This window comes from Schistocerca americana, chromosome 2 (assembly GCF_021461395.2).
Source record: "Schistocerca americana isolate TAMUIC-IGC-003095 chromosome 2, iqSchAmer2.1, whole genome shotgun sequence".
Taxonomy (NCBI): Eukaryota; Metazoa; Arthropoda; class Insecta; order Orthoptera; family Acrididae; genus Schistocerca; species Schistocerca americana.
In genome coordinates, this window is record NC_060120.1 from 30756451 (window position 1) to 31044808 (window position 288358).

Genomic DNA, 288358 nt, shown 5'->3' on the forward strand with positions numbered 1-288358 from the left:
CATTTTATTCATCCAGTATTTGAGGACGAGAGAACTTATCGACTTGCAACAAACTTTACACTTATTTTCAAACTATTACGGAACTTCTTCTCGCTGAGAACCCCCACGTAATGAAGAGAAGAAAAAAGTTTATCACTTACATTTTCACTATTCATGAAATAAAGTTGTTGCATCAGCCATAACTTTTAATTTATTGCTTCTTTAGTACTAACTGTGTTCGCGAGACATGGGGCAGACAAGGTTCATAGCACTGAATATACATGCATTATTATATCATTGTAAGGCACATAGACCAGGAGATATGACGTCATCAACACCGAGATGCGTGAAAAACTCCCGCATAGTGCATAAAGTTTGACTCCATGGAGTTGCCAATCAATATGTTTGAATTTATTACCTCTTTGATACTAACTCTATTCGCAACACATTTAACACACAGTATCCACATATGCCGCTGAATGTACCTACAAAATTAAATCATTGTGTAGCATGGAGAGAGAGGGAGGCGGAGATGTCCACAGAAAGAGAAGAGGAGAAGACGGACAGGCAGAGGAGAGCAGAGGAAATGAAAATGTCAATGAAAGAGGAGGAGATAGACAGCGAGAAGGGAAGGAGGAGGTGGATAGAGAGAAGGTGGAGAAGGACTGAGAAGTAGGCAAGGGAATGGAGGAGACTGAGTAATAGAACTGAAATGAGTAGATACCAGGGCAAGGCCGGGTGCACAGCTAGTAATAATAACAAAAATTCTCACACTGTAGGACATTCAAGATATTTTTTACACCTCAAATTCCGTAGGATCAAATTGAGGATCAAATCTCCATGGTGATGGAACGTGTCAGTCATGAAATTACAACGCAAAAATAACGAAAGATAAAATAAAATGTTTATGAATCCTAAAAAGACGAACAGCTATAATCCTACATAAACGTAATGAACAATGTAACACAGTATCTAGCTCAGTTTTTCAAGGAGCTCCTCGACAGAATAGGTGACCCACGAGAAAACTCTTCGTTGAGATTTGAAAGTGGGTGACTTACTGATAAGATTTTTGAATTCTTCTGATAGCTTATTGAAAATGGATGCAGCAAATTAGTGCACGCATTTCTGCACTAGATTCAAGACTGAGTGTAAGCTGCTAATTTTGAATAACAATCTGATATTGTTAACAAGAAACGACATTAAAGAATACATACACCGAGAGTCCGAGGTCAGAATACCCAGACTAATGAACAGGGGTCTACAAGAGGTTCGAGAACTCACATGACTTATTGCCCAGACGTCCCTTTCTGAGCCAAAAATACCCTCTGAGAATGAGAACAGTTACCCCAAAATATACTACCATACGTCATAAGCGAATGAAAATAAGCAAAGCAGACTACTTTTGGTGTCGAACTATCACTTACTTCAGAAACTGTCCTAATATGAAAAGTGGCAACATTAAGTCGTTGAACAAGATCCAGAACATGGGCTTTCCGTAACAGTTTACTATCTACATAAATACCTTGAAATATGAACCGTTCAGTCTCAGTAATCGTATGTCCATCTGTGTAATCAGAACGCCAGGTTTTGTTGAATTCTGTCTTAGAAACTATAAAAACTGAGTCTTACTGTGATTTAGCGTTAGTTTATTTTCTACAAGCAGTGAGCTTATATTCTGAACTGCACTATTTGAAATGGCGTAATGTTGCACACAAAATCCTTCACTACCAAGCTATTGTCATCAACAAACAGAAATATTTTAGAATCACCTGTAATATTAGAAAGGCATACCGTTTATATAAGTAAGGAACACGAGTGGCCCCAGCACTGATCCCTGGGGCACGTCCCATTTAACAGTGCCCCACTCAGATCCCACATCATAGTCATTCTCAGTGCTACGGAGAATGACCTTTTCTTATCTTTTCTTAAGTAAGAGGTGAACGAATTGTAAACTACTCCCAATATTCGACAATGGTCCAACTTATAGAGCAATATTTTGTGATAGAGGCAATCAAATGCCTTAGTTAAATGAACGAAGGTGCTTAGGGTTCGAAACCTTAAATTTAACCCAATCAGTACTTCACAGATAAAACACAATATACTATTTTCAGTTGTTAAACCACTTCTAAAACCAAACTGTATATTTGACAGCAAATTATGTGAAATGAAATGATCAATTTTCCTTACATACACAGCCTTTTCAGTAACATTAGCAAACACCTGTGGCTTAGAAACAGGTATTAAACTGTCTGCATTATCCCTTCCTCCCTTTTTATAAAGCGGATTTACTACTGAGTACTTTAATTGTTCAGGAAAATGGCCATTCCTAAAGGAAAATATACAAATACGGCTAAGGACAATGCTACCATGTGCAGCACAGTACGTCAGTATTCTGCTGGATACTCCAATCGTATCCATTAGAGACTTTAATGTTCAGTGATTTAACTATGGACTCAGTCTCCCCCTTGTCAGTATCAGGGAAGAATATTTCAGATGTCAGCCTCGGAAATCCATTTTCAAATTGAGTAGAAACTAATTCCATGTAGAAACTTAAGTTTTTATTTAACTCACTAGCGATGTTCAGCACTTTATTCTTAAATCCTGTACACATATCAGACTTCTCGGTAACAGAATTATTTTTACTATGAACTGACTTTACATCCTCGATCTTGTTGTGCTGACCAGACTCATCCTTCAAGACTGACCAAATGGTTTTAATTTTATTCTGTAAATTAGCTATTGTATTTAATACCACATACTCTTCTTAATAACGTATTTAAGAACCTTACAATTTTGTCTATAATGGGCTACTGTAGCTAGCTTGTGACAACTAACGTTTTTATATAATTACCACTTTGTTCTACATGATATCCTTATCCTATTAGTCGGCCACTGAAGCTGCCTTTTACTGCTAATATCCCGTTTTGAATGTTCTAAGGGAACTAAAATGAGAAATGTGTCAAGGAGAGCATTATATTTGTCATCTATGACATAAGCGCTATAAGCATCTTGACACTCTTGTTCCTCAGCTTTAAAAAGCACTCTGTTGCCGTTGGTTTAGCTTTCATACATAATTTGTAATTATATATAACATCTGTTTAAGTACAAAAACCTTTTAGCGTTAAAATTTGTGCATCATGGTCTGAAAGGCCATTCACCCTTTTACTAACAAAATGCCCAACTAGTAATGAACAATAAATAAAAAAATATTGTCTATGGATGTGCCACTGTTCCCCTGCACCCTGGCTGGAAAAAAATACAATCTGCATCAGATAATATGAATTTCCGGGATCTGTTTCTTGCACAATCACACACAAAATTAATATTGAAGTCACCACATACAACTAATCTTTGGTACTTCCTATAAAGTGAACCAAGAACCCTCTCCAGTTTGAGCAGAAATGCTCTGTAGTCAGAGTTAGGGAACCTACAAACAACTGTAATTAAAGTGATGTTTAAAGATTTCCCGGCGTACTGATTGTTCCATAAAAACACGGGAGAACTGCCGGATATCAGTAACTTCCTGCCACTCCGGCAGTTCTCCCGTGTTTTTATGGAACAACTGTAATTAAAAATTTAGTTTCACGAATAAATTCAACTGCCCCTGCACAACATTCGAACAGCTGGCTTTTCAGTGCAGCGCGTTGAAACATCTATGGACTCAAATGAGAAAGTGTTTTTCATGTACATGGGCACTCCCCCACTCCGGAAAGAACTCACTGAAAAATAGCCAGCTTACCTGTAACATGGTAAAGGAAGCCTCTGCATTTCACATTATTTAAGTGGTGCTGTGATATACCAACAATGCCAAAGTCAACATCTGTAAGTATTTCATAAACTTTTTCTCTAATACCTCTTATATTTTGATGAAATATGCTAATTCCTTCACTACTTGGATGCCTGACCTTCTTTGAAGGTCGTTCCTTTCTAGAGTACCTCCTGGAGGCTGGACAGAATATTAAACTGCATAGTATGTCTGGTACCTCAGCTTCATTTTTACGTCTCCAGTGTAGAAAGTTCATTTTACTACCGTATAATTTAAAATGATGTCCCCTGAAATCTCTAGCAAGAAAACGACGTATTTTTTACTATTTTGGCGTTCAATTGTCTTCTTCCCTATGTAGGCGAAAACAGTGCCAGAGAGATCAGTTCTCTTTCATCGGCTCACTAAATGAAATGTTTTTCTTTCCAACTCCGAGTATGTAATTAGCCGCCATTACAACAGGCATAATTATCTGAATGACACTGTGGAAAAAGATTTAAAGTCAAACTTATTTAGTAATGTATATGAACACATATCTGGGAGTCAGATAATTAACGTTCTCACGTAAAAGCAAAGGCAAAGCACTATGGGACTTAACTGCTATGGTCATCAGTCCCCTAGAACTTAGAACTAATTAAACCTAACCAACCTAAGGACATTACACACATCCATGCCCGAGGCAGGATTCGAACCTGCGACCGTAGCGGTCGCGCGGGTCCAGACTGTAGCGCCTAGAACCGCTCGATCCCCTCGGCGGGCGGTAAAGGAAATATCTTCTTCCTTATTTCTCAGTGTGAACGAATCAACTCATAATTTTGTTCCTAGCTTCATCTGTTATGTGGCAACGGAAACAAATAATAACCGTTCTCACATTTCAGTTTTTCCGAATTGAAATAGTCTACACGCTAAGGAAATACTGCTATCACATTTTTATTATCATTTATTTATTTTTTATCTGAGACACACCTACCAGTTTCTAGACGTCTGGTAAGGCCACTCACACGATATATTCAGTTTTCGAAGTTTATCATCTTACAAAACAGTGAAGTTAAATTCCTCACTACGAGGTATGCATGCACTGAAAGTCTAGATAAATGAATAAAGTGTAAGAAACTTCAGGACTGGCAGATACAGATCAGAAAACTGGTGCGAACTGTGCCAAAAAAAAAAAAAAAAAAAAAAAAAAAATGGTTCAAATGGCTCTGAGCACTATGGGACTCATCTGCTGAGGTCATTAGTCCCCTAGAACTTAGAACTAGTTAAACCTAACTAACCTAAGCACATCACACACATCCATGCCCGAGGCAGGATTCGAACCTGCGACCGTAGCGGTCTCGCGGCTCCAGACTGCAGCGCCAGAACCGTGGGGCCACTTCGGCCGGCAACTGTGCCAAAAGGCGATGAAGGATCCACAGTAATAATGTACTTCGAAGTTACTGGTGTGAGCAATATAGTATGCAGCCTTTAGCATCTAGAAACCACAAACATTGCGATTTCACAGCACAGAACTTATGATGGAGAGCCTGGAATAGAATTTAGAACAGAAGAATCAAGTGAATTAACACTTGAAAGATGAATCTGAAATTGTTGTGGGCGTTGTTAGGGTCAGCAGTCCTAAGAGAGGCTAGAAGCGGCTCTCTTACTTCTTGGAAGTATTTCTGTTCGTTTGGTTGTGTGTCACTTACTGCCCAGGCTTCGCACACATTCTAAGCAATGCTCCACACACAATTTCTTACAAATCTGATTTAGTTCTGGTGGTTTATATTTCTCAATGTTGGAAGTCTTTAATACAAAAAGCTCTTTTGCCGTAGGCTTTCACTTCTATTACATCTTTCTTCCCTCTTACTTCTTTATCTACTCTATTTCCGTTAAAAAAAATTCATCCGTAAGTTCAAGAGTCTTATAAATCATTTAGCTTTCCATCGTGTCCACATGCTGCGTACTCCATTATCTATGTTTCCTTTTTTTGTGCGTATTATGGTCGCCAGCTAAAACTAGTTTTATTTAATGAAGCACCCGACGCAGTTCTTGTTCACTTTCGGAGACCAGTGCTATGTCTTTATCAACTCATTTAATTGTTTTTCCGTTCATTACAAACTACTTTCCTCACAGCCCCTCTGAGATGTCACCTTTCGTTGTCTAAAGGTTAACATGTCTTGTATATCTTCACATTCACTGAGGCTTCTGTTATTTGTGTTTGGATAAGACCACCGTAGTTTCGGGAACAAATATAATTTTTAAATAATGTTGGACACTGCTTGTAACTTGTCTGCAGTACTAGTTCACACATAAAACATCGCTCTTCCTTTATTAGATCACTATGTGACAAACTCAGTATTGCCTCAGTTTTCATTTTGCTAATTTTCTCTAAGAAACAACAGCAAAATATTAAGTGCTTTTGTAGTGTAATATCGAAAAAAATTCGTTCCCATGTATTCATGAAAACATCTTTGAAATTATGACATAGTCTTACAAAGAAGCATACGTAATGTACAAAAGTATAGGTACAGTATCCAAATTAAGACAGTTTCCGTACACTGGGTGTAACTGCCGCCGCCTGTCTACAACGCAAAATTTAAGCGTCTCTATGCCAACGCCTCTTCATAGCTCTATAGACGACTGGTCTTTAGCCGTAAAAAGCGCTGCCAGGTGTCAGGAATTTCCTTAAGCTGCCTCGACTGTTAGACTGAGTAGAAAAGAATAAATGCATTAAAACTTCATGCATGATGCGGCAGCTTTGCACGCGTCTCATTGTTTACGACGTCATATCTCCTGAGGTATGATAACTAGGAGGTTCTCCCCAAGAGCGATTCTTGCCTGGCGGTAAGTTGTGTACCAAGTTTGGCAGGAAACGGCCCAGTTGTTTAGAAGGAGATGTGGAACGCACACGCATACATACATCCAATTTTGTAGTATGTACGGATATCAATGTTTATTACATGTGTAGAAGTGGTTATCTTTTTGAAGATCTCTTAACGACTACACTTATTAAGAGATATGTCTGGATTATTAGGTATTATGACGCAACTCTGACATTTATCATTCAATAACGGGAAGGCCATTGAGCTCTCGCAACCAGCGACATAGCGGAAATGAGCCAGACAGGAAACTTGGCGTCCATTTGTTGCGGTCGTTCCGTCATTACGAGCGATGTGTTTATTTGAAGCAAACTGCTCTAAACAAGCATCAACAAAATTCAGTTTCTCACACGCCAACTATATAAATTAACACGTAAATTAACTTCTTTTATTAGAGTTATCTTTACACAGCCATTATATTTTTCACTGGTCATCGACATATGTTTTTATGAGAAATGTCTACATACGCTTGTTTCAGTACACAAATTACATGTAGTTGCAGCATTTAGCAACCCTGCTTTACACTTGCCTTTACCACAATGCCTACACATAGAAGACATTTTATTCTTTTCCACAACATAAAAAGCAGCTTCTAATAAGACGGAACTGTTAATATTCGAAGCTCGTCAAAAAATAAGTTACACATGCGATCCCTCGCTAAGACCATTGAGCAATAAGAGTGTAGCATTGATAGAAGAGAATACGTGTACTGGTTTTCCTGCAGAGTCAGTTCTGCTGCGGTGGGTCAGTTCTCCTGCGGTACGGATAACAGTTGGATCACATTGTCGGAATGAAATGACGCGGCAATTGGAAAGGTACTAACAAATGTAAGTACGAGGGACAGTAAGATTCTTGTGGGCAAAACGTCTAAATCGCACACAGATTAGCGGTGAAAGTCTGGCGATATATAGGCCAAATGCAGTGTCGCTTCCTGCCGTAGTGAAATGGTGCTAACTATCTGACCAAGGCCGCACAGTCGTGGGTAAGCTGATAGGGAAGGAAGGCCATGGATGTCGACATCGATTTCCAGTCATTTTAGGAACTGATTCACAGCAGTAGCAGACGTTCCGACGACTGAAAGTGTCCACGTATTGTAGTTCTCTAATGGATGCGTGACCAACGAGCTGATTCCTACCGTTGAGAAACTGATCGATTGGTAAAAGTTTCCGACCGTTGTTTCCGGAAATGTGGTGATTGTGTTGAAAAAAAGTGTCTTGCAGTTCCGTCACTTTGAAATATAGCGCACCGTTCAACAAAAGTTACTTGCTTTTTCAAGTCACCTCGTATATCTCGATTTCTTAGAATCTGTGCTCATTTACTCGCTGTAGTACTAAAACTGTTTCTCGAGTGCCCCCACTTCTTCCTAAGCTAAACTGATGTACTGGCGGACGTAAAGCTGTGAGGAGGCAGCCTGTCGCGTGCTTGGGTAGCTCAGACGGTAGAGCACCTGCCCGCGGAAGGCAAACGTCCCGAGTTCGAATCTCAGTCCGGCATACAGTTTTAAACTGCCATGAAGTTTCATACGAGCCCACACTCCGCTGCAGAGTCAAAATTTCATTCTGTGATCTTCTCCTACTTTCAATTTTCCCTTCCACTTGCTTATTATGCAATTAGTTATTCCGAATATTCTAGCAATGTCAGAAAATGTGCACCTCTCAGGTACCCTAAAAATGTAAATACAGATTTATTAGATGGAAAAGGGGAGGATTGCTTGTAAATTAGAAAATCTCATAATGTTTTACAACGTGAACAGAATACTGAAATATCTTATCCTGCGACTGAGCAGTTGGAAAGTGAAAGAGACTCACCCACTTCAATCTGCATATAAATTGCCGACTGTTGTTGCAAAATCTGGTTCAGGGTTTATCAAGCATAGATGATCTTTTAAATGTGTACGGAAAATCAAACGACGTACAAGGAAGCTGGAAAAAATCGAAAAGTTATGTACTTTTTTCCCACTTAAACCAATATACACTGACGTATCGCTACTTTTATGGACTCACAAATGGCAAGTCATAAGTAAATTATCACATAAAGAGTTCACGCAGCTGCCTCGTCCAGACAAAGTGTTTTGATCCCAAAATGCACGAAACATATCGTTAATGAACCAAGAGAAAGAGGGCAGTAACTTTGGAGGCACCGTGCCTCCTCTAGGCTTCTCTAGTAGGAATATTGCTCAAATGCCGTCGGGAATATGCGGCTTCATTTTCTCTGTACATACCCCCCACCCTTCCTATTGTCAGCATGAACTATGAAGTTTCCCACACGGCCGCTTGTTCTGAAATTTGCGCATGGCAGCATGCCCTGGCTACAGTAATTTACGAAGATCGTCCATAAAAATAATCGACTCTAATTTCTGCTTAAGCTGTTGGGTAAACAAAAAAAGATGGAACAGGAACAATCGACTGCAAATAATCTGTACTTTCTGCAGACGAGGTTTCCATGTGCATCACAAACTCATCCTGCATAATGTATCTTTAAAAAGTCCCAAAGTGACATAAAAGGACAGGCGCTCGCTAAGTTTCATGGGAATGGAACTAGAATTTTCATCAAATGTTAGAGGTAGAAAACATCAAATCAAACCAAGGAAGCAGTGAATACAGCTAACTCGACGTGTCTGTGGAGTCCTGCAGCTCATGTCTCTCTTCCTTTCCTTCTGACTGTTAACTCTGCTACAAGTGGCAGTTATTGTAGATGACGGATAACGCAGTTTTTACCATGTAACTAACTGATGTGTGAACATCAATTAAAATGTGCAAAAGATATCAGATTTTTGTCCTCAATCTATTTCACGGCTAGTTCCGCTGACACTAAATATACATTAATGAGAAATTTAATAATATAAAGCACTCTGCCACGGTGAATAGGGCAGATCTGCGTACCTCACGATTAGAACGCCGTCACATCTCGTGTTCGTGTCAGGCTTGTCGTTGTGACAGTCCAGAGCAGGAGGGCAAAAGGCGTGATGCGAGGCTTGGAACTTAAATAGTGCCAACTATTTATTCACAACCTATACAAAAGAATTATACGTTTGCACCTGTTACTTTCCTTCAGAGTAGTCACCGGCGTTGTGTACAACCCGCTGCCAGTGATGTGGAAGGCGTAGTATACCGTTAGCAGAGCCTGTTCTGTTGATGGTGCGAAGGGAGCGGTCTACTGCCTGCCCAATCTCTAGAACAGTTCTGAAGCGAATGCCACGAAGTGGCCCCTTCATGTTCGGAATCAAATCAAAGTCAGAACGACTGAAGTCTGTGGAGTATGGTGGATGGTACAGTACTTCCCAGTTCCATCGACCGAACAGAGCAGCCCCAACTTGCGCTGTATGCGCTCGCGCATTGTCGTGCAAAATGATGGGTGGTTTGCGCAGAAAGTGTCGCCGCTTCTTTTGCAAAGGTGGTCGCAGGTGATGCTCCAAAAAAGAACACCAATACTGTGCATTGACGGTCTGCCGTGGAGAAATGTAATGCGTTAGGATAACACCATCACAGTCGTACACGAAAGTCACCACAACTTTCACCATGCTGGGGTTCTGACGCACTTTCAACTTTCGCGGCGACGCATAATGACACCAATCGTTGGATCGGCGTTTTAGTTTTGGACCGTACGATGTGGCCCATGCCTCATCCAATGTTACGATACGGCGCAAGAAAGCCTCTCCTTCGCGATCATAGCGTTCTGAGATCGTCTGAGCAGCGTCGTAACGCATCCATTTCTGCATTTCCGTCAAGTCATGCAGAACCCATCGTGATGCAATTTATCGCATGCCCAGGCGTCCCTTCAGCATGCGAAGCACACTCGTACGCGCTAATCCGATTTCGTGGGCGAGCTCACGAATCGTATGGCGTCGATCACTGTCCACTAACGCGGCAACAGCATACACGTCTTCTTCAGAGACGCTAGGACGACCTGCCCGATGCATGTCTGCCACAGTCTGCCGACCTTCGTTGAAGGCTTTTACCCAACGCGCCACTGTTCTGTACGGCAATGCCGATTCCCCGCACGCCTCTTGAAGACCCTGATGACACTGTCTTGGTGTACGATCTCTGACACATTCAATCTTGATCCAACTCCGATGTTCCTGTTTCGAAAACGTAGTGACACCGTTACGTTGACCGATCGCTCACAAGTGACTGTGTTTCCTTCGATTGTGCGCACGCCGGTGATGGGTCGGGCGAGTCCATTTGCTCGGATGTAAGGTAGGTATGTCAACAAGGTGTGCTATCAGCGACAGTAGTAGATTCCATTGCATAGTGTCTCCACAGCAGTGTTGCCACTATTTAAGTTCCAAAGCAGATGCCAGACTGAGATTCATTGGAAGAATCCTAAGGAAATGCAGTCCGAAAACAAAGGAAGTAGGTTACAGTACACTTGTTCGCCAACTGCTTGAATACTGCTCACCGGTGTGGGATCCGTGCCAGGTAGGGTTGATAGAAGAGTAGAGAAGATTCAACGGAGAGCAGCGCGATTCGTTACAGGATCATTTAGTAATCGCGAAAGCGTTACAGAGATAATAGATGAACTTCAGAGGAAGACTGTGCAAGAGAGGTGCTCAGTAGCTCGGCACAAGCTTTTGTTGAAGTTTCGAGAACATACCTTTGTAACCTCCCCGCAAATTTTTTTTAAATAAAATGTTAATTTGAAATGGAGCCAAATGTAACCTCCCCACAAAAATTAAGGAATGAAAATTGACCTAAATAATGAACCATGAACGACATGTAACCTCCTAACAGAAATAATAATATCTGGTAAATTTTATAAGGACAGCAGCGCTGACCTTCGGCCCTGTATTCTGAATAACAAAAACAAAATTCTTACCTCAATAAAAACTGCAACTATATCTGCTCTTATTTATCGACACAGCCTCGTGCAATGCTGGCGTATATATATATATATATATATTATTCTTCGAAGGAATGCATAGGAAATATTCTTTAAATTGAAATGAATGCTTTTTCTTCAAAAGAGTGGAAAAATTCTTTAAATTGAAATGAATACTTTTCTTTAAAAGAGTTACTTTATAAAAAATTATTATTGGGGCATTTTTTCTGAACAAATTAAATTACAATTGACATACATTATTAAATATGCGCAATGCTGCTTCTTTACCTTCTACAACCATACTCATCGTCCAGAATCCTGACCAGAGTCGCGACCAGAGCACACAGCCGACGCATGCCGACTCCCGCAGACTACTACCGTCCACTCGCTACTGTATCTGACTGACTACTACTGCAGACTCGCGCAGACAAGCGCATACTGACTACTACTGTCGACTCGCGCAGACTAGCGCAGACTCGCGACAAGCAACAACTAACGATAAACTACTCTCTGGTCAGAGATTCTGTCATGCCTCGCCCATCGCCGGCGAAGCATACACCTTACACCTTCACCGAGGAGTCAAGCAGTATATTGCTCCCTCCTACGTATATCTCGCGAAGAGACCATGAGGATAAAATCAGAGAGATCAGAGCCCACACAGAGGCATACCGACAATCTTTCTTTCCACGAACAATAAGAGACTGGAATAGAAGGGAGAACCGATAGAGGTACTCAAGGTACCCTCCGCCACACACCGTCAGGTGGCTTGCATAGTATGGATGTAGATGTAAATGTAGACGTACGTATAAGAGCATTTGATCGCAATCTAATGAGAGCCGGACGCACGGTAACTTCTCGTAGTTCCGCTAGACATTGGACATTACGCATCCCACTGTAATCAGGGTGTATCATAACTGTATGTGAGGAAAACTGTTTTCGCTGGAGTCATCTGTTGTGGGCAAGAAAGTGTTGGTGGCCGCCGACGGCCATCTCAGACTGTAACGATAAGCAGATAGTGTAGTAATTCACTCGCCAATTCATTGCTGCACGACGTTTACCGTTTATCACCCACACCATCCAGTTTTACCTCCTAGGTATGGATTCCAAAGGCTCTGAGCACCATGGGACTCAACTTCTGAGGTCATTAGTCGCCTAGAACTTAGAACTAGTTAAACCTAACTAACCTAAGGACATCACACATATCCATGCCCGAGGCAGGATTCGAACCTGCAACCATAGCGGTCTCGCGGTTACAGACAGCAGCGCCTAGAACCGCACGGCCACTTCGGCTGGCAGTTACGGATTACCGGACTTCGAACACAGAGGCAGGCGTAGGTGAGTAACGGCGAGGTCATTACATGGAGCAGAAGCTCTCATTAGCGAAGGATAGAACAGAAAATCAGCCGCGTCTCTTTCTTGGGAACAGAGAATGACTTATCTATATTACGGAATACTTAAATATGAGATTTGGATGGGGATTTGAACCGCCGTCCTCCCCATAGCGTCATCCTGCACGATGCATGGCCCGCAGGTGATTAAAATTTTAAAATTTTAGCAAGGATATTCGCCATGCCACCGCTCCAAGAAATGCGTATAAACGCCTTGAGGACGCTCAGCGGATACGAGGATGCTCCCTCCATGACCAACTGACCTAACTCCTCTTAGGCACATCTGGAGCGCCGTCGTGCAGCATCTGCGCTCCTTGGAGCCAGCCGCTCTATCTGCTTGAGCTGCAGGCGGAGTTTGAATCGAGATGATAAAGGATAGTTCCCCAACGCCTTCATTGTTTCATGGAGGCCGATTACGAAATGTCGCCGCTATCATTATAGTGACTCTATTGATTAGGTGTCCCTAACTAAGTTGATGACTGTAAAGAGGCTGTCTTCCACAATGATTAGTTGTCGATGTAGTCGTCAGAAACATTTTATTACAACTGTGTTAATGTGTATGCTCACTGCTACCACACACCTGCCACTTCCGCTAATGATCGAGTTTCCGGAACGCGGTGTATGAATGGTGACCACAGAGCGGCTCTGCGAGGCCGCGTTAGTGGTAAACTTTGCGGACATCCACCACCGTGGACAAAACAATATTTCGGTCGTTGTGCGGCGTTACTGTTGTGAAACAGTCGTTATGTTCTGCCGAGCTGTAACGTTAAACGAGACACATTGTATCCTGACATTTGAGGTTTTCTATTGCTCGAATTGTGGTGGGCACACAGCAAATATCCCTATAAGCAATATCAACATCTCATTCAATGCTTTACGGTTGGTAGCTCCTTTCGGAACAGCTCATTGTAAACGCTATAACACCGCCTTTCAAAAAAAAAAAAATGGTTCAAATGGCTCTGAGCACTATGGGACTTAACGTCTTAGGTCATCAGTCCCCTAGAACTTAGAACTACTTAAACCTAACTAACCTAAGGACATCACACACATCCATGCCCGAGGCAGGATTCGAACCTGCGACCGTAGCTCTCCCGCGGTTCCGGACTCTAGCGCCTAGAACCGCACGGCCACCGCGGCCGGCCAACACCGCCTTTGATTAAAACTACTGTCTGTAATTCCGTCAAAGTTGCAATGAGGAATACCCTGTATTTTTTCTTCGGACACGACATCCATAATCAAACCACGCTTTCATCGTAAGTATTAAAATATTTGCAATAGACACAGTATGCAGTCATGATTAACAAATACAAAATCATCTACAACATATTATCAGTGCTTCTAGCCACACAGCACCAGGATTATCCAATCGTCTCGTCCTGTAGATTGAAATCGTCACCTACTACACTAGCGAAGGAATATCCAATAATGCAATGTATTTGTCTGACCACTAGACCAGGTATCTAGTACCTAACTACCAGAAATTTCAGACAACATGTGGAAAGATTCCGCACCACAGCATATTATCAGTGCTTCTTGCCACACAGCACCAGGATTATCCAGTCGTTTCGTCCTATAGATTGAAATTGTCACCTACTACGCTAGCGAAGGAATGTACAATAATACAATGTAATTGTCTGACCACTAGACCGGGTATTCAGTACCTAAGTACCTGAAATTTCAGAAAACACATGGAAAGATTCCTCTCCATGTCGAGAGTATTAATTCGGACAACCCATAGGAATTTACTGGCTTATAGCGAATCTGTCCTGTCATGAAACTTAGCACGTGTGAAGTCCCAAGAAATCAATCAGCCGGAGTTCACGTGAAATTCAGACAGTTCCGTAATAACATCTTACATGAAGGTTAATTGTTCCATATGTGGCTCAGTGGTAAACTATCAGAGGTCTAGGGTGTCATCCCGGTCAGTCATAGGATTTTTGTGTCACGTATCACTTCCTTCAACTTTGTCAATGTTCGGTAATGTGAAAAGTGCCGACCTGCACAATAGTTCCGAAGCCACATTAAACTGTAGGTCCCGCCTGGAACAGGCTGGGTAAATCAGTTCAAATATCTGGGGAAGGCAACGATATACTACCTCCAGCAACAATGTTTAGTTAGGCACTGTGGTCTTCAAACCAACCGTCCGGTAATGACAGCTTTATCTTCCTGCGTATTGAGTGCAGTTAGTTAGGCTTTCTTGTTCAACGGCCTCACGCTTCGATAGGACTGCAGTGCAGATTTATTATAAGGAACGATCAAAACGTTTCCGTTTAAGGACGTTACTGGAGCGTGTAAGCAACCCAGAGCGACCCCGATTCGGGTATATAACCACCTACATGTAGGTAGGGGATTAATGTGGTATTCGTGTCTTTCCGAAGTGCGTGCGGTTAATGCATAAACGTCAACTATGACCACGTTATTACCACAGTCTAATAGATACAGTCAAGACACTTTCTGGTGCGCTCCAGGCGTTGAGGAAGCAGAGAGATCGTAAGGACGATGTCAGTTTTTAATTATTTTTCTTTTAATTAATGAAATAATTGTTATATTTTTGCGTTCCATACTGTAGATGCTACTAAGATATATGAAATATCGTTAAATATTGTGGAAACAGACGAATCACACTGATTCAGTGATGTAAGCTACAACTTATTCATGAAGAAATACTTTTGAATATGTGTATATTTGCAGATTATTCCTCTTAGAAAATGGTTCAAATGGCTCTGAGCACTATGGGACTTAACATCTAAGGTCATCAGTCCGCTAGAAAGGACATCACACACATCCATGTCCGAGGCAGGATTCGAAGCTGCGACCGTAGCGGTCGCGCGGTTCCAGACTGTAGTCTGGCCGGCTTCCGCTTAAAGCAAGGGAATATAAACACATACTGCATGCACGAGAAGCATAAATTTCAGTTGGTGTCTGTTATTATCATAGACAATTTTGCTCCATACTTAAAAATTTTTATGGAATCTAATAATTCGCCCATTCTTACGCTTCATTCGACTTCCTAATACATGAATATTTTTTACTTGCAATTGCTTTTGCTTCAAAAGCGAATGTTTTGAAAATTTTTGCCGTTCGTGGCTCATATTTAGGAACAACCGTGGAAATGATTTCTTCTGTGAAGTAAAACAGTTTTATTGCTTTTGAACATTTATTATCACGTATGTGTGGTTTTCCTTTAAGCCATATGTGTGGTGCCTTATTTGTTCGTTAAATAATTTATGTATTGCATTCCATACTGATTTTCTACGTTCCGCAATCACTAATTTGGCTGAAACTGTAGCGAAAAAAAACTCGGCTCGGCTTTGTTGGGTAGATACACGACGTCTTTCTGTAAAACGTCAGGGCACCTGCTTTACTGACAATTTTCTATTAATAAAGAAAAACGACATTATTCAGTAAATATCTGTTAAATATACTGTCCTTTTATGTACCGTTTCGTACCTCCCAGGGTTCTTAGGAAAATAAAGAATGACAAAGATGGTGTCATTTTTAGTTACTTCCGACTTTTATGGCACTACATACACTCAATATTGTAAAAACTATGTTATAAGAGAATATAAACGTTAGTATTCGCACTCATCCGATATCGTTTTCAGAAGTGTTGCTTTCTGGTCGCACGGGGCGTTGCTATCGCTATGGGTACCACAAACGAGATGGAGTGTCGCCACTGTAATGTTAGACTGTTTTATTGCCAAATGCGTCCAAAGAGGAGCAACGTGCAGTTATTCGTTTCTCGGCCGACAAAGAATAAACATTGTTAATCCACTGACCTACAAATACGGTGAAACGTCCGAGAAAATTGTAACAAGAGATGCTGCTGCATCATGATAACCAAAGATTTCATACTGCAGGTGTCATAACGCAGAAGTTGCGCAAACTCAAGTGCAAGGCACTCGAAGTACCCGCCCTATGGTCCTGATCTCTCCCTGTGCGATTATCACCCCTTGGGTTCCTTAAAAGAAAGGTCTTGAAGGGTCGGCGATTCCTGTCTCATGAGTGTATGTAGCAGTCAGTTACGGACTCCTTCACGCAACAGGAATCGGTGTTTTACTAAACGGGTATTTACGACCTGCTGGGTCGGTGAGTTGATTGCCTCAGTGCTCCGGCGATTTTGCCCGACAGGTATGCTGATTCTGGACTGTACGCCCTTCAGAACGGAAAATTCTGATCGCCCCTAATGCATATTGAGCAAGATAAAGGCTATTGTTGACTGCTGCTTTTCCAAATGAGACGACCTTTTACGAATGTAGTGCAGTAAATCGGCGTGATGAGTTAGATTTAGGCTTCACAGTCCTGCAAGGTCTACCATAGGCAGCCCAACCTAAACTTCAGGTGCGCGCTACTAACGGGAAATCTGTTACTCCAATCGGTTTCTTTCTTTTTTTTTTTTTTTTTTTTTTTAATGAAGATCCTGTCACATCCCCTGTATGCCTTGACACGCTGGAGGCGTTTGCTGACAGCTGCTCAAGTATCACGCCAATGTTAATTTCTAGCAGAGCGGTGTATCATCTTAGTCGGCTGGGGATGTTTATAGCCATACTGATACAATTTTTCCTGAATGATCAATCAGTGGATTTCTTTCTCGGTTGGAATACGACGGTTGCCCAGAAAGTAATGCACCCCTTTTTTTTCTCTCAGACGAAAACAATGCTACGAATGCGAAACGTTACGTATGTATTATCTGAGGTCTCCTGAGTGAGCGCGCCAAGTTTCCGTCACTTTCGGCAGATGGCGTAGCTGCAGGACAGTTTCAAAATTGGCGTCTGTATGTGATGTACGTTACATGCAACGTGTTTTCATTGAATTTCTCACTGCAGAGAAAAAAAAATGTGGGGACTATTCACAGACCCTTGTGCAGAGTCTTTGGAGCGTCTGCTGTCGACAGAAGTACAGTTAGTCGCTGGGCACGGAGTGTGAGGTCATCAGGAGGCGTTTCGGCGGAGCTCCACGATTTGCGGCGGTCGGGGAGACCGTCCACGGCTGTCACACCTGACGTGTTGCAACGTGTCGATGTCGTCATTCGGGAGGACAGACGCATTACGACTCGGGAGTTTGCGCTGCATCTGTCAATCAACAGAGGAAGTTCACACAGTGAAGCACTGGCTCCGCCACCAGAATGAGGTTTGGTACCGACAGGGAATACACGCCCTTGTTGCGCGCTGGATGGAGGCCATAGAACGGGATGGAGATTATGTGGAAAAATAGGGTGCGTAGATGAAACACCCTTCTTTCTTGTGTGTGATTCTCATTATGTTCAATAAAGAATTGTTGAAGAAAAAATGCTGTGCATTACTTTCTAGGCAATCCTCGTAACATCATTAGTTTTTTTCTACGATCGAGAATTATATCAACAGAACTTGGATGTTAGGCATTCAAATTCTAAATCAAATTACGAGGGTCACTCCAAAAGAAATACAGTTTTCATTCTGCATGTGTGAAAGTTTTACAATGTGTAGATACATCCTTCCCGCTTGTTTTCAAACTTAGTTCAACCTGTTCTCGTGAGTGGCGCCGTCACAGCGTGTCTTCAAGATGGCTGTTACACTTGACGTTCGTCAGAAGCAACGTGCTGTCATAGAACTCCTGAGCTGTGAAAACGAGACAGTGGGAAACATCCACAAGAGGTTGAAAAAGGTGTATGGAGATGCTGCTGTCGATCGCAGTACAGTTAGTCGGTGGGCGAGCAGGTTATCAATTTTAAAGCAGTCTGATCGCGTTATCTTTGAATATTGTGAGTAGTTAATGAAAAGGAAAAGTTTGACTTCTGTTAGTCAGGGCAGATTCTGTAGCTCAGTAAAAGAGAATAATAAAGAGACAGTACGTCAATTTCACTCAGCAGTTTCAGAATTAAATTAAGAAGTTTCATCTTCCCACTTATTGCAATTTAAATAAAAAATATTAATAAGATGTTTCAACATTTGCAGGTATTTTGCAGAAGCACTGTGTTTCATGCAGGGTTCTCTTTGAAATGTATTTGTTGAGCGCTGTGGTACTGCTTTCAAAGCATACTGTTTAACGTGGAATGTCAGTGTGGTGTCACCGCCAGACACCACACTTGCTACGTGGTAGCCTTTAAATCGGCCGCGGTCCGTTAGTATACGTCGGACCCGCGTGTCGCCACTGTCAGTGATTGCAGACCGAGCGCCGCCACACGGCAGGTCTAGAGAGACTTCCTAGCACTCGTCCCAGTTGTACAGCCGACTTTGCTACAGATGGTTCACTGACAACTTACGCTCTCATTTGCCGAGACAATAGTTAACATAGCCTTCAGCTACGTCATTTGCTACGACCTAGCAAGGCGCCATTATCATTTGCTATTTATCTTGTGATGCATGTACCGTCAGACTGATGTTCACCAGTTATGGATTAAAGTTAAGTATTCCAGCAGCTACGTACTTTTCTTGATAGTATAATTACTTTACCTGTTCCAGACCTCACGCCAGCCTGCGTGAGCTTAAACGCGTGCCTTTCGGCTACCTCCTAGTGGCTTGGCTGTCTTGCCAAGTCACAACAGTCAGGACTGACCCCGTGTTATTTTAACGCCGCCCTCGAGGGCAGAAGAACCCGAAGTTCAGTGACCCACGTCGCGCCAGTCGCAGCTACCAGCACAGTGAAATAGCCTAAATGCTTGTTTGTCCATGACCAATCAGATAAGGCGTCTATTACATTCTATCGAAAAATAGATGTCACACTTTTTTGTGTAGATCGAAATGAGGTGTAGACATCTGCACTCTACAGTCTTAATTACTATTTATATTGCTGCCATGTTAGTCCAGCAACAGGTACTTATATATATATAAGGCAATGTCCTGACTGACTTACTGACTCACTCTCTCACTCACTCATCATCGCCCAGTCCAAACAGCTAAGGAAGAAATTTGAAATTTGACGAAGTTGAGGCCAAGAAGAGATTTTTCGAAATTTCAACCCTAAGGGGATGAAATAGGGGATGGACGATTTTTTTTAAAAAACATTTCGCTATTAAAGCAATTTTCAAGCTAGACCTACGAAAATTGGTATTTGGTTTTTCGGTCAGAAATAATGAAATGCTTGTTTCAGTATTCTCGGAAATTTAACCCTATGGGGGTGAAATAGTGGGTGAAAGCTTTTCTTTGAAAATGTACCGTTATTAAAGAATTACTAAAGTATCTTTAAAGCTACATCTATGAACATTGGTATTTGACTTCTCAGTTACAAATAAAGATATATGTGTTTCAGTGTTTTTGGAAACTGAATCCCTAAGGAGGTGAAATAGCGGATGAGATTTTTTATGAAAATATTTTGTTATGAAAGCATTTTTAAAGCTAAATCTATGAAAATATAAATTTGTCTTCTCAGAAATAAAACGATACGTGTTTCACCGTTTTTGGAAATTCAACCCCTATGTGGGTGAAATGGGGTATGAAAGTTTTTATGGAAATATTTTTCTGTGCAGGAATTTTTTAATCTAATCTATGAAAATTTGTGTATAGCTTCTCTGTTAGAAAAAAAACTATGCATGTCATTGCTTTTGGAAATTCAACCCCTAAGAGGGTGATATAGGGTCGAAACGTTTTATGAATATATTTCCTTGTGAAAGCATTGTTAAAGCTAAATCTCCGATAATTGGTGTTTGGCTCGTTGGTTAGAGATGAAAAAATACTTTTTTCAATGTTTTTGAAAATTCAACACCTAAGGGGATCAAATAGAGTCAGACTGATTCACTGACTCATCACTGTCCAAGCCAAACCGCTAAAGATAGAAAGTTGAATTTTCGAGAGGGTGTGGATCTTATGCTGTTGTTATCGATTAAGAATGGATTGTCCCAAATTCTTCCTTTCAAACATGTCTACTCTCAAGAGGAATGGAGTAGACTGGAAAGAGAGACGATTGATACAGAATCTATATTTACACCAGAAAGTAAGGATAAGGATTGGAAGTGAAATGTCAGAAGGAAGCAGCATTGGACGAGGCGTTATACAAAGCTGTTGCCTTTCCCCACTGTTGTTTGACGCACACCTTGAAGAGATTATTGCGAAAGGCTTAGATGGGATAGGAGGAATATGTATTGTTGGAAAGAGACTAGAATGTATAAGATTTGCTGGTGACATGGTATTAGTGGCAGAAAGTGAGCGGACAATGCATAACATGGTGAAAGATCTGAATGAAGTTTATGTGGAATGTGGGATGTAAATAAACACAACAAAAACAAAGAGTATGGTCATAAGTACAGGACGCAGACTGTCCAATATTAAAATAGGACAATCTACCATTAGCCAAGTAAGTGCATTTAAATATCTCGGAAGCACATTACCTGAAGACTTGAGATGTCACCAGGAGATGAAAACTCGAATTTCCATTGCGAAGGAGGCGCTCAACAGAAAGAGGAGACTGTTATGAGGCAAATTAGAAAAACGTGTAAGAAAAAGGCTTGGCACATGTTTTGTCTGGAGTGTGGCACTATATGGGGTAGAAACATGGACGCTGAGACGAGAGGATGAAAAAAGGGTAGAGGCATTTGAGATGTGGATGTGGAGGAGAATCGAGAGAATAAGCTGGATGGAAAGATTGAGTATTGGGAAGGGTTGGTGAGAGCAGGTGTCTGCTGAAGGTTATAAGAGAAAGGAAAAAGAACTGGTTGGGACATTCATTGAGAAGGGAGTGCTTGCTAGCAGATGCTTTAGAAGGGCTGGTTTGTGGGAAAAGACTGAGAGGAAGAAGGAGATACAAGATGATAGACGACAAGAAGAGAAGAGGAAATTACGCAGACCTGAAAAGGATGGCAGAAGACCGGACAGCCTGGAGAACTACCATGTGAAAACCTGCCTTTAGGCAGAACACTGATGATGATGATGTCCGAAATTCCACTCTTAAGGGGGTGAAATAGGGGACGAAAGGCATTTTTAAAGTATGTCTCTGTCAAGGGAATTTTCAAGCTAGAACTACAGAAATGGGTATTTGGCTTCTGTCAGAAAATAAAAAATAACTGTTTGAACATATTTGGAAATTCAACCACTAAGGGAGTAAAATAGTGGGTAAGAGTTTATTTTAAAATGAATAATTGTACTACAGAACTACTAAAGGATTTTTAAGGCTACATACATGACAATTGGTATTGAACTTCTCGGTTAGAAATAAAAAAAATACGTGTTTCAGTGTTCCTAGAATTTTAACCACTAAGGAAGTGCAACAAACGATGGAAATTTTTAAGAATATATTTTATTACATTAAAAAAGTTTTGAAGCTAAATTTATGAAAACTGGTGTTTCACTTTTCTGTTAGACATAAAGAAATATTTGTCCGGGGATGAAACTTTCTGTGCAAGTATCTACACAAGAACGCAAAGGCATGAGTAACAAAAACATTTGATGATAGCTACCAAAATCGCTTTGTGGTTCGAAGTACATTCGGAAAAGACCACGGTTATGTGGCCTAATTTAGCGCGAAGAGATTAGATTGTGTTGCAGATTGTGAACACAAAAATCCGATTAAACAGAAGCAAAAAAATCTACGCAGGTGCCACAGGCTACGCCAGTTGTAAGTACGCTGTTTAGGTTTTTTTATTGGTAACGCCATCTCTGTATGAAAATCACTGGCTGTGCTGTGTGCAGTCTGTGGCTAGTTTGCATTGTTGTCTGCCATTGTAGAGGGGCAGCTGGATGTTAACAGCGCGTAGCGTTGCGCAGTTGGAGGTGAGCCGCCAGCAGTGGTGGATGTGGGGAGAGAGATGGCGGAGTTTTGAAATTTGTCATGAACTGCTATATTTATACATGATGATATCAAGGTAAATACATTGTTTGTTCTCTATTAATATCTTTCATTTGCTAACTATCCCTATCAGTAGTTAGTGCCTTCAGTAGTTTGAATCTTTCATTTAGCTGGCAGTAGTGGCGCTCGCTGTATTGCAGTAGCTTGAGCAGCGAAGATTTTTGTGAGGTAAGTGATTTGTGAAAGGTATAGTTTAATGTTAGTCAGGGCCATTCTTTTGTAGGGAATATTGAAAGTCAGATTGCGTTGCGCTAACAAAATATTGTGTGTCAGGTTAAGCACAGTCATGTAGAATTGTTCAAAGGGGTCGTTTCATATGTCGACCCTTAGCCTAGGATACCTCACTGGAATCTTCTGATTTTTTTTCTTGTAGTTTGTGTAATTAGTGTAGCTATTGTTTATTGCTAGCGCGTAATTATAGAGAGAATTTCCTTTGTAGTTGTAGTTTTTCATTGTTGTTCAGTAAAACAGTTGTGGCATGCATGTAGATTTGCACCAAGTATTTCGCAGCTGCGGTGGCAATTAAGTAGACATTATTTCCATTGCTATGTTATTTTATTTTGCTCTTCAAATTGCGCTTTTCTGTGTTATCGTGTGAAATACTGTGACAATAATGGCGTGTGAAAAACGTAATACTAGGCTCCAAAGTAAACTGAGAAATGACAGTGAAGACGAGAGCAGTGTGTTAGCGCCACAGAGTAATGAATTAACTAATGTTCAAAGCAGTAATTTGGTAATTGCGCATAGGGAAATGGAGCGGGCGGCAAACAATGGTGTAGACAGTGAAACAGGTAGTGAACAGGGAAGCGTTATCGATCGATTGGTCGGCAACAGCTCGCCTCAGGAATCGGGAATGACAGAACACAATATTGCAGATACTGCAGACTCAGGTTTTTTTGTTCCCACCGTTTTCTCAAATGAGTCAAGACACATTTTCCACTTATCAAAATGTGAATGTTGCCGGTGCAACTTCACTGCCGAAAAGCACTGAGGAACATGTTTCAGACACCAGTGCATTGTTATTACAATTAATGCAACAAATGGGACAAAAGCTTGAAAAGTTAGACACAATGGAACAACATCAGAGACAAACACAGCAACTGTTAGACACAATGGAACAAAATCAGAGACAAACACAGCAAAAGCTTCAAAAGTTAGACACAGTGGAACAAAATCTTAAAAAGTTAGACTCATTGGAACAAACACTTGAACAAACACGTGAAGATTTAACTACTGAGTTACATAACATTGAATCGAAATGTCAAAAAGTCTGTAATGACGTAAAAACACAAATTTGTGAGCATTTTCAACCTATTTTTTCGCGGCATGAAAATGCATTACAGAATCACGAAGCAGCCATAAAAGAACTGCAAATTATTGTTCATGAAAATCATGAGACCTTGCAAGCTAAATTTGACTCAGTTGCATCTACCGATTCGGTTACGCAACTTGCAAAAATTCAGGAAAACTTTAAGGACACAGTAGATACTCTGAAACTTGGTTCAGAAAAACACACTGAAGAAATAAGTACACTATCGGAGAAAGTAGCCGAACTTTCGGATCAGGTCACTAACTTATCTACAAAGGTAGATGATGATCTGAATGACACAAGACCCGTAGCCTTCACTGACACAGAAGAGTATGAACAAATAAGAAAATTCAAACAAAATCAGAATCAAATTAATACACAACACCAAAGAGAAATCTGGGAAGTACAAGATCAGCTGACAAAGGTAATACAAGAATTACGTATTTCAGAGGATACTCGCGCCCCAATACGGGAAGAGGGATACAGAAATACGGAACAGCCACAAAATAATAACACAGGGCATTTCGGAAGTTATGAAAGAAATTGGCAATGTGCACCGAATTTTGAGATGGAACGGCCGACACGACCTAACAATGACCGATATGCGACTCGCCGACATGATGATTTTGACTATAAGCTGTTCATTACTACACGTAAATTCAAAACATTTAAGAATTCTGGCAACGACATTCATCCACAAGCATGGCTCCATCAATTCTCTCATTGTTTTCCTCCCAACTGGTCGTTGGAACACAGATTAGAATTTATGTGTGGCTACTTAGAGAATGAACCAGCTGTAAGAATGCGATTGGTAATTCACGATTGCCACAGCGAAGGAGAATTTTACCATGCCTTCCTCTCAGCATATTGGTCTCAAGCCACACAAGACTGAGTAAAACATAGCATCATAATGATGAAACGATTCGAACAATCTGAATTTTCCAGTCTTGTGAAATATTTTGAAGCCATGTTCCACAAGAATCAGTACCTGACAAACCCATACAGCCCCTCAGAACACATCCGCACTTGCTTAATCAAATTACCTGAACATTTACGGCATATTATTTTAGCAGGACGTTGCAAAGACGACATTGAAGCTTTTCAGGGACTGTTACAAGAACTAGAAATTGACACTGATAATCGCGGAACGCGAAAACAAGGACACAACAATTACAGGTCACATCCGTCACAATTCCGTGACGACAGAAACAATAACCAGACACGACTGGTCTATTCTTACAACGCAAATCGTGACCAAAATAGACACCACCCGTACGACAACCGTTGGCAGAGTAGTAATAGTTACAGGGAAAGATCACCTTTCTGCGGTAATGACTATCACAGAGACAATCAGAGAAACAGACAATATGGGAACCAAAACAATTATTATCAAGGGAGACAGAATTACTTTAGACGCAACGGTCCAGTGCGCAGTTATGACTCAGGGAGAAATTCTCAACCACGTGACCGACAAGAAAGAAACTGTGGAAACTACCGACAAAACGACAGACGTGAATTTCATCAGAACCGGCGGGATTCTAGCAGAGCTGGGCCCTCTCGGCAAGGCGAATTTGTAGAAGTTAGGTCTCCTAATCCCAATAACAACGCGCGCCAACAAAGAGACAGACAATGACTCGCGCCGCAGGCACCCACGTGCGCCGGCTGGCTCAGAGAAAAATAACATTGACGCTAACCTTGTGAAAAATTACCGACGTATACTGCATGATAATTGCGTTCAAGCTGAAATTCTGAGTACTTTGAAGAGTAAAAGATTGTACCACATTTCACATGTAAAACCGTTTATTGAAAGATAATCTGCCTTTTAACTTTGTCTTTCCCACAAAATTTTTCGCTTCACATTACTAATATGATTTGTCAGACTTAGAATCTGTTTGCGGTGTTTCTGTTTCATATCTGCACAGTTTTTCTGTATTATTCTGCAAAGTAAAATATGTTTTAGTAGTAACTTTTGTGGTATAGCTACAATGAGACAGCCTCTTTCGTAGCACAACAATACGTTACAGCACAGTACGTTCTTCACCACAACAATAAGCGTAATAACTAAGATATCTATACATAAAGCATTTCACTTTTGTTTATCATGAGGTAAGTGCATTGACTTCTGCAGAACTTAGCTTTCGGAGGACGATAAGTACGACACTTCCACAGAATTATCTTACAGCAAGACGCACATTTAGCGCTACAGGACACGCATTTGAGTGATTAATTTTGTACTTAAAACATTTATTTTTAAAGATATTTGAAGTACAATGATACAAAGGTTTTCAGTGATACATTTCATTTCATTGCTGTAATCTGTAACACCTGAGGGTATAATTACATTAATCCTCAGGGGGGTACACACTTACTTTGTGTACCATGTGTTTGGCAAGCACAAGGAACCCTAGCTAATATGGTATTTGCTTATACAACTTTACACATCGGTACCATATTTCGCTAACACACAAATTACACAGCTATCTGATCATTTAACTGAGAGATAAACATTTTTTTTACTACATCAGTGACACATGTTTACGCAATACACAGTTGGGTAACTTCACACTTATGAAACTGTATTTTGTCTGTACTCTGTAAACTGTTCATATTCTTTCGGAATCATTGTGATACTATGAGAGCTTTGAATGATGTATTTGGTAAGGGAGCATGATTTTAAAGTACGTTTGAGGAAGATGACACTATTGAAATGAGCAGAGAATTTTTTTAGGTTTTGAAATTATTGCAGAAAGCTACGACGTTTTTGAGATTTGACTGAGGTGTTATGATGTTATTATTACGACGACGATGTGTACTATGCTGTTGAGATATGTTTATGATCAATAAGATGATGCTACCGTATATGAGGAATAAGAAGTATGTTGGAAACCAAGAATCGTACTTTATGAGTTATGAAATGTGCGTAAATTCGTGACTGTATCACAATGCTGACGAATATTTTATTTGGACACTTATATTTATAGGATTTTCTTTCTACAGATTTGCAACGCTAATTCTTGACCTGTGAAATATTTTTATGTGAGACTGTCACTGTAGCGGAAACTGCTGTCGTAAATATTTCCGTAAGAAAGTTAAGTGACCACCTGCACGTATTGCGTCGCGGGCACCCACCTGGGCGACAGCCGCCCGAAAAAAAAGTCATTAGCCTTTCAGGGGCACAGGTAGAAAAAAAAAAAGGGGAGGCCATTATAATGGCAAGTGTCTTTCTACGAGAGTTGAGAGCTACTGACTTATGAAATGTCACATGACTATTGAATGATATTTTTATGCTTTGCTTTTCGTAGTTGCTTATTTCACTTGATATCTGGTTTCCAGCTGTGTTGCAGCACTGCTTTTATAAAATAAAATGCATTTGCTAATGTGAACACTTTCTGTCAACAGATCTATTAAATAATAATTTTGTAATCCACATTCTTTAAAAAAAAGGAGCACTTGGAAAGGAAAGAACAATAAGAAGGGACTAGTAACAGTAACTGGACACATAATATTCTTTTCAAGTACATGGTAATATTTCTTTTACAATAAGTTGTTGTGGTGCACCACTTTAATTACTTAGACATTAAGATGTGATTATACATTTCCCTTATCTGCATTGTTATCTTTAGTGTACTATTTTTTCTGCTTGAGCTATGTCATGTTTAGATATAAGCTGCTGTTTGCCAGGCATAGTGCTACTGAATTTTAAATTGTGTTGCTCTGTTAAGCTAGTTTTACTACTGACTTATTTTTCTTGCTACTGTACATTGGCTCATATTAGTTGTAATGTTGCATTGCTTGGTAATTTATATTTACTGTAGCTTGCTTTGCAATTTTCCATTTTTTTTTTGCATTGCTGCTTGTGTTAATTTGTTATGTGCTGCTGCATTGCCTCGTCCCTTAGTTTAGTATCTGAGCTCAGTAGATTTAAGTTAGCTTAAGAGGGGGTAGACTATAGAAGAGAATGAGTTGCGATGAATTTGAAGAAATCCACTGAGAGGCTTTACGAGAAAAGTACAGAAAGCAGGTATAGATAGGACTTTTTGGGAATAATGACGAATGAAGGGAGTTCTCCAAGAAGTAAAGAGAGTTTTGTTTGCAAAATACTGCAGTACAACAAACCCTGTCCTTTCCTTTTGTATTATTCCGCTATATGTTTATGTACCCTTGTGTATTTGTCTTTTTCCTGTCTTTATGTGTTTAGCTAATAAGATTTATGTTGTAGAATTTTTCAAATTCTATGTTATTTTCTTTGCAAAGATGTTTAGACATTATTTATTCTGTTTTGTTTTAATGCTCATGTGTGAAGTTGATATTTCAAAAGTTATTCTGATCTTTTATGTATTTACTTATGTCATAATTCCTGTAACACTGATGTATCTATTTATTTCTATTCTTTTGTAAAGCCTGTTTTACTACAAATGTTATCTGTATTGTTATGTTCTTTAATGATGTATTTTGTACCTTTGTAATTGTATTCTCTTGTTATAAAATTGTAATTGACACCAGTTCATCAAATTAAGTACCTTGTAAGTTACATTTCACTGCACACGTTTCTGTTGGTCATAGTATATGGACAATATGTGAGAAGTAGGGACTGATAGTGTTTGCACGTGTGTTAATGATTCAGCAAGGGACTGGATAACAGCATTGCTGGTTCTAAGGACAATTAGAAAAAAAACTTTCTGAGTGCACGAGTGGTGGTTTATTGCCTTGCTATCTTCTCTGCAAGACTCTTCGATGGTGATTGTGCACCTGCACAGTCGCAATAGATGGCTGCTGGCCGTCTATACAAGGACTATAATGGGTCTGCATCTTTGATGGCCCACCAATACCATACTCTCTACCAGGACTACAGTGGGTCTGCTCTGTGATGACCTACCTACCAATATTCTTCAAAACTTCGAATGACTCTGTTGTGGGTTTGCTCTGTTGTGACCAATTACCTGTCTGCATGTCGAGAGTCAGCGCTGTCTTTCCGTTGGAAGGACAACACTACTTCTTCAAGACTGCATGGAAATCCACCACTTCTGTGTGCTATTTCTTTTACTAATGAGACTTTGCGAAAAAAAACTGTAATTACTATTATGATGAATGATCAGGACTGTCTTTATGGACTGTGACAAAATTTTAGCTTTTGACCAACATTGTATCAATAAGTGTGTGCATTTGATTTCTTTGTTAATGTAATTATGAAAAATTTTTTCAAATCTGTATTGGCCACTGCCCAAACCAATTTGTAAAATTTTTTGTGGGGAGCATGGGGGCTATGTAAGTACGCTGTTTAGGTTTTTTTATTGGTAACGCCATCTCTGTATGAAAATCACTGGCTGTGCTGTGTGCAGTCTGTGGCTAGTTTGCGTTGTTGTCTGCCATTGTAGAGGGGCAGCTGGATGTTAACAGCGCGTAGCGTTGCGCAGTTGGAGGTGAGCCTCCAGCAGTGGTGGATGTGGGGAGAGAGATGGCGGAGTTTTGAAATTTGTCATGAACTGCTATATTTATACATGATGATATCAAGGTAAATACATTGTTTGTTCTCTATTAATATCTTTCATTTGCTAACTATCCCTATCAGTAGTTAGTGCCTTCAGTAGTTTGAATCTTTCATTTAGCTGGCAGTAGTGGCGCTCGCTGTATTGCAGTAGCTTGAGCAGCGAAGATTTTTGTGAGGTAAGTGATTTGTGAAAGGTATAGTTTAATGTTAGTCAGGGCCATTCTTTTGTAGGGAATATTGAAAGTCAGATTGCGTTGCGCTAACAAAATATTGTGTGTCAGGTTAAGCACAGTCATGTAGAATTGTTCAAAGGGGTCGTTTCAGAGTGAAGGAGCGTGCACTAAGATAATTTTGTTTGTAATTGCACTAAACCAACGGTAAGCAACACTCTCGCCAAATTCAGCAAAGAAAGAAAAGTCGAGATAACAGCTTCAGTATCTTTGGATGCAATACGCATTACACCCATTTTAACAAACTTCGGCAGTCATGGACTGTACGGCTGGACCCGGCGGAGGTTCGAGTCCTCCCTCAGGCATGGCTGTGTGTGTTTGTCCTTAGGATAATTTAGGTTAAGTAGTGTGTAAGCTTAGGGACTGATGACCTTAGCAGTTAAGTCCCATAAGATTTCACACACATTTGAACATTTAAACAAACTTCGACAAGTCAGACCAGAGCTACCTGCAGATAACTATTAGCTCCTTTATCTGACACAACACTGACCTGGTCGCATAGCTTGTAGTGTTGGATCCACCAGAAGTGGGTGCCGAGTATGAGTCACACTGGTGTTTAATTAACTTGAACACTGAACTCGCATTCGGGAGGATGACTGTTCAAACCAGTGTCCGGCAATCCTGATTTAGGTTTCCCGTGATTTCCCTAAATCGTTTCAGGCAAATGCCGGGACAGTTCCGTTGAAAGGGCACGACCGACTTCCTCCCCCATCCTTCCCTAACCCGATGGGACTGATGACGTCGCTGTAGGGGCTTGTACCACAAGGAAGCAAGGAAGAGGACGTTGTTATGAGGGGCCGGTATCCTCTTTCTACAACGCAAGTGCACACGTTGATTAATACTGTTCTTTATTTACATGAACTGGAAACATTTGGCCGGCCGGTGTGGCCGAGCGGTTCTAGGCGCTTCACTCTGGAACCGCGCGACCGCTACGGACGCAGGTTCGAATCCTGCCTCGGGCATGGATGTGTGTGATGTCCTTAGGTTAGTTAGGTTTAAATAGTTCTAAGTTCTAGGAGACTGATGACCTTAGAAGTTAAGTCCCATAGTGCTCAGAGCCATTTGAACCATTTGGGAACATTTACTTAATTTGAATAGAGTGCATGTTTTGCGATACAAGTTCATCAGTAATAGTCTTCTTGCAGACTGATGTGATGTCAATACCGGTGATCTTCCTGGTACAAACTTTAGCTTCTCACTGCTGTTGTTGTGGTCTTCAGTCCTGAGACTGGTTTGATGCAGCTCTCCATGCTACTCTATCCTGTTCAAACTTCTTCATCTCCCAGTACCTACTGCAACCTACATCCTTCTGAATCTGTTTAGTGTATTCATCTCTTGGTCTCCCTCTACGATTTTTACCCTCCACGATGCCCTCCAGTACTAAAATGGTGATCCCTTGATGCCTCAGAATATGCCCCACCAACCGATCCCTTCTCCTAGTCAAGTTATGCCACAAATTTCTCTTCTTTCCAATTCTATTCAATACCTCCTCATTAGTTATGTGATCTACCCATCTAATCTTCACCGTTCTTCTGTAGCACCACATTTCGAAAGCTTCTATTCTCTTCTTGTCTAAACTATTTATTGTCCACGTTTCACTTCCATACACGGCTACACTCCTTACAAATACTTTCAGAAACGACTTCATGACACTTAAATCTATACTTGATGTTAACAAATTTCTCTTCTTCAGAAACGCTTTCCTTGCCATTGCCAGTCTACATTTTATATCCTCTCTACTTCGACCATCATCAGTTATTTTGCTCCCCAAATAGCAAAACTCCTTTACTACTTTAAGTGTCTCCTTTCCTAATCTAAGTCCCTCAGCATCACCCGAGGTAACTCGACTACATTCCATTATCCTCGTTTTGCTTTTGTTGATGTTCATCTTATATCCTCCTTTCAAGACACTGTCCATTCCATTCAACTGCTCTTCCAAGTCCTTTGCTGTCTCTGACAGAATTACAATGTCATCGGCGAACCTCAAAGTTTTTATTTTTCTCCGTGGATTTTAATTCCTACTCCGAATTTTTCTTTTGTTTCCTTTACTGCTTGCTCAATATACAGATTGAATAACATCGGGGATAGGCTACAACCCCGTCTCACTCCCTTCGTAGCCACTGCTTCCCTTTCACGTCCCTCGACTCTTATAACTACCATCTGGTTTCTGTATAAATTGTAAATAGCCTTTCGCTCCCTGTATTTTACCCCTGCCACCCACTGCTAGTAAAGTATAATTCTGGTTGAAATAAACTAGTCCTGATATAGTCACTAATCTGGTCGCTATGTACTGTCGTAGCCTACGACGAACTAAACGCGCTCTGCGAGTAAACTGACAGACGCCAAGCTGGATGATGGAGTGGGACACTACGGTCAGTGGCGGTGGCCTAAATAGAGGCTGTCGAGAGGGCGTTGGCAGCATGTTGCTTGTGGGTGTCTGTCTGGCCTCTCGTGATAGGGGCGCTTGATCCAGCGCCTACTAATCGATCTTTGAGTTTCATCTTTACCGAGCAGTGTGCTGGAGACAGTTTATGACAGCACACTGGCTGATTGGTCCCCTCCCGCAAAGCAACCAACGAACCAACTGTACTTAACTTGAATGCAGCAAGTCCAGTTACATTCCAGAAATACGCCAGCCAGAGCCAAGTCGATATAAACAATAACAATACAGAGCAACTACGAATAAGGTGGCTAATCCATGCTACAAAGTCTGCTAACAAACAGGTCAAAGTCGGCACTGCGTCTTTCTTAACCTGTTTTGTTTGTGGTGCTACTCGCACTTACAGCAGGAAGTGTGGCTTCAAGCTGGCCGCAGATTCGCAAGGCCATCACATGGTTCGCTGCCAAATTCAGGATGCGCTTTCCCTGATAGGGTATAGATAATACACCACACGTAGCGTGCTAGCTTACGAGAGCGGAGGTGAGTCAGACGAGGATGGAATTCGCGCTGAGGAGTGCTGTCCATTGGTCCGGTTCACAGGTCAGTCTATTATTTTTGGGCTGTTTTTCACATGGGCTTAGGTCGATGTTGTGTAGGTCCTCAATCGCCACCTCAGAAAGTGTGATATACACACATATAAAATATGATAACACTCAGATACAGTACATACGATTCGTAGACACAAAAAACATTATCTAATGTACACTCTGTTAAGGTACTTATCTACACGTAGGTACTTCAGAAAGGACACTGAAGCGCCAAAGAAACTGGTACAGGCATGCGTATTCAGATACAGAGATACGTAAACAGGTAGAATATGGCGCTGCGGTCAACAATGCCTGTATAAGACAACAAGTGTCTAGCGCAGTTGTTAGATCGGTTACTGCTGCCACAATGACAGGGTATCAAGATTTAAGTCAGTTTGAACGTGGTGTTATAGTCGGTGCACGAGCGATGGGACACATCATCTCCGTGGTAGCAATCAAGTGGGGATTTTCCCGTACGACCATTTCACGAGTGTGCCGTGAATATCAGGAATCCGGTAAAACGTCAGATCTTCGAATCGCTGCGGCCGGAAAAAGATCGTGCAAGAACAGGACCAACGACGACTGAAGATAATCGTTCAACGTGACAGAAGTCAACCCTTCTGCAAACTGCTGCAGATTTCAGTGCTGGGCCATCAACAAATGCCAGCGTGTGAACAAGTCAACGAAACATTCTCGATATGGGCTTTCGGAACCGAAGCCCCACTCGTGCACCCATGATGACTGCACGACAGAAAGCTTTACGCCTCACCTGGGCCCGTCAACACCGATATTGGACTGTTGATAACTGGAAACATGTTGCCTGGTCGGGCGAGTATCGTTTCAAATTGCATCGAGTGGATGGACGTGAACAGGTATGAAGACAACCTCATGAATCCATTTACCCTGCATGTCAGCAATGGGACTGTTCATGCTGGTGGAGGCTCTGTAATGGTCTGGGGCGTATTGGAGTGATATGGGACTTCTGATACGTCTAGATACTACTTTTACAGGTGACACGTATGTACGCATCCTGTCTGATCACCTGCATCCATTTATGTCCATTGCGCGTTCCGACGGACTTGGCAATTCCACCAAGTTAATGCGACACCCCACGCGTCCAGAATCGCTACAGAGTGGCTCCAGGAACACTCTTCTAAGTTTAAACACTTCCGCCGGCCACCAAACTCCACAGACATGAATATTATTGATCGTATCTGGGATACATTGCAACGTGCTGTTCAGAAATATCTCCACCCCCTTGTATTCTTACGGATTTATGTGCAGCCCTGCACGATGCGTGGTGTCAGTTCCCTCCAGCAATGCTTCAGACATTAATCGAGTCCATGCCACGTCGTGTTGCGGCACATCTGCGTGCTCGCAGTAGCACAATGTTAGGCAGGTGTACCAGTTTCTATGGCTGTTCACTATATCTTACGCATGTTGCCCAACTCTAAGGAGACTGCACAACAAGACTGGCCTGTTGTCAGAAGAGAGCGCTTGTTACGGGCTTCCTACAAAGACAGTTCTGCTACGGTACCGATAATAGGTGCATCACAGCAAGAGAGTCAAACGACTCGGCAACTAGAAGCGTACTCCAAAGTTGACGTACACGGAACAGTACCATTCTTACCCGTGAAACGTCTAAATCACACACAGATCCATGATGAAATTCTGACAGTGTATGGAATAAATCCAGTGCCACGTCAAGCCACAGAAAAATGATTAGAATAATTTCACTAAGGCCGCAGAGATGTGGGTGTAGCTGACTAGGAACGAAGGCTATCTACTTCGGCCACAGAGGACAATGTCCAGATAATGTTTCAGCAAGCTGACCGACATCTGAAGGTACATGCAGCTTCAGCACGATACCACAGTTCATCAAGAGTAGTGACTGGCATATTGTGACGAGCCAGTTGCTCGTCCATCATTGACCAGACGTTTTCAGTTGGTGAGAGATCTGGAGAGTGCTGGCGAGGGCAGCAGTCGAACATTTTCTGTATCCAGAAAGGCCCGTACAGGACCTGCAAGATGTGGTCGTGCATTATCTTGCTGAAATGTAGGGTTTCGCTGGGATCGAATGAAGGGTAGAGCCACGGGTCGTAACACATCTGAAATGTAACGTCCACTGTTCAAAGTGCCGTCAATGAGAACCGAAACGGGTAACCAATGGCACCCCTTACCATCACGCCGGGTGATACAACAGTATGGCGATGACGAATACACTCTTCCAATGTGCGTTCACCGCGATGTCGCCAAACACGGATGCGACGATCATGATGCTGTAAACAGAACCTGGGTTCATCCGAAAAAATGACGTTTTGCCATTCGTGCACCCAGCTTCGTTGTTGAGTACACCATCGCAGGCGCTCCTGTCTGTGATACAGCGTCAAAGGTAACCGCAGCCATGGTCTCCGAGCTGATAGTCCATGCTGCTGCAAACGTCGTCGAACTGTTCGTGCAGAATGTTGTTGTCTTGCAAACGTCCCCATCTGTTGACTCAGGGATCGAGACGTGGTTGCACGATCCGTTACAGCCATGCGGATAAGATTGCCTGTCATCTCGACTGCTAGTGATACGAGGTCATTGGGATGCAGCACGGCGTTCCGTATTACCCTCCTGAACCCACCGATTCCATATTCTGCCAACAGTCATCGGATCTCGAGCAACGCGAGCAGCAATGTTGCGATACGATAAACTGCAAACGCGATAGGCTACAATCCGACCTTCATCAAAGTCGGAAACGTGATGGTACGTATTTCTCCTCCTTACACGAGGCATCACAACAACGTTTCACCAGGCAACGCCGGTAAACTGCTGTTTATGTATGAGAAATGGGTTGGAAACTTTCCTCATGTCAACACGTTGCAGGTGTCGCCACCGGCGCCAACCTTGTGTGAATGCTCTGAAAAGCTAATCATTTGCATATCATAGCATCTTCTTCCTGTCGGTTAAATTTCGCGTCTGTAGGACGTCATCTTCATGGTTTAGCAATTTTAATGGCCAGTAGTGTATTTGGCCAGCTGATCAGATTTTGCAATTTCGAGATGTGGGAGTGACCTGATGTTGGACTGCAAGGGAACATTAGGGCAGACATACTCGTTGCCAAAGTTTCAGTGGACCGTGTCTGACCACCACATCCCACACCATTGGATGCAATGAGCCGACTTGGGAACTACTGGCCATTGAGTAGGCCGCCGTTAACATCTACATCTACATCTACATCTATACTCCGCGAGCCACCTTACGGTGTGTGGCGGAGGGTACTTATTGTACCACTATCTGATCCCCCCTTCCCTGTTCCATTCACGAATTGTGCGTGGGAAGAACGACTGCTTGTAAGTCTCCGTATTTGCTCTAATTTCTCGGATCTTTTCGTTGTGATCATTACGCGAGATATATGTGGGCGGTAGTAATATGTTGCCCATCTCTTCCCGGAATGTGCTCTCTCGTAATTTCGATAATAAACCTCTCCGTATTGCGTAACGCCTTTCTTGAAGTGTCCGCCACTGGAGCTTGTTCAGCATCTCCGTAACGCTCTCGCGCTGACTAAATGTCCCCATGACGAATCGCGCTGCTTTTCGCTGGATCATGTCTATCTCTTCTATTAATCCAACCTGGTAAGGGTCCCATACTGATGAGCAATACTCAAGAATCGGACGAACAAGCGTTTTGTAAGCTACTTCTTTCGTCGATGAGTCACATTTTCTTAGAATTCTTCCTATGAATCTCAACCTGGCGCCTGCTTTTCCCACTATTTGTTTTATGTGATCATTCCACTTCAGATCGCTCCGGATAGTAACTCCTAAGTATTTTACGGTCGTTACCGCTTCCAATGATTTACCACCTATGGCATAATCGTACTGGAATGGATTTCTGCCCCTATGTATGCGCATTATATTACATTTATCTACGTTTAGGGAAAGCTGCCAGCTGTCGCACCATGCATTAATCCTCTGCAGGTCCTCCTGGAGTACGTACGAGTCTTCTGATGTTGCTACTTTCTTGTAGACAACCGTGTCATCTGCAAATAGCCTCACGGAGCTACCGATGTTGTCAACTAAGTCATTTATGTATATTGTAAACAATAAAGGTCCTATCCGCTTCCCTGCGGTACTCCCGAAATTACCTCTACATCTGCAGATTTTGAACCGTTAAGAATGACATGTTGTGTTCTTTCTTCTAGGAAATCCTGAATCCAATCACAAACCTGGTCCGATATTCCGTAAGCTCGTATTTTTTTCACTAAACTACAAAACACACGGCTGCGTCTGGAGTGAGGCCGTTACCAGGAAGGATGGACCGCTGAAGTGTAGTCATCACTGCATAGTCATTGCAGATGTTCTAAGTGGCCGCCAACAGTTACTAAACAATTTTCCATACCGCCTGACTGGTGATAGAACTGCGATTGTCCAGTACGTAACGCTGCACACGATGCTTCGTTGCATCGTTTTCACCGACGAATCACGGTTGCGCACTATTATGGATGGTAGTCGTCACAGATCAGTGTGCGCTTGTATGCATCTGTCTAACAGATTAAAGTTGTCGTTCGCACCGGAACTCGAAGAGAGACACTTTCGAAAGGCTGTGAGCACGAGTTTTTAAAGGAGGAGTGTGTCTGCCGTGTAGATCGCGAAAGGCACATATCAGGGAGCGAGACTTGATGGAAGTGCATGCAAGCAATCCAGTCACTCTTTTCGCAGTAAATATCCTTAGAATGAGTTAAGGCATAGTTACGATTCTTGTGCTCTTGCACAGAATTATGAGTTTTGAACATGAGTTATATGAGCGTTACGGCAGGACGATGATTTAGGGTTGTCTTTGAAAAACTCAACGCTGTAGTGAAGTAGGACCTGTAGCGCTAAAATATCAATTTCTGGTGAAGGGGTCGCAGCGGTAACGCCAGAATTAGTCTGGAACTCAGCCGCCAACACATGAACAATTTCCTGTATTCCGGAAAAATCGGAGACCGACGGTAATTGTTAATGAGGTGCGTAAGCAAAGATCTGGAGAACAATGAACAAAAACAGGCTCAGCCGACAGTGCTGCAGTATTGTGCAGTCACGCCGAACAAGGTTCAGGTGAGTAAGCACAATAGACGTGAAGGAAGTTAATGAAATATACGGTGAATTTGAAGGCTGTTATGCGCAAAGCGTTTATTTCAAGAGTACAGGTGCTACAAACAAGGACGACCCGGCCTGAAGGCTTCATTACTGCCAGTGGTTTGAAGGAACTATTCGCCGGGGTAAACAGCTTTCGGGGAAACTTGGCTGATCTGAGGAGGCGCAGTTCAAGCCGAATGGTATCACAAATGCTTTTATCGGGTTGTAGTACGCCCACACATTCACGTGGACTGTTAAGTGAATCTAGCGAGGGATTAAGTGTAGTATGTTCTTTCACCGTGCGCTCTGTTTGAAAAATTGCTCTTTCATAGCTCCCGTAACTGATTACGTGTGCCTCGCTATGCTCACAACATCAATTTTCCGTGTCATCCGACAGCTCTTTGGAGATCAGTGTTGTTAACCGAGAGAAAGATAGTGGCATTGTCGGGGTATATCTGTAGGACGCTCGACCTGGACGGTGGACCGGTGGAACAGATACAGTAAACTAACCACCATAGAGATATTAAAGTACGCAATTTTGGCGACAAGGCAGCCGCACAGATCGTGCAGTTAGAAAGAAACGAAGCGCCGTCTGCAGCATACTAAGCCCGCATACCCACCTTCGTCGCGACTGCACAAATATCTCTTCGCCGTCCCCCCCCCCCCTCCCCCCTCCGGCAGCAGAGCTGATCTCAAAAGTTTGTGTAACTAGTTAAACTAGTTAAGGACCATTCCCTGCCGTGTGCATCGGCCATAAAACATCTCTGAATCACGTTGTGAATATAGTCGTGTGAACTAGCAGTTGGTAATTCATCGCGTTTTTCCAGAGATATTTCATACACATTCAACTACGACGGATCCAAAGACAGTTTTTTTAATTACTCTGGAGTAAGATATCAATTGCGTTCCATTCTATTTTTTACTAATTTGCTTCCCTGAGTAATTTGATTTAGTTACTTTAGCAGTCTGTATGCATTCATTGAATCCTATTAAATGTGTTTGTAAAAGGTTTATCAGCTTCCTTCAATAACCATTGAATGTTCACAAATATTATTGCCTATGTGCTAGTTGCTTATGGAAATTAGTAAACACTGGGAATGTCCCGTATATTTCTGTTTTATTGACACAGTTAAGTTCTTGAATTAATGAGAGATGGCACCGGGGGATCAATGAAAGGAGAGTTGATCCTAGCGTGTATTGTTTCTGTATGATAACAGTCAGGCAGTACTACAGTTCTTCGTGTACCTATCACCAAAGATATGCTTTCGCATGAAATTGTCCTTTGTCATTAATGTCCGATAAATTATAAATATGTCTCTGGGCCTTACATTGTGTAAGCTTCTCAATTCTCACGACACGATATTAATTATCGGTTCGAATCCTTTCAGTGTCTGTTCAGCACAAGTTGAGTCTGTTCACGGGCACTATTTTTCACTTCTCGTTTATTAGCGGAATCACCTTGACAACGAGCGGCAAAGATACTAGTGTGATAAGGTCCAAACTATTTTCGGTCCCAATACTCTTCAATAATTCGCATACAGCATTCAACATAAAAGTTTCCGTATTGTCAACAAATCTTTTCACAATCGAAAATGTACGATCGTAGCGTTTCGTTTAACAAGCGTTCAGTTGAATATCGATGTTCGTACACCCAATCACCTGTAATTGACTCCGGCTCTGAATTTACCCCAAAATAATCTATATTCCACCACTCCAATGTCTAATCCAGTTCTAAGAATTCAATTTAATTAGGCTTCTAGTACCAAAATTCCGACTACCACGGAAGAACTGCGAACACACTCGCCACCGTTGAAAACAAAAACTCAAGAGACCTAAAAATGCTGCGCATTGGTTTATATATTACATTCAAAACAAAACGCAGCTCTGTTATGTCTTCCTTGGATTCCCTTTGTACTACTTTGCGTTACTCTATTTCGAATATCTACTCTATGTAGAAATTTGTAAGTATTACTTCGAAATACTACTACCGTTTTTTGGCTCTTAGGTCATTTCGTATTACAGAATTTAATCTGATACTCGTTTCTGTATAACCACTGTCTAAAGAGCGGTTACAGTACGTACTGGGCAATCGTAGTTCGACCAGCAGTCAGTCGGCATGGAGACTGTTCAGTAACCGTTGGGGGCCGCTTGTACCGCCTGAAATGACTATGCAGTGATGCTTGACTGATAACTACACTTCTTTTTCTTCTGAAGCTACGGACCAAATAGTTATAACCTTTGATGACTATCATAGCCCCTGTTATTAAAGAAAAAAGTATTTCGTACAAATGTGGATACTGGTTCTGACTTCTGGCATCTGGCTTCGCAGCACGTTCTGTCAAGTGTTCCAGTTTCTTTACAAGGGCACGGCGCACCCGAGTTGTCGCTGGGCGGCTGATTAGCGAGCAGCATTTCGCACAGTCTCGGAAAACAGACCGCAACCTGTTCACGACTGGGTATGTTTGAGGTGAAGGCGGTGATGCCAGGCGGACCAAAACCATGCGTCAGCACAGGCGGTGGAATTTCCCGGCTGTATGTGTTCTCCTTCACCTTCGTAAAGAGGCGCACGCAGTTACAGCATCTAATAGCGAAGCTGGGGAGACAATGCCACTTGCAGTTCTTTCCGGTCTATCATTATTTAACACTAAGGAGAATATGAGAGTTCCTTTGTTTCAAAGCAACTGAAATCACATCTAGAGAGAAAAAGCCGGGCGACACAGAGTTTTAACGATCCATCATTAATGGGCAGCTTACGTGTTAAATGATTATTCGAGTACGCATAACTCTCAAACTCCGGGCTTCTTTATGCCAGAACCTCACTCCTATTTTTCTAAACTACGTAGAAGATTATCTCCACGCCTTACGAGACTAACACTATCGGAGACTTTGGCGAAGATTGGCTTAACCAGGTACTAGCCGTTGTTTTCAGAATAAATACGTTACTCGGGAGCAGAGTGTAATGTAATGCCATGAATCAGAATGCACTGGACAGGGCAGCTTGATTACGCGTAAAAGTAATCAGTACACAGCGTAAACTACGAGGGAAGTTCGCAAAATAAGTTACACACTATAATGGAAGCCAAAATAACTTCTATTGAATGTCGCACTATACATGAAAGCGGCACAGATGCATTACATTGGTTCTCAACAAGGCACCAAGTCTCTGCAGACAACTTTCAGAACATTCTACCAATCCAGTTTTTCGACGCCAGCAATCCGCTCCTTGGTCACGGAGTAGTTCGAGAATCCTACGTGAACGTCCTCTTCGTGGGTGGCAATTTTAATGGCCAGTAGTGTAGATAATATTATCAAAATATGCCACAAAGAATCCCCTTGACTAAATATGGCAACAAAAAGTAAAAGAACCATTTCGATAAAAAAAGGCGGTTTAAATGGTCTACGGAGCATGTAACTAACTACCTCATGTTTTTACGGCATGACGCTACAGGATATGCAGGATTCCTATCTTCAAGGATTTAGGTAATTTCCTAAAAGGCGAGAACGAGAAACAGCTACAATATTTCATTAATCCCAGCACCAGACACTCACACATAAAGGAATGTAAGACAGCTTTCCTAAGTATCCATGGTGTTGCAAGCCAAAGGGTAAGAAGGATAAGAAATCTACTTGCTTGTGGAAAATCCCCTGCCGATCAGAGGAGAAAAAATGCATCAGCAAATGAAACCAGCGGTGCATAAATAAATATTGAAGACGTATATTCCTCTTTCCAAGAAATTACTCACTATGGCGGAAGAGAGCAGCATTATGTTGTAAGAGATCCGAGCAGATGTAATTTCGATGTATTGCTCACACACTGCCTGCGATATGCAAGGTATAAGAGAATGTCAGACCAGAGAGCAGTGTTGACTGCAGTAGGAACTGTGTAGCTGTAGCAGTAAGTTGTTGCTAGCGAGTAGTCTAGTCTGGTGTATCGTGTTGGCTGGGGCGGTCGTGCTGCAGCGATGCCGGAGCCTGAGCACTATTGTATAAGGTAAAAAGCAACCTCGCGCATATGTAGTATTGTTATCTCAAGTCCCATGTACATAACATATAATGAAGTGAAATTAAGTGCATGCACTGAATGCTAAATATATTAACAAATGACATAAAGTGCACACGCACCGTATAAATCTTTAGTATTTTTAGGACAACTGATCTTATTAACAAATGAAATAAAGTGCACACGCGCTGTAAAAATCTTTAGCATTTTACAAGAACTGATTACCCTAAAAATGAAATAAAGTGCACACGCACTGTAGAAGTCTTTAGCATATTTACAACATATCATGGAGTGAAATAAAGTGAACACACACTTTAGAAGTCTTTAGCATATTTAGGACGACTGATCATATTAACAAATGAAATGAAGTGCACACGCACTGTAAAAGTCTTTAGCATATTTCAAGAACTAGGAAAGGAATGGGAAGGATTGCATCATGGTTGTAGCACAGTAGGTTGCACGTAGTTGCACCAAAAGTCCATATCTTTCTAAGGAAGCACAACACCAAGTGAGACAATCTGAAGTTCTCTTCCCTGAAGTATTTATGAGTGTAGCCAAGACTCTGAAATGTTGTATTAATATTCAATGTTACCATTTTGGTAGTACATTAGGTACACCAAACAGTAGGACCATAATGACATCTCCATCGTTCAAGGTGGTGGACAGCATGATGTGTCAACACCACATTCTTGTAGAATCCATACTCTTTCACCAACGTTGAATTAGTGCAAAAACCAAATGTAGAGCTCCATGATCATGAGGATGGGCAGGACAAACGTATATTGCTGTAATTTCTGGTAATTAGGTCAGAAGGGGAAGGACATTAAGTCTTATGCTAGTCATCATAGAGAATTACACTAGCCTCTCAACCGATTTGAGTAATTGTTGGCACTCATTGCCTAGTTACTAAACATTTCTGTACTATGTATGGAGTATTACAGAACATTATTCATAAGTCGTCTGATTACAGTAAATATTGGCACTCACTGGCCAGTTACAAACCATTTTTATGCATCATTCAGAAGTTATCATTCAAAGTAAGAGTTAATTAATGGCATACCATTTATACGTAAGTCATCATATTACAGTAAACAGTGGCATTCATTGGCCAGTTACTAAACATGTAGCAAGTATTGAATATTACAGAACACTTTTCATAACTCATCTGATTGCGGTAATTATTGGCACTCATTGGCCAGTTACAAAGTATTCATATAGTTTTACAAAACATTATTCAGTATTATTCAGAAGTCATCATTCAAAACAGGAGCTAATGAGTGTAGCATTTAGCTACTGGTATTCATATATGATATCATGTAAGTGACATAAGACAAATTTAAAATATAAGACATTGGAACTATTATTCAAAGTCTGTATTACAATAATACACAGACATAATGGAATCAATACATCAGAGAAATTTGCGTTACATTTAGGACTAGAAATATATCTTAAACTGGTACCATTATTTGGTTGTATACCGGTAAAAGCTGGGACTGGTAATAGATTTTTTTGTGCTAGCAATGCATTGCGTTGACATCGATAATTAATTGCTGGGGCATGAAAATACTTGCTTCTGACTTATTGCTGGAAATAAGGATTAATAACGTCATTCGTCATGAGTCAGCTGTAGCCAGGTTATGAAACAAGTAGAGTATATGTGATCACATTCATGAATGATACACACAAATGGGTAAAAAAAAATGCAAGTACTAGAACAGGTTTAATGACTAACTGCTTATAGCACATTAATTTCATGAATAGCTTCTCCTGGAAAAAATACAAAATGGATTATTGAGCTGAAAGAAGAAACGCATATTACGCTGAAAAGTAGTGAACTTCGAATTAACAGGTAATGAAATGTGTAATCAATATGTATGTACTCAAGCTGTAATTTCCAAAACATTCAGTCATTATACCATGCAACATAAGACATACTGTCAAAACGAACTGCAACAAATACATAAATAACTACGTAGTATCTCTTAACTAATAGTAAATATATAAACTTCATCATTATTCTCATATGCAAAGAAAAACTTCATTATTCATATTACCATAACTTCATCACTATCATCACCTGCAAAGAAAAACTTCATCATTATCATCATCTGCAAAGAAAAACTTCATTATTCGTATTACCATATTCTTCATATAACTATTCATCATCATTTATTATCATCTGCAAAAAAAGACACTTCATTATTCATTATTCATATTACCATTTACTTCATACAACTATTCATGGTATAGAGTTTCTTATTTCTCGCATATTTCATTACTAAAACTAAGATGTGTAGTTCTGTCTGACAGCCTGCATCAATCACCTCGTATTCAGAAAGAAAAATAATTAGTTAAGACTGCTATCATACGATGTGTATAGTATATTCTGGTTAATGCTTGTTAATTCTGATCCATTTACTCTTCATGACAAGGTACTGCATTTTCTTTCGTTCATTCCGAAGGTGAAATTCCCATTTCATAGTAATCCACTGTGGTTTGTTTAATTTGTTTCTTTTACACGTTATTGCTTTCTGAAAATGATGAATAAGAATTAATATCTTGCATTTAAATCATATACTCATTAAATAAAAACTTGCTTCTAGTGATATAATTAACCATACTGCATAGCATGACAGAAAACGTATTATGTCAAAAACATAGACAGTTTTCAAGTGCAAAAAATGTACACAGAGTATCACAATGTAGTAGCAAAAAAAATGTAAAATAGTCACCATGTTGAGATATCATAAGGCAAAATGTCAAAGTCAACTGGTGTTTGTTATATCTTAAAGATTACATAGTGCATACAGACAAAAATTCTACTTTCGATAGGAAAACAATCATACATACACAAAAAATGGAAAATGTGCACGGTCTGATATATAACGACAAGAAAAGCGACCTGCTAACCTTACCTTGCCAGGCACTTGCCAGGAAAAAATATGATAATCATCAGTAAGTAGTCACATAGATAGAATTGCATAAGTGGTCATAAAATATGTAAGTTTATCTGGAAAAATGTGCACGGTCTGATGTGTAACGACAAGAAAAGCGACCTGCTAACCTTACCTTGCTGGGCACTTGCCAGGAAAAAATATGATAATCATCAGTAAGTGTTCATATAAATGTCTGCAAATGGCATTACAGTGCGATAAATCGTAAAGTATGTTCATTCAACAAAGGGTTTAATATTGGAGACATGAGGATTGCCTTTGCTTTTTCTGGTTCTCAAAGTTTCGACATGTACTACATTGGGATGAGGAATGCTGCGAATTCTATATGGACCTGCGTATAGAAGCTCAAATTTACTGCATCTACTCTTTCCTCTGTTGGGTAAATAGTGTGTGCGTACTAATATCTTCTGTCCTATGTGAAAGTCACGGCGTGTACAAACCTGTTTTTGCTGTCTTCTCCGGCGCTCTGCAGTACGTTTGATGTTGTTCAGCGCAATGTCAATTATTTCATGGTGGCGTAGTCGACGAGATGTAGGAAAAGATACTAGTTCTTTAATTTTGTTAGGTGGCTCAACATTTTTCAATATAACAGTCGGAGATAGCATAGTAGATTTATTTGGTATGGAGTTAATCACATCCTGGAATGAGAGTATGTGTGTGTCCCAATCAATATGTTTTTTATGGCAGTATATTCTACATAGTTTACCAATTTCTTTGATCCGTCGTTCACAAGGATTCGAAGAAGCGTGGTACCTGCATATATAGATCGGAGAAATGTTTCTTGCTCGTAACATACGTGTCCATATAGCAGATCGAAACTGTGGTCCATTGTCGGAAATTACTTTCAATACATGCCCTACATGAAATAAAAAATGTTTTACACATGCATTCGAAACTGATTTAGCAGTAGCTTTGCGTAACGGAGTGAAGGTAACAAATTTCGAAGTGAGTTCAACAGCGACAAAGATGCAGCAAAAACCTCTATTACATCTGGGAATCGGACCAAAAATATCTACAGCGGCCATGTGTCTCAATTTAACGGGTACAATGGGATGTAACGGAGGAATATGTGAAGTCGTGTCTGACTTAGCTTTCTGGCAGATTTTACATGACGCTAAAACTCGTCGAACACGTTTCTACATGTTGGCAAAATAACAGTTCTGTCTCAGTATAAGAAAACATTTTCTGGCTCCATAATGTGCGTAACTTAAATGAGTATACCACATTAATTTGTTAACAAACTCGTCACGAATACATAGTAACCAATTGTTGCTGTCAGGGTGAGAGCGGCGAAACAGAATATTATTGCGTACAGTATAATGGTTTCTAATGGTAACATTATTCCTATCTTGCCAAAGGTGTTTAATTTCTTTCCACACGTTGTCTTTGCTCTGCTCTTGTGCTATGTCCCGTAATGACGATGAAATGAAGTTTTCAAATGCGACTTGTTGAATATACATGACGCTAGAATTTGCTTGGCAGAAGTTGGTTGCGATGTCTTGCTGATTGTTGCTGAGAGAACGGGATAGTGCGTCTGCTACAACATTTTGTGTACCGGGAATGTGAACAATTGTAAAATTAAATTCCTGTAAATAAAGTTTCCATCTGCTTAATCTGTCGTGTGGAAATTTTACGGAAAGTAAAAACTGTATAGCTCTATGATCTGTGTAAACGGTAGTGTGTCTTCCATAAAGAAAATGCCTAAATCTCGTAAATGCCCATACAACACATAATGTTTCAAGTTCTGCAACATAATAATTGCGTTCAGCAGGTGACAGAATGCGACTCGCAAAGGCGATGTTTTTAATTACTGTAGTACCGTCTTCTTCAATCTCCTGAAAAATATGTACGCGTAAAGCGGTGTTGGAACTGTCGATGGCAATGGAAAAAATTCTAGTAAGATCTGGGTGTGATAAAAGTGCTGCATTCAACAAAGCTTGTTTCAGATTGACAAATTCAGACTGTGCTTGGCTATCCCATGACCAAATAGTGTTTTTACCCGCCAACTGGCACAATCTAGGGTGTCTAAAGCAGAGTAATGAATAAATTTACGGAAAAAGTTAATTAATCCCAGAAAGCTGCGTAATTGTTTCTTCGTCGTAAGAACAGTAATGTCACGTAAAGCCTGAAGTTTTTCCGGGTCAGGCGCGATGCCTTCTGCTGAAATTACATGTCCAAGAAATTTTATGGAAGTTTTGCGAAAGTGCGATTTGCTAAGATTAACTGTGAGTCCTTGTGCACGAAAAGTTTGCAACAGTTGTTCAAGAATCAGATTGTGTTCAGACCAGTTAGCTTATGCGATAACGATGTTGTCTACATACGTTGTGATTCTGTCTTTCATGCAAAAGTGTGTATCGGATGTCGTCAGAACTAATAACATTTTCGTGAACAAGATTCTGTATGTCAAAAGTATGGCTTACGTTGCTGGAAGATGCAACCTGTACTATATCTAGTCAAATTCTTTCTGATGTGCTGTTATTTGCGGGAGGATGCTGTGGCATTTCAACTATTTGTACTGTTCTGTTATTTCGTCCTGACGTATTACGTTCGGGATGATATCTACTGTCTGGTTCATTCATGATAATCGGTTGTTGCGGTTGATTATGCTGCTGGTAAGACCGACTGTTATTAAACGTACGCTGAAAATTGTGCTCATTACTTTTACGTCTGTCATGATAATCATTGCTATACGGCGCGTTGCGATAGGAATTGAAATGATGCGTCATCTATACGTAGTGATTTCCTTGTTGCTGTGCGTTACTATTTGGTGGGGCCGACGCTATACGTGTAGGCGGCGAAACATTAAAGCTTGGTTGACCTTCCAGACTACATTGTTGGTTAGGTATGCTAACCGACTGGTTTTGTTGATGTTGTGGGAAAAAGCCTCTATTGTTACCAAAATGTGTCTGCGATTGCTGAAAATTTTGTACATACAGATGATAAAAATTTTGTCTTTCATTAAAATTACGCTTGTAGTTCTGGAGTATCAAATGAAAATTGTCACTTTCGGTAAAACTTGTCGTATCAGGTTTTGTTTACTCATCCTTAATCCTAGATAAATCGATAGTTGAAGAGCTGTTTTGATAGATATAAAGGATAATAAAAGAGAAGGCAGCAGTGCAGAAAACTAAAAGAGGAAATAGCACTACTACGGCTCGGGGCCCTGTGCACGCTACGGCACATATTCATCGAAGTGTAATGAATCCCCTGAGGTCACTTACATGCTACAAATAAATTTTAGTTTCTGCATTACAGGCCAAGCTGATGAAAATTCAAAAACAAATTGTTGTATCCAGTCCAATGCTGGTTTCTGCATTACAGGAAAAGCCGGTGGAAATGCGAAAGAAAATTGTTGTATCCAGTCCAAAGCGTGACTCTGTGTTCTGTCATTATTAAGCACTTTAAATTTCCTAACAGATAGAAAGTGTTTGTAATAAAAATTATCGTCTCTGTATGTCTGAGCAGGTTCAGGATTGCATGAGAATCTGTTTGTCTGTGTCTGTTCGGAATCTAAGTCAAGCACTCTCTGTAAATTACCTAAGTTACACTGACTGTGTGAGTGCGACAAATGTTCGGAAAGTGGCGTATGTTGTGACGTGTTAGAGACTGCAACATTTTTCATCTCTGTCACTTTAAAACGTTCGTCAATTTGGCTGTTCTGTTGTTCAAATTTCGTATCTACTTTCGCATCCAGCGTGTGTGAAAGTTCTGCTCACATTAATTTAAACTCGTCACGTAACTGTGTTGCGTTTTCAGAACATTGTTCAGTGACTGCAATACTTTCATCTCTAAGTAATTTCGTTGTGGCTACATGTGTATTACTTAATTCTTGTGCAACAGATCTAATTTCTTCACTACTGTTCCTAGCACAAGTCTTAATTTCCTCACATAATTGTTCTTTAGTGTCATGACATTGCACGGTAACGGCTGTAATCTGTTCACTAAGTTGTTTGTTCGATTCATTAAGTTGTTTATAATTGTTGTCTGGTGTTTCACTGAGTTGTTTGAAATAATTGTCTAGTATTTCAGTCTGCTGTTTGAAATTTTCATTAAGTAGTTGTATCAATAATGCCGTAACTCGATCCATGCCACAATTAGCTGCTGTATTCTCTGTGCTGTGTGATGGCATTGTCACGTTTTGTGTACTGGTAACCATTTGTTCATTGTCTGATTCACAAAAAGGTTTGCCAATCGGATGTGCACTGTTGATCACTAATCGGAATCAAATAAACTTGACGTGTTTTGTGAATATTGTTCACCTTCGTTAGAATCATTTATCCGTTCACTGTGTAAATTTTGCAAATCAGGTGTGTTAAACTGGGCAGCGTTCATTGTAACGGATCGTGCCGCGTCATCAATTGTTACATTTACTGTGGACATAATTGAATTTGTTTGCTCATCATTAGAATTAAAATCATTACTAGTGGTCGGTATGCACTGATTATCAGTAATTAGAGAATTATCGCTATTACAGTGAGTGTCGCAAGTATTATCGGTCAAATTATTCGAGTCGGCTATTTCACTGATTGCACATCGCGATGTACTGTTAACAGTTTTTCGCGGCATTTTTCACAAATCAAAATTAAGTACAAAATGAAACAAAGACGAAGCAAAAATGGAACAAACAACTACAACAAAGAGCAATAAATTGCCGATGATCTGTGAAAGAAAGAGTGACAAATTAGTAAACGCGTTGCGCCAGATGCAAACTACATTTAAGTAAATAAGAGCAGATATATAACTGACTACTTCTCAGAAATTCACAAAAATACGATGCTGGCCGGTTGTCGACAAGTGTACCCTCCCCACAAAATAAAACAAATAATATGAATAATATTCTAATTTAGTATAACCTCAAAACAGAAAAATTCCTAAACTTCTCAACAGTAAAAATTATAATTATGTCGTTCAGACTCAGTGTAACGTCCCAACAAAATAATTTCCTTAACCTGGTAATAATACAATGTAACTAACCTCTCAATTAAATTGTCACTCACTTACAACTTTTCAGTAATTGACTGTGAATTTAACCTGGTAAATTTTGGACGTCAGCAGTGCTGCGTCATGTCCCTGAAAGATCATTCTGAATAAAAAAAGAGAAAAATTCTTACCTCAATGAAGTCGCCGGATAACGCATATATATCTGCTCTTACAATAAATTTTTCTGGCACAGCCCTCTGCAATGCTGGCCGATAGATTTGTCATTTATGAAAGGAAACAACTGATTTTTCTTTTGCAATAATCGGGATGATTATGGTTTGGAGAAATTAGTAAATTCTTTAAATTGAAATGAATGGTTGTTAAAAGTTACTTTTTATGAGAAAGATTATTATTAGGAGATTTTTAAAACATTTACATGGGACTTGAGATAACATTACTACATATGCGCGAGGCTGCTTTTTACCTTATACAATAATACTCAGGCTCCGGCATCGCTGCACCACGACTGCCCACCCAACACGATACACCAGACCAGACCAGAGCAGACTCCAGACTAGCAACAACTTACTGCTACAGCTACACAGATCCTACTGCAGTCAACACTGCTCTCTGGTCTGAGATTCTCTTATACCTTGCATATCGCAGGCAGCGCGTGAGCAGTACATCGAAATTACATCTGCTCGGACCTCTTACAATGTAAATGACCAAGCAACGATTACCATAACTACCACTGAAATCAGGCATGTCCCAGAAAATCTTCGTGAGATCGCTGTCAAAACCGGCCAACAAATCTCTTAAGAGGACACACGGTACACGGTCCCCAAACACGCACATCTTGGATAGCTCGTGACGAGTTACGGCAACTTCTCAGAATCACTGGCTGCACTTTCTGGCCACATTGAGTTAAGAGTTGATTTCCATATTCAGACGCTCCCTCTATCGAATGGATGCAGAAAGAACCTTTTTCCTACATTCTTAACGGAAGAAATACCATGCCGAAGTTATGAGCGACAAGAGCAACACTTATTCAAGGCTAGTGCTGTTTCTGTGACCACGGTTGCCAATCTGTCCTCTGATATTATCTTGGTATTCCCGTGATTTTGCGTTGTAGAGGACCGTCATAGATTATATGAATGTAGATGATGTTAGTTGAAACGTGGAGCTTGGCGGTAAAAGGGTAAAATGGTTCAAATGGCTCTGAGGACTATGGGACTTAACATCTGAGGTCATCAGTCCCCTAGAACTTAGAACTACTTAAACCTAACTAACCTAAGGACATTACACACATTCATGCCCGAGGCAGGATTCGAACCTGCGACCGTAGCGGTCGCGCGGTTCCAGACTGTAGTGCCTAGAACCGCTCGGTCACACCGCCCGGCGGCGGTAAAAGTTTAATGAGGAAACAAAAGTGTTAAGAATAACGAGTGTCAGCGATAAATCATAAAAAATATTGCGAATTAATAGTTTAGAGTACAAAAGCCCCAGTGGCAAGTCGGTTTCAGAGAAAACATTGATGAAAACTGCAAGTAAGTAATATTCTGATAATGAAAGTTATGTATCATCATCTCAGCCGTTCCATATCATTTCGATTAAAAAGAGCGTTTAAATGGTTTATGGAGTATGTAACTAACTAATTAACACGTGTTTCTACGACTTGACACTGCAGGATGCACAGGAACCATTTCCTTAGGTAATTTCCTAGAAGGCTTTCGATACTTCATTAATTCCAGCACCACACAATCAGAGGAATAAAAGAAAACTTTCTTAAGTATCCTTGGTGTTGCAATCCGAAAGGTAAGAAGGATTAGCAGACTACTTGCTTGTGGAAAACCCCTGCCGATCACAGGGGTAAAGATGCATCAGCAAATCAAACTAGAAGTGCAGAAATAAGTATTATTGAACACACATGTTCCTCTTCCCAAAAAATTACTTACTATGGCAGAGAGAACAGCATTATTTAAACGAGCACCTAAATGTCAAAATCATGCACGACTAATTCAATATACACCGTACCCTCAAGCATGTAATATTAAGCACGAATTTTGGAGAAAATATTCAAAGAATTGGGTCATTCTCAAATTGACAACTGTTGGACTGGAGAAAAGCTTAAAAATAAATTACGAAGCAAGACACTGAATAAAAAGGCCTAGATGGCGACCGCTGCAGAAACGAAAGTGGTCGAAATATTACGGTACTATATCTTGTCTTTGGGAATAGTGAACAGCAGTGTAACCCCAAAAAATAATAAACAACCTTTCACTATATCAGATGTGAGTGCGGTGTAAACGTGATTGCAAAACCACACTTTTTGTTCATTTATTGATTTATAGACGCTAGTAACTCTTTCAACTGCTTCATCAAACAAAAACTGTGTTCCATTCGGTGTCCTCAAGCAACTGAAGTCCTATAGGCCTGAAGATTGCGTATCTAGCCTTTAGCACACCGTAGCAAGCCTAACAATAAATAAGAAACATAGGGTTAACAATATTTCACAAACCTTGCCACATAAATGACTGTGCGTTTAGTACTTTCAAGTTGGTGTTCAGAATCTGTTATGTAAACGTCAAATAACAATTTTCTGTGCAAAAAGAATTAAAACAACACAAAATTCCTTTTGTAAACAGTAATTTAGTTGAGGAACAACACTTGTCCAACAACAGAAAGTGTTAAATTCATTATATATTATACACTGAAGAGCCAAAGAAACTGGTACACCTGCCTAATATCGTGTAGGGCACCCGCGAGCACGCAGAAGTGCCGCAACACGACGTGGCATGGACTCGACTAATGTCTGAAGTAGTGCTGGAGGGAACTGACAACATGAATCCTGCAGGGCTGTCCATAAATCAGTACGAGTACGAGGACGTGGAGATCTCTTCTGAACAGCACGTTGCAAGGCATCTCATATATGCTCAATAATGTTCATGTCTGGGGAGTCTGAAGGCCAGCGGAAGTGTTTAAACACAGAAGAGTGTTCCTGGAGCCACTCTGTAGATATTCTGGACGTGTGGGGTGTCACTTGTCCTGTCCAAGTCCGTCGGAATGCACATTGGACATTAATGGATGCAGATGATCAAACAGAATGCTTACGTACTTGTCACTTGTTGGAGGTGTATCTAGACGTATCAGGGATCGCATATCACTCCAACTGTACAAGCCTTCACCAGCTTGAACAGTCCTCTGCTCACACGCACGGTCCATGGATTCATGAGGTTTTCTCCACAACCGTACACCTCCATCGGCTCGATGCAATTTGAAACGAGACTCGTCCGACCAGGCCACATGTTTCCAGTCATCGCCGGCCGAAGTGGCCGTGCGGTTCTAGGCGCTGCAATCTGGAACCGCGAGACCGCTACGGTCGCAGGTTCGAATCCTGCCTCGGGCATGAATGTGTGTGATGTCCTTAGGTTGGTTAGGTTTAACTAGTTCTAAGTTCTAGGGGACTAATGACCTCAGAAGTTGAGTCCCATTGTACTCAGAGCCATTTGAACTATTTTCCAGTCATGAACAGTCTGTAACGGAACTGAAATGATGGTGGGCTGACAGTAATTTGGAGCCCGCGCGTCGGAAACGGGCGCGCTGGTGTGAGACTGCCAGAGAGTGCACCCTGATGCCATCTATTGGCGAAACTGGGAATTAGCGCTGTCTCAGACAATGCACAGAGCTCTCGGAGTCAAATGTATTCTTTTTCTTGGTAATAATAAGTTATTACTGTATGATTTAATGTTATAAAGAGCTAGTAGTAAGTTATTATGACTGGTATGAACTCCAGGGTAATAAATATAAATATTCTTAAATACTAAATGATTTCGGTGAAAAGGTGGTAGGGGAACGCCCCCACTCTTGGTGATACGAGCGTAGCTAGAGGTAGCTGGAGACACAGGGACTGAACAATGGAATGGCCTGGGGAGTGTTGACGTGAGCGGACGTGCATAACTGTGCTCACGCAAAAGTGACTGTGCAACAGCGAAAAGGAGAATATCGTCGCCGTTTGTGGAGTAGAACGCGACGAATGGTTGTCGAAGCCGTCTCTATGCCACTGGGGCTGATTGTAAGAGTTCCTGCGCCCAGATTTTATGGCGGACGTGCAGTAGCTTATACGAGTGCTACAGCTCATAGTTCCAGCCGCCATTGAGGGCATGAGGCGTGAAGAGCTGCGTTAGCCACATGCATCTCACCACCAGCACCGACACGTCTACCCAAGGCAAGACTGCTTGAAATTGTTAAGTCGAACTTTGCATACATGTAAAAGGAGAATACCAGTTTTCTTTTGTGCAAGTGCAGAAGACTGAATATAGTAATGAGTAAAATTACGACGCATGTTGTTCATTGTAAAGTGTAGTAACCTGAAACATAGTGTAGTGAAATCAGACTGAGGCCACCATCGCCTCTTTCATTTACAATTCTTTTGGGTGTAGAATACTTTAGCGTATAAGAATTTTGAAAAGAGCAATGGTCATACCAGAATGAGTCGCCTATTTATAGTTACTTAAATTTTTCTGAGTAACCTTTCAAGTAAAGTCACTTAACTAATTCTATAGCAATTGTCCAAAGAGTAATATCCAAAATCATTAAATAAGTTGAAGGATAGAATTTTGTTAACCTAAGTTGCATAAGTTGTCTTGGTGGTAATTACCAAGTCAGCTCACAGAAATTGAGAGAGTATTTGCTTTGTAGAATCACCTAGAATGATCAGAAATAGTAATATTCAGAATCAAGTTTAAAATTCAACTCAAGCCGTTTCACTTTGAAACGAGCCAAAAACTTGATTTATTCTTTTGCTCCTTCAGAGCTGGCGACCGTAGTTATAAGTATTTTCAGGAGGATTCGACGGTAAGTCTGCTGCTCTCGTCGTGCTGATAGGATTATCCACTGCTGCTAGCAGTGGTGATTGGATACATAAGCTCACTACCAAGTTAAGTGGGTCAGGTAGGCAGTGTTACCGTGTGAACTGTAGGGCACTGTAGGCCGTGGATCGAACCCGTTCAATCATCACAGCTCTTTGGGAGATAGTCCGGTTAGGAGTGTACTAATCCAATAGGTAAATACTGGCGAGTAACGGTCAAAAATGTATACGCAAGTGAATTTAGCAAGGTCCATGTAGCACCTAATTAATGTGGTGCAATGGCGAGGGTAGGAGTGGAGTAAAAGTGAGCTGAGCTTGTGGCAGCTGTGCTGTCTTCAAAGATTAATAACGTGAATTCACTACTACCTCTTGCCATTAGGGCTGAGCTATTTACGGTTAAAATACGTAGCAGTAAGCGCAAAGGTGTGACAGCTACAAGTCCGTATTGGCTTAATACATACGGAAGTAGGAAGCGGGTCATTCTGTCAGTGGAGGGGGTTAAAACAACCGAGTCAGTTGAGAACATACCCCGTTTACTGATGGAAAGATTCGGCGGTTCGGTCGCATGTGGCGACCGTGACAGGACTTACCAATTTTGTAGAATAATGGCTCTAATAAAAGTGTTTTATATAAACTTGTAGTTTCAAGAAAATTTTAAATTTAAAATTCTGTTGTAGACAAATATACCACAATTGGTAAGTTCAAGACGACAACCTGCAAAGCAGCAAAAGAAAGTCCAATAGTAGGAGTTAAACAAGTAATACTTGGTTTAATAAACATTTCTATTAGGCACGAAATACAGCAGCATAAGATGGAGTCGAATAGTAACAAGCAAGACGAAAACATTACAAGGTCAGACCCAGAGTTAGGGACCATAGATAATGTTGTAGGGTTGGAAAATCTTATAGATGAATCCACACCCACAAGACAGGAGGAACGGGAAGTGAAACCAAAGGTAGTGAAAAGTGAACCCAATGTATTTGTGGATGCAAGTCACAAGGGAGAGGACATGGAATTAACAAGTTTGTTAAATAGTATGATGGCGCAAATTCGAGAAGGGAATGCTAGTTTGAAAGCAGAAATGGCTAGTCATATATCCCAACTGGATGAAAACCTATCTGGTAAAACAAAAGCCAATTTAGATATTTTGAATACGCAAAGCCAACGTATCACAGAGGTAAACAAATCAGTAAATAGCATTAGGGCTGAAATAACAAATGTTCAGAGAAAAGTCACAGAAATAGAGAAAAGATTTGATACCGAAATTCAGAGAATAGAGAAATCAGTGGAACCTTTGGTTAGTGAAAAATTAGAACCGATAATTGAAAGTAAATTACAGGTGATAGTACCAGTTGTAAAGAAAGAGATTGTTAAAGAAACGGCAGCTGATATTGAAACACTGCGCAATACCATGTTGAGTTTTGATGCATGTGTGCAGGAACAGGAAAATACACTGCGTAATGAGATAAAATTGTTAAGTCAGCAAGTTCAGAATCAGACGTTTCTTAACTGTAGTGGTATCCCATTGGTAATGCAAAAATCGGAAATACTGAGTAGGGAGGAAAAATACGATCCTCAAAAGAAACAAGGTGGATGGCATCCAATGGATTTTATAAAAAATTGTGAACGTGTCTTACCAACAGACATGTCGGATAAAGAAAAAATTAATTTAGTAATAGACGCTTTAGCAGGTCATGCTAAACGTTGGGGATTGAATTTGGATATCGATAATTTGAAGTTTACAGACTTCAAAGAAAAGTTCCTTGAGGAATTCTGGGGCACACAACAGAGGGATAGGTTGTGGAGAGAATTCGTTGTCGCCAGAATGCCAGAACATGGGCGTGGGCTCATGAAAGAATACTGTGAAGGATGGTTCAAGCGTTTGGAGTATCTTAAAGATCGTAGATCAGAATCGGAGATAGTGTGGGAGTTGTGGAAAAAGCTACCTGACGATTCAAAGCGTTATGTAGGAGGCACTCATCGAACATTCGATGAATTTTTAGAAAAAATCGAGAATGAAGATAGGTGGCGTGAAACTAGAGAGTTTCGAGGTTTCAGAAATCAGAATGGAATAGTAAAAGGTGGTAGGAATGAACCGCAAATTAACATGATGAGAGGAAGAGGTCGAGGAGGTAACTCTCAGCGAGGGAGAGGACACTATCAGGGAAACGGGATGCATTATCAAAATCAGGAAAACTAAATACCGCGCAGGTCAAGGGCCTAACGCGCGCGGAAAGAAAGAAATGGCCCAAATATAGGGAAGATCGGAGTAGTCAGTACTATAGTAGGATAGTGCGTCATTCACCTGAAGAGCAGTTACATAAACGAAACTTTGCGAAGTATAATGCAGGGATACAAACAGAGGAGAGAGAGCAGAGAGGAATTATTAAGGGAAATGAAGTAGGAAAAGAATATCGGTCGGATGTGAAGGCTCACGTGAATGAAATAAGTACAATTCGAGGTCAGAGTGACGAATTGATGAAGGAAGAGTCAGAGAAGGCGTTGTTTGTCGGTAGGGATGGCAACTGTGCAGAGAGGCAGGGGCAAGGTAGGAGTGATGTGACTTATGGTAAAAGGTTCGTACGAATAGTCGACGAATCGCATCGAGAAGTAATTAAAGAGGAAAGGGTGGATAAGAAAAAGGGGCATAGTGCAGAGACGCATGCCGATTCAGAAATTACCTCGTATGCAGAATATGTACATCAGCTCAAAAGCCAGCCAGCACAATTAGAAAGATCTTCCACTCAAGTGATTAATTTGGACCCGAATATGACAGTGTTAGAGAGCCATACCGATTATGATGTGTACCTAGTGACAGCAAGAGTACATGACTGTGATGAAGATTCTTTTAAAGAAATTAGAGAAAGTGTATCTAACCAAGAGAAAGAGTGTTGTGATCCCTGTAGTACTGAAGCAAATGAGTTGAGTGAGACTGGAATTCCATTAGTAGGGGAAAATAATGAAAGTAAGAGTGGCGAATGTACTATCCAACAAAGGGAAAGTAGAGAAATGGATTATAATTTGCAAGAATTATTTGAATCAGAAGAAGGTCATATTTCTAAGGAGGAGGAATTATCGTCAGAATCATCAGAAAGCATCCAGGGAGAAAAAGAAGTAGAGGAAGTTTCCGATCCCGCAACCGAGAGTTCAGGCATGACAGATTCGAATGAGAACGAGATGGCATTAAAGAGCCTAGACGAAGGACTATTGGAAAAAGTGGTGAAAGAATTTAGGATGAAAAGGATAAAGAAACCTCCAGATGGAATGGTCAGTATAAAAACCGGAAAAATAATATGGCAAGACTTGGCGGTGGAAAAGGATTTATTATGGGAAGATAAAGAAAGTATGAAAGAGGACAATAGGATGCAAACAATCCTATCCATTAATATATGTGGATACGATTTATATGTATTGTTGGATACGGGTGCTCAAATAAGTGCTATTTCGCACGCATTTTTTGAGATGATCAAAGAGCAACGAGGAGTAGTCATGATGCCAGTAACAGGTGTTAAAGTGATAGGGGCGACAGGGAAATGTAGTAAACCTGTTAAACATCAAGTGATGATGGAATTTAAGATAAAAAACAAGCAATTTTCGAATGCATTTTTAGTAGTTCCAGAGCTCAGGGCCGAGATCATTTTAGGCATTGACTGGTTAATAAAACAGAAAGTAATTATAGATTGTGACAAAGGGATAATAGTTTGTAAAGTTGATAGTGTGGTATTAGAAATACCATTTGAATCATCTAGAGTAATGGAAGAGAACCAGCTGAGATGGGTAGAATTTAGAGATGATCATGATTCAGGAATAGGTCAAAAATTCGATTGGTTTCTCGTAAGGCAGATAGTTGAAGATGGAAATAAGGAGACACTCCTTCGAAATGTAGTGGATAAAACGGAAGGACTATCTGATGCCCAAAGGGAGGATCTATGGCAAATTCTGAAAGAAAATCAGGAGGTATTTTCAGACAAACCGGGACGAGTGATAAATTATGAGTACTGCATGGAGGTAGAGGAGCATGAACCTTTCTTTAAACCACCATATAGTGTACCCTTGTCTAAGAAAGAAGCAGTTCAAAAAGAAATAGATAAAATGGTTTCATGTGGGGTCCTTGAACGGAGTTCTAGCCCATATAATAACCCACTGGTGATAGTAGGTAAGAAGGATGGAAGTGTACGAATAGTGATAGATGCTCGTACTCTGAATAAAGTAGTGAAGAGGGAGTTGGATCGTCCAGAGAACATAGATAATTTATTGCAGAAGTTTAATGGTGTAAAGTACATGACTAGTTTAGACCTAACTGCAGGGTACTGGCAAATCCCATTAAGTGAGGAGTCTAGGAAGTACACGGCATTTTTATTCAATGGCAAATGCTACCATTACACAGTGGTACCATTTGGCCTAAATACTTCCGTTTCAGTGTTCATTCGGGCTTTAGACAAAATTTTAGGGAGTGAACTTAGTTCGCTAATCACGGTTTATGTAGATGATCTGTTAATTGCTACAAGGACATGGGAAGAGCACATGGAGTTATGTGACAGGGTGTTCAAAGCTTTAATTAAAGGAGGAATGACCCTGAACCTGAAAATATGCGAGTTTGTGAAGAAAGAAATAAAGTTTTTAGGTCACATAGTAACACCAGAGGGAATTGGAAAGGATCTCAATAAAGTCAAAGCAATAAGAAATTGTCCGGCTCCCAAGAATAAAAAACAACTAAAGTCGTTTATAGGACTTTGTTCCTTTTATCGTAAGTATGTGGATGATCAGGTGTTCAATAGCCCACATCTGAACAACCTACTTAAGAAGAACAGTGTGTATATATGGACTGAGGAATGTGAAACAGCATTCAACCGGCTAAAAGACAATTTGGCTAAAAACATAAAGTTATGGCACCCTGACCTGTGTGAACCATTCCACATGGCAACAGATAGTTCAGATTATGGATTGGGAGTATCCATATTTCAGGAGGTAATGATAGATGGGGAAAAAACTCATAGACAAATAGCATTTGCGAGTAGAACCATGTCTAAGTACGAAAGAAACTATACGGTTTCAGAGAAGGAGGCTTTAGCTATAGTATGGGGTTTTAGGAAATTTCAACTTTTCTTATGGGGGCATAAGACTGTGGTCCATACAGACCACAAAGCTTTAATATTTTTGAAGGACTGCAGATTGTTACATAACAGGTTGGCCAGATGGGCGCTGTTTTTACAACAATTTGATATAGAGATCAAGTATGTTAAAGGGAAAGAACATGCAGTACCAGATGCTTTGTCGAGATTACCGGAAGGATGTGAGACACTAGAAAGTGTAAAGAATAGGGAAGATGTTTTTGAGGTGAATTACTTCAAAAAAGCGGAAGGAAGAGAAAAAATTAGGGAAATATGTCGGAATATGCGAAGATATCAAAGTGATGATGATGCACTCAAGTCGGTAAAGGTCAAGTTTGACAATCCGGACGCAACTAACATAAGGGCTTCATATAAAATACATAAAGGTGTACTGTATCTTCAAAGATTAAATAATCCAGGGAAGTGGAGAGTATGTTGGCCGGAACAACACACTGAAGTGCTGATAGATTATGTTCACTTGGCATATGGCCATTGTGGTGCACGGAAGTGTACCGATAAGTTAGATGAATGCATTACCTTTAACAACATGGCACGAAGGGTAGCACAGAGGATAAGATCTTGTGATCTATGCCAAAAGGCGAAAGTAACAAATGCAACTAATCAAGGGCCCATGCAATCAATAAAACCTGATGAAGTATTAGAAATAGTAGCAGTAGATATCTTTGGACCATTACCGAAAACCATGGGGGGTTTTGTGTACATATTCGTGGCAGTTGAACTTTTCTCAAAGTATATAAAGCTATATCCCTTGAGAAAAGCTACTGCCAGAGCTGTGTATGATAAAATGGTGTGTGATTATTTTGTGAAAGTAGGGAAGCCAAAGAGAATACTATCAGATAATGGTGTTCAGTTTTGCTCAAAAATGTGGAAGGATGGGATAACTGAGAAACAGGTAGAAGTGGTACATATCTCAGCTTATCACCCATCAAGCAATCCGGCAGAAAGATATATGCGTGAGATAGGTCGGTTATTTAGGACGTACTGCCATAGTAACCACAAGAAGTGGGGCATGTATGTGAGTGAATTCGAAGAAATCATGAATTCATTAACAAACGAGAGCACTGGATTTACTCCAGAAGAAATCCTGAAAAAGACGAGAAGTAAAAGTCTAGTAGAAGACCTACTAGAATTTCCAGATAGAGTTGAATTAGATTATGATAGTAAAAAGAACTTAGTAAAAGACAAGATGAGAAAACAAGCAGATGCGAGAATTCGTCGTCATGACGAAAAAGTAAGGAATCCTAAATTCAAAATAGGTGATCTCGTTCTTGTAAAAACACATGAAAAGTCAAGTGAAATTAATAACGAGATCAGCAAATTTAAATGTATATATAATGGACCATTTAAAATAGTGTCCATACCCAATGTGAACGCTTATTATTTAGAGTACCCATTAACAGGCAAACGCCTGGGAGTAAGAAACATAGTGGATCTCAAAAGGTATGAGCCACGAATTCTACCAGATTGAAAATAAATATATAAATAAATATTAAAGTAAACCAATATGTAAATAGTTTTGTTTCTTTTGTTCTATGTGAAAGGTAAATGTTCACTAAAATATGTTGCAGTATTCTAATGAAACTTCTAGTTTAAGTAGAGACTAAACAGACTGGGAAAGACTGAGCTTCTAAGAAAGCCTTAATAGATGTGTAAATAAGTGTTGTGGAAGAGGTAGAAAAGTGAGGAGGTAAAGTGAAAAGGACGGGCTATAAAGTAATAGGCGCATAACGTGTGTTTTACTTGCCTGAGATAAAAGAAGTGTATTTAAAATTTTTGTAAAAAGATGTTTAAAGTGTACTGTGTTTAGATGTAAGAAAATTGTAAAGAATATATGTAAATCATTTATGTAATGTTTAGCAGGAAAGATAGAAAGAATTGGTGTTTAATTTTAAATAAGTAATATAAGTACCGAGGTGTATCAGTAAGAAAGGGAAAACCCTTGGTAAAAAGCTTAACGAAAATTTCAGATTCATTATAGGAGAGACTTCTTATTGAATTATCACTGTTAGATACTTCAATAAGAAGTGGGGCATGTGTAACGGAACTGAAATGATGGTGGGCTGACAGTAATTTGGAGCCCGCGCGTCGGAAACGGGCGCGCTGGTGTGAGACTGCCAGAGAGTGCACCCTGATGCCATCTATTGGCGAAACTGGGAATTAGCGCTGTCTCAGACAATGCACAGAGCTCTCGGAGTCAAATGTATTCTTTTTCTTGGTAATAATAAGTTATTACTGTATGATTTAATGTTATAAAGAGCTAGTAGTAAGTTATTATGACTGGTATGAACTCCAGGGTAATAAATATAAATATTCTTAAATACTAAATGATTTCGGTGAAAAGGTGGTAGGGGAACGCCCCCACTCTTGGTGATACGAGCGTAGCTAGAGGTAGCTGGAGACACAGGGACTGAACAATGGAATGGCCTGGGGAGTGTTGACGTGAGCGGACGTGCATAACTGTGCTCACGCAAAAGTGACTGTGCAACAGCGAAAAGGAGAATATCGTCGCCGTTTGTGGAGTAGAACGCGACGAATGGTTGTCGAAGCCGTCTCTATGCCACTGGGGCTGATTGTAAGAGTTCCTGCGCCCAGATTTTATGGCGGACGTGCAGTAGCTTATACGAGTGCTACAGCTCATAGTTCCAGCCGCCATTGAGGGCATGAGGCGTGAAGAGCTGCGTTAGCCACATGCATCTCACCACCAGCACCGACACGTCTACCCAAGGCAAGACTGCTTGAAATTGTTAAGTCGAACTTTGCATACATGTAAAAGGAGAATACCAGTTTTCTTTTGTGCAAGTGCAGAAGACTGAATATAGTAATGAGTAAAATTACGACGCATGTTGTTCATTGTAAAGTGTAGTAACCTGAAACATAGTGTAGTGAAATCAGACTGAGGCCACCATCGCCTCTTTCATTTACAATTCTTTTGGGTGTAGAATACTTTAGCGTATAAGAATTTTGAAAAGAGCAATGGTCATACCAGAATGAGTCGCCTATTTATAGTTACTTAAATTTTTCTGAGTAACCTTTCAAGTAAAGTCACTTAACTAATTCTATAGCAATTGTCCAAAGAGTAATATCCAAAATCATTAAATAAGTTGAAGGATAGAATTTTGTTAACCTAAGTTGCATAAGTTGTCTTGGTGGTAATTACCAAGTCAGCTCACAGAAATTGAGAGAGTATTTGCTTTGTAGAATCACCTAGAATGATCAGAAATAGTAATATTCAGAATCAAGTTTAAAATTCAACTCAAGCCGTTTCACTTTGAAACGAGCCAAAAACTTGATTTATTCTTTTGCTCCTTCAGAGCTGGCGACCGTAGTTATAAGTATTTTCAGGAGGATTCGACGGTAAGTCTGCTGCTCTCGTCGTGCTGATAGGATTATCCACTGCTGCTAGCAGTGGTGATTGGATACATAAGCTCACTACCAAGTTAAGTGGGTCAGGTAGGCAGTGTTACCGTGTGAACTGTAGGGCACTGTAGGCCGTGGATCGAACCCGTTCAATCATCACAGCTCTTTGGGAGATAGTCCGGTTAGGAGTGTACTAATCCAATAGGTAAATACTGGCGAGTAACGGTCAAAAATGTATACGCAAGTGAATTTAGCAAGGTCCATGTAGCACCTAATTAATGTGGTGCAATGGCGAGGGTAGGAGTGGAGTAAAAGTGAGCTGAGCTTGTGGCAGCTGTGCTGTCTTCAAAGATTAATAACGTGAATTCACTACTACCTCTTGCCATTAGGGCTGAGCTATTTACGGTTAAAATACGTAGCAGTAAGCGCAAAGGTGTGACAGCTACAAGTCCGTATTGGCTTAATACATACGGAAGTAGGAAGCGGGTCATTCTGTCAGTGGAGGGGGTTAAAACAACCGAGTCAGTTGAGAACATACCCCGTTTACTGATGGAAAGATTCGGCGGTTCGGTCGCAAGTCCAATGTCGGTGTTGTCGGGCCCAGGTGAGCCATAAAGCTTTTTGTCGTGCACTCGTCAAGGGTACACGAGTGGACCTTCGGCTCCGAAAGCCGATATCGATGATGTTTCGTCGAATAGTTCGCATGCTGACACTTGTTGATAGCCCAGCACTGAAATCTGCAGCAATTTGCGCAAGGGTTGCAGTTATGTCACGTTGAGCGACTCTCTTCAGTCGTCGTTGGTTCCGTCCTTGCAGGATCTGTTTCGGACAGCATCAGTATCGGGATTTGATGTTTTACCGGTTCCCTGATATTCACGGTACACTCGTGAAATGTTCGACCGGGAAACTCCTCACTTTATCGCTCTCTCGAAGATGCTGTGTCCCATCGTTCACGCGCCGACTGTAACACTATGTTCAAACTTACTTAAATCTTGACAACCTGCCATTGTAGCAGCAGTAACCGATCCAACAACTGCGCCAGACACTTGTTGTACGAGGGCTATCTACAAAGTACATTACGTTTTGGAATTAAAAATAAATAAAGTATTGGAAATTTTTGTATTATATACAGATGAAAGCCACACTTAAATACTACTTTTCTACATATTTGCCATTTAAATTGAGGCACTTATCGTAGCGGTGGACGAGCTTGGAAATTCCTTCGTCGTAAAATTCGGCCGCCTGCGCCTTCAACCGCGTGGTTACCTCTTCTTGACGCTGTGCGTCGTCATCGAAACGCTGCGTAACCAACCACTTCTTCATTGCTGGGAATAAGTGGAAGTCGCTCGGCGCCAGGTCGGGACTGTACGGCGGATGAGGAAACAACTCCCACTAAAAAGATTCGAGAACTTCACAAGTGGCATTTGCCGTGTGGGCCCGGGCATTGTCGTGAATCAGCAAGATCTTTGAGCCCAACTTTCCCCTGCGCTTGTTTTGTATTGCTCTTCTGAGGTTGTGCCGAGTTTGGCAATACCTTTGAGAGTTTATTGTACTGCCTCTTTCCAGGAAATCCACAAAAATCACACCTTTTCTGTCCCAAACGAGGTAACCACGTTAATTTAAATGGCAACTATGTAGAAAAGTAGTATTTAAGTGTGGCTTTCATCTGTATATAATAAAAAAAATTTCCAATACTTTATTTACTTTTAATTCCAAAACGTAATGCACTTTGTGGATAGCCCTCGTATTACATAGGCGTTGCCGACCGCAGCACTGTATGTTGCCTGTTTACATATCCCTATATTCGAATACCAGTTTCTTTGACGTTTCAGTGTATAACCGTAACATAATTGAAAACACTATCTGAATATAACCACAAGCTGTATCATACAAAGTGAAATTGAGCTGACACAGAAAAATTAATAATTTTACGCGCAAGCTAAGTTGACACTCGGAGTGGCGACTGAGGGGACCGACCTCAAAGGCATTTCCTCATTTACAGTCGTCACACCCACCAGCCATCTGGCAAAGTGTGAACTAAGTTAGCACTTATAGTACGCATATTCTTCCATTTTTCAAAAACAACAATTACGGATTGGTGCAGTTTCTGCAGTCAGCATGCACATTTCAAACACTTAGGTGAAATTAGCGGGAAAACTGGTAACGAAAAAATGAGTAATAAAATCCATACAGAAAACCTGCGTAAAACTTACACTCTCATCTGGTATACTTATAACAAAAAGACCCTCTCCAGCAAAATTAAGCTACGCCACTGCCAAACAGTCGTTCTCCCAGAAACACGGTATGCATCAGTGACCGTTAACGACAGTGTCACCGATAAAACATAAAAAGAGAAATATTGTGGAAAATTTTCACACCCAACGATATTTGGATTTGTAAAAGTTTAGATGGATTATATATTCCCTGGCGGGAAGATTTAGTTTGACTTCACGAAAATAACACAAAGCTGGAATAGACGACTCGCGAAAAAAAAAAAAAAAAAAATCTTCTGCATCAAAACGGAAACCGAAGAACCAATGCTTAGGCAACATCCTTCAGGATCTCAAAAAAAATCAATGTTGACTAGCTAGTAATTATACAGACAGAAGATCGATTTTCATAAGCTTACGTCCAAGAAGTTAAAAACTAAAATAACGTATAAAAAGTAGAACGAAGAGAGGCCCACTATGGTTCCACGTGCTCATTAAAGGGACGAAGTCAAAGATTGTGCAATGTGTGCCGAACTTAAGGACGAAAGCAGCTTCCGCATGATGCGTCTGTGCTAAGTAAAATAGCTCGATGATTTAGCAAACTGGTTTGATGTGCCCCGCCAGGAATTCCTCTCCTTTGCCAACCTCTTCATATTAGAGTAGCACAACGTACATTCTCAACTATTTGCTGGATGTATTCCAATCTCTGTCTTCGTCTACAGTTTTTACCGTCTACAGCTGTCTGTGCTACCGTGGAAGTTATTCCCTGATGTCTTAAGAGATGTCCTTCCATCCTGTCCCTTCTTCTTGTCAGTTTCCGTATATTCCTCTCCTCGCTTATTCTCTGGAGAACCCTCTTATTCCTTACTTTATCAGTCTATCTAATTTTCAACATCCTTCTGTAACACTACTTCTCAAAGGCTTCGATTCTCTTCCAGTTTTCCAATAGTCCGTACAATGCTGTGCTCCAAACGTAGATTCCAGGAATTTCTTACCCAAATTAAGGTCTGTGTTTGATACTGGCAGACTTCTCTTGGCCAGGAATGCTCTGTCTACCAGCGCTAGTCTGCTCTTTATATCCTCCTTGCTCCTTCCGTCATGGGTTATTTTCCTGCCTAGGTGGCAGAATTCTTTAAATTCGTCTTCTTCGTGATCACCAATCATGAGGTTAAGTTTCTCGCTGTTCTCATTTCTGCTACTTCTCGTCTGTCTTCCAATTACTCTCAGTCCATATTCTGTTCTCACGAAACTGTGCGTTCCATTTGGCAGATCCTGTAATTCTTCTGACGATAGCAATGCCGTCAGTGAATCTTACAACTGATATCCTTTCACCTTGAATTTCATATCCAGTGTTGAACTTTTATTTTGCTTTCGTCATTGCTTCTTCCATGTATAGATCGAACAGTAGGGGCCAGAGACAACATCCCTATCTTACTTCGTTTTTAATCTGAGCACTTCATTCTTGGTCTTCCACTGTTGCTGTTCCCTCTTGGCTCTTGTACATGTTGTACATGACCTGCCTTCCCCTTTATCTTACCCCTATTTTTATAAGAATTTCGAATATCTTGCATCATTTGACATTGTGGACGCTTTTTCCAGGTCCACAAATCCTGTGACAGTCAGGTTGGTATGCCACCGCTGTCTGGGGCGTCTGCAGACATGATTCGCTGGTCATCGGAGCCCATTTCGATGTGGGACGCATCACTGGAGACAATTCTAGTTCAGTCAATGACATTCCAGGCCGAAGGCGTGTCTGGAGACGCGGCGGTCAGTGGTGGCGCTCCAGCCTCTCGCCCGAAATCCAGGAGTGATGATCTTGGATGCCATTTTATTTCTTAGCAGGAACCCTTTGGTTGTCCTGCGTGGCTCCCTTACAGCACAGCGGTGTGTCAACGATATTCTACGCCCCGTTTTCTTGCCTTCCGTGATGAGTCGTACTGGGCTTACATGTCAGCATGATAATGACCCTACCTTGGCCAACAGGGTCGCCAGATATCTCCCCAATTGAGAATGTTTGGAGCATTATGGGAAGGGCCTTCCAACCATCTCACGATTTTGGCGACTGAACACTCCAGTTGGATAGAATCTGGCACAATATCCCCCGGGAGGACATCCAACAACTCTGTCATTGGGCTAGATGTGGCCCGACGTGTAATTGATGTGCTTAATCCCTACTCCCAATTTTTCTTTTGTTTTCTTTATTGCTTGCTCAATATACAGATTGTTATTCAATCTGTATATTGAGCTAGCAGTAAAGGAAACAAAAGAAAAATTCGGTGTAGGAATTAAAACCCACGGAGAAGAAATAAAAACTTTGAGGTTCGCCGATGACATTGTAATTCTGTCAGAGACAGCAAAGGACTTGGAAGAGCAGTTGAACGGAATGGACAGTGTCTTGAAAGCAGGATATAAGATAAACATCAACAAAAGCAAAACGAGGATAATAGAATGTAGTCGAATTAAATCGGGTGATGCTGAGGGAATTAGATTAGGAAATGACACACTTAAAGTAGCAAAGGAGTTTTGCTATTTGGGGAGCAAAATAACTGATGATGGTCGAAGTAGAGAGGATATTAAACGTACACTGGCAATGGCAAGGAAAGCGTTTCTGAAGAAATTTGTTAACATCGAGTGTAGATTTAAGTGTCAGGAAGTCCTTTCTGAAAGTATTTGTATGGAGTGTAGCCATGTATGGTAGTGAAACACGGACTATAAATAGTTTGGACAAGAACAGAATAGAAGCTTTCGAAATGTGGTGCTACAGAAGAATGCTGAAGATTAGATGGGTGGATCACCTAACTAATGAGGAGGTAATGAACAGAATTGGGGAGTAGAGGAGTTTGTGGAACAAGTAGATGAGAAGAAGAGATCGGTTGGTAGGATATGTTCTGAGGCATCAAGGGATCACCAATTTAGTGTTGGAGGGCAGTGTGGAGGGTAAAAATCGTAGAGGGAGACCAAGAGATGAATGCAGTAAGGAGATTCAGAAGGATGTAGGTTGCAGTGGGTACGGGAAGATGAAGAAGCTTACACAGGGTAGAGTAGCATGGGGAGCTGCATCAAACCAGTCTCAGGACTGAAGACCACAAAAAGAACAACAACAATATGTGATGCTCGTTTTCTTGAATAAATCATCCAGTATTTTTGACATTGTAATGAATAAATCATCCAGTATTTTTGAAATTGTAATTTTTTGTTTGTCTGTACATGTACATCAGATTTACCGATATCCGTCCCATTCGGATTATTTCTTTCTCGGTGAGCCGTATTATTTTTTCCTTTTATGTCTTAAGAGTGTATTTTTTTCCTAGATACACTTATGTGCTGGGCTCAATGACAGACAATTCTGGCGAACGAAATTACATACATTCTGGAATTAATTTCTTGTCTCGGGATCTTTGTTTTCATATAGTACATGTGCTGTTGCTCTATGACACATCTGGTTAAGGAACTGTCCGTGTCGGCGTAGACTTTGCCAAGTCGACGTGAGCGTCGCAGTCCAGAGGCGCCCCGCAGACTGTGGCGAAAGCGTGCGTGAGCCTCCCTGCTTCCCCCCTCCCCCCCAACCCCATCCCCCTACCCCCCCCCCCCCACCACCACCCATCTCAACCGCCACTGGAGGGTTGATTGCGCCTGCCAGACCGTATCTCTCCACCTGATCTGCTTCACCAGATCCGTGTAACACGCACCCCCAGATTCCTCGACTCATCCAATCTCAGATAACCCCCTTCCCGATGGAAGTTATCCCTTTTATTTTCTGTCTCTGATCGAATACCTTTATGTCTTTGGAGCTGACACCATTTTCTTTTTCCACTTGTACTTCCTGCTCCATAACATCTGTAGTGGCACACTATATTGATGTCGTCATTCTTTGGTATCCTACATCCATAATGAATCGTTATCCGCCCTTGCAGATGTGACAGGATCTTTTCTGTCCAAAGACTTCACCTCGGGTAACAGTGACTAATATCTGCAGTAAGTCCTGACGGATGAGGTATTTATAATGCCGCGCCGCTTTTAAGCGCTCCTGGGTGACTGCTTGGCTCTCAGAGAGCTTCCACTACTATCATCTTGGTCCATCGTGCCATTCTGCCATTCACAGACAATTCATTTATCTTAATTAATCCAGCCATATATTCTTCTATTTCATTACATGTTCTTTTAGTTAGGAAACAGATACTAACTCTTATTGTTATGCTGGTATTATCTGGAAACTGGTTAATGTTTGTAGCATTAGCTGATTCGAACAGATCAAGAAAGCAGACTAGAGAAAGAAGGATGGAAAGACAGGCGCCGATGTGAAGGCTGTTCTCCACTGTTTTATCTTTCTCGCAGCACTATTATTGTTCACACATTGTGAAATATGGTTAACTAACCGGATTTTCCTAAAATGGCTCTGGGAATTATGGGACTTAACATCTGAGGTCACCAGTCCCCTAGAACTCAGAACTACTTAAACCTAAATAACCTAAGGACATCACACACATCCATGCCCGAGGCAGGATTCGAACCTGCGACCGAAGTAGTCGCGCGGTTACAGACTGAAGTGCCTAGAACCGCTCGGCCACACCGGCCGGCGGATTTTCCTAATAACCCAGACTGGTTGTTTATTAATTCTCATGTACCATCTGTGAAGCGAATGTTAATTAGCCAATTAATCACTTAGTTACATGTTCCATAGATCATTTGAACGATTCTTTTATCGAAATGATGTGGAACGAGTCACTTTATAGGATACGCATATGCAATTACTGTTGACATTACTTATCACAGTATGATTTTATTCCTGCTTGTGTAACTACACTTAAAAACAAGATTTTTTCTTTTTTGCCTTTTATTGACTACCATGTTTTAAGTAGAAATTCGTCAGTGGAACAGAAGGAGTTGTCCAGGAGAAATGGTTTTAAATTAGATTTAAAGCCTGCTCCGCTACACGTCAGACATTTTATGTCATTGGGCACATGATCAAAAATTTTCATTACTGCATACTGGGCTCCTCTCTGAGCCACTGACAGCTTTAACAATGGGTAATAAAGGTCATTTTTTCCTCTAGTGCTGTAGGTATGTACATCTGCGTTCTTAGAAATTGTGATGAATTATTTATGACGAATTTCATTAGCGAAAGTACGTATTGTCACGGCACAGAGAAAATGTCTTGTTCCTTGAAGAGGTACTTACATGACGTCCGTGGGTGAACACCACGTGTTATTCTTACTGTTCGTTTTTGTGCCACCAGTATTTTCCTTCTAAATAATGAGTTACCCCAGGAAATTATTCCCTACGGCATTATTGAGTGGAAATATGCAAAATATGTCAGGTGGTTAATACCTATGTTTCCAAGATTAGCGATTATACGAGGAGCAAAAGTAGCTTAACTTTTGTTTGATAAGCTAAGTAGTACGCTTATTCCAGGTCAAGATCTCCACAATATGAAAATATAAAAATTTGGAGCATTCAGTCGTACTTACTGACTTCTGCGCATGTGCTACATTAGTTATTGGTATACCTCTACCCTTATGTACAGAACTGAATGTAGTGTGCTCTTACAAAACAGTCATGTTCGATATCCAAATTATTTGCCACCGGAATGTTTTCCGTATTAAGTGTTTATAAATTCTGTTACCGGTCACTTCGTCAGTATTTTTTTAAAAACTGTTGACAACATTAACATGGGTCAGCACTTATTATTATTACTTTATTCCGTTGTTGTGAAGACATACTGATGCCACCACTACAAAGCAAAAGCGAGAAATTTCCCACTAACTGCACACAGTGAGACCAGCGCTTTCCTCTTTCATGCGAACGCGTTCGTTAAACATTACCTGACTTTCTAAAATACAACGTGCTTCGCTGAATGGAGGACTGTATAGTTTTAGTTTGAGTGAGTCACATTCCACTTGTCAAGGTACAGAATAACACGATATTTGGTCCTTACAGTATGGAGCTTATTTTAGCATCATTTTCTGCTGTTGCTCGTGAATTGGTACAAATCACGCAATGGAATCGCGATGTTTCACTAGTAAGTAGTCACTCGTTCCCCTTCACGAACGTTTTCTAATCTACTAAATTATGCTCGATTGCTTTTAAGAGCAATCGAACAAAAAATATGACCCATACATTGTTAGGCATGAGCGCCTGCAAATGTCTATCAGATGTTCTTGTATTTTGCATACGTGATAATAAAAGTAAAAGAAAACCATTTGCAACAACACTAGAGAAAAGCACTGTGGTTAGCGGTTACACTCCAGTTTTCATTGCCATTGTCGAATTTATGGACTGAATTCGTGTGGTTGGCATCCGAAGAGGTCCGATATATGAGGTGCATTCAAGTTCTAAGGCCTCCGATTTTTTTTCTAATCAACTACTCACCCGAAATCGATGAAACTGGCGTTACTTCTCGACGTAATCGCCCTACAGACGTACACATTTTTCACAACGCTGACACCATGATTCCATGGCAGCGGCGAAGGCTTCTTTAGGAGTCTGTTTTAACCACTGGAAAATCGCTGAGGCAATAGCAGCACGGCTGGTGAATGTGCGGCCACGGAGAGTGTCTTTCATTGTTGGAAAAAGCCAAAAGTCACCAGGAGCCAGGTCAGGTGAGTAGGGAGCATGAGGAATCACTTCAAAGTTGTTATCACGAAGAAACTGTTGCGTAACGTTAGCTCGATGTGCGGGTGCGTTGTCTTGGTGAAACAGCACACTCGCAGCCTTTCCCGGACGTTTTTGTTGCAGTGCAGGAAGGAATTTGTTCTTCAAAACATTTTCGTAGGATGCACCTGTTACCGTAGTGCCCTTTGGAACGCAATGGGTAAGGATTACACCCTCGCTCTCGCAGAACACGGACACCATCATTTTTTCAGCACTGGCGGTTACCCGAAATTTTGTTGTTGGCACCCACCTGGATGACACTTTTCGCATTTTCAGGTCGTCATGCAGGATTGTGTGCACAGAACCCACAGAAATGCCAACTCTGGAGGTGATCTGTTCAACAGTCATTTGGCGATCCCCCAAAACAATCCTCTCCACTTTCTCGATCATGTCGTCAGACCGGCTTGTGCGAGCCTGAGGTTGTTTCGGTTTGTTGTCACACGATGTTCTGCCTTCATTAAACTGTCGCACCCACAAACGCACTTTTGACACATCCATAACGCCATCACCAAATGTCTCCTTCAACTGTCGATGAATTTCAATTGGTTTCACTCCACGCAAATTCAGAAAACGAATGATTCCACGCTTTTCAAGTAAGGAAAACGTCGCCATTTTAAGTATTTAAAACAGTTCTCATTCTCGCTGCTGGCGGTAAAATTCCATCTACCGTACGGTGCTGCCATCTCTGGGACGTATTGACAATGAACGCGGCCTCATTTTAAAACAATGCGCATGTTTCTATCTCTTTCCAGTCCGGAGAAAAAAAATCGGAGGCCTTAGAACTTGAATGCACCTCGTAAGTCCGGGTTCTGGAAGCTGCCATCTGGAGGAGAGGTCTGAGGAATGATCAGAGGGTGGTGCCAGGAGTTTTGAGGACAGCCCTTACAGACGGAATAACCAGTGATGATCAACGGCGTGGGAGTTGTAGGCAATGAAGTAAAGTACGGAATAACGTTATTTCCCATACAGTAATGTCGTATCCCATCACGCCTCTATATCTACATGCAATATCGTTATTGGCCGGGTATTTATGTACGTGATCAAGTAGGTTAGGAAATTCTTGTATACTTCACGTGAAACTGACATTTCTTAACACATTGACAGAACAATGACATTGATGCCCAATTGCTACTTGGCCGTGTTGATAAGTAAAGAAGAACTAAAATTTTATGTCAAAATACAGTATTTATTTCAAAAAGTTTCAACCATCATACTTCCTTTTTTAGGGAATATAGGATTTTATAAATCAAGCTTCAGTGGCACTTTTATTTGTTTGCAAAAGATAAGCTTTCATGACACCCTGAGTTACATAAAACTTTCTGTGCCCGATATTTACACTAATTGCTTTTACACTTACTACAGCAATGACATCTCCGAGAATCCTGTGATCCTTTAGCCGAAGCTGCTTCCCTTACACTTAATCTTTTCCTTTAAAACAGACTCCAATGTTTCCTACAACTCCAAAACTTTTTTAGTACAGTGGCTGATTTCTGATCTGATATATTTATGCCTTAACTAGTTTAGCGTCCGCTGCTTCGCTCGCATTTGCGTACCAATTATGTCCAAAAATAATTTTATAAACGAATATTAGGGCAACTAATAATTAATGTATTAATCAGCGATTTCTTTTTGTATGCAATTCTGACAAAATCAGTTTCTCGTGGCGACCATTAAATACTTTCTTTGATTTACGTCACAAACTCCAATACTTTATAAACTTTTCAAGCTAATTAAGGCTTCTAAAGCACGGTTTTTTCCAAATGACCAAAAGGCGATTCTGGTAGCAGGAGACCAAGGGTTTTGTTAATCATACCTTTTGCGTTCTTGTGATGATATTTGTATATAAACCTTCATCCCTTCACAAATATTTTTTTATATCGAACCGAGAAGTGATATATATATATGTACTTCTTCACGGATGGATCACTTAGGACCACTCGTAATCAATCCCTTTCGCCAAGTATTCCTTCATACGCAACGAATGGGCTAGTTTTCGTTGCGCAGACCACGTGTGTCGGTTAGTTTTTCTCTCTTCTTCGTCAAATCCCAGTGTGTCTGTGATTTTCCTGATTTCATTTTTGTCATGTGGATTTGGAGACCCTAATTCTCTCAGGTCTTTTTCTGTCTGTCTGTACCAGTTCGGTCTTGTAGTTTTGTTTTTTAAAAATGTATCTATTTTGCGCGTTAACCATTCTTTAGAAATTCCCCATGAATTGGATTCTTCTCATGCGCATTGTGTATGTTATTTTGGAGATATTTTTATATGTTTCTGCATTAATTTTTTGGTAATTCACACCATCTTTAGTTCTTGGTCCTAGGATTTTCCTCATTATTTTACGTTCTTACACTTCTAATTCCCATTTTAGTGTTCTGTGTTAAAGATTTAGTGTCTCAGATGCGTAGAGAGCTTCGGGTTTAATTACTGATGTATAATGTCGTTCTTTCCAGTTTCACGAGAGACTCTTTTTGTTGTAAACGTTTTTTGTTAACTGAAACGACGTCTTCATTTTCTGATCTCACAGATTTCTTTTCACTACAATTTTCTGCAATCCATTCGCCTAAATATTTATATTCTTTTACTCGAGAGATGTAGTTGTCACCAATTTTGAGATCAGAAGGTACATCTTTGATGTCAGTCATAAATTTTCTTTTTTCAAATTAAATTTCTAATCCTATTTTTGCTACCTGCTCTTGTAATAATTCTAGCTGTTTGTGTGCATCGGTAATGTCTTGAGCGATCAGTGCCATGTCGTCAGCAAATACTAAACAGTCTAATTTTATACACTTACGTTTTGGTCCCAGTCTGTGTGCTGGTGCACCTGCTTTTCTCCATTCTCGAACAACTTTTTCAAGAGCATATATATATATATATATATTCTTAAATATTTTCATCCGCTATTTCACCCCCTCTGGAGTTGAATATCAAGAAATAATGAAACATGTAATTTTACTTATGAGTCCGCCTCGAACCATTTTACTCTGATTGGGTACACGCCCACGGTCAGGGCCTCAGCGGCCTACTTAAGCCAGGCGTGGATGTCACTGCCAGCAACGACAGCACGACAGACCACACAGACGGCCTTGATTTCGCACGGACAGCTCTTACTCTCTGCCAGCGATCTCGCGTGGGGTCAGCTGAATCGCCTTCCGAAAGCTCTCGCAGAATTCCCTTTCTGTGTACTACTATCTTTTTCTGAAATTACAAAAATTACTCAAGAAAAGTACCAGACATTCAGACACCCCACTCAAAGTATCCACGTCAGCATTCAAGCCTCATCAAGGCGAAGGGTGGAAAGACCCCATCTTAATGTCCACCTATAGGTGCCAGGATACTTTTGATTACGTAGTGTATATGACTTGCATTCTTTATTGCTAACACCGGCACAAAGTTAGTGACTCCGCCTTAGGTATTTTAAGAAACAAATCCGCTATTCGCCGTTCCTAGCTTCACAGTGTGGCATATTACACAAAGCACGCTGCTGAACAGCACTGTCCTCGTCATAAGTACAGATCAAGCGGTTCAGTTTCATCTGCAGAAGAAGACGAAAAACCTTACTTTCTCTTTTGAACATTTAACGAAATCTATCGTCCGAGGTGCAGTTTTTTTACATTCTTTTCTCTTTCACTAATTGTATTTCTTCTCTCTCGGGAGTCATTGTTACAATCATTCTTCGGGCAATTTTTCTTCCACTGTTATTAGATTTCTTAGTCTTTGCTTTAGGGTATGGATGAACTTCCTGAGGTGTATGATTCTCTCCTTCTGTCCTCTCTTAGGAGTTTCTGTCTGCTCAGCTTGTGGATTTCGGTGGAGTTGCTACCTCCCTGCTCCGTGAAGCTCCTAATTCCCGGAACTGTGGTGCTACTACTTTCTCGTGTAGTGGACTACCACCTCTCCTTTGCAGTTGATTGCTGGTTCCCTTTTCTTCTAATGATGTGGAGCTTGAACTTGAAACACACTCACTGATGTCTCGATCAGTAACGTAGGAGCAGAGAAAATTACCTTCTTGTAAAACTCCACGATCTTGTCTAAACCGGAGCTGAATATGTTAGTTGGAGAAAATACTTGTGGGAAATCTAAACTCATAACATTAGCCGCACAATACAGATCTGAAGTAGATCCAGGATGGTTCGCCATCCGTGTAACTGCACCTTGATTATAGGACGTCTTCAAAGGTTCTATGACGGAAATAGCAAGTGGTTGTAGTCTCTCTGACCTATGAGAAGGAAAAAGTGGTCATATATTATCGGGTTCAGACACCCGTTCAACAGCTTTCACGAACAGGTCTCTCTCATGGTTGTCAAGAATCAATAAAACGTGTTCTTGTCTCGTACAATTGACAAAACCGATGAAATGCTTGACATACGAGTGCCTGCTGAAAAGTTAAGCGTCCGACATTTTGATGTGAAAACGTACACTTCTTAAATAAACCAAACATTATTATACTACTGTCCATTAAAATTGCTACACCAAGAAGAAATGCAGATGATAAACGGGTATTCATTGGACAAAAATATTTTACTAGAGCTGACACGTGATTACATTTTCACTCATTTCACTCAATCCTAAGAAATCAGTACCCAGAACAACCACCTCTGGCCGTAATAGAGGCCTTGATATGCCTAGACATTAAGTCAAACAGAGGTTCCATGGCGTGTACAGGTACAACTCTTCATGCTGCTTCAACACGATACCACAGTTCATCAAGAGTAGTGACTGGCGTATTGTGACGAGCCATTTGCTCGGCCACCCTTGACCAGACGTTTTCAATTGGTGAGAGATCTGGAGAATGTGCTGGCCAGGGCAGCCAAATATTTTCTGTATCCAGAATGGCCTCTATAGGGCCTGCAACATGCGGTCGTGCATTATCCTGCTAAAATGTAGGGTTTCGCAGGGATCGAATGAAGGGTAGAGCGACGGTTCCTAACTCATCTGAAATGTAACGTCCATTGTTCAAAGTGCCGTCAATGCGAACAAGAGGTGACCGAGACGTGTAACCAATGGCAGCCCATACCATCACGCCGGGTGATACGCCAGCAAGTCGATGACGAATACACGCTTCCAATGTGCGTTCACCGCGATGTCGGCAAACACGGATGCGACCATCATGATGCTGTAAACAGAACACGGATTCATCCGAAAAAATGACGTTTTGCCATTCGTGCACCCAGGTTCGTCGTTGAGTACACCATCGCAGGCGCTCCTGTCTGTGATGCAGCGTCAAGGGTAACCGCAGCCATGGTCTTCTAGCTGATAGTCCATGCTGCTGCAAACGTCGTCGAACTGTTCGTGCAGATGGTTGTTGTCTTGCAAACTTCCCCATCTGTTGCCTCAGGGATCGAGACGTGGCTGCACGATCCTTTACAGCCATGACCCACTGACTCCATATTCTGCCGACAGTCATTGGATCTCGACCAACGCGAGCAGCAATGTCGCGATACGATAAACCGCATTAGCGATAATGTCTAAATATTTATATCTCAACATGTTCATCCGGGTGACAAACACATTTCTCCCAACGAGAGACTAGTTTCTTTATACCGTCACTGTGTTCCTTTGTTGGCGGAGCCACACCCTCACCTCTTGCTTGCACCGCTTCACCGCTATCAAAGTGAAGTCCTCCAAGGTGTTCTTTAGGCTTAGGAAACAGATGAAAATCGGATGGGGTCTTAATCGGGACTGAATAACGTACGATCGACGACAGAGAACGAAAGCCGTCGGATTGCAGTTGTCTCGGCTCTCGTGTGTGGTGTGGCATTGTCATGCTGAAGAGAGGGTGCTCCATTTGTGAAAGAACTCTTCGAATTCGTGGAACCCGATGACAACACGCTGCTTCCCACGCATCGACATAGTTACGTCACACACCGACGTGTTACACGAAACAATTCGGAGCCCGCTATCGGAAGTGGGTTTTAACTTGCCTCAGCGAAGTGGGAAGTCAACCGAGTACAATGCATGAAGCGTGGTACCGTAACCGACATTGAAAACAGAGAATTCCGAGGCGTTACTTTTCAACACGGGCTCAAATTATAGAAACATTTCTCTATTCGGCCATCATTTCTCTATTCGGCCATCCTGACGGAATTGCCACATCCACTGTTCCAGGAGGATCATCAAACACCATTCGTTCCCTGAAGAAACGCTTGGAGAAATCATCTGTTGACAGTGCTTTCAAATTGCGTTTACATCTACAATAACTGTAATAAGCGTTCTTCTTTCTGCTAGTGTGCAGCTTCCAACTTGTTTTGCACCCTGCAGAGCAACAATTCGTGCAGAAATTTGAACCGTTGAGAGGCCAGGTTCATCTGAATTCCAAATCCAATATGAAGGAAATGGAGCTCAGCGCTCTGTGCATATTTTATAGGTTTTTAAAAAGGGCAACAACATTATTTTTATAGAAACCCATTAAACCGCGACACACTTTTTCACGAAAAGTTCACAACGTTTTCACATAAAGCAACACATCCACTCCATACCATCTCTTATTCGAAATTTTTCTCATTAGCAACAGGAAAATCGTTAGCAAGTTTCCGAAGTTTTTCTTAGACAAACCGTAATTCTGTTTCGAAAATTGGCTTCTGTACTCAGACAGTTCTCTTCTCCACCGTTAAAAATATGCTTTACATCATAATTACTTCAATAAATGAAATTATCTATTCAAGATTTTTTTTTAATTTACTAATCTGCATAGAAAGTGTTGGCAGAGTAACATCTTACGGTTATAGTTTCAATAGCTTTTTTCTTGGATTCTGCATCGCCAGGAAATCTCTTCCTGTAATGTTTACAGCGAGGCATCCTTATCATAAACCAGAAAATAAGTCAAAACAGCAAGTTGTACGTTGGAACATATTGCACGGTAGAAAACGTTCTTCTGTTTCAGGTTACAAGATGGCGTACGATCAAAGACGTAGAGCTTAGCTATCCGCATGTTATCCAACTAGTTTCCTAAATACGTAGTATTTAACTCAGTATAAAATTCTGGCCGCAAGGGATTAGCCGTGCGGTCTAAGGCGCTGCAGTCATGGACTGTGCGGCTGATCCCGGCGGAGGTTCGAGTCCTCCCTCGGGCATGAGTGTGGTGTTTGTCCTTAGGATAATTTAGGTTAAGTAGTGTTAAGCTTAGGGACTGATGACCTTAGAAATTACGTCCCATAAGATTTCACACACATTTGAACATTTTTTTCATAAAATTCTATAAGAGAAGAGTTAACAATATCTTCAAATAGGTTTAATATATTACACAGCACTTAAAGATCTAGAACTAGAAATGATTACAAAAGCTGCACACAACACAGTCTCATACCGTACAACAACGGTGGAAAACGCAGAAAACTGCTTATGGCGGCCTCTAGTGCGTATTTCTTCGTGTGATTCCGAAATCGGTCGCTAGAAACGACAAGGAAACATGGCTGCGCTCCTATGCACACTATCCTCATGGTACAACACTCTAGCCTACAAAATTTGGCGCCCTTTTCCTCTAAACATGTACTAACTTAGTTAAGGGCAGACTTCAGAAAGTAAGCTAAGCTACACACATCGATCCACGCTGAGACCATTGCGCAAAAAGAGTGGCACATTGTCAGAAAAGAGTTTGTTCTTAGTTTCCCGCAGAAACATTTCTGCTGTGGGTAACAGGTGCACTAGAGTGTGGGCATAAAATGGCCCGGCAGATGGAAGCTCATACCGAAGTTGCGTTACGCGGGGAACGTCTAAACTGCACACAGATTCGCCCTGAGATACTAGCGGTAGATGGACTAAATGGAATGTCGTGTCCTGCCGTAGTGAACTGGTGCACAGACGTAGGTGACGCCGATCGGGAACGAAGGCCATCGACGTCGGCATCGACCACAGACGACAATGTCCAGCCAATCGAGGAAATGAGTGGCAACAATCGCAAAAAAAGTGTGTGAAATCTTATGGGACTTAACTGCTGTGGTCATCGGTCCCTAAGCTTACACACTACTTAACCTAAATTATCCTAAGGACATACACACACACCGATGCCCGAGGAAGAACTCGAACCTCCGCCGGGACCAGCCGCACAGTCCATGACTGCAGCGCCTGAGACCGTTCGGCTAATCCCGCGCGGCTAGCAATCGCAGATTTACCTGTTTACCTACGATGAGGACGTTCCTACAAATGTTCTCGAATGGCTCTGTGACCAAGGAGAGGAAATAAAGTATTGATAGGATTAGTTTACTCATGCTGAGCTCGAAGGGACAATCTGTAGTGATTAATTAGGAGAAGGAAAACTTCTTACAAGGGAACCTCCCCATCGCACCCCTATCAGATTTAGTTATAAGTTGGCATAGTGGATAGGCCTTGAAAAACTGAACACAGATCAATCGAGAAAACAGGAAGACGCCGTGTGGAACTATGAAAAAAATAAGCAAAATATACACACTGAGTAGTCCGTGCGCAAAATAGGCAACATAAAGGATAATGTGTGCGCAGGAGCGCCGTGGTCCCGTGGTTAGCGTGAGCAGCTGCGGAGCGAGAGGTCCTTGGTACAAGTCTTCCCTCGAGTGAGAAGTTTACTTTCTTTATTTTCGCAAAGCTATGATCTGTCCGCTCGCTCATTGACGTCTCTTTTCACTGTAATAAGTTTAGTGTCTGTGTTTTGGGACCGCACCGCAAAACCGTGCGCTTAGTAGACGAAAGGGCGTGCCTCTCCAATGGGAACCGAAAACATTTGATCGCAAGGTCATAGGTCAACCGATTCCTCCACAGGAAAACACATCTGATATATTCTATACGACACTGGTGACGGCATGTGCGTCACATGACAGGAATATGTTGTCGACCCACCTAAATTGTACACTTCGCGAATGAGTAAAAAGATTCTTCTACCTTGCCCAATTTGGGTTTTCTTGTGGATGTGATAATCACTCCCAAAAAAAGTGATGCAAACACAAGAGTTTGTCACATAAAATGCAGCAAATGAATGCAACAGTTTCACAGTCGAACAGATTTCCCTGTGCTCTGTCAAAACATATGTTTTTACCTCGCATCGGACGGACGGACGGACAGATAATAATTGTCTGAAAAATAAAAAATTAAACTTTTCACTCGTGGGGAGACTCGATCCAAGCACCTCTCGTTCGGGAGCTGCACACGCTAACCACGGAACCACAGTGCTCCTGAACTCATACCCTCCTTGATGTTGCCTATGTTGCGCATGGACTACTCAGTTTGTATATTTTGCTTATTTTTTTCATAGTTCCACACAACTTCTTCCTGTTTTCTCGATTGATCTGTGTTCAGTTTTTCAAGGCCTATCCACTGTGCCCACTTATAACTAAATCTGAGGGGGGTGCGATGGGGAGGTTCCCTTGTTAGCCGAGAGCGGTATAATAACTTTCTTGTATGAGGGCAAACCAGAAAGTCTTTGCCCTATTCTTTATTAGCCAAATTCTTATCTGGAGATCAGAATACAAGATGATGGTCTAAGTAGGGAGGATATAAAAAAGAAAAGCGTTTCGGAAGGAGAGAAATTTGTTAGCATCGAGTATGGATTTAATTGTCAGGAAGTCTTTTCTGAAAGTGTTTGTATGGAGTGTAGACATCCTGACCCTACGACTTACCTTAGAAAATAGATTTAGGAAAGGCAAACCTACGTTTCTAGCATTTGTAGACTTAGAGAAAACTTTTGACAATGTTGACTGGAATACTCTATTTCAAATTCTGAAGGTGGCTGGTGTAAAACACAGGGAGCGAAAGGCCACTTATAATTTATACAGAAACCAGATGGCAGTTATAAGAGTCGTGGGACATGAAAGGGAAGCAGTGGTTGGGAAGGGAGTGAGACAGGGTTGTAGCCTATCCCCGATGTTATTCAATCTGTATATTGAGCAAGCAGTTACGGAAACAAAAGAAAATTTCGGAGTAGGTATTAAAATCCACGGAGAAGAAATAAAAACTTTGAGGTTCGCCGATAACATTGTAATTCTGTCAGAGACAGCAAAGGACTTGGAAGAGCAGCTAAACGGAATGGAGAGTGTCTTGAAAGGAGGATATAAGATGAACATCGACAAAAGCAAAACAAGGATAATGGAATGTAGTCGAATTAAGTCGGGTGATGCTGAGGGAATTAGATTAGGAAATGAGACACTTAAAGCAGCAAAGGAGTTTTGCTATTTTGGGAGCAAAAGAACTGATGATGGTCGAAGTAGAGACGATGTAAAATGTAGACTGGCAATGGCAAGGAAAGCGTTTCTGAAGAAGAGAAATTTGTTAACATCGATTATAGATTTAAGTGTCAGGAAGTTGTTTCTGAAAGTATTTGTATGGAGTGTAGCCATGTATGGAAGCGAAACGTTGACGATAAATAGTTTGGACAAGAAGAGAATAGAAGCTTTCGAAATGTGGTGCTACAGAAGAATGCTGAAGATTAGATGGGTAGATCACATAACGAATGAGGAGGTATTGAATAGAAATGGGGAGAAGAGGAGTTTGTGGCACAACTTGACTAGAAGAAGGGATAGGTTGGTAGGGCATATTCTGAGGCATCAAGGGATCACCAATTTAGTATTTGAGGGCAGCGTGGAGGATAAAAATCGTAGAGGGAGACCAAGAGATGAATACAGTAAGCAGATTCAGAAGGATGTAGGTTGCAGTAGGTACTGGGAGATGAAGAAGCTTGGACATGTTAGAGTAGCATGGAGAGCTGCTTCAAACCAGTTTCTGAACAGAAGACCACAACAAAAACAACGTGGCGCAATTTGCCGTCGGCCTCTGCTAGGTGTAATTCCCAAATCGTCAGGCAATGCGAACTTCCGAATCATGTTGTTCAACCCCGGTACGTAAAGAGGACCTCTGTATTCCTTTACTGCGTCGATACTCTCGAAGAGCAACAGCACTATTGCTGTTGTTTTGATAAACCAGCCTCAGGAGTTAATCTACGCTAACCTTGTCCAGACCCATGTCGGCTGTTTGCAACTGTAATACACAATGATGCTTGTTTTGGAATCCTACGTCGCCTAGGTTGCCAGAGGTCTTTCATTCACAGAAAGCTGGATGTCACATTCCGCTAGGTCAGCGTGATTGTAAAGCCAGATGGAGTTCATCTCCAAACGCAAGACAGTTGAAGGAACAGGGAAAGAGAGAGAGTGTGTGTCAGTCAGCATTAGGGTGCACTGCGATAGTATTCTTCATTACAACATGGCCTGGAGGCAACATTTGGATGACTTCACACGGAAAAAAGTAATCGGGAAAGTGGATGAAGGACGAAGTGTGACAAATGTACCCAAACAGTTTGGCATTGCTCACAGTAATTGTTTAACGTGCATACACTACTGCCGGAGGAGAGGAGGTGATCGATCATGGTCAATGATGAACTAAAGCAGTAGACGATCGCTAAATGGTGCAAGAATGGACCCAAAGGGTGCAATTGCAACCGCTTTTCACTGGACTGCAGGGCAAGCAATGTCACTCTCCTCAGTGGTATGACGACTGCGTAGGTGTAGTCCCTTGGCCTGAAGACCAGCATGTCGTGTTCCAGCGACACTCGCACATCGGCGGCAGCGCTTGCGGTGGTGCCAGGCGCATATGGACCACCGAGGAATGGGGTCGCGAGCTCATCTCCCGTGAGAGCAGATACAGTCTGAGTAGTGATTCTGGGCATACCCTCACATGGCGAGACGTGAAAACACAATCAACACAGGAACATTGTCGGGCATCATCGTTTTGGTGGTCTAGGTGTTATGCTGTGAGGGCCATAATTTTGCATGGCCGTATTGACATTCAAATGTTTGATCACGCACAGTCACCAAAAGAGATTACTGTCGCACTATACTCCTCCTGAACGTGGTCCTTCCCAGGTGTGTACTCGGCTGTGATTTCATTCTGAAACGTCCCCTTAGAACAATTGTACATGACTTTGCTTAAACTGACTCACAATATTTTTAGCGCAACGCAATCTGACTTTCAAAAATCCCAACAAAAGAATGGCCCTGACTAACATTAACCTACACGTTTCACAAATCACTTACCTCACAAAAATCTTGGTTCCTCGAACTATTTCAATACAGCGAGCGCCACTACTGCCACGTAAATAAAAGATTCAAACTACGGAAGGCACTAACTACTGATAGGCATAGTTAGCAAATGAAAGATTTTAATAGAGAACAAACAATGTATTTACCTTAATAGTCATCAAAAGTCATAATATATATATATATATATATATATATATATATATATATATCAGTTCATGACATCCAGTCTTACAAATTTCAAAACTCCGCCATTTCTCTCCCCACATCCACCACTGCTGGCGGCTCACCTCCAACTGCGCAACGCTACGCGCTGTTCACATCCAGCTGCCCAACACTACAATGGCAGACAACAATGCAAACTAGCCACAGACTGTTTACAGCACAGCCAGTAATTTTCATACAGAGCGCTACGTAACGTTGCCAATACGAAAACATAAACAGCCTACTTACAATTCTTGTGGATCGCAGAGTGCCACCACGTCGAACAGCGCAGGTGCAGGTGCTCTTGAGACTAGCAGACATTGGGCGAAAGTACTGGTCTGACTGTGCTCCCGACTAAATTCCCATCGAGTATGTGGGAGGCGGTAGGGAAACGTACTGCAGCACCAGTGACCATACACCCACCAGTGGTCGGCGGCGCTGGTGGAGTAATGGAAGGCCCTACCATCAGAACTCTCACCAACCTTGTGGTCAGCATGGGATCACGTTAAAGAGCACGCGCTGCTGTCCGTGGTGATCACACACCCCATTCAACGCGACGGAATACCGTTCGATTCCCGGCTGGGTCGGAGATTTCCTCCACTCAGGCACTGGGTATTGTGTTGTCCTCATCATCAGCAAATAGGTCAGCACAGCACCTGCATGGCATTGCAATTTTGAGTATCAGTACTAATATTTTACACTCTTGGGCAAAACTTACAGACAAAAGTAACTTTTGCACTTATCACTACCAACTAACATAGCTCAATGAAACTTGGGACCATATGTAGAAAGAACTGCTACAACACAGTACAGACGGCAACTCTAATAAATACGAAATAAGACGAAGAGAAATGCCACTTTCATTCGAAGATAGTAATTACACTCAAGTCATCGCGATTTATGATGGTTCCTCTGAACATTACAAAAGACGGGACGTGATTTTTAATGGAGTGTGTGAAATGAAATGTTTTATGGCTAGGACCTCCTGTCACGTAGACCGGTCGGCTGGTGCAAGTCTCTGAGTTGACGCTCTTCGGCGGCTTGCTCGTGGAGCTCTGGTACTTTCTTAACACAGCCACGACAGTTTAAAACTGTCATACTGAAGGTTGCTGTGTCTACGTTCTGTGTTTTCCCGAGACCCTCTAACCTAAACAACTGCCCAGTCCACGCCACACAGCCCCTACTGCCCGTGTAGCCGCCTCCTGCGTATAGTGGACTCCTGACCTATTCAGTGCATCGTACTCTGGCGCATCGTACTGCATCTGCATCAGCAATTTTTTGGCACCACAGTGACACAAAGATTATAAATCGGTTACTCCAAGGACAGCTTCGTGCCAGACGCCGTATAGAGTGCATTAAACTGACCCTAAACCCACGCCATTTGCGACTTCAGTGGCGAAAAGCGGGAAACGTTGGAGGGCACGGTGGAGGTCTATGATGTTTTCTGATGAAAGCTCGTTCTGCCTCGGTGCCAGAGATAGCCTTTTGTTGGTCTGAAGGAGCTCAATTGAGGATTTCAACCTACCTGCCTGCTTGCTAAACACACTGGACCTACACGTAAATTTATGGTCTGGGGTGTGATTTCGGGTGATAGCAGGAGTACTCTCGTGTTTAACCCACGCTCTCTGACTGCAAATTTGTCCGACAGTCCGGTGATTCGACTTGTTGTGCTGACATTCGCGAACAGTATTCCAAGGGGTGGGTGTTTTCCAACAGGATAACGCTCGCCCACATACCTCAGCTGTAACCCAACATACTCTACAGACTGTCGACATGTTGCCTAGGCCTGCTCGATCAAAATTGGTTCAAATGGCTCTGGGCACTATGGGACTTAACTTCTGAGGTCATCAGTCCCCTAGAACTTGGAACTACTTAAACCTAACTAACCTAAGGACATCACACACATCCATGTCCGAGGCAGGATTCGAACCTGCGACCTTAGTGGTCGCGCGGCTCCAGACTATAGCGCCTAGAACCGCCTGACCACCCCGGCCGGCCCTGCTCGATCACCATATCTATCTCCACACTCGGGACAAAATTGTATGACAACTCCAGCGTCATCCATAAACAACATTAACTATTCCTGTATTGACCAACCAAATGTAACAAGCATGGAACCCCACAAACTGACTTCCGCACACGTACGACACAATGCATGCACGCCTGCGTGCTTGCATTCAACAGCCGGCCGTGGTGGCCGAGTGGTTCGAGGCGCTACAGTCTGGAACCGCGCGACCGTTACGGTTGCAGGTTCGAATCCTGCCTCGGACATGGATGTGTGTGATGCCCTTAGGTTAGTTAGGTTTAAGTAGTTTTAAGTTCTAGGGGACTGATGACCACAGATGTTAAGTCCCATAGTGCTCAGAGCCATTTGAACCATTTGTTAATCACGTACATTTGTTACCTAGATAATTGTATTCCCGAAATTTCATTGGCGTTGCGACTGCTTCCGTCAGTGTATTTTACAGCGCGTTTTATGGTGCTGTAGTGGAGATATCCAATAGGATACGCAAAAGCTCCTTTTATGACTAGCACTGGACGCTTCGATCTTGAGTGGTATTTACCACGAGCCGCCAAACCGCTTAGGAAATCGGGACGTGTGACCTGGAACACCGCAGCGAGTTAACGGAAATCACGAAGATCGGGGAAACGTACGAGGTCAGCAATGCAAATCGTAACGGAGTTCTCAATACTACACCCGATCGCGGAACACGCAGGTGCGAAGGACGTCAGCGCGATCTCAGAAGCAGAGGATGAGCAGCAGGTACGGCAGGCCGTGTCCTTGTTGTTGCGGCGCCCGAGGGCAGAGCTGGTGGGCAGTGGAGGGGGCAGCTGGGAGCCTCGCCAGCCGCCTCGGAGCGGCCTCAGCGGTCGTCCAGTCGCGTCCAGGGCAGTGGTCTGAGTGGAGCGCCTGCGCCGCGGCCTTCACCTACAACCAGCGCACACGCCGGTCCTCGTCCCAAGACTGTCGACCGTCGGCACAGCCAAGCAGGTACGCTCGTGATTTCATTAACGTATATGCTCGGTGGAAGAGGAGATTAGTGTTTAACATCTCGTCGACAACGAAGTCATAAGGAAGGCCCTTTCAAAGGAACCATCCCGGCATTTGCCTGTAGTGATCGAGGGAAATCACAGAAAATCCAAATCAGGATGACCGGACTAGGGATTGAACTGTCGTCCTCCCGAATGCGAGTCCAGTGTGCTAACCACTGCTCCACTATGTGCTCCGTGTAAACTATAGGGAAGTGTCGGGTTTAAGCTTATCCATTTTGGATATTGTACATGGTAGGTAGGACAGCATTGGAATGGATTTGCAATTGCCAATATATATAGGATTTTCCATTCGGAATGGCCAGTAATCAGGTGTATGAAGCAAAAAAGCCTAGTAAACCTGGGCTCAAAAATGCATACCTTATGAGTGCTTGTTCAGTAGAAGGGAAGTGTTTCACAGTAGGAAGATCAACAAGAGCTAATAGCTCTTAAAGTATGCATTTTAGAGTCCAGATTACTAGACTTTTTATTCTTCTTTTATCTCAAGATTTTAAACATGGCTGAAACAGCAACTGTTGAAATTCTTCACGGTAAATGATTACAGCCAAAACAGTTGCAGGATAAAGATTTATTGAAATTCTTGACCACAGTTTCGGTATTATTAAAATTCTTGACCACAGTTTCGGTATATCTAAATATACCTTCATCAGAAGTAAAATACACTAAAATTACATCCTTCAATGGAGATTAATAAAAGAAATGGAGATGATGTTTTAACTACTGACGACGCCTTTGGCACAATTGTTTTATTAATCTCCATTGCAGAATGTAATTTTAGTGTATTTTACTTCTGATGAAGGTATATTTAGATATACCGCAGCTGTTTTGGCTGTAATCATTTACCGTGAATCTTCTTTTATCTACAGTACGACCTCTCAGAAGATGGAAAACAATGCAATGGAAGAGATTTGTTTCACATTATCGGACATGAAATGCTCAAAGCTCTTAAGATATGCCCCATACAGCCCGTGTATAATGGACATTTCTTTACTTCTCTGGTCCATGCCACTACCTCCTAAAACGTGGAAAGCAAATAGCTTGGATTAGAAGATATTTCTTTCACAGTATCCAAGATGGAGTGATCGTAGCTCTTAAGGTGTGCACTTTGGAACCCACATTTACTTGACATTCTTTTCTTATTTGCTCCGTTCTACTACCTCGCAGAATGTGGAAAGCAAAGAGATTGCAGTAGAACCGATTTGTTTCACATTATCGAAGACGAAAAAGTGCTCAAAGCTCCTAAAGTATGCGCTATACAGCCCTTGTTTGCTGGACATTTTTGTTCTTTGGTCCATACTCGGACCTCTCAAAATATGGGAAGCAAGGAGCTTGCAGAAAAAGAGATTTGTTTCACTGGATCGAAGTTCAAAACGTACTCACACGTTTTAACGTATGCTGTTTACAGCACAAGTCTGCTAGGCTTTTATGCTTTAAATGATCTTTCCTGTCACACCATGAATACTGATCATTCCTCCTGCGACATCCAGTACACTGTTGGAAATTAAAACTGCAACGCCATGATGTGCAGCAACAACAAAATTTTATCTACAATAGGAGGAATACATGCGCTTGGCCTTCAAAAGGAAAGTTATGAGTAATGTAGTACTCTGCAACTATACACCAATCGAATACAATTACATAAAACTGCAATCTGTCATTTGTGAAATATTTCTTTACTTCCATGGACTAGGTTTCCAGCTTTTTCAGGTTCATCTACAAATGAGGCATGCAAGACTTTTCATATTCGTGTTTAAGCACGGTGTTGGACACTTAATGTGTTTGAGGTACGTCGAAACCTATACCCTCCGAACCACTGTGACTTGCATAGCAGAGGGTACGTCCAATAGTAACAGTTATTAGGGCTTTCTCCCGTTGCATTCGTGAGCGGGGAGAATGATTGTTTAAATGCCACTGCGCTTGCTGTAATTAATCGGATTTTATCCTCACTGTAGAGTCACGTGGGGTGTTGAAATATATTCCTAGGGTCATCATTTAAAGCCGCACTTTGAGACTTTGCCCGTGGGTTTCCTGGGAATATTTCATTAGATATTCCACGTATGTCTTCAAGAGATCGCCGGTTTAGTTCTCATATTCACCTACAGGTCAAACAAACGTGTGACCGTTCGTGCAGCCCTTCCGTGCATATCTTCGATATCCACTTTTAGTCCTATACGGCATGGTTATCACACAATTGAGCAGCGTTCTAGGATGTGTTTCATGAGTGAGTTGTAAGCTATCTCCTTTGTAGACTGATTGCATTTCCCAGTTATTCACCAATAAACACAAGTCTACCACCTGCTTTACCCACGACCGAACCTATGCGATCATTCCTTCTCGTGTCCCTAGAAAGTGTTACACTCAAGTATTTTTAAGGGATCGTTTTGTGAGGTGTGCAGCTTTACATTTCTGAACACTTAAAGCAAGTTACCAAACTCTGCACCACTTTGAAATCTTATAAGCATGTGATTGAACACTTGTGAAGCTTCTTTCAAACTGTACTTGATTGTAGATAACTGTGTCATCTGTGAAAAGTCTGTGTTTACTATTAATATTGTCCGCAAGGTCAATAATATATAAAATGAACAGAAATGGACCCCACACGTTTCCATCGGACACACCCGAACTTCTACATCTGGCGATGGCTTCTCATCTCACATAACTTGCTACGTCCTCCCTACCAATCGCTTCATGGGTCAGCATGGGCGATACTGGTGTTATCATTCAAATGCAGCTTCCATTTTCATTCCCTATCGGTCAAAGGAATCAAGCAATATTCTCCATAAACAGTGTCACCAGAAACACGCCACCGTACAAGGTGTGGTCTACAACATCAGTTGCTGTTCATCATTAGCTGTAAAACACATGCTGTAAGCTTTCATCTGTCCAGTGTTACGAGTGCTATGAAACGAGGGTCTAATAACTCGAAAACGAGTAATTCAGGCCACACTAGACTTTGAATGAGCAATACTAGTGAAGCAAGTGTTTGTAAATTGAGCACGTTTCATAAGAAGCAGCCAGTGTTGTATAGAGGTTAGTGGCGCTTTATGATACACAACCGGGTGTGATGCGTCCACTGGCTACAGTCCATGACTGGTGTACGAAAACAGAACATTACTCTTTACAGGAAATTAGAGATGTGCGATTGATGTACACTGAGGCGACAAAAGTCGTGGGATAACGATGTGCACATATACGTATAGCAGTAGTATCACGAACATAAGGTATAAAGGGGCAGTGAACTAGCGGAGCTGTCGTTTGTAATCAAGTGATTCATTAGAAAAGATTTCTGACGAGATAATGGCCACACGATGGAAATTAGCAGACTTTGAACGCGGAACGGTAATTGGAGCTAGAAGCATGGGACATTACGTTTCGGAAATCGTTATCAAATACAATATTCCGAGAGCCACAGTGTCAAGACCGTGCCGAGAATATCGAATTTCAGGCATTACTTCTCACCACAGACGATGCAGCTTTCTACGGCCTTCACTTAACAATCGAGAGCAGCGGGTTTAGAGTCATTGCTAACACAGAAGCAACACTGTGTGAAATAACAGCAGAATTCAATGTTGAACGCATGACGAACGTATCCGTTAGGACATTGCGGCGAAATGTGGCGTTAATGGGCTATGGCAGCAGACGATCGGTGCGACTGCCTTTGCTAACAGGACGACATCGTGTGCAGTGCCTCTCCTGGGCTCCCGACCATATCGGTTCGGCCCTAAACGACTGGAAAACCGTGGCCTGATCAGATGATCCCGATTTCAGTTGGTAAGAGCCGATGGTAGCGTTCGAGTGGGGCGCAGAGCCCACGAAGCGATGTACCCAAGTCGTCAACAAAGCACTGTGCAAGCTTTGGTGGGTGGCTCCATAATGGTGTGGGCTGCGTTTACGTGGAATGTACTGCGTCCTCTGATCCAACTGAACCGGTCATTGGCTGGAAATGATTATGCTCGGCTACTTGGATACCATTTGCAGCCATTCATGGACTTCATGTTCCCAAACAATGGTGGAACTTTTATGGATGACAATGCGCCATGACACTGGGCCACAATTGTTCGCGATTGTTTTGAAGAACGTTCTGGACAGTGCGAGAGAATGGTTTGGCCACCCAGAACGCCCGACGTGAGTCCCATCGAACATTTATGATACATAACCGAGAGGTCAGTTCGTGCACAAAATCCTGCACCGGCAACACTTCCGCAATTGCGGACGGCTATAGAGGTAGCATGGCTCAATATTTCAGCATGGGCTTCCAACGATTTGTTGAGTCCATGCCACGTCGTGCTGCTGCACTGTTGTTGTTGTGGTCTTCAGTCCTGAGACTGATTTGATGCAGCTCTCCATGCTACTCTGTCCTGTGCAAGCTGCTACATCTCCCAGTACCTACTGCAGCCTACATCCTTCTCAATCTGCTTAGTGTATTCATTTCTTGGTCTCCCTCTACGATTTTTACCCTCCACGCTGCCCTCCAATGCTAAATTTGTGATCCCTTGATGCCTCAGAACATGTCCTATCAAGTGGTCCCTTCTTCTTGTCAAGTTGTGCCACAAACTCCTCCCCAATTCTATTCAATACCTCCTCATTAGTTATGTGATTTACCCATCTAATCTTCAGCATTCTTCTGTAGCACCACATTTCGAAAGCTTCTATTCTCTTCTTGTCCAAACTATTTATCGTCCATCTTTCACTTCCATACATGGCTACACTCCATACAAATACTTTCAGAAACGTCTTCGTGACACTTAAATCTATACTCTATGTTAAGCTGCAATTTTCCGGGTTAAAAGAGGTCCGACACGATATTAGGACGAAAAATGGCTCTGAGCACTATGGGACGTAATTACTGTGGTCATCAGTCCCCTAGAACTTAGAACTACTTAAACCTAACTAACCTAAGGACATCACACACATCCATGCCCGAGGCAGGATTCGAACCGGCGACCGTAGCGGTCACGCGGTTCCAGACTGTAGCGCCTATAACCGCACGGCCACTCCGGCCGGCATATTAGGACGTATGCCTTCTCTTTTTTCACCTCATTGCACGACGAAGCAAGATGTTTTGCCCGGAAAACGGAGAAAATCTACAGAGAACAATTTCACATCAGGTTTCATCCTAATTGGAAGAAATTTATAATAATCAGTCTGAGGCTAAATTGAATCGTTCAACATAGATTGAGCTATCCAGCATTTTCGTCAAAGATTTATTCGCCTACTATAATTTGAGGTAAGTTTGGATCAAATGTGAGAAAACTGATCAAGATGCAACCATTCCCGCAATGCACACTTTGAAGAATAAAATGTAGAGCAGGAATTACACTCCTCTAAGAAATACGTGCAGTCAATGGGCCCAAATGATTCTGAACCCAGAGTTCATCCATTGGTTTCTACACATATACGTATCTACAGCTATGCTCCGCAAGCCACCATACTGTGTAGCGGAGGGTACTTTGCGTACTAAGGCCAATTCCCCTTTTCCTGTTCCAGTCACTCATGATTCGCGGGAAGAACGACTCTTGGTAACGGTCCGAGTGAGCTCGAATGTAATTTTACCTTCATTGTAACTTTTTTTTTTTTTTTTTACGTAGGATCGAACATCGTTGGAACTTGCTGCGGGAGCATACCGTCATGCGGAATGCCTCTCTTGGAGCGTCTGCCTATGGACTTCGCTGAGCATTTCCGTGAAACTTTTGCGCCTACTAAATCAAACAGTAGCGATAGGGTTATCTTCTTTGGATCTTCTCTATTTCCTCCAGCAATGCCGGCCGCGGTGGCCGAGCGGTTCTATGCGCTTCTGTCCGAAACCGAGTGACTGCTACGATCGCAGGTTCGAATCCTGCCTCAGGCATGGATGTGTGTGATGCCCTTAGGTTAGTTAGGTTTAAGTAGTTCTACGTTCTAGGGGATTTATGACCTCAGATGTTGAGTCCCATAGTGCTCAGAGCCATTTGAACCATTTGAACCTCCAGCAATACTATCTGGTACTGATCGCATACTGGCAAACAATATTCAAGTACTGGTATAACGAGGGTTTTGTAATCTACGTTCTTTGTGGGTGGACTACATTTCCTGAAGACTCTTCAAATGAATCTGTCCGGAATCTGCCTTGATAGTGATTAGTTTTATGTCGCTTTCTACGCTTTCTCGCAGTTATTTCTCGATGTGACCGCTTCCAGTGATTGTTCTGCAGTCGTGTAATGAACCAGTTAATGGTCTTTTTGCGCAATACGTTATATTTGTTCATGCTTAGCAGCCGCTCCCCGCAGCAAGCGTGATCCTCTGCAGGTCTTCCTGCATTTCGCAACAGTTTTCCAGCTCCGCGACTTCCCTGTTTGCAACTGCATCATCCGTGAAAAACCTCACCGAACTGCCGACGCTATCCACTAGGTCGTTTATAAATATTATCGAGAGAAGTAATGGATCTATAACGCTCCCCTGGAGTACGCACGAAGTTTCTTTTAGGTCTGAAGATATCTCTCCGCTGAGAACGACATGCTGTGTTCTGTTTAGCAGAAACTCTTCAGTCCAGTCACACAGCTGGTCTGTGTTGCTATTACTTTAAAGTATTGCACTAAAATACGAGGGCAGTTCAATAAGTAATGCAATACTTTTTTTCTGAAACAGGGGTTGTTTTATTCAGCATTGAAATACACCAGGTTATTCCCCAATCTTTTAGCTACACAACACTATTTTTCAACGTAATCTCCATTCAATGCTACGGCCTTATGCCACCTTGAAATGAGGGCCTGTATGCCTGCACGGTACCATTCCACTGGTCGATGTCGGAGCCAACGTCGTACTGCATCAATAACTTCTTCATCATCCGCGTAGTGCCTCCCACGGATTGCGTCCTTCATTGGGCCAAACAATGGAAATCCGACGGTGCGGGATCAGGGCTGTAGGGTGCATGAGGAAGAACAGTCCACTGAAGTTTTGTGAGCTCCTCTCGGGTGCGAAGACTTGTGTGAGGTCTTGCGTTGTCATGAAGAAGGAGAAGTTTGTTCAGATTTTTATGCCTACGAACACGCTGAAGTCGTTTCTTCAATTTCTGAAGAGTAGCACAATACACTTCAGAGTTGATCGTTTGACCATGGGGAAGGACATCGAACAGAATAACCCCTTCAGCGTCCCAGAAGACTGTAACCATGACTTTACCGACTGAGGGTATGGCTTTAAACTTTTTCTTGGTAGGGGAGTGGGTGTGGCGCCACTCCATTGATTGCCGTTTTGTTTCAGGTTCGAAGTGATGAACCCATGTTTCATCGTCTGTAACAATCTTTGACAAGAAATTGTCACCCTCACCCACATGACGAGCAAGCAATTCCGCACAGATGGTTCTCCTTTGCTCTTTATGATGTTCGGTTAGACAACGAGGGACCCAGCGGGAACAAACCTTTGAATATCCCAACTGGTGAACAATTGTGACAGCACTACCAACAGAGATGTCAAGTTGAGCACTGAGTTGTTTGATGGTGATCCGTCGATCATCTCGAACGAGTGTGTTCGCACGCTCCGCCATTGCAGGAGTCACAGCTGTGCACGGCCGGCCCGCACGCGGGAGATCAGACAGTCTTGCTTGACCTTGCGGCGATGAGATGATGACACACGCTTTGCCCAACGACTCACCGTGCTTTTGTCCACTGCCAGATCACCGTAGACATTCTGCAAGCGCCTATGAATATCTGAGATGCCCTGGTTTTCCGCCAAAAGAAACTCGATCACTGCCCATTGTTTGCAACGCACATCCGTTACAGACGCCATTTTAACAGCCCCGTACAGCGCTGCCACCTGTCGGAAGTCAATGAAACTATACGAGACGAAGCGGGAATGTTTGAAAATATTCCACAAGAAATTTCAGGTTTTTTCAACCAAAATTGGCCGAGGAAAAAAATGTGTTGCATTACTTATTGAACTGCCCTCGTATAAGTTGTTTCTGCTAATATTCATTGCCGAGTATTATTTCCTTATGGCCAAATACCTACCTCGGGATTTTCTACAATTCATATACACTAACATACTTTTCATATTTCACACATCCTATATGCATGTACCATAAATGTAGATAATTCCAGGAAATGGGCATACGTAGGCCTCTACATTTATTCACATAAATTACGTGGCTGTGTATGACGTCGTGAAACGATATTAAGAGGATTTTCTCAATATTCGCCCATTACTCGTCCTATATTTGTGGTTCACTTTTTCTTGGAATTCAAGTCTATGTATAAAAATAAGAATTAGATTTTTGTTTCTAGAGTGAGAGCAGTATAAACTGTGATGTAATTGTTTGAAAATTAATATTACTCAATAATAGAAAATAACGCTGGTCCAGTTATTTAAAACAGTACTTAAATTGTTTATGAAAGCTTTATTCTAAATGACATTAACGACCACCATAACATAAATTGTGTACCGGAACTGAGAAAAAGTAGGGACAGTCAAATCTTGATGTTCCATAACGGTAGGATGAGGTTCCAAAGACATTTGCCGGCTGACAAAACACTATCTGTAGTCCTCGCGTCGCGACGTTGGCGATCTGTGTAGAGCGACTGCATCAGTCGACTCTTCTTTCTTATAAACGAAATACGGCTATTGATGTGACATTGGATTTCAATTTGCAGCTCAGGAAAGTACCTGGATTCACTGATCATTGTTTTAGCCTTTTGCGGATGCGCGAAAACATCGGAACGTACATACACACGAAAAGTCTCACAATTAGAGTTTTGTGCAACACAATACACACGATGGTATGTAAAAAAAAATTTTAAAAAACCCTCACAAGCGACTGTACTTTCTGCGACACTAACACCTTTACGCAGGTACGTTCATTTCTTTTAGGCTTAATTTCGTATCTATCTACTGTTACAAATCAAAATTTGTGATTTCGTTCTAAACACAAACTCGTGGAAGAATTCGGTTAGTGGGACGAATGGGAGCACTTTGTTATGAAGATCACATAAAACTATCGTTTGTGTGGCTCGTTCTCGAAGGATTGTTTTGATTGTAACCTGCAGGATTAAACTATATGAAAATGTTACGGTGATTCTCAATGAATCATCTACAGGAAGGTGACAATGTTACGTCAAGCAGATTTTATTTCAATCTGGACAACCAGTACTTCAGATCCAGTTTGGAACAGCTCCAAATACGGGTACGTTTCACGTGGGGTACCATGTGAGGCAATGGAAATGGAAATGAGCGTTTGGCGTCATTGGCCGGGAGGCCCCTCGCGGGGCAGGTCCGGCCGCCATATCGCAGGTCTTATTACATTCGGCGCCACATTGGGCGACCTGCACGCCGGATGGGGATGAAATGATGATGAACACAACACAACACCCAGTCCCTGAGCGGAGAAAATCTCCGACCCAGCCGGGAATCGAACCCGGGCCCAGAGGACGGCAATCCGTCACGCTGACCACTCAGCTACTGGGGCGGACGAGGCAATGTCACTGACCAATTTAAAGCCACATTCACTGTTAATTGACCCTGGCTGTTTCAAAAAAAAAAAAAAAAAAAAAAAAAAAAGATGTTTCAGAGACCACTACCAGTCACAATATTTGTTGACTGCTTGAATTATTTTATGAAAGAAAGTACTTGAGGTATAAAGCTGATCTTCAGGCTACAATGGCAATACGAAAACATTTAACAAAAGTGCACATTGATATTAAAGTTGTTCTGTACTGTCTAGGTATGTCCTGTGGTCATCCTGCGATGAAAGAGAAGCGAGACATAACATGAGGGAATACTTACTTCGTATGTTCACATAAAAAATTTTAAATAGTCACTAACTTTGTTCACATGAGAAGGTAGTTTTCTTGTGGTTTATTCAGCCGCCTCCATTGCTATGTCTTCTTATGACTAACTTTTATATCTGGAAACATGTTACTTTATTAAATAAGTAAGTCATCAAATACTGTGACGCAGCGGTTTCTGAAAACCCTGTTTCAAATGCCACTGAGGCTGGATAAATTTTCTGGACGCCCAGGATTAAATCACCGCCTGATCCCTATGCTTCTGGTTTTGCTGTGATTTCCCATGATTACATAAGACGACTTTCGGGATGGTTCCCATTACAAGGTCCCAGGACATTTTCTGTTTCAGCGCTATCCTATATAACACAGGCATCCTCAAACCAAGACACGTTTTAGACATTCTTCCCGAGGTACAGACGACACACCGCAAGAGAACAAGATTCAGTCTACAAAAATACTATTTATTCTTTTACTAAGTAACTTACGTTCTATATGTAACATTGGGGATTAAAAGTTCGTTTATGGTGTTCGGGAACACTGGCAAACATTTTGAGCATGGGGCTTTCTATGTCGAGAACCTTTTCTCCGTATACCCTAAACAACTTCGAATGGTACGTGCTCTATCAAAAGTGTTTGCCATTATGTAAGTGGTTGTATCGTAATTATAAACAACCTGTAAAATGGTTCTTGTATCTATGGTGGTACAGCTTGTGAAGAGACAACCCGGTGTCTAGTGTCTGAGGTGTTTACAAGAGCAGCAACTGGAAACGAGCAGATGATGCTCTAAACTTGTTTGTCGTAGAGAAAAAAAAGTTTTTCAATTAGTAACGCATCGTTGCCACTGGTAGAAGCAATGTTCTCACAGCACAACACATCTTCAAGATAATCTGAAGCTTCAATTACCGAAGAGAAACCTCGTTTGTTGTTGTTTTAGAAATCTTGCTTTGTCTGCCGCAGGTGGATAGACACGTCTCTTGTGTATAGATTGCATTAACCGTAACCGTATGAACATATGATAGTGGCAGCACTGCGCCGGCCGGTGTGGCCGTGCGGTTCTAGGCGCTTCAGTCTGGAACAGCGTGACCGCTACGGTCGCAGGTTCGAATCCTGCCTCGGGCATGGATGTGTGTGATGTCCTTAGGTTAGTTAGATTTAAGTAGTTCTAAGTTCTAGGGGACTGATGACCACAGATGTTAAGTCCCATAGTGCTCAGAGTCATTTTTTGGCAGCACTGCAATATTACATTTCAAGATTTAGCAGAGATTATCTGAGGGAGACAAAAGCAAAACGAGGATAATGGAATGTAGTCGAATTGAATCGGGTGATGCCGAGGGTATTAAATTAGGAAATGAGACGCTTAAAGTAGCAAATGAGTTTTGCTATTTGGGGAGCAAAATAACTGATGATGGTCGAAGTAGAGAGGATATAAAATGTAGACTGGCAATGACAAGGAAAGCGTTTCTGAAGAAGAGACATTTGTTAACATAGAGTACAGATTTAAATGTCAGGAAGTCGTTTCTGAAAGTATTTGTATGGAGTGTAGCCATGTATGTAAGTGAAACGTAGACGATAAATACTCGTAGTTTAGACAAAAAGAGAATAGAAGCTTCCGAAATGTGGTGCTACAGAAGAATGCTGAAGATTAGATGGGTAGATGACGTAACTAATGAGAAGGTATTGAATAGAATTGGGGAGAAGAGGAGTTTCTGGCACAACTTGACTAGAAGAAGGGATCGGTTGGTAGGACATATTCGGAGGCATCAAAGGCTCACCAATTTAGTTCAAATGGTTCAAATGGCTCTGAGCACTATGGGACTTAAGATCTTAGGTCATCAGTCCCCTAGAACTTAGAACTACTTAAACCTATCTAATCTAAGGACATCACACACATCCATGCCCGAGTCAGGATTCGAACCTGCGACCGCAGCAGTCCTGCGGTTCCGGACTGAAGCGCCTAGAACCGCACGGCCACCGCGGCCGGCACCAATTTAGTACTGGAGGGCAGCATGGAGGGTAAAAATCGTAGAGGGAGACCAAGAGATGAATACACTATACAGATTCAGAAGGATGTAGGTTGCAGTAGGTACTGGGAGATGAAGAAGCTTGCACACAATAGAGTAGCATGGAGAACTGCATCAAACCAGTCTCTGAACTGAAGACCACAATAACAACAACATCTGAGGGAGGACGACGTTTCTCTTCCAACTACATCTCTGTAATATCTCTTACACGCAGTTCTCGGCCAACCGCTACCCGGCAAATGGACACTATACTGTAACACTTCTCGTGGAGCAATTTTACCAGGTATCTGCTTTGGACAAAGTTATGTAGTCCCAGAACGCTTCTAGTAAGCAAAAGCATACGGATCTTCATCTCGTTTTACATGTTTTTGGTGATCCATTTCGCGTCGCGTAATTGTTGCTCAGAGTGATACCTACAAGAGGCGATCAAAAAGTTTCCTTTCGAAGGCCGTACAGTTGAAATCGGTATTCCAACCAGGCAAAATATCCATGAGCATAGAAGCAATCATCCCGTCAACGCACCAGGTTGAAAATACCAGTTTGCTAAAACACCGTGTCCTGCTGCGTGGAGAAGTCCGTAACTGTTTGCTGCAGATCCTCGTCCGACAAGAGTCGTCGACCTTTCAAGGTCGTTTTTAAGGAACCAGAGGCTTGATAATCACATTGAGAGAGACCAAGACTGTACTGCGAGGCTCCACTGTCTCCCAATTGAGTTGGCGTAACTTCTGCGTTATGACATTTACGATACGGGAACGTGAGTTATGACGCAGCAGCAAGGAACTTGGCGCACCATCCATAACGGTGGTTTTCGAGAGACATGGTGCCCCATACACAATCATCATTCTCCGTTGAATATATACCGGCATTTGTCCTTCGGCAGTCAAGAAAATAATTATAGCACGTTGATCCTGTGCGGACGTGTTTGGTAATAACGTCGCCACAGTTCACGTTTCTACATTTACCGAAGGCACGTCGGGAAGACATGAATGCCACAGTAATTTCTTGCCTGCATGTCGGTGTCGCCCTACTTTGCATGTACGCTGCAGCAATACCCTCAAAGGGAAACTTTTTGATCGCTCCTTTATTTTATTGTGACTCTGATAATTACTGCAAGCCAAGAAACTGATGTGGCAACAAAGCTCACTGCTTAACCAAAAAATGGCTCTGAGCACTATGGGACTTAACTTCTGTGGTCATCAGTCCCCTAGAACTTAGAACTACTTAAACCTAACTAACCTAAGGACATCACACACATCCATGCCCGAGGCAGGATTCGAACCTGCGACCGTAGCAGTCGCGCGGATCCGGACTGAGCGCCTTAAGGGGCTCCGGAACGCCCTATACTTGCAATGTTAAAATAACGCTTATAAATTACATCTTTCCTCACAAAGTATTTGAGGTAGGAAGTTGAACTTTTTACAGATTATTTATTGGAATATGGGCTACAACTTAACACAGGGATTTTACAAAATTTTGGTTCAGTTATTAAAGATGATTTTTTTTCAATTGTAATGAAAATTCACAACATTTTTTTGCAATTTTGTATTTATATATTCAAAAATATACCGTTTTTTGGAAAAAGGCTGTGTTAAATTATGCAAAAGGTACTTGTAACATTTACTGACAGTTTGAAACAAATATGTTTGGAAGATCCTTAGAAAACATGTAATTAGTAAGAAAATAAAAGTTTTGGGAATCGAGCGACAAAGATTGGATTAACTTTTTAGTGCATTCCAGGTCCATAGGATGGATTATCTTCATCCTCTGCAAACTCCTCCTCCAGCTTCCTCTTGTTCCTCCTCCTGTTTACTCTTGCTTGTATTTCTAGACTCTTTACAGCCCTGTCTGCAGCCCGAAGGCGTTCCTTGTCTAAAGCAAGCATCGCTCGTTGTTGTGTTCCTAGATTTTGCTACCATTTTCTTCAGTTGCAGTTACTGCAACACTGTTCCAAAAGGTGGTCATGTATGAACACTTATGACATTTCAGTTGTATTTCACTAGCAAGTCCTATGTGCTTTATTATGGAGAGTTCCAGACCAACTTCACTACAATGAATACATCTTACACAGTTTGAAAAAATTCCTTTGAGAACCGACATATCAAATATTTCATTCACATCCGATTCGCCCATAAAACATTCATAGTTTTCACTCATTGAACCAAGCTTCTTCTGTGAAGTATTTTCTTTCCTACTTTGATTGCTATGGGCAGGTGTACTTGAGAGGTTAGGTTCACTCACTTGGTTATCGTCTTTATTGTTTACAGTAATAACACATACCTTTGGCTTTCCAACATTTCTCCTTTTCTTAAAAGCCTTCAGAGGATTTCTAATAACTTTACTTTTACTCATTATTATACTTCAACAAAACAGAGACTCAAGAAACAGAATTAATTACGAATATTTTCGAGATAACGACAGAGTAAATAAACATGAAACAATCGACAATCACACCAGCGATATATATTGAACCATCACAGATTAGCCACAACACATACTTTATCTCACATCACTAAAATGTACCTGATGAACACGGACGTTAATAATAACACCATTTGACAGCAGTTTAACAGTGCCACAGTGGGCCACGCCCATGTAGAACACATTTCAAAAAAAAATTAAAAATAGTTGTAGTCTTCAGAATTGAATAAATTATATATCTATTAAAAGGTAATAGTCTGCAGATTCAGAAAACGCAAAAAAGTAAAAATTGAACTTTTCATGATTTTTCAGCCTTTCCGGAGCCCCTTAACCGCGAGACCACTCACTGCTTAACCACTCAGTAGTGTTTTGGTGCGCATCAACAATCGGACATCGAATGTGCAGTTTAATGCGAGAATATAGCCGTTTCCCACCTCAACACCGTAAAGATACAGTTAGTCCAAATCACAAATGTTAATCACAACGAAGTCCTCAACAGAATGTGATGGCTGTTATCCTCGTATAACATGACAATCAGTCCCAGGTAACGGCGCGCATCGAAAACAATCCTCCTCTATGTCCTCCTCTGCGGCATCAGTTGTCCTGTATGCTGACCTGCGGCAGCTCCCGTGTCCATCCCTCCATCTTTTATTTGTTTTATCTGTTTTGTGAGCGTTAGGCGGTAGTCCAAGCTATATTTCCCTGCCCAATATTTCGTCTTCCAACGGTGAAGACATCATCAGAAGCTAAAACGACACAGAATACAGTTACAATCTCAAACAGGCACAGCAAGCCGAGCTGTTTGTATGTATCCACGCAAGTCGGTTCGTGACGCCTACGTTCGCTGTGTTGAGTCGACGTCGTGTTTGTAGTGGGGAAGATTTGGTTCTGTTTGCTTTATTTAGCACTAAGGCCCACAAACTTTGTTCGACCGATTCTTGAGTATTGCTCAGCAATATGGGACCCATACCAAGAAGGATTACTGGACGATAAGCTTAAAAAAGGAACAATCCGCATTCTGTTTACCATGAAGCAATTTTTGGTCTATTAGGCCATCATCAGTTGTTACCATATGATAACCTAATAGCCGAAAATATATCAGTAATATATAAATATTAGTTGAGCAAACTGCAGTTTCTTTATCGACTATAAAAATGAACCTCTTCCACCAAGAAATGACGGAAGAATCCACAACATAATTTATAGCACACTAATTTTAGATGAAACTACAACCAACAGAATCTATTTTCAAAGTATGTTTTCATTCTTGGCTGATGATAGTTTACAAAATTAAAAATGGCGTTGAGATCTTTATCTTCTCTTCTCTTTTATGTGGTAAAATGATGAAAGGTTTAAAATTTCTTTCAAAAGTCGTTTTTAGAAAACCAGTTGCATTATTCTCATCAGTGAACGTAAGGCTAAAGAGCTGTTGTGTATACCTAAACAAATATTAAATCTGAAGTGTTCTGTATTAATAAATTTTATTTTCGTTGGTTGAAAAACAGACATTTACGTATGGTAATAACATGTATGCCTGTTAAGGACTGTTAGGAACAAATTGACAATAGCAACCTGCTACTCAAAAATGTTCGAATGTGTGTGAATTCCTATGGGACCAAACTGCTCAGGTCATCGGTCCCTAGACTTACACACTACTTAAACTAACTTACGCTAAAGACAACACTCACACCCATGCCCGAGGGAGGACTCGAACCTCCGGCGGAAATGGCCGCCTGATTTGTGACATGGCGCCTCAACCTGCTACTACGCATTCTCACCGTGTTAGTCGTGGCTGATGATTGGGGAATTCTCTCTCCGGTTCCTTATTTCACGCCATCTAGCGAAAATATACACTCCTGGAAATGGAAAAAAGAACACATTGACACCGGTGTGTCAGACCCACCATACTTGCTCCGGACACTGCGAGAGGGCTGTACAAGCAATGATCACACGCACGGCACAGCGGACACACCAGGAACCGCGGTGTTGGCCGTCGAATGGCGCTAGCTGCGCAGCATTTGTGCACCGCCGCCATCAGTGTCAGCCAGTTTGCCGTGGCATACGGAGCTCCATCGCAGTCTTTAACACTGGTAGCATGCCGCGACAGCGTGGACGTGAACCGTATGTGCAGTTGACGGACTTTGAGCGAGGGCGTATAGTGGGCATGCGGGAGGCCGGGTGGACGTACCGCCGAATTGCGCAACACGTGGGGCGTGAGGTCTCCACAGTACATCGATGTTGTCGCCAGTGGTCGGCGGAAGGTGCACGTGCCCGTCGACCTGGGACCGGACCGCAGCGACGCACGGATGCACGCCAAGACCGTAGGATCCTACGCAGTGCCGTAGGGGACCGCACCGCCACTTCCCAGCAAATTAGGGACACTGTTGCTCCTGGGGTATCGGCGAGGACCATTCGCAACCGTCTCCATGAAGCTGGGCTACGGTCCCGCACACCGTTAGGCCGTCTTCCGCTCACGCCCCAACATCGTGCAGCCCGCCTCCAGTGGTGTCGCGACAGGCGTGAATGGAGGGACGAATGGAGACGTGTCGTCTTCAGCGATGAGAGTCGCTTCTGCCTTGGTGCCAATGATGGTCGTATGCGTGTTTGGCGCCGTGCAGGTGAGCGCCACAATCAGGACTGCATACGACCGAGGCACACAGGGCTAACACCCAGCATCATGGTGTGGGGAGCGATCTCCTACACTGGCCGTACACCACTGGTGATCGTCGAGGGGACACTGAATAGTGCACGGTACATCCAAACCGTCATCGAACCCATCGTTCTACCATTCCTAGACCGGCAAGGGAACTTGCTGTTCCAACAGGACAATGCACGTCCGCATGTATCCCGTGCCACCCAACGTGCTCTAGAAGGTGTAAGTCAACTACCCTGGCCAGCAAGATCTCCGGATCTGTCCCCCATTGAGCATGTTTGGGACTGGATGAAGCGTCGTCTCACGCGGTCTGCACGTCCAGCACGAACGCTGGTCCAACTGAGGCGCCAGGTGGAAATGGCATGGCAAGCCGTTCCACAGGACTACATCCAGCATCTCTACGATCGTCTCCATGGGAGAATAGCAGCCTGCATTGCTGCGAAAGGTGGATATACACTGTACTAGTGCCGACATTGTGCGTGCTCTGTTGCCTGTGTCTATGTGCCTGTGGTTCTGTCAGTGTGATCATGTGATGTATCTGACCCCAGGAATGTGTCAATAAAGTTTCTCCTTCCTGGGACAATGAATTCACGGTGTTCTTATTTCAATTTCCAGGAGTGTATTTCGTTTGTTTGTTCATTTAATCTCCGATTCGATATCGCATCGATCAGTTCCGAGATTATTTCGAGTTAAATACACTCATGTTCGGAAAAAGCAGATCATCTTGAACGACTAGAGATAGGACGTTCATATTCACAGGACACGTAGATTAGTATGTTCTGTAGAAATGATTAGCATTTCAGTCACCTCGGTTCAGCATGTGTCCTGTTACCTAGTATGCACAGGGTCCGTCATGGGCCCTCATAACTTGTTCCATGCGTGATGGTATTGACCCTTTGGTGTAGCCATCCATGCTGCATTCGCCTGATTCCAAAGTTCATCTGTTGTAGTTGGCATTGGGTTTCACAATATCCCACGCATTTTCTGTTGGCGACAAGTCTGCTGATCTGGTAAAAGGCTGAAATCCTGTTGCATCAAGAACGCACGTGCTCGTGCAGCAGCGTGTGGTCTTGCACTGTCTTGCTGACAAATGGTGGCTGAGATGTTGTGCAGGAAGGGTGTGGCTACGCGTCGCGGGGTGTCAATCACATAGGTCGCACTGGTCACAGTGCATGAACAGGCAACAGCTGTGATTTGTGGTTGTACTCAATAGCACCCCACACCATAAGCCCTTGTGTTGGCGCTCTATGTCTTGTGCGAATGCAGTCATTGTGATGTCACTCCCCCTGCCTGCGACGAAACAAAATGCAGCCATTATTTTCAAACAAACATAACCTGGATTAGTCCGAAAACCTTATGTTATGCCATTCCTGTTCTCAGTGACGTCGTTCCATACACTATTTCCGTTCAATCATGTTCCCGCGACCGTAGCGGTCGCGCGGTTCCAGACTGAAGCGCCTAGAACCGCACATTATTGAAAGGTAGGAGGAGAAGTGGACGACGCTCACGTAACGCACGCCGTAATAAGCGGTGACGGACTGTCACTCTTGATAGTGTACGATGTGTTACGCCGTTCCACTTGCGCCAGAGCCGAAGAGAACGCAGATCTGTCTTGAAATGACATTCGCATAAGGTGTCGATCTTCTCTGAGCGTGGTCTGGGTGGTGCGACCCGACCCACCTCGTCGTGTTCTACGGCCTTCAGTGAACCATTCTACACACACCCGGTGCACTGCCACACGAGCAGCAGTTTCCCTGGTGGATGCATCACGTTCTCCCATGCCAATAATGTGCCCTCTCTCAAACTCACTGTATTCGACGGTACGGTTCGAGCATACGCCTGCGAGGCCTCCTGCACGTTTGCTCAAGTCACACTGATCCATTACCTTCGGTTTACAGCGACAACGGGAGCCGCAGGCACATTTTGCCGGTACGTGGTGTTGCGCCGCGATATCGATGTTGACCTCGAACCCGCAGGCCGACGTGGTTCCAATGCTAATCATTCCTCTAAAACATACATGTCCTGCAAATATGAACGTACTTCCTTCTAGTCGTTCAAAGTGTTCAGTTTTTTTCTGAATATGATTGTAATTTTTTTAAAAATTAGTAAATAGATCTAATGACTGCACAATTTATCAGCATAATACATATTCACTTGAAGTAGCACACAAAAATGTTAGTCGGCATATTAAAAAGTTTCAAGTCTTTTCCCACAGCATCATTATTATTAGCAGTTGATCGTATCTTCTTGTTCTCCTTTTCCTTCTCCTTGTATTTATGGTGTGTTCGCAATTTTTATCATATTGCCAAAGCTTTCCGTATAATTGGTATATGTTGTCATTTTCTAGTGTTCGTTTCCTGTATAAAAATCTCCATCTACACATATACTCCGCTAGCCACCAAGCGGTATGTTGTGGAGGGCACAATTAGCGCCAAAGTCATATTCCGCCCCCCCCCCCCCCCTCTCTTCCACTCGCGGATAGCACGAGGGAAAAACGACTGTCTGAACGGCTCAGTACGAGCTCTAATTTCCCTTATCTTTTAATGGTGATCATAGCGCGATTTGAAAGTTGGTGGTAATAATATATGCTCTACATCCTCGGCGAAGATCGGATTTCGGTATTTAGTGGGCAGCCCCTTGCGTTTAGCGTGTCGTCCATCTGCAAGTGTAATCCACTTCAAACTTTCTATGAGATTTGTGACGCTCTCGCGACGGCGAAATGTACCAGTCACGAATATTGCCTCACTTCTTTGGATCTTTTCAATCTCTTGAATGAGACCCAACTTGTAGGGGTACCCACTTTAGTATGTTGCTGCTCGGTGACGTGGGACATACGTTGCAATATGATCAACCATTCAGATCACAGCGTTTTTCTTTATTTTCGGGTATCTGAGTCCTTCAAGTCGTATCAGTTCAGTTATATCTACATTTTCAGGTGTTGTCGTGCCAGCTTCTGACGGAGGAAATTCCAGGTATCACCTGTGTGACCACAAGTAACTCTGTGGATTAATGTATCAACATCTCTACGCATTATGCAGCCGGTGGTCTGATTAAGGTGAATCTTGTGGAATTTTTCATTGGTTGGGAATTTTTCATTGAAGATGATGTACCAATTAGATATTACGGCGACAAAAGGTGAACGTTATGTACACAAGCTGCGACATGGTTGGAAATTGAACAGTGACCCGAATATAGAATAAAATTCCTTTACTGCACGTCTGTGGCCACAAATTTTTTGGCATCAGACTCCCGGTTTCCTTCTGTAATGACCATCATCAGATCTGTTTTATTAAAACATCTCCTGATATATGCCGCTATGGCTCCAGTACATTAGGACATCTTTTTACAAAACAGTTCTGAAGATGGTCATTATAGACCGAAATCGGTTGTCTGATGACAAAAAATTTGTGACCATAGACGTGAAGTAAAGGAAATTTAAACGTTATGTACGTTTCTTCGGATGATATTCCATTTCGATCGAGGATGATTCTCTTCGATTCGTTTACAGTTGGAAGTGGATGTCAGGGTATTGCGAATGTCTCTGTTGGTAAGAAATTTTGGTTGTCCGCTTTGCTGTTTAACTGACATCATGGCCGGCCGCTGTGGCCGAGAGGCTCTAGGCACTTCAGTCCGGAACCGCGCTGCTGCTACGGTCGCAGGTTCGAATCCTGCCTCGGGCATGGATGTGTGTGATACCCTTAGGTTAGTTAGGTTTGAATAGTTCAAGTCTAGGGGACCGATGACCTCAGATGTTAAGTCCCATAGTGCTTAGATCCATTTGAACCACTTGAACTGACGTCATGGGCATTCTGCCTGATGTGCTGATATATAGTGTTAATTGCAGCTAGGTTTATCGGTGGCGTCGTGCTTTCCGTCTTCAGTTTGAGTACTAGATTTTTGATTAGGCTTGGATTTTGCTTTCAAACGTCGTTCTTCATGCGACACTCACACTCACACTCACACTCACGAGCTTAGGCCTCCCTTTGCATGTGGTACAGTCAGCATCTCAAATTGTATTTTTAAACACTTTGCCTTTCGGTAAGAACCAGCAAAAGGCTAACTGGATGTTGTTGACAATAGCAATCGGGGCATCATTCTAGGACCAGCAAAACAATTTTCCATGCAGCTATTAATCTCACTGTATGACTTGCTAATATCAAATCACTGTTCTGTTATAAAACACCCATACAGCTTTTGTGTAAAAGATAGCTTTGAGGTACGACCATAAAAAGTATTAGAAACTGCTCAGGCGTGTTGCCTTCAGTAGTTCAGCCGCCTGCAATAATGAGGTACTGCTTCGTCTCTAATGACCATATAATGATGTTTTTCGGTTCTGCCCTATGTGAATGATGAGATCCTAAGAGATTTTGTGAGCCACTTCTTTCGTTGATGAGTTCCATTATACTACCGGTGAAAACCTGGCATCTGCCTTTCCTACTATTTGTTTTATGTGGTCATCCAGCCCCAGATAAGGCTGAACATGGACCCGTACGTCAGAACACATTACCTTCATCTTCATCATCACATCCACTCTAGGTGTAGCCTGACACTTACTCCGAAGAATTTTTTTATTGGTTGTTGCTGTTTCCATTGACTTATTGCCAATAGTATTATCGAAAAGTAATGGGTTTGTCCACCTATTTATGAGGAGTACGCTACCCTTATGTTAACGGTCAGCTATCAGCCCTATACCAATCGCCTATCCTCCGTAGATCGTCCTGTATTTCGCGCAGTCTTCTGACGTTCCTACTGACAACAGCATCGTCTGCTAAGAGCTTCGTCGTTGTCCACTGGGTTATTTATTCATATTGTACAGGGTATATCGAAAGCCATCCGAAAGTCAAGAAATATGGCGTCAACCTGGGTGCAATTGTCTACGACCATAAGGACCTCATGGACAAATAGAGCGAGTTTAGTATCGCAGGATCTTTGCTTGTGGAATTCTTGTTGATCTTTGTAGAGATTTTTTATCTCCAAAATACTTCATTATCTGAGCATATTAACATGTTCTAATACACTCCTGGAAATTGAAATAAGAACACCGTAAATTCATTGTCCCAGGAAGGGGAAACTTTATTGACACATTCCTGGGGTCAGATACATCACATGATCACACTGACAGAACCACAGGCACATAGACACAGGCAACAGAGCACGCACAATGTCGGCACTAGTACAGTGTATATCCACCTTTCGCAGCAATGCAGGCTGCTATTCTCCCATGGAGACGATCGTAGAGATGCTGGATGTAGTCCTGTGGAACGGCTTGCCATGCCATTTCCACCTGGCGCCTCAGTTGGACCAGCGTTCGTGCTGGACGTGCAGACCGCGTGAGACGACGCTTCATCCAGTCCCAAACATGCTCAATGGGGGACAGATCCGGAGATCTTGCTGGCCAGGGTAGTTGACTTACACCTTCTAGAGCACGTTGGGTGGCACGGGATACATGCGGACGTGCATTGTCCTGTTGGAACAGCAAGTTCCCTTGCCGGTCTAGGAATGGAAGAACGATGGGTTCCATGACGGTTTGGATGTACTGTGCACTATTCAGTGTCCCCTCGACGATCACCAGTGGTGTACGGCCAGTGTAGGAGATCGCTCCCCACACCATGATGCCGGGTGTTGGCCCTGTGTGCCTCGGTCGTATGCAGTCCTGATTGTGGCGCTCACCTGCACGGCGCCAAACACGCATACGACCATCTTTGGCACCAAGGCAGAAGCGACTCTCATCGCTGAAGACGACACGTCTCCATTCGTCCCTCCATTCACGCCTGTCGCGACACCACTGGAGGCGGGCTGCACGATGTTGGGGCGTGAGCGGAAGAGGGCCTAACGGTGTTAGGCCCTCAGTGTTAAAGACTGCGATGGAGCTCCGTATGCCACGGCAAACTGGCTGACACTGACGGCGGCGGTGCACAAATGCTGCGCAGCTAGCGCCATTCGACGGCCAACACCGCGGTTCCTGGTGTGTCCGCTGTGCCGTGCGTGTGATCATTGCTTGTACAGCCCTCTCGCAGTGTCCGGAGCAAGTATGGTGGGTCTGACACACCGGTGTCAATGTGTTCTTTTTTCCATTTCCAGGAGTGTATTTACAACGAATTGAGATCAGCGATATAGGACTATAATCATGTGTATTTCCCGATGACACGTTTTGGAAACATGGAGTGACTTACTCTTTCTTTCCAATCGTTAAGTACCCTTCGCTCCAGCAAACTGCGAAAGCCGCTGGTAGAAGGGAAGCTAGTTCCTTGGCATAATCTCAGTCAAATCTGCCATTCTACATCTACATCTACACCCATACTCCGCAAGCCACCTGATGGTGTGTGGCGGAGGGTACCTTGAGTACCTCTATCGGTTCTCCCTTCTATTCCAGTCTCGTATTGTTCGTGGAAAGAACGATTGTCGGAATGCTTCTGTGAAGGCTCTAATCTCTCTGATTTTATCCTCATGGCCTCTTCGCGAGATATACGAAGGAGGGAGCAATATACTGCTTGACTCTTCAGTGAAGGTATGTTCTCGAAACTTCAACAAAAGCCCGTACCGAGCTACTGAGCGTCTCTCCTGCAGAGTCTTCCACTTGCGTTTATCTATCATCTCCGTAACGCTTTCGCGATTACTAAATGATCCTGTAACGAAGCGCGCTGCTCTCCATTGGATCTTCTATATCTCTTCTATCAACCCTATCTGGTACGGATCCCACACTGCTGAGCAGTATTCAAGCAGTGGGCGAACAAGCGTACTGTAACCTACTTCCTTTGTTTTCGGATTGCATTTCCTTAGGATTCTTCCAATGAATCTCAGTCTGGCGTCTGCTTTACCGACGATCAACTTTATATGATCATTCCATTTTAAATCACTCCTAATGCGTACTCCCAGATAATTTATGGAATTAACTGCTTCCAGCTGCTGACCTGCTATTTTGTAGCTAAATGATAAGGGATCTATCTTTCTATGTATTTGCAGCACATTACACTTGCCTACATTGAGATTCAATTGTCATTCCCTGCACCATGCGTCAATTCGCTGCAGATCCTCCTGCATTTCAGCACAATTTTCCATAGTTACAACCTATCGATATACCACAGCATCATTCGCAAAAAGCCTCAGTGAACTTCCGATGTCATCCACAAGGTCATTTATGTATATTGTGAATAGCAACGGTCCTACGACACTTCCCTGCGGCACACCTGAAATCACTCTTACTTCGGAAGACTTCTCTCCATTGAGTATGACATGCTGCGTTCTGTTATCTAGGAACTCTTGAATCCAATCACACAATTGGTCTGATAGTCTATATGCTCTTACTTTGTTCATTAAACGACTGTGGGGAACTGTATTGAACGCCTTGCGGGAGTCAAGAAACACGAGATCTACCTGGGAACCCGTGTCTATGGCCCTCTGGGTCTCGTGGACGATACAGTCACCTGCTCTCTCGGTATCTGCCCTTTAGGAGTTCGTGCGGTTATTGTGAAGAGGAACCGTATTACGGTCTTAAGTAGTGAAACAATTTCGAAAGACCGAATTCGGTATTTCGAATTACAAGATCTTATTTTTCACTGCCTTGACCTCTTAGCTGTTAAACAGAATGAGAGAAACCAGTAGTTATGTTGTTCAGAAAGTGTTCAACCAGGCACTAAGGTAACATTGGGAGTAACGTAAGGAAGAACCGTAGAGTCTCCGATGTACTCGATATACACAAACGAATTGTTAGATAGTATCAACAGCACTCACTGATAGTTCGCTGTTGTACACAGGAAAGTATCGTTGTTGGACGATCAGAAATGAATTCAGAAAGACTTGGGCAAAATTTTCACTTGTCGCTCTTAAAAAGTGAATAAATTCAAGATGATATCCAGAACAAATACAAAGAAGACTATTGCTCCCGTCTACGTGACGAGAGTCGAATATCTCTAAAGGTAATAGGAATTGGAACTCATTCGTAAAATTTGTAATAGGTAGTACGAATGGAAGACTTAAATTTGTTGGAAAGATTCTGGGAAAATGAAGTGCATCTGTAAACTGCAGACAAGAAGTCAGAGCGGCTAATTCAAGACTATTGCTCCACCGTTTGGTGTCCTTATCCTATAGGCGTGACAGACATCGTGCGAAAGAGACGCCTTTCTATAATAATAACTAGTGGTACAGCACACACGAGAGTGTAACAGAAATTCTCAGGGAATTTCAGTTCGAATCGTCGGAGGAAAGTCATCATAGTTCTTGTAAACCCTCATTGGTCAAGTTTAGAGAATACTCTGTACCAATTCAGCCTCCATTACTGCTTCCTAGTATATTTATTCCTTAATGAAATTTACCTTTAAAATACATATATACCTCTTTTTCAAACCAATAGCTCAGTGGAATCAGTACTAGAAATAAGAATAGTCTTCGCTTACTTCGGTGCAGAGAGATGTCCTTTATTCAGAAACACACATTTTCAATAAACTTCCAGCAGCCCCAAAAACGCTTAACTTATAATAAAGTTCAGTTGAAGAGGAACCAGAAGGATTTAATGGTGACCATCTCCTGATCCACTGACGAATTTGTTATCAGAACCCGACTGATGCGTAAATGTTACTAATAATATCAAACAATGCGAGTATTACGAACAATCTGGATTCTGTACAAATTCAGTTCTCAGTGCAAACAGGCGATCAACGTTTCATGGTGCGTGGCTGCAATAGGCTAAGAATTGTCATATGCACTTCAAAATATGGAACATTTACACTTTTTGAGACAGCCGGCCGCGGTGGTCTCGCGGTTCTAGGCGCGCAGTCCGGAACCGTGCGACTGCTACGGTCGCAGGTTCGAATCCTGCCTCGGGCATGGATGTGTGTGATGTCCTTGGGTTAGTTAGGTTTAAGCAGTTCTAAGTTCTAGGGGACTGATGACCACAGCAGTTGAGTCCCATAGTGCTCAGAGCCATTTGAACCATTTTTTTTTAGACAAGTTTGTTATTGTTTTTTAAATAAAAACATGTTTAAAATTTGTTTATTTGCACCTCATCTATGAGGTACAGTAGCATTTTATTTTTCTTCGTAGACATTTATTATTCTGTCTTGTTCTTGTGACTTGTTCTACATCCTGGAAGATGTCCTCATGAATGTACTTGAAGGAAAAGAGAAGAGGGATTAGCGAGTATTCAGTTATATTTTTCCTCTCTAAACAAGCGAATGTGAGAGAAAATCTCTACTATCTGTAGGAACCACTTTTCGCCACACACCTACAGTAGCTTGCGGAGTGGATATGTAGACGTAAAAATCTGAAGTTGCAACTCTACATGTAAGGCAAGTGCCATAAAACAGTACTTCCTGAAAGAACGTGTCATGAAATAAACTATGAATCACGTGACTTTCTCACTTCTGACTAATGAATAAAAGTAGAGCGCCTTACGTTCGCTGCTGCTCACTGGTGCCGACACTTGTTTCTTCAGGCAGGTGGTTTTCCCTCTGGTATAGAGCTTCGTGCGTCACAGCTGGCCGTTAACCATTAGTCTGCGCGACGTCCAGTGATCTCTCCCTTTCACCCGGCATGCCAGAGCCCTGACGAGCAGAATACGGCAATCGCCCTCACTAGACTTCCCAGGAACTTCACTCATTGGAAGATGAGTCAAAGTAAGGGAACACATGTCTCTGATTATCCTTACATACTTGACTTTTCCTGAAAAAACGGTGCTCAAAGTTTTCGAGATATTTTCCACGTACTGTACGTGCCTTTTACCGCGCGATATTCTCAGATGAAATGCGACGCAAATCACTGTACCACAGCTTCGTCTGAGAGCATTGTGCGGTAAAAGGCACATGAAGTATCAGGGAAATACCTCGAAAACTTTAACCGTCGATTTTTTCAGGAACAGTCGAGTATGTAAGGATAAGCCGAGACAGCGTCTTTGATTACTAAGCAAAGGTTTCGGTCCTGGGTTCGAAGCACGCCACCGCTTAAATTGTTAATAAAAACCATCAGCAATGGCGGCCAAAGACTTCAGAGAAAAGAAGTCCCCCCTCGTTCTACCAGTGGTATTGTCAAACAGGGTGGAGGAGTGGAGGAGGAGGAGGAGGAGATTAGTGTTTAACGTCCCGTCGACAACGAGGTCATTAGAGACGGAGCGCAAGCTCGGGTGAGGGAAGGATGGGGAAGGAAATCAGCCGTGCCCTTTCAAAGGAACCATCCCGGCATTTGCCTGAAGCGATTTAGGGAAATCACGGAAAATCTAAATCAGGATGGCCGGAGACGGGATTGAACCGTCGTCCTCCCGAATGCGAGTCCAGTGGGTGGAGGAGTGGACAGAGGTTCAGGGCACTCTCTTTCCCTTTGGGTGGTAAAATGATCCTAAAGGCGGAAGAATTATCAACTATCAACGGCATGACGATACAGAAGGCAATGAAAACCACTGCATTAAAGACACATAATGTAATTCACACGACTTGTGATCTGTAATTGAAAGAGTCTCCTGATGATCTCTCCGTTGGCAAATGATTCCGAACTAGTTCCCCATTCCGGCCTCCGGGAGGGGACTGCCAAGAGGGAGTTGACCATGAAAAAAGAATAAAATAACGAACGAAATGATAACGTTCTTCAAGTCGTGGCGTCGAATGTCAGAAGTTTGAAAGTGGTAGGGAAACTAGAAAATCTAAGGCTCTGTCTAGATAAAGTGGGGGTCAGTGAAATGAAAAGAAGACAAGGTGCAACAACAACAGAAAACGGTATATCGGGAGTAAGATTCGCTATGAACAGGAAGCTAGGGCAGAGAGTGTGTTACAGCGAACGGTTCAGCGACAGCACAATCGACAGCAAACCAAAGCCGACAACGATAATTCAGGTATACGTGCCGACGTCGCAAGCCGAAGATGAAGAGATAGAGAAAGTATATGAAGATTTTGAACGGGTAGTTCAGTACCTGGGTGACTGGAATGCAGTTACATGGAGGGAGTAAAAGGAACGGTTGTGGGAGAATATGGGCTTGGTAGCAGGAGCGAGAGAGGAAAAAGGCTAATTGAGTTCTGCAATAAATTTGAGCTAGTTACAGCGAATACTCTGTCCAAGAATCACAAGAGAAGGAGGTGTACTTGGAAGAGACTGGAAGATTCGGAAAGACGTCAGTTTCATTGCACCATGCTCAGGCAAAGACTCTGAAATCAGATATCAGATACCAGATTTTAAGAAGTACGCAGGAGCTCTTCTAGACAGAAGTTTAAGAGACCAGTCAGGAAAAATCAATGCCCAAAGAAGTGGGATACGGAAGTACTAAGGACTGAAGTTCTATAAGACTATAGATACTGCGACAGTGAATAGCTCAGTAGGGTGTTCAGTTGAAGAGGAATGGATATCGAAAGGGCAATCACAGTAACTAGAAAGAAAAGCATAGGTACAAAGAAGGCAACTGTGAAGAAACCACGGGTAACTCAAGAGATACTTCAACTGATCGAAAAAAAAGGAACAACAAAAATGTACAGGAAAATTCAGGAATACAGAAATACAAGTCCCTTAGGAATGAATAAACAGGAAGTGCAGGGAAGTTAAGGCGAAATGGCTGCAGGAAAAATGGGAAGAAATTGAAAAAGAAAAGACTGTCGCTAGTGTGTTTCAGCATATAGAAAAGTCAAAACAACATTCGGTGAAATTAAGAGCAAGGATGGTAACATGGTAACAATAAGAGTGCAGTGGCTATTCCACTGTTAAATGCAGAAGAGAGAGCGGATAGGTGGAAAGAGTACGCTGAAGGGCCCTGTGAGGAGTGAGATTTCTCTGATGACGTGATAGGAGCAGAGACAGCAGTCGATGTAGAAGATATGGCAATCCAATGTTAGAATCAGAATTTAAATGAACTTTGGAAGACTTACGATCGCATGAGGCAGAAGGAATAGATAGCATTCCATCAGAATTTCTAAAATCATTGGGGAAATGGCAACAAACCGGCTGTTCACACTGGGGTGTAGAATGCATGAGTCTGGCGATATACCATCTGACTTTCGGAAAAACATCATTCACACAATTCTAAACATTTCAAGAGCCGAAAAGCAATAGAATTATCGCACAATCAGCTCAACAGCTCATGCATCCAAGTTTATAACAAGAATAATATACAGAAGAATGGAAGATAAAACTGAGGAACTGTTAGATGACGATCAGTTTGGCTCTAGGAAAAGTAAAGACACCAGAGAGGCAGTTCTGACGCTGCGATTAATAATAGAAGCAAAACTAAAGAAAAATCAAGACTCGTTCATAAGATTTGTCGATCTGGAGAAAGCGTTCGACAATGTAAAATGGTGCAAGATGTTCAAGATTCTGACAGAAATATGAGTGAGCTATACGAAAAGGCGGGAAATATAACAATAAGTGCTAGAGACGAAGAACAAAGAACTTGGAGTATAAAGGATGTAAGACAGTGATGTATACTTGCGCCCTTACTGTTCAATCTAAATATCGAAGAAGCAATTAAGGAAAGAAAAGGAAGGTTCAAGAGTGAAATTAAAATTCAAGATCAAAGGCTTATCAACGATACGGTTCACTGATGACATTGCTATCATCAGTGAAAGTGAAGAAGAACTACAGGATTTGCTGAATGGAATGAACAGTCTAACGAATACAGAAAACGGATTGAGAGTCAATCGAAGACAGTCGAGAGTAATGAGAAGTAGCAGAGATCAGGGCAGCGAGAAACTTATCATAATCGGTGATGACGAAGCAAATGAAATTTAGGAATTCTACTTTCTAGGCAGCGAAATAACCCACGGCGGTCGGAGCAAGGAGGATATAAAAAGCAGACTAGCTCTGGTAGAAAGGACATTCCGGGCCAAGAGAAGTCTGCTTGTATCAAACGTAGGCTTTAATTTGTGGAAGAAATTGCTGAGAATGTACGTTCGGAACACAGCATTGTGTGGTGGTGGTGAAACATGGACCGCGGGAAAACAAGAAAAGAAGAGAATCGAAGCAATTGAGATGTGGTGCTACAGAAGAATGTTGAAAAGTTGGTCGACTGATGAGGTAAGGAATGTGGAGGTGCTCCGCAGAATCGGCGAGGAAGAAAATTAGGAAAAATGCTTGAAGAAGAGAGGATAAGATGGTAGAATATCTGTTTAGACATCACGATACTAGAAGGAGCTGTAGAGGGTAAAAACTTTAGAGGAAGACAGAGATTAGAATACATCCAGCAAAACACTCCACCACTGTCACTCGTTCGTGCAGACCTTCCGAGCTGCAGATAAAGACCGTTCCGTCACCCTGGCGGGCGGTGTCTGTCGCGAATCTCCGGAACACTCCTCTCCATACTCGCCATTGCAACGTAAACGCAGCTGCTAGGGAACCTGCTAGTCATCTGTCACCAACTTTCACAAGTTCACTCCCGCTCTCCCCCCCCCTCCCCCCCCCCTCCCCCCCCCCCTTCCCGTGCTGCATAACTTAATCACGGCAATAATTCTTTCATCTCCGCGAGTAAACAAGACCAATCATGGCTTGATGATAGTAAATTTTTTAAACGCAAGAGTGAGTTTAGGAGACCATGGAGGAATACCGCCAGTTTATACTGGACGAGTGTTAATCTGTGTTTCATGTTTAGACCCAATGCACCGACGACGCTGCGTCAGGAGTAACATATCGAACACGTTTCGGAAGTCACGAAACATGGCATCGTTTAATGTTCAGACACAAATGTTAGCATTCGTAATAACTCGGCAAACGGTGCAGTAATTATCTCTCATTTCGCCGGTGCAACATAATTTCGGAATTTAATGATGAAGCCGAGACAAAGAATGTGTAGGAACGATGAAATAACTAACAGCAACTGGAAAAGAAATGGTTCAAATGGCTCTGAGCACTATGGGCCTCAACTGCTAACGTCATTAGTCCCCTAGAACTTAGAACTAGTTAAACCTAACTAACCTAAGGACATCACAAACATCCATGCCCGAGGCAGGATTCGAACGTGCGACCGTAGCGGTCTTGCGGTTCCAGACTGCAGCGCCTTTAACCGCACGGCCACTTCGGCCGGCAACTGAAAAAGAAGCAGAGGATAGAACGTGATGACAGAAAAAACAGGCGGAACTGGAATTACCGCGGTTTCTCCGCTACATCGATGCGAAAGTGTTAAACCTGCCTAGCAGGCACCCACATGAGATAAACGGGCGTTGCACACATGCAGTTCAGAGCCCTGTCACACTCTAGTTGTCGTTAAGTTCCAAGTCGAACTGTTCTGCTGTACCATCAGAGCAGTAAACGATTAAACAATGACATGCAACAACTAACACTTCATGAAATAGTACTTATTCCAGTGCCGCTACAGGACGCCCCAAAGCTTTAAGAAATTATACAGATGGTAGAGAATCCTTAATTGAATGATTTGAGATAAGCTAATAGTAATTGTTCCTTGTGACAGCTTCCAGTCGCAGTCCATGCATTACAACGTGGAAGTCTGCGCAGATAAGAGAACTGGCAACTGAATCCGTAAATGCTTTATCTGCGTAAGCAAATCTATGCGCATCCGTGGATACCAAAATTTTATAAACGATTTTAACCCGTTTGCTTCACAGGAACTCTGACAGAATTAGCTCAGACCTAAATGTTCGTCTGCTCTGGTCGGGCTTCCTAATTTAATTTCCGGTGATTAAAAAAGCAGAGGACGCTCAAGAACAAATTCAAATACAACATAGTTTGTCATATTTTGGACACATTCTATAAGTTACAACTTTCTGTCGTAATTAAAGGAACGGGCTATATGAAATTCTCTGCGAAACATTTCGGGAACTTTGGGCACTCAAATTAAGTCGTGGTATAAGCTGTCGTTACATCTTGTGTGCTTTTAAACGTTAGCGCCGGCCGCTGTGACCGAGCGGTTCTAGGCGCTTCAGTCCGAAACCGCGCTGCTGCTACGGTCGCAGGTTCGAATCCTGTCTCGGGCATGGACGTGTGTGATGTACTTAGGTTAGTTAGGTTAAAGTAGTTCCAAGTCTAGGGGACTGATGACCTCAGATGTTAAGTCCCATAGAGCTCAAAGCCATTTGAAGCCATTTTTAAACGTTAGCCATGGAGTTCGTGTACAGTAGTGGAAATCAGAATAAAGATACTCGTATGAATATTTGTAGGAAAATTAACATTGTCGGTTGGAATATTTGTGCACGGTGTACGCTACTGGTCATTAAAATTGCTACACCAAGACAAATTGGACAAATATATTATACTAGAACTGACATGTGATTACATTTTCAAGCAATTTGGGTGCATAGATCCTGAGAAATCAGTACCCACAACAACAACCTCTGGCCGTAATAACGGCCTTGATGCGCCTGGGCATTGAGTCGAACAGAGCTTGGATGGCGTGCCCATGCAGCTTCAACACCATACCACAGTTCATCAAAAGTAGTGACTGGCGTATTGTGACGAGCCAGTTGCTCGGCCACCATTGACCAGACGTTTTCAATTGGTGAGAGATCTGGAGAATGGGCTGGCCAGGGCAGCAGTCGGACATTTTCTGTATCCAGAAAGGCCCGTACAGGACCTGCGACATGTGGTCTTGCATTATCCTCCTGAAATGTAGGGTTTCGCAGGGATCGAATGAAGGGTAGAGCCACGGGTCGTAACACATCTGAAATGTAACGTCCGCTGTTCAAAGTGCCGTCAATGCAAACAAGAGCTGACCGAGACTTGTAACCAATGGCACCCCATACCATCACGCCAGGTGATACGCCAGTATGGCGATGACGAATACACGCTCCGAATGTGCGTTCACCGCGATGTCGCCAAATAACGGCCGCGACCATCATGATACTGTAAACAGAACCTAGATTCATCCCAAAAAATGACGTTTTGCCATTCGTACACCCAGGTTCGTCGTTGAGTACACCGTCGCAGGCGCTCCTGTCTATGATGGAGCGTCAAGGGTAAACGCAGCCATGGTCTCCGAGCAGATAGTCCATGATGCTGCAAACGTCGTCGAACTGTTTTTGCAGATGGTTTTTGTCTTGGCAAACGTCCCCATCTGTTGACTCAGGGATCGAGACGTGGCTGCACGATCCGTTACAACCATGCGGATAAGATGCCTGTCATCTCGACTGCTAGTGATACGAGGCCGTAGGTATCCAGGAAGGCGTTCCGTATTACCCTCCTGAACCCACCGATTCCATATTCTGCTAACAGTCATTGGATCTCGACCAACGCGAGCAGCAATGTCGCTATACGATAAACCGCAATCGCGATAGGCTACAATCCGACCTTTGTCAAAGTCGGAAATGTGATGGTACGCATTTCTCCTCCTTACACGAGGCATCACAACAACGTTTCACCAGGCAACGCCGGTGAACTGCTGTTTGTGTATGAGAAGTCGATTGGAAACTTTCCTGATGTCAGCACGTTGTAGGCGTCGCCACCGGCGCCAACCTTGTTTGAATGCTCTGAAAAGCTAATCGTTTGCATATCACAGCATCTTCCTCCTGTCGGTTAAATTTCGTGTCTGTTGCACGTCATCTTCGTGGTGTAGCAATTTTAATGGCCAGTAGTGTATTATTATTATATAACTAGCTCTTTATTCTCACGACGCATTGAGTTCTATCAGGCAAACTGATTCCATATTTCTAGATTTCCAAAAGGTTTTTAATATCATTCCTCAAAAGCGCCTCCTTATCAGATTGCGAGCCTATGGAATTTCGTCTCAGTTCCTTTCAGAATTGTCACAGTTCTTATTAATTGACGGGAAGTTGCCGAGTAAAACAGAAAGGTTATCTGGCGTTCCCCAAGCATGTATTGTAGGCCCTCTGTTGTTCCTGATGTACGTAAATGATTCAGCAGACAATATGAGCAGCAACCATCTTAGATTGTTTATAGATCATGTTATCATTAACTGTCTAGTACAGTAATCGGAAGATCAAAACCAACTGCAAAATGATTTAGACAAGAAATCTGTAGGGTGTTAAAAGTGGAAATTGATCCTAAATAATGAAAAGTGTGAGGTCATCCACATGAGTACTAAAAGGAATCAGTTAAATATCGGTTACACGACAAATCATGCAAATCCAAAGACTGTTAATTCATCTAAATACCTAGGAATTACATTCACGAACAACTCAGATTGGAACGATCACGTAACTAATGTTGTGGGGAAAGCAAACCAGCGATTGTTTTTTTATTGGTGGAACACTTATAAGATGCAACAGGTCTACTAAAGAGACTGCCTACACTACGCTTGTCCGCCCTCTGCTAGAGTATTGCTGTGCTTGTCGTATGGGATCCTTACTAGATATGATTGAGGGAGGACAACGAAAATGTGCAAAGAAGGGTAGCTCGTTTTGTGAGCGTCACGAATGTGGTACACGAATTAGGGCCGCAGTCATTAAAACAAAGGAGTTTTTCGATACGGCGAGATCTTTTCACGAAATTTCGGTCTCCTAATGTGAAAATATTTTGACACCCATTTACATAGGGAGGTATAATGATTGTAATAACGTAAGAGAAATCAGAGCACGCTCGGAAAGATATAAGTATTCGTTATTTTCCACGCGCTGTTCGAGAGTTGAACGGTAGAGGGCAGAGTGAGCTGTAGAGTTGTCTTGTAGATACAGATTATCAATGATAATCTCGAGGTGATGGTTAGTTTTTTAGTTTTGGTTTTTATAGCACTTTTCCTTCACTTTCCGTCACTACAAGCAGTTTGTCTATTTCATACTGGCGTGGCTTATGACAACAGCGGTCAGTGTTAATGTAGGAAAAACCGAGAGGCGAAAACAGAAGTACTGGCTGATATACGGGTAGGCAAACAACGAAAACGCAGGCCTTCGCGCTGCTGGCCTCGCGGACATTATGTGGGTGAATTGGCCAACAGCACTTACGATTACGAGAAAGACAGGTCTCTGTATCCGAGAAGTGGTGTTGGTCCAATAGTTTGCTCACTCTGAACGAAACTTCTGAGCGCGCTGGCAAGTGAGCGGTGTACGTTCAAATGCTCATGGGAGTCAGGTCTGTTACCAAAATCTGGTAAAGAATAAATTCCAATTTCATGAAATGCGACCTTCAAGTTTTCTAACAAAGACATTCAAGTGTGTCACGAAGAGGAAAAAATGTTGCTAGAAACGGAAACAACTAGCTGAAAATGCGTCATATCAAGTACCATAAAGCGCATGGAACATCAGTTTTTTTTGTAAATAAACCCTGAATGTCTAGGTTGAATTCCAGGAACTTGCTTCGAAAAGAGGGCATACTTTTGTGGAACATGGCTGGGAGCCTGTCAATGGGCTTCGCTCGGCGTCGATTTCAAACAGCGAATCCTGATGGAAGATTCGTCACAGGAGCAAAGAAAATAATAAAACGGACCTAATGAACTTGATAAGCCTTTGCCAGCGTCATTTCTTTCTAGGATTACAATGTGGTCGTGCCAACGTTTCAAACCGTGACGAGCAATTTGACGAAACCATAACAACATCAAAATAATGATACTGTCCGAATTCTCATTTTGCGTTTTTCAGTTTTCCCTTGTTTTAGTATCTGTTGACAATAAATCACAGTTCTGTTTGTCGAGTGGGTTGTCAACTTTAAATTAGGCTCATTCCCCTCCCCAATTCATTTTTTTCAGATTATGACTCAGAAAGTTTTAATATTGAGGTAGTTAAAATCTTTCAACAACAGATTATACTTTGCGATAGAAAGTTTACAAGTTATTACACAAGAAGTACATAGTTATGAGCCGCAAACTTTAAATTTTCTCTCCTGAGAAAGCTGAATTTTTTGACATACACCCTAGGGCTGCCAACCCGCTCATTTGCATCCCGACAACTGCATAGCATTCGCAGGAGACTCTATTAATCAATTTCGAGGCCTCCGGTGAGTTGACTGTATGAGGCCTGCTATGTGGTCAAGTGTGCTAGTTGCCGAGAGTGCAAATTTATAACACAGCAGGCTTGGGAACGCTAAGCTAAGGCATGCAACTGAGCCCTCATTCCGTCGGAGGAGGTTAATTACAGGAGTCTCGCCCCAGCCAAACATTGCACTCATGACAGTTGTTAATACACACATTAAAAAAAGTTTTGCATCACCTCGGTTCCGAGAGTTTCGGAACATGTACGAAAATTAGAATAGAGATCTACGTAAACATCATTTCCGCCTTTTTTATTGCTCATGAAAACCACACATTGCATGTTGTGCCACCATACAGCGAGACCTTCACAGATGATGGTCCAGATTGCTGTACACGCCGGTACCTCTAATACCTAGGAGCACGTCCTCTTGCCCTCTTGCACTGATGTATGTCTGTATTAGTCGTGGCATACTATCCACAAGTTCAACAAGGCACTGTTGGTCCAGATTCTCCCACTCCTCAATGGCGATTCGGCGTAGATTCCTCAGAGTGGTTGGTGGGTCACAGGACAGCCCTTTTCAACCTATCCCAGGCATGTTCGATAGGGTTCATGTGTGGAGAACATGCTGGCCACTCTAGTCAGCGATGTCGTTTTCTGGAAGGAAGTCATTCACAAGATGTGCACGATGGAGGCGCGAATTGCCATCCATGAAGACGAATGCCTCGCCAATATGCTGCAGATATGGTTGCACTATCGGTCGGAGGATGGCATTCACGTATCGTACAGCCGTTACGGCGCCTTCCATGGCCACCAGCGGCGGACGTTGGCCCCACATAATGCCACCCCAAAACAGCAGGGAACCTCCACCTTGCTGCACTCGCTGGACCGTGTGTCTAAGGCGTTCAGCCTGAGCGGGTTGACCCCAAACACGTCTCCGACGATTGGCTGGTTGACGGCATATGTGACACTCATCGGTGAAGAAAACGTGATGCCAGTCCTGAGCGGTCCATTCGGCATGTTGTTGGGCCCGTGTGTACCACGCTGCATGGTGTCGTGGTTGCAAAGTTGGACCTCGCCATGGACGTCGGTAGTGAAGTTGCACATCATGCAGCCTATTGCGCACAGTTTGATTCGTAACACGACGTCCTGTGGCTGCACCAAAAGCATTATTCAACATGGTGGCGTTGCTGTCAGGGTTCCTCTGAGCTGCCGGCCGGTGTGGCCGTGCTGTTCTAGGCGCTTCAGTCTGGAACCGCGTGACCGCTACGGTCGCAGGTTCGAATCCTGCCTCGGGCATGGATGTGTGTGGTGTCCTTAGGTTAGTTAGGTTTAAGTAGTTCTAAGTTCTAGGGGACTGAGGACGATAGATGTTGAGTCCCATAGTGCTCAGATCCATTTGAGCCATTTTTGTTCCTCTGAGCCATAATCCGTAGGTAGCGGTCATCCACTGCAGTATTAGCCCTTGGGCGGCCTGACCGAGGCACGTCATCGACAGTTCCTGTCTCTCTGTATCTCCTCCATGTCCGAACAACATTGGTTTGGTTCACTCCGAGACGCCTGGACACTTCCCTTGTTGAGAGCCGTTCCTTGCACAAGATAACAATGCGGACGCGATCGAACCGCGGTATTGACCATCTAGGCATGGTTGAACTACAGACAACACGAGCCATGTACCTCCTTCGTGGTGGAATGACTGGAACTGATCGGCTGTCGGAGGTCCTCCGTGTAATAGGCGCTGCTCATGCATGGCTGTTTACATCTTTGGGCGGGTTTAATGACATCTCTGAACAGTCAAAGGGACTGTGTCTGTGATACAATAGCCACAGTCAACGTCTATCTTCAGGAGTTCTGGGAATCGGGGTGTTGCAAAACTTTTTTCGATGTGTGTATTAATTACGCCACAAAATCCGCGCGGAGACAGCAAAAGGAGGCAAACACATTTCATATACGAGTAGTTCCGTCCTCCACTCAGAAATGCGCGAAACATGATTGGTGGGCTATCCCTGCTCCTGCGGGAGATGGAGAAGAGATATCGCAGGCCAGAAAACCACATTTTCTTTTTTAATTGACTTATTGTCAATTGTCAATTGTCAATAGTTGCACCGAGTCACTGACGCTAGACCCGAGTAGCTACTGGCAGGACTAGGCCCTTCGCTTTTCTCCTCTCGTCATTTAGCACAGGTAGCGCTGTACATCTGTACGACTTGAAATTAGTGCAGCATCTCTGCGCCACCTATGCGTCTTATGTAGCTGTCTGTAATCACTCCAGTTCAGTGTGGTTACTTAGGATTTCGTTTCCAAGACGTTCTCGAGTAGCCGAGCACAACAAAGGGATCCCTGTCATAAGACAGACTGTCGACGTTAATCTAAAGCAGTCGGGTGTTGACCGCTCACAGCCTTCTAAAGGTGACGCACAAACGGTCTGGTCGCAATAGTGCTACAAAAACAGACAAATATTGTAGTACTCGTAATTCTGCACTAATCTTAGCCAATTGCTGTTGTACGAGAAGGTGACGAACGCAGAATTATACCAGCTATCAAAAAATATTTGATTCTTCCGTTAAATATAAAATTACGTAACCGGCTGCAGCATCTGGTGATTATGGTTTCCTTATAGCAACTGTTCACAGAACATTAAACAACGTGATAAGCTAGTCGGCGGGCGCAATATCCATTCTAAACAGCATTAAGTTATCCAAGGTTTCCCAGATAACAGTTCAAACGGCAGTTGCTGTTTGTCGAACTAGTTCAAAATGGTTCAAATGGCTCTGAGCACTGTGGGACTTAACATCTGAGGTCATCGGTCCCCTAGAACTTAGAACTACTTAAACCTAACGAACCTAAGGACACCACACACATCCATGCCCGACGCAGGATTCCAACCTGCGACCGTAGCGGTCGCGCGGTTCCAGACTGAAGCGCCTAGAACCACTCTGTCGCAGCGGCCGGCTCGAACTAGTTACTAGCATCTGCTCAGCATACTCCTAATACACTCCTGGAAATGGAAAAAAGAACACATTGACACCGGTGTGTCAGACCCACCATACTTGCTCCGGACACTGCGAGAGGGCTGTACAAGCAATGATCACACGCACGGCACAGCGGACACACCAGGAACCGCGGTGTTGGCCGTCGAATGGCGCTAGCTGCGCAGCATTTGTGCACCGCCGCCGTCAGTGTCAGCCAGTTTGCCGTGGCATACGGAGCTCCATCGCAGTCTTTAACACTGGTAGCATGCCGCGACAGCGTGGACGTGAGCCGTATGTGCAGTTGACGGACTTTGAGCGAGGGCGTATAGTGGGCATGCGGGAGGCCGGGTGGACGTACCGCCGAATTGCTCAACACGTGGGGCGTGAGGTCTCCACAGTACATCGATGTTGTCGCCAGTGGTCGGCGGAAGGTGCACGTGCCCGTCGACCTGGGACCGGACCGCAGCGACGCACGGATGCACGCCAAGACCGTAGGATCCTACGCAGTGCCGTAGGGGACAGCATCGCCACTTCCCAGCAAATTAGGGACACTGTTGCTCCTGGGGTATCGGCGAGGACCATTCGCAACCGTCTCCATGAAGCTGGGCTACGGTCCCGCACACCGTTAGGCCGTCTTCCGCTCACGCCCCAACGTCGTGCAGCCCGCCTCCAGTGGTGTCGCGACAGGCGTGAATGGAGGGACGAATGGAGACGTGTCGTCTTCAGCGATGAGAGTTGCTTCTGCCTTGGTGCCAATGATGGTCGTATGCGTGTTTGGCGCCGTGCAGGTGAGCGCCACAATCAGGACTGCATACGACCGAGGCACACAGGGCCAACACCCGGCATCATGGTGTGGGGAGCGATCTCCTACACTGGCCGTACACCACTGGTGATCGCCGAGGGGACACTGAATAGTGCACGGTACATCCAAACCGTCATCGAACCCATCGTTCTACCATTCCTAGACCGGCAAGGGAACTTGCTGTTCCAACAGGACAATGCACGTCCGCTTGTATCCCGTGCCACCCAACGTGCTCTAGAAGGTGTAAGTCAACTACCCTGGCCAGCAAGAACTCCGGATCTGTCCCCCATTGAGCATGTTTGGGACTGGATGAAGCGTCGTCTCACGCGGTCTGCACGTCCAGTACGAACGCTGGTCCAACTGAGGCGCCAGGTGGAAATGGCATGGCAAGCCGTTCCACAGGACTACATCCAGCATCTCTACGATCGTCTCCATGGGAGAATAGCAGCCTGCATTGCTGCGAAAGGTGGATATACACTGTACTAGTGCCGACATTGTGCATGCTCTGTTGCCTGTGTCTATGTGCCTGTGGTTCTGTCAGTGTGATCATGTGATGTATCTGACCCCAGGAATGTGTCAATAAAGTTTCCCCTTCCTGGGACAATGAATTCACGGTGTTTTTATTTCAATTTCCAGGAGTGTAGAATTTAGAATATATTTCTGTTGTTGTTGGTGGTGGTGATGATGGTGGTGGCGGTGATGCCAGTATTGCATTTTGACTGCTTATTGTAACATCAGATGGTGTACCATATGAGCTGTGTCGTAAAATTTTCGGTGACTTCGTGAGACAGAAATCGGAAACCAGGTAAATGCTTGTGAAAAATGAGCTAAAGTCACAACCAAGCAGATCAGAGAGTCAGTCAGTCGGTCGTTGACCTCCCTGTGGTTCTCTCCGAATGCCCTTCACTTGTCTGATCCCGGAAGTTAGCACTTAATGAGGTGCAGTTCTCAAGCAAGAACGCAGCAGTTGTATAACCTGTCTTGGGAAGTGAACCAACCACATCTACGCAGAAATTGTTCTTAAGTCAGAAAGGTCGCAATTCAGTCACCGCGCAGGTTCCAGCATGCAGCTCACTAAATATTTCAGGTGTACTTTGGAATTATAGCAGATGTTTTCGTCTTCCTTTCCAACGAGTTTTAATTGAACTCTCCATGCTCACCTAGTCCACATAAGACGCTCCACCTCTCCATTCTGCTTAATTACATTCAGTACCTGTTCATTACTTATCTGATTTACACATACAACCTTCATCTTTCTTCTGTAGCACCACAAATGGAAAACCTTATATGCTTGACAACTTTTCTGTTCTGTATAAGGCTACAGCCAGGACATATGTTTTTGTCAAATATTTCCTAACACTTAAATTCACGTTCGTACTTAACATATTTCTCTTTTTCAAAAAAGATTTTGTTGTTATTGCCAGGCTGTATTTACTCTTTACTTTTGCCGGCGTGACTTTGATATGCAAATAACACAGCTTCTCTAATACTTTAAGAACCTCATTTCCTAATTTAATCCGATTTCACTCCATTACTCTTTGTTTAGTTTTATTGATGTCCATCTAACTGCCTCCTTTCAAGGCACTATCCATTCCGCTCAACTGATCTTCATAATCTCTTGATGTCTCCGACAGAATTATGTCTTGAGCAGATCTTAAAATTTTCGTTTCTTCTCCCTGGACTCCATTTCCAAGTTGCTCATTGGCTTCCTTTACTTCTTGCTGCCGGCCGGAATGGCCGAGCGGTTCTAGCCGCTACAGTCTGGAACCGCGCAACCGCTACGTTCGCAGGTTCGAATCCTGCCTCTGGCATGGATGTGTGTGATGTCCTTAGGTTAGTTAGGTATAAGTAGTTCTAAGTTCTAGGGGACTGATGACCTCAGAAGTTAAGTCCCATAGAGCTCAGAGCCATTTGAACCATTTTTTTATGTAACTGTGGTATACAACCTTACGCTTCCTCACCAGCAACTAAAATCGCTGTGATAAAGTCTCAGTTCACCTCAACACAATAAACAAATACGTAAATAATACAAGAATTTCATACTTGTAAGACTAACATAGCATATAATTAGGTTTTGTTTAAGAAAAGCCGGTTCTCATCCACATGTGCCTCGGCCATGTGTCATCATGTAAGAGTATCGTATCTCACATTGGACATTTGGCAGATTTTCTTTCAGGACGCTTGACTTCATAATAATTTCTGATCCTGCGAAGAAATTTTTTTTCTTCCATCTAGTTATGAAGTCATCTTTCAGTTTTTGTCATAGTGCCGATTCTCTTTGAAGATCCTTCACAGAAATGGTTTCTGGTCCGGTGGGTACTGCAGCGAATCGTTCGTTGAGAAGTACTGTATGTCGCCATTATTACTGCGTTCGGGACCAGTGGGAAATGTACTCATCCATTAACCTGTTAAGAAACCGCTATGTGTAAGCGTTCCCTGCCTATTTGTCGTAAGCTGAGAACTTCTCTTGCTACCACCTGCACAGTTCCGTTTCTTTGTCTACTAGTAATTTTCCCAGGGCCTTTCTCACGAAACATTTCGTCGCTCCAAGCGTAAGCTTTCATTACCCTTCTCACCAAGCTGTTCATGGTGCACTGAACTCCCTCCACAGTCCTTGCTGAGCAAAAACATGAGGAGCATCTTGTAGCTCTCTGTGCGCTGCTTGAAATGACATCGTATTCTCAGAATGATTTACGTTTGGCTGTCCTATTCTTGGAGAAAACCTTTGGTGCGAGATCAAGAAGAAGAGCAGGCGTATTATACGTGAAGAGTCTCAACAACGCTTCCGTGTCAAAGACAAATGATGGCAGCACATGATTCACACCTAATACAGCAAATATTTTGGTAAAATCAGTACTGTATCAATATACAATTTATTGTTATTAAGCCAGCTGCGTAATGTGGCAGTGACAGCTAGTTTTAAAGACATGGTACTACCTTTTTTTATTGCTTTGCTTTGTACATTTTAAAAACGTGGTATCTGATACTTCTACATGGACCAGTATCATAGCAGCCAGTTAAAAGTGTGGTTCCCTGAACCCTTAAATTCAAACATTTTAGCACTGATAAATCCATGGACCTGCGTGGATAAATCATTCGGAATTTTTCTTGCGTCTTTGACGAGATGTTCAGAGTGCAATGCGTTCTCGTAATAAACAAAATCATTCAAACTACCACCAACGCTGAATTCTCTTGCAGTTATTGAAAGTAAATAGAGTACAGTTTTAAGTTGAATAATATGTAATCTGACTTTGGGTAGTAACCATTTTTGCCGACCGAGGTGGCCGAGCAGTTCTAGGCACTGCAGTCTGGAACCGCGCGACCGCTACGGTCCCAGGTTCGAATCCTGCCTCGGGCATGGATGTCTGTGATGTCCTTAGGTTAGTTAGGTTCAAGTAGTTCTAAGTTCTAGGGGACTGATGACCTCAGAAGTTAAGTCCACCAGTGCTCAGAGCCATTTTTTGAAGTAAACACTTTTAGTGCGCCGGTAGCTGCCCGAACGTTATCTTTGCTTCGGAGACATCGCGTTGTTATTGGTTACACAAAAAGGTCTGTCAATATATATTTTAAAAGTGATCCACATCTAACTGCAGTGAACTACAGTTTCACTTGCCATACATTAAGACAAACCTGTCACATTCATAGAAATACTTGGACATTCCAATTGCATTAGTGCTGAAAAATATAACTTGTCATCTGAGCCTAGCTGTTTAGTGGCAGTGAAGATAGATAGTTCAGTTGTAAATTGGTCAGACTTCTACTGTTTAGTTACTAATTAATATTTCTTTACAATTTTCCACTTTACATTTACACATAAAGATAACACACGTGGACTCTGGTCCACTGTTTGTTTTATTGTTCAGAATTATTTTACTAGCTGGTGTGGAGTTGAATAACAGAAGCAAATTCTAAAATCCCACTAATTCTCTAGCTATCTCCAACTTTCACCTGCTACTCAAAAAGAGTAAAACAATAATAAGAGCAAATCCTGTACGACTCTGCCAGTTTTACACCTACCACAAAAAAACTTTTTCCTTTTCAGACGGTGCCTCCAAACCTGTATTCAACTGCCCTATTACTTTCCGAAATATGTAACGTATATGATGTGATCAAAAGTATCCGGACACCTTGCTGATAATGACTTAAAAGTTTGTGGCGTCCTCCATCGGTAATGCTGGAATTCAATATGGTGTTGGCCCAGCCTTAGCCTTGATGAGAGCTTCCACTCTCCCGGGCATACGTTCAATCAGGTTCTGGAAGTTTTCTTGGGGAATGGCAGACCATTCTTCACGGAGTGCTGCACTCAGGAGAGGAATCGATGTCGGTCTGTGAGGCCTGGCACGAAGCTGGCGTTCCAAAACATCCCAAAGGTGTACAATAGGATTCAGGTGAGGACTCTGAGCAGGCCAGTCCATTACAGGGATGTTATTGTCGTGTAACCACTCCGCCACAGGCCGTGCATTATGACTAGGTGCTCGATCGTGTTCAAAGATGCAATCGCCATCCTCGAATTGCTCTTCAACAGTGGGAAGCAAGAAGGTGCTTAAAACATCAGTGTAGGCCTGTGCTGTGATAATGCCACCCACAACAATGGGTGCAAGCCCCCTCCATGAAAAACACGGCCACACCATAACACCACCGCCTCCGAATTTTACTGTTGGCACTATACACGCTGGCAGATGACGTTCACCGGGCATTCGCCATACCCACACCCTGCCATCGGATTGCCACATTGTGTACCGTGATTCGTGACTCCACACAACGTTTTTCCACTGTTCAATGTCCAATGTTTACGCTCCTTACACGAAGCAAGGCGTCGTTTGGCATTTACAGGCGGGATGTGTGGCTTATGAGCAGCCGTTCGACCATGAAATCCAAGTTTTCTCACCTCCCGCCTAACTGTCATAGTACTTGCAGTAGATACCGACGCAGTTTGGAATTCCTATGTGATGGTCTGGATAGATGTCTGCCTATTACACATTACGACCCTCTTCAACTGTCGGCGGTCTCTGTCAGTCAACAGACGAGGTCAACCTGTACGCTTTTGTGTTGTACGTGTCCATTCACGTTTCCACTTCATTATCACATCGGAAAAAGTGGACCTAGGAATGTTTAGGAATGTGGAAATCTCGCGTACAGACGTATGACAGAAGTGACACCCAATCACCTGACCGTTCAAAGTCCGTGAGTTCCGCGGGACGCCCCATTCTTCTCTCTCACAATGTCTGATGACTACTGACGTCGGCCGGCCAGAGTGGCCGAGCGGTTCTAGGGGCTACGGTCTGGAAACGCGCGACCGCTACGGTCGCAGGTTCGAATCCTGCCTCGGGCATGGATGTGTGTGATGTCCTTAGGTTAGTTAGGTTTAAGTAGTTCTAAGTTCTAAGGGACTGATGACCTCAGAAGTTAAGTCCCATAGTGCTGAGAGCCATTTGAACCATTTTTTGAACTACTGAGGTCGCTAATATGGAGACCTGGCAGTAGGTAGTAGCACCTGGCAGTAGGTAGTAGCACAATGCATCTACTATGAAAAATGTACGTTTTTGGGGGATGTCCGAATACTTTTGATCAGATAGTGTATTTAGGTCAGAGACCTATGTCAAAATCTGAGATTCGAAGCGCCCTCCTTCGCATACAGACCTTGTTTTAACGTACGATTCCAGAAAATGGTACATTACCGAACTTGATGTACTCGCTCTAGATTAACTCTCATGGCACAGTCATTCTCTTAGACAAAACAGCAGTGCAATTATTATTTACAATAAGTGCAACAGTAACAGCCTTCATCTTCAGTAACGGCAAACGTAAGCCCCCGCCACAGGCCTTGGCAGCCAGTTGGTTCCCATCCATCCCGGCATTTTCTTTCTTTCTTTTGCTACCGCCTTTATACCGCATTGTGCGCAGGGTCGGCAGGGTTAAGTACGGATTTGGCATGTTTAAGATACTGGAATACTCTCTTTCAAATTCTGAAGTGGCAGTAGTCAAATACAGGGAGCGAAAGGCTATTTGCAATTTGTACAGAAACCAGATGGCAGTTATAAGGGTCGAGGGACATGAAAGGGAAGCAGTGGTTGGGAAGCGAGTGAGACAGGGTTGTAGCCTCTCCCCGATATTATTCAAACTGTATATTGAGCAACCAGTAAAGGAAACGAAAGAAATGTTAGGAGTAGGTATTAAAATCCATGGAGAAGAAATAAAAACTTTGAGATTCACCGATGCCATTGTAATTCTGTCAGACACAGCAAAGGACTTGGAAGAGCAGTTGAACGGAATGGACGTTGTCTTGAAAGGAGGGTATAAGATGAATATCGACAAAAGCAAAACGAGGATAATGGAATGTAGTCGAATTAAGTCGGCTGATGCTGCGGGAATTAGATTAGGAAATGAGACACTTAAAGTAGTAAAGGAGTTTTGCTGTTTGGGGAGAAAAATAACTGATGATGGTAGAAGTAGAGAGGATATCAAATGTAGACTGGCAATGGCAAGGAAAGCGTTTCTGAAGAAGAGAAATTTGTTAACATCGAGTATTAATTTAAGTGTCAGGAAGTCGTTTCTGAAAGTATTTGTATGGAGTGTAGCCCTGCATGGAAGTGAAACATGGACGATAAATAGTTTAGACAAGACGAGAATAGAAGCTTTCAAAATGTGGTGCTACAGAAGAATGCTGAAGATTAGATGGGTACATCTACATCTACATCGATACTCCGCAAGCCACCTGACGGTGTGTGGCGGAGGTTACCCTGAGTACCTCTATCGGTTCTCCCTTCTATTCCAGTCTCGTATTGCTCGCGCAAAGAAGGATTGTCGGTATGCTTCTGTGTGGGCTCTAATCTCTCTGATTTTATCCTCATGGTCTCTTCGCGAGACATACTTAGGAGGGAGCAATATACTGCTTGACTCCCCAGTGAATGTATGTTCTCGAAACTTTAACAAAAGCCCGTACCGAGCTACTGAGCGTCTCTCCTGCAGAGTCTTCCACTGGAGTTTATCTGTAACCTACTTCCTTTGTTTTCGGATTGCATTTCCTTAGGATTCTTCCAATGAATCTCAGTCTGGCGTCTGCTTTACCGACGATCAACTTTATATGATCATTCCAGTTTAAATCACTCCTAATGCGTACTCCCAGATAATTTATGGAATTAACTGCTTCCAGTTGCTGACCTGCTATTTTGTAGCTAAATGATAAGGGATCTATCTTTCTGTGTATTTGCAGCACATTACACTTGCCTACATTGAGATTCAATTGCCATTCCCTGCACTATGCGTCAATTCGCTGCAGATCCTCCTGCATTTCAGTACAATTTTCCATTGTTACAACCTCTCGATGCACCACAGCATCATCTGCAAAAAGCCTCAGTGAACTTCCGATGTCATCCACCAGGTCATTTATGTATATTGTGTATAGCAACGGTCCTATGACACTCCCCTGCGGCACACCTGAAATCACTCTTACTTCGGATGACTTCTATCCATTGAGAATGACATGCTGCTTTCTGTTATCTAGGAACTCCTCAATCCAATCACACAATTGGTCTGATAGTCCATATGCTCTTACTTTGTTCATTAAACGACTGTGGGGAACTGTATCGAACGCCTTGCGGAAGTCAAGAAATACGGCATCTACCTGTGAACCCGTGTCTATGGCCCTCTGAGTCTCGTGGACGAATAGCGCGAGCTGGGTTTCACACGACCGTCTTTTTCGAAACCCATGCTGATTCCTACAGAGTAGATTTCTAGTCTCCAGAAAAGTCATTATACTCGAACATAATACGCGTTCCAAAATTCTTCAACTGATCGACGTTAGAGATATAGGTCTATAGTTTTGCACATCTGTTCGACGTCCCTTCTTGAAAACGGGGATGACCTGTGCCCTTTTCCAATCCTTTGGAACGCTACGCTCTTCTAGAGACCTACGGTACACCGCTGCAAGAAGGGGGGCAAGTTCCTTCGCGTACTCTGTGTAAAATCGAACTGGTATCCCATCAGGTCCAGCGGCCTTTCCTCTTTTGAGGGATTTCAATTGTTTCTCTATCCCTCTGTCGTCTATTTCGATATCTACCATTTTGTCATCTGTGCGACAATGTAGAGAAGGAACTACAGTGCAGTCTTCCTCTGTGAAACAGCTTTGGAAAAAGACATTTAGTATTTCGGCCTTTAGTCTGTCATCCTCTGTTTCAGTACCATTTTGGTCACAGAGTGTCTGGACATTTTATTTTGATCCACTTACCGCTTTGACATAAGACCAAAATTTCTTAGAATTTTCTGCCAAGTCAGTACATAGAACTTTACTTTCGAATTCACTGAACGCCTCTCGCATAGCCCTCCTCACACTACATTTCGCTTCGCGTAATTTTTGGTTGACTGCAAGGCTTTGGCTATGTTTGCTGTGAACTTCTCTTTGCTTCCGCAGCAGCTTTCTAAGTCGTTTGTTGTACCACGGTGGCTCTTTTCCATCTCTTACGATCTTGCTTGGCACATACTCATCTAACGCATATTGTACGATGGTTTTGAACTTTGTCCACTGATCCTCAACACTATCTGTACTTAAGACAAAACTTTTGTGTTGAGCCGTCAGGTACTCTGTAATCTGCTTTTTGTCACTTTTGCTAAACAGAAAAATCTTCCTACCTTTTTTAATATTTCTATTTACGGCTGAAAACATCGATGCCGTAACCGCTTTATGATCGCTGAGTCCCTGTTCTGCGTTAACTGTTTCAAATAGTTCAGGTCTGTTTGTCACCAGAAAGTCTAATATGTTATCGCCACGAGTCGGTTCTCTGTTTAACTGCTCAAGGTAGTTTTCAGATAAAGCACTTAAAACAATTTCACTGGACTCTTTGTCCATGTCACCCGTTATGAACATTTGAGTCTCCCAGTCTATATCCGGCAAATTAAAATCTCCTCCCAGAACTATAACATGGTGGGGAAATCTACTCGAAATATTTTCCAAATTATCCTTCAGGTGCTCAGCCACAACAGCTGCTGAGCCTGGGGGCCTATAGAGACATAGATCACGTAACTAATGAGGAGGTATTGAATAGAATTGGGGAGAAGAGGAGTTTGTGGCACAACTTGACTAGAGGAAGGGATCGGTTGGTAGGACATGTTCTGAGGCATGAAGCTATCACCAATTTAGTACTGGAGGGCAGCGTGGAGGGTAAAAATCGTAGAGGGAGACCAAGAGATGAATACACTAAGCAGATTTAGAAGACTGTAGGCTGCAGTAGGTACTGGGAGATGAAGAAGCTTGCACAGGATAGAGTAGCATGGAGAGCTGCATCAAACCAGTCTCAGGACTGAAGACCACACCAACAACAACAAGATTAAGGGGTGGCCGGATGCTCTTCCCGCCGCCACCCCATACCCCCTTGGACGGAATTAGTGTACCCCAGCTGTCTGTGTCTAGTGTAAATAGTGAAAAATATTGTGAATGGGTTTCAAATGTCTGCGAGTCGTGGAATTTAGGCGGGACGTGGGGACCAGCCCAGTATTCACCTAGTAGGATGTGGAAAACCGCCTAAAAACCACATCCAGGCTGGCCGCGCACCGGCCGTCGTCGTTAATCCACCGGGCGGATTCGATCTAGGGCCGGGGCGCCTACCCGAAGCAGCTCGTTAGCGTTCTAGGATACCCCGGCGGGTCCATCCATTCTGGCACTATCGTGAATCAAACATGGATCCTCCGCACGGTTCAAGTTCAAACTCGATTTTTTTTTTTTTTTTTTTTTTTTTTTTTGTTTGCCTTTCAGCGTTAGCGTTCACGTCAGACAGAATCTGTGGTCCATAGTATTCTTGTTGTTCTCTATAGGTGCCTCCACTGTATCCTCAACTTTTTCAACCGGCGTAATGCAAATACAGCTTAGCATAAAGTAATCTGTGTTATTCACTATGTCAGAATATGCAATTTTGTATCACAGCTCTTTGCAGGAAAATATCTGTAACCAGCGGCTCGGTGTTCTGCTGCTTAGAAATGTCCAAAAAGATATATATCCCTCAGATCCGTAGACCAATGCGGAACGGAACAGTAGTTAGATGGTAGATGAGCTGTCTTGCATCATGTTATAAACTGTATTAACTCATAAGACAGCATGTACACTGCAACTCGTTTTTTTACAAATATGGATATTACAATTCTAAAACAGTCTAATCACGGAGTCGTTTATACTTTAGAATCGTTGACTCGGGATCCACAAACCATAGATAAAACAAGTTTCCATACAGGATCCGCAGCAAAAACACACGTCAAACAGGAGCTCAGCTTGTGTCCTGCAGTATGCTGGCCGCACTTGTCGATGACCTCGCTTCGCTGCCCGCAGCTCGGTGGTTCCCCAGTTAAAACCACGCCCACCGCCGCCTCCGAGAGACGCAACAGCGCGCTCCGCACGAAACAGTACATACCGGTTTCTGTCTGCCCGCGGAAATTCCCAGCACAGGCTGACCGTCTCTCCCATCACAGCCACTGCGCGTCCTTGTTGGCGCCCTCACGATCTGAGCATTAATGCTGCAAATAAGGCTGTTTCGAATAAGGGCACTGACATCCTGTTACGTGGCCGTCTTTGTTGTTTCCATCGATGTCTTTCTTCGCTCTAATATAAAATAAGCACAGTGGTTACAACACTGCACTCACATTCGACAGCACGGAGGTTCTAAGACCCATCCGGCCACGCAAAATTCAGCACAACATCTACATCTACATATATACTCCGCTAGCCACCAAGCGGTGTGTGGCGGAGGGCACAATTCGCGCCAAAGTCATATTTCCCCCCCTCTGTTCCACTCGCTGATCGCGCGAGGGAAAAACGACTGTCTGAACGCCTCAGTACGAGCTCTTATTTCCCTTATCTTTGAATGGTGATCATTACGCGATTTGAAAGTTGGTGGTGATAATACAGGGTGATTCAAAAAGAATACCACAACTTTAGGAATTTAAAACTCTGCAACGACAAAAGGCAGAGCTAAGTACTATGTGTCGGCGAATTAAGGGAGCTATAAAGTTTCATTTAGTTGTACCTTTGTTCGCTTGAGGCGCTGTTGACTAGGCGTCAGCGTCAGTTGATGCTAAGATGGCGACCGCTCAACAGAAAGCTTTTTGTGTTATTGAGTACGGCAGAAGTGAATCGACGACAGTTGTTCAGCGTGCATTTCGAACGAAGTATGGTGTTAAACCTCCTGATAGGTGGTGTATTAAACGTTGGTATAAACAGTTTACAGAGAATGGGTGTTTGTGCAAAGGGAAAAGTTCTGGACGGCCGAGAACGAGTGAGGAAAATGTAGCACGCATCCAGCAAGCATTTGGCTGTTCCCTCAGCTCGAACAAGAAGCACAACAATTCATATTTCAGCAGGATGGAGCGCCACCACATTGGCACTTATCTGTCCGTAACTACCTGAACGTCAACTACCCGAGGCGATGGATAGGCCGCCAGGCAGCCCGTGACAGAGCACTTCATCACTGGCCTCCAAGAAGCCCTGATCTTACCCGCTGCGATTTTTTCTTATGGGGGTATGTTAAGGATATGGTGTTTCGGCCACCTCTCCCAGCCACCATTGATGATTTGAAACGAGAAATAACAGCAGCTATCCAAACTGTTACGCCTGATATGCTACAGAGAGTGTGGAACGAGTTGGAGTATCGGGTTGATATTGCTCGAGTGTCTGGAGGGGGCCATATTGAACAACTCTGATCTTGTTTTTGAGTGAAAAAAAACCTTTTTTCATTCTCTTTGTAATGATGTATAACAGAAGGTTATATTATGTTTCTTTCATTAAATACACATTTTTAAAGTTGTGGTACTCTTTTTGAATCACCCTCTATATGCTCTACATCCTCGGTGAAGATTGGGTTTCGGAATTTAGTGAGCAGCCCCTTCTGTTTAGCGCGCCGTCTATCTGCAAGAGTGCCCCACTTCAAACTTTCTATGAGATTTGTAACGCTCTCGCAATGGCTAAATGTACCAGTCACGAATCTTGCCGCTCTTCTTTGGACCTTCTCAATCTCTTGAATCAGACCCAACTGGTAAGGATCCCATACAGACGAACAATACTCTAAGACTGGACGACCTAACGTATTGTAAGCTATTTCCTTTGTTGAAGGACTGCATCGCTTCAGGATTCTACCAATAAACCGCAATCTAGACTTCGCCTAACGCGTTACTTGTGTAATCTGATCATTCCATTTAAGATCATTTCGAATAGTCACACCCAGATACTTGACTGATGTTACCGCTTCCAAAGACCGATCATTTATTTTGTACTCTTACATTAATGGGGATTTTCGCCTTGTTATACGCGGTAGGTTACACTTACTAATATTGAGAGATAACTGCCAGTCATTACACCACGAATTTATTTTCTGCAAATTCTCACTGATTTCTTCACAAATTTCGTGTGATACTACTTTCCTGTAGACTACAGCATCATCGGCAAACAGTCTAAGGCCGCTGTCAATACCATCAACCAGATCGTTTACGCAAATCGTAAAAATCAGAGGACCTATTACGCTGCCCTGGGGCACACCTGAAGTTACTCTTATTTCTGTTGAAGATACCCCGTTCAGGACGACATACTGCTCCCTGTCTGTTACAAAACTTTCTATCCAACCGCATATGTCATCTGATAGACCGTAAGCGCGTACTTTTTGTAGCAAGCGACAGTGCGGAACTGAGTCGAACACCTTTCGAAAATCGAGAAATATGGCATCAACCTGGGAGCCGGTATCTAGAGCCTGTTGTAAATCATGCACAAAGAGGGCCAGCTGTGTCTCGCATGACCGCTGTTTCCTAAAACCGTGCTGGTTTCTGCAGGTGAGCTTCTCAGAGTCTAAAAAGGTCATTATGTCTGAACACAAAATATGTTCCATGATTCTACAACACGAACGCCAGGATGGCTCCTTTGGAAAAGACACACCCGATTCCTCTCCTCATCTTTGTACAGCCCGAGCACTCTCTGTACTGAATCCGATGGACGTTAAATTCTCTTATGCCATCTTTACTAATCGTCGTAGCGATAATATGTCTTGCTGTTATTCTAGGATGCATTTAAAGAACACATAGCGCGGGGTAGCCGCGCGGTCTAAGACGTCTTGTCACGGTCCACACGGCTGCCCCGTCGGAGGTTCGAGTCCTCCCTCGGGCATAGGTGTATGTTTCGTCCTTAGCGTAATCTAGTTTAAGTTAGATTAAGTAGTGTGAAAGCTTACGGACCGATGACCTCAGCAGTTTGGTCCCATAAGACCTTACCACAAATTTCCAAATTCCAAAAGAAGACATAGTTTCAGTTTTTTGTAACAACTCTGTCGTTTACGGTATTCACATTTCCATTAGCTGTAACAGATCTCCGCCTTGTCGATAGCTGCCCATAAAAGTTCGTCTGCCTAACATTATTTGCTCTTTGTGTTGGTCGGCAAACATTTGCAGAGCCCATCTTACGCACAATCTCCGATATCCGAGCTCTTGAGGAACAATCGTGTAAATACTGCGTAAAAGAAATATAGTACACTAACAGATTGATCACCATAACCAGCCACAGTTTGGTTTATTAATTTTGCAAAATACATTTGCAGGCCTAATACGAGGAGTGTTCAAACTTTAGGAACCGCAGAATCATTAAAAATATATTCGTCATACAAAGCTTTTGTTGGCGGTTTCCTACAAGTCTTCTTCACTTTTTCGCACTTCTAAGCGCTTTTGCAAAATTCAGAATGGTTCAAATGGCTCTGAGCACTATGGGACTTAACTCCTGAGGTCATCGGTCACCTAGACTTAGAACTACTTAAACCTAACTAACCTAAGGACATCACACACATCCATGCCCGAAGCAGGATTCGAACCTGCGACCGTAGCAGCAGCGCGGTTCCGGACTAAAGCGCCTGGAACCACTCGGCCACTACGGCCGGTGCACTTTTATAGTGTTGAACAAGATATCACAGAAATTCTTCGCCTGGCTACGGAACCTGTTGGCAACGGCGGGCTTCAGTTCTTCGTAATCTTCATAACACTGTTTCCGGCACAAGCTGAGGAAGTGGTCGCTGCGTGCGAGGTCGGAACTACTGTGGGAAGTTGAAAAGTTCCCAAAGGAAACGCGTATCTTATCCTTGGTACGGGCAGCGGTGTGTGGAGACACGTTGTCATGGATGAGGACTACACCAGACGATTTTTTCCTGCAACGTACATTTTGGATGGAGCATCTCAATTTGATGAGCGTTTCATAGTAAGCGCTGGCTGTATAATTCTTGACTAGCGTTTCATAAAACCAAACAAAAAATAGGCCCTTCCTCCTCGGAATACAGTAGCCATCGTTTTCGACTCGACAATGGAAATTTCTTCAGGTTTTTTTTCCGAAAATGCATTACATCATTGCATTGACTGGTAGGATTCTGCGTTGGTTTACGAGATTCACATTTCATCACCCGTAACAAATGCTCGTCTACTTAATATTGTTTGCTCTATGTGTTGGTCTATAAACATTTTCAGAACCCACCTTGCGCACAATTTGCTGTACCCGAGTGACTTTGTAAATATTTTTGAGTAGACATGAGTAAATTCACCAACCAGTGTACTAACAGTTAATCATCCATCAGACAACAATTTTTCGTCCAACTGTTGTCCGATTTTCATCCGTCTGGATACTGGATACGACACTCCGCACTTCATAATACACATTTGTGCGGCCATTTTTAAAGTCTCGACATCACTGTTGTACGCCCATAAACTAGGCACTGTTCTGATGAATTAGAGCAGCTATAAATGATTTTGTATCGAAAACTCGAAATACTGTCGGGTGTTAAAATTTTCGACTCCATTGTTGTTTGATTTCTCTCGTTCAGGCAATTACCAAAACAGTTTCTGTGCCTTCATAAATAGTCAATAGATGGTGTTACACTCGTGCAACTTCGCTCTGCGTTGCCAATATTTAAACATAATCAAAAGGAGTTTATTTTTTTTTTTTTTTTTTTTTTTTTTTTTTTTTTTTTTTTTAGAAAACGCAGCGTAGCTCACGTCCAGGCATACATAAACTCAAATGTTATAGACATATACCCAGCGAAGACGTGCAAGTCAAAATGCACCATGCAATTTCGATAATCTCTCATATTTTTTGAGAGTGTCTGCTATTATTACCATACAGAGTTGATAACCATAATGCCATACCATCTCCAGCTACTTGTTTACAAATTAATTTATGCACAATCACACATTAAGAGCCACGAAACAAGATTTCACGCGGCAGTACAGGTAACGCGGGAGATCATAATCGAAAGAAATAGCTTCAAGAACTCTGATCTCTCACTGGATGTAGATATGCAGTTTGAAGATGTTTTTGTCAAGTGTTAGTATTTCATTGTTCCCTCAGATCTATTTAAGGCAAGAACTACGTGGCAGGTATATTTGTTGCTAGGAGTACATAATTTTTTACATGATGAAAACTCTCTAGGTGCGCTCTGCTGACAGATCTTGATGAATATTCCTTGTTGTGCAATCCTTATTTAAATTCGCAGATGGAGAGCTTAGTGAACAGCCTGATGTTCCTTTTCTTTAGTCAACACTGTCACCGCTTATCGATAACTGTTCCCACTAAATTGTAACACTGTCTTCATGTCTGAATTTCTACACCCCAGTCTTTCTAGCACAGTGCACTATATGTTCTAATTTTTTTTCTCTTCTCACGCTTCCAGTCTGAATCTCTGTCCACTGCCAAATTAGATGGTCCAGCGTGCGTTATTACGCCCATCCTCCTTGTCTCTTATTCGAGTAACTATATACTCATTCTTTTCTTAACTATTCTCCATAACATGTTTTCCACTTTGTATGGTATCTATAAATTTACGCTCTCAATTTATTCTGAACCATCTCATAATCAGCGTTTGAAATTTCTATTTTCTAAAGAGCATTGATACAAACTTATGTTTTCAAAAACTATTCCTTAAAGAAAATGTGTGACTCACAGTGTGGTGCAAGCCTTTAGATTTCACGCCAGATGGGAGGCTACGTAACCAGATACTACAGGTCCTAACCTTAGCGTTTCTGTCGTTTTCACTACCTTTACTTACTTGTGTTCTGTACAAGGATACTAATTATGAACTGAGTTTCGGTATTCACTTTGAAAGGTGGCTGCAGTTTCAAGCATTGTCGCTCGTACACTAACGTATTAGCTCTTGTGATTTATTATTAGGGTAGGAACACGTGTAAAAATGTGCCCTAAATGATCTGGGAGGAAATGCAAAATCATTCTCTCAACCCTGGAGTAACTATAACCAAAGGTAAAACAATCAAGTCTCGAGTCAGCTCAGGAAAGGAGAGATATTCTTCTTCATCTTCTTACTGCCAGTGTTTATAAACCACGAATAAAATTGAATGGGGCTATATCGAGGATACGTAGTAGATGCATAGGAAGTGTCTAGATGTGAGACGCCTTAGAATTTTCGAGTACGCGATGAGTTGGTGCGTTGTAATGATACAGGGTGTTTCAAAAATGACCGGTATATTTGAAACGGCAATAAAAACTAAACGAGCAGCGATAGAAATACACCGTTTGTTGCAATATGCTTGGGACAACAGTACATTTTCAGACAGACAAACTTTCGAAATTACAGTAGTTACAATTTTCAACAACAGATGGCGCTGCGGTCTGGGAAACTCTATAGTACGATATTTTCCACATATCCACCATGCGTAGCAATAATATGGCGTAGTCTCTGAATGAAATTACCCGAAACCTTTGACAACGTGTCTGGCGGAATGGCTTCACACGCAGATGAGATGTACTGCTTCAGCTGTTCAATTGTTTCTGGATTCTGGCGGTACACCTGGTCTTTCAAGTGTCCCCACAGAAAGAAGTCACAGGCGTTCATGTCTGGCGAATAGGGAGGCCAATCCACGCCGCCTCCTGTATGTTTCGGATAGCCCAAAGCAATCACACGATCATCGAAATATTCATTCAGGAAATTAAAGACGTCGGCCTTGCGATGTGGCCGGGCACCATCTTGCATAAACCACGAGGTGTTCGCAGTGTCGTCTAAGGCAGTTTGTACCGCTACAAATTCACGAAGAATGTCCAGATAGCGTGATGCAGTAATTGTTTCGGATCTGAAAAATGGGCCAATGATTCCTTTGGAAGAAATGGCGGCCCAGACCAGTACTTTTTGAGGATGCAGGGACGATGGGACTGCAACATGGGGCTTTTCGGTTCCCCATATGCGCCAGTTCTGTTTATTGACGAAGCCGTCCAGGTAAAAATAAGCTTCGTCAGTAAACCAAATGCTGCCCACATGCATATCGCCGTCATCAATCCTGTGCACTATATCGTTTGCGAATGTCTCTCGTGCAGCAATGGTAGCGGCGCTGAGGGGTTGCCGCATTTGAATTTTGTATGGATAGAGGTGTAAACTCTGGCGCATGAGACGATACGTGGACGTTGGCGTCATTTGGACAGCAGCTGCAACACGGCGAACGGAAACCCAAGGCCGCTGTCGGATCACCTGCTGCACTAGCTGCGCGTTGCCCTCTGCGGTAGCCGTACGCGGTCGCCCTACCTTTCCAGCACATTCATCCGTCACGTTCCCAGTCTGTTGAAATTTTTCAAACAGATCCTTTATTGTATCGCTTTTCGGTCCTTTGGTTACATTAAACCTCCGTTGAAAACTTCGTCTTGTTGCAACAACACTGTGTTCTAGGCGGTGGAATTCCAACACCAGAAAAATCCTCTGTTCTAAGGAATAAACCATGTTGTCTACAGCATACTTGCACGTTGTGAACAGCACACTCTTACAGCAGAAAGACGACGTACAGAATGGCGCACCCACAGACTCCGTTGTCTTCTATATCTTTCACATGACTTGCAGCGCCATCTGTTGTTGAAAATTGTAACTACTGTAATTTCGAAAGTTTGTCTGCCTGAAAATGTACTGTTGTCCCAAGCATATTGCAACAAACGGTGTATTTCTATCGCTGCTCGTTTAGTTTTTATTGCCGTTTCAAATATACCGGTCATTTTTGAAACTCCCTGTAGGATAGGTGCAGAGCTAATTTTGGATTTCCATCGACCACAATTTTGTATCCCGCCTGGAAGGCGGCGCGTGGGTAGGAGCAGGAGCTGGAAAAATACGTCGGTACTGCACGTAAGTAAATGTGGTTTACTCGTGCAAAAAACAAGTTAATACACGGTTACATAGCTTGCAATGAGGTGCGATGCTGGGACCCGTCATATGTAGAGCGAAGCCGAAGCGAGGTGTCCCGGCCGTCTGCTCTTGATCAAATGTGCTGAGTCTACAGTGGTGCTCAGAGAGCTGAACAGCGCCTGCTAGATGGCGCTTTCGTCGTTGTCTGCGGTAGTGCCAACTTAACTGGCAGCTACGCCTGTCACTTAACGCAAAGAATGTGTGCACTATTCTTATTGCCCACTTCAGACTCATTTCGCTTTTACTGGGTGGGCCTCTTTAATGTGGAAGGGCGATGTCGTGATTTGTTCCAGGGACACTGAAAAAAACATGTTTTATGATAAGTTATGACAGAAGATGAGTATCTACTGATAATTTCCGAGTGCAGAGTTTATTTTTCAGAGTCTGGAAAGTTCGATACCCAGTGACGGATGTTTCTGATGCGGGATCTTATAAACTGCTGCCTTCGGACTACAAGATTGTACCTAGATTATTTACAGGTAGCACGATGATCGTCTTCACTCACAGTCCGGATCCAAAGTTAATTTTCTTCTATAGCGGTCTGGACGTTTTTCTCTTACCAAATTTCGAATACCAGAGGCGTACAGTTGTTTCGGAGGTAGAGGTTGGTTGGTTGATTGGTTGATTCGGATGAGGGGACCGAACAGCGAGGTCATCGATCCCATCGGATTTGGGAAGGATGGGGAAGGAAGTCGGCCATGCCCTTTCACAGCAACCATCCCGGCGTTTACCTGAAGTGATTTAGGGAGATGACGGAAAACCTAAATCAGGATGGCCGTACTCGGGTTTGAACAGTCATCCTCCCGAATGCGACTCCAGTGTGCTAACCACGGGGCCACCTAGATCGTTTTTGAAAGCAGAAGAGACGGCAAAAGCCTACTTTAAATACTAACATTGCTTGCATTCAGCGCTACCATGAAATCATAAAATATCACCAAAATACGGAAAAGTTTTCGTTTCTTTGCCACTGCCCCTCTCCGATATCTTCTTGACGGGAATCCTCCTCTCACAATCTGCTGTAAAGAGTAAACTCCCTGTTCTCTTGAGTTGAACGGTATCGTGAGTAAAGTACTGGTGGCTTTTCTTCTTGGCTACCTGCACGGTCGGTCTGAAACAGACTAACGGTTAACACACTAAGCTGAGCCGTCCGGCGTGGCCGTGCGGTTGTAGGCGCTACAGTCTGGAACCGAACGACCGCTACGGTCGCAGATTCGAATCCTGCCTCGGGCTTGGATGTGTGTGATGTCCTTAGGTTAGTTAGGTTTAAGTAGTTCTAAGTTCTAGGGGACTGATGACTTCAGATGTTGAGTCCCATAGTGCTCAGAGCCATTTGAACCACTAAGCTGAGCCAGCAAAAATTTTAATAATTACTTTAAAATGTTTTATGGCTGACGTTGCTTGTATTGTGAGAAGTCCCTCACTGTTGCCACCATTCATCCAGCTTTGTGACGTCATCTTCATATCTCGTTGGAATTTTTCCAGTTTTTGTTCCGTTCTCGGCTGTCTTTCTCAAACACTAGACTGAGTCGTCGAAACATAACCAACTTTTCACGAACGTGTATTTTTCTCAGGCTAGTTGGATGACACTCTCTGGCTGTACATCTTCTCCATTTGTCCTACAGAGCAAGGTGCGCCAATGTGGTTAGCACATAGAGAGGACAGTGTAAATCCCTTCGGCCATTCATTTATGTTTTCCGTTGTTTCCCTGAATCGCTCCAGGTAAATCCCGGAGTGGTTCCTTTGAAAAGGACGCGGCCAACTTCCTCTCCCATCCTTCCCTAAATCGAGCTTGGGCTCCGTCTCCAACGACTTGTCGTCGACGGCACGATAACTTCTAATTTTTCTTCCCCGTTCTTGTAACCCTTGTTCACGGTTTCACGAAGTCCACCAAGTTGCTTGGCACAAGTGGAAAGGAAATAGTAGTGTTCCCTGTGTTTAGTGAATTAATGTTGTTTAGCAGATGAGTAAAACTGTTCGATTAGCGCTGTAAAACATCTGTTCCTCACATCATAGTATGCCGCGTAAACTACAAACGTCGGAAATCAAAGTAAAGCTATGTCGCACCGCGGAGTGTAAGATACAAGTTTAACGGGATACACCAATCTACACCCATGCTCATAAATTAACTATAATTGCAGAATGTGGTGCCACACAACGTGTCACTACACGAAACTGGCGCTAATAGCATAGGCACGTAGGGATAACACACGACACAGATCTGCAAGTCCACAGTATTGGTGGTAAGTTGAGAAAACCGTCCCGAAACACATGTGCTACAAAACGCCACTTTTTGACGCGCATGTATCCCGACATCAGTATGGGATATGATCACCATGCACACGTACACAGACCGCACAATGGGTTGGTATACTCAGGTGGTCGAGCAGCTGCTGGGGTATAGCCTCCCATTCTTTCACCAGTGCCTGTCGGAGCTCCTGAAGTGTCCTAGGGGTTTGAAGACGTGCAGCGATACGTCGACCGAGAGCATCTCAGACGTGCTAGATGTGGTTTAGGTCTGGAGAACAGGCAGGCCACTCCATTCGCCTGATATCTTCTGTTTCAAGGTACTCCTCCAGGATGGCAGCTCGGTGGGGCCGGACGTTATCATCCATCAGGAGGAAGGTGGGACCCACTGCACCCCTGAAAAGGGTACTGTGCGAAATGACGTCCCGATGTACCTGACCTGTTACAGTTCCTCTGTCAAAGACATGCAGGGGTGTACGTGCACCAATCAGAATCCCACCTCACACTATGAAACCACGACCTCCATACAGGTCCCTTTCAAGGACATTAAGGGGTTGGTATCTGGTTCCTGGTTCACACCAGATGCAAACCCGGCGAGAATCACTGTTCAGACTAAACCTGGACTCATCCACGAACATAACCTGGGACCACTGTTCCAATGACCATGTACTGTGTTCTTGACACCAGGCTTTACGGGCTCTCCTGTGATCAAGGGTCAGTGGAAGGCACCTTGCAGGTCTCCGGGCGAATAAACCATGTCTGTTCAGTCGTCTGTAGACTGTGTGCCTGGAGACAACTGCTCCAGTGGCTGCGGTAAGGCCCCGAGCAAGGCTAGCTGCAATACTCCGTGGCCGTCTGCGGGCACTGATGGTGAGATGTCGGTCTTCTTGTGGTGAGATGTCTGTCTCCTTGTGGTGTTGTACGCTGTGAACGTCCCGTACTGTAGCGCCTGAACATGTTTCCTGTCTGCTCGAACCGTTTGTGGCACTCGGAGGGCCCGTGCTACGACCTGCTGTGTTTGATCAGCCTCCAGTAGCCCTAGTATTCTACCCCTCATAATATCATCAATATGTGTTCTTTGAGCCAGTTTCAACAAACAGTCAGCATTAGCACGTCTGAAAACGTCTGCACGCTTACTCGCTGCACTGTATTCTGACATGCATCAACTCACCTCTGCGTATGTGGACTGCTGCTAGCGCCACCGTGCGACGACCGCAGGTCAAATGCACCGCATGGTCATACCCCGAGGTGATTTAAACCCGCCAACCGCCCACCAGAGCGTTGTTTCACCATGTGTCAGCATTATCCTTAATTTATGAGCATGAGTGTATATATCGTAAAATACTGTGTAAACCATAAATATCGAAAATCAAACTAATGTTGTGCCTCATCACGTGATGCGTCACACAGCAAACAGGCTGAACGGCATACGTCACTAACTGCGCCACTCAGTTCCATCTGAGCAATACAAACTGTAGACTTCATAATGTGTTTACCTCAAAGCAGCTGTTTCTGGCGACAGAGAGGGCTCCCCCACGTAATTACCGATCTCTACACTCTGAGAGCTCTTTCTTACGTACTTCGTTTTGAAATCTCTCGTTATTAGCTAAGAGCCACAGTCAGCAGCAGCTCTCGAGGGTTTCTTCTTTTCCAGAGGAGCTTTATGAAGCTGGGAAATAACAGCAGTTAACATCACTTCTGTGAAGCAACCTGTGTTGAAGCATACGCCGGAGCAAAGTGCAGTCATGGATCTATCACAGATAAAAAACGGGCCTAGAGTAACTAGTGACGTGAACTCGGATGCTTTTGTAATGGTGAAAACAAATACCAGAAGCACTATTGAAATTAATAGCAGCATATCATAATGAATAATAATAATTTGTAACAGTATTTTTCACAGGCTTCTGTGGACGAATAATACCAGGTGTACCGGTATGAAATGAGCGTTTATTTGTGAAAATGAAACACTAATTTTGAATTGTAAAGTAAAAACATTTTATTCAAAGTACAGACCATTGCTTTCTATACCTTCTGACCCCCTTTCTGGCAATTTGTGGACACCCCGCCAATAGAAATGTTCGTCTTTTGAAGCAAACCAATCAGACACCCAATTTTCGACTTCTTCGTAGGAATCGAAGTGTTCCTCAGCCAATGCGTGTCCCATTGATGAAAACAAATGGTAGACGGAAGGGGCCAAGTCTAGTGAATACGGTGGGTGGGGTAGCAGCTCCCAGCCAAGTGTTTTGATTGTATCCTGAACCAGTTTTGCTTTGTGTGCAGGTGCATTGTCGTGTAAAAAAATTACTTTGCCATCTCTTCTGGCCCATTCTGGTCTTTTTCGATCAGTGCATAGTTCAAATCGATCATTTTTGTCTGTAGTGATTAGTATTCACAGTTTCATCGGGTTTTGGAAGTTCATAATACACCACACCTTTCTGATCCCACCAAATACAGAGCATTGTCTTCTTGCCGAATCGATCTGGTTTTGCAGTCGATGTTGATGGTTGTCCGGGATTAACCCATGATTTTTCCCGTTTAGGATTCTTAAAATAAATCCATTTTTCATCGCCAGTAAGAATTCGATGCAAAATTGATTTTCTTTCATGTCTTTGAAGCAAAATTTGACAAATGGTTTTTCGGTTTTCGATCTGTCTTTCATTGAGTTCATGTGGTACCCATGTTCGACACTTTTGGATCTTTCCCATAGCTTTCAAACGGTCAGAAATTGTTTGTTGTGCAACATTTAGCATAGCTGCCATTTGCTTCTGACTCAAAGTATCATCTTCATCCAATATTGCTTGCAATTCGGCGTCTTCGAACTTTTTTGGTGGTATTCCACGTTCTTCATTTCTTACATCAAAATCGTTATTTCTGAACCGTTGAAACCGTCTTTTGCATGTTGATTCTGATAGAGCATGATCACCATATGCCTCGACAAGCATTCGATGCGACTCTGTAGCACTTTTTTCAAATGAAAACAAAAAATTAATGCTTTCCGCAAATCATCACTTTCTGGTACAAAATTCGACATTAACACCATGAAAACATATGATGTTGTTCGTTCCATGACTTGATGTATACTAAATATCTTTGACAGATGTCTTACCAACCAAACAAAAAAAATTAAAGCTCGTTCACAACAAATGTTCCCTATCGACACATTTGTATCTTGACGCTCATTTCGTACCGGTACACCTGGTAAATACTGACACAAATCCCCGAGAATCACGACCAGCTATTGAAAGCTAAACAATGTCGTAGTAATTTGTTTTACGTACTTTTCTTCACATAATCGGCACAAGCAATTATCTACAATGAGAGAGAAAAGATTGCAACACCACGAAGGAGATGTGCGACATAAACGAAAGTTGGTAGGCGTGTTTCTGCACTTGAAAGATGATGTCTATATTGAAATTTCGCTCCAATCGCGTAAGCGTGTTACTAGCAGCGCGACTACGACGATGTAAATCAATTGTGCTTTAAATACAGGCTGTGACGGTCGTGAGCGTTAAGTACCTTTGAGACTGGACGTGGTGAGTTGATGTTAGTCAATAATGCCTTTAAGGCTACAAAGACGCGATTATCAACAACTCATTGAGTTTGAACGAGGTCCTGTAATAGGGTTATGAGAAGCTGGGTGTTCTTTCTGCGACACTGTAGAAACACTTGGCAGGAATGTAGGCACTGTATCAGATTGCTGGCAGAGGTTGTCACGAGCATATACGGTTGCAAGAGGCCAGGTGTCCCGACTGCAACTTTGAACTACCATGAGGGAAGACCGTCGTGTTCGGTGTATGCGTCTGGCGCAGCGTACTGCATCTGCAACATCAATTAGAGCAGCAATTGACAGTACAGTGACACATCAAACTGTTATAAATTGGTTAGTTCTAGGACAGCTCCGTGGCAGTCGCCCAGAAGCGTGCATTTCACTGACTCCAGATCGCCGCCATTTGCGACATCGGTGGTGTCAAGCGAGAGTTCATTGGAGGGCAGCGTGGAGGTCTGCCGTGTTTTCTGGCGAAAACTGTTTTTGCCTCGGTGCCAGTGATGGCCAACTGTTGGTTAGAAGGAGGCCACTTGAGAGCCTGCAACTGACCTACACATTGCACCTGACCCTGGAGTTATCTCGTCTGGGGAGCTATTTAGTATGACAGTGGTTATTCTACGCGCGCTGAGTGTCAGCTAGAACAAAAATTGGCTCTAACAAGGGAACCTCCCCATCGCACCCCCCTCAGATTTAGTTATAAGTTGGCACAGTGGATAGGCCTTGAAAAACTGAATACAGATCAATAGAGAAAACAAGAAGAAGTTGTGTGGAACTATGAAAAAAATAAGCAAAATATACAAACTGAGTAGTTCATTGTAAGATAGGCAACATCAAGGACACTAAGAGTTCAGGAGCGCCGCGGTCTTGTGGTAACGTGAGCAGCTGCGGAACGAGAGATCCTTGGTTCAAATCTTCTATCCAGTGAAAAGTTTAATTTTTTTAAATTCAGTTTATGTGACAAACTCTTGTGTTTTCATCACTTTATTGGGAGTGATTATCACATCCACAAGAAAACCTTAATCGGGCAAGGTAGAAGAATCTTTTCACCCATTCGCCAAGTGTACAAGTTAGGTGGATTGACAACATATTCCTGTCATGTGACGCACATGCCGTTACCAATGTCGTATAGAATATTTCAGATGTGTTTTCCTGTGGAGTAATCGGTTGACCTATGACCTTGCGATCAAATGTTTTCGGTTCCCATTGGAGAGGCACGTCCTTTCGTCTACTAATCGCACGGTGTCGCAAAACACAGACACTAAACTTATTACAGTGAACAGAGACGTCAATGAACGAACGGACAGATAACTATGCAAAAATAAAGAAAGTAAAATTCTCACTAGAGGGAAGACTTGAATCAAGGACCTCTCGTTCTGCAGCTGCTCACGCTACCACGAGACCACGACGCTCTTGAGCTCACATTGTCCATGATGTTGCCTATGTGGCCCATGGACTACTCAGTTCGTATATTTTGCTTATTTTTTCACAGTTCCACACAACTTCTTCCCGTTTTCTCGATTGATCTGTGTTCAGTTTATCAAGGCCTATCCACTGTGCCAACTTATAACTAAATCTGAGGGGGCTGCGATGGGGAGGTTCCCTTGTAAGCACTATGGGACTTAACATCCGAGGTCATCAGTCCCCTAGAAAAATGGTTCAAATGCCTCTGAGCACTATGGGACTCAACTGCTGAGGTCATTAGTCCCCTAGAACTTAGAACTAGTTAAACCTAACTAACCTAAGGACATCACACACATCCATGCCCGAGGCAGGATTCGAACCTGCGACTGTAGCGGTCGTGCGGTTCCACACTGAAGCACCTAGAACCGCTCGGCCACACCGGCCAGCTTGAATGTCGGCTGTTTTCCAACAGGCTAAGACTCGTCCACGTAGCACCGTTGTAACTGAACGTGCTCCACAGAGTGTCGATATGTTGGCTTGGCCTTGTCGATCACCAGATATTCTCCATTCGAGCACATACGGGATATCATCAAACGACAACCCGAGTGTCATCCACAAATTCCATTAACTAACCGTGCTGTCCTGACCGACCAAGTGCAACAGGCATGTAACTCTGTACCACAAACTGACAACCGGCGTCTACATCTACATCATACTCAGCAAACCACCTAGTGGTGTATGGCGGAGGGTACTTTCGGCACCTGTACAACATAATGCTTGTATGTTTGCATGCCTGAATTCAACGTTCTGGAGGCTGCAGCAGTTATTAATGTACCAGCATTTCTCATTTGCTATGGCATGTCTCGAGCTTACATTACCCTGCGATTTCGCAGTGGTAATCACTTATATGTTACCTAGACAAATGTTTTCCCGAAATTTCATCATCCTATATTAATTATTTTGTGGTGCTGTGATTCTTTTCCCGTCAGGGTATATCGACGAAAGCCGAGTGAAAACAACCACTCAGTTTCTGTTCCATCTACTTTAACAAAGAAACTCGACAGGGACGCTATCTCGTCGAAGACAGACTTTATGAGAAACGCGGCTGTACTAGAATTAAAAAGATTATAATTTAAATACAGAAACCACAGACTGAAGTATAGCACAAAAAATTTACTCCTATTTAACCACCGCTTGTTTGCGGTGCCCTAAAAGTACAGTTTTGCTTATTAAACTAATTTGTGGTGAATTCTACAAACTATACATAGCACATGCATAATACAAACCTTTTTGAAGGTGCTGTAGAAACATTCGACGTATACTACGCTTATAGCACCAAACAATTAACGAACACTAAACGAGACTCCAGCATGAAAGCTTGGAAGAGCTAACTGACGACGGATTTTTCAGAATACGAAACCAGAAATTATTAACCGTCGGAAACTTTTTTATACTATAATTGTTGGTTACTGTATCTAAATTATAATTCTTGTAAAGAAACTGACTACCTGCCAGACATTATCAACAGTTGCATCCACTTCCGTATTTCAAAAAGTTAACTGGTACCCATGCACTGTCTCGAACTCGAATACGGGCAGTGAGAGAAATTTTCGTCACAGTTAGTGGGTGCTAGTGTCCTAGATTGAACTTTGAACTTCCCCACCGATCACATGATCCTGTCGATAGTGATGTAACTGCCTGAGGAGGGCACAAAAACACGAAGACGGATCTAAATTACACGCTCACTGATCAGTACCCATAATAACAGTAAAAAAGAAATGTTGACAATTAGATATATTGTGAGCAACACAATTTCTGCTGCAGTCACGTGACTAAAGCAGAAAAATGTTATCCTCATCCAGTCCTATTCAATATGGATAAGTTAAAGGAAAACTAGAAAATTTTATTTTTGTGGGGTCCTCAACCTCGACGTGTTTTGAGAATGAAAACACGGTCCAAGTAGGCTGTATTCTTGTTGTATTCCGGCAATTGGCGAATTTCTACCGGGGGTCAGTTTCAAACACATATCTTAAGCTTCCAGCTTCATTTCACATTCTAAGACACCACTGGTACATACCTGCCCACATGTACCAGCAGTGTATTAGAATGTGAAACAAAGCTGGAAGCTTAAGATATGTGCTTGAAACTGACCCACGGTTGAAATTGGCCAATTACACGGAAAATAGCGTATTAGGACTATGTTTCCATTCTCACAACTAGAAAAGCTGACAACAAGCTATGGTCCACAAGAGTAATTTTTAAAAAATCGTAATCAATGTTCATTGCGTGGCTCAATTGGAATAAATTATCTCGAATCCGGTTCTCATCTGTACACAAATTACGAAACGGATTGAACAATAATAAATGCCTACAAAAACAGTACAGAATGTCATCTGTCACGTTTCATGAAGGTCGACCTCACGGCTAATCGGTTGTCATGGCTATATCTTTCTGATAAATTTTTGTAGGAAGAATTTTCATATAGCTACAGAATAACTCATCCTAATTGTTTCAAAACGTGTTGTTTATGTTGAATGGAATTTTTAATGGTCGCCTGGGAGGAACAATATGATTTAAAATCTCGTCGGTAATAAGTAATCACAAGAGAACAATAAGCTCACATTGGAAAAGTGTAGGGAAGGAAATCAGGAGTGATCTTCAAAAAGGAATTATTCGAAGATTTTTGCCATGCGATGTGGGGGACTCCACCCCTTCTCCCCCCCCCCCTCCCTACTGGTAAATGTAAATCTGGACACATAATGATTTGAACCCCACTCTTCCAGACTGCAAGTGCAGGGTCTTTACCACGGGACGTAATTTAACAACTGTTAGTTATGAGACCTGAGTTTCTGCTGGCATATACAACTTTGAAATAACTTCCGGGAATTCAGCCAGGTAAGTGTTAACTAGCTGAATTCCCGGAAGTTATTTGAAAACTGTTAGTTATGATCATGGTGGTCATGTAATTAGTGCCTTTGAGGGTCTTCGTATTGTTTTGTTTGAAACGTGCCAGGATGTGTAGCCCAACTTCCTCCGAGCTTATAATACGATGCACGAAGTATAGAATAACGTAGTTAAAGACTGCATTACATATGTGCTGTGCTGGCAGAAGAGCCAACACAGTGTTGCTAGAGGAGGCCGAAATGCACGCGTTTAAATACACGCAGACTGGCGTGAGGTCTGGAACAGGACAATGTCTTGAGAATTGCAATAAAGTACGAAAATCTTGTAATACTTAACTTTAATCCACAATTGGTGAACATCTCTCTGGACTGTACATCATTTCCATATTAATTCTCAAAGGCTATGGCGCCTTGCTAGGTCGTAGCAATTGACGTAGCTGAAGGCTATGCTAACTATCGTCTCGGCAAATGAGAGCGTAATTCTCAGTGATCCCCTTCTGGCAAAGTCGTCTGTACAACTGGGGCGAGTGCCAGGACGTCTCTCTAGACCTGCCGTGTGGTGGCGCTCGGTCTGCTATCACTGACAGTGGCGACACGCGGGTCCGACGTGTACTAACGGACCGCGGCCGATTTAAAGGCTACCACCTAGCAAGTGTGGTGTCTGGCGGTGACACCAAAATATGTATAGCATTTGTTTGGCTGGAAATGAACATGGAAATGTAAAGACGATAATACTCGTATACTGACAGAATTGGATAGAGTTAAAACATGAAGCACTAAATCGAAATTTATGAAACTTGGAAAAGACGTTCATTAAAAAACGAGTGTTAAATTTATTAAACTTACATTCCATTCGAACTGATGTGTATCACTATCATTATGGGATATGACTCCGACTCGAACGCTTGTGTTCATTGTGGCATGGAAGAAACAAGCCTCAGAATATCACGTAGACGAATTTCTTACCGTGCTTCACACACGCTTACTTCATAAAGACCGCTGTCTGGAGGCTGGTACGAAAACATAGGTCTTCCCATCGCATCCCAGAGATGTTCCATGACTGATTAACCAGGGGACCAGACAGGTTAGTCAGGGTTCCGTAAATCCTCAACGCGTTTGTGGTGTGAAGTGCAGTGGCGAATCTTGCGTTATCCTGCTGGATTATGCTATTTGATACCTAGTTCGTGAAGGGTACGGCAACAGACTTTGCCATTTATGCCACATACTGATGAACATTCAGCCTTCCTTCAAAAACCACAAATTGGCTCCTGCAGTCATATCCAATAGCAGAGGTTGAAAATACCGCTTCAGTTGTAAGTTTCTTTATTTTTGCACACGACCGGTTTCGGACTGTTATAAGCCCATCTTCAGGTGTCGTAGCTGTGCTGTGGTCCCCGAGCGCCGCCTGTACCAAGCGCGGTGTGCTGCCTATGAGCGCAGAACTCCCTGTAGCATAGCTACGACACCTGAAGATGGGCTCATAACAGTTCGAAACCGGTCGTGTGTAAAAATAAAGAAATGTAAAACTGAAGCGGTATTTTCAACCTCTGCTATAATGCTCAGTTGCGGATGTTCTTGCAACAGGATTGTCTGCGTAGGCAGTAGCTTTGCACACCGTCATACCAGGAGATGGAGAGGTATGGGTCCCGTGACTTTCTGCTTCAGGTGACGTTTCGCCATGCCGCCTACTTACGCTTTGGCGGTGATCAGACCGTGAGACACAAAAGCGAGATACATCCCTGAACACCACAGAATTGTTAGTGTCCTGACACAGGACAGAGGAAACACAGGGGGTGTGGTGTCAGTCTGCAATCTCCGAGCGGTGAGGAGCAAATGCGCAAAGACAAATTCTCAGTGAAGGCAGGTTGATGACTTGGATCAGACTCAAACACTTTCACAGGGCACCTACGAGAGACGCGGATTCTGAGACTCGACAGGATGTTTGCAGCAGGAGACTCGTGGAATTCCGGGGTCTGATTAACACTCTTTATTAGCGATCGGACTAGCTACTACACTGAAGGCTAATTCTAAACTTAGAAAAAGCAAAGGAGGCAGTTGGTTGCACAACAGAAGTCAGTGTCTGAAGTCACGGGGCAGGTGCTAACAGAAGCAGCGAACACTAGATGCGCGCTAAGTACAAACTTGAGAGCAGCACTCCCAAGTGAGAAAACCTGACATGTCGGAGCTTACCCAGACTGAGCACGAGCGACAAGAAGTCGGTGCCGCAGCGATCTGAAAGAAAACTCCAGAATACAACATGGGTTTTTAAAGAATCGTGACGGCGCACTATTTCACTCTTCTTATAATCGACCCACCAATCCACCGGCACGAAGTTTCGCTCAATCCGACGAGTCACTCTGCTCCTACAGGGCGTCTCTGGCCGACCAGATTTAGATTCCTCCCTTTCTCCTACTCAGTAGGTAGGGATGCTTCTCGATCTTACACTAACAAACTCCAAATTTGGCATCAACACCGTTCAGCTGGAAACTAAACGCCACTGACACTCGTATTGAGGCGTAGCGCCTTCGCATCGCTCCTGTCACTTGTAAGGACGATATCGTTATAGACATGAGTCGTCGACAGATGTCACCAGCTGACATGGACCTGAGTTACAGAGGTGCACGTAGTTGTACTAATAGGCGGCAGAGGTCAGCAGCTGACGGACAGTGCTAGCAGTCGTAGTCAAAACAATGTTGTAAAGTTACGTTTGACTAATATTTAATGTATTTGCATAATTATAATTGTTTTATATGTTTAGTAATTAGCAGTGTGAGTGTTGTATGAGTGAAGAAGAACAGAAGTAAATGAAATTTGTTTTGTTTATTCACAAAGTACCAGTTATGAGACCGATGACCACGCTGTCTGGTCTCCTTCCCCAAACAACCAACCAACCAACCAGTTAAACTGTACAGGGGATTTACTATAATTAAATGTGCAGTCAGTTTATGGTACTAATAAAACGTGAGTAGAACACAAATTAATAGGTAATTTCGGAAGGAGTAATTTTACATTTGATACTTTTCTAAATTTATTTATTTAGCAATTGCCATAGAAAGAAATGTTTCAGAATGATTGGTCATTGAAGTAAAGCGCGGGTTAGCGCGGGATAATACTGCAACCTGATTTGCTGTTTGTGATACCAGCCAATCAGAAAAATGCAGGCTCGCGCCAATCTATGCTGGGAACAAAGCCTCTATGTGATCTAAGTAAGTCAGGGCTGAGTGTTCGAACTAGTAACATCTCATTGAAAGCAGCTCCGACGAAAGTACTGTAAAATCGCGGAAAAATGCTAATTACGAGTTCGCGAAGTAGTACAAAGTGTATTTAAGTGAACGGCATAGTGCAAGTCGTGTGGAATTTCGGACGGAATATCAAAATTATTGCTTTTGACTGTTAGGTAAAACCGCGTGGCGTGTTGTGCGATCTAAGACGCGAACAGGTATTACGTGTAGAGCAGAGTGCACAACATTTGAGCGAGCATTTTCATAACTAAACGATCCGGTGAACTCTATTAATTTCGGTAACGGGTGTAAATACCATAAACTGGCTACGTGTGTGATTGTGGATTGCGTGTGAACTTTACATTGTGTTTCACTTAGTACGGACTTGGCAGTATTAACTGTGATCTTTATCGTAAAACTGTACCTGAAAATTTATATTGCCAAGTTAAAACTTTTATTTCAGTACTAGCCACATCCCGTTTACCCGACAATTCCATGTATGTTGCGACCTGCAGTAGACAGTAGTGGTCTAGTATTTTCTACTACAGCTTTTAGCTAGACAAATGAACATTGCTGGACATTGGCAGAGCGGTAAAGAGTAGCGTGCCGCGCCGCAGTATTACGGTCAGCAACAACAACATTATTTTACGTCATTTGGGCCCGCCCACAATCCTTTTGTGAGTGGGGGCTGCTGTAGTAGTACCGTACTCTAATCAGTGTAAACCCACTAACGTTGCAGTTCTCAGGAGCAAGTATCAAGCTTGCTGCCTCTGCTAAGACGTGCCTTTTAGTTGCCATCTTCCACTGTGACGTATTACAACAGCGTTTAGGCGGTGGATGGAGTTACCAGTTAATTCTCGGAAAGGGAAACGTCTCCCCTGGGGCAGCTGCCCAGAACGTCTGTAATTTGCTGGGCTCCAGTGTTACTGTTGAACTCCAGTAACCTAAACGCTAATGCTTATGCTTGCTCTCTGCATTGCGTCTCCGATTTCCTATCTTTGAGAGTCCTTGATGGCTCCCAACAGCCGTAACCGTAGCAACGAGCAAGTCATTAAGTCGTCAATATACGACAGAATGGCACTCTATGTCCCAGTTGAGTTTATAGCTGCACAATGCAAGCCTCTTAGTCTGTGGGATGGCGTCAGAGATAAACGACGGATGTCAACTCGAGATGTAAACGCAGCTTCCACTAGTGTGTTCCTAACGGTTCGTCGTGGCATTCTGCCTGTAACCCCAGCCCATCTACCAGCTGTTGTCATTCGTCTATCAGCCAGAGCCAGTTGAACAGTCCTGAGATCTCCTTGTGCTGCAGTCCTCTTACCACACTGTTGTCCTCAGTCAATCTCGCGACAACTGTTTCTGTAAACTGTGTGTGGGATCTTTCCAACGTCAATCAACTTCACCAACAGCCGTATACTTTAAGATATTTTATTTTATTCTGGGAGCAACCAGTTTCGGCAATTCATTTTGCCATCTTCAGGTCCCATACGCTTTTATCCAAATAAACGAACTTACCGGACAGCGCCATAAAACACTGGATATGGTGAATTCCAATCGTTATACAAATGCTTCATACGAAAACGATGAGTTGCTGTCACGTCTTCGTATGAAGCATTTGTATAACGATTGGAATTCACCATATCCAGTGTTTTATGGCGCTATACGATAAGTTCGTTTATTTGGATAAAAGCGTATGGGGCCTGAAGATAGCAAAATGAATTCACTGGAGGTATGAATTAAAAAGCGCCTTCATTCACAACTTTTCGTGTTTTTTTTTTTTAATTACACGATGCATTACGGACCCTGTGGGTCCATCATTAGGTGTAATTTGTCATAATACATGCTGTGACGGGAATATGCATTTCACCGCATTCAAGAGAAGAAATAGAGCATGTATTAAGACAAATAACACCTGATGCTGGACCCACAGGGCCGAAATTCATCGTGTACTTAATAAAACACGAAAAGTTGTGACTGAAGGCGCTTTTTAATTCATACCTCCAGTGTATTTAATACAGTGGCGTTTGAAGCTGCGAAATGTGGATAAAATTAAAAAGCAAAATGAATTGCCGAAACTGGTTGCTTTCAGAAAAAAATAGAATATCTTAAAGAATACGGCTGTTGGTGAAGTTTATTGACATTGATATGTAGTTACCAGCCGATGTCGCTTGGCCATGATGGACTAACAGAGACTGTGTGTGGGTTCTGTCGGTATGGTGTTCCTATAGCCGCCCCTCCCGCATGCCAACGATTCGACTGAAGTATGGCCTTAAGTTCCATATGCACACTCTCTGGGCATACAGTGTTGCACTCTCCATCTGGAAAGTTCTAGTAACGTTAGGGACACCCAATAGGCATAGCGCACACAGCACTCTTAATCTGCAGAAATGCCTTTTTTCTGTACTGAAAGCCCTTATAATACTCACACAACGCTCTTACTTTAATCAACGTAACCCACAAGCGTGGGAATACAAGAGTAAGATAGTTAGCATTCAGTCAACGTGTTCGTGGTGTAACGCTTTCCGTCAGTGTAGAGGAAGGTGCCCGAGACTGGACTGCCATTTTGTTTTCAGAAAATATAACGAAAAATATTATGAAAAAAATGTTCAAACGTTTTTGAATTCATAAGGGACCAAACTGCTGAGGTCATCGAACTCTAGACTTACACACTACATAAACTAAACGCTAAGTACAACACTCACACGCATGCCCGAGGGAGTACTCGAACCTCCTGCGGGAGGGATTAAGAAAAAAATAAATCTAAATAAATCTAGGAAAAGGTATTAAATCACGAAAACATTATCCAGTTTCTAAAGCTACTATACAGAGTGTAACAGCTACAAGTGCAGATATTTTTATATGCGGTACCTTAATAGGTGCACAAAACAGTGTGTTGGTTGTTTTTTCTCTCCTTCGGACAGTCGTCCCGCAAACACGTCACATAATTTACTACCTGATGTTCTCTGCACGGTCGTAACTGTACCATTAACTGTTGTGTGTCTACAACATCAACACCTTACCTGCACTAATTGCTTGCTCTTGCCACATGTACTTGGAGGTTCTAGCCAGCCTAAAAGCATATGACTTGTAATACTTTTAATTATTAGTCTGCAAATGACGTAATACTGAAGTAGTGTTGTTCGGCACATCATCCTCCGTCACTAATAGCAATATCTGCACTTATATCTGTTACAACCTGTGCAACATCTACCACAAGGCTATACAATTTCTCTGTGTTTTCATTGGTGAGCGGCTTTATTCCTGACAGTTTGGTTTTGTGGCGTTTGCGAAAAATGTTAACCCAGTCGTAGGTTCGAATCCTGCCTCGGGCATGGATGTGTGTGCTGTCCTTCGGTTAGTTAGGTTTAAGTAGTTCTAATTTCTAGGATACTGATGACCGCAGAAGTTAAGTCCCATAGTGCTCAAAGCCACTTGCCCAGAGCCAAAAATGTTAACCTATTTTTCCGCAACAATTTCGTCTGAAAGGGTGTCCAGTGTTGTTTCACTCTAACAATTGTATGGCCATTCTCCACAAATCATTGCGAGTAAGCCAAAATTAAAATCGCTTTCACAGCAAGACAGAACTAAACCAGCTCTTCTCCAGCACCTTTACACAAAATTGTACGTCTACCTCTTTTTGTTTTTGCTGCTTCCTCAGATGTACCGCACTTCCTGCTGGACAAACACCTAGGTGTTGTTTTTGGAACTTACAGCTGTTTACTGGCCTTCTTCCTACTCATCTTCTTTTCCTGAACTGCATCGATAGCTTTAGTCGTTCTATGTGTACTCCACTTTCTTTGATCAACCTTCCCCTTTGTCCTTTTTGTACATGCGAGAAAATTCCAGTAGGATAAAAGTGTGTACTGATACAGACTGACTTTGAATATGAAAAAGTAAGGATGCTGGTCTAAGCAACTGATACGGCCCAATTTACGCAACTAGAGCCTACATTTTATTCCGAGAATAATTTTTTAACGAATGATCTAAGAGAAACGGTTTCGTCATACACATTAACCTCAGATCTTACTGTTCAAGAACAAGTATAGACTGAACGCCTCATCCACCAATATCTAGGAGAAATAATGTAAAATGTAACACAATGTAATAACTTTTTCCATTGTCAAAACGCGTAATGGCATCTGAGAAATAACAAGTGAATCGACCGACTTGTACACTCCGCTACAGAGTGGTAGAGGCCTAAACTACTGTTTACACTTGGTTCCATTAGAGGTCAGGAAAATGCAGAGCCAAGAGACTATGAGGTCCACCTTTGCAGAGGGGGAGGGGGGCAGTCCACTTTCCTCTGTATCTAAGATGATCCCAGTATCAGTCCGTAGAAAAATTAAAGTACTTCGATGGGGTGGAAACACGATCATTTGTCATGACGGTGCAACAGGCGTAAACTTCTCCATCCGGAGGCAGTGATAGTCTTGGATTTCTGTCAGCAGCTTCGTTGCTGCAATTACTTGGCCGTACCCACAGAACGTCAGACGTAGCCTTGGTTACGAAATCTCTTTCCGTCGTCTGCGGTTGTTAACTGGCTCCTCAGCATCAGGAAATGTACGACCCCGTCTTGGAATTGGTTAGAAAATCTGCGGAAACACAGCGTTTCTCCTTCTGGTTTCTGAGGCATTCCGGGTCTGTTTTCCGTAACATAAATATTCGGGTACCCAACCGGATTAAGGTTCCAGTTTCCATAGTATTTTGGCGAGTGATCAACCCGTATTCGTAGGCTGCTGAGAGTGAAGGTCAAAAGACCGGTGCACGTTCTGCGCAGCTGTTTGCGAAATTCACGGTTGGAACGACAAGTCGTCCTGTGTGGACCGCAAATTTTGGCATATTTGGAAGCACCACACAAAGCCGGAACACAGAGTCGCAAGTTTGAGCAGAATTTTTCACATATATGTGCGCAAGTCATGACTGTGCAGACGAATCTTGGCATGTTGGCCGGAAATTGCCGCATGTTTCGCGCGTAAACGTAGGATAAATTGACATGAGGGTATGCAGGAACGCTTTCGGAGTAAATTTTGTTAAGTGTCACGAAATGGCTTTTACACGCTCTTGTACCCAAGAATTCACTGCAGTATTCATACAAATTTATAGGAGTGACCACACGTTTGCGGAAGGTGAGAAGTAAAGAATATAACTGTCGGGGAAATAACGCAATAAACAATTCATTAATGAGCATAATGAAAGTTGTTGACTTTGAGGGAACCGGCAATACAGTGATAAGAACAACACTTTGCGTGCAGTGTACTACAGGCAGATTCCAAAAGTAAATAAACTTTTATTTCGGTCATGGGGGAAGGGGGGGGGGGAATATTTGTTATAGCAGCTAAAGGTTTCACTCGCGATTCGCAGATGATTCCACCAATCTCCAGATTCATTCTGCAACTTTTCATGGGTAAATTACTCCTGCTTTAGTAACCATTTTCTACACTACTTATTACACCCCTATGGGTTCAGATTATATTCTTTTCCCTCAAGAAAAATGGCAACTACAGACCGTGATAGCACTTCCTTCGTTGTTCCGTTTAGTGCATTTCGGCATGGATGCATTTTTAGCGCACATTTATCATAAATCTTTCGCACATCGATGCGTCTAGCGCAACTCGCCAATATCGCAAGTTATACAGGGTGTCCCAGAAGGAATGGTCAATGTTCAGGTACATGAGGAGGACGATCACTTGAAGTAGAAGCTTTAATATGGACATATGATCTATTCCGAATGCTTTCCGAGATACACCACATTTAATGTAGATGGTTATTTACAATGGAATTGGATTGGTATTTACAGGAAGCAAAAAGTCACTTTATATGCTTCAAATGATTCAAAGCAGTTTGCCACTTCATCTAACTGGGATGAAATTACATTAGGTGCTCCACAAGGTTCGATCATGGGTCCCCTCCTGTTCTTGATATATGTGAATGACCTCCCTTCTTATGTGAAACAAGATGCTGAACTGACGCTGTTTGCTGATGATACAAGCATAATTATTAATCCAGGAAAAGAAAGTCCAACAGAAAATGATACAATTAAAGGTCTTTAGAAAAGTTATTAATTGGTTTTTCGCGAATGGGCTTGCTCTGAACTTTGAGAAAAACACAGTACATCCAATTTTCTGCTGCAAAAAGTATAATTCCTTCAATACACATAACACATCAAAAGAAGTCAGTAGCCAGGGTAGAGCATATGGGTGTACATATAGATGAGAATCTTAATTGGAAAATTCATATTTTTGATCTCCTAAAGCGACTAGGTTCAGCAACTTTCGCAATCAGAATAATTGCCAATTTTGAGGATGTAGAAATTAGTAAGCTATCATACTTCCACTCTCTGATGTCATACGGAATAATATTCTGGGGCAACTCAACACTTAGGCAAAAGGTATTCACTGCTCAAAAGAAAGTAGTAAGAATAATGTATGGGGTTCATAGTTGCACATCTTGTAGGCATCTGTTTAAAAGGTTAGGAGTTCTTACAGCTGCTTCACAGTACATTTATTCACTAATGAAATTTTTTCTCAACAACATGCACCAGTTTAAAATCAACAGTGACATTCATGATTACAATACCAGAAAAAAGAAAGACCTACACTATCCTTTACTTAACTTATCTCTGGCACAGTAAGGGGTAAAATATGTTGGTATAAAACTTTTTGATTAATTATCAGATGAAATAAGATGTTTGAGAGACAGCAGTAATAGTTTCAAAAACAAATTGGAAGCATACCTCCTTGACAACTCCTTCTCTACCGTAGATGAATTCTTGAATATGAGTAAATAAATCTGAGGATATAGTATATGCATTTTGTGCCATTTAAGGGAATGGGATAGATAATAGAAATATTTAGGTATAACACTATAAAGTAAAAAGAAAGCTTGTTTCCTGTGCGCGTTTCTTGTGCATTTGACACGTTCCACATCATAACGGTTTTCCGTGCTATTGATCAGTGTAACACGTAACTAACTTAATAACTAACTATGGGGTGACAAAGGTCATGGGATAACGATATGCACATTCAGGGTTATTACAAATGATTGAAGCGATTTCACAGCTCTACAATAACTTTATTATTTGAGATATTTTCCCAATGCTTTGCACACACATACAAAAACTCAAAAAGTTTTTTAGGCATTCACAAATGTTCGATATGTGCCCCTTTAGTGATTCGGCAGGCATCAAACCGATAATCAAGTTCCTCCCACGCTCGGCGCAGCATCCCCATCAATGAGTTCGAAAGCATCGTTGATGCGAGCTCGCAGTTCTGGCACGTTTCTTGGTAGAGGAGGTTTAAACACTGAATCTTTCACATAACCCCACAGAAAGAAATCGCATGGGGTTAAGTCGGGAGAGCGTGGAGGCCATGACATGAATTGCTGATCATGATCTCCACCACGACCGATCCATCGGTTTTCCAATCTCCTGTTTAAGAAATGCCGAACATCATGATGGAAGTGCGGTGGAGCACCATCCTGTTGAAAGATGAAGCCGGCGCTGTCGGTCTCCAGTTGTGGTATGAGCCAATTTTCCAGCGTTTCCAGATACACGTGTCCTGTAACGTTTTTTTCGGAGACGAAAAAGGGGCCGTAAACTTTAAGCCATGAGATTGCACAAAACACGTTAACTTTTAGTGAATTGCGAATTTGCTGCACGAATGCGTGAGGATTCTCTACCGCCCAGATTCGCACATTGTGTCTGTTCACTTCACCATTAAGAAAAAATGTTGCTTCATCACTGAAAACAAGTTTCGCACTGAACACATCCTCTTCCATGAGCTGTTGCAACCGCGCCGAAAATTCAAAGCGTTTGACTTTGTCATCGGGTGTCAGAGCTTGTAGCAATTATAAACGGTAAGGCTTATGCTTTAGCCTTTTCCGTAAGATTTTCCAAACCGTCGGCTGTGGTACGTTTAGCTCCCTGCTTGCTTTATTCGTCGACTTCCGCGGGCTACGCGTGAAACTTGCCCGCACGCGTTCCACCGTTTCTTCGCTCACTGCAGGCCGACCCGTTGATTTCCCCTTACAGAGGCATCCAGAAGCTTTAAACTGCGCATACCATCGCGGAATGGAGTTAGCAGTTGGTGGATCTTTGTTGAACTTTGTCCTGAAGTGTCGTTGCACTGTTATGACTGACTGATGTGAGTGCATTTCGAGCACGACATACGCTTTCTCGGCTCCTGTCGCCATTTTGTCTCACTGCGCTCTCAAGCGCTCTGGCGGCAGAAACCTGAAGTGCGGCTTCAGCCGAACAAAACTTTATGAGTTTTTCTACGTATCTGTAGTGTGTCGTGACCATATGTCAATGAATGGAGCTACAGTGAATTTATGAAATCGCTTCGATCATTTGTAATAGCCCTGTGTATAGATGGCGGTAGTATCGCTTACACGAGGCATGAAAGTGCAGTGCCTTGGCGGAGCTATCATTTGTACTAACGTGGCTCATGGGAACTGGTCCGATGTGGTTGTGGCCGAAGTACGGTAATTAACTGATGGCAGTTGAAGCTAGACGCATGGGGTATCCCATTTCGGAAACCTTTATGGAACTCAATATTCCGACACCCACAATGTCAAGAGGGTACCGAGAACACCGAACTTCAGGTATTAACTCTCACCACGAACAACCCACTGACCAAAGGCCTTCACAGCGGTGTTTGCGTAGAGCTGTCTTTGCTAACAGACAAGCAACACTGCGTGAAACAACTGCAGAAATCAATGTGGGACATACGAGGAACCTATTCGTTAGAACAGTGCGGCAAAACTTGGCTTTAACTGGCTATACAGCAGACGAACGACGTGAGTGCCTTTGCCTACAGCACGACATCGCTCTCCTGGGCTCATGACCGTATCCTTTGGTCCTACAATACTGCAAAACCATGGCCTGGTCACGTGAGTCCCGATTTCAGTGAAGAGGTGATGGTAGGTTTCGAGTGTGGTGCAGACCCCATGAAGCTATGAATCCAAGTTGTCGACAAGAACTGTGCAACCTGGTGGTGGCTCCATAAGGATGTGGGGTGTGTTTACATGGAATGGACTGGGTCTTCTGTTCCAGCTGAACCGATCGTTCACTGGAAATGCTTATGTTCGGCTACTTGAAGACCATTTGCAGCCATTCATGGATTACATGTTCCCAAACAACTATTCCGCGCCACAATTGTTCGCGATTAACATTCGGGACAATTCGACGAAGGATCTGGCCACCCAGGCCGCGCGGGATTAGCCGAGCGGTCTAAGGGCTGCAGTCATGGACTGGGTGCGGCTGGTCCCGGCGGAGGTTCGAGTCCTCCCTGGGCATGGGTGTGTGTGTGTTTGTCCTTAGGATAATTTAGGTTAAGTAGTGTGTAAGCTTTGGGACTGATGACCTTAGCAGTTAAGTCCCATAAGTTTTCACATCTGGCCACCCAGATCGCCCGACATGAATCCCATCGAACATTTATGGGACATAATCGAAAGGTCAATTCGTGCACAAAATCGTCAACCGGAAACATTTTCGCGATTATGCGCGGTTATAGAGGCAGCATGGGTCAATATTTCTGCAGGGGACTATCAGCGACTTGTTGTGTCCATGCCACATCGATCTGCTGCACTACTCCTGCCAAAAGGACGTCCGGCACGATATGAGAAAGTATCCCATGACTTTTGTCACCTCAGTTTATTTTCTGTGTTACTCAGTACATTGTCATTTCCAAACATATACAACAGTTAGTAAATATTACGACATGCGTTTTGCAAAGTATCAATCGCAAAATACTATTTTAACACATTCTCCAGTAAATATTAACGTACACGTCACATTACGGCTGTTGTACAGTTCACAATAAATGTTCGAATATACCACCGCCAACACAGTTCACAATAAATGTTCGAATATCCCAAAAAATGGCTCTGAGCACTATGGGACTTAACATCTGAGGTCATCAGTCCCCTAGAACTTAGAACTACTTAAACCTAACTAACCTAAGGACATCACACACATCCATGCCCGAGGCAGGATTCGAACCTGCGACCGTAGTGGTCGCGCCGTTCCAGACTGAAGCGCCTAGAACCGCTCGGCCACACTGGCCGGCTCGAATATCCCACCGTAAACACAGTTTACAGTGAATGTTCGAATATCTCACCGTCGACTTCAATCCATCTCTGTGCTCTTGGGACCACATTTTGTGTTGCTTGTCTGAGTGCTTCTACACCTTTCCTAATGGGAGCACAAGCGCCCAAGACGCGACCGAGCAGTTCATCTCGCATATTCATCTTTCTTTTTTACTTCTCAGTCTTCAACCAACTTTTGTTGTTGTGGTCTTCAGTCCTGAGACTGGTTTGATGCAGCTCTCCATGCTACTCTATCCTGTGCAAGCTTCTTCATCTCCCAGTACCTACTGCAAACTACATCCTTCTGAATCTGCTTAGTCTATTCATCTCTTGGTCTCCCTCTACGATTTTTACCCTCCAAGCTGCCCTCCAATACTAAATTGGTGATCCCTCGATGTCTCAGAACATGTCCTACCAACTGATCCCTTCTTCTAGTCAAGTTGTGCCACAAACTCCTCCCCAATTCTATTCAATACCTCCTAGTTAGTTATGTGATCTACCCATCTAATCTTCAGCATTCTTCTGTAGCACCACATTTCAAAAGCTTCTATTCTCTTCTTGTCCGAACTATTTATCGTCCATGTTTCACTTCCATACATGACTACACTCCATACAAATACTTTCAGAAACGACTTCCTGACACTTAAATCTATACTCGATGTTAACAAATTTCTCTTGCCAGTCTACATTTTATGTCCTCTCTACTTCGACCATCATCAGTTATTTTGCTCCCCAAATAGCAAAATTCCTTTACTACTTTAAGTGTCTCATTTCCTAATCTAATTCCCTCAGCATCACCCGACTTAATTCGACTACATTCCATTATCCTCGTTTTGCTTTTGTTGATGTTCATCTTATACCCTCCTTTCAAGACACTGTCCATTCCGTTCAACTGCTCTTCCAAGTCCTTTGTTGTCTCTGACAGAATTACAATGTCATCGCTGAACCTCAAACTTTTTATTTCTTCTCCATGGATTTTAATACCTACTCCGAATTTTTTTTTTTTTGTTTCCTTTACTGCTTGCTCAACCAACTTCATGAACAAAAATCTAACAGCGTAATGTTTGGCAATCTTCGGGGCCTGTTAATTGCAGTACCACGACCGATCCAACGATTAGGTTAAGTGCAATTGAGATGTTCCCTCACACGTCTGGTAAAATGTGGAGGGCTCCGCTATATTTGAAGTACGTTGCAGTCCTCGTGGCCAAAGAAACGTCCAAAAAGTGCAAGGAATTCTGCCCCGTCATCCACTGTTCCGAAAGGACTGGACCTATCGACATGTTACTGGTCATGCCGCATCAGACATTGGTCGAAAAAAGAAACTGGGAATTAGTTTCCACTGTAGCACGTGGATTTTCCTACGACTATTGATTATTGTTACCCGTGTTATTGTTTCTATTCCTTGTAAACGTGGCTTCTCAATGAATAGTATTAATGGCAGAACCTAAAGACTGTCATTTGACCAGAGACAAAGTTCGAGCCGTGTGGCATTGTAAACAGTGTGAAGATTGTGGATACGCTGTATGTGAAATATACGAAATTGGTACAAATTTCCGCATGTAATGTTCGGCCGACTTTCAGAAAAGCGCCGTGTTTTGGTTGTAGGACTACGCTACTCCATTTCAACAATGAGCTTCTGTTTCTGCGCAGGTTGTTGAACTACACGTTCAGATGAAAAATGGGAACTCGGAAGAATATCTGTTTCAGGCAAAATGCTGAAAACTACGATTAGCAATTTTGCTTGTCGTAAAGTGCTGACGCTATTCTTTGACAGCAACAGGAGCACTACAGTCGCAGAACACATTTAGATACATCTTTTCTGCAGATCCTCCAACAGTGTAAATGTGTGGCAGTGCAGCCAGCGCTTAAATAAACACAGTTAATCGATGCTTCTCTCTGATACAGTCTCAGTACCTTACTCACAAGATACCGCTGACAACTGCGCGTTCAAAGCGCTAGTTTAAAAGCAGAAAGACATTCCGAGCAAAGAAGGAGCGCTACAAAAGAGCTTGGGTAGGTAAGAAATATGTGCGAGCCACTAGTCAAAAATTAAAGGTACGTTAAATGTGTTAAACGAGAGGGCGCTAAAAAGTAATTTCTCCGAATTTTTTATATGAAACCCTTAACGTTTTTGATTAAAACAAACTCTATTAACATCCTGCAACTTTATTCTTCATGTCTACATATTTCTCAACATAGTCACCGTGGCGACGAACACATTTCTCCCAACGCGAGATCAGTTTGTTGATACAGTCACTGTAGAACGTTTCGTTTTGTTGACAGATCCACAACGTCACCTCTGCTTACACGGTGTCATCGCTATCAAACAGACGTCCTCGAAGGTGTTGTTTATGTTTTAGAAACAGATGAAAATCGTATGGGGTCAAGTCTGAACCGTATGAAGGATGATCGATGACAGTGAACCGAAGGCGTCTGATGGTTGCATATGTCGCAACGCTTAAGTCTGGTCCGACATTTTCATGCTGCAGGAAAGGGTGCTGTATGTGTGGACGAACTTTTCGAATTCGTGCTTTAGGTTTTCTGAGGGTCTCGTTGTACCTTGTTTGTGGAGGAGCATTTAGACATGCGGATGCAGAGAACACTGTGAACATTACTTTGCCTGCCGATGGCACGGTCTTGAACTTTTTCGGCGTCGGTGATCGTTTGTGGCTGAGCTCCTTGATGCTGTCTTCTTTTCGGTTTCAGCGCCGTTTCCTACATTACGAGGACGAACAACCCAACCTCGCAAGTTGCAGATGTCGATACAATCATCACCATACACAGCTTTCATTCTGCTATAGGTTTCAATTGATGGCTCGATTTCTGCGGTTGGAAACTCTATTACAGGACCGAAATAATTACGTTACACACCGTTGTTTCACACCCTACAGTTCGCAGCCCTCTGCCGGAACAGGACAGCAACTTGTGAATAATACGCAAGACACTGAAATACTCACGAATAAACAGGGTATAAGTCCGTTCAAGTGATTTGTTTCAAAAAAGTGTTCCTGTCGTATTCGTGAATACTGACTATTCCCCCTGGGACAGACAAAATTGTAGTCCAATATCCATAACATGGGACTGCAGCATGTTCTTTGAGCAAGTTTCAAGTTCGAATATGGGTCAGAGAGAGAGAGAGAGAGAGAGAGAGAGAGAGAGAGAGAGAGAGAGAGAGAGCAGTAGGGAGAGAGAGGGAGAGACGGAGGGTGGGAGGGAGGGAGGGGGGCAGATAGAGGAGGCGAGAGAGGGGGGAGGGAAGGGGGAAAACAGCGAAGTAATCTTAAGATTTTCACGGCAAATGATAGCTGTGGGTGCAGTTGGCTATTAGTGAACATCTGTCACATTTTATAGCTTTTTTCAAACATACTGAATTGCTATGTCTGTCTGTGCGGCAGGGCAAGACGCGATCTAGCTTTCGAATATCGTAACTCTCCTTTTTTCTGGTGGTAAAATGAGTAGCTGCCTTCCATTGTCATTCGCCTGGTTTTCTCTCGTAAAATAAACTTGTAAATAAACACTTCATCTTTGATATACTGCTGAATAGTTAATTGTCGCTAACAGTTATATTTTTCGAACATTGTAAGGTGACATGACCTTCGGCACACAAAACAACAGTTACACTGACAACCTGAAATTAAACTAACAGTCACATGTGTCCAACGTGTCATAGCAGAGTTCTTTGAAATACACTCCTGGAAATGGAAAAAAGAACACATTGACACCGGTGTGTCAGACCCACCATACTTGCTCCGGATACTGCGAGAGGGCTGTACAAGCAATGATCACACGCACGGCACAGCGGACACACCAGGAACCGCGGTGTTGGCCGTCGAATGGTGCTAGCTGCGCAGCATTTGTGCACCGCCGCCGTCAGTGTCAGCCAGTTTGCCGTGGCATACGGAGCTCCATCGCAGTCTTTAACACTGGTAGCATGCCGCGACAGCGTGGACGTGAACCGTATGTGCAGTTGACGGACTTTGAGCGAGGGCGTATAGTGGGCATGCGGGGGCCGGGTGGACGTATCGCCGAATTGCTCAACACGTGGGGCGTGAGGTCTCCACAGTACATCGATGTTGTCGCCAGTGGTCGGCGTAAGGTGCACAGGCCCGTCGACCTGGGACCGGACCGCAGCGACGCACGGATGCACGCCAAGACCGTAGGATCCTACGCAGTGCCGTAGGGGACCGCACCGCCACTTCCCAGCAAATTAGACACACTGTTGCTCCTGGGGTATCGGCGAGGACCATTCGCAACCGTCTCCATGAAGCTGGGCTACGGTCCCGCACACCGTTAGGCCGTCTTCCGCTCACGCCCCAACATCGTGCAGCCCGCCTCCAGTGGTGTCGCGACAGGCGTGAATGGAGGGACGAATGGAGACGTGTCGTCTTCAGCGATGAGAGTCGCTTCTGTCTTGGTGCCAATGATGGTCGTATGCGTGTTTGGCGCCGTGCAGGTGAGCGCCACAATCAGGACTGCATACGACCGAGGCACACAGGGCCAACACCCGGCATCATGGTGTGGGGAGCGATCTCCTACACTGGCCGTACACCACTGGTGATCGTCGAGGGGACACTGAATAGTGCACGGTACATCCAAACCGTCATCGAACCCATCGTTCTACCATTCCTAGACCGGCAAGGGAACTTGCTGTTCCAACAGGACAATGCACGTCCGCATGTATCCCGTGCCACCCAACGTGCTCTAGAAGGTGTAAGTCAACTACCCTGGCCAGCAAGATCTCCGGATCTGTCCCCCATTGAGCATGTTTGGGACTGGATGAAGCGTCGTCTCACGCGGTCTGCACGTCCAGCACGAACGGTGGTCCAACTGAGGCGCCAGGTGGAAATGGCATGGCAAGCCGTTCCACAGGACTACATCCAGCATCTCTACGATCGTCTCCATGGGAGAATAGCAGCCTGCATTGCTGCGAAAGGTGGATATACACTGTACTAGTGCCGACATTGTGCATGCTCTGTTGCCTGTGTCTATGTCCCTGTGGTTCTGTCAGTGTGATCATGTGATGTATCTGACCCCAGGAATGTGTCAATAAAGTTTCCCCTTCCTGGGACAATGAATTCACGGTGTTCTTATTTCAATTTCCATGAGTGTATATTGCAAGATACGCAGCGCTGACTACGGCCTCCTGATACGACTTCTTTCGTATGCATTATCACTTTAGCCTCTGGATTACCAAGTGGATTGTCATCCTTCCAAATTTAGCTCATTATGACAGTTACATAGTCTGTGTTTACTGTACATATTCCGTAATTATACGTCTTATTGTACCTCCTGACAATATAATTGTTTTCAACGTCCTGTCTGGCACTGTTCTGAAATATGTGTTTTATCTGTGCATGCACCTGAAGCGTTATTACATTGGACTTTGATCTGCTTTGCCACGTTTTGTATGTCACAATCTTATGTAATAGTATTATCGATGATAGATGTATGTGGGCTGATTTATTGCCCTCAGTAGGAGGTAATTAGGTTGGTTACGTCTTTGATTGTTTGTTTTACTTGCTGAAGTGGTATTACGTGGGTGGTAATGCATGTGATCATCTGCTTCAATACGGGGATCATTTAGCTGTTCCGGATTCCCTGTTAAACGATGTTTGCGTATTGCTACATTACAGTGATAAATGTGTATTAAGTAACACAGGTGTGACACCACAATTAATAACATATTTTTCTGATACAGTATATTACAAAGCACCCTGTAATCGAACGTTCCTCACACTTGAGTATGCAAACATAAGTTTTCAAGTTGTCAGTTAATTTTGGTGGCAGAATCAATATAGGTATAATTGTAGTCCCTTATGCATCCTAGATGAATTACGCTTTATAGACATTAGGCCATGGTGAAAGACATGTTTCTGCACCCATGGTCTCCCGATGCTGGAGACATCATCAGAAGCTATAATGACTCAACAGCAGTTTCAGACATAAAAAATTCTAGGTAAATTGAACAGTTTGTAGGCGTCCACGCAATCGCTGCTTAAGATTGCGGAGCCGTGTGTTATCGAGATGGTAGTGGGGAAGAGTTGCCGTTGTTTGCTTTATTTAGTATTAAAGCACAACTTGTTCAGTTTCTGTCCTACTCCATTTCTGTGAAAGTTGTTTTTGTGCTTTCGAATTTCTATGGCTGCTTTATACACCCTATCATAGTAATGGTAGTATATTCATAAAACAATAGCTACGGACAAACGTATTTATTGGCTCCATGCCGACAGCACGTGATCTGCTACTGTTGATATATCCGTGTTTCCCAGACGACAACTGCTCTTGTTTATTGATGTTAATACTTCGTTTTGTCGTTGCTATGTACACTTGACAGCATGTGCAAGGGATTTTATATACTCCTGCTGTCGCAAGAGACTGGTATAGGTCCTCTGTAGTGTTAAGTTATCTGTGCACCTTTCTTCTGGGCGTAAACAATGTGTCGATACCGTGTCCTCTGAGCAATCTGCTTATGCGATCTGCGTCTGTTTTTAACAATGGGAGGAAAACTTTTCCTTTAGTTTGTTCTTTTCCACTATAAGTTACATCTTGTAGGATGTAGTGCCCTATTTATTTATTTATCAGAGTAGCCATTTCTCTTGAAAGCAGTTCTTAAATGGTCGTGCTGTCCATCGTGTACTGTGGTTCAAGATTCTTTTAGCATGGCCCACGAATCGTGTGATCACTCTTCTTCTCTGCTTGGGATGCCGATTGGAATTTTTTGACTTATCTACCCTCTGAGTGGGCTTTCTGAAGACTTGATGATCTTAAACTCCATGGAGTTACCTAAGGCCCTATACACCCAAGACTGACATTTGAACTTATTTCTATTTTTCTATAGTGAACTTAATATTAGAATCAATTTCATTGAGAAAAGTTAGAAACTCCTTTATTTACTTTTCTCCTTGAGACCATAGCGGAAGTACTGAAACCAACAAGATGGTTCCTTTTTAGTCGTCTGACGAGTTGTGCGTTCAGGTTTTTAACCCACAGCCACGCTATTAATTTGTTAATCGAATTTGTTGTCTCGTTAAAAGTAAGTTGATGTGACACGATGTTCAAAGAGATTTGCTATACCCTTTGCAAAAATAGCTTCTATCTGCGAAATCACCTCATTACTGGGAACCTTAATAAACAATGATACATCAAAATTGACCACTTCATATTTCTTAGACTCAACCTGAAAGATTTCAACTTTTCGATAAAATGACCTCAATCTTTAATCTAAGAGTCACAATTCCTACAAACGGCTGTAGAGGACCGACCAATTGTCTAACAATCCAAAGCATAAAAAGTGGTTCAAATGGCTCTGAGCACTATGGGACTCAACATCTGTGGTCATCAGTCCCCTAGAACTTAGAACTACTTAAACCTAACTAACCTAAGGACATCACACACATCCATGCCCGAGGCAGGATTCGAACCTGCGACCGTAGCGGTCACGCTGTTCCAGACTGACGCGCCTAGAACCGCACGGCCACACCGGCCGGCCAAAGCAGAAAAGATGTGTGATCAAAAGACTGGTGTAGTGGGCTAAAAGGATCTTAAACCACAGTACTTGGAGGAAGAGCTCAATCATTTAAGAACTACTTTCAGAAGAAACAGGTACACTGACAAACAAGTAAATATGGATTTACATTCTAAAAGGTATTGAACTTACAGTGAAAAAAGAACCAACTAAAGGGAAAGTTTTACTCTCATTATTGAAAACTAACTCAGACCATATCATCAGAGTACACAGAACACACAGCATTTGCCCAGTGTTCTATCCAAGGTGTATGAATATTTGAATACTGCGGAGGTCCTACATCTACCTCTTGACATGTGGTCATCTGAATATAAGAAATACAAAAAGATCGACTGATACCTGGCACACGGAACACAAGAACAGTTGCTGTCTGGGAAATACGGTTAAATTTTCAGCTGCAGATCATGTATTAGGACCATGGGTCCATAAAACTCGTTTATCTGATTCTATGGTATTATGAATATCCTGCCATTACTAATCTAGGACTTATGAAGAGGCTATAGAAATTCAAAAGCACAAAAACAACTTTAACAGAAAGGGAGTAGGACTGAAACCAAACAATTTGTGGGTCTTAATCTTAAATAAAGAAAACAGCACCAGCTATCACCACTAAAAACACACATTGGTGTGACTGCAGTCTTAGACATTCGTCTGCAGGTGTCACGACCCGACCGTTGCAAGGATAGTAGAGATCGGAAATGATCTCCGTATACTCGCTTCGAAATCCCCAACAGGTCCTGTGTTGTCTTCCCCGATCTCGCCGTCTCAGTACGCTCGAAGACTCGACTCGTGAATCCTGGTACTGCCTATTTAACTGAAAACACGTCACTTGAGGCTGTTGTTGGGTACAAATGGAACATACCAGCGTATAAAGAAGAGCGAGTACACAAGTAAGGATTTATAGTAGAGGACTTGTACCATTGGTGTGTGTGTGTGTGTGTGTGTGTGTGTGTGTGTGTGTGTGTGTGTGTGTGTTATCGAGGCCATAGCGACAGTTCAAGAAAACAGACACCAAGATGAAGTGTATTCTCCAAACGGTGATTACTAAAATAAATGTACAGCAGTCTTCCAAAATTTACAGAATTTAACAATAAGCTTCACAGCTCGCCATTAACCCATAAACGAAGGTTGTCATGACCAAAACAGCTTTTTGGCTGCAGGGACGCAACAGTGATGTTGCTCTGTGCCCAGTTTTCTTTTGACGGAGCAAGTGTTTACAGCATGATGGAGATGCAATAAACACGAATACACGCATTGCATTTGCACTGGACGAATTTTGTACGTCTTTCGTCTGAAGCGTGGACTGCAACATCGAACTTCTTCCAGACATTACTCTTCCTTTTATGGATCAGACTTGTAATTTTATACACTGCATCATTTAATTTCCGTCTTACAGCCTCTACAGTCTCACAACAGTCAGCTTCGTTAGAGGCTATCTGATCCCCAGAATCGGTCATACGCCTTGTCATTGCTCCTTCACGACAGCATTATCGTATTAATCTCGGTATTATATGACAATTAGCCTCACTCCAGAACGCCTCAGTAAGAAAGGACGAGTCTTCGAGTAAGAAGCAACTGTAGTCCTCCAATCTCAGTGTTGACATACGTAACTGATTTCTGGTATATGCAATCCTCGCTCCATTTCTGATGTAAAATGGATATTATAAACACTTTGGCTTGCCTACCTTGTTTGTAACTGCTACTGAGTCTTTATAGCCTCTGATGATGTCTCCAGTATTAAGAGATGAAAATTTAGGCACAGAAACATGCCTTAAACGATAGGCTAATAGCCATTTAAAAAATCACAAAATGCTGGATGCGATAAGCTGTTATTGTTCTGTATGTCGAACTGCAGATTACCTGCTGATGCTGTAAGAACGATACTGTTATTACCAATACAGCACAATAACGCAAACGCTACGTGCATACAATTATTTTCCTAAGAATGTAATACGGCGCCCTTGCTTGTCTAGAGGCATATGGTGACATAGCGAAATCCACAGGAGCGAACCCCTTAGGCATACAGACAATTAATCGTTCGAATTTAATCGATACTAAATGTCCATCAATAGCCTGAAGAGGACGAAGAAGCGTAAGTCGGTGAACAGATGTGAAATGTAGACGGTCAAATTACGGGGAAGGAAAGAGTCTGAAGGAAATGGTTGCAACCTTAGAATTGAAGTTTTTCTCTATTCGGTTGGCAAGGTGACCACACTATTCAAACAGGCCTATACATAGTAAATTCTCGTGATATTCAATGAATTATTGTGTAAAATGACTGTTTTACCTGTGTGCCTAATGTTAATATTGTGTTTCTATAGCTGCAGTGATTTCGTGAATGTTAACACATTTGGTGACTCACCTTATACACTAATTTAAGAAAGTTTTGCTGACATTACACTCATAATGAATAAGAATTGCAGGAATAGTTATTTTAAAACTGAACAAGAGTATCGAGAATGAATTAATAAAAAATAGAGAAACTTCAAGATGGTGGTTTAAATCTTCATGTGTGCCATATATCCCCCCTCCGCACCCCACCCTCCTCCACACACACACACACACACACACACACACACACACACACACACACACACACACACACTTCAGCACGATACACTGAACGTTCATATAACTATGTCAAACAGTCAGAAACGTTTTCCTTCGGGGTGATATACGACTAATGCATCACGTCGGCTTGAATGTGGTTATGTGATCAAAGCATTCACCACTTTCGTGTGAATTTCTACACTTCGTCGTTTTGTGGTAGGTTCGTATTAATAACACCAAGTCTCATCATCCCTGGTGATCTTTCTTCCAGAAAAGAATTGTCCGTATTTAGCATTTCAGTCAAGACGCGGTAGGCACCCAAATGTCGTCGTTTGTATTGAGGAATCAAGGTATGCGGGATAAACTTTACATACACCTTTCTTTTCTTCAGAACACGGTGAAGAATGTATTGAACACTTGATTTAGTGATGTTCAGGTGCTCCACTGTGATTCGTGACGCAACGACGTTGCCACGTTACGGTCGCACATCCTCCATAATGCTTGCTCACAGCTGACTGGCCGAATGCACTTCTGTTGTTGCTGGTTGTCAGTTCGAGTTGCTGCGCTGCCATCGCTTATACAGCAGGAATAAAATTAGTCTCGGAACTTTTTGGACTGACGCTGTTTGGATATGCAGTTGAGACACACATATGTCTGTCCTGAATATTTGCCGTAACTTAATGTACACATGCAAAAATGAAAAGGGTTTAACACCTAGTAATGCTGGATAGCATATATCGGCAACTCATCAGAAAATGAGACTTGCAGCTGGATGTCTATCAGTAACGTATATACTGTAAGTCGAAATAATAATTCTTTCCTGCTCTGTTCTCGAAACGCCAAAGTCGTGTTTAGGCTTTTCGTTAATTTATTATAGCGTTGAATCTCTAATTTTTTAACTTTCTAAGTCACTAGCAGCTTTATGTTTATTTAGGTCCATCCTGTTCATTCTTTCCAGGCTCTACCTTTCGTTGTCATCAGTAGAGCAAAGGGCAAAAAGTGGGATCTCTTTCACTATGTTCTACGGGCGACTAGGTGTATGTTAGAAGAAAGCTCCTCTTCACTCCGTATTACGTTTGTGCAAGCATCGCAGCAAGTACAAACATAGAGTTCTTGCGAAACGTGCCGGTCGAGTCACACCTGAGAGCTAGAGCAAACACGCGGCAAGAGGAAATACAGACCGCTGGACAATGTTCTGTGTAAGCCGAGTGGAAACTGTGAGCTGAAATTCACATGGTGCTCAACCGTACTACTTTTCATTTAGACTTCCACCGCTTGGGAATGCACACTGGAGAAGCGTTACATGACAAAATGTGAGACATTCGCTTCTATCTCCATTGAGCTCATGGCTTTTCATGTACCACAATCTACTTCTGATGAAGCTGAATCCCTAAGGAATTTTGAATTTGATAAACTATTAGTTTCATCGCGAGAGTGTATGTGTAATAACTGAAAGAGAATCGTTGCCGTTATGAGTTCCTTCCTTCCTTTCCTTCCCTCTGTTCCTTCCATAATTCCTCCTCCTCTCCATTCCTTTTGTTTTAAATCCTGTCTCTCTTTCTTCCTTCCCTCCCACCCTCTCCCTTCCTTTCTTTCTTTCTCTCTCTGTCTCTCTGTCTCTCTCTCTCTCTCTCTCTCTTTCCCAACACAAAGTGTTTTTGTGTGAATCACACATAAAAGTATATGTATGTATGTTCCACATCTCCTCCTAAACCACTGGACCAATTTCAACCAAACTTGGTACAAGTATTACTTAACTGTCTGAAAAGAACCAGTATTGGCGCATGAACCACTAACCTCTGAAAGAGTTGGGCGCGGGAGCGAAAATGAAGTTCACTTTACGACGTGCAAATATCGAAAATAAATGCATCCATTATCTGAGAATGAAAGCACTTAGTGATGTGCCACAAACTTTACACATACTATCAAGCCTTTACATGACTTTTTCGCGCTGAGGCCACCCACAAAAACATGAAAGAAGAAAAGATTATGGCTTACTACATTTTTACTGTCCATGCAGTAAAACTGCCACATGAGATACGGTGTATTAATTCATTATTTTTTATTACTACCTCTATTCGCAACGTATTTTGCAGACGTCTTTACACATACCACTGAATGTACCTGCAAAAATACATTTTTGTGCGATACATAGGTCAAAGGATTTATCGTAAACACGAATATGCGTGAAAAAGTGCCACGTCACAAATGACATTCGAATTTATTACTTCTTTACTACTACCTCTATGCCCAATACATTTCGCAGACGGTATCCACGCGTATCACTGGATGTGTCTGCAAAATTAGTCACATAGTTCAGAAGATATGACGTCATAAAAATTGAGCTGCCTGAAAAGGGAACTGCAGCGTGAAATTCGTTAGCGATACAGTTGAAATATAAGTGAAATATATTAAATATATATGAAATATATATGACATGTGCGTAAACTCCTCCTATGCCCTTGGGTCGATTTCAACCATACTTGGTACACATACTGCTTGCGTTCTGGAAAGAAATACTGTGGGTTAAGAACAAGCAACCTCCTATTGGGTTGGGCATGATTATGTTCAGAGTAAAGGGGGAGGACGAGAGGAACAGACGCAGAGGGGGAAATAAGAGATGGACAAACAGAAATAGGTGGGGGGACGAGGTCGACAGAGAGAGGAGGGAGAAGTTGCGCAGAGAGAGGGAGAGGAAAAGATTCACATAGAAAGGGAGAAGGAGGAGATGGGGTAATAGAAGATTTGAATAGCTGCACACCCGGGCAACGTCGGCTGAAACTATAGACTTATTCGAACAAAACATTCCAAGTAACGTGTGTGCCATTTTATTCGTTACAGAGATACTGTTGGAATGCAGCCCACTCAAGTACTCACAGAAAACGTTAAGTAAATTCTAATGAAATTATTATCCATTATGGATGTGGAACACCACGACTGTGGTGAATACAAGTTATCGGAAATAGCCACAACCAGTCACCTTTTCTGATGTTAGAAAAGTTTGATTTTACTATTAAAAGTTTCAAGTCATCTATGACCGAAACTTCCTGGCAGATTAAAACTGTGTTCCGGACCGAGAATCGAACTCGGTACCTTTGCCTTTCGTGGGCAAGTGCTCTACCGTCTGAGCTACCCAAGCACGACTCACGATCCGTCCTCACAGCTTTACTTCCGGCAGAACCTCCTCTCCTACCTTCCATCCAGGTCTCATCATCAGATGGTATACAATTCTTAGTTTGTAGCCCTGCGGGGGACTATGTGTGGCAGTGACAAGACAGAAAAAAATCGAAACGAGTAAGCACTGATTGTCGCTGGGTATCTGGAATTATTGATATCATAACGTCCACTTGATGATGGTGTTACAGTTACTTGCATCCATGTTGTTAATCTTAGTGCACAAATCACTTTGGTAAACATAGTTTACGTTTCCCAGCCGTGATAATTTTTCAAAGATGTATTTCATAAATTTAACTTCCGACTTCAACGCACATTCGAATTTCATTTCAACACCAGTTGTAGCTATTCTATGATCTTCTTGGCGTTCTCTTGTGGAGACAAAATTATTCGTAACCCGAACTATCAATTCATCTATTACGTTTACTTTTTCTTTGTAGATCTCGTGTTTTTCAGCTATCCATACGGTTGAAAATCTAAGGGACTAAGGTTCAAGGACAGTGGTGACCAAGGTGTGACCATTTCTGCCAGTCTATCTTTCGGGGAATGTTACGTTTAGATGATGTGTAACCTGACCACTAGGGTGCGCAGGGCCCCTATAGTGCAGGAAGAATTTGCCCATCCTTGTAGCCAAAGGAACCTGTTCCAGTAATCCTGGAAACCCGGCCCTGTAAGACGATGTGGTAACACAATAGAATCTATTGCCTATCATAGCACCCCACAGATTTATAGAGAGGTGCTCTTGAAAATGTCTCCACAAACATACCTATGGGGAACCCCTTGAGTGTGAGGTCGCAAGTTCAGGCTCTAGCAAGGTTCATTTGAAAGTGTTATGTTAAAAATTATGACAGGAAGAAATCAGCTGCTAATGACTCACGGTGTGCATCAGGAGGGCGACAGAAAATGAGTGTCCAGGAGGGCAGAGATCAACCTTCGACGGGACGTATGTAGGTCAACGTTCAAGAAATACTCAAGACAAACCATTAACTTGCACCGTGGACACCGTATGAAAAATGGCGCTCCAAAGTGATCACAGGGGATCGCATGACTAGATCGAATGTGGACTCCTTGTTAGTTACAAACCGTGAAGGACATTCAGCTAGGTATCCATATAGAATCACATTGGTATAACAGGTTGATGAGAACTGATGAAACGTGATGGCATGCAATCGAATGACAGACAAGTCTGTCGTGGACCTTATCGTGAAACTTGCTATCCTTTCAGGTGTAACTGCAGATAGTGCGATAATATGTTTTATAGGTATGGAAAAACAACCACACAGGGGCTGAATCTGTCCAGTGGCTGCAGATGATATGAACTGCAATGTCAGACACTTTTCAGGAGTGATTGTTTGTTCCAAGAGAGTGTGATTTTTACACCCAGATTAGGAATCAAGAAAAAGCAAGTTATTTTCACCAGCTATTGGCCAAAAGCAGTGCTCACGCCGTGGTTGTAGTTCTCTTACGGCCATTTACCCACTCTTGCTTGCTGTGACGTAAATATTCCCTACCACCCTTGCAAGATCACGCACACGAGAAAGAATCACAGGAGGTAGAGCACCTCCATCATCTGGAGGCACAGTAGATAACTTTCCAGCCATTTTACCGTCCAGATTAGCAGTCTTGATAATTGTATACGAATAACTTAAGGCATCGATGTTAGTTGATCTTAATACAACTCTCTTGGTACCTGTAATTTGAAGGGTTCCTTTCAAATCCCGATTGGTCGGAGATGAAGACAAATTGCTTACTGAACGAAAGCTTGTTTGTCTCGTTTACAAATATTCCGCTGTTTGCTGTGCATCATCGAGTTGACGTTTTCTTTGAAATTTCCTTATCTCACGTCTTTCAATTCTGTAGCACTGTTTGAAGCTTTGCAGCCATCCACTGCTTCCCTTGAAATCACTTAATCTATGTCACGCGCAATCTAATGAGCGTAACGTAGTATGTTACTATCACGCACATCCTGTATATTGTATCGAACATCCTTGAAACTGGCAATGACCAGTTTTTGTAATAAGAACGCCTTGTCCTCTCTTGAATATCTTATGCACTACACTGTCTTATTGCTGCGGACTTACTCGAAAACTCTTCATAATTTTCTTTACTATGCTGCAGACGATCTTCCAATTACGTAGTCATGTTTAGCAGCCGCTCCTCGGACAATGATTGTCCTCTACTACGTATCAGTGGAGACGGTATTTGTGGCTCCCTGCCCGAAAAAGTTATGAACTGCATGAATCGACACTTGTTTCGGTATCACTTTCACTTGCTGAGCACATATCATCATCATTACACTCCTCACATATCATCATCATTATACTCCTCATGAACATTGCCCACACTGTCGAGCACATTCGACACTACACAGCACTTTGACTCATCTTGCAGACACGCTAATATTTCATCTGCCACTTCCTTCGCACTCTGCGAAATTTCTTGCGTTTCTTTCTGACTAAATATCAACTCGGCGACTGTTGTTTTACATATAAAGCGATCTTTTTTTATCGTTGCCATTGCTCTGCTTTATATTATGTGATTTAAAGGTATTACTGACGTCGCCAGGAATGAAAGCTGCTTCATCAGTGCACGATATTAATGGAAATAATCTGCCATTTGGAACTAGCCAAAGGCAAAATTTCGGTAAGCCTGCTTTCATTTCCTTCTCGAAGATGCTAAATCCGCTGTTGGTGGTAATGGTATAGGTAGTGCATACATGATGACCACCATATTGTAGTATGTGGAACACCGATTCGAGTGGAAATTCAGCGTGTGCTAGTTGTATCAAATTCTCCGTCATCCACACTCTGTTCATTTGCACGTTCAGATGAAATTTGACTTCTGAACGCAGCATCAGTCTCACGCGGCTCCGTACAAAACACGGATAAACACTCCTGGGTCTGTCACTTTGCGATTAGGAAATTCTCTGCCCCATTCTCTACAAGCGGCAGCAGCGATCCCATTACAAAAATCGTACGCAGGTAGCACATCGGCACACAAGAATTTGTAAATACCTGCGGCGCGCTTAAACGATACAGAAGAACGGGCCAAGAAATCAGAAGCTCAGCTTAAAATTTCAGTTATTTAAACTCAAGCAAAAATCCACAACGTGAACTTAAAGAAAGTGACACTCGATAAATAACCCACAGCAACTGAAGTACCAAAACGCGAAATGAAAACTTATCTCCATAACCAGCTGTGTTTCTCTAACCAATAACAGTTGTAAGATACGCATGTTGTTCTGTGAAGCGATGTGTTATGGTTGGAAATGAAGAACATACTTCGTACTCCGCGATCGTTGTGTAATTTTCTAAGATGACCGGTTTCAACAGTTTTGCCTTCATGTAATGTAATATGGCACTTCCATAAAATCAGACGAAGGCAGCGTGAGACTGTTGAAACCAGTTTATCTTGGAATAATAAAAGTTTCTAGACAGTGATCGCGGCGTACAAAGAGCGTTCTTCATTTCCAATAAAAAAATTGGACTTTTTCTTGCATTTCCTATAATTATTTCCCTTCTTCTTGTCAATGACTGTGCTCTTTCCGATTCTGTGGAGAATAAGTCCGCGTAGTTTTCAACATCCTCCCATTGTATTACATCTCAAACATTTCGATTATCAACTTTTTCGGTTTTCTCTCAGTCCATAATTCAATTCCGCACAATACTGTGTTCCAAATGTACAGCCTCAGAAATTTCTTCCTTAAATTAAGTTCAATATCTGACATTAGTAGACTTACTTTGGCCGGGAATGGCTTGTTTACCTGTGCCAGTCTTTTTATGTCATCTTGTATTATTTTGCTTCCAAGGTAGCAGTTTGCCTGTGCCAGTCTTTTTATGTCAATTTGTATTATTTTGCTGCCGGGGTTCCGAATTTTGATGATAAGTTTCTCACTTATTTAATTTCTGCTACTCCTCATTACTTTCGTCTTTTTTAGGTTTACCCTTAATCTATATTATGTACTCAGCAGACAGTTCATTCTATTCAGCATGTTGTTGTTGTGGTCTTCAGTCCTGAGACTGGTTTGATGCAGCTCTCCATGCTACTCTATCCTGTGCAAGCTTCTTCATCTCCCAGTACCTACTGCAGCCTACATCCTTCTGAATCTGTTTAGTGTATTCATCTCTCGGTCTCCCTCTACGATTTTTACCCTCCACGCTGCCCTCCAATACTAAATTGGTGATCCCTTGATGCCTCAGAACATGTCCTACCAACCGATCCCTTCTTCTGGTCAAGTTGTGCCACAAACTCCTCTTCTCCCCAATCCTATTCAATACCTCCTCATTAGGCTATTCAGCATAGCCTGCAATATACTTCCTTGTTTTCGCTGCGGACAACAATGTCATCAGTGAATCTCATTATTGATATCCTTTCACGCTGAATCTTACTCCAAATTCTGAACCTAACTTTTATTTCTGTCGTTGCTTCTTCGATGCAGAAATTGAACAGTAAAGGAGAAACACTGCATTCCGTTTTAACGCTCTTCAATCCGAGCAATTCGTTCCTGGTCTTCCATTCTTATGGTTCTTTCATGGTTCACATGTAGATGAAGATGAAATGGGAGATATGATACTGCGTGAAGAGTTTGACAGAGCACTGAAAGACCTGAGTCGAAACAAGGCCCCCGGAGTAGACAATATTCCATTGGAACTACTGACGGCCGTGGGAGAGCCAGTCCTGACAAAGCTCTACCATCTGGTGAGCAAGATGTATGAAACAGGCGAAATACCCACAGACTTCAAGAAGAATATAATAATTCCAATCCCAAAGAAAGCAGGTGTTGACAGATGTGAAAATTACCGAACTATCAGCTTAATAAGTCACAGCTGCAAAATACTAACACGAATTCTTTACAGACGAATGGAAAAACTAGTAGAAGCCAACCTCGGGGAAGATCAGTTTGGATTCCGTAGAAACACTGGAACACGTGAGGCAATACTGACCTTACGACTTATCTTAGAAGAAAGATTAAGGAAAGGCAAACCTACGTTTCTAGCATTTGTAGACTTAGAGAAAGCTTTTGACAATGTTGACTGGAATACTCTCTTTCAAATTCTAAAGGTGGCAGGGGTAAAATACAGGGAGCGAAAGGCAATTTACAATTTGTACAGAAACCAGATGGCAGTTATAAGAGTCGAGGGACATGAAAGGGAAGCAGTGGTTGGGAAGGGAGTAAGACAGGGTTGTAGCCTCTCCCCGATGTTGTTCAATCTGTATATTGAGCAAGCAGTAAAGGAAACAAAAGAAAAGTTTGGAGTAGGTATTAAAATTCATGGAGTAGAAATAAAAACTTTGAGGTTCGCCGATGACATTGTAATTCTGTCAGAGACAGCAAAGGACTTGGAAGAGCAGTTGAATGGAATGGACAGTGTCTTGAAAGGAGGATATAAGATGAACATCAACAAAAGCAAAACGAGGATAATGGAATGTAGTCGAATTAAGTCGGGTGATGCTGAGGGAATTAGATTAGGAAATGAGGCACTTAAAGTAGTAAAGGAGTTTTGCTATTTGGGGAGCAAAATAACTGATGATGGTCGAAGTAGAGAGGATATAAAATGTAGGCTGGCAATGGCAAGGAAAGCGTTTCGGAAGAAGAGAAATTTGTTAACATCCAGTATTGATTTAAGTGTCAGGAAGTCATTTCTGAAAGTATTCGTATGGAGTGTAGCCATGTATGGAAGTGAAACATGGACGATAAATAGTTTGGACAAGAAGAGAATAGAAGCTTTCGAAATGTGGTGCTACAGAAGAATGCTGAAGATTAGGTGGGTAGATCACATAACTAATGAGGAAGTATTGAATAGGATTGGGGAGAAGAGAAGTTTGTGGCACAACTTGACCAGAAGAAGGGATCGGTTGGTAGGACATGTTCTGAGGCATCAAGGGATCACCAATTTAGTATTGGAGGGCAGCGTGGAGGGTAAAAATCGTAGAGGGAGACCAAGAGATGAATACACTAAGCAGATTCAAAAGGATGTAGATCGCAGTAAGTACTGGGAGATGAAAAAGCTTGCACAGGATAGAGTAGCATGGAGAGCTGCATCAAACCAGTCTCAGGACTGAAGACCACAACAACAACAACAATGGTTCATATACATATTATATACTAACCGTCTTTTTCTATAGCTCACTCCTGTTATTCATAGAATTTCGAACATCTTGCACCTTGTCGAACTTTATTCTAAGTGTACAAATCCTGTGAACATGTCTTGATTTTTCTTAAATCTTGTTTCTATTGTCAGAAATGCCTCTCTGGCGTCTTTACGTTTTCGAAAACTAAAATTCTCAAATGTGTGTGAAATATTATGGTACTTAACTGCTAAGGTCATCAGTCCCTAAGCGTACACACTACTTAACCTAAATTATCCTAAGGACAAACTCACACACCCATGCCCGAGGGAGGACTCGAACCACCGCCGGGACGAGCCGCACAGTCCATGACTGCAGCGCCTTAGACCGCTCGCGAAAACTAAACTGATATCCATGTAACAAATCGTCAATTATATTTGCCATTCTGCTGCAAATTGCTCTTGTCACGAACTTAGAGGCATGAGCTGTTAAGCTGATTGTGTGATAGTTCTCGGACTTATCTCTACGCTCTAACCCCCCTTCCTGTTAGTGGTGAATCCTTCTCTAGTTATACCACATTCTGCTGCTCTTCATATTACACTACATCCGTCTTACTAACCAGCATGCATACTGACCGGTTGCAGCTTTCATACTGTCATTTGGTTATGACCAAACCAAGTAATGCGTCAAAATTAGAGTACTACAGGCAATGAAAGACATCTTCGACAAAAGGTCCCTGCTGGTATCAAATACTGATGTGAAATTCTGGGAGAATTTCCGGAAAATACTTGTCTGAATGGGATTCAAACATGGAGGAAAAAGAGGAAGAAGAAGAAGCTGTAAAATAAGATTTATTTGAAATGTGGCGACAGAAGAGAATCTTAAAAACTAAGAATGCTGAAGTAAGTGCGAAATGAAGAGGAAATAAAAATAAATAGGCAAAGGAATAACAGCATTCAAAGCTCATTCTAAAAGAATGAACGAGAAATGGTTGCTAAAATACATTATCAGGCAAGAGTAAGAAAAGTTGTCGATAGGAAAAATTCTAAGGGCAGAAAAAAATTCTGTGTATAAAACAGATTGTCAAGGATTTTGGGAGTAATGAAAACGTAAGAACAAGAGACTGGCACGCCACTGAACTGGTCTAAAGACTGGTGACCTGAGTTTTTTTCCTGTCCTCCATAAGGTGTAACGAAGATGAGAGTTGCATTTTTATCGAAATCTAAAGCCTAATAAATTTAAAATTGGCTAAAATGAAGAAGAATGTGGAAACAAAATGAGTGTGGATGGTTTACGAAACCTGACGGCTTTTTGCCTGAAGCGAGCTGCTCTCTGACCGTTAACCTTCTAGCATAAAAGTGTAAATCGCGGCAGACGATATGCATGTATCCACTAAAACGAATAGTTAAATCAGAAGAGAAAAAAATCATGTATGCCTGCTATTCATTTTGTGCATTGTTTCTAAAACGTCATACATTTTGCAAAGCTCAGGTGCAGAGTACTTGTGGTGTAGTTATACTAAAGTTACCTGACAATCTGCATTGCGACTTTATACAAAACCAGTTAATTGTGGCTGCGCTATACTGCTCTGGGAAAGAGCAGTTTATATCTTCTACGTCTAATAACAATCTCGCTGAGATAATTCCACTGAAAAAATTGCGTTCAGTACGCAAAACTGGTTAGTACTTCGCATCGTGGATGCGAAGTGCCGTGTCCATTAAGGGTATGCGAAAAGTATTGGGTTCGTTGAGTGAGTAGATATAACCGTAATGTGATATTACGGCCCCGGAGCAATAGAGATTCGGATACAGCCAGTACTACAACTCCACACCGGATTTTATGTGTATTGTGTATTCACTATGCGCCACGAGTATACCAATAGTCGTGTATAGTAAAGCAGTAATTCATTGTATGGAGTAAATTTCTTGGCAATCAGCAAGTTATCGCTGTTTAACGTTGCAATTTGTTCCAGAGTGCATTCAGATCAACTTAACAGCACAATATTCCATTTAAAAAAGCAGTGGTGTTTCGGAGTTTGTTCTGGACACCACAGAATATACGTACATGAAAGATTTAATCATTTGCAAATACGTATTCAATTTTTTTCCCAAGGTGATCAGTTATAATACGTTCAATGAAATTCCTCGCTTACGTTTACTGTAGAAATATTCATATGTGCTACCTTTGTTCGTTTTGTTGCCTTCTGATTCCTTTCCGATCAATATTGTATATTACGTAGAAAATCTAATTTTAAGCAAAGGCAAGGTCCGAAATTGATATGTGAAACAGTTTTCCGCTGAGTTCTAAAACTAAGTTGGTGTTCAGAGTCCTAAGTACCGAAATAAGTAACAAGAAACTACTTCATTAAAGCGATATGAATCTGTTTTTGTGAAAAAAATAGCCTTTCCGCTAATTCCGTGGTTTTCAAATTTTTTGGGTCCATAGTTCCTCTGACTTGAACATAGATACCGCGGCTCATTTCGCACATGATATCCGGGTCGAAGTGTGGGGTAAATAAACTAAAGTTTCAGAAAAAATTAACAATAGTTATTATTTCTTTATTAGCTCTTGACACAATACATTTTGATCAACTTTTAATGTTATTACATCTTATTCTTGTAACGACAACAATGGAAAGGACGAGCTTGTTTCTTCACCTTCAGTTCTTCAAATCTCGGTCCAAGTGGAAATTGCGATTCGCATCTCTTCCTCCGCATTCATTTGCGATCTGTACATCGTGCTGATGACTGCTAGTACCGAAAAACCAACCTCACACCAGTACACCGTCGCAAAAGGCCTAGTTACGTACCTGCAGATACTCCTGCTTCACCAGTCTCCAAAACCTAATCAGCAATGAAGAAACGAACTTCGATTTCAGTGTGGAGTCTGATGAAATATCAATAAATTACTGTAATTCTTCAGTGGTAAGTGTTGATGGAAGTTCTGTACAGAAAGGATCTTTACGAATTCTTTTGATCATCTTCTTTTGGAAAGTACTTGAGAAAGTATTCACAAAGTTCAGTTAAATCATTTACAGACACAAATTTCAATTCCTCACTCGACTGAAACTCACTGTCTTCTAAAACCGTGTGAAGAGTAGGGAAATCATACTGTATGTCTTTATCAACCAACTTTTCCTTCCACGATAGCCTTTCTGGAGCCATAAATTTTGTCTTACAGTGTGTTGGTCTCATTGCTGTGAAGAAATACATTCAATAAACTGAGTTTTTCAAAGATGTCATAAAGATACGCCAGCTTCAGAACAAAGCCACTGTCTACGAGCTTCTGGGAACTCAAATGATTTTCCTGAACATGACAAGAGTAAATTTTATTCCTGAGTTCATACACCCTTTTCAAGACATTTTCGCGAGTCACTGTAATAAATCCTGAGAACGTACTCAGCCCCCATATGCACGCACATTTGTTGGAAACATCTCGATTTAAATGACGGATTTGTAATGAAATTTGTCACTTCGATCACTGATTGGAGAACCTCATGAAGCCAGGGCTCATGATTTTTGATACCACTGCTTCTCGGTGAATAAAACAGTGTGTCCAAACAGCATGAGGAGCCTCTTTCGCATCAGACCTTGCAATCCGACGTTAACGACGTCCATCATGTCTACAGTGCTTTCAATGTTGTTTTCTCCACAAAAGAGTGTAGTATTTCAAAGGTGTCTGTTCCGTTTGTTCCAAGAGCTATTTTCCTGCAGAAAAGTAGATATTCACGAAATTTATTGTATAAACCGCACGTAACCAATTAGATACTCATCATCCAACTGAATAGCGAATTCACCATCGCCTTTGACTTTTTCAACTAACTGAACATTAATATCGTCCGCCATATCGAGTATTTGACGAGTAATGGCGCTGTCTGACAAAGTCACACTTGTCAGTTGCTTGACAGCTGACTCACTTATCATAATATATACCATGTCGAGATCAGCATCTAAAACAAGGTCCTCCGTTATGTGTGAGGTTTCTTGCTCTTTGCTACACGGTAGCCAACATTGTAAGGTGAAAGAACAGCCTTTGTAGGAATCGTAGCTTGTATGGCCAAAGTTTTTTTTCCCGTCAAAGTGTTTTCGTAGTTTGCTTACTAAACTACCTTGGTTTGACTCCAAATGTCGCTTCATGTTATTAGGAAGCACGCTTTCAGTAGCTAGGTGTTTGAAACAAATGGCACACCGTAGTCGTTGTCCATTTTCAACAGTAGTACATATAATAACTAAATTCACGTAACTTTCGTCATATTACCTGCATTTTCATCTTTAGAACTGCATGATACACTCGAAATTTCGTGTTTCGTACGTGCAGTTCAAATTTGTTCATTTTGGCAAATACAAATCACTGAAGGCATACAACAATTAAAAACAATCTGTATCCGACAAAACTAACTTTAGAACTGTTAGATACTGAATAAGAACAAATGAGACATAGTGTTGCCATCTACCAAACTGTCATAATAAGAATACTTACTCACCGGCCCGCTAGATATAACTACTAGCGCAAGTTGGTCCTTTACCCAGAAAGCAAGCAATCCAAAATTATTAGTTATACGAAACTACACGACGCCGCTACTGTAAGGCGCCAACGCCCCTGGGAGCCGTGACCATGGTTTGAAAACCTGTGCAGTATTTTGATGTAGGCATTCTGATTCAATGTGGCTTCCATCTGGATTACTGAAATCACTGTCACATAATTTTCCAGGTCCCAGTCAGGTACTGCTGCTCGAGCGAAGGAAGAGAAAAAAAAGCTTGCTGAGCTGTCTGAACAGGACTGGTTTTTATTGTGCAAGACATGGTTGTTCAAAACTTTAGTAGATTATTTTGACTATAAGAAATAATTACCTTGTCATCTGCAAATAGCATCGTCATGAGTGTAGTTTGGATTCTGTAAGATTAAAACACAGGGTGTCCCAAAAAGAATGACCCGATTTTAACTTGTAATAATATTGAGACAAATTTCACTAGGTAACTGAAACAGCGCTAGATGTAATCGGCGTAGTCTAAAGTTTCAGAAAAAATCCTCTAGATGTCGCTACGAGCGCTGACCTGGAGCATACAGCCAGTCTCCCCTGACTTAACACCGTGTGATTTCTTCCTTTGGGGATATGTTAAACAATGTGTTTACGTTCCTCCCTTACCTCGTGACATTGATGAACTAAAAACCAGAATATCAGCTGCTGTGGCTTCAGTGACAGAAGACACCTTCGCTCGGTTTGTGATGAATTCGGCAATCGGCTAGATGTCGTCCGTGCAGCCAATGGAGGACAAATTGAACATATATGATGGATTTTATAGACTTCTGTCTTTTCTCAGTAATTTGGTATGCAATTTCTTGGTGTTAAGCCCTTCTTCCTAATAAATAGTTCTATTTAAAATCGGGTCGTTCTTTTTGGGACTTCCTGTACAAAGCAAATGTGCATTCACCTGTTCCGTTAACATAAATAATGGGTGGCACCTTCTGCTGTATGTGTAGGTCTTATTTAGTTAAAGTCGATTTCGGTGTAATATTACACCCTCTTTAGGCCTGTCTATGAAACCAGGTGATCAAGTGGTAACTGTAGTCATAATCTAGTAGAGGGGCAAAAAATTGATGTCCACTACGTTGAACCTTGTTTCCTGTTTATGGAGCGAACGGCGCCAGCACATAAGCTACGTAGGGAAGAATGTAAAGCATTTTGTCCCCTCTATGAGATGTATAATTTTGATTGTCTGGTATCACTCACTATCAACATGGTCACCTGGTATCAATGATAGACCACAACATAGTGCAATATAACACCTAAAATGATTATTAATAAAATAAGACCTATAAACAGGCTGAATGGGCCATAAAGGCTGAATGGGCATAAAGGTATAGTAACAGCTATCGTCTCATGATCTATCGAAGACGGATATGCGGAGAGTAAATACATTAAAATTGCTACACCAAGAAGAAATGCAGATGATAAATGGGTATTCGTGAGACAAATATATTATACTAGAACTGACACGTAATTACATTTTCGTACAATTTGGGTGCATAGATCCTGAGAAATCAGTACCACGACCAACCACCTCTGGCCGTAATAACGGCTTTGATACGCCTGGGCATTGACTCAAACAGAGCTTGGATGGCGCGTACAGGTACAGCTGCCCATGCAGCTTCAATACGATACCACAGTTCATCAAGAGTAGTGACTGTCGTATTGTGACGAGCCAGTTGCTCGGCCACCATTGACCAGACGTTTTCAATTGGTGAGAGATCTGGAGAATGTGCTGGCCAGGGCAGCAGTCGAACATTTTCTGTATCCAGAAAGGCCCGTACAGGTCCTGCAACATGCGGTCGTGCATTATCCCGCTGAAATGATTGAGTTTCGCAAGGATCGAATGAAGGGTAGAGCCACGGGTCGTAACACATCTGAAATGTAACTTCCACTGTTCAAAGTGCCGTCAATGCGAACAAGAAGTGACCGAGACGTGTAACCAATGGCAACCCATGCCAACACCCCAGGTGATACGCCAGTATGGCGATGACGAATACACGTTTCCAACGTGCGTTCACCACGGTGTCACCAAACACGGATTCGACCATCATGATGCTGTAAACAGAACGTGGACTCATCCGAAAAAATGACTTTTTGCCATTCGTGCACCCAGGTTCGTCGTTGAGTACACCATCGCAGGCTCTCCTGTCTGTGATGCAGCGTCAAGGGCAACCGCAGCCATGGTCTCCGAGGTGATAGTCCATGCTGCTGCCAACGTCGTCGAACTGTTCGTGCAGATGCTAGTCATACGAGGCCGTTGGGATCCAGCACGGGGTTCCGTATTACCCTCCTGAACCCAACGATTCCATATTCTGCTAACCAACGCGAGCAGCAATGTCGCGATACGATAAACCGCAATCACGGTAGGCTACAATTCGACCTTTATCAAAGTCGGAAAAGTGATGGTACGCATTTCTCCTCCTTACACGAGGCATCACAACAACGTTTCACCAGGCAATGCCGGTCAACTGCTGTTTGTGTATGAGAAATCGGTTGGAAACTTTCCTCATGTCAGCACGTTGTAGGTGTCGCCACCGGCGCCAACCTTGTGTGAATGCTCTGAGAAGCTAATCATTTGCAGATCACAGTATCTTCTTCCTGTCGGTTAAATTTCGCTTCTGTAGCACGTCATCTTCGTGGTGTAGCAATTTTAATGGCGAATACTGTATTTAGTTCAAGTCGATTTCGGTGTAATAGTACACCATCTTCAGGCCCGTCTCTGATAGCAGGTGATCAAGTGGATAACTGTAGTCATAATCTAGTAAAGGGGCAAAAAATTGATGTCCACTACGTTGAACCTTCTTTCGTGCTTATGGAGCGAAGGGCGCCAGCACATCGGCTAAGTAGGGAAGAATGTAAAGCATTTTCTCCCCTGTGTGAGATGTTTAATTTTGTTTATCTGGTATCACCCAGTATCAAGGTCACCTGGTATCAGAGATAGAGCACAGCATAGTGCAATATAGCACCTAAAACGATTGTTAGTAAAATAAGATCTACAAACAGGCTGAATGGGCCACAAAGGTATAGTAACAGCTGTCGTCTCAAGATCTATCGAAGATGGATATGCGTAGAGTAAATACACTACTGGCCATAAAAATTGCTGCATCACGAAGATGACATGCTACAGTCGCGAAATTTAACCGACAGGAAGAAGATGCTGTCATATGCAAATGATTAGCTTTTCAGAGCATTCACAGAAGGCTGGCGCCGATGGCGACACCTATGACGTGCTGACATGAGGAAAGTTTCAACCGATTTCTCATACACAAACAGTAGTTGACCGACGTTGCCTGGTGAAAAGTTGTTGTGATGCCTCGTGTAAGGAGGAGAAATGCGTACCTTCACGTTTCCGACTTTGGTAAAGGTCGCATTGTAGCCTATCGCGATTGCGTTTTATCGTATCGCGACATTGCTGCTCGCGTTGATCGAGATTCAATGACTGTTAGCAGAATATGGAATCGTTGGGTTCAGGAGGGTAATAGGAACGCCGCGCTGGATCCCAACGGCCTCGTATCATTAGCAGTCGAGATGACAGGCATCTTATCCGCATGGCTGTAACGGATCGTGCAGCCACGTCTCGATCCCTGAGTCAACAGATGGGCACGTTTGCAAGACAACAACCATCTGCACGAACAGTTCGACGACGTTTGCAGCAGCATGGACTATCACCTCGGAGACCATGGCTGCGGTTACCATTGACGCTGCATCACAGAGAGGAGCGCCTGCGATGGTGTATTCAACGACGAATCTGGGTGCACGAATGGCAAAAAGTCATTTTTTCGGATGAATTCAGGTTCTGTTTACAGCATCATGATGGTCGCATCCGTGTTTGACGACATCGCGGTGAACGCACATTGGAAGCGTGTATTCGTCATTGCCATACTGGCGCATCACCCGGCGTGATGGTATGGGGTGCCACTAGTTACACGTCTCGGTCACCTCTTGTTCGCATTGACGACACTTTGAACAGTGAACGTTACATTTCAGATGTGTTACGACCTGTGGCTCTACCCTTCATTCGATCCCTGCAAAATCCTACATTTCAGCAGGATAATACACTACCGCATGTTGCAGGACCTGTACGGGCCTTTCTGGATACAGAAAATGTTCGACTGCTGCCCTGGTCAGCACATTCTCCAGGTCTCTCACCAATTGAAAACGTCTGGTCAATGGTGGCCGAGCAATTGGCTCGTCACAATACGCCAGTCACTACTGTTGATTGAACTGTGGTATCGTGTTGAAGCTGCGGGGGTATTGTACCTATACACGTCATCCAAGCTCTGTTTGACTCAATGCCCAGGCGTATCAATGTCGATATTACTTCCAGAGATGGTTGTTCCGGATACTGATTTCTCAGAATCTATGCACACCAATTTCGTGAAAATGTAATCACACATCAGTTCTAGTGTGATATATTTGTCCAATGAATAAGCGTTTATCATCTGCATTTCTTTTTGGTGTAGCAATTTTAATGGCCAGTAGTGTATTAAGTGGCACAAGTGATAAGTTCCACCCTCGTCCTCAACACAGGCTGACACTATTTCCTTTTTATTAATTTTGCCTGCAGTTGAATTTAAGTCTGAGCACACTGCTTCGCCTGTAGCAGTGAACAGCTGCAGCCAGCTCTGAAGCACACAGGCGTCGCCTACTGACTGCACCCTGCTGTGCTGTTAACAGGTGCACACAATGAGAGCGGTGGCTCTAGTCGTGTTGGCGCTGTGGGCGCCCAGCACGGCCTACGTGTTCCGCGCCCCTTCGTCGGCGTCCGCGAACGTGGGTGGCTCGGGCAGCACGGACGTCAGCTCTGGCATAGCGGGGCTGGCCACGACGCTGCTCACTGCCTTCCCGGGGCAGGACAACGTGGTGCTGTCGCCGCTCGGCATCGCCACCGTGCTGTCCGCGCTCCAGGTGGGCGCCAAGGGCCCCACGGCCCACCAGCTCGCCGCCCTGCTCGGCCAGGGCTCCACCTCGTACCGCACCTACTGGGTGCAGCTAGGAGACACGCTGCGCGCCATCAACTCCTCGACGGTGAGTCGGCACTCGCCTCCTTGAGGACTGCTAACAGCCTGCTGTCCTCCATACCAGCAGTCAGTAGCCTACTGTCCTCTATGGCAGCACTCAGTACCCTACTATCCTCCATGGCAGCAGTCAGTACCCTACTGTCCTCCATGCCAGCAGTCAGTAGCCTACTGTCCTCCATGGCAGCAGTCAGTAGCCTACTGTCCTCCATGGCAGCAGTCAGTACCCTAATATCCTCCATGGCAGCAGTCAGTAGCCTATTGTCCTCCAAGTCAGCAGTCAGTAGCCTACTGTCCTCCATGGCAGCAGCCAGTATCCTACTGTCCTCCATGCCAGCAGTCAGTAGCCTACTATCCTCCATGCCAGCAGCCAGTACCCTACTGTCCTCCATGGCAGCAGTCAGTAGCCTACTGTCCTCCATGGCAGCAGCCAGTACCCTACTATCCTCCATGGCACCAGTCAGTAGCCTACTGTCCTCCATGGCAGCAGCCAGTACCCTACTATCCTCCATGGCAGCAGTCAGTAGCCTACTGTCCTCCATGGCAGCAGTCAGTACCCTACTATTCTCCATGGCAGCAGTCAGTAGCCTACTGTCCTGATGCCAGCAGTCAGTAGCCTACTGTCCTCCATGGCAGCAGTCAGTACCCTACTATTCTCCATGGCAGCAGTCAGTAGCCTATTGTCCTCCAAGTCAGCAGTCAGTAGCCTACTGTCCTCCATGGCAGCAGCCAGTATCCTACTATCCTCCATGCCAACTGTCAGTAGCCTACTGTCCTCCATGGCAGCAGTCAGTACCCTACTATCCTCCATGGCAGCAGTCAGTACCCTACTGTCCTCCATGGCAGCAGTCAGTACCCTACTGTCCTCCATGCCAGCAGTCAGTAGCCTACTGTCCTCCATGCCAGAAGTGAGTAGCCTACTGTCCTCCATGCCAGCAGTCAGTAGCCTACTATCCTCCATGCCAGCAGCCAGTACCCTACTGTCCTCCATGGCAGCAGTCAGTACCCTGCTGCCCTCCATGGCAGCAGTCAGTAGCCTACTGTCCTCCATGCCAGAAGCGAGTAGCCTACTGTCCTCCGTGGCAGCAGTCAGTAGCCTACTGTCCTCCATGGCAGCAGTCAGTAGCCTACTGTGCTCCACGCCAGCAGTCAGTGCCCTACTATCCTCCATGGCAGCAGTGAGTGTCCTACTATCCACCATGCCAGCAGTCAGTAGCCTACTGTCCTCCATGGCAGCAGCCAGTACCCTACTATCCTCCATGGCAGCAGTCAGTAGCCTACTGCCCTCCATGCCAGCAGTCAGTAGCCTACTATCCTCCATGCCAGCAGTCAGTAGCCTACTGTCCTCCATGGCAGCAGTCAGTACACTACTATCCTCCATGGCAGCAGTCAGTAGGCTACTGTCCTCCATGCCAGCAGTCAGTAGCCTACTATCCTCCATGGCAGCAGCCAGTACCCTACTATCCTCCATGGCAGCAATTAGTATCCTACTGTCCTCCATGGCAGCAGTCAGTAGCCTACTGTCCTCCATGGCAGCAGTCAGTAGCCTACTGTCCTCCATGGCAGCAGCCAGTACCCTACTATCCTCCATTGCAGCAATTAGTATCCTACTGTCCTCCATGGCAACAGTCAGTAGCCTACTGTCCTCCATGGCAGCAGTCAGTAGCCTACTGTCCTCCATGGCAACAGCCAGTACCCTACTATCCTCCATGGCAGCAGTCAGTAGCCTACTGTCATCCATTCCAGCAGTCAGTAGCCTACTATCCTCCATGCCAGCAGTCAGTAGCCTACTGTCCTCCATGGCAGCAGTCAGTACCCTACTATCCTCCATGGCAGCAGTCAGTAGCCTTCTGTCCTCCATGCCAGCAGTCAGTAGCCTACTGTCCTCCATGCCAGAAGTGAGTTCCTCCATGACAGCAGTCAGTAGCCTACTGTCCTCCATGGCAGTAGTCTGTAGCCTACTGTCCTCCATGGCAGCTGTCAGTAGCTTACTATCCGCCATGGCATCAGTCAGTAGCCTACTATCCTCCATGGCAGCAGTCAGTAGCCTACTATTCTTCTGCAGGTATTTGCTAGATAAGCATCTTCTGTGATGGTGGTTAGTAGCCTACTGTCGTTCGTGGTGGCAGTCGATAGCCTACAATCCTTCATGTTGGTGGTCAGTAGCCTACTATCCTTCATGGTGATGGTCAACAGCCTATTATCCTCCAGTAATCAGTAGCCTACTATACTCCATACCCTGTGGCAGCTGTTTGTAGCCTTCTATCCTCTGTGACAGAAGGTGGTAGCCTTCTATCCTCTGTGACGGCAGTCATCAGCCCACAATCAAATGGTTCAAATGGGTCTAACTAGTATGGGAATTAACATCTGAGGTCATCAGTCCCCTAGACTTAGAACTACTTAAATCTAACTAACCTAAGGACATCACACACTTCCATGCCCCAATCAGGATTCGAACCTGCAATCATAGCAGGAACACAGTTCCAGACTTAAGTATCTAGAACCACTTGGCCACAATGGCCAGCAGCCCACAATCCCTTGTGGCAACAGTCGATAGCCTGGCACTGGTCGATAGCCTACTATCCTCCATGGCAGCAGTCAGTAGCCTACTATCCTCCTGGAGGCATTTGGTAGATAACCATCTTCTGTGATGTTGGTTAGTAGCCTACTGTCGTTCATGGTGGCGGTCGGTAGCCTACTATCCTTCATGGTGGTGGTCAGAAACCTACTATCCTTCACGGTGCTTTTTGGCACCCTATTATCCTCCAGTAATTGGTAGCCTACTATACTCCATATTCCGTGACAGCTGTTAGTAGCCTTCTATCCTCTGTCACAGATGGTGGCAGCCTTCTATCCTCTGTGACAGCAGTTATTAGCCCACAATCCTCTATGGCAACAGTTGATAGCCTATTAACCTCTGTGGCACTGGTCAGTAGCCTACTAGCCTCGGTTGTAGCGGTCACTAGGCTATTAGCCTCGGTTGTAGTTGTCGGTATGCTATTAGCCTCAGCGGGATTGGTCAGTATTCCACTATCCTCAGTGCTAGTGGTCGGTTCCTACTATCCTCAGTGGTGGTGGTTGGTAGCCTACTATCTTCAGTGGTGGTGGTCAGTAGCCTGCTATCCTCGGCAGCAGTGGTCAGTATCCTGCTATAGGCAGTAGCAAAGGTCGGTATCCTACTATCTTCAGCAGTGGCAGTCGATAGCCTACAATCCTTGGCAGTGGTGGTCAGTAGGCTACTATGGTCGGTGGCGGCGGTTGGTGGCCCACTATCCTCAGTGGCGACAGATGGCAGTCTACTATTCCCCTTTGGTGGTGATCGGTGGTACTATTGCTCTGTGGCGATTTATTAACCCATAGTCTATGCTGGGTATGTCATCCATTGAACGTGTCTTCTAGACCATCAAGACTGCCACATGGACTGAGAAGAAAGCATTGGAATCTGTTCCCCTTACGCTTTTACTCCTCTTCAAAAATTTTTACTCGTTGTTCATTGCTTCTTCGGTGTACCTGGAAATAATGGTTCGAAATAGGGATGCACAATGATAATCGATATTTACAGCATACCGCAGTTGGGAGTTTAAACATCGGTGTTTTAATCGATAATGAATTCTTTAAAACATCACACCATCGATGTTTAGATATAGACTTCCCGATGTTGACAATAAACAGATCACCCAAAAACTGATTATTCATTACAGTCATTGTTGCGAAGTAAAGCCGTTGATTGCAGATATCAGCCTTTAGCGCCCATCTTCAGATCTTTTCAAGTTGGTTGGAGTGTAACATGTCATCTACGTCACCTTGTATTTTAATGTTGAAGAATTTTGGATTTTAATGTTAAGGCTGGCATACACGGCGAAGAAATCGACCTGAAAAAAATCTTAAGATGCCACCCGACAACCGAAACCGGTAATCACCAGTTTCACTTGGCAACTGTGACTGTAATAAGTAACAAGTTTTAGGTCTCTAAAGGGAGCTGTATCTCTCGATAGATAACATTTCTGTCGTTACATGAGTGCTTGTTACTGTTGTTAACAAGTCTCTTTTAACAATTTAAAGGCATTTTTTAATGTAACATAACAAGACTTTTCTATTGTGTCACGGGTGGAGCAGTATTTTTCAACACGACTAATAGACGGTTTAACTTTCACGGCTGGTTTCTGGGCAAACACAATGCAGTGCAGATGTTTTCAGTTAGTTATCGAGAAAAATGTTGATGATGGAGAAATAAAAAGCTCTGCACTTCGTATCGACGAGCTATCGCAACGACACACTGCTTAATATCATTCGATCATGTACTCACGACTTGGAATGACTGCTAAACGAAAACCTGTTAAATACTGGTACTGGAGATTTATGGTAAATTTGTTTAACTGGGTATAAACACCGTTTGAAAGAAAAAGCCGTATACAATGCTATGACACATGTCCAGTTTCGCATAAAAACTCCTTTACATCACCGCACGAACATTAGAAGGACATATCGAAATAAGTGACCATGGGGCAGCTGAAATTGCTCAACAGAGGAAACGCCATGAGATCTGACGGGAAAAAATAAGATTCGCCATAGAGTAGGCAAAATAATTTGCTTCTCTTCTTGCATCGGTGTGCCACATGTTGCTGGAGGACCGAAGCGCTCCTACTGATTGGCCAAATCATTCGCTCGAATTGTCCATAATGTTCTTCAAACCAATCACCAACAATTGTGGGCCAGTGACATGACATCGTTGTATGGGAACACGAAGCACGTGAATGAGCATAAATGGGTGCAAATGGTCTCCAAGAAACCTAACATAACCATTTAGAGTCAAATAATCGGTTCAGTTGGACCACAGGACCCAGCCCACCAACGTAAACACAGCCTACATCAATATGGAGCCACCAGCAGCTTGCACAGTGTCTTGTTGACAACTTGGGTCCATAGCTACGTCGGGTCTGCGCCACACTCGAACCATACCACCAGCCCTTACCGGTTGAAATCGGGACTCATCTGACCAGGTCATGGTTTTCCAGTCGTCTAGGGTCCAACCGATAAGGTCACGATGGCAGGAGAGGCGCTGTAGGCCATATTGTGCTTTTAGCAAAGGCACTTGCGTTGCCCATTAACAGCAATTTTTGCCGCACTGACTTAGCGGATACACCCATCGTATGTCTCACACTGATTTCTGTGGTTATTTTATGCAGTGTTGTTTGCCTGTTAACACTGAAAGCTCTGTGCAAACGCGGCAGCTCCCGATTTTTAAGTGAAGGCTTTCGGCCACTGCTTGTCCTTGGTGAGAGGTAATGCCTCAAATTTGGTATTCTCGACGCACTCTTGACACTGTGCACCTGTGAACATTGAATTCCCTAAGGATTTCCGAAGTGGAATGTCCCATGCGTCCAGTTCAAACTGTCATACTGCGTTCAAAGTGTGTCAATTCCCGCAGAGCGGCCATAATCACTTCGGAAACATTTTCACTTGAATCATCTGAGTACACATGACAGTTCCGCCAACACATTGCCCTTTTATACCTTTTGTACGTGATACTACCACCATCTGTATATGTGTCGTATCTCTATCCCATAACTTGTCACATCATTCACTCTTGCACTAAGAACCTATATCCAGACACCAATAACAGCTTTCTGCTCTTTCCTAGAAGCACTTCACCAGTCATATAGAACTAAACTCCATCCGAAATGGCCTTAGAAGACCCAATGGTATCTACAGGCCGCCGTGACATCCTCGGCCCACAGGCGTCACTGGATGCGGATATGGAGGGGCATGTGGTCAGCACACCTCTCTCCCAGACAAATGTCAGTTTCGGAGACCGGAGCCGCTACTTCTCAATCAACTACTCAGTTTGCCTCACAAGGGCTGAGTGCACCCCGCTTGCCAACAGCGCTCGGCAGACCAGATGGTTACCCATCCAAATGCTAGCCCAGCCCGACAGCGCTTCGGTGATCTGATGGGAGACCATTGGCGTACCAGTCATATAAGAGAGAGAAATAGCAATGGCTTTCAGCAGAAATGAGGGCAGCTGTGTATGGCAAAAATAAATAAAATAATCCCCAGGTGGTGCTTTCCAGGAACCGCCAGGAACAGACCGCTCTATAGCAAATAGCACCTGGTGCGCCATTGTTCGGAAAACACACTCTTCTTATTGGCTGCCGACTAGGCCACACCTACGAAGGCGTCTGCTGAGATTCGTCCTTTTCGGCTGCTAGCTTGCACGCCAGGGTTCGGTCCCGTGTAACTCGCTCGGTTATTCCAAGTTCTGTCCGATGTGTCCGTCTGGTCCCGCACGCCGAATCATGCCAGCGCTTGTGTCACTGACAGCGCCCTAATTGGGTCGCGCTGCCACGGCCAAAATTCTGTTCCTGTGGCTCTTCAGCCTGTCACAGCTGAGTGACAACTCGTGATGGCACAGCAACAATACAAGGAAAGCGACTACAATAACAGGTAAACTTACATGTAAAACACGAATCAGACAGATAAAGCGTGCCAGCACAGGCTCAACGGTTTAGATGACAAGATGTCACAAGTCAGCACTGCACACTGTCTTCAACTTGTCGTAAATGAAACCACACTGCAGCAAGCACTTTGTCGCTTCCAGCAACACTGCATCCTCCAGACGTACAAAGGTAAACACTATCCACTGCTCCAGCCGGAATGATGTCTCGTTGTGGTGTGCGTACTGTAAGACCTCTGGTACACACACCATCAGATTCTTTGACTTGTCGCTCTAACGAGGTAGGCGACTGTCAGCAATATGTCTCGTGGTCTTATCGTGGCGTGTTTATCTTCTGCCGTTAGGTCAGACGATAGAAATGCCACTTGCACGCTTAGAGTAGCAGATTGATGGTGACCAACTTCAAACAGAACTTGATTAATTTTCGCACACATTTATTAAAGTAATAAAAAGCATAGACATTACTTAACTTGATTCTGGATGCTATTTACGATTGACAATCTGAAGTTCCTTTGGTCTTGGTACGTTAATCTTATTCTCGCATATCTCTGTTACTTGACAAAGTGTCTATACATTTCTCTTCATGGCTGTGTACAGCAATATGATAATCTTATTAGGCGCAGACTGAAACTTGACTACAGACTGGTACAGACAAATGCAGACTGGTACAGACTGGTGCAGACAAATGCAGACTGACTGATCGGAGGTCTGTACACTCGTTATAATACCTCGCGTGTTCAGGTATCACAGCGCAAGTGTGATCCGTGAGGAGAAAAGGTTCTACATTAGCAGCAATCTCATTGGCTGTGCTACATATTAATACGCGGATCGGCGGAAGCAGAATTTGGTCCATCTCTAAGGCAGCGCCATCTCGTAGTGCAGAGACGGACGAGCGCTGCGCCTGCGCTGTTGTGCTTAGCGGGGCGCGCTCTAGTCGGAAAGTTGTGTACGCGCTGACTACGCGGAACTATGTACACAACACTCGTGTTGACAGCAAGCCAGAATCAACCTTGTCCGTTTGTCAACGCGACTGTGTTGCTGCTCTGCCACGCTTCCAGCTCTGTCTCCAGGCAGCCGCTCTCTCACTCCAGTTTGCTGATTGGAAGCTTTCGCTGGCCAATTCCAACCACTCTTCCACCACAGCTGCCTCCAGCGGAGAAGCGATGACGCATGCTGTGGGCTATCCCACGCATGTTTCGCCATTTAATCAAATCGAACACGTCCCCTCAGCGACAGGAAATACACGTGTGCCACAGATCACGATAGACTCCGCATAAGTGTTGCTCTTTAAATGTCATTGAATGCTATACTCAACTCAGTCAAATTCTATTTTTTTTTTTTTTTTTGGATTTCCTGTTGAGAATTAAGACATTACAACTTATGTTAGTACGGAACAATTGAAGAGTGATCTCGACGCTTGTGCTGCAGACGGTGATCTCGAACGTGGCGACCGCCATCTTCCTGGACAAGAGCCTGGCGCTGAACCCGCGGTACGCGCAGGACGTGCGCGGCGCGCTGGCCAGCGACGTGTTCGCGCTGGACATCGCCGGCCAGCCCGGCCAGGCGGCCGCCTTCGTCAACCAGTGGGTGTCGGACAGGACGCGCGGCCAGATCCGCTCCGTGGTGCCGCCGGCGCTGCAGGCGAACAGCGGCCTGCTGGCGGCCAGCGCGCTCTACTTCAACGCCGCCTGGCGCCACCAGTTCCCCGTCTCCAGCACGCACCGCGCCCGCTTCACCGTCAGCGACACCGAGGCCTTCGAGGTCGACATGATGGAGCACGAGTCCGACGTCCTCTACGTCCACGACACCACTCTCAAGTGCCAGGTAGGCCCGCGCTGTGCAACTGTAGGCGAGTTGTGCGATTTACTCTAGGTGGTCGAGACTGACTCCGTCTCGGTCTTGTGGTGCTCCGCAGCTTGCAAATATTGACAAGCCGAGCATTTTTATTAGTGAACCGTGGATTTATTTTCAAACAATATTCTTAATAATTTATTTTACTTACTAGCGATTCATCAAGAACATTAACACGTTGAACCACACTATGTGTGGTGTGCGTACTGTAAGACCTTCGGTACACACACCATCAGATTATTTGACTTGTCGCTCTAACCAAGTAGGCGAGTGTCAGCAATATGTCTCGTGGTCTTATCGTGGTGTATTTATCTTCTGCCGTTAGGTCAGACGATAGAAATGCCACTTGCACGCTTTGAGTAGCAGAATGACGGTGACCAACTTTAAACAAAACTTGATTAATTTTCACACACATTTATTAAAATAAAAAGAAGCATAAAATTACTTAACTTGGTTCTAGATGCTATTTACAATTGACAATCTGGAGTTCCTTTGGTATTGGTACGTTAATCTTATTCTCAGGTATACCTCTGATACTTGACAAAGTGTCTATACATTTATCTTCATGGCTATGTACAGGAATATGATAATCTTACTAGGCGCAGACTGAAACTTGACTATAGACTGGTACAGACAAATGTAGAACTCGTACAGACTGGTACAGACTAATGCAGACAAATGCAGACTGGTACAGACTGGTACAGACTAATGCAGACTGACTAATCGGAGGTCTGTAAACTCGTTATAATACCTCACACGTTCATGTATCACTGTGTGAGTGCGACCCGAGAGGAGAAAAGGTTGTACATTAGCAGCAGTCTCATTCTCTGCGTTACATATTAATACACGGATCGGCGGAAGCAGAATTTGGTCTGTCTCTATGGCAGCGCCAACTTTTAGTGCGGAGACGGACGAGCGCTGCGCCTGCGCTGTTGTGCTTAGCGGGGCGCGCTCCAGTGGGAAAGTTGTGTACGCGCTGACTACGCGGAACTATGTACACAACAAACATTAACACATTTAACCACACTATGTGAGCATGGAAGTAGTTGCCAGGGAGTAACTGATGAAATTATAAGCAAATTCCTTTTTAACAAATGGGGATTTATTCACTTCAATGATGCCTAAAGCATTTTTTAAAAGAAACAGATTGAAAATTATAATCAGAAAGCACCCTATAAATATCAAGTTACAATTTATCCAGAGGCAGAAAGAAACAAATTTTTTGACTGTATGAGCTTTCGGGCTGAGAACCTTGCCGCACCCTTTTGACACGGCCATAGTTACGACCGCTCACAACAACCTCTGAAACACTACACTTGTGCAAATCTGCAACACACCAGATTACTTTAAACTAAAAGTTTTAACAATTCACACAAGCACACAAACTATGCACCCCATAAGAGGTATGGAAATGGTACAAAACACTAAAATTAAAATATTAACATTGCCACCGAAGGTGCAACTTCTAAGAAGAGTGTTACGGTGGAAGGGTGCCAACTTTATATACTAAAATGACCATTTACATAAAAGCCCATGAAATGCAATCTTATATAAAATTATACAAGGTTGGCCAAACAAGTTAACATGCACTACAGTACACAGATACCGCCTCTCAAGATGATAGGCAAGATCAAAACATATTTCAGGAATTAGGTCGGTACACTCCAAGCAATAAATTCGTTAACACACCGAATCGGACAAACATGACAGAGACAGCTCCGAACGACAGACAGACACTAAGTGCTTAACAAATGCGGACGATAGGCAGACGAGCGAGCTGGGGACGAGAGACTGACCCAGACTAACTCAGACTGACCCTTCAACTCACTCCATGGCGACCTCATAGCGCCCCTGAAATGCACGTGAACAGGCAACCTTTCCCCTTTCCCAACAGAGGGACACACCAAAGCTGCCACAGCGGCGCCACCGCCAGATACCGATGGCGACTGCTTCGCACTACGCGCTGCGGCGCGCTCTTCAAAACATCAATTTTTACCACGGCTCAGTTAGGCTGGTGCACAAGTTCGTAGCGATTTTGTTTCGTGTGTTTTTACTGCGGTTGCTATGGGTTTATACTCTGAAGAGCCAAAGAAACTGGTACACCTGCGTAATGTTGTGTAGGGCCCCTGTGAGGACGCAGAAGTGCCGCAACACGACGTGGCATGGACTCGACTAATGTCTGAAGTAGTGCTGTAGGGAATTGACACAATGAATCCTGCAGGGCTGTCCACAAATCAGGAAGAGTACGAGAGGATGGAGATCTCTTCTGAACAACACGTTGCAAGGCATCCCACATATGCTCAATAATGTTCATGTCTGGGGTGGCCAGCGGAAGTGTTTAAACTCAGAATAGTTTGTGTGTCGCATTGTCCTGCTGGAATTGCCCAAGTCTGTCAGAATGTACAGTGGACGTGAATGGATGCAACTGATCATACAGGATGGTTATGTACATGTCACCTGTCAGAATCTTATCTAGACATATCAGAAGTCCCAACATCTGCTGAGAGAAAAGGGCTTGCCACACAAAAACGTAAGTAAAAATTAATATGGGTGCGAAATATCGCGAGGAACTAAATTACGCTTAAACCATAAAATGATAGATTAACTCCCAACAAAATTTACCATCAACATTGTTTGGTTGCAGATGACCAGCTACCTGTAATAAATAATACACAAGTGAGTCTGCAAAACCGTGCAAACAGAGTGTAAAGGTACTAACTAAAAGAAACAAATTGTTGTTTGAACTAAATATTCACATAATTTGGTAATCATTTAGTAAAAATGTTCACATTACAGATTAAATAAAACAGAAACCCACTGATGATAGCACAGAGGTGCTGGAACATGTTTGGGAACTTCGAAAAAACTGTGTTTTGCATAACTGGCGTACTTTACATCCAACATCGTTCAGAGGTAACTGGATGTGGCTGGAAGGGAGACGGTGTGCTTGGTAGCAAAACGATTGAAAGAGACGAGAAATCCTTTTATCATGAATGATGACAGTTTAATCAAGGCAAAACATCGCAGTGCCACTGACAGCACTTCAAAGCACATTTGTCAGACAAGGTATTCAAGGCGTAAACAGTAGCACACGACGTAACCTATGGTTCCAATTCGAAAATTCTTATTCATTAGGGAGTCCCTTAACATACATAACGATGGAATAATGACTACACATTGATCATTGTGAGTGGAAGACTCGACCTAGCAGTTGAGACATCAAGGTTCCAGGCTGTTGGGCAAGAATCATTTAAATTCACCTGCATTGACGCAAGCAAAGAATGAACAGAGAGGGCAGTGGCCAGTATCGCATCAGAGATGCTTGGTCGCAAATGTTTTGTTAAAAATCAAAAATAATCAGGGAGGAATAATTGTCCAGGCGTCCAAGAATTGGTTAGGAAAACTATAGAATCGCAAATAATGGGTAATGGACAATGATGGTGGTATCAGTCCCAAAGGTTCACCAGTTGAAATATAACTGAATTTAACATCAATATTCCCCACACAATACTTGGATAAATAGACAGTAAAATTAGGAAAGGGGCAGAGTTCACGATACCTGATGCATCGAACTCAGGACAAGCGTGGTGATAGCCCTGATGTGAACAAAGTATGCTCCCATCCAAATGCCCTCAACACACTAAATCAATTAACAAAAGCCAGAAAAGGGATCACAAAACGTTTTTCTAAAGTAAGGGAGCTGAAAGAGAGTAGATTAAACACTGCTATAAGCTGCACTGTTGCATTCAAATGCCTGATTTCATAACCGAACAAGACAGCTGAAGAGAGAATGTCTGTTCACAGTCCGCCACAAGAGTGACGAAACGTAGCGCTTGGCCGAAATGGTTCTTCTTTTCAGATGGGGGAGGAGACGGATCCACTTCAACAATTTTCAGAGCTAGCATTTATCTTTGGACTTGTCCACTGCATTTCATTCTATGCTTTACCTCCTCACGGGGTTAAGTTGGCAACGGCTACAGGTTACGTTTACTAACCCTGACCGCCCGCAAAAACATCTGAAACCCACTTGCAAACACGCGTTTATTCATTCAATGTCTTTCATGGGATAAATGGGTAGTGGGAACGATATACAGAAACGAAATAAATGTACACATTAGCTCATATTCCTCCAGAGGCTGATTATGAACTTGACAGTGTAGTGAGACATAAAATCGGCACAAGCATGCAAGACGCGTCATTAATGCAAGATTCATGAAACGGCTCCGGCTGAGCCGTTTCAATATATATATATATATATATATATATATATATATATATATACTCCTGGAAATTGAAATAAGAACACCGTGAATTCATTGTCCCAGGAAGGGGAAACTTTATTGACACATTCCTGGGGTCAGATACATCACATGATCACACTGACAGAACCACAGGCACATAGACACAGGCAACAGAGCATGCACAATGTCGGCACTAGTACAGTGTATATCCACCTTTCGCAGCAATGCAGGCTGCTATTCTCCCATGGAGACGATCGTAGAGATGCTGGATGTAGTCCTGTGGAACGGCTTGCCATGCCATTTCCACCTGGCGCCTCAGTTGGACCAGCGTTCGTGCTGGACGTGCAGACCGCGTGAGACGACGCTTCATCCAGTCCCAAACATGCTCAATGGGGGACAGATCCGGAGATCTTGTTGGCCAGGGTAGTTGACTTACACCTTCTAGAGCATGTTGGGTGGCACGGGATACATGCGGACGTGCATTGTCCTGTTGGAACAGCAAGTTCCCTTGCCGGTCTAGGAATGGTAGAACGATGGGTTCGATGACGGTTTGGATGTACCGTGCACTATTCAGTGTCCCCTCGACGATCACCAGTGGTGTACGGCCAGTGTAGGAGATCGCTCCCCACACCATGATGCCGGATGTTGGCCCTGTGTGCCTCGGTCGTATGCAGTCCTGATTGTGGCGCTCACCTGCACGGCGCCAAACACGCATACGACCATCATTGGCACCAAGGCAGAAGCGACTCTCATCGCTGAAGACGACACGTCTCCATTCGTCCCTCCATTCACGCCTGTCGCGACACCACTGGAGGCGGGCTGCACGATGTTGGGGCGTGAGCGGAAGACGGCCTAACGGTGTGCAGGACCGTAGCCCAGCTTCATTGAGACGGTTGCGAATGGTCCTCGCCGATACCCCAGGAGCAACAGTGTCCCTAATTGGCTGGGAAGTGGCGGTGCGGTCCCCTATGGCACTGCGTAGGATCCTACGGTCTTGGCGTGCATCCGTGCGTCGCTGCGGTCCGGTCCCAGGTCGACGGGCACGTGCACCTTCCGCCGACCACTGGCGACAACATCGATGTACTGTGGAGACCTCACGCCCCACGTGTTGAGCAATTCGGCGGTACGTCCACCCGGCCTCCCGCATGCCCACTATACGCCCTCGCTCAAAGTCCGTCAACTGCACATACGGTTCACGTCCACGCTGTCGCGGCATGCTACCAGTGTTAAAGACTGCGATGGAGCTCCGTATGCCACGGCAAACTGGCTGACACTGACGGCGGCGGTGCACAAATGCTGCGCAGCTAGCGCCATTCGACGGCCAACACCGCGGTTCCTGGTGTGTCCACTGTGCCCTGCGTGTGATCATTGCTTGTACAGCCCTCTCGCAGTGTCCGGAGCAAGTATGGTGGGTCTGACACACCGGTGTCAATGTGTTCTTTTTTCCATTTCCAGGAGTGTATATATATATATATATATATATATATATATATATATATATATATATATATATATATTACTTTATCAGCGACTGAGCAGCCATTAGCAGCATTTCCGTCGACACAGAGCTTTGCTTGACGGACGATATGAGCAATAGCCATTTGGGCTGACTCCACCTACACATTCCAAAATCGAAACTGCAGATAACTGCGGAAGCTTCAGAGAAAATGTGTCTGATGGTTTTTACGAGAGAGACCCTCCGTATATCGGGTGAAGCAGGACTCCTCCGACAAACCTACAGAGATGGCAGTATGGATAACAGCAAGAAAAAAAGTCAAGTAAACATGGTGTCTAAAACGTATACTTACGAGCTATGAACACTTGTGCATCTTCGATAATGTGAAATAGATCTCTTTACTGTAAGCTCTTTGCTTTCCATTTTTTGGAAGTAGTATGCACCAAAATAAAGAAATAGTGTCCAGTAAACATTGTCTCTGAAATGCATATCTTAACAGCCATGAACACTTGTTCGTTACAAGAGATGCATTTCACAGTTGCGAAGATAAACAAAGGCTTATAGCTCTTAAGGTATGGCTTTCAGAGCCGATGTTTACTGGACTTTTTTCCTTGTTTTTTTCCTCTGAAGACTGAAACTGTTATACCTTGTAAGAGCTTTTTTTTTTCAGAAAATGTATTTCAGTGCTATTGTGTTCACGGTACTTTGTTGCATGTCCCTAACTTGTTCATGGAGAGAATGTTTCAAAGCTTAATTACTAGTTGGTGCTTGTTCTCTGTAGAGATGGGGGATCCGCTCCTGAACTAATTCATAGAGTTGAATCTTTCAAAGGAGTGAACAATCAGTGATTCAGAAAAAAAGAACGGTAGCTCCAAACGTTTCCCACAGCAGAGAGAGAGAGAGAGAGAGAGAGAGAGAGAGAGTCGGAGCAGACCAGTGGGGCCTCTGCTGGTCAGAGCACACTGCACGCCACACAACACAGCCAGCGCCGGCCTCTGCCCTGCTTCTGCCTTGGCTGCCTGCATTGTGCAGTGCCCCATTGGATTTCGTGTTTCACATATGCTGTGCCCTCTCTGTGCTTCCTCTGCCGCGTGCAGTGTCTGGCGCACCTTAAAGTAGCATAGCACTCCTTCGGCGATCGTTTCAGTCGCACGTCCTGCCCTCTGGGCAGTTGATGCGAGCAACAGGACTGAGAGCCTCCTAGCGGAGAACGAGCATTGAGCAAAGCAATTCAGGTGTCACTCTGGTCTCTGCGGTCTTAGCTCGCGCAGTAATACAGCTCGCGGCTCGACCTGCTTGACTCAGCGCCTCTACATCGGAGTTCGTCTCTACTGGATATTGTTCTTCATAGTAATACCGTTATGTATATTACATAATTATGTTATGTATACATCATTTGTTTTTATTTTATTTTCATTTGTTTAAACTGATCAAATTAGGTTCCTGACGGCTCCTCTTACTATAGGATTTTTTATTATGGTCACTCGAATTTACTCTTTAATTACGAGCGAACCGATAAACGTATAGCAAAAGTGATACACTAATATTTATTCTGCGGAAGGCTATATGCAGCACTTTGGTCTTACTGTCAAATTTATATATTTTTTTCTTATTGTAGTACGGGTTTTGCGATTTTAGGCGTCTTCGGAAGGAAATGTTCACTTTAAAAATATATGGCTTGCGATGTACTTGTACGAGGTTAATGAAATTTTAATACATTATAGCCAAATATATTGTTAATGTAAATCTCAAGTTGCAACATTTTCCGATCACCCAAAAAACCACGATAGTGCAAAATAAATCAGTAATCAAAAACTTTGTCATACCGTGGAAATTTCAATAAACAATACAAAATTCTTACTCATTATCTGTTTTACTTCAAAATAGGATCAAATAAGATCAAAATACAGGTATAGTACTGGAATAAACCAAGTTTAAAGGGCAATGTGCCTTCCATTTATTTTCTGTTGTGAATGAGTGGTGACTCATGAAAAAGAGCTAGTTCATTTCAGGGAGTGAACAGTTCTGATCCGATCTATGAAAAGAACAGTTTTGCCCATCTCTAGTTCTCTGTGCAGAGCAGTGCGCCTCAGAGGTTTTGTTCTACAGGGTTTACACAAGATTTTGAGTCAGTTTGAACTATAAACCTATTCCATGTAACTCCAATTCGTATAACTGACTTCTTAGATTTTAAAGTTGGTGCTGAAACATTGTCAATACAGGCGTGTAAGATCTCCAAATGGAGTAGGATTGAAGAGTCCCATACTCGTCCATTACAAATAGTTATTTAGAATTATTACACTGAAACAGAAGAACGGAAAAATGTCAACGTATTGAAAAAGGGAATGATCCTGGCTGACGTATGTCATGCTGTGTTTCATCTGAAAGACCAACCATGTTTATCAGATGCAAAACAAAAATACCTGTTGTAGATGTTGCCATGGTTTCCTCAACAGCGTAGAGAGCTCTACAGTAAACTTTGTAACATCTCATCCCAAGAACGGAGTTGTGTAAAAATCAGCAGTCAGTAATGAGAGTTTTTCTGTTAAATTTTGTTTTCCTTTTGTAAAAAAAAAAAAAAAAAAAAAAAAAAAAAAAATGAGACACTTGATTACAATTCTACTAGTTAGAACATTATTGCTGTTTTTCTGTAGTTGTATTGTCAAAAATAAAACATAGTGTCTCAGTATGTATGGCACTTCAAAGAAAAAGTTCCTAAGTGACACTTAGAATGTCACCTAGAATGTTCTTAATGAATTATTTATTTTCTAATTCGTGTCGTTTTGTACCTGGTACCTGGTGGCCAAAACTGGAACTAATATTTTCCAGCGTAGATGGGTTCCGCATTAACGCATTAGGATATCTACCCACTTTCGCACTATAATTGCAGGCCACACTGGACCTTTGTGGGCGGCTGCAATTTAATTAAAACCACCCGGTGCTTTCCTACAAGCAGCCTTGCTATACACGCGTGTTGGCGGTCGCAGGTGCTGGGGCTGCCGTACAAGGACGAGTCGTTCGCCATGTTCCTGCTGCTGCCGGACGAGCGCGGGGTCCAGGGCCTGTCGCGGCTGGAGTCCCAGCTGCCTCCGGAGACGCTGCTGCGGCTGCTGGCGTCGGCGCGCCCCACGGAGCTCCCCTACCTGGTGCCGCGCATGCGCCTCGAGGGCTTCTCCAGCCTGGCCGGCGCGCTCTCCGCCGCCGGCGTCTCCTCCATCTTCGACCCGCAGCAGGCCGACCTCTCTGGGATTGTCTACAAAAATACGTAAGCATTTCAGAAGCACTCCACCGTGTTACGGTATTATCAGCACTACCTGAACAAAAATGTCCGCACATCTATTAGTGGATATTAATATCGGGTGCATCCACCCTCAGCCTTTGTGACTGCTTGACATTTACTGGGGACACTTTCGGATGACTGAATGTCTGTGGAGGAATGGCAGCCCATTTCTCCTCAACAGCTGAAACCGGGTAGTGATGCTGGACTCCACTGCCTGGTGTGAAGACCACATCCGTGCCCATCCCAGAGTTAAACCAATGGGTTCAGATGGGACTTTTGGGAGGCCAGTCCATTTCAAGAAATTGTCCATAGATCACAGCCTCACTGATGATGTTTTGTCATGAGGATATAAATATCATCTCCAAACTGCCCCTCTACTGTACACAGTACACAATGCAGCAAAATTTGTTTATATACTTCCACGTTTAGCGTTTTATTAACGCAATAAAGGTAACTCACAGTACCACGAAAAACATCCCCATACAGCAATGGCACCTCCTCCGTACTCCACTGTTGGCACTAGACAAGTAACAGCATCCAGACCTTCACCAAACGGAAACCATTCCGTCGGAGTGCCACAGGGCATAGCATGATTCATCATTACAAATCACTCTGTAACATTTCATCAAGGGCTCCTACAATCCCTTCTCACTTGGACCAGCTTGATTAACTGGTGTGGTAAGCGATAACATTACAGGTGTGTGTGGCATGTCCTATCTATGACTTGTCTGCACATTAGCCTGACATTCCTGCAATACAGCCGCTCATGTGTTGTTCGTCGCCTTGTGAAGCCTAATGCGGGGAAATGAACTTTTGTCACTACTAAGGAAACTAGCAATTTTCTGGTAAATATCATGTAAGAGTGTTGGAACTTAAATAGTCGCAACTATTTATTCACGACCGATACAAAAGACTTACATGTTTCCACCTGCTACTGTTCTTCAAAGTAGTCACCAGCGTTGTGTAGAACCCGTTGCCAGCGATGTGGAAGGCGTAGTATACCGTTAGCAGAGCCTGTTATGTTGATGGTGCGAATGGAGTGGTCTAAAGTTATGGTGGTTCTCGTGTACGACTGTGGTGGTGTTATCGTAACGCATTACGTTCCTCCATGGTAGACCGTCAATGCACAGTATTACTGTTCGTTTTTGGAGCATCACCTGCGACCAGCTTTGCGAAAGAAGCGGCTACACTTTCTGCGCAACCCACCCATCATTTTGCACGACAATGCGCGAGCGCATACAGCGCAAGCTGGGGCTGCTCTGGTCGGTCGATGGGACTGGGAAGTACCATACTCCCCGAACTTAAGTCCTTGTGACTTTGATTTGATTCCGAGGATGAAGGAACCACTTGGTGGCAATCGCTTCAGTACTGTTGCAGAGATTCGACAGGCAGGAGACCGCTCCATTCACACCATCAACAGAACAGGCTCTGCTAACGGTACACTACGCCTTCCACATCGCTGGCAACGGGTTCTACACAACGCTGGTGACTACTTTGAAGGACAATAACAGGTGCAAACATGTAACTCTTTTCTATCGGTTCTGAACAAATAGTTGCCCCTATTTAAGTTCCCACCATTGTATATTCTTGAGACTTTTTTACGATGTTTATAAAGACCCCTACCACCTCCGTACTGTGCGCCTCAGAGTCCACAAAGACGGAGTCCGTGCGTTTTCGCCCCTCTGTGTGACGCTTCTGCCACTGCTGCAGCCAACAATGTAGTTCAAAGTTGTAGCAAACCTTGTCACAATTAGTCTAATCCAAATTGCGCGCTCACTAGTACAATGCTCTTCCTACCACACGGGTTTCCCTATACAACGCCAGGATACTTTCCAAAGGAACGAGACGGAACTACCCAGTCATGCTCCACCAACGTCCCCCAATTAAAATTAGTTGCGATCGTAACCAACAGGTTATCGTCGATCGTTGCTTGACCACAAAACCTCAAATGATGAGGACAGCGGCAGGAGCAAGTGCAGCACCTGACTTACCATGTCTGGCAGCCTCCGTGTTGTAGCATAGCATAAGCTTCACTAAGTGAACTACGTGCGTCTATGCCTCTGTCGCTTTTGACAATAAGACTGGAATGCTCTCTTTCAAATTCTGAAGGTGGCAGGGGTAAACCACAGGGAGCGAAAGTCTGTTTACAATGTGTACAGAAACCAAATGGCAGTTGTAAGAGTCGAGGAGCACAAAAGGGAAGCAGTGATTGAGAAGCGAGTGAGACATGGCTGTAGCCTATCCCCGATGTTATTGAATCTGTATGAGTATAATGAGCAAACAGTAAAGGCAACAAAAGAAACATCCATGGTGAAGAAGTAAAAACTTTGAGGTTTGTCGACGACATTGTAATTCAGTCGGACAGCAAAGGACTTGGAAGAGCAGTTGAACGGAATGAACAGCGCCTTGAAAGGAGTACATAAGATGAACATCAACAAATGAAAAACGATGATAATGGAATGTAGTCGAATTGGATCAAGTACGTTGAAGGAATTAGATTATGAAATGAGACAAGCAGTAGATGAGTTTTCCTATTTAGATAGCAAAATGACTGATGATGGGTGAAATAGAGAGTATATAAAATGCAGACTGACCATGGCGAGGAAAGCGTTTCTGAAGAAGAGAAATTTGTTAACATCGAACATAGATCTAAGTATCAGGAAGTCCTTTCTGAAAGTCTTTGTATGGAGTCTATCCGTGAATGGAAGTGAAACATGGAGGATAAACACCTTTGACAAGAAGAGAATAGAAGCCTTGGAAACGTGATTCTACAGAAGAATGCTGAAGATAAGGTGGGTAGATCACGTAACTAATGAAGAGGTGCTGAATAGAATTGGGGAGAAGAGGAATTTGTGGCACAACTTGACTAGATGAAGGGATCGATTGGTAGGACACATTCTGAGGCATCAAGGGATCACCAATTTAGTATTGGAGAGAAGCGTGAAGGGTAAAAATCGTAGACGGAGACCAAGAGATGAATACACTAAGCAGATTCAGAAGGATGTAGGTTGCAGTAGTTATTCGGAGATGAAGAAGCTTGCACAGGATAGGGTAGCATGGAGAGCTGCATCAAATCAGTCTCTGGACTGAAGACCACAACAACAACAACATGCCTCTGTCGTAATCACAGTCCAAATCAAACTTTAATTCACTGTTATAAAATTTTACGACCTACAAGCAAGATGCTGAACACACTCTGGCTCTATTTGAGCAAACATTCACAGCTTATTTACGAGATTTGAGCTTTTGATGCTGACGACCATCTATCCCTAACAATGGCGTTCGCACCATCCTTATCTTTCTGTGCCTCTGTTACGTGAGCCACCACCTTCTTCGTAAAACTGAACCTGCTTAAGCTTAAAACGCCCTTATTGACTCTAACACTCGAACTGCAGGTTCATGCTGTTCTCTGAGTTTCGCTGCTCCTCCTTCCTTTACATTAATTGTTTATTGAAAGAACTACTTTTCTTTGCTGGAGGACGTTGGTACGACCAGTCCGCATTTCCCAATGTGGATTGGTGTCCGCCGACAGATGCTGCCTTTCAGTTTTTGTTCGCCTCCGCCGTGGCTGCGTTCCTCCACCTCCTGGCTCCTGTAAGTCACCGAGACCCGCGCTGACGCCCAACTTGGCTCACTCCAGAAGTGTTGGGCACTGCCACCCTGCGATATGTGCCGGATTGCTCCAGGCCCAATATCCAGCTGAATTCTGATTGGCCCGTCTTAATTAAACTCTCTATAACTTTTCTTTTGTTGTAACCTTTTTAGGTAAAAATGAAATATATACTTAATTGGATACGATGTCTGTTCTTTCGGACATGTCCGAAAGAACAAATACCATATCCATATAAGTATACTGTATGTTAACCGGGGACCTAGAAACGACGGAGAGACTCCATCCCCGCTGCAGCCCCAGCCCCAATGGTCGGCAACCCCACGACGACTACCGCAGTCCACTTCACCCCTCCGCCGCCCCACACCGAACGCAGGGTTATTGTGCGGTTCGGCCCCCGATGGACCTCCCAGGGAACGTATCACGCCAGACGAGTGTAACCCCTATGTTTGCGTGGTAGAGTAATGGTGGTGTACGCGTATGTGGTGAACTTGTTTGGGCAGCAACCACCGACATAGTGTAACTGAGGCGGAATCAGGGGAACCAGCCCGCATTCGCCGAGGCAGATGGAAAACCGCCTAAAAACCATCCACAGACTGGCCGGTTCATCGGACCTAGACACAAATCCGCCAGGCGGATTCGTGCCGGGGACCAGGCGCTCCTTCCCGCCCAGAAAAGCCGTGCGTTAGACCGCACAGCCAACCGGGCGGGCCGTATAAGTATATACAGGGTGTTTCAAAAATGACCGGTATATTTGAAACGGCAATAAAAACTAAACGAGCAGCGATAGAAATACACCGTTTGTTGCAATATGCTTGGGACAACAGTACATTTTCAGGCAGACAAACTTTCGAAATTACAGTAGTTACAATTTTCAACAACAGATGGCGCTGCGGTCTGGGAAACTCTATAGTACGATATTTTCCACATATCCACCATGCATAGCAATAACATGGCGTAGTCTCTGAATGAAATTACCCGAAACCCTTGACAACGTGTCTGGCGGAATGGCTTCACATGCAGATGAGATGTACTGCTTCAGCTGTTCAATTGTTTCTGGATTCTGGCGGTACACCTGGTCTTTCAAGTGTCCCCACAGAAAGAAATCACAGGGGTTCATGTCTGGCGAATAGGGAGGCCAATCCACGCCGCCTCCTGTATGTTTCGGATAGCCCAAAGCAATCATACGATCATCGAAATATTCATTCAGGAAATTAAAGACGTCGGCCGTGCGATGTGGCCGGGCACCATCTTGCATAAACCATGAGGTGTTCGCAGTGTCGTCTAAGTCAGTTTGTACCGCCACAAATTCACGAAGAATGTCCAGATAGCGTGATGCAGTAATCGTTTCGGATCTGAAAAATGGGCCAATGATTCCTTTGGAAGAAATGGCGGCCCAGACCAGTACTTTTTGAGGATGCAGGGACGATGGGACTGCAACATGGGGCTTTTTGGTTCCCCATATGCGCCAGTTCTGTTTATTGACGAAGCCGTCCAGGTAAAAATAAGCTTCGTCAGTAAACCAAATGCCGCCCACATGCATATCGCCGTCATCAATCCTGTGCACTATATCGTTAGCGAATGTCTCTTGTGCAGCAATGGTAGCGGTGCTGAGGGGTTGCCGCGTTTGAATTTTGTATGGATAGAGGTGTAAACTCTGGCGCATGAGACGATACATGGACGTTGGCGTCATTTGGACCGCAGCTGCAACACGGCGAACGGAAACCCGAGGCCGCTGTTGGATCACCTGCTGCACTAACTGCGCGTTGCCCTCTGTGGTTGCCGTACGCGGTCGCCCTACCTTTCCAGCACGCTCATCCGTCACGTTCCCAGTCCGTTGAAATTTTTCAAACAGCTCCTTTATTGTATCGCTTTTCGGTCCTTTGGTTACATTAAACCTCCGTTGAAAACTTCGTCTTGTTGCAACAACACTGTGTTCTAGGCGGTGGAATTCCAACATCAGAAAAATCCTCTGTTCTAAGGAATAAACCATGTTGTCTACAGCACACTTGCACGTTGTGAACAGCACACGCTTACAGCAGAAAGACGACGTACAGAATGGCGCACCCACAGACTGCGTTGTCTTCTATATCTTTCACATCACTTGCAGCGCCATCTGTTGTTGAAAATTGTAACTACTGTAATTTCGAAAGTTTGTCCGCCTGAAAATGTACTGTTGTCCCAAGCATATTGCAACAAACGGTGTAATTCTATCGCTGCTCGTTTAGTTTTTATTGCTGTTTCAAATATACCAGTCATTTTTGAAACACCCTGTAGTTCTGGCAATACCAGCCATGGCCTCCTCCTTCTTTGCGGATGCACACATATTCCCCGAACTCTTACGGGACATGGTAAGAATGTCTTCCACGAGTAATGAGTGTGTTGGGGTGGGACACTACGAATGTAGTGTGTGGACATACAAGATGAGAATGTGGGTCTCGCGGGAGGCGTGGAAGAGACAAGATGAGAATGTGGGTCTCGCGGGAGGCGTGGAAGAGATAGTCCCTGCAGCCGCACTATCCTCTGTGCCCTGGTGCCTCAGATGGTTAGTGCGTCTGCCATGTAAGCAGGAGTTCCCCGGTTCGAATCGCGTTCGGGGCACGCTTTTCCACCTGTCCCCGTTATTATATATCAACGCCCGTCAGCAGCTGAAGGTATTAATGTAATTCTAAAAATGAAATGATCGTATGGCATTTATTGGCCGGGATATCCCGTTCGGGGTTCGACCGCCGTATTGTAAGTCTTTTTAGTTGAAGCCACTTCGGCAGCCTGTGTGCCAATGATGCTAATGAAGGACACACGACACCAAGTCCCCTGCCTGGAATCGAACCCGGACTCCCTTGCGCGATAGGCAGTGACGCTACCGCTACGCTACGGAGGTGGACACCCTTTTACGTAAATTATCTTAAAAGATGTACGGAAATTAGCATGTGACGTTCCGTCTGTGATAATGAAAGAATTCTGATGGAGAGATAATAAAAACAGAATCTAAATAGAAAATTCAATTACTCCTTCCACAAAAGATAAAGAAATCTTTTCTCAACCATCTGACTGCGACTTTTAAAATATCCTCTAATGTCTCCTAACAACTGTTTTGTAATGCACCTGTACGCAACAGACGACTTATCTCGTCTTCCGGCTGCAACTGCGCTATTAGTAACACGCTAATATACCAACAAAAAAAAAAAGAAAGCAGGACTGCGATTCATGCAAAGTGCAATGCACAGACTAATTGCAACAATTACTGCCATACTTTTACACAGAGAAATCGAATTATCAGGAGAGGTCCTGTCAACAGCTTTAGGGGGCTCCGGAAAGGCTCAAAATCATGAAAAGTTCAATTTTTACTTTTTTGCGTTTTCTGAATCTGCAGACTATTACCTTTTAATAGATATATAATTTATTCGATTCTGAAGACGACAACTATTTTAAAATTTTTTTTGAAATGTGTTCTACATGGGCGTGACCCACTGTGGCGCTGTTAAACTGCTGTCAAATGGTGTTATTATTAACGTCCGTGTTCATCAGGTACATTTTAGTGATGTGAGGTAAAGTATGTGTTGTGGCTAACCTGTGATGGTTCAATATATGTCGCTGGTGTGATTGTCGATTGTTTCATGTTTATTTACTCTGTCGTTATCTCGAAAATATTCGTAATTAATTCTGTTTCTTGAGTCTCTGTTTTGTTGAAGTACTCGTATAATAATGAGTAAAAGTAAAGTTATTAGAAATCCTCTGAAGGCTTTTAATAAAAGGAGAAATGTTGGAAAGCCAAAGGTATGTGTTATTACTGTAAACAACAAAGACGATAACCAAGTGAGTGAACCTAACCTCTCATGTACACCTGCCCATAGCAGTCAAAGTGGGAAAGAAAATACTTCACAGAAGAAGCTTGGTTCAATGAGTGAAAACTATGAATGTTTTATGGGCGAATCGGATGTGAATGAAATATTTGATATGTCGGATCTCAAAGGAATTTTTTCAGACTGTTTAAGATGTATTCATTGTAGTTAAGTTGGTCTGGAACTCTCCATAATAAAGCACGTAGGACTTGCTAGTGAAATACAACTGAAATGTGATAAGTGTTCATACATGACCACCTTTTGGAACAGTGTTGCAGTAACTGCAACTGAAGAAAATGGTAGCAAAATCTACGAACACAACATTAGATTTGTTTATTCCTTGCGTTCAGTTAGTAAGGGTGCTACTGCAGGTGCAATTTTCTGTGGCATCATGAATCTTCCAAATCCCCCAACCAAGTCTACGACCTATAATAAATTAATAGGGTCTAAAGTAGAAAATGTCTGTATAGAATCTATGAAGAACGCTGTGGAAGAGGCAGTAATGGAAAATAATGGTAACAGAGATTTGACTGCAGCGTTCGATGGTACCTGGCATAAACGGGGACACACATCTCTTCATGGTGTAGTATCTGCCACCAGTATGTATACAGGGAAAGTTTTAGATGTATCAGTAATATCAAAGTATTGTAGATGTCCACAAAAATATAAAGGTACACATGAAAATAATTGCAAAGCTAACTATAGTGGCAGTAGTGGAGGAATGGAAGTGGCTGGTGTTGCCAGTATATTCCAGCGTTCTGAGGCGTGTGATAAAGTGCAATATGTTAATTACCTTGGTGACGGTGATTCTAAAAGTTTCAAACATGTTCAAGGACTGAAGCCCTATGGTGATAATGTTGTAGTGCAGAAATTTGAGTGTATTGAACACGTACAGAAGCGAATGGGAACAAGACTTCGGCGACTGAAAGCTTCGTACAAAAAACAAAAACTCAGTGATGGTAAAGGGTTGGATGGGAAGGGAAGGTTAACTGACAGTGTAATTGACAAAATACAGAACTATTATGGAATGGCTATTAGGCAAAATACACAAAGTGTCGACGAAATGAAGAAGGCTGTTTGGGCTCTTTTTTTTTCATACTTCTTCAACCGATGAAAATCCTCAACATAGCTTGTGTCCCAAAGAAGACAGTTGGTGTAAATATAACAAAGGATTGCTAACTGGTGAAGTGTACACTCATAAGCATAGTCTGCCTCATGCAATAATGGAGGTGATAAAACCTATTTTCAGAGACTTAGCAGCACCTGAACTGTTGAAAAAGTGTATTCACGGAAAAACTCAAAACCCCAATGAAAGTGTAAATAGTGTTATATGGTCGAGAATCCCCAAGACTGTATTTGTTGGAATAGAAACACTTCACTTTGGTGTGTATGATGCTGTTGCGACTTTCAATGATGGCAACATTGTAAGGTGCAAGCTATTTAGAAATATGGGAATGAAGATAGGTTCTAACATGGTACGAGCGAGGCTTGCTTTAGACAAGGAACGCCTTCGGGCTGCAGACAGGGCTGTAAAGAGTCTAGAAATACAAGCAAGAGTAAATAGGAGGAGGAACAAGAGGAAGCTGGAGGAGGAGTTTGCAGAGAATGAAGATAATCCATCCTATGGACCTGGAATGCACTAAAAAGTTAATCCAATCTTTGTCGCTCGATTCCCAAAACTTTTAGTTTCTCATACTAATTACATGTTTTCTAAGGATCTTCCAAACATATTTGTTTCAAACGTTCAGTAAATGTTACACAGTACCTTCCGCATAATTTAACACAGCCTTTTTCCAAAAAACTGTATATTTTTGAATATATAAATAAAAAATTGCAAAAAAATGTTGTGAATTTTCATTACAATTGAAAAAAAATCATCTTTAATAACTGAACTAAAATTTTGTAAAATCCCTGTGTTAAGTTGTAGCCCATATTCCAATAAATAATCTGTAAAAAGTTCAACTTCCTACCTCAAATACTTTGTGAGGAAAGATGTAATTTATAAGCGTTATTTTAACATTGCAAGTATAGGGCGTTCCGGAGCCCCTTAAGCGATGTAAAGAAAAATGAAAGAAATCGATAAAAAGTTTTAATTTACTACATTCACAAAAATGATGATCTAAATGCTGACAAACTTTAAACAGATTTTCAAGTATTCCACAATGTCTATGCTCAACAAACACGTTTCTGGCCATGACAGAGAGTATTACTCTGACTGCGTGCACACATAAATCTGACAAAATCCCTCCGGTGTGCAGGCAACCAACAACTACGTGCAGTGAAAAGGCAAATTACCAAAAAATCCTCCATTAATACCAAAGTCTCCTCCGGCGCTACTAGCACGATCACGGCAGGCTCCCATGTCACGCGGCTCCTCTCCACCACATCATGGATCCGACCACCTCCGACTCCCCTCGACAACTGCTCGCTGGCTACTACTCGCGATAATAATATCTCAGACTCAAAGTTTGTGTATGCACACAGCAGAATGATAGACGTCCACCTTTCATTGTTGCTTGTACAGCAACGCGTTTGCTTCTGCAGTAATCGATTATTCTTACGAGGGTTGTTTTTTAAGTAAGGGTCGTTCACGCGTATAGTCCCGTAGTTCGCGCGGACGCCGCAACAAGCCACCGCGCCACTTGCCGGCATCCTTCCCGTTCACACTGATGCAAGTTGCAGCTCTGTATCTGACGTGTACGCATCGCTGTGCTACTTTATAATGTTTACGATTATTGAATCGCCCGCCACGTGTGAGATACGGTCAGTGATACGTTTTTTGACCGCGAGAAGCCTTTCAGCTGCAGAAATTCATCGTCAGTTAACAGAAGTTTATGGCTTGAATGCCATGAGTGAAGGTAAAGTGCGTCAATGGGTTAGAGAGTTTAAAAATGGCCGTCAAAACGTCCATGACGAAGAACGCTCAGGCCGGCCCTCTGTGATCACTGATGATTTGGTGGCTGTAGTCGAAACAAAGATTCGTGAGGACAGAAGATTCACAATTTCCACTCTTTCTTTGGAATTTCCACAAGTTTCAAGATCAGTTTTGTACAAAATTGTGTCTGAAAACCTTAACTTTAAGAAACTGTGTTCTCGGTGGGTACCCAGACTCCTCACAGGGGACCACAAAGGGAAGAGATTTGCCACTTCATTGGACTTTTTGATTCGTTACGAGGAAGAAGGGGATGACATGTTGAGTCAAATTGTCACTGGAGATGAAACATGGGTATCCCATATCACTCCCGAAAGCAAGTGACAATCGATGGAATGGCGACACACAATCTCACCCGTCAAGGTCAAAGCCAAACAGACGCTGTCAAAGCGCAAGATTATGGCAACTGTGTTCTGGGACCGGCGCGGTGTTTCGCTAGAGGACTTTATGCCACGAAGAACGACAATCAACTCAGATGCCTACTGTGCAACTCTAAAGAAGCTCCACAGAGCAATTCAAAACAAAAGGCGGGGCATGCTGACAAAAGGAGTTTTGCTCCTGCACGATAACGCTAGGCCTCACACCTCTCAAAAGACTCGGGACTTGATTGATTCTTTCGGCTGGGAAGTTTCGGACCATGCACCATACAGCCCCGACCTTGCTCCTAGCGATTTTCACCTTTTTCGGTACCTGAAACACCATCTTGGCGGGCAGCGCTTCAATGACGACGATGAAGTGAAAGCGGCCGTGAACTCTTGGCTGTCGGAGCAAGCGGCCGAATTCTTTGAAGAGGGAATTAAAAACTTAGTTGTACGGTATGACAAGTGCTTAAATAAACAAGGCAACTATGTAGAAAAATAGGTAAAAGTGCGTAGAATCAGAAAATAAAAGTTTTTTTTACAAAAGTATTTGTATCTTTTTTTTAAAATAAAAACGGCCCTTACTTAAAAAACAACCCTCGTATTTAGAGATATAGAGACACTATATAGTCGCACTAAGCTGGAAGTGAACATTCGTTCTTGTCACATTGCCACGTTCCAACTTGTTTTCAGTCATCCACTGTCCAGCGACGTCGCCCTTTGCACCAACTTTAGCGTCGCTTAGCACTGACTATAGAAATACGTGGTTTATAAGGAGCTGCTCGACCACTGTGCCCGATTCTTTTTAACCCCCTACGCACAATTATTGTGCTAGCTGAACTGCGGGTGGCTCTTTGGAACTCATTAGTGATGAGTTACTTTGATTTCTTGTGACTTTTTGCAAACACCGTCTGCAATGCTCGACGTTCCCTTGTCTGTCAGGATATGAGCTCTGCCTGATCTTTCTTTAGCTGTCACTGTCCCCCTGCGTTTCCACTTAACTATCACATCACCAACAGTTAGCTTTGGAAGCGTGTAGAATGATTGAAACCTCCCTGCTGCATTTGTTCCTTCGGTCATATCCATTAATGAGTCCACGTTCGAAATTACTGAGCTTTCCTAATCGACCACTTCTGCTCTTACTGCTTCTCTACTGAAAACATAGTACTCCCCACCTCCTTTCCTACTGGTGCGTCCACTTCTCATGACATCTAATGCTCAATTACACATTACGTGGTGTGTCCGGATGCTGCTGATCGGATAGTGTACATCGGCAAGCATGGCGGAGGGTAGCTTTTACTTACTATTACTCATCCTCTTTCCTGTTCCACTCGCAATTAGACCGAGAGAAAACGACTGTTTATATGACTCCGTAAGAGCCTTAATTTCTGTTATCTTGTCTGTACGTTAGTGGCAGTAGAACAGTTATGCTGTCAGCTCCAAATTCCTCAGTGCTGCTTCGGGAAACCAACCTATAACACTCTGCTGCAGAGCAAAAATTCATTTTAGATGATAACTGTTGATTCCAAATTATTGATGGCCCTTTGTACGGAATAAGAGCAGTCTACATATACAGCAAATACCAGAAAAACGCAATGTGCACTCATACTGGCAAACTCAGCCCACGACAGAAACACAAAATGGCACACCATAAATATCATAACCAACTCACAAGCAGAATTAGTAACATGGTTAAAAATATGTATAATTAACACACCCTTCAAGACAAATAGCTAAATAGAAAAGAATCAAAAATTTTGTCTTTTTTGTTGTTTGGCCTCATTTCGACAACCGCAGTTTTCATTTAAGTCATCAGTCTTCTGATTGGTTTGATGTCGTCTGTCATGAATTCCTCTGCTGCGTGAAACTCTTCGTTTCAGAGTAGCACTTGCACCCTAAATCCTCAATTATTTGTTGGATGTTAACAGAATCTTCCGTCGCTTGGTAGAACAACATTATACTAAATGAAAAGCACCAGTTTGCTTTTCTTCTACAATATTGCTTTAATTGTGTCAACCGGTTTTCGGCTTACAAGACCACCATCTTCAGAAATTTACTGAGTATTGTCACCAAAGAAGTTATAATGTTTGCAAACAACTTCGGAAGAGAAGTAACACGGCTAGACTGAAGCAGAAACATACAGTAAGTCACATCTTTGACAGTGTGGTGGTAGTACAATGAAGAAGCAAAAAACTGAACAGTAAATAAATAAAAATGGAGTGTACAGGAAAAACTTTAACACAAAATAGGCACAGCATGCCTACATAACAGTTTTTATTAATAAACAAAACTAATAAAATGAAATAAAATTAGTACTTGGCAAGGCTAAATCAGAAGGTATAAAACATGGAAAGTGATACACAAACCAATTAAAAGAAGAAACAGTTATCAGTGTAACTACAGAATACGTAAGGAACTTAAGTAATATCAATAAGATAAATAGAAATAAATGAATGCAGGAAAATAGAGGCGTTTGAGGGAACATACACCAAATACAATCTTTGAGAGTGTGGTGGTACTGCACTTTAACATTAACATTATATTCAAAACTGTGCCTATGTAACAGTGTGACCAGAGGGCATTAGTGTTGTTCGTGTTTACTATTGTTACCAGGCCTGACAGGGTATAAATAGGGGCGTGAATAGCGTCAGATGTTGAGTGATCACTGTAAAGGTCACTGAGATGCCGCATACTCGTATGAGACAGCGTTATCTGCATCTGGCAGAGTTCGAAAGGGGCCCCAAAGTGTGTTTCCATTTGTCCAGCTGGCTTAGTCATGCAATATCTAGTTTTGTGGCACATTCAGATGTGACATTGGCCTGGTGCTGGACTGCATGGGAACGTAGGGATTTGCACAATCGTCATCATGTTTCTGGTCTACCAGATCCAACCACTGCGATGGAGGTTTGCAGTACTATGTACCAAGCACACGTCCTTTGTCGTCCTGCGCCACTTATCGAAGACTAACAGCAGCTAGACCAAAGAATTACCGTCCGTGCATAGGCTGCTATTAACACCACAACACAGATGGCTACATTTGGAGTAGTGTCGAGACTGTGATGCTTGAACTTCTAATGGATGGCGTTGCGTTGTCTTCAGCTATGAATCGCAGTTCTGCACTACCATGGATGATCATTTTCACAGAATATGGCGGCAACCTGTTGAGAGGTTCCATTCTTGCAATTTTTTGGAAAGGCGCAGCACACTCTTTGGCGTGAGACCATCATAGACGTCAACTCCATCCCAGCGCCACCTTCCAAAATATCTAGGACCAGCTCTGGGTCAGGTTGCTTCAAAAGAGGGTACAATGGCTTTATGACACCCGTCCGAAGTGGATGCATCCTGCCCAGAGAGAGTGCAACTTCAAGAACATGGGCTCACACTGCCAAGTCCTTTGTAAATTTGAGTCCATTTTGTAATCACTGAAATAATATCACATATCTTCTCAAACTGCGAAGTTCCATTTCGTTTTCGTCGTCCACTTCTGGATGCTCCACTTTTTGTCAGGCAGTGTATATTGTTGGCACCATCGTAATATGTCAGTTTGAGTTTTTAATTTTTGTGCACCCTGTATGCTCCTGAGACATGAAGGCAATTCTCATAAATTTATTTGATATATATTTTGTGTACTTCTTAAACAGAAGATATTGAAAGCGAATTCACAACAAGTTTAGAATTAAAAAGAATACATGGTTTTCACGGGTGGCGATTGCAACGGACACTTGCCTTGATGAAATATAAATAAGCATTAGAAATAAAGTCAAACATGTAAAAAAAAAGTACTTTACTGGTAGTTAAAAATACTCTTATTAGACAGATATTACTTGTACCATACACCGATTATAAATTTTAAAAATTACACGAATTGTGACAATTCTATTTGTGATGACACTCCGGAAACAGCTGTTGTGCGATATTAGGCAGATTAAAGTTGAACAGCCTTGCCACTTTAATTTGGTTTTCTTCACGCAGCCAGGATTCTTACACCTGACGCTATTTATCAGCTCCGTCATTTCTGGCAAATGGGCTACAGTAGGTGAATGTGATTGCGAGAGTAATAGTCTTCGAATTTTCGGAGTGGACTTCTCATCTTCTCCTTCAGAATGCTGTTACCTTGGCCACTTAACAAACAGCCTGCAATTCTTAGTTTGAAATCAGTATACTGTAGGATATTCATCTTTGCCAGATCTATAAAATGAAAACTAGTTTTTACGATCGACTTTTTGGTTTTGGTGTGGATTCTGTGAAAAGTGATGATCCTGCCAATAGGGGCTATGACATCCATATTGTAGCAGCCGATCACTGCTGGATGGGTAACCTGATTGTATGTCCCATCTTTCTTCGACCATCTTTTACACTGATCTATGGGCTGCTTCCCAGTCTTTATCGAAGCAGTAATGGCTAGTTTTTGGTCATATCATTTTACAAAAAAAAATCAGTCTTCTCTTACTCTCTGGTCCACAAACACAGGTCCTTAATTTGCAAGATCTGGTCTGTCACCTGATGGTTCAAATGGCTCTGAGCACTATGGGACTCAACTGCTGAGGTCATCAGTCCCCTAGAACTTAGAATTAGTTAAACCTAACTAACCGAAGGACATCACACACATCCATGCCCGAGGCAGGATTCGAACCTGCGACCATAGCGGTCTTGCGGTTCCAGACTGCAGCGCCTTTAACCGCACGGCCTGTCATCAGATGGTCTGCTCTGCATATTCATGATCTCATAATTGCTCTAGAAAATGATTGTATTAACATAGTACCTACTTTGCTTACAAATAATAATAATAATAATAATAATAATGCGACATGTTACGCAATTTAGCAACAGTCACAACAAGAACTGTACCGAAAACTAGTGAAAGTGCTCACCGCTGATGCCTAGGAACCAGTGTGCGAAAATGTGGCACTAAGTCCCAGCATCCAATACAGTTGACATTACTACCAGGGGCATTCAATAAGTAATGCAACCCCTTTTTTTATAAAAATAGATTTGTTTTGTTCAGGTTCCAATATACCACATTATTCCCCATTCTATAGGCTACAAAACCCTATTTTTCAACATAATCTTCATTCAAAGCGATGGTCTTACGCTACCTTACTGGGAGTGCCTGTATGCCCCCGTGGTACCACTCTACTTGTCGACGTCGGAGCCAATGTCTAGCTGCATCAATAATCTCCCCAGCATCGACGTACTGTTTGACGTGGAATGCATCCTTCACTGAGCCGAACAGATAGAAGTCGGGTGCAAGATCTGGGCTGTGGGTCCAATGTAATTTTGTGACCTCCTGTTGGGTGTGCAGATTGGCGTCTTGTGTTGTCATGTAGAAGGAGAAGTTCGCTTGATTTTGTGTGGCATCTCAAATGAGACTGTCTGTATCTTCCAACACTGAGGGAGTCACAACTGTGTGTGGCCAGCCAGTATGTGGTATCCCGCCCACTTGTGTCTTACAGGGTGTCTAGGAAGCTGTTTTCTCAGATAGCTAGACAAATCATATTAATAGAGTTTATTGCAGTAATTGAATTGATAACACTTAACTTTGTATTTACAGCGAGTTGTCGCAAGCAATTGGCGACATGCAAATAATTGATTTCCTTCAACGTATACAATTTCCGTGTAAGCAATGAATAACAGATCACACAAGTTTATAAGTCACGGCTCTTCTAGTTCGCGTCTTCCACTGTCTGACCGCTGCTAGGCAGTGTGTCGCTTTTATTCTCTTCGTGTAGAGGCCGCTCCTGTCGTGGTGATGTTCTAGTCGGCATGCTATTGGCTGACGTTGTCTCACAGCCCTCTCTGCTGTATCGTTCCTTATCTTCGCGCCTGCGCTTGTTATTACGCCGGAACACAGTACACAGAAGATCAGGCACGTTTGTGCGACCTTGTTACAGTGATGGCAGATGCATTACTCAGTGATTCACCGTGCTTTTGTTCAATGTCAGGTCTCTGTAGACATTCTGCAATCTCCTATGAATACCTGCGACGCTCTTGATTTCCGCTAAAAGCAACTCAATGACAGCTCTCTGTTTGGAACGCACCTCCATTAAAGACGCACATTTTGACTACGCTATGTATTGCGCTCCAACCTACCGGAACTTTTTTAAATTATAGGCCCTGAAGCGGGAATATTCCACGATGTTCCACAGAAAAATTTCTATATTTTTCAAAAGAAACTGGCTGAGAAAGAAATACATTGTATTACTTATTGAGCGCCCCTAGTATTTTGTAACTATAAGTAAAGAAACGTGCAGGAGTACAAGGCAAAGCCACATAAAAACACTACAGATATTGTCTACAATTGGTACATATTTCCATGAAGTAATTTTAGATAAACACACAGTAACGAAGGAGTACTCACCTGCCGAGGTAACACGCTGTAAACAAAGAGTGTGTGCGTATGTGTGTGTGTGTGTGTGTGTGTGTGTGTGTGTATGTGTGTGTGTGTGTATGTGTGTAAGAAGTAGTACTCACCTGCCGAGGTAACACGTAGTAAATGAAGCTGCTACTTGGCGACAAGTGATCTTAGTGACCTTTTCTCCCGCCAGATGGCTGCACCATACTGCCAATTACAATGGACGACAGGTATTGCGGGCGAAAACGCAGAATCTTTGACAGCGGCGCTACGTTTTGAATAAACTCGTAGCAGTGTGTGCGTATGTGTGTGTGTGTGTGTGTGTGTGTGTGTGTGTGCGTGTGTAAGAAGTAGCACTCACCTGCCGAGGTAACACGTCGTAAACGAAGCTGCTACTTGGCGACAAGTGATCATATCCTTCCAAAACCCAGGCGATCATTGTAGGCGAAACCACCCCTTCCTTCCGCCTCCTCGATTTTCGCATCACCATCTATGGCCGTTCTATCGCCCTCACCCCCACGCTTAAGTACCTGTATGTCAACCTCGACCGTCGCCTCTCCTGGACCCCCCACCTCCGGACGATCCAAGCCAAGGCACGCTCCCGACTCTGTCTCCTCAAGCTCCTTTCCGGTCGTACATGGGGTCTGGACCCCTCTACCATCCTCCATACCTATAAATTCCTCATTTGCCCTATCCTTTGCTACGCCCACCCTGCCTGGATCTCCGCTCCCCCTACCTTTTACAAATCCCTTCAGATCCTAGAATGCCAAGCTCTTTGCCTTGCCTATCGCATCCGTGTCCCCTCCCCCATGCGGATCCTGTACGACCTTATTCCCTTCCCCCACCTGCTCCTTTTCCTCAAACAGATACGAATCCTCTACACCTCTCGTAAACTTGATCCTCCTCACCTGCTGGTCTCTTCCATCCTCTCCCGCCCCCATCTGCTGCTGCACCTGTATCTCCACGTCCAACCTGCTCTCCATCTCTCCACCCTCCTTATCCTCTGCCAAGGTGGCTTCCGCCAGCTCCCCCTCCCTGATGATACCCTCCACCCCTCCATCTACCCCTCCTACCAACTTTGATCCTCCCTCCCTCTTCCTGTGTTTCTTCCTATGCGGACCCTCTCTCCCTTCTCTCCCCCTTCCTTCCCTCCTCCCTTTCTCCCCACTCCTCCCCCGGGCTTGCCCTACCCCCATGCCTTCATTCCTCCTACCATCTCCTCTGCCATTGGCATCTTTGCTCTCCCCTCTCCCGCCTCCTCCCCCTTCTTCCCCTCTTGGCAGGTCCCCGGACTCGCACACGCTAGGCGGACATTCGGGCGCCGGAGATCATCGCCACCAGTTTCTCGTGTGTGTGCCACCGTGTTTGTGTTTAGTGTTCACCGTCACGCTCCTCCGTTCACCTGTGCCGTCGAAGTCGTCAGTGTTGGTGCGCCGTGCCGACAGTTTTTAGTGTGTTTTTCGTCGAGTGTGAACGGCTTCGTGTTTTTTGTATTCTGTGTCTACTGTCTTTTGCCCGCCAATTTGTTCAGTCTTTTCTGTGTCTTCTATGTATATTTTCAATGTCAAACCTCTGGCTGAAGAGTGGCGTAGGATGCTGCTGCCAGCCTACCTTTTTGTAAAAGTGTTCAAATGACAACAAAGGGAAAAAAAACAAGTGATCGTAGTGACCGTTTCTCCCCCCCAGATGGCTGCACCATAGTGCCAATTAAAATGGACGACAGATATTGCGAGGGAAAACGCAGAATCTTTGATAGCGGCGCTACGTTTTGAGAAACTCGCTGCAGTGTGTGTGTGCGCGCGTACATAGACGTGCGTTGGTTTGCGCAGGGGGACGCCGCTGTACGTGGGCGACTTGCTGCACCGCGTGGTGGTGGACGTCTCTGAGTCCGGCACGGAGGCGGCGTCGGCCACCGTGGCTCTGGTCACGCTCTCTGGCCGCGTCGAGGAGTTCCGCGCCGACCGGCCGTTCCTGCTGGTCATCCAGCACCGGCCCACCGGCGTCATCCTCTTCTGGGCCAGCGTCGTGCGGCCCACGCCCAACTACCCGCTCAGCAGGAGGCAGTGACGCCGCTCCCGCCGGCAGGGCCTCGTCGTTCTGAGCCCAGCTGCTGGTCTCGAGTGACTCTGCGGCGCTTGCTCTCCGTACTGAGATCCTACTAAACCAGCGACTTTCTTGTCTCAGTCGACTACTCGTGGCAGCTGGGCCTGCAGCAGCGCTCCTGGCGTGTCATTCCAGTACTGTCCCACCTGTCACGAGACGACGTTTTCGTTTAGATTAGATTAGATTTACTTTCATTCCAATTGATCCGTAGTGAGGAGGTCCTCCAGGATGTAGAACATGTCAGAAAAACAACAATACATGACAAATATTTACAACTAAAACAAATAAGCTCTTGTACTATTTATTCCACAGGTCCCAAGCGGAATGATCGTCATTTTTTAATGAACACTATATGAAAGAATCATTTTACAAATACTAATGCACTGAATTTAAAATAAAGAAGTTTTTTATTTATTTATAAGGTAATAAACGTGTAAAACAAGTACTATAATACTTATTTACAATGAACGCATTACTGAACTGAAATGGTGCAGAAGTTAGATTGTACTTACACACACACACACACACACACACACACATATTTACAATGAACACATTACTGCACTGAAATTGTGCAGAAGTTATATATATATATATATATATATATATATATATATATATATATATATATATATATATATATATATCAGTTGGTTTTACTGGGAAATTCATCAATGGAGTAGAAGGAGTTGGCCATCAATAAATCCTTTAGGCTTCTCTTAAACTGAATTTCATTGGCTGCTAAGCTTTTTATGGCTGCTGGCAAGTGATCGAAAACGTGTGTTCCTGAATAATGCACACCTTTTTGTACAAGACTAAGTGACTTTAAATCCTTGTGAAGATTATTCTTATTTTTAGTATTGGTTCCATGAATTGAGCTGTTGGTTTGTAAAAGTGAAATTTTTTAATGACAAATTTCATTAAGGAATAAATATATTGGGAAGCAGTAGTTAGTATCCCTAGCTCCCCAAACAGGTTTCTCCAGGATGTTCTTATGTTCTTGAGTTCACACCACACATACCTCTTACTGCACGTTTTTGTGCCGGGAAAACTTTAGCTTGGTTTGATGAATTATCCCAAAAAATAATCCCATATGACATTATGGAATGAAAGTAAGGATATTATGCCAGCTTTTTCATTTTTATATCTCCTATGTCTGACACAATTCGCATTGCAAATAGAGACACGTCGGCTCCACAATTGTGTATGCTCTGAAGTTCGACAGCTGAACAGTGAACATCTTGCTATTAGGGACCGTCCTCTTGAGAAGGAGCCGAACTAAATTAACAGAATTAAGGAACTACCACTGATAATAGAGTTTATTAATCACTGAAGTGAAATTCATTGTCGATGTTTAATGTTAGAACAAATCGACAACGTATTTCAAAAGGTAATGTTCTCATAAGCATGTTTCCAACATTCAGCGTATATAATTAAAACACTAAACTCTAACACATTTATGTTGTTCATGAAATATAAAATCGAAAAATTCGAGACAAGACGATCAATACCTTCGTGGGAAAATGTTGGCAGTTCCTTACGGAATCGTGATTGTATTCAGGCTTGCACCTCTTTGTCCAAAGCAAATCAACGGCCACGAATATCTGTCTTCAATACCCCAAAAAATATGGGAATCACATGGGGAGAGATTAGGGTTGTACGGAGGATGTGGACTGTCTTCCCAGTTAAATTTCTGCAGCGTAGTCGCAACAACCTTTGCAGCATTCGTTCTGTTCGAGGATAATGCCCGCACACGTGTTGCCAAGTTTGTTTCGACTGTGCTGCAGAAGTTTCGCTGGGAAACCCTTCCACATCTTCCTTAAAGTCCCCATCTCTCCCTGTATAATTGGAGCCCCAAAGAAAGACATTCCTGGCCGTAGGTTTCCTTCGGACGAAGAGATGCACTCCTGGGTATAATCACGGTTCCGTAGCCAATCACAAAAACTTTTCCATGAAGGCTTTCATCCTCATGTCTCATAGAGGGATAAATGTATTAACAGTAGTAGCGATAGCTTTGGAAATAGTAAATAGTTTACTTGCTTTTTTTCCATCTGTATCGTTTTTGTTTGACTGGTCCTTATATTTTTACTTCATGAGCGCCTCAGATGTGTTCTTAGACTTATTAGTGTTTTAACCATTCGCGCTGATTGTTGACACCCCACTGATGAGACCATCGTCCCTCTAAACGTACTGTTGAATTTATTGTAAACTGGTTGAATGCAACCACTTATTACTGGACATTATCGACTTAAGTCTTATGCTAAGTTCTGCACACTGCTGCGAACTACAATAACAGTAAAATTAGCGCCCAAGCACTTCAGACCATCAGCATTTATTAGCTCGAGAAAATATATACAGACAAACGCACCACACAAAAAAGAAAAAAGCAGTAAATAACACCTTATCACTTTATACTTCGTGTGCTGTTTTCTAAGTGCAAAATAACATCAGATGCTTTTTTTTTAATTTGTGGTAAGATCTCATGGGACCAAACTGCTGAGGCCATCGGTCTTAATCTAACCTAAACTAACTTACGCTAAGGACAACATACACACACACACACCCGTGCCCGAGGGAGGACTCGAATTTTCACTTTTACATCTACATCTACATCTACATTGATACTCCGCAAGCCACCCAACGGTGTGTGGCGGAGGGCACCTTGCGTGCCACTGTCATTACCTCCCTTTCCTGTTCCAGTCGCGTATGGTTCGCGGGAAGAACGACTGTCTGAAAGCCTCCGTGCGCGCTCTAATCTCTCTAATTTTACATTCGTGATCTCCTCGGGAAGTATAAGTAGGGGGAAGCAATATATTCGATACCTCATCCAGAAACGCATCCTCTCGAAACCTGGCGAGCAAGCTACACCGCGATGCAGAGCGCCTCTCTTGCAGAGTCTGCCACTTGAGTTTATTAAACATCTCCGTAACGCTATCACGGTTACCAAATAACCCAGTGACGAAACGCGCCGCTCTTCTTTGGATCTTCTCTATCTCCTCCGTCAACCCGACCTGGTACGGATCCCACACTGATGAGCAATACTCAAGTATAGGTCGAACCAGTGTTTTGTAAGCCACCTCCTTTGTTGATGGACTACATTTTCTAAGCACTCTCCCAATGAATCTCAACCTGGTACCCGCCTTACCAACAATTAGTTTTATATGATCATTCCACTTCAAATCGTTCCGTACGCATACTCCCAGATATTTTACTGAAGTAACTGCTACCAGTGTTTGTTCCGCTATCATATAATCATACAATAAAGGATCCTTCTTTCTATGTATTCGCAATACATTACATTTGTCTATGTTAAGGGTCAGTTGCCACTCCCTGCACCAAGTGCCTATCCGCTGCAGATCTTCCTGTATTTCGCTACAATTTTCTAATGCAGCAACTTCTCTGTATACTACAGCATCATCCGCGAAAAGCCGCATGGAACTTCCGACACTATCTACTAAGTCATTTATATATATTGTGAAAAGCAATGGTCCCATAACACTCCCCTGTGGCACGCCAGAGGTTACTTTAACGTCTGTAGACGTCTCTCCATTGATAACAACATGCTGTGTTCTGTTTGCCAAAAACTCCTCAATCCAGCATGCATTTGTTCATCAAAAATGTTTTTAATCCGTTTATGTTCTCATTTACGCATAGTGTAGGTTTTTCCTTGCCCGTGTGTTTTAGCGCCTAAATAACTTACTTTCAGATACTTGATCTCTCTTGTGGGAGAAGACCAGCAAGAACATTATGGAGTCTTTTCAGCGAAAGGAAGCAGACAATAAAATAAATATAGGGAAGACGCATGAGTGAGCACGGCGCGAATTGTTCAACTACCGCTGTTAGATCACGATGCCACAGCCCCATATTTTCGGCATACTCAGGATTTCAGAACTGTAGATTCGGTAAGTCCGCTGATCATTGGGGTCAGTAACCCGCTCGCGATGTGGTTGTTAGCTCATTGACGTACATGCACGTAACGGAAACTGCCCACGAGTAGTCGATTCCGATCAAAAAGTCGCTCGTAACATAGACCCTATGCTTTGTTTGCGCTGGACGCATAGAGATCTGGGATGTCAATGGTTTGAGTAGACAATATGTTGGATAATACAGTAAACATTATAACTCTGTTGCAGCATCATTCATGAATTTCCCCCGTCTCCTTATTCCTAACGACACAATCTTGTGACTGTCTTTTGTTACAACTTGTAGAATGTTATACATGGTTCGTTTCAAATCACCGAGTATCTCAGGTTTAATCATGTTTTACGTACGTAGGTAATAACAAGCTTGTCGGATTCCATTTTTCAGCTGCAACACACATTATGGTTTATTTAACGACTTTGGGCTGTAAAAAGACTGTTACAGTGGTTCTCACAATCTTATTCGTTATATCATACAATGGGCTTGATGTTGTCAGTCGCATTAGCAGTTATGATGCATTACACACTCTTAAAGGTATTTTTGCATTAATTAAAGCAATTACTTCTTTACATTGCGATCAAAACAAACAAATTTGTAGGGAAATTTTCAGAACGTTGTAAAAATTGCTCTTAAATTTTCAGATCCATACTTATTTATTTTTCGCCATCATGGGAAAAGGCATACTTTGCTAAAACATCTGGTTTGAAGACTGGAATTAATAAAAATTGCAACTCTGAGTATTTTTATCTAAAACTGTTTCAGTTGTGTCATCACTCTTGGTAATATTTAAATTACGTAAATATTCTAAGAAATTAGAATTGCTTCAATGTTGTTATGATTTCTGTCGTTATTTTCAATGTAAGTTTCACATGTATTCTTATTTTCTCTATGTTTTACTTCTACACCAAAATAAAATTACTTTCCTTAAATGCGTTACAGAACACTTGAGCTGGTAGCGTTCCATATTAGCGCATTCTCACGTGGCTACAGAAGTCTTTTGCAGTACATTCATATACAATGAAGTTAATACCACGATTGGCGAATACCGACACTTCATCTTCACCATTAGTTTTACTTTTATGGTTTGTTTCAGCCAATAACAATAATCTACGCAGACTGTCGTGACGCCGGCCGGAGTGGCCGAGTGGTTCTAGGCGCTACAGTGTGGAACCGCGCGACCGCTACGGTCACAGGTTCAAATCCTTCCACGGGCATGGATGTGTGTGATGTCCTTAGGTTAGTTATGTTTAAGTAGTTCTAAGTCATAGGGGACTGATGACTTCAGCAGTTAAGGCCAGTCCCATAGTGCTCAGAGCCATTTGAGCCATTTCAACTGTCGTGACATGGCGGCTTAAAACTCCTTTCGGACGCTGGCTGTTCTACAAATCTTGGCGACAGCCGGTTCAACGGGGGATATAAAGGAACCGCCGCGTCGATGTCACGTCGTAACAGAGAAAAAAAGTGGCATTAGTTACGTCAGTAATAATAACAAGATCATTTATATATTAATCAAATTAGCATGTGGCTGAATGCTCGTCGCTCACGAGGAAGAGATTCCGCAGTAGGTAGCTGCACTACAACATACAGGTGACATTTCGACGTCGAATATAAATTAAGTGTTAGGAACTCTTTCCTGAAGGTATATGTATGGAGTGTAGCTTTGTGTGGAGGTGAGACAAGGACGATAAGCACTTCATACAAGAATAGGAAAGAATCTTCTTACAAGGGATCCTCCCTATCGCACCCCCCTCAGATTTAGTTATAAGTTGGCACATTGGATAGGCCTTGAAAAACTGAACACAGATCAATCGACAAAATAGGAAGAAATTGTATGGAACTATGAAAAAAATAAGCAAAATATACAAACTGAATAGTCTATGTGCAAGATAGGGAACACAATGTGAGATCAGGAGCGCCGTGGTCCCTTGGTTAGCGTGAGCAGCTGTGGAACGAGAGGTCCTTGGTTCAAGTATTCCCTCGAGTGAAAAGTTTAATTTCTTTATTTTCGCAGTTATGATCTGTCCGTTCGTTCATTGACGTCTCTGTTCACTGTAATAAGTTTAGTGTCTGTGTTTTGCGACCGCACCGCAAAACCGTGCGATTAGTAGACGAAAGGACGTGCCTCTCCAATGGGAACCGAAAACATTTGATCGCAAGGTCATAGGTCAACCGATTCCTCCACAGGAAAACAAGTCTGATATATTCTATACGACACTGGTGACGGCATGTGCGTCACATGACAGGAATATGTTGTCGACACACCTAACTTGTACACTTGGCGGGCGAATGGGTAAAAAGATTCTTCTACCTTGCCCGATTTAGGTTTTCTTGTGGACGTGATAATCACTCCCAAGAAAGTGATGAAAACATAAGAGTTTGTCACATAAACTGCAACAAATGAATGCAACAGTTTCACAGTCGCACAGTTTTCCTTGTGCTGTCAAAACATATGTTTTTAACTTTTTCAAATTTTTCCGTGTGAAGACCGTCAAATCCTGCATATGCCCAAGCAAATCTGAACATGTCCTGGAATTTTGGAGAGCGAAGTTGATTGTGTGTGAGTGCCTGAACTTTGATAATTGTCTGAAAAAAAAATTTCACTCGAGGTAAGACTTGAACCAAGGACCTCACCTTCCGCAGTTGCTCATGCTAACCACAGGACCACGGCGCTCCTGAGCTCCTACTCTCCTTAATGTTGCCTATCTTCAGGATGGACGACTCAGTTTGTATATTTTGCTTATTTTTTTCATAGTCCCACACAACTTCTTCCTGTTTTCTCGATTGATCTGTGTTCAGTTTTTCAAGGCCTACCCACTGTGCCAACTTATAACTAAATCTGAGGAGGGTGCGATGGGGAGGTTGCCTTGTTAGTGTGGTGCTACAGAAGAATGCTGAAGATTAGCTGGATAGAATGACTTATAAGGAGGTACTGAATCAAATTGGGGAAAAAGGAATTTATGGCAAAAATTGACTGAAAGAAAGCCTCTGTTGATACGACATATCTTGAGGCATCAAGGAGTCGTTAGTTTGATAAAAGAAGGAAATGTAAGGGTTAAAAATTCTAGAGGGAGAGAAGGGTTGAATACGATAAGCATGTTGAAGTGGATGTGGGTTGCAGAAGTTATGCAGAGATAAAGATGCTTGCACAGGACTGACTTGGGTGGAGAGTTGTATCAAATCAGTCTTCGGAATAAAAACAATAACAACAACATCAAATCAGGCTTCGAACTGAAAACAATGTCAACAACAACAACGGAAAATTAGACGACATACGGATAATGTGAACCAAGCGAAAGAGGGCACCACCTTTGTAACACCGCCCTTGCTCTGGGCTAGCCCTGTAGAGCTGTACTTTTCCTTGTACAGAATGCGAGCATCACGCGCGCCTCTTCTGACGCACGCACGCAGCGGCCTGTTCTGGTCGTTTCTACTAACAAGTATCTTTGTCGTTGCCCGCCCGGTTAGCTGAGCGGTCTAACGCGGCTTTCCGGATTGGGAAGGAGCGCCTGGTCGCCGGCACGAATCAGCCCGGCTGACTTGTGTCGAGGTCCGGTGAGCCGGCCAGTCTGTGGATGGTTTTGAGGCGGTTTTCCATCTGCCTCGGCGAATGCAGGCTGGTTCCCCGTATTCCACTCAGCTACACTATGTAGGCAATTGCTGCGCAAATAAGTTCTCCACGTACGCGTACACCACCATTACTCTACGACGCAAACAGAGGTTACACTCGTCTGGTGTGAGACGTTCCCTGGGGGGGCCGAACCGCACGATAACCCTGAAAGAGTGGTTCGGTGTGGGGCGGCGGAGGAGTGAAGTGGACTGCGGTAGTCGTCGTGGAGTTGTGGACCACGGCGGCTGCGACGGGAATGGAGTCTCTCCGTCGTTTCTTGGCCCCCGGTTAAAATACAAAACAATTTTTGTCGTTAGTCATTAATTAAGCTGTTTAGGAAAGAATAAACAGAAGACAAGTTTCCAATTGTATTTTCTGCAGGCGACGTTCCTGCATACATCGAAAAGTTTCTGCAAGATTTGACATGTGAATCGTTAGAAGAGTATGTCAACGTGAATTTCTTTGCAGTTTTAAGCATTTTTCCTTAGTAAACGAGTAACTCAAAGAAGCAGATATATAAGAGAACTGCTGCGGTAATTAATTCGAATCAAGACTGTGATTCATTTCATGAGCGTTGGTGAGTCACAAAAAAATTCTAAGATAGAGTTTCTCTTCTTTAATGACCGCACGGTATCGCCAAATAACAGATGTCCCTGATGACAGAACTATCAGTGTGTCTCTGTATCTGTGTATGTGTGTGTGTGTGTGTGTGTGTGTGTGTGTAGAGGAGTACGCAGGCGAACAGACCTCTCAGTTGCTTATTACAAACAAACTATGAAAGAAAGAAACTGTACATGTCACTGAATACAGGAAGGTCCAGAGTTTTATATTCGCACGGACTCTACACCGTACACTCAACATGAGCACCATGGCATTGTCGAGAAGCATCGAAACAGTAGTTCATTTCATTCCACACATGAAATAACAGGCCCTTGTTTATTGATTCAACATCTTCAACGATTTTGTTTCTCAGATACTGAAGAACAGATGCCACAGGTGGGGCAAAGTCTCTGTCTTTTATGTACCCCAAAGGAAACAAATCGCAAGATGTGACGTCTGGTGACCTGAGAGATCAAAAACAATGAACAAGCTCTTGTCGTCCACTTCTTCCAATCCAATGTTGTGGGATAACGTTCTTAAAATAACGCCGCGTCTGGAGGTGAAAGTGCGGCGAGGCGGCGTCGTCCATAGAAATGAAGTCATTGGAATTTTTGTGAAGTTAAGGAAACAATCAGTTTTGCACCATGTCCAGAGATGACATCCCTCTCACAGTTTCTACACAAAATACGGTCCATAAACTTCGTGAGCGGAAACGGCACACGACACATTCAAGTTCGGTGGGTCTCGACGACGATGCCAGGGTTTTGTGACGCCCAAATTCCTACATCATGGCGGTTTACTGTACACTATAGATGAAACATCGATTCGTCCGTAGAAATGAGTTGTTAGGAAAAGGTGTCCTCTGCCATATCCTGGAGAACTGAAATACAAAATTTGTACCTTCTGCTATGGTCGCCAGGACGCATCTTGCGCAGTAACTGCAGCTTGTAAGATTTGATATGCAGGCGTCGTTTCAGAACATGCCACACTATTGTTTACGGAAACTGAAGTTCCTCACCCAACCGTCTTGTGGCCCCCAGGGCCCAATGTGAACACATCTCGGACACGTTCGACATTTTCATCAGACGTACGTGGCCGACCAGCGCTCTTCCATTTGCAGATGCAACCAACTTCCAAGAGTTTATCATGGCAGTCGTAAATCTGTTTGTGCGGAGGCGGCTTCTTGCTGAAACGACAGCGGCATGCAGGTTGCTCTTGTACAATGGACTGACTTCGCGCAAATTCCAACATTCAAAATGATTTCTCCTGTGGTGTAGTCGGCACGTTGCTGTAAACAAACAACAGCGCAGCTGTGTGAGAACTTTGAAACTTGCTCTATCCGGTGACATGTGCAGTGTGTTTCTATCTGCAATAAACAACAGAAATCTGATTTTCTTTTTAATCATCCTCTAAAGTAATCAGTGAAACCCTCAAAACAACATGTGGAATGACGACAATACGTGCGCTAACATGCGCCCGGACAACTGACGATGTGTGATACATTGAATGGTTAAAAGGCATTCCGGGCACTAGAAATGGGCAGTGGGGTGGCATACAGAATGTTAGCGCGGATTTAACTCCTTAGGTGGCCGTACTGAATGCTTAACTGTCGGAGGACTGCGGACCTGACTGCCCAGCATGACTTGCGGTTAACCACTCCCAATGTTGAAAAAGTGTCTTCTGATGATCAGCAATCAACATCTACACAGATACTCCGCAAGCCACAGTGCGGTGCGAGGCGGACGGTACATTGTACCATGACTTGTCATTTCCATTCCTGTTTCACTCGGAAACAGGGCGAGGGAAGACCGACTGTCTATATGCCTCAATATTAGCCCTAATTTCTTCTATCCTGTCCTCGTGGTCCTTACGCGCAATGTATGTTGGCGGCAGTAGAATCGTTCGGCGGTCACCTTCGAATGCTGGTAGTATTGTGATGACATTAGGATTTTAAACCTTCAGTGTAGACCACCCCATGCATATTTAGTCTTTTCAAGCTCAGGGAACAAATTCTAGACGCTTGAGGCCACATGTTTCAGGACCTCGTCACACAGGCCCGCATTGTAGGGCTGAGAATTCTCCAGCACCAGATCGAAGATCCATATACTCCACGAAATAAGCGCACGTTACGTTACAGTAATTCCTATAGAACAGAGCCGTCACAGCTCCTGGGACCACTGAGGATTGCATTCGCCGCTGCGCTTTGCGCCTTTTTGTGAAAGGAACCCATCTGGCAAGTCCCCCAGGATTCGAGGAAACCTCTTCAAGCTGACTATACACAGTTTCTTGAGGGGTCCACCTCTAAATTTCTACCCATGGCAGATACTGTTCTGGTTGGACATTTTCGAGTACTCACAGCAACACAAAGATTCCGCTGCTTTATTGGGAGCACAGAGGTGCTTGACTGGGAGTACAGATTATTAAAATAGAAGACACGTTCGCAGACTATATTATTGTATGTTAACTGCGCTTATTATAATACATGTTCTTTCTCAGCTTTGATACCGATGTTGCACGACAGAAGAAAAGTTGTTGTTTTGAACTACATGCGGTTCAGTAATGTGCCAGCTCAGAAGATCCCACAGGATCATTTCTTTATAATTTTATATTTATTGACAATATAGTAATAATTACACGATGCAGCCGCTGTAAATAATTTTTGGTATGTTGGAACTGTGTTATGACAGTTTCTTGAGCATGTTCACCACCTAATGTCACATTAGGTTACATAGTCAAAAGCATCTAACGTTTTCTCTCCACTACTATGCATGTTACCTATCGAAACTGATGGTAAATAAAGTTTTATCAGCAGCTCTTGATGAATCATAAAGGTCTCTGTAAATAACAGCTAAATGTACACTGAAGTGACAAATAGTCATGCGACAGCGATACGCACTTACACAGATGGCGGTAGTATAGCGTACACAAGGTACAAAAGAGCAGTTGATTAGTGGAGCTCTGATTTGTGCCCAGGCGACTCACGTGAAAAGATTTCCGATGTGATTATGGCTGCACGAATGGAATTAACGGACTTGGAACGCGGAATGATAGTTGGAGCTAGATGCATGGGGCACTCCATTTCGGAAATCGTTAGGAAATTAAGTATTCCGAGACCCACAGTTTCAAGAGCGTGCCAAGAATATCAAATTTCAGGCATTACGTGTGACCATAGACAACACAGTGACCGACGGCCTTCACATAACGACCGACAGCAGCGCCGTTTGCGTAGTGTTGTCAGTGCTATCAGACAAGCAACACTGCGTGAAATAACCTCATAAATCAATGCGGGACGTACGACGAAAGTATTCGTTAGGACATTGCGGTGACATTTTGCGTTGATGGGCCATGGCAGCAGACGACCGACGCGACTGTCTTTGCTGACAGAATGACTTCACCTGCAGCGCTTCCCCTGGGCTCGTCGCCATATCGGTTGGACCCTAGACGACTGGAAAACCGTGGCCTGGTCAGATGACTCTCGATATCAGTTGGTATGAACTGTTGGTAGAGTTACAGTGTGGCACAGACACCACGAAGCCATGGACTCAAACTTGTCACCAAGGCACTGTGCAAGCTGATGGAGGCACCGTAATGGTGTGGTGTGGAGTGAATCGATCAGTGACTGGAAATGCCTATGTTCGGTTACTTGGAAACCATTTGAAGACTTCTTGTTCCCAACCAACGACGGAAATTTTATGGATGACAATGCGCCATGTTACCGGGCCGTAATTGTTCACGATTGGTTTGAAGAACATTCTTGACAGTTCGAGCGAATGACTTGTTCACCCAGATCGCCCGGCATGAGTCCCACTGAACATTCGTGGGACATAATCTAGAGGTCAGATCATGTACAAAATCCTGCACCGGCAACACTTACGCAGTTATGAACGGCTGAAGAGGTTGCGTCGCTCAGTTTTTCTCCATGGGACTTCCAACGACTTGTTGAACCCCTGATAAGTCCAACTGCTGCGCTATGCCAGGTAAAAGGTTGTACGACACGATATTAAGGGGTATCCCATGACCTCAGTGTGGAACAGTGCTTGTACAAAATATTATTCTACTGTTCACGTGAAAAATTCTCCCTTTGAGAAACTTGCTGGTTCCAGTAACATAAGTGGCTCTCAGAAATTTTTAGACTGAATTCTGATACAATAGTCTTAGTACTCTATTGCCTCAGCTTCTAACACTAATGTGGACACGTAGTAGAGATCATTTCTCATTCTGCACACTGGAGTAATTTAGTTACAGATGCGCTCGATAGTCTATTGTTGTTCTATTCGCTCGATTAGTAAGACAGCTGCTCTTCCCCTTAATCAGTCCGAATATGAAATTCACTTGATACATTTACCCTTCTTTATCATCCCTGAAAGTTTGTAACACAATTATGGAATCATCTCGTATAAGCTCAGCACATAACACAGTTGGCACCACTCTTTCACTAGTCGCTATGGAGTGCTGTATATGGTACAGATCTGATAGCAGACACTGACATAAATCGTGGTATCAAAGTGGTGTCTACATAGCAGTCGGCTGTATAGAATCAGTGGACTAAGATGGATCCACGTCCGTACTTGACAGAATGGCAGAAAGTTACACCCCTTTATGGATGTACTCGTTACCACTCCTCCAATGAAGTTCCCTGATTTATCAGTGAACCAGCGTGGACAGTTCACCATATCCACAGGAAGTGGTGTATCAGTTGTAGCCATTTAACACGGCGGAACAATATTGTAATTAACAAGCACGGTACGCGAGAATCACGCCTTGTCGGTTTCAATCCCGACAGCAGTTGTTGCTGTCAGTGAAAATATATCGTGTCAACCATTTTTCCAAAGGACATTAAGAAGGGGACTGCGTGCTATGGACATTTGGAACTGACAAGGGAACCTCCCCATCGCATCCCCCTCAGATTTAGTTATAAGTTGGCACAGTGGATAGGCCTTGAAAAACTGAACACAGATCAATCGATAAAACAGGGAGAAGTTGTGTGGAACTATGAAAAAAATAAGCAAAATATACAAACTGAGTAGTCCATGCGCAAGATAAGCAACATCAAGGATAATGTGAACTCAAGAGCGCCGTGGTCTCGTGGTTGGCGTGAGCAGCTGCCCAACGAAAGGTCGTTGGTTCAAGTCTTCCCTCGAGTGAAAAGTTTACTCTCTTATCTTCGCAAAGTTATGATCTGTCCGTTCGTTCATTGACGTCTCTGTTCACTGTAATAAGTTTAGTATCTGTGTTTCACGACCGCACCGCAAAACCGTGCGATTTAGTAGACGAAAGAACGTGCCTCCCCAATGGGGACCGAAAACATTTGATCGCAAGGTCATAGGTCAACCGATTCCTCCACAGGAAAACACGTCTGATATATGTTATACGACACTGGTGACGGCATGTGCGTCACATGACAGGAATATATTGTCGACCCATCTAACCTGTACACTTGGCGAATGGGTAAAAAGATTCTTCTACCTTGCCCGATTTAGGTTTTCTTGTGGATGTGATAATCACTCCCAAAAAAGTGATGAAAACATAAGAGTTTGTCACATAAACTGCAACAAATGACTGCAACAGTTTCACAGTCGCACGGTTTTCCCTGTGCTCTGTCAAAACATATGTTTTTAACGTTTTCAAATTTTTCCGTGTGTAGACCGTCAAATCCTGCATATGTCCAAGAAAATCTGAACATGTCCTGGAATTTTGGAGAGCTAAGTTGATTATGTGTGAGCGCCTGAACTTTGATAATTGTCTGAAAATAAAAAATTAAACTTTACACTGAAGGGAAGACTTGAACCGAGAACCTGTAGTTTCGCAGCTGCTCACGCTAACCACGAGACCACGGCGCTCCTGAGTTCAGAATAACCTCTATGTTGCCTATCTTGCACATGAACTACTCAGTTTGTATATTTTGCTTATTTTTTTCATAGTTCCACACAACTTCTTCCTGTTTTCTCGATTGATCTGTGTTCAGTTTTTCAAGGCCTATCCACTGTGCCAACTTATAACTAAATCTGAGGGGGGTGCGATGGGGAGGTTCCCCTGTGAGTACGTCGCAAAAGGCCATTGGTCACAACAACAACAAAAGCTATCCTTCTTCAATGGGCCAAATAATATAGAAGATGGATTGTAGTTGACTGAAGGTGTAAGTATGATTCGATGAGTAGCGATTTTGCCTGTCAGATGATGCAAGGCGTAGAGTGTAGCCCAGTTTCGTGTTTAATCCTCAATGGGATGAGACTGTAGTTCAAGCCAGAGGTGCTTCTGTGATACTTTAGGATGTTTCTTGTACTATTGAGCCACTCATTCATGTTACCATGAACTTGAACCACGTTGTTTATTTCAGAACTCTCAGTAACCATGTATTGTCGTTTATTCTTCATCTTCATGATGAGTATGTTTTGGACACTCCCGTCTTCCAAGCGACAGCAACAGTGTTCACAGAAATGCAAGCATACTTTCCTGTTTGGACCAACACTCAGGCACTCTACGGTATTTTAATTGGAGCGATAAATAACCTGATACACTGCTGGAAAAAGTGCAACACTTTCAAGGACTGTGTTATGTGGCACCAGAGGATAATATGTGATTTCCCGAGGCCATCGGCGATCAGCTGGCACTGAGGAGGACTGTCTATGCATCTTCTGTTTTGGCTCTGCAGGCAGAAACTGTGTTGAGCTTAGGTGTGAATATCGTTGGCAACAATCGCTGTAGGATACAACTATGTCTCACCTACGAGTACATATTCCTGTTGGACAGCTTCAGCCATTTAAACAGTATTGTATTACGTGCCTGTGAGAAGCTGGATCATAGCGAAGGACTGCTGCACATGTTGCGCATAAATTTTCGGTGGTGCGTCACTGTGTGATCTGTGCAACATTCCCGCACCTGCAGACCAGGTTCTAGACGCCCACGCAGTAGAGTCTGCACACAATAAGGTGGCTGATGTGCAGTGTCCAATTTTCGTCGAAAGCGCTGGGAAAGATCATTCTTTTGTTCAGAGGGAAGCTCACTTTGTCTGCCACTCATGACGCTTCTCTGAACGCTACAAATGATTAACAAGCAATTTTTTTTAGATATTAACCAAAGCAGAAGTGACAGATATTTTTGAATGGTCACCATGCAAGTGTGTGTGTGGAGAGCCCCCCCCCCCCCCCCCTGCCGTCACCCTTAGTGTTTACAAAAAATGTGAATGTAGGTTTTTTTTTTTTTTTTTTTTTTTTTTTTTTTTTTTTTTTTTTTTTTTTTTTTGCAACGTCACTTCCCCTCCAGCGCTTGGCCTTTCCCCTGCAGCGCCTTCCCGCAACCCCCACCATTACCACTCTCCCCACACGTGCCCTGCCGTCTTCGCATCTACCAGCTACTGTGTTCTGTGCAGACTCTACAGAAGCACGCCAAAAAAAATGTTAAAATGTGTGTGAAATCTTATGAGACTTAACTGCTAAGGTCATCAGTCCCTAAGCTTACGCACTACTTAACCTAACTCATCCTAAGGACAAACACACACACCCATGCCCGAGGGAGGACTCGAACCTCCGCCGGGTCCAGCCGCACAGTCCATGACTGCAGCGCCTCAGACCGCTCGGCTAATCCCGCGAGGCACGCCAAGATCGACACATTGTTCGTGCAGCGGTAGCCTACCGAACACAGTCCAGGGACCAAAAACAGGCACATGGTGCTCCTGTTGTGTCCTCAGGGGTCTCCTGGCATGTGACACTGACAAGCATTGGTACCTTGGTGCCATGAAATAATTGACTGGAAACTGGAATGACGCTCTTTTGTTTTCAATACTGAGAGCAGGTTCCGTCCGTGCGCGAGTGATCGACGTAGTGTACGGCTTAGACCTGATGAGCTGCCTATTAGAGAGCGCATTCGTCCATGACACACAGGTCGGATCCCAGACTTCATGGTGTGGGGGCATTAGTTGCAAGTCGCTGTCACATTTGGTTTTTCTCCAGGGTAAAGTATGTATGTATGCATGTATGTATTAAACCGTGGACCTAGAAACAACGGAGAGGCTTCGTCCCCACAATAGCCCTCAGTGGATCACAACCCCACAACAGTCCACAGCAGTCCACCCACCCCACACTGAACGCGGATTATTGTGCAGTTCGGCCCTCGATGGACCCTGCAGGAACGTCTCATACCAGGCGAGTATAACCCCAGATGTTTGTGTGCTAGAATAATCATGGTGTACATGTACGTGGAAATGGTGTTTGTGCAGAACTAACCTAAGGACATCACACACATTCATGCCCAAGGCAGGATTCGAACCTGCGACCGTAGCTGTCGCTCGGTACCAGACTGTAGTGCCTAGAACCGCTCGGCCACCCCGGTCGGCTATGCAGCAATCACCGGCACAGTGTAACTGAGGCGGAATTAGGGGAAGAATTAGGGGAACCAGCCCGCATTCGCCGAAAACCACAGACTGTTCGGCACACCAGACCTCGACACTAATCCGCGGAGCGGATTCGTACCGTGGACTGTCTGCTACATTGCACGGGCTGTCATTTCTTTGACAGTAAGGTGATCTGTTTTTACAGCAAAACAATGCACACAGACATAAGACTTCTGCGACGCAACGTGCTCTTCGTGATGTACAACAGCTGCCCTGGCCAGCACATCACCAGATCTCTCGCCAACTGAACACGTATAGGAGATGATGAAGCAGGAAATTACTCGTTCTCCAGGGCCTACAAGAACCATTGCCAAATTGCACCAAAAGGAGGAAGATGCTTGGAACGTTCTATCACAGGATGCCATTCGTCACCTTAATGATCGTTTGCATGCGAGAATACTCGCCTGTGCTGTCATCACAGTGGGATACACACGATTCATGTGTCTGTCTGGGTTCCGTTTACAGTGATAGTTGCGTTTCATTTGATCTGAATTATTATCATATACTCCTAAAATGATGAACTACCTCTCAATTCACTTGTCAATAAAATGACCTTGTCCTTGAGGGTGTTGCATTTTTTTGCAGCATTGCATTAGTCCGCCGGCCGGTGTGGCCGAGCGGTTCTAGGTGCTTCAGTCCGTAACAGCGCTGCTGCTACGATCGCAGGTTCCAATCCTGCCTCGGGCATGGATGTTTCCGACGTTCTTAGGTTAGTTAGGTTTAAGTAGTTCAAATTCTAGGGGACTGATGATCTCAGACGTTTAAGTCCCATAGTGCTTAGAGCCATTTGAACCATTTGAACTGTATTAGTCCCACAGAAAATGTCTGTAGCTGTTCGTAACAGCTTAAGAAATGTAGCAGCCATCATCACAATTTAGTAGTTGTACGAGGCCTAATCAGTAATGAGCGGTTTGAGCTGGAATGGCATTCATGAAGGAAGTTGTTGACTTTCTTCTTCGCCAAATCAATGCCACTATCGGGGCTAGATACGGTGTTACACGGTATTCGTGTAATGTCTTCTCTGGCGATTAATTTTTTGTCCCACGTTCTAACCATAGAGAATCCTGACAGGATTAGTGAACGTAATACAGGGTTGTGTATTTACTACGAGATAAAAAAAATCTTCCTCTAGTTTTCTTAGTTAAGACGTCAGGTGAAAGGAAAACGGGATTCGAGAGCTGCTCTTCTTTGTGGCGGTAATTCCCTTTCTAAACTCGTGTTCAGTTCAAGGTAAGCATCCTCCAATCGGGCACGGGTTTATAATTAGCATTGGCACTGACTGAACGCTCCAAATCCATGTTTGTTTTTTGACATGTTTTGTGAGTGATGAATGGGCAGCAAAACATGATTTTTTTTTTGTGAAGCACATAAATAAAACTACGTTCAAAGATGTATAGCACATAGAAGGCAATCAACATAACTAGGTACATATAAAAATATTACAAGGTATTTATATAAAATCACTTATTTTAGCAGGAGTACAGTTGTCATCAATATGTGACGCAATTTTGTGAGCGCGGTTTGTTTCATCAGTTCAGACTAGGCTGGTCGTCCGGACTGAATCCTACCGTGGTCTCGTTGAAGACCCTGTGGCGAGCAATCGATGAAGGTTGGACATTAATTTTTCAAGATCTTCGTCGGTTGTTTTTTTTCGACAATAAATGATATAACACTTGAAGAAATCAGATCCAAACTTGATGAGAATTTTTGTACGTTCAGCATTTGAATTCCTTTTCAAGATATCAGTAATTCGTTGCCACTGGGCTTTAATATTCTGGACAGCACTGCTAAAGTTTTCGTTACTCATAATTATGCTGCTTTCTTCTTGATTTATTGGAAGTTTAAAAGTTTCTGTTACTTTATCTGGTATAATGGAGTCACTTTGGTTGTTTTCATTAGTTGCACTTGATTCACCTGTAATATTTTCGAAGAATTGTGCTAAAAATTTGTCACCCAGAGCGTATTTTGCAAACTGTTGACGATCAGAATCATTGAAATATAGTGATGTGGTAAGTATAGTCCCACGACTTTTTTTTCCTACAGCAGAGAGATGTTTACAAAATCGGCCGCCAGCTCCATTCGGACAACCACACGTAGCCATTTCACAATCAACGCTGTATGGGTTAGTCTTCTGTTTGACGAAGTAAGTATTGTCATCCACACGTGCAGTATCTTCAGTATTGTTACGAGCTTGACAAAGTTTTTCGTAGGCTAACGTAACATTTCTCGCTCTCCCACTGGCAAACCGAATCTATCTCTTCTTGTGGTATGCTTCAAAGGTCTGTGGATGAAGTCCACTAAAGCGTATATATTAAAAACCTTACAGCGTTGCAGTATTACGTCTGTAAAAATTTGTATTGAGGATTCACAGTAGTTACTTTTTATACACCATGTTCAGATACTGGTGCGATATGCAGATTACCACTCCCGTTGCCGACCCCACAAATTTGTTAGGTGTTTTTCCAAGTTTTTATTTCTCTTCATGTGGTATCGATAGCAACGATGACACGGCGTAGGTACAAGTTCTTAGGTTCGCACTACGACACCGACACCGACGACAGAGCCCTCTACCCGGCGCTGTGCAGCTCTACGAGCGCCGCTCCAGATTCAGCCCATTTGATTCCGAGTAGACGACCAAGCAACATTGTTTCTATTTCATAGTGGGTGAGCCACTACAGACTTTGCCTTTGTAACTTCTGGCCAATGTAGATTTTGACTGATGTACAGCTTAGCGCCTACGTGCTCATCTCAGTCAAAGTTAATTACAATTGATGTATTCAAGGTACTGTGTTGTGATATAGTAAAACCACTTTTTATTGCAGTACCGAGAGATCTACCTCACCTGCTCCTCCTAGCTTCCTACATTCGGCCTACCCTTCAGTTACAGGAGCAGACCCACTCGCCGCCTTTCAGGCGGGATACAAAACTTCACTTCCTCCTCATTTAACAAATCAGTCATACTGACTTCGGTTTCTTGCATTGTGCTGGCATACATTACAGGTCGACATTTCCTTATAACTGGTTGTCGATCGCCTTTAATAACGTCATAATTACTTTCCTTCAACCAACGCCAAAGAGCTTGATTAATTAGCATGATATACGCGTAGAAGTAACTTCTGTTTGGAAGTACAGCTCGTAGGTCATTTTTTCTGCGCTGCTGTCATTAGTTAACTATTTTTGGGCGAAAAACCTTTTGGCACATCTCCTCTAAATAATCTTTTGCAGACTGAAAGGCATGCATGTAAGTTTCTTGAGACTGGCAACAGGCAAAGCGCCAATTCTCGTTGCAGCAAATGTAAATGTAACACAGGTATTTGTTTGATCACAGGATACACTCGTATCAGTAAACACCATTTCGTCAGCCAGACCTTTCGTAAACATTCTTTGCGTAATAAGTTTTATTATAACATACGCAGATGGTTATTCTCTGACACATACACTTACGTTGGATAACTCAATCTTCTTTTGCTTTGACACGTCCATAACACCACTAACGTCCCGTGTCCCATAGGTTCGATGACGTAATTGTTCATATAGACACGTAACTTGACGGTTTTCTGCGCACTAGTAACTTAATATAAGAGTTTTTCTCACATTCCTCAATAATAGCCGTTCCATGATGAGATTTGGCTGCTACAGCTGTCTTGCCACCTTCAGAATACGATTCGAAATGCTAACCGCACAGACTCGCGCGTGTATTGAGACCCTAGTGTCTCCTGCTGAAGACGGGGAATGGAAATACGCGTCCCGGACAGAGTTTGTACCTTGACCTTGCGCCTCCGACGCTCAGCGAACACCATCTCGGATTTTCCAGACATCCGTGTCATACCGGCGCGGCGGCGCGTGAAGGAATGACCTCTTAGATGTAATGACAACGGGAGACGAACAAAAACAACTGCTGCTTCCCACTGGGCTTCTCGTCTCGTTCGACTGCCACTCAGTACCGTTGTATACGAGGGTGAATCAAATATAAACCGGAATTTCTGTTTTACGCACCTTTTTGTAGACGAGGATTGGCGTGATCTCTGCTCATTGTTGCTTTCGTTACTAGTGTGTTTCCTCCACAGCTAAAAAGTTCTCATACTGTTTCTTTAGTGATAATTACGAGGGCAGTTCAATAAGTAATGCAACACATTTTTTTTCCTTGGCCAATTTTGGTTGAAAAACCGGAAATTTCTTGTGGAATATTTTCAAACATTCCCGCTTCGTCTCGTATAGTTTAATTGACTTCCGACAGGTGGCAGCGCTGTACGGAGCTGTTAAAATGGCGTCTGTAACGGATGTGCATTGCAAACAACGGGCAGTGATCGAGTTTCTTTTGGCGGAAAACCAGGGCATCTCAGATATTCATAGGCGCTTGCAGAATGTCTACGGTGATCTGGCAGTGGACAAAAGCACGGTGAGTCGTTGGGCAAAGCGTGTGTCACCATCGCCGCAAGGTCAAGCAAGACTGTCTGATCTCCCGCGTGCGGGCCGGCCGTGCACAGCTGTGACTCCTGCAATGGCGGAGCGTGCGAACACACTCGTTCGAGATCATCGACGGATCACCATCAAACAACTCAGTGCTCAACTTGACATCTCTGTTGGTAGTGCTGTCACAATTGTTCACCAGTTGGGATATTCAAAGGTTTGTTCCCGCTGGGTCCCTCGTTGTCTAACCGAACACCATAAAGAGCAAAGGAGAACCATCTGTCGGAATTGCTTGCTCGTCATGTGGCTGAGGGTGACAATTTCTTGTCAAAGATTGTTACAGGCGATGAAACATGGGTTCATCACTTCGAACCTGAAACAAAACGGCAATCAATGGAGTGGCGCCACACCCACTCCCCTACCAAGAAAAGTTTAAAGCCATACCCTCAGCCGGTAAAGTCATGGTTACAGTCTTCTGGGACGCTGAAGGGGTTATTCTGTTCGATGTCCTTCGCCGTGGTCAAACGATCAACTCTGAAGTGTATTGTGCTACTCTTCAGAAATTGAAGAAACGACTTCAGCGTGTTCGTAGGCACAAAAATCTGAACGAACTTCTCCTTCTTCATGACAACGCAAGACCTCACACAAGTCTTCGCACCCGAGAGGAGCTCACAGAACTTCAGTGGACTGTTCTTCCTCATGCACCCTACAGCCCCGATCTCGCACCGTCGGATTTCCATATGTTTGGCCCAATGAAGGACGCAATCCGTGGGAGGCACTACGCGGATGATGAAGAAGTTATTGATGCAGTACGACGTTGGCTCCGACATCGACCAATGGAATGGTACCGTGCAGGCATACAGGCCCTCATTTCAAGGTGGCGTAAGGCCGTAGCATTGAATGGAGATTACGTTGAAAAATAGTGTTGTGTAGCTAAAAGATTGGGGAATAACCTGGTGTACTTCAATGCTGAATAAAACAACCCCTGTTTCAGAAAAAAAATGTGTTGCATTACTTATTGAACTGCCCTCGTACAATGTCAGAGCAAGAGGTCATTTGCTGTGCAACGCATTATAATTATGTTTCTCACAACAGAGGGCGTAAAACCGTCCGAAATTTTGAAAAGACTTGCGACACAGGTCCCGGCCGACATCCTGAGAAAGATTCCAGTGTACGTATGGTACAAACAGTTTTTACAAAGACGAAAAACGGTTGAGAATGCAGCCCACCGACGGCGGTAAAAGCTACTATCTCCCTGGGCAGGGTTTTTGCAACAGTCTTTTTTGATTGTAAAGGAATTATTCTCACTGATTTTCACCACGATCGTCGCACTGTGAACACTGCATACCATTGACAACTTTTTGACCAAGCAAAATGTGCATTTCGTCAGAAAAAGGACGCGTTTAAATTGCTGGATGAGATAGTGCTTCATGACAATGCTCGTCCCACACAACCGCCTGAACTTAACAAAAACCGCTCCGTTGTTCTGGATCACACTGTAATACCCTTCCTACAGTCAGGACTCATCGCCCTGCGATTTTCATTTGTTTGGACCATTAAAGGAAACATTTAGAGAACACAGACTTGATGACGATGGCGCTGTCGAAGTGTTCGTGTGCATAAATTTTTCTGAAGCTTAAATAAATTTATCAAAAAAAATCGGTCTACACTTCAATGAAACGATATTAGCACCACCCGCATAATTTTCCCTGCCACTTCAAATAAGGCTGAAGGAAAGCTTCAACCTACACTATGAGTGTCGTCAGGAGAAAACAAGATATTCTGCGACTCACAACAGGATAACAACCAAATTCCAAATTCGTTTGGAAATACGTACAATAATTTTACTTTTTGCAGTTGAGCACCTGCGAGATAAAACTTAATTTTTTTAGACCTGCCTATTGCTATGAAACAACATGGAAGTGTTTTCGGGATGTGTTCCAGACGTACATCTTGCGACGCTATTAATACTGTACCCGAATGCTATCCTATTCAGTATACAAAGGCTTTCTTTCGATCTGCAATAAAAAGTTCTTAAATTGCCATTACACGCAGAGGAAGTAGAAAAGGAACTTAAATTATTTCAAAATGAATAGGCCATAACAAATGCTATTACAGAATGGTAGTTGACGCAGTTTATAACTTCACAAAGTCTAAAAGAAATAAATAGCCACAAAACGCGCAACTAAACGAAGAACAGTTTGTATCGCTCTCTTTCTAAGGACATATCCCATATAAACGCAGCCATGTTTTTAAAAAACATGATGTACAATCTACTGCTCTGTCTTGGACAGACAGGAAGGAATTTTCAAACACGATACAAGGAAAACACAGAATTAAAAAGATAAAACATAAGTAAACCCCCCTTTGCATTTCACCTCATGCAAGACTGTCACAAATGCACACTGTCGCAAATAATCTCGTAATACTTCATACAGTGAAGAAAGGGATACATTGTGGACGTATGTGAAATAATAGAAATTTGCTGCCACTTGTCAAAATCCAGGGAAAAGATGTTCCGTTAGCAGTGCTCGCTAAGAAACACCAATTTGCCGTTACTGATATTTCCTTTAGAGGTCTTGAGATGTTAGTAAATACGTCCTTGCGTGCATGGCAAGACAGCGAGCTCTACTGTTTCCTGTGTTCTAAACTTCTGCCCGCCCGCGCTACAGGACGTAACTTTACTATCGGCCTGGACGGCTATTTTAGAAGTTCATTAAATGTAAACAGCTGCTTTTAACTTTTCATTGGTGAAGCAGGAATTTAATTTTTCTAAAATGTCAAAATCTAATTCATTTTAATGCTAAAGCGCGCCAATAGACACTACTTCTAATTTATCAAAATGTTCAGTTTTTATAATCATAATAAGACCATTTCTCCTACGATATTTTGAGGAACTCATTTTGTTTTAAATCTACCAGACTTTTTCCTCCTTAATCATTTTATTTAGTTTCAACGCAGCACAATGTAATCTATATTTTTTTCTTTTTTCTGTACTTATACTATAAATATATAAACTAAAATTTTTGTAGAAACTCCTATATCCCTGTTATGTAAATAATTTAATCATATAGTATGTATCAAGTACAACGTTTGACTGCATTTACAAAGTGAGTCTCAGATACCACTAGAAAATGGCTTCAATATAAAAGCAGAAACCGGGCGCAGAGTAAACTAAAAAGCTTTTTAGCAACTGAAGTGGTTAGTGATCAATTTAATACACACTTGCGGAGGAACAGCGCTCTCCAAGGATGGAGAAAACTAACAATTGTCCATCCACTTTAACTATGTCTTATGAAAGCCTAACAGAAGTTTTTATTTATTCTACCTGAACATTAATTATTTTTCATAATTTCTCATTGGTCGCTTTTACTGCTTCCGCTATGTGCAGACTGAATAATATGACCTACTTCGGAATTTCGAACTGTATACTCCGGCAAACATTGTCACCTTTTTTAATGTACGAATACTGTAAGAGTAGCTTTGTCCTTCAACTTATCTTCTGAAATAAGGCATTGTGTCGCTATTGTCTCATGTATTCCTAAATTTCTCCGGAACCTAAGCTGATCTTCCTCCAGGCCAGCTTCTACAACTTTTCCCATTCCTCCGTAGGTGATCTCTGTTAGTATTTTGCAGCCATGATTTATTAATGTAATTGTTCGGTAATACATCTGTAACATCAAGTTCACTGGGATTATTACATTCTTCTTTACGTCTAATGGTATTTCAACTTCGCTTGCAGTCCACCTACCAGGTAAAGCAGTTTCGTGATGGTTGGTTCTCTCAATGACTTGATAATTCTGAGGGAATGTCATCCACTATAGACGACATGTTTCGACTAAGGTGTTTCACTGCTTTGTTAATATCTCTGTCACAGAACCGCGTCCCCCATTTCTTCTTCACCTACTACTGCTTCTCTTCACGTAACATTGTCTTAAAGATTTATTTTTCCTTTTTGTATATAGTTATCCCCTGATGTCGTAACGAATATCCTATCATCCTGTCCCTTCTTCTTGTCAGTGTTTTCCACGTATTTCTTTCCTCGTCGATTCTGCGGGGAACTCCTCATTCCTTATCCTATAGGTCCACCTAATTTCGAAAAACCTCTTGCAACATCGAAAAGTGTCGGCGTGCGAACAACTCAACAAACGTCATCGATATGGGCTTTCGGAGCCGAAGGCCCACTCATCTACCCATGATGACTGCACGACCGAAAGCTTTACGCCTCGCCTGGGACCGTCAACACCGACATCGGACTGTTGATGACTGGAAGCACGTTGCCTGGTCGGACGAGTCTCGTCTCAAATTGCATCGAGCGGATGGACGCATGGAGACAACCTCATGAATCCATGGACCCTGCATGTCAGCAGGGAACTGTTCAAGCTGGTGGAGGCTCTGTAATTGTGTAGGGCATGTGCAGTTGGAGTGATATGGGATCCCTGATACGTCTAGATACGACTCTGATAGGTGACACGACGTAAGCGTCCTTTCTGATCACCTGCATCCATTCATGTCTATTGTGCATTCCGACGGACTTGGGCAATTCCAGCAGGACAATGCGACACCCCACACCTCCAGAATTGCTACAGAGTGGCTCCAGGAAAACTCTTCTGAGTTTAAATGCTTCCGCTGGCCACCAAACTCCCCAGGCATAAACGTTATTGAACATATCTGGGATGCCTTGCAACGTGCCGTTCAGAAGAGATCTCCACTCCCTCGTACTCTTACGTATTTATGGACAGCCCTTCAGGATTCATGGTGTCAGTTCCCTCCACCACTGCTTCAGACATTAGTCGAGTCCATGCCACGTCGCGTTGGGGCACTTATGCCTGCTCGTGGGGCCCAACACGACATTAGGCAAGTGTACCAGTTTCTTTGGCTCTTCAGTGTGTGTATCTAATAACTCTCGTGAGTAAATTAAACGTATTCTGTAAAATACACTAGTGTGAAAAGCTTTAGCATGATATGTCACTGCCATCCAACATAGCTCAATGAAACTTAGCCCTCACATACAAATAAGGTAACTGAAAGTACAGAAATAGCACTATTATTACCACCGTGATTCGTGATGGTCACCAGGACATCACGAAAGGGAGTAAATGGTGCTTAATACACTGTATGACCACCACAGACGACAATGCATGCTCTGCAACGTTCTCCCATGCTGGTCTCCAGGTTGGTAAGAGGTTCTTGTGGTGGGGAGTTCCATTCCCCAACAGTGCGGTTGACACTGCTGGACGGATGTTGGGCATGTGGACGAGATACAATACGCCTCCCTAAGGCAAAATGGTTCAAATGGCTCTGAGCACTATGGGACTTAACATCTGAGGTCATCAGTCCCCTAGAACTTAGAACTACTTCAACCTAACTAACGTAAGGACAGCACACACATCCATGCCCTACGCAGGAATCGAACTTGCGACCGTATCAGCAGCGCGGATCCGGACTGAAGCGCCTAGAACCGCTCGGCCATCCCCGGCCGGCTAAAGGAAGCACTCACGTAGCCCGATATAGAAGTCTTTGCAGATATTAGCTGTAGTAATAGTAGCAGCAGTAGTTGGAACAGTACAGCTTATCACAAGGTGTAAACATTTCTTATTTTCTGGAGTGTTGGCGAGGCCCAGGCATGAAATTCATCTCTTAAAGTTGGATTTCTTAAGGTACAGTGCGCATATGCAAAGACACGGAACTATTTACTCTCAGACCCATTGCTAAATAATAATACTGTAATAAACCGTACTTAATCATGGAATCCCCCCCATGAACCATGGACCTTGCCGTTGGTGGGGAGGCTTGCGTGCCTCAGCGATACAGATGGCCGTACCGTAGGTGCAACCACAACGGACGGCTATCTGTTGAGAGGCCAGACAAACGTATGGTTCCTGAAGAGGGACAGCAGCCCTTTCAGTACTTGCAGGGGCAACAGTCTGGATGATTGTCTGATCTGGCCTTGTAACACTAACCAAAACGGCCTTGCTGTGCTGGTACTGCGAACGGCTGAAAGCAAGGGGAAACTACAGCCGTAGATTTTCCCGAGGGCATGCAGCTTTACTGTATGGTTAAATGGTGACGGCGTCCCCTTGGGTAAAATATTCCGGAGATAAAATAGTCCCCCATTCAGATCTCCGGGTGGGGACTACTCAAGAGGATGTCGTTATCAGGAGAAAGAAAACTGGCGTTCTACGGATCGGAGCGTGGAATGTCAGATCCCTTAATCGGGCAGGTAGGTTAGAAAATTTAAGAAGGGAAATGGATAGGTTAAAGTTAGATATAATGGGAATTAGTGAAGTTCGGTGGCAGGAGGAACAAGACTTTTGGTCAGGTGAATACAGCGTTATAAATACAAAATCAAACACGGGTAATGCAGCAGTAGGTTTAATAATGAATAAAAAAAATAGGAGTGCAGGTAAGCTACTGCAAACAGCATAGTGAACGCATTATTGTGGTCAAGATAGAAACGAAGCCCATGCCTACTACAGTAGTACAAGTTTATATGCCAACTAGCTCTGCAGATGATGAAGAAATTAATGAAATGTATGATGAGATAAAAGAAATTTTTCAGGTAGTGAAGGGAGACGAAAATTTAATACTCATTGGTGACTGGAATTCGAGAGTAGGAAAAGGGAGAGAAGGAAACACAGTAGGTGAATATGGATTGGGGTTAAGAAATGAAAGAGGAAGCCGTCTGGTAGAATTTTGCACAGAGCATAACTTAATCATAGCTAAAACTTGGTTCAAGAATCATAAAGAAGGCTGTATACATGGAAGAATCCTGGAGATACTAGAAGGTGTCAGATAGATAATATAATGGTGAGACAGAGATTTAGGAACCAGGTTTTAAATTGTAAGACATTTCCAGGGGCAGATGTGGACTCTGACCACAATCTATTGGTGATGAACTATAGATTAAAAATTAAGAAACTGCAAAAAGATGGGAATTTAAGGAGATTGGACATGGATAAACTGACTAAACTAGAGGCTGTACAGAGTTTCAGGGAGAACATAAGGGAACAATTGACAAGAATGGGGGAAAGAAATACATAGAAGAAGAATAGGTAGCTCTGACGGATGAAGTAGTGAAGGCAGGAGAGGATCAAGTAGGTAAAAAGACGAGGGCTAGTAGAAATCCTTGGGTAACAAAAGAAATATTTAATTTAATTGATGAAAGGAGAAAATATAAAAATGCAGTAAATGAAGTGGGTTAAAAGGAATAGAAACGTCTCAAAAATGAGATCGACAGGAAGTGCAAAATGGCTAAGCAGGGATGGCTAGAGGACAAATGTAAGGATGTAGAGGCTTATCTCACTAGGGGCAAGATAGATACTGCCTACAGGAAAATTAAAGATACCTTTGGAGATAAGAGAGCCACTTGTGTGAATATCAAGAGCTCAGATGGAAACCCAGTTCTAAGCAAAGAAGGGAAAGCTGAAACGTGGAAGGAGTATATAGAGGGTCTATACAAGTGCGATGTACTTGAGGACAATATTATGGAAATAAAAGAGGATGTAGATGAAGATGAAATGGGAGATACGATACTGCGTGAAGAGTTTGACAGAGCACTGAAAGACCTGAGTCGAAACAAGGCCCCGGGAGTAGACAACATTCCATTAGAACTACTGACAGCCTTGGGAGAGCCAGTCCTGACAAAACTCTACCATGTGGTGAGCAAGATGTATGAGACAGGCGAAATAACCTCAGACTTCAAGAAGAATATAATAATTCCAATCCCAAAGAAAGCAGGTGTTGACAGATGTAAAAATTACCGAAATATCCGTTCAATAAGTTTAATAAATGTTGGAACACGTGAGGCAATGCTAACTTTACGTCTTATCTTACAAGGAAGATTCAGGAAAGGCAAACCTACGTTTCTAGCATTTGTAGACTTAGAGAAAGCTTTTGACAATGTTGACTGCAATAGTCTCTTTCAAATTCTAAAGGTGGCAATGGTAAAATACAGGGATCGAAAGGCTATTTACAATTTGTACAGAAACCAGATGGCAGTTACAAGAGTCGAAGGGCATGAAAGGGAAGGAGTGGTTGGGAAGGGAGTGAGACAGGGTTGTAGCCTCTCCCCAATGTTATTCAATCTGTATATTGAGCAAGCAGTAAAGGAAACAAAAGAAAAATTCGGAGTAGGTATTAAAATCCATGGAGGAGAAATAAAAACTTTGAGGTTCGCCGATGACATTGTAATTCTGTCAGAGACATCAAAGGACTTGGAAGAGCAGTTGAACGGAATGGACAGTGTCTTGAAAGGAGGATATAAGATGAACATCAACAAAAGCAGAACGAGGATAATGGAATGTAGTGTAATAAAGTCGGATGATGTTGATGGAATTAGATTAGGAAATGAGACACTTAAAGTAGTAAAGAAGTTTTGCTATTTGGGGAGTACAATAACTGATGATGGTCGAAGTAGAGAGGATATAAAATGTAGACTGGCAATGGCAAGGAAAGCGTTTCTGAAGAACAGAAATTTGCTAACATCGAGTATAGATTTAAGTGTCAGGAAGTCGTTTGTGAAAGTATTTGTATGGAGTGTAGCCATGTATGGAAGTGAAACATGGACGATAAACAGTTTGGACAAGAAGAGAATAGAAGCTCTCGAAATGTGGTGCTACAGAAGAATTCTGAAGATTAGATGGGTAGATCACATAACTAATGAGGAGGTATTGAATATAATGGGGGAGAAGAGGAATTTGTGGCACAGCTTGACTAGAAGAAGGGATCGGTTGGTAGGGCATGTTCTGAGGCATCAAGGGATCACCAATTTAGTATTGGAGGGCAGCGTAGAGGGTAAAAATCGTAGAGGGAGACCAAGAGATGAATACACTAAGCAGATTCAGAAGGATGTACGTTGGAGAAAGTACTGGGAGATGAGGAAGTTTGCACAGGTTAGAGTAGCATGGAGAGCTGCATCAAACCAGTCTCAGGACTGAAGACCTCAAAAACAACAACAATCATGGAATAGAGGGTAGTGGTCGAGTTGTAAAACTGGACTCGAAATATACTGCAATTATAAATTCGACTTCCGTATCAGATTTTGGTAGTAGGGCTTAGATGTTAATCATCGTACGTTTGCGCCCTTCTAGAAGATCCACAGCAATAAACAACCCTTCAAACTTTTCTAGCAACGACATTTGCTTCAAGAAGAACACGATTTGTTGCCTGGTATATGTTGCAGTGAGATCCACGTAAGTAGAAAGCAGTCTCTCGTTCATTAGTCAACCTTAAGTGAGGCCCTTGCCGTTTCTCTCTCCCAGGACGACCTCTGTTGAGAGTGAACGTGGAATATTGTGCCAAAAGGAATGTCTTTGCCAGCAGAATTCGATGAAGCAGTTGTAAGTAATGCAGTGAGACCTGCTAACTTAATTTGCAAGTTTCTGACTATATAGAGTTATCATGCTGCTGGAAGGAGAAATCAGTCTATTAAATCGGGCACGTCTTAACTTCGCGCATACGAAATTGTGTACGGAGTCTGCAGCTAATTTCTCTCGCCACTGTTGGCTGGGAGGAGGTTATGGTGTCTGTTACTCGCAGCCGTATTCTTCTTGCGTGTACTCGAAAGTTTAATGCGTGTTCCAGGGAACGGCTTGTATGACGATCCGACAAGTTCCTGCAAGGGTTTAGGTGAAAGTGGGGGAGCGTGGGGTGTTCATTCGTGTAGATATGGGTTGTGCTTACGATGCCAGCATTTCTGCAGTGGGCACGGATGTCTTAAAGGGAAGCGACTGACAAAACAAAGTAAAATTTCTGAAAAAGTGAAAAGATGTGCTACACGCATTTGAGTATCGTATATAAATTACTTCATTTGTGAATGATCCATGGTTCTTCCTCACTCTCTACCTTATCCCTCATTACTGGACGCCCTTAAGGACAGCTAAGCGAAAGACACGCCGCCTCGTTTTTGTAGCATGCAGTGTCTTCCACTTCTTGAGAATACTGTCTTCAGTATGACCACGAATTGTATCTAAATTGTTCAGATTATCAGATTCCCCATAACAATGTTCACTAAAAGAGTAACACCAAGATATATTTATCCGTCTGACCGAAATTTTGCATGTTAACCGCCACAAGTGGATTACGTGCTTTGTTGATGCCCCGCGATTTTCGATCTTTTGAGCGTGATAACCTAACGCAATTTTACACTTTTGTTTCGGTGTAGAAGCAGACTTTGGTTTTTCCGTAGTATGGGACTGTCTCTGTCAGATCGTGCGATTTCAAAATATGTATTCTAATATTACACTGTTTATATTATTTTCCCATTACCTTGCACTGAATTTGCCAGAGACTGTGAGTTCGCTCTGAGCACTATGGGACTTAACATCTATGGTCATCAGTCAGACTGTGAGTATCGTGGTATAATGTGTATTTTCGAATGTTTACCTGTACCATACAACGTTTGTACTATGTCACGTATAAACATCTGTATTTAATACAGATTTTGAAGTTCAGACAATTGTTCTCTGCTAATTTCTTTGTGTGATAAAGTGATTAAAAGTGTACTTTTGAGAACGTTTCGAAGATTCCGAGCGTTGTGTGTAAAGTAAGTAGATGATTGTGAGCCACAGTTGTGAATTCCGCAAATTTTTGCAACAACATCTTTCCGAAAAATGGTGTCCCCTTATTGCTTAAGACTCTTAGTTAATTAGCGCAATATTTCAACTTCTATCCGTTCAATGACCTGTTTTTTCTAAAAGATTGTTTGAAAGTATATGGTCGTAACTTAAACATAGGTTTCATGTCGCTTTTGAGTATATTGTGCTCCCTTTAGGTCCCCTTCAACAGTGGTGTACATTTTCCATGTTTGTCTTAAGTTACCACTAGTTTCGACAGTGTTCTACGAGAGCATTGGGGAGAGGGGGGGGGGCGGCAAGGAGGGACAGCTAGCCTCAAGACCACGATTTCTGAGCCCATTCCTCCTGTCACTACACTACTTCCCTGCCCTATAATTTATTACCCAAAATGGCTACCACTATATTCATGCCCTTCCCCACATGAACCATGGACCTTGCCGTCGGTGGGGAGGCTTGTGTGCCTCAGCGATACAGATGGCCATACCGTAGGTGCAACCACAACGGAGGGGTATCTGTTGAGAGGCCAGACAAACGTGCGGTTCTTTAAGAGGGGCAACAGCCTTTTCAGTAGTTGCAGGGACGACAGTCTGGGTGATTGACTGATCTGGCCTTATAACATTAACCAAAACAGCTTTGCTGTGCTGGTACTGCGAACGGCTGAAAGCAAAGCGAACTACAGCCGTCCTCTTGGGAAAAATATTCCGGAGATAGAATAGCCCCCCATTCGGATCTCCGGGCGGGGACTACTCAGTAGGACGTTGTTATCAGGAGAAAGAAAACGCGTTCTACGGATCGGAGCGTGGAATGTCAGATCCCTTAATCAGGCAGGTAGGTGAGAAAATTCAAAAAGGGAAATGGATAGGTTACAGTTAGATATAGTGGGAATTAGTGAAGTTCGGTGGCAGGAGAAACAAGACTACTGGTCAGGTGAATAAAGGGTTATAAATACAAAATCAAATAGGTGTAATGCAGGAGTAGCTTTAACAATGAATAGGAAAAATAGGAATGCAGGTAAGCTACTACATTCAGCATAGTGAACGCATTATTGTGGCCAAGATAGATACGAAGCCCACGCCTGCCCAGTAGTACAAGTTTATATGCCAACTAGCTCCGCAGATGACGAAGAGATTGTTGACATTAATGATGAGATAAAAGAAATTATTCAGACAGTGAAGGGAGACGAAAATTTAATAGTCATGGGTGACTGGAACTCGATAGTAGCAGAAGGAAGAGAAGGAAATATAGTAGGTGAATATCGAATGGGAGTAAGGAATGAAAGAGGAAGCTGCCTGGTAGAATCTTGCACAGAGCATAACTTAATCATAGCTAAAACTTGGTTCAAAATCATGAAGAAGGTTGTATACATGGAAGAACCCTGGAGATACTAAAAGGTATCAGATAGATTATATAATGGTAAGACAGAGATGCAGGAAGCAGGTTTTAAATTGTAAGACATTTAAAGAGGTAGATGTGGACTCTGACCACAATCTATTGGTTATGAACTGTAGATTAAAACTTGAGAAACTGCAAAAAGTTGTGAATTTGAGGAGAAGGGACCTGGATAAACTGACTAAACCAGAGGTTGTACAGAGTTTCAGGGAGAGCATAAGGGAACGATTGACAAGAATGGGGAAAAGAAATACAGTAGAAGAAGAATGGGTAGCTTTGAGAGATGAAATAGTGAAGGCAGCAGAGGATAAAGTAGGTAAAATGCGAGGGCTAATAGAAATCCTTGGGTAACAGAAGAGATATTGAATTTAATTTATGAAAGGAGAAAATAAAAAAATGCAGTAAATTTAGCAAGCAAAAAGGAATAGAAACGTCTCAAAAATGAGATCGACAGGATGTGCAAAATGGCTAAGCAGTGATGGCTAGAAGACAAAATGTAGGGATGTAGAGGCATATATCACTAGGGGTAAGATAGATACTGCCTACAGGAAAATTAAAGAGACCTTTGGAGAAAAGAGATCCACTTGTATGAATATCAAGAGCACAGATGGAAAACCAGTTCTAAGCAATGAATGGAAAGCAAAAAGGTGGAAGGAGTATATAGTGGGTCTATACAAGGACGATGCTCTTGATGACAATATTATGGAAATGGAAGAGAACGTAGATGAAGATGAAATAGGAGATATGATACTGCGTGAAGAGTTTGACAGAGCACTGAAAGACTTAAGTCGAAACAAGGCCCCAGGTTTAGACAACATTCCATTAGAACTACTGACAGCCTTGGGAGCGCCAGTCCCGACAAAACTCTACCATCTGGTGAGGAAGATATATGAAACAGGCGAAATACTCTCAGACTTCAAGAAGAATATAATAATTCCAATCCCAAAGAAAGCAGGTGTTGACAGATGTGAAAATTACCGAACTATCATTTTAATAAGCCACGGCTGCAAAATACTAACACGAATTGTTTACAGACAAATGGAAAAACTAGTAGAAGCCGACAACGGGAAAGATCAGTTTGGACTCCGTAGAAATGTTAGAACACTTATCTTAGAAAATAGATTAAGGAAAGGCAAACCTACGTTTCTAGCATTTGTAGACTTAGAGAAAGCTTTTGACAATGTTGACTGGAACACTCTCTTTCAAGTTCTGAAGATGGCAGGGGTTAAATACAGGGAGCGAAATCTATTTACAGTTTGTACAGAAACCAGATGGCAGTTATAAGAGTCGAGGGGCACGAAAGGCAAGCAGATATCGAGAAGATAGTGAGACAGGGTTGTAGCCTATCCCCGATGTCATTCAATCTGTATATTGAGCAAGCAGTAAAAGAAGAAATAAAAACTTTGAAGTTAGCCGATGGCATTATAATTCTGTCAGAGGCAGCTAAGGACTTGGAAGAGCAGTTGAATGGAATGGACAGTATATTGACAGGAGGACATCAGATGAACATCAACAAAAGGAAAACGAAGATAATGGAATGTAGCTGAATTGAATCAGGTGATGCTGAGGGAATGAGATTAGGAAATGAGGCACTTAAAGTAGTAAATGGGTTTTGCTATTTGAGAAATAAAATAACTGTTGATGGTCGAAGTGGAGAGGATATAAAATGTAGACTGGCAATGGCGAGAAAAGCATTTCTGAAGAAGAGAAATTTGTTAACATCGAGTACAGAACTAAGTGTTAGGATGTCTTTTCTGAAAGTATTTATATGGAGTGTAGCCATGTATGGAACTGAATGAGGGACAATGAACAGTTTATGGGTAGATCCCGTATCTAATGAGGAGTTACTGCATAGAACTGGGGAGAAGAGAGATTTATGATTTATTGTACAACCTGACTAGAAGAAGGGATCGGTTGGTAGGACACGTTCTGAAGCATCAAGGGATCACCAGTTTAGTATTGGCGGGCAGCGCGGAGGGAGGGGGGGTGTAAAGATCGTAAAGAGAGACCAAGAGATAAATACATTAAGCAGATTCAGAGTGATGCAGGTTGCAGTAATTACTCGGAGATGTAGAGGCCTGCACAGGTAGATTAGCATGGAGAGCTGCATTAAACCAATCTTTGGACTGAAGACCACAACAACAATAACAACAACAATGACTGCCACAATCAAAACATAACTGTCCAGCGTAAGTTTGACACTGCGACATTACAGTAGACATAACCCAGTGTGAAAACAGCAGGAAGTTAAAAAATATCTACTGAGGTAGTTAGCATATTGCATGGTTTATTTATGTAGGAACCTTCTAGACCCCTCCACACATGTCTAACGTACTATTACGTTAAAAATGTGCTGTCTCTCACACAAGATACCGCTAAATTACGTTGATAGGTCCTTGTTCCATCTTTAACAATTGCCACAGTCGTTTTTTTAATGCGGTCACACTATCCAACCTAGTGTAGCAGAAAGGAAGAGAACAATTATGTCTTTATTAAAAAAAGAAAACTGCAGGAGGGTCTCTGCCGTGATCAGCACGAAGCCCTCTAGAATACTACGTATCTCGGTGCGGCGCCACTAATGCTGGTGGCCGAGTTTTTAGGCAGTTTAGCACATCTGGCTAGGTGAATACTGGGCTAGTATCCGCGGCATATCACAGTTGCGCGCTTCAAAAACGTGTAGAAGGTGTTCACACACTTTTACATGGATACTACTACACACAGACAGTTGGGGTACACAGATTCCACCCCGGGAGAGGAGGAGGGGGGGGGGGGTAAAGTGGTGGCGACAAGGAGGGCATCTGGCCACCCTCTAACATTAACAGTGCCAAATCCGGTAATATCCATGCTGACCCCGAGTAGATACAGGACAAAGGCAAAAGAAAAAGAAGAAATGTAACGACACAGTACTAGATTTCATGGCCTACTTATTCAAACTACACTGTATTTATTTACATTCAGTGTCAACTCTCAGTCCCTGTACCAATTATGGATCGCTTGCAGGTCTTTCTGCAATAATTAAGTCAGATCATGTGTCCCCCATACAGAAACTGTTGACAGACTGGTCTGGTGAAGTGTTCTCCAGATGGTGTACTCATTACCAAATACGTGCTCTGAGGTGTTTTGGTGCACAGATACGTTTTTTAAGTTATGTAGCAATTTTGAAAAAAGTGCACCATAGAATTCATAGAAGTAAACCACACTCACTTTATAATTTATGGAGCATTGCCTCCCTTTCGCCGATTCTCTTGTTTAAGCATTAATTATCCCATTTTCTAAAAGGAAGAGGGTGACACTGAGACACTGACTTAAAGTTATTCAAACAAAGATTTCACTATCAACATGTATGAGAATTATAGAAGTGTCAGATGATGACAGGTGTCAGCATAGGTACTTCGACCCAACACCACTGCTTGTCAGCGTTTAATAAAAGTAGGCAGTCTTTTACAGGTTTAAGAAAGACCATCCATCTGCATTTTTATTCCCTGCAGAATAATATTGATAAGACATTTGGACAAACATGATACAGTTGAATACAATATATAAACAAGTGTCTTGTGATGTGAGATAGTCAAGTGGGTCAAGGGGATAGTGTACTAAGCATGTTGGGTGTTGTGACTTACTTTCACTTCTGCTTTTGCCTATGACCTACCCTTATCCCTGTGTCAGGTCCTATATTCAGGAAAGGAAAATAGCAACCGTCTCCACCACTAGAGACTGATGTGGCCTGTCATGATTGGTAGACAGCAATTCGTGTAGGGAGGAGGATCAGGGTTTTACACATGTATCTAAAAAAAGCAGTTCACCCACCTAGCTAACAGTCAAGCAATGTTGCTTTTCACCAGCACATTTATTTTTCCCACTTGCAGATCAAAACGCATCAATATTAGAATAGTGCCAGACACAGAGTGTGCCATCATAATGGAGCTAGGTAGTGTGCTACAATGTACAAGCGTTTGTTTCAGTCAAATGGAATGGAGACACTTGTGCAAAAATCCGTCATACATTGAGAATCAACTCAGCACAAAATACAACCTACATGAGGTTAACATCAACATTTTCTCCATCAGCAGCAGCGCTGCCACCATTAACAGCAGTCATGGTACCACCTCAGTAACAGTGTTTGTTGCTACAGCACAGAAACTTCTGGATTGAGAGACTATGCATAGCATATATTTATAAATGCAAAATGTTACTAACATATGTAGTCTGCATCAAATGGTCAGTTTCGCCATAGACAGCGTTAATCAATTAATTGATAGTATTAAAAATGTGTTCAGTGACACGACGTAATGTATAATGTGACAAAGTTCATAGGCATGTCGAGTTGACTGACTGCATAGCAGCATGTGAACGTGATCAAACATGTGATTGCCGTAACCATAGTAAGATTGTGTGTATGAGAATAATGTAATTAATATTGTTTTTTAAAAAGTTACAAGATTTTTTTCCAATTATGTATGTTACTATATGTACCTGTATTACTTTTGTATATGAGCTGCAACTCCTCATTATTGTTATCGTGGGAGAGATGCATGAAACTGTTCTGACTCAAAGCATGAAACCATGGGAACAGCTGTATTCAGTATAAACAGCGATGCATGGTACAAAGCTCAAACTAAGCTTGCTGTCAAGTACTAATTAACCTGTAAGTTATACCGGTAGTGCCATGTGATCTAAATATATTTTTTACTGATTTAAAAAAGTGGTTCAAATGGCTCTGAGCACTATGGGACTTAACTTCTGAGGTCATCAGTCCCCTAGAACTTAGAACTACTTAAACCTCTCCGCAGAAACCTACATAAGGGAGATCTTAAGCGATGTTCATTTATTAAAGAATCAGCCTCAATGTCTTTTTAATGTGAGATGCCACTTCAATGCGAACATCTCACCCACCAAGGCAACTATATAGACAACCAAAGTAAACAATTGCTAATACGACATCTTGGGTTGTCGGGTGTTCTACCAGATATCAGCGTCGTTCTTACACGATATTTCGGTAACGTAGCTCGTGACCTTCATCAGGTGCGACCTGAGACTGCTCTGCAAGTGGACCTGGCCCAGTATTTATGTCTGTGGCCTTCCCCCTCCACTGGCAGTTCTGGGTGTATCCTCTGCAGTTCGCGCCCACCAGACCCGCTCCTGGGTGTTCCATCTTTGGCCTCGTGCGTTTGGAGTTCTGTCTGGGTTGCCAGGGGTTCTCCCTGCGGTCCTCTTCCGCTCACTGCGATATTGTGAAGCGGGCGCGTACTGCAGAGGGAACGCTTGCAACCGCCGGTGGAGGGGGAAGGCCACAGACATACATACTGGACCAGGTCCACTCGAGGAGCAGTCTGAGGTCGCACCTGACGAAGACTACGAGGTACATTACCGAAATATCGTGCAAAAACGACACTGATATCTGGCGGAACACCGGACGACCCAAGATGTCATTAGATCACTGAGAAAGCCTGAAGAGTTACATCAGAAGCTAATAGTTTAACAATTATCAAACATTCTCCAAGTTCATCTCTTCGAGACAAGATGTCAAGACGAAACTGCCATTTCTTCTACACAGTAACAATGTTGTTCAAATATCTCTCTTAGTGATCTATAATTGTAAGATGATAGAATATATGATAAATGATCGCTGAGATAAGTAAATCTTTGACATACGGCATGTAGATGATGAATCAGGAAATATACACATTACACATATACTTTCATCATCAGATATGAGTCTTTATAGACATTGTATCGGATTTGTGCTACAATGACTGAAGTAGCATGTCATGTAATAAACTAGTAAATCATCTTCAAAGAGGCTTAAGTCAGGAGCAGCAAGAAAATATTAATCTGGACTGGGTCCCAAAAAAAAGCATTGATTCAAGTTCTGCCCTGTTCTTAAATGTTAACCATTTTTATATGGCAGCAATTTCTGTCTATAGGAATCTGACCTGATGATAAAGATTCTTTTAATGCATAATTCTGTCATTTTAATAGACCTCCACTACCAAATGTTGCTTATAGTTTTACAGAATATGCTTTTCCATTTCCCATCTCTCTTGTAATGTGATCTTATTTGACACCTGATTTCACATCATTTAAGTAGTCTATGAAAAACATAATTTAATGTATAATTTAGAATGTATCATAATTCCTCTAGTAAGGTGTAGATATAAGTTGTAATCTCCCTCTTATACTGTAGAGTAATCTTATTTGATAACACTTGCTTACAACATTTACTCAATCATTGCACTATGTAATTTGACGTATAACTTAGAATGTTTATTCTTTCCTCTGTTAAAGTTCCAATATATGGCTTCATCTCCCTCTTCTCTCTAGTGTCTACATTAAAGTTCCACAGCTCCTGTTGCAAATTCCTATTACCTCCTTTGTATATTGATTTTGCTAAGTGTATCTATAAGTCAGTGTAACATTGCTAAAGTGTAAATTCTAAAGGGTTCTGACATACGGGTGTAGACAACAATTCATAATTGTTATGTTATGGAGGGCTCGTGTGGTAATGGACTTGGATATTTTTTGTGGTATACATCCCACTGCTGCTTTGAGTCATAACTAGGTTAGCAGAGTGCAGGAATTGATTCTTTCCATAAGGTTTTAATTGGATTCTGAATGGTGTACTATTTTCACACCACAAAACACTTGTTAACAAGTAATATGAAACTGTTTAGTACACACCTGAAATGTTTTACGATAGCACTCTGCAGGGAATAAAACATAAACCTGTGGAATGCTTTCTGTGTCGCCAAATCGTGGTACTGTGTGGACTCTTGTCTGACGATCCCACAGTTTGGCATTAAAATCAAGTTCCTTTTAAGTTGATGACAATTTTTGATGGAAGTGTTAAGACCATATTATAACCACAGCTATCACATTAAGTGTTTAGCTAAGTGGGGTTCTTCTTTATCTTATCCCTTTTTCTTGCATCTTCAGAGAGTCGACTTGGTTAGTAACAGTTTTGGAATAGTTAATTTAAGAGGTGGCCAGATGCTCTTCCTATCACCACTTCATTATCAACCAGGATGGAATGTATATAACCCGACTGTATGTTTGTAGTGTTAATCCTGTGACAGTGTGTGAATGTTTTCCAAATGTTTTCAGATCATGTAACTGGTGTACGTCTTGGAGGGCACCAGCCCAGTATTCACCTACTTGATGGGAAAATCGCCTAAAAGTCATATCCAGACCGGTCAGCATAACAGCCTTTGCCACTAATCTGCCAGGCAGATTCAGTGTTGCGTTGGCACTCAACCTAGAAATTGTGCTGTAACACATATGGCTATCCAGGCAGCTACTGAACTTGGAGTTTTTGATGGAGGGAAAAAAGAATGATGTTTAGTTAATGATGATGATTAATTTTCCACAATGTACATTAACAGTACATAAAAATATTTATAATAGAATAATAATATTTCTTACAAAAATTGATTTTGTTTCCCAGAAACTTGTTATCTTATTATACTTTCAATGTGAAGTAAAAGTTTTTAAAGACGCACAGCCATTGTAGCTCAATTAGTAAGGCAACTGCAGAGGCTCATACAAAGTAGAATAATCCCATTACTATCGACCCCCAAGTGGCAAAGCTATGATGACTGAGCATTTGTGTGAGGATTTTAAGAAATAAAAGCACACATAGGCCTAATACATTGACAAATATTATCTTGTTTGTTTCTTTCTGCAACCCTCACACCATAGTTAAAAACAGTTACTTGAAAAAACTGCAAAGGGATTACAGGGGTTCAGGTAGAAGAAAATGATATTGGTATCTAATAATAGTGACTATTTTTCACATTTACAAAAGCCTGAAATCTATATCAACACAATACAAGTAATTCCCCAAAAATTACTTGTATTGTGTTGATATAGATTTCAGGCTTTTGTAAGTATCGCTGACTACCAGTCCATTCTGTGAAAACTGAGCATCAGTAGCACATTCGATTTCCACGATATCTGAGGTGCACGCTCTAGGTGATTCATCCAATATCCGTGGCAATTGTGAACTTGAAATTTCGTGGGTAACCTTCAATTAAAGCACACAGAAATGTATTAGGGTTGTTCATAAATAAGAATTAATCACACCATCAGAATTAAAATCACTTAACTAATGTTTATGATAAATTCTCGTGAAAATATCATACTTATAAAGAATACTGTAAAGTTCAATTTGAGGTTACATTACAATATTTTGGAACAAAATAATCTTGAATAGGTTTCTGTCTCAGTGTGGTAACTGGTCTTCTGCATATGGCTTAACAAGCCTTACCCATCGCCAACTTGTCAGAATGAGTAGCATCTTCTTGCTTTTCCAGATAGTCCAGTATCCCTCAGCCCATTGAAATGCTTATGTATAGCTGTTTAGTGTTTCTGGAATTAGAGGAATGTTCTCATCTTCATCACTGTCATTCGCCTCCTTGGGTTTCCCTTATACTCACAGGACAATAGCACTGTCAATCGACGTCTCATGACCTGGCTCTGAGCGGTTTGATATTGAACCATACAGAAATTTCTTCTCTGTCAACATTTTCACACACTGGAGTACTTCTCAAAACAGCAGCTAACGTTGATAATGGGCTGTCTTCTTCGTCATCGGAATTACTGATATCATCAAATTTAAGATTAATGTTTTTACATGACTTGGCTGTGGTTGATTGTTTTACCTTACGCCAAGCCTTCAACACCTCATAAATTGCGACTAGTACAGTTAATTGTATCAAAACGTCTGAAGATTTCTGCCCACATCAGTATGTTTTCGTAGGAGACTTGTATAAATTTTCTTATTACAGCAATCACACCTTGGTACATTTGTTGGATTAAGGCTCAATAGTGTATAATATTTTACAAATATTTTCCTGTCATCTGATATGATGAACATTTTCGATCAGTTGTGATGGTGCATTGTCTAGTAACAGTACAACCCTTTCAAGTAAACACTTGAACATTAAATGTTCTCTGCCTGTGGCACAAAGCAACATGGGACCATTCAGGCCCCCTTGTGTTGAAGATAATGGACAAGTACATACTGTATTTCTTTTCCTTTTTAGCTTTATCTGTTACACCAAGCTTAACTTCATGTGGTCCCATACCATTGCACTAAACAACACAGATATTCTTTCCTTGCACTCGAAATTTAGTCTTTGTGGATAGACACTTCCAAAACATTCATCTTCAGGGTATATTTGCTCTAGCTCTAAATTTTCTCGTGCAATAAACTACTGGGAATCACTATAAAATTCAGAAGCAACCTTATTATCCCCAATAAACTTTTCTCCTTGGACGGAAATCTCCTGGATATCACTATTCTGCTTAGATGTTTTTAACCAGCCGGAAGATGCCTCAAAATCTCCTTCGTTCCCCAAGGTTTTGAAGAAAAACTGGCGATGTTTTGTGCTTGTTGCGTCAGATATTTGTGTGCTCTCTGCTCTTTTCTGTTGAAACCGTTCCAGTATGGCTTTATACACTTGTACATACGCAACCATTGTTTTTCTGAATATCACAGATGTAGTTTCAGCAACAACGTAATCAATGCCAGATTTTGCATACCAATACTGCTTTCTTCGAGACTGTGGTTCCAGTTTCTGTTGCAAGTTTAACACAATATATTTTCGCTTTTCGGACATTGGTTGGCAGCAATATAAACCAATGATATTTTCTGTAACAGTTACAGTGCGGCGCTTGCAATGTTCGAGCAGCACATTGTTTACTACATTCATGTTGAACATGAGATTATCGCTCAGCCACGATCACCTGTGGGTTAAACAAAAATTTTCAGGAGCAAAACAACTGGTGTGTGTGTGTGTGTGTGTGTGTGTGTGTGTGTGTGTGTGCTGTTCTCCATGAGAGACAACCAGTTTAAGTAATACAGTAAACAGCTATATAATAAAGTGCGGCACTTTATTCATCTACATAAATATTACTCGCTGGCAATAAAAATAACGCAGTTAAACACTTCATATATCAAAATATTCACTTATATTGAATTATTTATTATGCCAAAAACATTCTTACTATATCTCAAACAGGTTTCCAACCTACAGCACACGAGCAAAGGGGAGGAGCACATTTAATTCAAGCAGTAATATCTCTGCATGGAAGGAATAAATTTTACACACATATGCATTGTCGAAAGCTGTTCTGATACTCTCTTCAGGATGACAATTTTCTCAGCTTTCTAAAGATTTGATGGAAATTTAATATCAGTTCGGCCTTTGTAGTAATTGTGGCGTCATTGTTCTGCCAAAATATTATCAATAAAATCCTTATCCTTCGCAACTATCACAAACAAACACTTGTGACTCTACACACCAAAATCAACTCATCGATTGTGCATTTTTTTCAAAACTTTTCAACCCTTCACAACAATATAAACACACAATTTGATCTCTGTTACTGATATAAAAGAACCCAGCTTCACTTGGTTTGTCTGGACGTTCCTTATTATTATTGGGCAACCATCGCAGGGTGTTAGCCTCACCTCTCATGTTCTGTACTTAGAGTGAGCTAGACCAATGCACATCACGATTTCTCGCACGCCATGCACTGAACTACACAACAGTGTTACCTCTGGAGATAAATCAGAATGTATATCCATTCTGCAAAAGTTATTAGTAACATGCAAAATCAATTCTAGACGTAACATTTGACTCATCACAGACCTGTTTTCGTGTGTTTGACTCCCTACACACCTCAGCATCCCCTACGTTAGAGAAACTTGCTTTCAAAGCTTTTTACATAATCTAAAGGCCCAATATGGCAACACCACATGGTCACTTGATAATGGTGTCACTTGTGATGATGCCCTGTACATTTACTTGTACATGCCGTTCGGTTGTAAACTCCTAGCCCAATTGCACTATGTTGTGTGTATGTGTGTGTGTGTGTGTGTGTGTGTGTGTGTGTGTGTGTGTTTGTTTGTGTGTCGGTCTGTTTGTGTGTGTGTGTGTGTGTGTGTGTGTGTGTGTGTTTGTTTGTGTGTCGGTCTGTGGTAGATTCCACAGGTGGATCCACTGTGTTAGGTCCAGAGTAGTGTCTGGGAGTGGATTCGCTTGCATTGGGTCCAGGATCACACCGCACGCTATGAGCAACTAAAAGGAGAGGAAGTTTATAAATGTGTACTGCCAGGAGGCATACGCTACCCCCGTGTATGGGTCGAATCAACGATGTAAGAACATCACAATGTCAAACAAGTTTACGCCACAATACAAGAGAGGAATGACACTACAGATTCATAGTTTAATAGTGGAATAAGAAAATATATGGATCATTTTAAGAGTTCATTCTGCCAATTTTCTATTAGAAACGGAAACAAGTAATAAATGCGTTTTTGGTAAAATATCGCAAAAAAATTAATTTCCGTGTATTCGTGAAACCATCTTTGAAATTATGAAATAGTCGTAGAAAGAAATATACATAATGTACAACTGTATAAGAACAGTACCCAAATTAAGAAACATGATACCAGACAGTTTCTGTTCGCTGGACGCAGCTGCCTCAGATGTCTACAACGCGAGTCTGTAGACGTCTGTGTAAACGTCTTCATACCTCTAAAGGCAGCTGTTGTTTTCGCCTACACCCATTGGCGTTTCACAGTTGAAAGCTATCAAAAGCGCTGCCAGGTGTCAGGTATTTCCTTAAATTGACTCAACTGTACTAGTGTCTTAGTAGGAAACAATAAATGTATTACATCTTCACACGTGATGCGACATTTTTCCACACATCTTAGTGGTTATGACGTCATGTGCCTTGAACTATGGGTCATACAATGATATTTTTGTGTAGGTAAATTCTGCTGTATTTGCGGGTACCGTCTGCGATATACCTTGCTAGTACAGGTAGTGGCAAAGGAGTAATAAATTTACACATCAAGCAGATGTGGCAGTTTTCCACGCTCCTCAATGTTTGTGACATCATGTCTTCTGAACTGTGTGTGGGCCCATAGTATACTTTAGCAGGTGCATTTAGCTGCATATGTCTATGAAATTTATTGCGAATACAGTTAGTAGCACAGAAGTAACACATTTAAACATCGTGCTAGCTGTGGCAGTTATTCACGTATCTCATTGTTTACGACGTCATATCCCCTGAACTATATTAGGTAGGTCGTTCTCACCCCCACAGCGACTGCTGCCTGACAGTAAAGGAAGTGTACGAAGTTTGGATGAAATTGCTCCAGTCATTTAGGAGGAGACATCGAACACAGACACACATAAATATACATACATTTTTGTGATATGTATGGATTTCAGAGATTGATGAGAATCGTTTACAACTCCCACTTTAGTAATATTACACTGATTTACAAATGCGCTTAGAAAAAAACAGTATATGGAGGAAGTAATAGAAATTTGTAACAGAAACTGTAGGGCTTTAATGCAAACACTACGTATAATAGGGAGATGACATACTATATCTGTACTCTAATAGAGGAATGACAAAATATTCTAGAATTGTTGTAATGTACATATCACAGAGCTCAATGATGTATCAAATAACGTGTGTAGTCATTGCAACTCCTGTGTGGTTACTGTGCAGGAGTTACATTCTTATACAGTTTGTGACCAAAGTGTGTGGAGCTCTATACAGGAGAGCCTTGCTAGAGATAGTGTGCCTGGGTGATGAAATGTCTCTCCCGGAAAAATCCCAGATGTGTAAATGACAAGAAACAGTCCAGACAATTAGTTGGCGGTGATCTCCCTGTAATGGTGCATTGTGTGTGATGTCAGGTGAACTGTACCAGTTTCTGTCAACAGTTGTATGACAGCTGTGTTGGATGGAGGAGAGCTACACAGAGTAGAGTGAGTGTCGGCTGTTGCTTCCGCAGGCTGGCAGTGCGATGACTGAAATAGCGCTTAATTGTTCCTGGCGCGAGTTGCTGGGTGAGGTGGGGCGATTTACGTGTTTGTTTTGGACTACCATCGCAGATGCATAGCAGCACTTGTAGCAGGGGGTGCACTGCCCATGGGGTGAGGTGTCTGCCTGCACTCAGCCAGCAGCACGACAAGGGAGCCACATTTGAGAATGTACTGATGGAACAGGCTTCGTGGGGACCACAGAAGAGTTCCCTTCCCTTCTCTCCTACTGCATTGGATGGTACAGTGGGGCCACATAAAAAATGACTGTTGTAGTTCTTACACACTGAACAAGGGGCTATCAGTGTCATATGTTCATACAGTTCCACAATGTAATTTATCGACGTCTTGTGTGAGCTAAAACGCGTTTTCTTAACGTAATACTACAGCATACATGTCTGGAGAGACCCAGAAATGTTTCTACATCAATAAACTCTCTCTTATTGGGGGGGGGGGGGGGCCGTGTTGTTAGGGAGAGGAGACCAGACAGGGAGGTCATCGGTCTCATCAGATTAGGGAAGGATGGAGAAGGAAGTCGGCCGTGCCCTGTTAAAGGAACGTTCCCAGCATTTGCCTCAAGCGATCTAGGGAAAACACGGAAAACCTAAATCAGGATGGCCGGACGCGGGACTGAACCGTCGTCCTCCCGAATGCGAGTCCAGTGTGGTAACCACTGTTCCACCTCACTTAGTTGTCAAAGAGTCACACGTATTTTGGGCAGCCATATTTTGATTGTGGCAGCCATATTGTCATAAATTTATATTAATTAAGACAAGGCTATCTTGCGAAAACGTCCAGCAGCGATATTAGATCCAAAATTACCATACAACGACAAAGATAAGGATGATATAAATATAGAGACAGTAAACTTGGGTAATAAATTTTTATTACAACAATTATTTATAGGATAATAAATTATATCCTAAACACACACCAACATCTGCCATCCAACCAAAAGGATAGCTCCAAAGGGTCATAAATTTGTTCCTAAATAAACACAACAATAGCATAACTGGAGAGGGTAAATGAAGGGAGAGGGGTGAGGGTGACCTTGAAAGTGCAAGGTGGGGGAGGAGGTCCTAAATCATTGTCCCCAGACCAGCACTGCCCGCATAATTATGAGTCTGTTAGTGAGCATAACCCCCACCAAAATGCGGGGGAAAAAGCTAACTTCAAGGCATCAGGTTTTTCTTTCATTGTAACAAGCTACTTTCTTTTGTGTTTTCAGTTTCAGATCCAAAAGGGAACTTGTAATCTTTGTAGTGCAACAGATTATGAATTTAAAATGATCTCTCTCTCTCTCTCTCTCTCTCTCTCTCTCTCTCTCTGTGTGTGTGTGTGTGTGTGTGTGTGTGTCTTTCTATCTCTCTCTCCCTCTCTTCTCTCTTTCCATCCAAACAGGTCTGGGAATGCCCAACGGTACCGACCAACCACCGTGGCATCCCCAGCCTGTTGGCATCACTGGATGCAGATACTGAGGGACATGTGCTCAGCGCACCGCTCTCCAGACCATTGTCAGTTTTCGTGACCGGATCCGCTACTTCTCAATCAAGGAGCTCCTCAATTTGCCACATCATGGCTGAATCCAACAGCTTGCCAACAGCTCTCGGTAAACCGGACGGTCACGTCTCCAAGTGCTAACCAATCCCAACAGTGCTTCACTTCGGTGACCTGACGGGAACCAGTGTTACCACTGCGGCAACGCCATTGGGTAAAGAAGAGTCACAAAACGTTTTTCTTTATTATTCTGATAAACACTTCAACAGCGACGTTGTGAATGCTGTTTTGGGCTCAGGATGAACTGGTAGCATCGTAAATAGCTGAAAATTGCCCTGACTGCTGTTAACGACTGGGAATGTGATGCAAACTACTGAGTGTCATGTACGAAATGTGGCCTCGTCCAAAGATCGCGGTGCCGTACCATAGCTGGGACCTCACGTCGATACGACGGAAATTATCAATGTCTCGCTGCAATCCACACCGACGAATGGGAGGCGCTTGTGGAACCACACACCCTCTCCTAGCCCCGCGGCGCCGCCACTCGAAGGCAAATCTACAGTCGAGCAGAGGAAGGCTCTGCCCAGTTCGTGACCTAGTTATCAACTAGTCACGGCTTATGTGTTGCTCATGTCTTAGATGGAATTGTACTTTTAAACATTAAGAACTTTCTACTTCGAGAGAAGAGTTTAGTAAATGTTGTGCATCAAGTGATAATTTTTTATTCAAAGAACGTTGTACATATTCGACAAAGCCCTGTGGCTGTGGACTGTATTACTGGAGTAAATATTCTTATTATTCTAGTAATAAAGTGAACTAATACTTCATGTACTATAGTTCCGATCAACCATTTCTCGCAGAAATCAAAGAACCCATAGTTATGACCAGATGATTCTAGCTTCGGCAGGTCATAACATGAAAGATTAAAAAATGCCTCAATCACCCTCTTCTCCCATGGATAATACTGTCATATTCCAAGGAAATAAACGCGCTGTTACTACCTGAAGCGTTAACGACCTGTTTAATGCCTCATGCCATTGATACTAAACTCTATCATGAAGATCAACTTGCACGTTTGTATTTGTATCAGTTTCATAACACAGATCGGTAAGCTACTCGCACTTGGATTATAAGTGCTCATACAAATTCGTATGTAACAAAGACTAACATAATAACAAAACATCTTGACTTAGACCGTAGGTAACATAAACTGGGCATGACGTCATTTTACTGAGAAACTGGGCATGACGTCATTTTACTGAGACCAACATCTAAGTTACATGACTCGGGGCACGAAGTCGAGTATGTCATTATGCATTTATAGTGCACAGTTTATGATATTTTTGTTACAGGTCAAATGTTATGCTTTTTACTAGTAACATAAGTGATGTCCTCCACATATGCTCAGATAAGTCATGTTATGTATCCTGCAGATTAGGTAAACTGACGAAAATCTCAGTTGTGAAAGTGAAGTACTTTAAAACACTAGCAAAAATATTTCCATGAGTTGAAAGTTAGAATGTATGTTGATCCTTGGATGCAAAACTCTATGAAAGATTAGCGTTTTAAAATGACAGAACGTTAATATCTAACTCACTACAGGAATTCTCAACAATATTTTCTGATATTACGTCCATTGTTTTGGTATCGGTACTGGATTAAGCAAAAATGATAAAACATAAACGCTTATTATGGGAAAAGACGGGTATTCGAGATATAAACGGATATCATTTCTTATAAAGTGTAATAAAACATTTCGGACATGTTGTTGAGGAATCGTCGAAAAACTAGCGCTGCCGGCTAGACCGATAGTTCGTCTTCTGCTTCCGTGTAAGCAGTGAGTTAAGACTGACCGTGCAGCAAAAGCAGGCATTCACCAAATAGCTGTAATCCCGTAGTTTTTTTTCAAATGGCCATGTGTAATAACGATGACTGTCACATTAATATTAGGGACTTGGGAAAAATACATAACGTATAACAGCAATACAAGTCATTTTATTGTTAAAATCTGTGTTTGATTTCAGGTATAAATAAGGAAAACTGTCAGCTCCATTTCGCATAGCGCGTAATGCCAATGATTCGAATTGCTTCCCCTAGTCACGTGACTTAGCCGTTGGTTTCAAACGTCGGCACAGCAAACAGAAACTGGTGCGTTCGCGTCTATGTTATCTATGGTCTGTAGTTTGCAGGATATCTGTGACTAACAGGCCTGTATAGGAATCCAATGAACATTTTGATAATGAAATTCCAACCGAAGGAAACAAACGTTTCCTGGAGTGGAGAGTGAAGTGAAATAATCGAATGAAAAAAAAATTGACTGCTCATTTTTTGAGAGATTGGTTCGTAAACGTACAAGTGCGTTAGCTTAGTAGAAGAAGAATTTTCTCTACACAAAACTGCACAATAGGCATTCAAGTTCAAATCAGGTGTCCTGCAGCGACACCCACCACTAAGTAACCACTTACACTAATATTCTCGTAACTGTGAAAGAAGCTTATACCAACACTGGTACCAAATATCCCAATTCCTACAAATAGCAACCAGAGAAATTCAGTGTGGCTATGTGGCACACACAGTGAAACACTATATGCTTCCAAAGCTAATGTTACAAAGGCCAGTCCCCAAAACTCTTGTGATCATCTCCTACAAAAATTTACGAACACATGACTATTTGTACCTGGAAAGAAGTAGAAGTATATGATATCATTAAGTCACTGTCATAACTGAGCTGCTGCAAGTTTGAACACGTTTATGGCCTGTCAGGCTTTGTAATTAAAAATATAAAGGAATTATTATGATATTAATAAATTGTACCATATTCAGCGGTCCTTTTCATGATGTTTAGAGAAGACAGTTATTGTTTCCTTGAAGTTTACCTGGAGGACTGAACATTCCACCTGCTTTCGAGCATTATTCCGATACTTCAGTTGACAACGTTGTAGCTATCTACTAGGTGAATCGCTGGCAAAATTTAAACCACTGGACACAATACTGTGAAGTAAACGCACTTGTGTCAGAGATACCACTGTCTGCAATTTTAAAAACGACAGTGTTCTGAAAATACACAGTCCGAAAAAAAAAACTAGTACAACCTTTTAGAGGTTTCCAGTTCACTCAAGTTTTTCTAGATGCAATAGTGCATACAGGGTACATGAAATGATTACATTTACACTTCAATAGCATAAGCGGTTTGCAACTGTACCTTCGCGTTCTCGTCAATATGGTACCAGAACGTTTAAGTTCTACCACTGTAAAGATGGAAGATCCGCGATTCGGAATGTCAGAACTGTGCAGTAAGTAGCGGCAGGAACACCACCACAAAATCACGCAGCACTAACACTCCAAACCATCGACTCTAGGAGAGAGATTTTAACCGTGTTCAACCCAATGGTAAAGTATCGAACTATTTTTCTCCGAGTCATACAGTTTGGGGGAAAAGCAGTGAGAATAATTACTTCTGGAAACCTTTTATCAGACAAAGCCTGTTATAACAATAAACTGTTTCGCTTAATAAAACCAAATCGGGCACAGTGTCCACACAAAAAGATGAAATCAATTTTCGACACTGAATAAATAACTACTTTCACTTACTACGGTCACTTGGCAGTAAGTACTATTAATCCCAGTTTCTGTTACTTATGCGATTTATCACTATACTTCGGTAATTATTTAAAGAAGACACACATACGTTTCAACAAGGATACAAAAAATATTAAACTTATAGCTATCATTCATATGACTAAAACTATTATTTAACACGACTACATTTCATTTCTTTAGGACTGTTATTTGTTAACGTTTTACTAACACCAATATTTTTCTGGCTTTCTCTGACATGGAGAAGCAATACGAACTATTACTGTTAAGATTGTTGCAGTTAAACAATTACGTTACTTTACTTTCAGAAATACTATTGAAAACTTATCCTCACGGTCGCGCAAAGCGGTGGCCCTTAAACTGATACGTGCAAACTTCAGTATTTAATAATGATTTTCAGAATTTACTACCAAAAGAGTACTCTTTCCAGTAATTTACTATTATTCAAGCTTAAATAAACATCAGGATACTCGGAATAAATCCGTTTAGGTAAGGACCCTGAAACACGTATGTATTCATTACCAGCGATGGCGAGGCATGACAGAATCTCTGACCAGAGAGTTATTTATCGTTGCTAGTTTGCGCTTGACCGCGCGAGTGTTCAGTTGCGAGTTGCACTCTGTCGGCAGTAGTTGTAGCAAGTGGACGGTTGTACTGAGCGGCCGTCGGCATGCGTCGTGCTCTCCTTCCATGTCTGGTCACGATTCAGGACGAGGTATATTGTTTTAGAAGGTTATGAAGCACCATTGCGCTCAGCTAATGACATATGTTAATTGTAATTAATTTGTTCAAGAATTGCCCCAATAATAATTTTCTTATAAAGTTACTGTTTTAAACAAAAAGATTCATTTCAAGTCAAGTAATACTCCCTATGCATTCCGTCCAAGAATTAAAATTAAACATGGGCCAGCATTGCACGGAGCTGTGCCGAAAAATAAGAGCAGATATTGATGGAGTTTACTGATGTAAGAATTTTGGTTTTTGTGTTCAGGTTTAATTATTGCACAGGGCCGAAGGTCAGCGCCGCTGCCCTTATAATATTTGTCAGGTTTAATTATTTGTGTTCAGATGTTACACATAGTTTATGCTTCATTATTTAATTAATTTTATTGTGGGTTTAATGAGCAATCTTCATTAGTTAATGTTTGTGGGGAGTTTACATTTGGACCATTATTATTCTTTAATTTTGCTTGGCTCATTTTTATTACTCAGTTTTGTGGGAAGACAACATTTGGCACATTTTCATTATCATTGACTTTTATTACAAATTTCTTGCGGGGAGGTTACACTTGGCGACATCCGGACCAGGATCGTATTTCTTTGTGAATCTTTTGATAAGTAGTCAGATATCTGCTCTTATTTACTTAAATATAATTAGCATTTGGCGCAACGCTTTTACTAATGTTGTGACTTTCTCTCACAGATCATCGGCAATTCGTTGCTCTTTGTTGTATTTGTGTTTGTTGCATTTTGTATTGTCTTTGTTTATTATTGAATAATTGTGATTTGTGTAAAAATGCCGCGAAAAACTGTTAATAGTACATCGCGAGGTATAATGAGTGAAATAACCGACTTAAACAACTTGACCGATAGTACTTGCGACACGCAGTGTAATGATGACAATCCTCCATTTACGGACAATCAGTGTGTACCGACCACTAATGATGATTTTGATCCTAGTGATGAACAGACGAATTTAATTGTGTCCTCTGTTAATTCAACGACAATTGATTATGTGGGGCGTTCTGTTGCAATGAGCGTTGCCCAGCTTAACACACCCGGTTTGCAGGATTTACGTGACGAACGGACAGATTTTTTTAATGAAAACGAACAGTGTAATCAGAATGCGTCGGATTTATTTAATTCCGAGGTAGTGACTAACAGTGCGCATCCGATGGGCAAACCTTTTGGAGAATCGCAGAGTGTCCAAATGCATACACAAAACGTGACAATTGCAGACACGCCATCAAACAGCACAGTGAATAGAGTAGGTAATATTGGTCTGGATCAAATTATGGCATTATTGCTACAAATTAGTGAAGATAACAAACAGTTTAAGGAAAATTTCAAACAAATAGATAACAATTCCAAACAACTTAAAGAAGATCTCAAACAACAACTTAATGAAAATTCCAAACAACAGAATGAAAGACAAGACGACAATCACAAACAACTTAATGAAAAATTAGACAACAATTCCAGACAGTTAAATGAAAAATTAGACAACAATTCCAGACAGCTTAGTGAACAGATTAGAGCCGTTGCCGCGCAGTGTCATGATACTAAAGAACAATTACGTGAGGAAATTGAGGCTTGTTCTAGGAAAAGTAGCGAAGAAATTAGATCTGTTGCTCAAGAATTAAGGGATATGCAAACAGCTACAACAGAAACACTTGGAGACGAAATTAGTGCAGTCGGTAAACAATGCTCTGAAAAAGCAACACAATTACGCGACGAGTTTAAATTAATGACAGCAGAACTTTCGCGCACAATGGATGCAAAGATAGACGCGAAATTCGAACAACAGAACAGTCAAATTGACGAACGTTTTAATCTTCACCTACAAAACAGTGATACGCGTTTCCGTAAATTCATACAAGAACAAAATAAAGTAAAACGACAAGTGATGGAAACAATTACCGCACAGAGACAGGAAGATAAACGTAAATTGTTTGCGAAGGCAAAAACATACGTAGACAACAATACTGCTACAGTGTCAGACGAAATTAAAACCATCAAACAGTTGAACACAGAATTACGTGATGAAATTTCCGATCTTAAATCGAAAACAGACACACACACAGCAGACTTTCAGACAGTGACAGCCAGACTCGAACAATTAGAAATAACACAGGATTCCGATGTCATCAAAGCTGACGTTAAAAAATTGAACGAAACCACACGTAAATTACAAAAACAGGTTAATGCTTCTGGCACTAAAAACGATGATCAGGTAAAAATACTGACTGAAAAATGTGATGAATTGGCCAGTCGTATTGATGTTATTGAAAGTAATAATGACAGCAAATCAGACGATACTGCACCGATTTTGTTTAACCAAACACCTGAATTCCAAAATTTACAGCAGACAATCAATGAGATCGATTCGTCTAATAACACATTGCGTAGAAAATTGTCAAGTTTACAGCAAGAGGTAACAGAGATAACAAATATTTCAGTTAATAACACGTCACAGCATACGGCGAGTTCCGAACATTTCTCGCACTCACACAGCCAGTATAATTTAGGTAATCTACAAAGAGTACGTGAGTTAGATTCCGAACAGTCCCAGTCAAATAGATTTTCATTCAATCCTGAACCGGTTCCGACATACAGAGACGATAATTTTGATTGCAAACATTTTCTATCAGTATTTAAAAATGACAGAACACAGATTCACCCACTGGATTGGATACAACAATTTAGCTTTGCTTTTCCACCGACTTGGCCTGTAACGCACAAACTTGAATTTATTTGCAGCTTTTTGGAAGGCGAACCGGCAACTCGTATGAGACCGATCGCGAGACAATGCTACTCGGTAGAAGAATTTCAGAATGCTTTTCTGTCAGCATACTGGTCGAAGACGACACAACGCGGAATTAAGGATCAATTAATTAGTTTACCAAATTATGAGAACTCAAATTTTTCCACTGTCACGCAATTTTTTGATCACATGGTCCAACAAAACCAGTACTTAAGTGAACCTTATAGTGAATCTGCAGTTATTCAACTATGTATCTCTAAATTGCCACGATTATTACGAGCGTCTCTTTTAACGGGTCAGCAGAAGGAAAACATTTCGGCATTCAGAGATCTGTTACAGCTTTTGGAAGTACAGCAATCGGATTATTCCTTTATAAACAAAAATTTTTCTTATAATAACCAAGGTCAACAAACGTACAGCAATTACGATCAGCCACGTAATTTCAATAGCAAAGGTAACAGACGCTTTAGGAACGACAACCACCAGAACTTTAATAACAGACAAAATTTTAATTATCAATATCGTCAAAATTATCAGCAACAGGAACCACATTTTGGTAATAATAGACGTTTTTCACCACAATAGCATGAAAGCCAGCCGGTTAGTATACCTGACCAACAATGCAGTGTGCAAGATCAGCCAGGCTTTAATGTTTCGCCGCGTGCACGTATAGTCTCAGCTCCAACAAATAGTAACGCACGGCAGCAAGGAAATAACTACGTGCAGAACACACAGTACTT

At 42.8% G+C, this 288358-nt stretch overlaps 1 protein-coding gene across 1 annotated transcript; it reads left to right on the top strand.

Annotated features, from left to right (window-relative positions):
• Positions 1–86822: 86822 nt before the first annotated feature.
• On the top strand, positions 86823–233593 carry LOC124594682 (leukocyte elastase inhibitor-like). The gene is made up of 5 exons (XM_047133048.1): positions 86823–86936; positions 196482–196832; positions 204705–205100; positions 213812–214089; positions 233029–233593. The coding sequence occupies exons 2-5, from the start codon at positions 196491–196493 to the stop codon at positions 233264–233266; spliced, it is 1254 nt and encodes a 417-aa protein (XP_046989004.1). The 5' UTR covers positions 86823–86936; positions 196482–196490; the 3' UTR covers positions 233267–233593.
• Positions 233594–288358: the final 54765 nt, after the last annotated feature.

Bases quoted from the DNA above. Each gene is read 5' to 3' on its own strand.
- LOC124594682 (XM_047133048.1), top strand. From the start codon at position 196,491: ATGAGAGCGGTGGCTCTAGTCGTGTTGGCGCTGTGGGCGCCCAGCACG. The intron at 205,101-213,811 runs GTAGGCCCGCGC...TGGCGGTCGCAG, and splicing joins ACACCACTCTCAAGTGCCAG to GTGCTGGGGCTGCCGTACAA. The intron at 214,090-233,028 runs GTAAGCATTTCA...TGGTTTGCGCAG, and splicing joins GGGATTGTCTACAAAAATAC to GGGGACGCCGCTGTACGTGG.